Consider the following 288,358-nt stretch of genomic DNA (forward strand, 5'->3'; position numbering starts at 1 on the left):
GCTATCACCCAAGTTAAATGGAAACCAGTTAGCCGATCCTGACTGATGCCCGATTTAGAAACACGTGATTGAGTGTCATTAATACTTTAAATTGCTTGCTTGATGTTACTGATTCATTATCCAGCTTTAGGTTTCCAGTGCTAAAAGTTGCTACATGAAAGTTATGGGTTCTATCAATTATTTTTAAACAAGTTTTTTTTAAAATTGACTTCGAGGCATCAACTGGCTTAAAATTGGTTTGGTAGCCTTGCCATCCCACTAACACCAACTACCTCTGAAAGACCCACTACAAGATGGCCAAAGTGCATCTATTTCCAGGGATGGGCCTACTACAATGGAAATTAGAGTTCCATGACATCAATGAAATTCCAACTGTTACTTCATGTCAGCACCAGTGAGAACTTGTACCATACTCCCTGTGATCAGATCCATATAACTACCTGGTAAAAATATTAAATGAATTAAGATGTGAATTTTGAGTACCCATAAATCTGTGACTGTCAATTTGTATTCTCTGCAATAAGGATCTCAACCTCCACTGTCCTGCTTGATTGTTGACTTCAGTCTGGAAGGTTGCATTAGGATGTTTAGTACCCCATAGCTCTCCTACCGAACCAAACTGGCAGGGGTCTCTTTAATCCCAGAGCAGGTGGCCAACCAGCGTGTTCCATTGGGTAGCTGTCTAAAAGACTAAATCTATCCACAAGTATCTTGAAAGGCACAATAGACAAATCAGGTCAAACTGTGCTTGAAAGCTCATTCAATAATTAAGCTTTAATTAAGCAATAATTAAATCATAGTCATAAAGCATGGAAACAGGCCCTTTGGCCCGACTCATCCATGCTGACTGTGTTGCCCAGCAAGCCAGTCCCATCTGCCCGCATCTAAACTTCTTCTATCCATGTACTTATTTAGATGGCTTTTAAATGTTGCTAATGTGCCTGCCTAGCCCACTATTTCTGGCAGCTCATTCCAAGTACACACCACCCTTTGCATAAAGCTGCCCCTGACGTCCCTTTTACATCTCTCGCCTCTGATCTTAAACCTATGCCCTCTTGTTTTAAACATCCCTTTGGGGGGGGGGGGGATAAAGACTACATGCTTTCACTCTATGTCCCTCATGATCTTGTATACATCTATCAGATTATGCCTCAATCTCCTACATTCCAGGGAATAAAGTCCTAGTCTACACATCCTCTCCTGGTAACTCAGGCTCCCAAGTCCAGGCAACATCCTAGTAAATCTTTTCTGCACTCTGTCTAGTTTAATAACATATTTCCTATAACAGGGTGACCAACACCATACACAATACTCCAAGTGCGGCCTCACCAATGTCTTGTATAACTGCAACATAACTTCCCAACTCCAATACTCAATGCCCTGACTGAAGGCCAGGGTGCCAAAGACCTTCACCACCCTATCTATCTGTGACACTGCTTTCAGCAAATTATGCACTTGCACTCCAGGGTCCCTCTGTTCCATGACACTCCCCAGGGCTCACCATTCACTGTACAAGTCCAACCCTGGTTTGATCTCCCAAAATTTAATACCTCACATTTATTTGGATTGGAAGCCACTTGCCAATCCTCAGCTCGCATACCTAACTGACCAAGATCCCCTGTAATTTTTCATAGCCTTCTACACTATCTACAACACCTATTTATAGTATCATCCGCAAATTTACTAACTGTGCCTTATACAAATGATTTGGATGTCAATGTACAAATTACAAACAACAAAGGTCCCAGCACTGACCCCTGTGGCACACCACTAGACACAGGCCTGCAGTCTGAGAAACAACCCTTGCTTCCTACCACTGAGCCAATTATGAATCCAGTCAACTATCACCCCTTGAATCCCATGTAATCTAACCTTCCAAACTAGCCTGCCATGAGAGACCTTGTCAAAGACCTTGCTAACATTCATATAGACAACACCCACTACCCTACCTCTTGGTTCCCACCTCAAAGGACCTCCAAGAGATTTGTCAGACCCCACTTTCAATGCACAAAGCCATGTATAAATTCCTTCAAGTACATATTTTGCAACTTTCTACTTTGGCTTAATTTTGGAGATCTTGAAATTTTGTTTCATAAAGACTTGGGCTTTGGTGTCAGTTAAATAAAACATTACAATTTCTACATTTTTTTTGTTTCGGTGTAGGAACAAAAATTATGCATCTTGTGGGGTTTTTTTTAGAAGTGCTGGAGAAAACATTTAACACATTAAATGAGTTTTCTAATTCATAAAGGTCTTTGGTAGAATCATGAATTATTTTGGATTAGTTTTTTGAATCTCTGAAAACTTTTGGATCAATACAGTTTGTACATCAGTCAAGTCTTTTAGAGCTGCCAAAGGAAGCAGCAGAGGTGGGTACAATTACAATGTTTGAAAGACATTGAACAAGTACATGGACAGAAAAGGTTTAGAGGAATATGGGCCAAATGCAAGAAAATAGGATGAGCTCAGATAAGCATCTTGTCGACATGGATGAGTTGGGCTGAAGGGGCTGTTTCCGTGCTGTGTAACTTGGACTCGTATATTTATATTTTAAAAAAATATTTAAAAAAATTTGTTTTAGAACATTTAAACATTTGGATGATGTCTTGTATTTCACCATGTTGTTCTTGCCGACCTATATGGTTCAATGTTGAAATGGTAAACAGCATTAATGAAATAACAAACTGCCTGGAGAGCAATACTTGGTAATGAGTCATTGGCTAGGAAGGCACTTGAGATCTTTTGAAGCTCTTATTTCCCAATAGTTGAACCTGAACTGGTTTTGAGACATAGGATGATCCACCACATACACACCCTTCATTTTTCTCTAATAGGTCACACAATGCCATGAAGTTTTGCATTTTTTTTAATACACTTCCCTAATTTTCAATGAACCACTAACTTTATCTGCTTCTATTCCAAATCACTTGGTTCTAGTTAAATGATTGTCTAATGCTGTGCTTAAAACATTAAACACCATTCCCTGTGAGAAAAGATAAATTGTAGTTGTATCAATCATTAACAAAAACTTAACTTGGCCAAGAATGTGGATCACATTCCAAAAAATATTTCATATATTGTATAAAGACTGATCTTTCAAATGACTGAAATGTAGTATTGATAGAACAAATTATTTTTTGTAAGTTACTTTATATTCACCCAGACATTGTGTTGGGATTGGTAATATTAAATGAGGGCTTTCAAGGTTAGTGAAATACTGCCGCCTAGTGATCTAACTCTGGTCAAAAACCAACAAGGCAAATAAAAATCTGTGTGTCAAAACACTTGTCTCCCACCCACTCCTCCTATGCTCCCATGCCCCATCCCCAGGAAAAAAGCCTCACACAAAATTTATTAACTACAAGAAACTCCACCAAGATAATCTGCCTTTTATTATTTTTTCCTCCTAAACTCAGTGGGATGACATTTAGGCAAGTTTTCTCCTGCTGCTTTATTTCTACCCCTAACTGGCAGGCAGCAGCTGCAGGAAGGTGGAACATTGTACTCTGACAAAAATATAATTTTTAACTGTCCTCGTGCTGACTCAATTATGAGCTCCCTCATTCTGATGTAATCTATTTTTAACTCTAGAGAGCCAAAAAAGTGTTGAAGTGCCATGAGTTGATGATTGGTTTGCAGAGCACTTGCATTCGCTCTGCAGGGCTGCCCCTGAGCTTCCAGAGACCTGTCATTTTAATTCTCCATCCCACTTCTGATCTGTGTCTGTGGGATCCTGCACTGTTATAACAAAGCCCAACACAAGCTTGAGGAACAACTCTTCTTTTGTCTGGGCACCTTGCAGCCTTCTCCAACTTCTGATAACTCGTGCTCTCACTGCCTGTATCAGAACTAGCCATTTTTGCTGCAAGTCATTTGCCTGTGATATTGGCTAAGTTTTGTTTTCTCCCTCTCCATTAGTACACACTGACTGGCTATTTTCTTTGTCACCCTTCAATTGTCTTGTTAACCACTCATCTCCACAGCAACCCTGGCCTCGACCAATCACAGATATTCACTTTGTCCTATCCGTCACCCACACCTTTCCTGCAACTTAAAACTAAATTGTTCTGTTTTGTTTTCTTTCCAGTTCTAATGAAGAGTCAGTGACCTGAAACATTAACTTTTTTTCTCTTGGCCTAGATGCTGCTTGACCTGTTGAGTGTTTCCAGCATTTTCTGTCTTTATATTAAGTATAGTGGTTTCATTTTGTGTCTGTGCTGAATTCCAGAACAGCACTGTGACAAGGGAGTGCAAATGTCATGGGCATGACATTACTAACTAGTTCAGGAAAGGAAGTCCTATGGTAAGTACATTAGTGTGAAAGCATGATTTGAAAATAATCAATTGGCCATTAAAAATAATCAGTGCTTTTTAAGTCATTACTCAATTGTGTGAATTTTCTTTGTGCAAATTGGTTGCCATTCCTTCCCAGGTGAGTACATTGAGGGCAATATGACACCCTACACAATGTTCTATATAAATACAAATTTATTCCTTTTTGCAGTTAGAAACTTGAAGACATCTGATGTTGAATTACTTTAGTAACAGCTATCCACCATCTTCAAAAGGAGTCCTGACTTTACAGCTTTGGTATAAAGGTAACAATTGTTTCTTTTACCTGAGAAATCTGCAGGCTGGGTTTAAAAAAAATCAAACAGAATACTAAAGCAAAATACTCCAGAAATATTAAATAAAATGCTTTAATTACCTAGAAGGTCGGGCAGCTCCTATGAGGACAAACAAAAACTTGGTCACCCAAAACGAACTAACTTCACAGCTGCATAGTGATGTGATGAGTATTTTAAGAAATATTTTTGTAAGTAATCCTACCCTAACCCATTTTCTTCTTCTCATCAACTCTTCCCAGATTCTACCTCTTGCCTACACACTAAATGCAAATTTACCAGGCCAATTAATCTACCCACCTGCACACTTCTGGGTTGTGGGAGAAAACCAAAACACCAACACACTCACTCACAGGGAGAACATGCAAACTCCACACACAGTGCTGGCAGTCAGGAATTGAACCTGGGTTGTTGGAGCTGAGGCAGTAGCTAATCGTGTGTTCAACACAGGGCTTCTGAAAGGCTGCAGTTAAAAATTCTACATACTGTTTGTTGGTGCAAAAATTAACTGAACTATTGTGATAATTAACACTGCCTAAGACTGCTCAAGAACTTCCTCTTGGAAAAATGGATGATGTTTATCTGCAGATCTTCTATCTTGCATATCACTCACTAATTTCTCCCCCCTCCCCCTTGCATTCTGATCGCTGTATGCCACCAATTATTCTCTGGTAGCAATCACTATTTATCATTGATACTTCATTATTATGAATGTGGAACTTGTGAAAGTCAAAAATCTAGGCATTCACCACCTATTTTTTTTTGACATGCAGCTCCCAGGTTGTACATAGCTGGGGCAGGTCCTTGTACTGAGTGTGCTGGAGAATCCTCTTTCTAAGGTTGATTGAAGTAGCTGTTTGTGGGCAAAGGGAGCACAAGTGGGAGGCTTTTGAAGGTGAGATAGTGAGAGCTCAAGATCTGCATGTTCCTATTAGAGTGAAGAGCAAGGCTGGTAGGAGTAGGGAACCCTGGATGATGAGAGAGATTGAAACTCTGGCCAGGAAAAAGGAGGCATGGGTCAGGTACAGGCAGCTGGGATCAAGCAAATCCCTGGAGGAGTATAAGGGATGCAGGAGTGTACTCGAACGAAATCAAGAGGGCAAAAAGGGAGCATGAGATAGCATTGGCAGGGAAGATTAAGGAGAATCCAAAGAGATTTTATAAGTATATTAAGGGAAAAAGAGTAACTAGAGAGAGAATAGGGCCCCTCAAAGACTAAAGGGGACATTTTTGTGTGGAACTGCAGGAGATGGGCAAGGTCCTTAATAAATATTTCCCCTGTTTTTAGTGGAGAAAGACATGAAGACTTTGGAACTAGGAAAAGTAAATGGGGAGGTTTTGGGGCATTACAGTAGATGAGATGCTGAAGGTCTTAAGAGGTATGAAGGTAGACAAATCTCCAGGGCATGACCAGGTATATCCAAGAGCACTCTGGGAGGCAAGAGAAGAAATTGCTGGAGCACTGGCTGAGATATTTGAACATTGAACAGTACAGAACAATACAGGCCCTTCGGCCCACAATGTTGTGCTGACCTTTAAACCTCACCTAAGACTATCTAACCCCTCCCCCCCCATACATCCCTCTATTTTAAATTCCTCCATATGCTTATCGAGCAATCTCTTGAATTTGACCAATGTACCTGCCTCCACCACCACACCAGGCAGCGCATTCCATGCCCCAAACACTCTCTGGGTTAAAAAAAAACCATTTGCATCATTATTAGCCATGGGTGAGGTGCCAGTAGACTGGAGGGTAGTAAATTTTGTGCCTATATTTAAGAGCAACAAAGAAAAACCTGGGAACAATAGACCAGTAAGTCTAACACCTGTGGTATGTAAGTTACTACAGAGGATTGAGGGATAAGATGTATGTGCATCTGATTAGGGGTAGTCGGTATGGCTTTGTGCTTGGGAGAGCATGTCTTACAAACTTGATTGTAACCAAGAAAGTCGATGAGGGCAGGGCGATAGAAGTGGTTTATGTGGACTTCAGTAAGGTTCCAAATAGGTGGCTGCTCTGGCAGGTTAGAATGCATGGAATCCAGGGAGAGTAAGACTGAAAGGAAGGACAGCAGGGGACAGGCTAATAACCATGGTGGGACTGATAGGCTGACATGTCTTTATTTCACCACTAGGAGTATTATGGGTAAGGGGGATTAACTTGGGCTCGATCAGTACATGGAATTACCATGTTGCCATTAGAGACCTGGTTGCGTGATGGACAGGACTGGCAGCTCAACGTTCCTGGGTTTCGATGTTTTAGACATGATAGAGAAGGGGTTAAAAGAGGTGGAGGGGTTGCACTACTGATGAGGGAGAATGTCACAGCAGTACTCTGAGAGGACACACTAGGGGGCTCATCCTCGGAGGTAATTCGGGTGGAGCTCAGAAATAAGTTTGGTGCAATTATGCTGATGAGATTACATTTATAGGCCTCCCAATAGCCACCGCGAGGTGGAGGAACAGATGTAGAGAGATTATGGAAAGGTGCAGAAACAACAGGGTTGTCATAGTGCAGGACTTTAACTCCCCAGTATTGATTGAAACTTCCTTAATACAAGAGGCTTAGATGGGGTGGGATTTCTTCAGTGCATCTAAGAGGCGTTCTTGAGAAGTGTGTGGAGAGTCCAACTAGAGGAGAGAACATACTGCAACTAGTTTTGGGAAATGAGCCAGGCCAGGTGACAGACCTGACAGTGGGTGAACATTTTGGGAATGGTGACCACAACTCATTATGTTTTAAGATAGTTATGAGTAAAGATAGAATCAAATCTTTGGGAAGGTGCTAAATTAGGGGGAGGGCAAATTACGACAGGATAAGACTGGAGCTAAGGGGTGTTGATTGGGAGCAGCTACTATAGGATGAGTTCATGTCTGACATGTGGGAATTGTTTAAAATTCCAGCTAATCAGACTTCAGGATCAGCATGTTCCAGTAAGGAGCAAGGACAAGGATGGTAAGGTAGGGGAACCTTGGATGACCCAAGAAGTCCTAAGTTTAGTCGGAAGAAAAAGGAAGCATATGTAAGGTTTAGGAAGCTAAAATCAGACTGAGCCCTTTAGGAATATAAAGACAGTGGGGAAAGTGCTCAAGCAGCTGATTAGGAAGGCCAAGTGGGGCCATGAAATATCCTTGGCAAACAGGATGAAGAATATTCCCAAGGCATTTTCTACTTGCATCAAGAAAGAGGATAACTAAGGAGAGGGTAGGTCCACTCAAGGATAAAGGAGGGAATTTGTGCTTGGAGTCGGAGCAAATGTTGAGGTCCTAAATGAGTATTTTGTGTTGGTATTTACCGAGAAGGATTTGGAGGATTATCAAAGCGCATTGGGGCATGCTAATGTGCTGAGACAGTTTGATATTGAGGAGGAGGTAGTGCTGGGTCTTTTGAAAAGCATTAAGGTTGATAAGTCCCCAGGGCCTGATGGCATATATCCCAGAATATTAAAAGAAGCAAGCAAGGAGTTTGCTGGGGCTTTGATAAAGATCAATGTGTCCTTGCAAGCAACAGGTGAGGTCCCAGAGAACTAGAGAGTAGCAAATGTTGTGCCTTTGTTCAAGAAAGGAAATGGGGATAATCCAGGTAATTATAGGCCAGTGAGCCTCACGTCAGTGGTAGGGAAGCTATTGGACAGGATACTGAGGGATAGGATATGTGTTTTTGGAAAGGCATGGCCTGCTTGGGGACAGTCAACATGGCTTTGTGTGGGTCAGGTCATGCCTTATAAAGTTGATCAAGTATTTTGAAGAGGTGACAAAGGAGCTTGATGAGGGTAAGGCAGTGGACGTTAGCTACATGGACTTTAGTAAGGCATTTGATGAGATCCCTCATGGCAAGTTGATTCAGAAGATAAAGATGCATGGAATCCAGGGTGAATTGCAAGTTTGGATTCAGAACTGGCTTGCCCATAGAAAAGAGTGGGGGTGGAATGCTGTTATTCTGGCTGGAAGTCCATGACCAGTGGTGTTCCGCAAGGATCAGTGCTGGGACCTCTGTTTGTGATATTTATCAATGATTTGCAGATGACACCAAGATTGGTGGAGCTGTGGATAGTGTAAAGGACTATTGAAGAATACAGCGGGATATAGATCAGTTACAGATATGGGCAGAGAAGTGGCAGATGGAGTTTAACCTGGGCAAGTGTAAGGTGTTGTGCTTTGGGAGGTCAAATGAAAGGAGGAAGTATAGAGTTAATGATAGAGCCCCTAATAGCATTGAGATACAGAGGGATCTTGGGGGTCCAGGTCCATAGTTCACTGAAAGTAGCTACACAAATGGATAAGGCAGTAAAGGAGGTGTCTGGCATGCTTGCCTTCATCGGTAAAGGTGTTGAGTATAAGAGTAAGGAAGTCATGTTGCAGCTGTATAAAGCTTTAGTCAGACCGCATTTGGAGTATTGTGTGCAGTTCTGGTCCTCCCAATTATAGGAATGATGTAGAGAGGGTGCAGAAGAGGTTTACCAGGACGCTGCCTGGATTAGAGGGTATGAGCTATAAGGAAAGGTTGGAAAAACTTGGGTTGTTCTCCTAGAGCATTGGAGGTAGAAGAGAGACTTGATGGAGGTTTTCAAAATTATTGAGAGGCATAGATAGGACAGTCAGTCAGAATCTTTTCTCTAGGGAAGACGTCAAACACCAGAGGACATGCTTTTAAGGTTTTTTGGGGGGAGGGAGGGTTAGTTTAAAGGCAATGTGAGGGGCAAGTTTTTATGCAGAGGGTGGTAGGTGCCTGGAATAGGTTACCGGGGTAGTGGTGGAAGCAGGCAGTTTAGTGGAATTTGAGGCTTTTAGAGATGTGAATATGAAGAGAATACGAGGATTTGGATGATACATAGGAAAACACTTAAATTGGCATCAAGATTGGTTGCATGTGGGCCAAATGGCCTGTCCAGTGCTGTACTGTTCTTAGCTGGCTAATTGGGTACACAACTGGCTTGATGGTAGAAAGCAGACTGATGGTGGAAGGTTGTTTCTTGGACTGGAGGCCCGTGACTAGTGATGTGCCTCAGGTCGGTGCTGGGCTCATTGTTGTTTGTCATCCATATCAACGATTTGGATAGGAATGTACAAGGCATGGTTAGCAAGTTTGTGGATGACACTAAGTTGTATAGTGGACAATGAAGAAGGTTATTAAAAATTACAGGGGGATCTTGATCAGCTGAGTAGGTGGGCTGATGAATGGCAAATGGGGTTTAATTTGGATAAGTGCTAGGTGTTGTATTTTGCAAAGTCAACTCTAGGTAGGGCTTTCACAGTAAACGGTAGGTCCCTGGGGAGTGTTGCAGAACAGAGGGACCTTGGAGTACAACTATGTGATTCACTGTAAGTGGAGTTGCAGGTAGACAGGGTGGCGAAGAAGGCTTTTGGCACGCTGGCCTTCATAAGTCAGGGCATTGTATAAAAGTGGGGAGGTCATGGTGTGGTTGTATAGGATGTTGGTGAGGCTACATTTGGAGTACTGTGTTCAGTTCTGGTTGCCCTGCTGTAAGGAAGATGTTACTAAATGGGAAAGAATGCAGAAAAGATTTACAAGGATGTTGCCAGGGATTGAGTGATGGGGGAAGGTTGGACAGGCTAGGATTTTATTCCTTAGTGTAGGAGAGGTGATCTTATAGAGGTGTATAAAATCATGAGGGGCATAGATAGGGTGAAGGTCCTTTTTAAGTAGGGGGCATTTTTTTTTGCATAGAGGGTGGTATGTATGTGGAATGAGCTGCCAGAAGAAGTGGTTGAGGCAGGTACAATAACAACTTTTAAAAGACAGTTGAACAGGTACATGGATCGGAGAGGTTTAGAAATTTATGGATCAAACAGTGGCAAATAAGAATAGTTTGGTCAGCATGGGCCAGTTGGGCTGAAGGGCCTGTTTCTGTGCTGAATAACTCTATAAAATTAAAGCCAGGGACTGGTGAGATTACATTGGCTTGTAATAACTGGGCTCTCTTGCTGTTACTGTACAGAAGGTAGCAAGAGATCCAAACAAGGGGGGTGTAAAAACAAGGCGGCTGGGTGGCACATAGTTAATGCTGCTGCCTTGCGGCTGCAGCAGCCTGGGTTCGATCCTGACCTCGGGTGCTGTCTGTGCGAAGTTTGCACATTCTCCCTCTGACCGTGTGGGTTGTTACGTTCAGCTGCTCTGGTTTCCTCCCACACCCCAAAGATGGGTAGTTGGGTTAATTGGCTACTGCAAGTTGTCCTTGATGTGGGTTGTTGGGCATGGTTACATGGAACTAGGAGGGAACAGACTGATGGGATTGCTCTGTTGGGAGCTGGCATAGATCTGAGGGGTGGAATAACTGCCACCTGTGTCACAATAAACAGGTAGAGGTGCTTTTATCATAAAAATACTAATCCAGACAGCTGAATAAAAGAGGTAGATTGTCAACATACTGGTTTAGGAAAAGCAAAAAAAAAATCACCAGAAGCTGAAGAATCAGCATTGATACTGTGGCTGACAAGAACCTTGTCTGTGGACAAATGGATATTCTGGAGGAAACAGGCAATGGTGGTTGTAATCAATCAGCCATGTCCAATGTAGCTGTTATGGTGGTTAATCGGGCTTGGTTCTTGCAGTTGGTGTGTCTTAACCCCCTTTGAATACATTGGGCAGGGATGGAGGATGAGAAAGTTGATGGATGAGGGTTCCTGTTCGTGGGGGATAAAGGGAAGGAGAGCCTGGATGACACATCTTGTAGCACTGAGAGAGGCACGCAGTGTAGCTGTAGGGTTATCCAAGGAGAAATGTAAATATGGAAATGAGGTGGTCAATTTCTGCTGGCTGACAAGTCTATCATGGGCAGCCACTGCCTTAAAATTGTTGTTAGCAAAGTCTGGGAGGCAGCACTGCAGAGCTTTACAGCAGGACTGTAGGGGTTTCAAGGAGGGAGGAACAGAAGAGGAACCAGATAAATACTTGAAATGGAGGAGGATGTAGAAAATGTGGGGAGTAGGGTCAGAGGATTAACTCTGACTTGGTCTAGCAAAGGCAGAATGAGCAGAAATGGCCTTTTTTTTAATGTAAAGAATTGATCCTTGGAGCCAAAGCCAGAAATTGTGCATCATATAGTGTGCCTAGGGCAATGAAAGCTGTGAAAATTGTGTTTTTGTTTGAAGTTGTACTACTTTGCTCTGTTCAGTTTTCAATTACAAGAGGAAAACAAAACCTCATTGACAAGTTCTTTAAAAATGTGGAAGGAATATATCAGGGATAGAAATAGCCTAAAAATTTTCCACCTGTAGCAAGGAAATGTATTCCAGTTTTTTAAACTGCAAGTATTTCACACAAGTGACACGAAACACTTTGAATTATCTGTGTAGTTTTCAAGAACTGCTCACAATGAGACACATGCAAACAGTAATTGCAATAGTTTTAATTCTTTATATTTTCTCACTGTTAACACAAATTGTTGAAGAAATATAGAAATTGAAAGACTGACTTTAAAAAATGATTTTACCTGCAATTGGAAACTGTCACTGCACAGCTACCAAAAAAGTTTCAAGTGAAAAAGGCTTAACACTAGTAATGTTAACCCAACATGGCTGCACACAACATTTGAACAACAGAACAGCAAGTTTATGACACAATTTAACAAACGTTAATAAAGAGCTTTCTAGTTTAAATGATAACACTTAAAGCCTAAAAGAATGTTTAAACAAAGTCTTTCACACACGCATACTTTTGATCTCCATAATTGAATGATGACCCTTCCTTTAAAGGGGCAGGTTAATATCCAGGTACAGCAAGCATCTTTTTCTTCCCCCCCACCCCACCCCCCTCCCCAAACTCACAGCAGTGGTATGCGCTTTCCATAGATTCACAGAAATCACTAGACAATTTGCCTTTGCTGATTTTAAAAACAATCTTTAAAACTACATACAAGAAATGATTGCTAGAACTCTATAAAAATAGTAATAGAGTGGAATCACAATAAACACATATTTAGCAAAGGAAAAGGTTTGGATCAGGACTTCGGGCTATAATAATGTGCAATACTAAATTCAGCTCAGTTAAGTCTTTCACTCAGCAACTGAATATAACTAAAATAAAACACAAAACACTTGTTATTTGAAAACAACAGTAACCAAAAGTTAAGCTTTACTGAAATCTGTTTATGTAACTTGAGCTGCTGTTTTTAAGTGAAATCAGGCGACTGATTGATAATGTCCAGTGTGTTGAGAATCAAGAAATTCTTTGATAGTGGAAATGCTTGAAAATGAACCCAAGTTTTGCTGGGGTAGTAGTTTGACAGGATCACAAGTCCTATGTAAGAGGAGTGAATGGGAAGGAATTTGTAACCTTTTCAATTTGAATCTGGTACTCAATGCTGACTTTCTCAGCTAAGTGACCTGCTTAATATTGAAGAGAATCCATTCTAACCACATCACCCCATCAAGGTCATCACTGCTGGTTGCTATATCTGGTATTACAGCTCCTCCTTCACCATTCTCACTGGTAAGAAACTGCACTGATGCATGTGGAACTAAACATGATTGATTCAAATGTCCAGACAAATCACATTTGAGGTGAGTTCTTACTTTTTTTAAAAAAGCCACATGACAAAGAGGAACAATATTTTGTTCAAGAAATGGGAGATCCCTTGAGGAATAAATGATTTGAAGTCAAACTTGCCAACAAACGATACAAAAGGTTTTGTTCCTGAGATGAAGGGAAATGCTTCAAGCTACCTATTGAAACTCCACACCTAAGGCTACCATTTTCTGTCAATAGCACATTTCACTCTCTCTTATCACCTATCAAACACTTACTTCAAATTATAAGAAAAATCTACCCAGTAAAACTTGTGATCAACAGATAAAAGATATGAAGGAACATGACACACATTTATCAACAGGGACATTTTATCGGAAACCACACTTTGTAAAATACTTAGTTTCTGTTGAGTCAAGGGAGTTCTCTTGGGTTTAATGCAGCTTTCAGTCCCATCCATTGATAACACTAACTTCTCAAGGCTGGCAGCTGTAGAGAGTACAAATTCTTAGAAGAGTTTCAAGTCTCAAATATCCTTATAAATATTCCATTTTCATAATGATATTTTCGGTGTCTCTTGGTCCCAACCCTAACACTGGATGAGCTCTGCAATATGCTATTGCTCAGTGGTGTGCTCTCTGTCGCCTTCGTGTTTTGTGGGCTGATTGGGAGATGGAGTGTGGGACGGATGTACTACAGCAGGAAGGTTATGGGAGACTGTCACTCCACCGGGAACCATTCCTTCCATGGATGCTGGGATTCCTGCAGACGTTACACCCACGATACCAGGAGGATACCTACAAAAGAAGGCAGAATCCAGTGACAACCAGAAGGTGCAGAGAAGCCAGACTCGTACTTGGTTCTGCTACAGATTAACCCTTGCCAGTGATGTCTCCTCTTTGTTCCACCAGCCAATCAGAGACTAAAACTGTACCTCAAAATGTAAAGTTGAGATTTTAGTTTTGTTTAGCCTGAAAGTCATACCAGGCTCTAAGCACAGTATGTTCAAGACAAACATTAAATCAGTACCTGAACAAGATTTAAAGAGGTAGCAACACTGTCAATAAAATTTGCAGGGCTGGAGCAGAGGGATGGGGATTGGATAAGATGAGTTTCACTATAATGTCCCACAGATGAAAACTCTGTTGGCACTTTATCTTTCATCATCTATGAAAAATAGGCACCTAGTGAATGGGTGTACACCGAATAATCAGCAGTCTATAGGCTGAACCAACAGCATGAACCAGCACCTTCAGGACTGAAGGCATGGCAAGGAAATGGCAGGGGTTGGGAGAGGATAGACAGAAGCTTCACATCACTTAATCTATAAACATACATTTTCCTTACCTTATAGCATTTTATCAGCAGATGATAGCAGCTGCTGGCTGAAATGGTAAACTTCAAATATCAATATAGGAGAGTTTTTGTGAATGAGGAGAGTTCACAACAATTAGTCTTTTCCCTATTGATTAAACAGAAAAGGAGTTTGTTTTCTATTAACAGACATTGTGCATTCTGCTGCCAAGATGGAAATGCACAGAACTCCTTTTTTTGCTGTGTTTAAGCCAGAGGCAGGTAACCTCCTGCCATCAACCAATGACAAAAGGCCAGTGACCAATTCTCATTGACCAAAACTCATTGAACAGTTTTAGGTTACGAATCTATAAGGAAGTTTTAGGAATTTTAATAGCTAAAGCATCTTCATTTAAAACCTCCTGAATATCTGTTCTGCATTTTGTTGGCAGGATGCTGCTAATGCCTACATCAAATAAAAACTCAAACTGAATGATGACAGAAATTGAACACGTGATGCGAACAGCTTGGCTTAAATTGGAGCGTGGCATCATTGCTGGGCAAAGCAGTGAAGCCACCGGAAAACCTGAAGGTCCTCAAACATTATCATATCCATGGCTTGCTGAAGTAATATTTTACCATCATTTGCATACAAATGTTACGTATGAAATTATTTCTGTCCACCATTCTAACTGAACCATTATGCGATTGGTTAAAAATACAGAACAACAAACTAATCAAGAGCACAAGTTGAGATTTCTGGGCAAATGGGTATCTAGCAAAGCTCATAAGCTCGTCTAACATCCAGTGAATGCATCAGAACTGGAATTTAAAGTTAAAGACCTTTCACACAAGACCAGCCAATTAGCAAGGGTTACCAGATAATTTATGTTCAATATGTACATTAAAATGCAGTAGGGTTCAGCTTTTATCAAATCTGCTTTTTTCAGATTTTAATGCTGACTGTTAAACAAAGATACTAATCAAAGTCACGAAACATCTTTTGAGTATTCCAACTGCACTGCAGTTGCATCTGTGAAAATAAGGTCAAAATATAGGGCAAATTGGTAATATCTCCACTTCAGCCAGCAAGAGGTTTGCTAAATTAATAAAGACAATTTCTCCAGTTCATTGTGACTAATGTTAAGTGTGTGATGCTGGGATTAGTTGATGACTGTACCACAGTGGTAAAGAGGACCTGGTATTAAATTTAGATTCTGAAGGATATGGAGCATCACCTAGATATCTAGAGTGAGACCTGAAGTCGCAAACCTCTGACAGCAGGAGAAGTATTAACTGTCTGCGATGACAGAGAGCATTGCATCTCTAATAATGGAAAACTGCCATTCCGATTCACGTCTGGAGCTTAAAACTGAGAATGGATACATCAAAGCTACCAGTAAAGCATTTCTCCTCTATCAATTGTGTTAGCTGGCAGCAGCACACAGAACTTTGTTTTGCTGATGAAGGATAATAAGGAAACCAGGAGGAAAAAAAGGATTAAAATTATAGGGAAATTTATGACACGAAGAGGCCATTCAGCCCATCCTACATCTGTGTTGGCTGCAAGAGCTACCAGCATAACCCCAGCTTCCTGCACTGGAATTGTACCCTTCAGGTCATTGGTCTTCAAGCACACCTCCAGGTACGGTGAAGAGGATTTCTGTCCCTACACTGGATCAACTGGAATGACCTGTGGAGCTAGCTGTCCATCACAAAGGCGCCCCTCAACTATTACCCTCTATCATTAACTGAATCATATTTGCTACACTCCCTTGGACCCCACTGGCCTTTACCTTGCTGTGGATGCCTACCATAAGATCAGAAAGCCTTGCTAAAATCCATGTAACTACATAAATGGTATCACCTGCATCAACCCTCCTTGTTGCCCTCTCAAAAGTTTCAATCTTGTTGGTCACACTCTGTGCTGGATCTCCATAATTATCTGTGCCTTTTGTGAAAGTTTATACTGTCCCTTAGAATGGATTACAATAACTTATCCATGGAAGTTAAACTCATTACCCTGTCATTACTTGCTTTATCCCTTCCTATAGTAAAATTAGGCTTGTATATTTACTGCATCCATTGAAAGAAAGGAAATGAATTTATTTTTCACACACACACAAAGTTACTTGACCAATATCCACAGGCCTGGAGTAATGATCCAATATCAAGAGTGTAAATCCCATCATGACACTTAAGGAATTTGAATCAAGTTCTTGTGATGTAAATGGTATCAGAAACAGTGACTATGAAAATATCAGACTGGTGGAAAATCTCAAGTCTTTTAGAGCAGGAATTTTGCTGTCTTCACCATCCTGATTCACCAATGTGGTTACCTCTTGCAGAAAACGCTGGAAACCCTCAGCAGGTCAGAGGGGTCTGACAAAGGGTCTCCAACCCGAAACGTTAATTGTGCCTTTCCGCAGATGCTGCCTGACCTTCTGAGTGTTTCCAGCACTTTCTGTTTTTATTTCAGATTTCCAGTTTTGCAGTTTTTCTCTTATTTTGGCTAACTAACTCTTAATTGCCCTCTGAAATGGCACTGTAAACCATTCAGTTCAGGGATCAATTAGAGAAGGGCAATTAAATGCTGTTTTATTCCAATAATGTCCATGTTCTGTGAATGAATAAAAGATGATCTGATTTAAAAATGTGCACACAAAACAATCCTCTGACCTGTAGGTGGCTCCATTGAGCTCTGGATGGACAGCCTGCTGGTCCATTGTTGGCCAGGCAGCAGTTGTAACAAAGTAATCCTTATTTACACAGTTTCTTAAACTGTCTGGGATCCGACCTGCAGAAATCAGGGCAGAGATATCAAAATTAATGAATTACAACTATACATCCTTAAAGACAACCAACACCATAATTATTTTCCTCAAACCTGTCACTCTAAGATTAAAGTAACAAAAAAAATCTACCAAAATACAAAAATTGATGAAAATATTTACTTACATTGAAGAATGTTGCACCATATAATTACAGATAAATAAGCACCATTATCATTACATTTTCAGAAATTACAGCTGTCAAGTGGTCTCACCTGTAATAGCTCTACGAATCTCAGTGGCAGCTGCTTCTCTCATCTCTAGGGATGCCTGCTCACTGTACCAAGATGTGTGAGGTGTGCAGATCAAATTGGGAGCATCTTTCAGTGGGCCTTGTGTGAAACTGCATGGGAATAAAAATAAGGAATCTGAATGCAACATGACTGCACTCTTCTTGTGTGCCCATCAATCCAGTAACCCAAAGCAATGAACCATGCAGGCAAAGGTGATGCATGGAAGACAACTGCCACATTGCCACAAGATTCCCAAGGATCAATCAGGCCTAGATCAGTGTTAAAGTCAGCAATCTCTGTCTACCATACGAGTCTCTGGGCACCACCAGCACTGATGTTAATGTATCCGCCTCCCTCAATTCTCCCTCTCTCACAAAGCACCCTGAAGTAGCAAAATATTTTATGTTGTCTCGTAAGAGGAAGCAAGAGCGAGTCACAGGAACCAAGTTATCACAACAAGGCAACAGGGTTATGGCAAAATTACACCATTAATAAATATTGGGAAGAGCAGCAGAGCGGTTATGGTGTTGGGCTAGTAGTTCATTGGTCCAGACTAATGGTGCAGAAATAAGTTCAAGTCCCATGAACGCAGCGAGGGATTTAAATGCAGTTAAATAAACAACAATCAGCACATGTAATGGTGGCTGTAAGTCTGTTGCATTTTAGCTAAAAAAGAAAATCCCCCTCAACTTCACTAATTTTGCCTGGGTGGAGGAAATTTATCTTTCTCGCCCTGCATGACCCCGTACCCTTGTGGTTGACTCAACTGCCTTCTGAGCTGGCCTTGCAAGACATTTAGTTCTAGGGCAAGTTAGAGATGGGTCTAAACTCTGGACTTTCCCATGACACTTACATTCTGTGAATGAGACAATAAAGCATCTTGCTGAAACTACAATGTCTACAGATTCTCTGGCAGTCACAGAGCAGCAGCAGTTCCTGCCGCAGTGCACAGACACACAAGCTCGTAATCTCAGGTGGAAGAGCTGGGTCCGAGAACAGCTACAAAGTCCTGGTTAAACCCGTTTATTTGTAGTGTTACGTAACTGAGAATCCATTCCTTCCCCCAGTGATGAAACACGATAATAACCATTTCTGGCTCAGAAGATTTCACCAGACACTTCCTGGTGCCCAATACCCTTTCAACTCTGATGGAATTTCTCAGTCAGGGTTCGGGAGAAAACGCCATTCCTTGTGAACCACTGCGGGGAACTTGAGCCATGCTGTCTCAGGCCACTTGCTGTAGGGAATTCCTGGAACAGTGCGGTATTGCTAGCACTGTTTAGATTTGAAGATCTGCAGGAAACTACATCCATAGCTCCCACTAACCCAACAGACAACCCACACCTGGATCTGTAAACCCCACTCCCCCTGAACGTACAAGTCTTATCTCCATCCCCCAATAGTGTCAGGTGTCAGTCTTCCCTGATCTGCTCCTGGACACAAATTACACTTTGTTTCTTGCAGCCACACTCCTTCACTGCCCCAAAGCTCTCCACAAGCACTGGTCTCCCATGCCCAATTCCACCCACCCCCCAATCAAATGTTGGGCTTGGCTCTCCCCCACCACAGTGCCTCTGACCACAGCACAGTCTTTGAAAGCAACAGCAATTTTCTGCTTGGAGCCAACAGCCAAAAGGGCAGTCCATCATGTGACCACTTCCTAATGGATGTACTTGAATTTCTTAGCAGTGACTTTAGCTTGACAGGAATCCGATCAGTGTACAAGTTAGAACTCCAGCATGGCAGGTTGTTAAATACTGGGCTTTGGCTCTAGCTATGCAAAGGATTTCCATTCCATTTAAATAAACACATTACCTCCTAATAGTACTGTATGTATAAACATTTCTTAAAGTTACCCCATAACTAGGTCACTTTCTGAATGAAACAAAAATTATTTAATAGGGAAAAATATATTTTGAATGATCATCATTAAGCTTTGAGCTCAAGCTATTCTCATAGTGATGGTCATTCTGCATGTCTATAAAACATATTATTCCCTTGTCTTGTATTGCAGCTTTGTTTAATTTGCCATAAATTCTCAAATTTTCAGCATCTACAGTTTAAAGAAAAATTCTTGTATGATTCACTGTTCTGTACAAGAAAAACAAATTACAGCACATGTACCACCAGAGCTTGGTACTATGGAAACTAACTGGACATCCCATTACAGCATATCATTACCTGAAAGGTGATGTTAGCGATTCGCATGATAAAGCTGAAAATACAGTAGAGAGCTTTGGCTACTGATGTTTAATCTTGTTCACTAGGACATTGACATTCAGAAGGTACATGCAAATCCAGCAGAACAAAATTAAGCTGCATGCCAAAGTCAAAAGTTGAAGTCGAGTATATTGTCATATGCACATGTACACGTATGTACAGGTGCAATGAAAACACTGCAGCAGCATTGACAAGAAAAATATAAAATAAACACAATTTTTACAAGAACACAATTAGAACAAAAAAAGTCCATTTTAGTGTATAGTGATCAAAATGGTCACAGTGTTACTAAGCTGTAATGATTAGGGTTTTGCTGGTTGATTCAAGAACAGAACAGTTGAAGGGAAGTAGCTGTTCGTGAACCTGGTGGTGTGGGACTTCAGGCTTCTGTACCTCCTGCCTGATGGTAGCTGTGAAAAGATGGCATGTCCCGGATGGCAAGGATCTTTGATGATGGATATTGCCTTCCTGAGGCAGCGCCTCCTGTAGATACTGCCGATGGTGGGGAGGGATGTGCCCGTGACATATTGGGTAGAGTCCACTACTCTCTGCAGCTTCTTACATTCCTGCACATTCGAATTGCTGTACATGACCATGATGCAACCAATCAGGATACTTTCAACAGTACATCTGTAGAAGTTTGTTAAAGTGTTCGGTGACAAGCCGAACCTCCTTAACCTCCTAATAAAGCAAAGACGCTGACGTGCTTTCCTTATGATTGCATCTATGTGCTGGGCCCAGGACAGCTCATCCAATATGTTAATGCCCAGGAATTTAAAGCTGTTGACTTTCTCCACCGCTGATCCTGAAATGTAGACTGGCGTAAATTTCCCCTTCCTGAAGTCAACAATCAGCCCTTTAGTTTTGCTGATGGTGAGCGGGAGGTGGTTGTTGCGACACCGCTCAACTGGGTGTTCTATCTCACTCTGGGAAGCCGACTCATCAACACTTGTGATTCATCCAACAATAGTGACGTCATTGGTGAATTTGAAGATGGCATTGGAGCTGTGCTTAATCACAAAGTCATGTGTGTATAGAGAGTAGAGCAGGGGGCCAAGCACATAGCCTTGAGGTGCACCTGAGGCAGTCAAGTATCCAGTTACAGAGGGAGGTGCAGAGGCCCAGGGCTTGAAGCTTGATGATGAGTGTGGATGGGATGATTGTGTTGAACGCTGAGCTGTATTTGATGAACAGCAGCCTGACATACGAGTTCAGATGGTCCAGAGCAGAGTGAAGACCCAGGGAAATTGCATCCTGCTGTTGACCTGTTGTGGCGGTAGGCAAATTGGAGCAAGTCCAGTTCACCTCTGAGGCAGGGGTCGATTCACGTCATAACCAACCTCTCAAAGCACTTCACTGCGGCTGATGTAAGCGCTACAGGTTGGTAGTCATTGAGGCAGGTCACCACGCTCTTCTTGGGCACTGGTACAATAGAGCCTTTTTGAAGTAGGTGGGAATCTCAGACCGCAGAAGCGAGAGGCTGAATATGTCCTTAAATAATCCAGACAGTTGGTCCACACAGATCTTTAGTTCTCGGCCAGTATGCTGTCTGGACCGGACGCCTTTCGTGGATTCAATCTCTTGAAGGATGCCCAGACGTCGGCCTCAGAGACTGAAATTACAGGGTCATCCGGAGATGTGGCAGCTCGTGTGGGTGTGTCATAGTTTTCAAAGTGTGCATAAAAGGCATTGAGCTCATCTGGGAGTGATGGGTTATTGCCACTTATGCTACTCGATCTCACCTTGTAAGAAGTTACATTGTGCAAGCCCTGCCACAGCTGTCGAGCGTCCATCAGTGATCAATTTAGCAGTTTTGCCCTATCATGTGAAACTCTTGCTTAACATTGCCAGGACAAAGTTTTCTGGTCTTGGCTCAGCTGGATAGCATAGCTCTTGAATGCCTCTTTCAGCATGGTGATGAGTCTGACTAGAAAGCTACAGTGAGGTAAATTATAGAGACCAAAAAATAAAAAACTAGTGTTTTTACACTCTGTGGTTGATAATGCCGGAGTATTTGTGTACACAGATGTGAGACCATAATATCCAGTATGTGTGGTATAGGAACAGCTCCATCTTACAAACAGTCTGATGTAATTTCAGAAGGATGCCTCTTCCTTTGTGGCAGTCCTCTTCTTCATCTTCTTAGGCAGTCTTAGGTAGGATTGAGGGTGATGCTTCTACTTCCATGGTTTTGAGAGTTCTGAGGTGGCTAACGAGGTCAGACAGGGAAGGGCAGACTCTCCCACAGAAGGGACAGTAGGTGGCTGATGGGGTGGGCAGGGTGCTGTACACTGTGGCACCCTAGTATACAAAGAAAGTTTACAAAAAATTTACTTCTTTCTTTTGCTCTATTTTCTGGTAACTCTTCATCAATTTTGCGAAGTATTACTCAATAGATTAACTGCTGGCAATGAATCAACAGATTATCAACTATTCACATCATATTATAAGCTTGCATTTGGTGGAGATTTCCTATTACAATTTCACATGCTACTGTCACATTTTGTAGATTCTAATGGACAACCACTTCCCATCACAGCTTTATATGGTCACTTTTACTTACTTACAACAATATAGAAGGCAGTGATTCAGCTTATCAGATCAATGTTTTAACTGAATGCTGGAATTAACAGAGCCTCACAATATATCCTAACCTCAAATTGAAAACCATCATTGTTTAAATCCCTTCCTGTCTTTCTCCCTCCCCACCTCTGTAATCTCTGCCACACACAATGTATATCTACAATGATGGGTTGATACTTACAACGCGAGATGAACTCAAGGTGTGAATTTATATTTGTTTTAACCCTTAAATTGATGGACAACATAGAATGTTCAATCTGCAACAAATCTGGAACCCAGGTGAACAGGATACTGTCCGACTCGGGACTTTAGTAGAGTATCAATAATATCAAGTTTTGGTTAGGTGCTACTGAGAATCAGAAGTGAAATAATAGGTCAAAATACAACAGACAATTTATTTGCTATACTGCAGATGACATCATGTATCACTAATCAATGCCAGGTTATAAAATGTCAGAAACAGTAAAGCTGTATGAAACAAGAGTGTTAAGTAATCTCTAACGCTCATATTCGGGTTAAGTTGGCAAAAAAACGATTGGAAATCCAATGGGCAGTGGGGCACAGTAAAGTAGGCAGCATCACCTTTGCTGCTTACTGTTCAGTTCCTTTGCAGTCAATGGGATTAAATAGTCGATGCCATGTGTAACAGACGTCTGGTCAGATATTGCTTCTTTAGAGATTTTCTACACTGGACACAGTGTATAGCGTCATTGTCCTGTAGTGTCTCCACACCCAGAATGTATAGTGTCACTGTGCCTGTAGTGTGTCCACTCCCACAACGTACAGTGTTACTGTCCTGTAGTGTCTCTATACCCACGATATACAGTATCACTGTCCTGTAGTGTCCACTCCCACAATGTACAGTGTCACTGTGCCTGTAGTGTCTCCACTCCCACAATGTACAGTGTCGCTGTGCCTGTAGTGTCTCCATACCCACAATGTACAGTGTTACTGTCCTGTAGTGTCTCTATACCCACGATATACAGTATCACTGTCCTGTAGTGTCCACTCCCACAATGTACAGTGTCACTGTGCCTGTAGTGTCTCCACTCCCACAATGTACAGTGTCGCTGTGCCTGTAGTGTCTCCATACCCACAATGTACAGTGTTACTGTCCTGTAGTGTCTCTATACCCACGATATACAGTATCACTGTCCTGTAGTGTCCACTCCCACAATGTACAGCATCACTGTCCTGTAGTGTCTCCACTCCCACAATGTACAGTGTCACTGTGCCTGTAGTGTCTCCATACCCACAATGTACAGCGTTACTGTCCTGTAGTGTCTCCACTCCCACAATGTACAGTGTCACTGTGCCTGTAGTGTCTCCACTCCCACAATGTACAGTGTCACTGTGCCTGTAGTGTCTCCACTCCCACAATGTACAGCGTTACTGTCCCTGCCGTGTGTCTGCTCCCACCTTGCACAGTGTCACTGCCCCATGTTGACACTATTCCTCCCCTAATACATTTTATTTTGTCCACATTTTCCATCAGCTCCCCTGTCTTCCCTACAAAATGGGTGCTCGATGGTCAGCATGGACTTGGTGGACCGAAGGGCCTGTTTCTGAGCCGTACCTCTCCATGATTCTACCACTCACCAACCAACCCACATTTCTTTAGGATGTGGGTGTAAACCATAACAACCAAAGGAAACCCACACGAAACTCAATGGGCAAACTCCACCTGTACGTCACTGGAGGTCTGGATCGAACATGAGTCAGTGGAGCTGTTGAATAGTTTTAGATCTGTTATCGATGACGACTGCATCTCACCTGAAGGGTTCACTCTCATGGACATCAAGAGCAGCTCCTCGTATCCTTCCCTCTTTCAGCCCCTGTGCTAAAGCCTTCTCATCGACCAATCCACCTCGCGCTGTGTTAACCAAAAATGCTCCCTGTCTCATCTGAGGACAAAGCACAGGAAGAGTTTACTCCGGGAATGATTAGCAAAGTTTATGATAATGAGGAAACAATCACCAAGGTGTCTAGTTTGTCTACTCCCACAATCCACAGCGTGTCTGGTTTGTGCAAAGATCAGATGTGGTGTGGCTTTAACATGTGTAATGTTGCAGTGAGCTTCAGTAGCATAAGAGCACTTTTTTGAAATAATGCACAGATTCTTAGATGGTGTCAGTACTGCTCTGTTTGAGAATAATTTTGCAAATCCCTGCAAGTTTAAGTTGTCACTTGTCCATTTCTGGTGCAGCATTTATCACCGGTGTTCTGACAGAACTACGTCACCAGGGTCACGTTAGTTACAACCAGGATGTTGTTCCCTGTGTTACTTAAGAAAGAAATCCATTTGTATGACTCTTTATCCCATCCAAAGGATATTGCTTGTCCAACGAATGGTTTGCATTTGCTGATTTTCATGTAATGTACATGAAAAAATGGACTTTGGTTTGTTCTATTTTTGCCTAAAGTTATCCGTTTTCTCCAGAGGATAGTAACTCGTGCTGCATGCAGTTGCACTGCCAAGTGGCATTTTTTAATGTACTAGTGTGGGAATTATTATTTACTTTCTTGCCTCCCGCATTGGTTATCAGACAAGCGTTTGTAAACCTGAATCTGCCCTGACAGAAACACAAAATGCAGTATCTCTCGCAGAGAGTATCTTTATTTAACTACATGTACTGAAGTCTGCAAGTGGCCATTTAGCTACCTATGCACCATAGAACCATACAGCACAAAACAGGCCCTTCGGCCCACCATGTTGTGCCGTCCATCAAACCACCCTCACACTATCTAAACCTTTCCTCCCGCATATCCCTCTGTCTCACATTCCTCCATGTGCCTATCCGACAAACTCTTGAACCTGTCCAATGTATCTGCCTCCACCACCACCCCAGGCAGTGCATTCCATGCACCAACCACTCTCTGGGTGAAAAACCTCCCCCTGACATCTCCCCTGAACCTCCCACCCATAACCTTAAAGCCATGCCCTCTCATCTTGAGCATTGGTGCCCTGGGAAGGAGGCACTGGCTGTCTACTCTATCTATTCCTCTCAATATTTTATATACCTCTATCATGTCTCCCCTCATCCTCCTCCTTTCCAGTGAATAAAGCCCTAGCACCTTAAGCCTCTCCTCATATTCCATATGCTCTAATCCAGGCAGCATCCTGGTAAATCTCCTCTGCACCCTCTCCACCGCCTCCACATCCTTCCTATAATGCGGCAACCAAAACTGAACACAGTACTCTAAGTGTGGTCTAACTAGAGTTTTGTAAAGCTGCATCATCACCTCGCGGCTCTTAAACTCAATCCCATGACTTATGAAAGCTAACATCCCATAGGCCTTCTTAACTGCTCTATCCACCTGTGAGGCAACTTTCAGCGAACTGTGAATATGAACCCCCAGATCCCTCTGCTCCTCTACACTGCCAAGTACCTTGCCATTTACCCTGTACTCTGCCCTGGAGTTTGTCCTTCCAAAGTGTACCACCTCACACTTCTCCAGATTGAACTCCATCTGCCACTTGTCAGCCCAGCTCTGCATCCTATCAATATCCCTCTGTAAGTTCCGACAGCCCTCCACACTATCCACAACACCGCCGATCTTAGTGTCGTCCGCAAACTTACTAACCCAGCCTTCCACCCCCTCATCTAAGTCATCTATAAATATCACAAAAAGTAGAGGTCCCAGAAACAATCCCTGAGGGACACCACTAGTCACTGCCCTCCGATCTGAGGGCACTCCTTCCACCACAACCCTCTGCTTTCTACAGGCAAGCCAACTCCTAATCCACACAGCCAAGCTTCCCTGGATCCCTTGGCCTCTGACCTTCTGAAGAAGCCTACCATGAGGTACCTTATCAAACGCCTTACTAAAATCCATATAGACCACATCCACCGCACTACCCTCATCAATCTTCCTGGTCACCTCCTCAAAGAACTCTATCAGGCTTGTGAGGCAAGATCTTCCCCTCACAAATCCATGCTGGCTGTCCCTAATCAGTCCATTATTCTCCAGGTGTTCATAGATCCTATCCCTTAGAATCCTTTCTAACAGCTTACTCACCACAGACGTAAAGCTCACCGGTCTGTAATTCTCTGGACTATCCCTACTACCTTTTTTGAACAGGGGGACAACATTCGCCACCCTCCAATCCTCCGGCACCATCCCCGTGGACAACGAGGACTCAAAGATCCTTACCAGTGGTTCAGGAATCTCCTCCCTCGCCTCTCGAAGCAGCCTGGGGAAAATCCCGTCAGGCCCCTGAGATTTATCCGTCTTGATATTATTTAACAACTTCAACACATCCTCTCTCTTGATATCTACAACCTCGAGAACATTACCCTTACCAGCACTCCCTTCCGCGTCATCAAGACCCCTCTCCTTGGTGAATGCCGAAGAGAAGTATTCATTGAGAACTTCTCCCACTTCCGCCGCCTCCAGGCACATTCTCCCACCTTTGTCTTTAATCGGACCTACCTTTACCCTAGCCATCCTCCTACCCTTCACGTAGGTGAAAAAGGCCTTGGGATTTTCCTTAACCTTACTAGCCAATGCCTTTTCATGTTCCCTTCTAGCTCTCCTCAGCCCTTTCTTAAGTTCCTTCCTTGCTACTCTATATTCCTCACGGGCCCTGTCTGAAGTTTGCTGCTCATACCTTATGTATGCTACCTTCTTCTCCCTAACTAGTCATTCAACCTCTCTCGTCACCCAGTAACTGTTTTATCATTATCATAAAAAAAACTACCAAATTAAATATGACAGACAGCAAAGATGATAAAGGATACAAAACAATAAATAAATAAATATATTCACACAATGCTGGCCAAATCCCCTCATCCTTTCTTTTCTGGGACCTCTTGAATTGTCTGGCATGGAAGCAGAGTGGGTGGCTCTTCCCCAACACTTTTAGAATGCAATTCTCTAACCTGTAGGCAGGAGCTGCATCCAAGTCATTCAAGTGACCTGCTGATTTTACTTCCAGTCCTGAAGTCTGGCATTGGGCCGACACCTTACTGCATCAACAGGGATCTAGCAGAGGTTATGAATTTGCCATGTTGGCAGTTACCACCTTGCTCCTTTTACGTTGCACGGGAGCTGTGCACCACATGTACCAGGTCAGTGGGCCACCCACTCACTAATTGTATCTCAAGAACTGCACAACAGTGGCCACAAGATTCCTGCATTGCTCTCACTCTCCAACCTCTTCTTGTTCTAAGGCAGGGCAAGGGATACCAGGGGCTTTGGCTCTGTGTTTACATAGGATGTTATCTTTCTCTTATTAATTTTACATTGTACTTTATCATTAAAAGCTACAACTGGGACAATATCTTAAATATTCTAAGAACATTGAAGTACTTGCGAGTTAATCTGCCGTCAGGGTTACCTGTTTGATGGTAAAGTCATTAATAAGATGGTGGTTGTGTTCATTCAGGTTGCAGTGCAATGACACACAGTCACTCTGGTATAGTAGATCCTGCAGAGTATAAACTCGCTGAACGCCCAGAGCTCTTTCAATTCCGTCAGGCAAGTACGGATCATAAAATATTATATTAAACCCAAAGATTTTAGCTCGAACAGCAACAGCCTGGCCAACACGACCTGCAAAATACCAAACCAACAAGGTTTCAGAGTAAGTGTGAATGCGAGCAGTACCATTAACTGAGGTAATCAAAGCCACTACTTCAGTGCACTTATATAATCATTTTAACCAAGTAAATCATCCCAAGATGCTTCACTCCAGGCAAATTTTTTTAACAGCATAAACTTTGGTTGAAGAGATTTCAAATGAGACTTAACAGAAGGGAGACGGAAAGGGTGATCTTTTTCACAGTAACCTATCAGTTGTTCCACTCAATTAAATGTAGAAAGGGCTATATTTTGGCAGGAGAGCCAAGTGTGATTGCTAGTCTTCATGTAAGATCCACAGGATTCCTGCAGAGAGAAAGCTTTGCTACATTCTCAGCTGCCTTGCCTTGGTTAAGACCAGAAATATGGCAAGCTGGCTCTTGGTCAATTAACACAAGAGCAGCATCTGCAGAATCCCTGAAGGTGTCAGTGGGTGGGATTTGCCAGTGTTGTTAACAGAGGATAACAGAAACATGGGACCACAGAGGGAAATGAAAAGTGAAGTCGAAACAAACCATTTGTTATATTGGTAGCTGAAAATAAAAATTCATGCCAGTCATGAAACAATTACTGAACTGCACTCTTCTACCACTCAGCTTTGTCTCTGAATTCTGAAAGGAGCAAATTTAATTTTAAAAAACCTCTACAACCTCAGTATGTAATTACTGCACATCTTTCTGTTTATGGTTATGCAAATTAGATGAAAAGAAAAACTTTCCTAAATATAAAACACTTCAAGAAGTTGTGAAGTGGTTGGATTTCAGGCAATTTTATTTTCCTCCCTAAAGCTATCGATGTTGGGTTCTTCATTTACATCATCATAAACCCCGAGAGGTATTTCCCACTTAATGCCAGGATTTCACGGCCAAGCTTTGGCACGATTATATAGCCGTGACAACTGATAACCTACGGAAGGTAGAGGCAAACAGTGCACTTAAAGGCTTCTGATCCAAATCTGTAAGATATTCCAAACTACAGATCAAAACTGATGTTGCCTTGAAAGGATGTTTTTTTCCAATTTGGTGTAATAAGTTGTTTAATAATGATCTCATTTGCAACTTGTTGTCATGGCAATTTCTGGTTAAATGGATTTTTAATTGGGCATGACTAGGACAACTGTCATGGCCAGGACTGAGGGGCCCTGACACATACTTAATGAAGAGTTTCTGATAAAGAAGAAACAGCTGCAGCATAATCACTAAGTCATTAAACAAACGGCTTAGAAATTGGATCCAATTTCACACCCACTGGGAAACTGGCCTGGGTACTGTTGTCACCTTAATGTTTAATGTGGATGACATTTTCCCAATATCAGTTGCACACCTTATGACATAACAAGTCGCCCACCATTTGTTTCTTCCTTACCAAAGTAAATTGGAACAAGCACAGCCACCAAAAACCAGAAGCACATTGTGCTAATATTTCCAATACAGTATTAGGTAATGGGCTTCCGCATGGCATTGATAGTCTGTGCACAGCATCTGGGAGCTTGCATTTTCAGTGCTCTGGATACGTGAAGCCTCATCACTGGTTGTTCCATTATTGATTGTAGCCTTTTTATTAGATGCACGGTGGGGCCACATACTGTGGTCACCACCTCATTAATCACCCCTTCTCTCAGAGTGGTGTGGGGGCACTCGCAGACGGGACTCATTCCAGGGGGGGGGGGGGGGGCCATGCGTACCCACAGAAATTCCAATGTGGCTCCACCCTGCCCCGCCTCCAATTTCCCTCACTTCCGCAGCAACCTCTCGTGCAGTTGTGCTAATGTTGTCACGGGGAAAGCCCTTTAAAGCCTACCCCCCTCTTTCAGTGAGCAATACGGCAAAGACAGTGCTTTGGGTGGCTTTTCATTCGGGTGCTGACAGGAAAAGTACACGTCCTGCTTCAGTATACGATTCAAGATGTAAACCAACTTCACAAATTTTTGGAGGGATCCAAACGGGCACTAATGAACTTAGAACACTACAGCAGAGGAACAGGCCCTTCAGCCCATAATGAAGTGCCAAACTAATTAAGCTAATGAAACCTAATACCTACTGCCTGCACGTGGTCCGTATCCCTCTGTTTTCTGTATATTCATGTGCCTATCTAAGAGCCTCTGAAATGCCTATATCTGCCACTACCACCACCCCTGGCAGCTTTTTCCTGGCACCCATCACTCCCTGTGTAAAAAAAACTTGTCCCGTACATCTCCTTTGAACTTTCCCCCTCTCACCTTAAATACATGCCCTCTAGTATCAGACATTTCAACACAGGGATAAAGATACTGGCTGTCTACTCTAAATATGCCTCTCATAACTTTATAAACTTCTATCAGGTCTCCCCTCAGCCTCCACCGCTCCAGAGAAAACTACCCAAGTTTGTCCAACCTCTCCTTATAGCAGATGCCCTCTAATCCAGGCAGCATCCTGGTAAACCTCCTCTGCACTTTCTCCATAGCCTCCACATCCTTCTTATAATGGGGCGACCAGAATTGAATGTAAAACCCCAGATGCGGCCTAACCAGAGTTTTATAAAGCTGCAACATAACCTCCTGACTCTTGAACTCAGTGCCTCAACAAATAAAGGCAAGCATGCCATACGCCTTTTATCACCTTAATGACTTGTGTGGCCACTTTCAGGGAGCTATGGACTTGGACCCCAAGTTTCCTCTGTATATCAACACTGTTAAGGGTCCTGCCATTAACTGTGTACCTTCCCTGTACATTTGATCTCCCAAAGTGCAGCACCTCACAAGGATTAAACTCCACCAGCCATTTCTCCACCCATATCTGCAACTGATCTATATTCCACTGTATCCTTTACCAACCTTCCAAACTATCCACAACACCACCAATCTTTTTGTCATCAGCATACTTACTAACCCACTCATGTCTTCATCCAAGTCATCTATGCTATACACAGGATGTGTTCAGTGCACCAAAAAGGGTGATATCCAATGTCTTGGCAAATGTCAATACCATAGAACATAGAACATTACAGCATAGTACAGGCCCTTCAGCCCACAATGTTGTGCCGATACTTTATTCTGTTCTAAGATCTATCTAACCCTTCCCTCCCACATAGCCCTCCATTTCTCTATCATTCATGTGTCTATCTAAGGGTCTCTTATATGTCCCTAATGTATCTGCCCCCACAGCCTCTGCTGGCAGTGCGTTCCACACACCCACCACTCTCTGTGTAAAACAATTACCTCTGACATCCCCCCATACCTTCCTTCAATCACCTTAAAATTATGTCACCTCGTGTTAGCCATTTCCGCTCCAGGAAAAAGTCTCTGACTGCCCACTCGATCTGTGCCTCTTATCATCTTATACACCTCTATCGTGTCTCCGCTCATCCTCCTTTGCTGCTAAGAGAAAAGCCCTAGCTCACTCAACCTATCCTCATAAGACATGCTCTCCAATCCAGGCAGCATCCTGGTAAATCTCCTCTGCACCCACTCTAAAGCTTCCACATCCTTCCTATAATGAGGTGACCAGAACTGAACACAATACTCCAAGTGTGGTCTGACCAGTTTTATAAAGCTGCAACATTACCTCGCGGCTCTTGAACCTGACTAATGAAGGCTAACATACCATACACCTTCTTAACAACCCTATCGACCTGCGTAGCAACCTTGAGGGATCAATGGACGTGGACCCCAAGATTCCCTCTGTTCTCCCACACTAAGAGTCCTGCCATTAACCTTGTATTCTGCCTTCAAATTCAATCTTCCAAAGTGTACCACTTCACACTTTTCCAGGTTGAACTCCATCTGGCACTTCTCAGCCCAGCTCTGCATCCTATCAATGTCCTATCAATGTACAACAACCTTCAACACTATCCACAGCACCACCAATATTTGTGTCATCTGCAAACTTACCAACCCACCCTTCCACATCCTCATCCAAATCATTTATAAAAATCACAAAGAGCAGGGGTCCCAGAACAGATCCCTGCGGAACACCACTGGTCACTGACCACCAGGCAGAATACGCTCCATCTACAACCACCCTCTGTCTCCTATGGGTGAGCCAATTCTGAATCCACACAGCCAAGTTTCCCTGGATCCCATGCCTCCTGACTTTCTAAATGAGCCTTCCATGAGGAACCTTACTAAATGCCTTACTAAAATCCATGTACACCACATCCACTGTTCTACCTTCATCAATATGCTTTGTCACAGCCTCAAAGAATTCAATCAGGCTCGTGAAGCACGACCTGCCCCTCACAAAGCCATGCTGACTGTCCCTAATCAGCCTATGCTTCTCCAAATGCCCATAAATCCTGTCTCTAACAATCTTCTCCAGTAATTTGCCCACCACTAAAGTAAGACTCACTGTCTGTTATTCCCAGGGTTATCCCTACTCCCTTTCTTGAACAAAGGAACAACATTTGCCACCCTCCAATCATCTGGCACTACTCCTGTGGCCAGTGAGGATGCAAAGATCATCACCAAAGGTGCAGCCATCTCTTTCTTCACTTCCCATAATAACTTTCGATATATCCTGTCCAGCTCCAGTGACTTATCTATCCTAACGTTTTCCAAAAGTTCCCTAGCGATTCAGCCTGTTGTACGCCATCCTCACAAATGTCAAGGTCTCTCTCACTGGTGAATACTGAAACAAAATATTCATTAAGGACCTCCCCTACCTCTTCCGACTCCAGGCACATTTCCTCTTTTATCCCTGATCGGTCCTACCCTCACTCTAGTCATCCTATTCTTCACATACGTGTAGAATGCCTTGGCGTTTTCTTTAATCCTACTCGCCAAGGCCTTCTCATGCCCCCTTCTAGCTCTCCTAAGTCCATTCTTAAGCTCCCTCCTGGCAACCTTATAACTCTCCAGAGCCCTGTCTGATCCTTGCTTTCTAGACCTTAGGTAAGCTTCTGTCATCCTCTTGACAAGTTATTCTACGTCTCTTGTCAACCGTGGTTTCACTCTACCATCCTTACCCTGCCTCAATGGGACAAACCTATCCAGAACCCCATGCAAGTACTCCCTAAACAACCTCCACATTTCCGTTGTGCACTTTCCCAAGAACATCTGTTCCCAATTTACACTCCCAAGTTCCTGCCTAATAGCATCATAATTCCCCCTCCCCTAAGTGAATACTTTCTCATATTGTCTGCTCCTATCCCTCTCCAAGGCTATGATAAAGGTCAAGGAGTTATGGTCACTGTCTCCAAAATGCTCTCCCACCAAGAGATCTGAAACTTGATCAGGCTCATTGCCTAGTACTACGTCCAGAATGGCCTCTCCTCTAGTTGGCCTGTCCACATAGTATGTCAGGAATCCTTCCTGGACACACCCAACAAACTCTGCCCCATCTATCCCCTTTACACTAAGGAGGTGCCAATCAATGTTAGGGAAGTTGAAATCACCCATGACAACAACCCTGTTATTTTTGCATCTTTCCAAAATCTGCCTGCCAATCTGCTCCTCAGTGTCTCTGCTGCTATTGGAGGGGTCTGTAGAACAGTCCCAATAGAGTGATTACTCCCTTCCCGTTTCTGACTTCCACCCACACTAACTCAGTAGACCATTCTTCCAGGACCTCCTCCCTTTCTACAGCTGTGACACTGTCCCTGATCAGCAAAGCCACTCCCCCACCTCTTTTACCTCCGCCCCTGTCCCTTTTGAAACATCTAAACTCCAGAATATCCAGCAGTCATTCCTGCCCTTGTGACAGCCAAATCTCTGTAATGGATACAATGTCATAGTTCCACGTACTTACCCATGCTCTAAGTTCATCACTGTTGTTCCTGATACTTCTTGCATTAAAGCAGACACACTTGAGCCCATCCAACGGACTGAAATTTTTCCCTTTCAACTGCCTATCTTTCCTCACAGTCTTTCTACATGTTGCATCTACTTGTACACTAAATGCACCAACCTCTGACCTATGGCTCAGGTTCCCATCCCCCTGTCAAACTAGCTTAAACCCTCCCCAACAGCTCTAGCAAACCTGCCCGCAAGAATATTGGTCCCCCTCCAGTTCAGGTATAACCCGTCCCTTTTGTACAGGTCATACCTTCCCCAGAAGAGATCGCAATGATCAACAAATCTGAAACCCTTCCCCCTGCACCATCTCCTCATCTGCCAAATCAACCTATTCTTACCCTCTCTGGCACATGGCACAGGCAGCAATCCAGAGATTACTACCCTCGAGATCCTGCTTTTCAGCTTCCTACCTATTTCCCTATATTCCCTCTTCAGGACCTCATCTCTTTTCCTACCTATGTCATTGGTACCAGTATGTACTATGACCTCTGGCTGTTTGCCCTCCCCCTTCAGAATGCAAAGAGACTTAAGCTATTGAGTCAGAGACCGACAATAGTTCATTTGTACAACCTTCCACAATGAACATCAGTAAATTTACAGACTTGCTCATAAATGACAAATATGCAATGTAACATCTTTGTCAGCGGGAAATCAACTAATTTACTTTCTAAAAAAAAATTGCGGGAGGCCTCACATAACGCCAGTGATAAATAGTTTATTTTAATACCAGCATTAAAGTAACACTGGTGATAAAATCCTGCTTTAGTAGGCTGGTATTCTAGCCTAGCCATCTTCTGTGTGACTGCACATGATTTCAGTCTTGACGGTGACTCGGCAGTGGGCAGGTTTAATGCAAGTTCATCAGCCTGCCTCATAACTAGTGGCAGGCCGACTCACCCTGATGAACCATCCTATCCTGCATTCACCTGGCCCTCATATACTTGGAACGTCAAACAGGACTAGGAAAGCTGATTGATTTAAAGCAATGCTCAGACCAACAGAGGCATCGCTAACGGTGACTGGTCTGTGTTCAATTTGGATTGGAGACAGCTTCTACAATCTCTGGAGTCTGTGTAAGATTCAGTATTCATTGAATAAACTCAGCAAGCTATTGCTGCCATCAGGTTTAGTGCATTTTTGTCAATCTCTTCCTGTTCTACAATAGAGTGTGACAGGAGTACACTAATGTGCAAATTATTCAAATTAGTTTTATTTACAATTTCTTGTAACACTAACTTTGTTCAGCATTTGAATGCACCTCAGATCATCAGGGTGGTAAATAAGTCAAAGATCTAATCTTGCTTAGTTATCCCATGGAAATTCTGACATTTACAGTTGGAGAATGGAAGAAGGTTCATTTCCAGGCAACAGGGGAATTACAAAATAGATATGCCATACTGTTGTTTTCTTCGATCTTTCCTTCAGTGTTAATGATTGGCCAAGTGCTTTCAACTTGCAGTTAAATAGCACCGTTAACACCGCAGAACACCATAAGTTGCTCCACAGGAATGTAATCAGTCAATTGGTAGAGAAACAAAAAAGTTGAACAGAGATTCCCAGTTAATAGTAGAGCTGTGCAAAAAGAACAATGTGTGATGTGTTGTACGTGTTGTCAGTTCACAGCTCTGAGAAAACTCTGATGGAAAGTATCTGTAGTTTTTGTCCTCTGGCTTGCAGCCTCTCAGTGGCTAAACCACTAATTGGTACAGGGGCCCCAGAGGCTTCACTTATTCTCTCTACCAGCTTCTGTGATCAAAATAGGTCAAGAAATAAAAAGGGCACTAAAACAGTTAAGAGGAAAAACACATTTCAATTAAAAACTAGAAGAATTCTCTTGAATCCACTGTAAAGCAGAACAAGCCAAATATTTTTAGAAGGATTAAAAATGGATTTTCAAATGACAGAGCCTCCATACATTCCTCAAACAGTAGAGATGTTGAAAGCTCATTTACCAGCATGTTAAATTTAGATAGTTTTGGTTACTGAATCAGAGTTCATTTGCCTCATTTCCTGTTTTCACTTGAAGAAATTAACATCTGGCCAATACTTGACTCGAGTGTTGTTTCTTTTGTACTCATGAACATTTGCAGAAATAAAGTTTGTTATTAAAAGCAGTTACAGTAAACCATTTCGTATTCCTTAGGAAGCGATGCAAATGACTTCCCAGAATGTCTTTCAGAGGGAGGCAAACAAAATAATTTCGGCTAGATGGTGACCACCAGGATGACCAAGTCGTGACCAACACACTAGATTTTTTTTGTTTAAACTGAATGCCTAATTACAAGCTCAAACACCAACTCTGTGGCAACCATAATGCCTCAACTGCACTAAACATGCAGAGAACATCAACAAACGTTAGAAAATATAACCAACAAGGTGTTTTGAAACTTTTGGATTACTCGCTTGTTTGGGATTTATGTAGCTAACTTGGACCAATCTCAATATCAAGCTTTACGATGGGAAGCCTGCACTGGTTAGAGTATATTTCATGCAAATCATAGAAATACAGGCATATTGATGGAATAATGGGGTAATATTAGTACTACTTCAATTGGGATATCATGGTTATGGAAACGTTAGTTTCCCTTTTACATTAATGGACCAAAGTTGAGGAACCTCAATGCCTGTGACTATTGCTTCTCACTGATTCACTGTAGAGTTAGACCCTGAGGCAGACTAGCTGAAGCCAAGTTATTTGAATAATTTTTCTTTCCTTTCCTCTCTGCTTCCTCATTTTGGCAACAAGTTCCAACTGTATGTCTATTTAAACTTCAATCCATTAAATAGTTAAAAGATTAAGATAAATCCACATTTATTTTCAATAATTTTGTTACATCAGCACATACACTTCCTTCAAACATTTTCTTCTGCAAAAATAAAACAAATTTTCTGAGAAGCAAACATTAATTTTGATTCAAGAGATTGCAGATGCTGAAAATCTGGAGCAACACATAAAGGAACTCAGCAGGTCAGGCTGCACCTATGGAGGGAGATAGACAATTGACATTTCAGGTCAAGACCATTCATCAGGACGTTTAGTGCACCTCGACCTCTAGTGCTGAATTTCAAAATAGATGTACAGGTAGGTTAATATGGGTTTAAAAAAATGGGCGGCATGGACTCGTTGGGCCGGAAGGGCCTGTTACCACGCTGTAAATAAAATTTTAAAAAATGTCGTTGTGATAAGTTTCCAGTCAGCTGTCGCAATCCAGAATTTGTTGATACTACCCAAAGATTATTTTAACCAACATGACACTGTTATTTAAGTCTGTAGCATCTCCTGCTGCAAAAGAACAGAATGGTGCTAACTGTTAATAGATTAGGGAAACTTTAACACTGCCACTACTTGTTAGAGAGTGGGCAGGGGACAAAAGAATTACCCAGTGGTGTCCCAACCCAATGTCCTGATGACACCATTGGGACCGGACCATAACTTGAACCCATTGCATCTCCTTTGTTAGGCCAAACCTAGTGGGAACAGGTGCCAGCTGGGAAAACATGCATGGAAATAAATTGATCTTGAGACAAGTTCGAGTAGACTTGGACAATTCCTTTGTATTCCAACTGAAAGTTCAAGCCCAGGAGTTAATTAGCTCATCAAGATTAAGGCTCTGGAAGTAATTAAATTGTATTTAAATCTACATAAAAATAACATAAAGCATTTCTCAGCATCATTTACTCAGCATCACAATGTTAATTTGTGTTAGCAGGAGATATCGGAAGCAACTTTAACTTCTCTTTCTGCCCTGTTGCAATAAGCTTACCAAAACCGATGAGTCCAAGGGTTTCGCCCCGGATTCTGGCTGCTCCCGATGCCACCTCTCGGATCTGTTCGACACTCTGTACTCGGGTGCCCTCGCGCAGCGCCTGGTACAGCCACGTGTTCCGTCGGTATAAGTTAAGAATGTGACAGAGGGTGGAGTCGGCCGTCTCTTCCACGGCTGCAGCCGGGATATTACACACAGCAATCCCTGCACGAGAAATGGCAGAATATATCAGGGTAGGGCGAAGACGGGGAAGCTGCGACAAACTCTAATCATACACTGTTTCTTCATCTGCAAAAGAGCAAATATGCAATGTAATCAACAGTGTTTATTGGTGCATTTCAGGGGTCACACTTAGAGAACTAAGTGTTATACGGGCAGTAAGTTTTGCTAAAACCCAAAAACAAAGTGCAATTTGTCTCACAGTTGCCCAAGCACTGACATGCACTTCCAATCTGTGGCTCTGTGGAGGAAGGGAGACCAGCTGGAGACAAGTCCTGGAGGCAGTGGCCAGAGCAGGGTCATGGAGGGGGGAGTAGCTAGCCTGAGGTCATGGAGTGGGGGCAAAGGGATGGGAGGCAGGTTTGGGGTCCTGGAGAGGCGCCTGTAATGAATGCTGCTTGAAGGCATTGCAGGAATACTGGAATTAGAATGGATTGGATATTAAATTGGAGGGTGAGTAGGATTAGACTGGGGCAAGGATTGTAAAGTACGCAGAGAGTTAGGAGACTCAACTATTCTCAAGGTTGAAAGCACAGATTCTGAGATGACGTGCATTTTAAAAACAATCTTCTAAAAGGCTGGCATGAACCCTGGAGTAGTTGTAGTGAGAAAACCCAACATCTGGGATTTCATGAGGAACTGCAGCAGACCAGTTCATTGAATCATTTTCTTTTTTTAGGCTATCTTCACTTTGTTTCCACATTGTATGTGAACTATACTCCACTAAAGATACCTTCAGCACCAGTTTTACCATCCTGTGGTTAAACTGACTTTCTTGAATGAAGCTCATGAGTACCAACCCATTCTATTTTCCACTATTTGCTGCAAGTTCACCACATTTTGCCTGAAGATGTAGATTTATACTGAGCCATGGTTTCATGGGATATTATTCTCCTACCTCATCCAGGTTCACATTCTTCACCCTGAATCAAGACATCTACTGCTGTCAGCCTGATCAGTCAGGGGAAGGAAGGATCGCAGCCTGGACTGGCTGTTTCCTCACTCACTGACAATACTCTTCATTTCTCAGTCATCAGGCTGGAAAACAATTACTTATTCTCTGACCTGCACAAGCTGGTTGAAGATGAGGTCAATTCATTTAAATCAACGTACTAGGTTAAATCGAAGACTTGGTTGTATGAGTTACTGTAGAGCTGGTCTTTATTCATTAAGCCATCAGAGAAACAACTAAACATAGTTTTAAAAATCTGACGTCAACTTGCACTTCTTGTATCGTTTTTCCCAATTAGAAATGACTACAGTAACATTTATAATAGAATCTCCTTAGGAGCTCAGTAGCACTAAATGTGCTTTACTGCAGTAACTGGATGCTGTACTTGGCTTTAAAATTCATTCCATTCAGAGTCACAGGACAACACAACCAATACTACCATTTGGAGTGTTCAGTACTTCCAACTGGAAACAAATTTCTGGGCAACTGACAGTTTTGCCCCAGATGAACCTCGCATCGACTCTTGCAGAAAGGCGTACTTATATCGTGAATGGTTTACCTGGCCAGTGTAATTATAAATGTCAACTCAGGAATATGCGATGTAAATAGAAATGTCAGGATCCCAAATTATATCATTCTTCAAATTGCCCTTAGATGTTAAAACTATGATTCAACTGAAGACTACAGTTGATTTTGACTCAGTTTGTGCAGTTCAACTGTAGACTGAAAATTTTTATTTTTTATTTAATGTGATTTCAGTTCCTCTGCAAGAACTATTTTCAGGTAGATGGGCTGAGCAGGTAATGTGCTCCAAAACACCCACCAATACAACTTATCACGTGGATGTTAGGAAATGGCATTCTGATGATCCTGCTTTCAGCAATTCATATCCCACTCTTTGGAATCCCTCCTCTAAATTTTCCTGCCTCTTACATTTCTTGAAACCCAACTCTTGGAAAAGCTTTTGCTTAATCCCCTAATCTCTCTTTCAGTGGCAAAAAGTCTACACTCTACATGAAGCAAGAATCAAATGTGACTAATGGACACTTGGACAAACCTCCAGAAGACCTCGGTCACCCATGGAACCATGCCTAAGGAAGCAGTCAATGCCTTCACAAGAAAGGTTTTAAAACTCTGTTGAGGGAGTGAGCCTGACGCACTCTTGCAAATCTCAAAAGGTAGTTCTGTGGTGGTTCAAAAAAATTAAAGGAAATTTATCTGAATATTTCCCAAGGAACTAAAAGAGGAGTTTTCACATGTGCACAGAATATCCAAGCCAAAACTGAACCTTTATTTTCAAGCCAATAGCAGAGTAATTCAATTGGACGGGATATTAAAGATGGATGTGAAGCTCTTTGATCCTTGTCACCAGAATACCAGTAGAGGATTTCAGCATTCATTGGTGTATCATCACGTACAAGCCTTTTGCATCTTCCTGCATGTAGCAACACAATGGCACAGCTGGTAGAGCCACTGCCTCTCAGTGCCAGAAACCTGGGTTCAATCCTGACCTCGGGTGCTGTCTGTGTAGAGTTTGCACTTTCTTGCTGGGACTACAGGGTTTCTCCATAGGTGCTCTGGTTTACTTCCACATCCCAAAGATGTGTGGGTTGGTAGGTTACCTGTCCATTGTAAATTGCCCTTAGTGTGTAGGTGAATAGTAGAATTTGGAGGGAGTTGTTGAGAATGTGGGGAGAATAAAAAAATGGGATCAATATAGGTTTTGTTTAAGTGGTTTGTGATTGGTGTGGACTCAGTGGGCCGAAGGGCCTGTTTCCAGGCTGGATCTCTCCATAACTCTACGAGTTTAGTCAGATTCTTCCTTAACCAGTGGAGTTGCTCTAGGGAGAGTCCTAGTGGGTGTGCACACAGAACCTGGGCATAATGGGAGATCTTTCTTTCCTTTTGGGAAAAGATTTGTAAAAATTTGTTTAAGAAAATGAATCTACAAACTCCAACGCTCCTAAAACAAAACACGCTTGTTGCCTGAGAAAATTAGTGGAAAAGTAGCTGAATATTTCCCACCATGGATGGGGCATGAACCAGTTGGGCTGAAGGGCCCTTTTCCTTGCTATATAACTCTAAGACTCTGTACCCTTTCATTATCCCATCCTAGATAAACATTCCAATATTATTCCATATTTCCTGAACTGGGCAGACAGAGGGCCTGCTTCCCCAGAGCAGTTCCTAGTCTCAATTCAGCAGTCTAGAGTGACCAAACTTTCAATGACTCCTGCCTTCCACAAGAAAGCCTCCTGCAGAGAGTATAAACTTGTAAGCCCTTGTCCTGGCACTGTGTGGTGTAGTGAGTCAAAAGAGCCAAAAAAAAACTAGAGAGTTATGCTGCCTGGCAATATATAAATAGTGCCATAAACAAACTGAACAACTGCAGATGTTTATTGTATTAGTTACAACATGTAAAATGCACCACTGAGAATAATGTTTAGTAAGTGGTTAGTTCAGTATCAATATTTAAAAGCCACAATTCTGTTAATTCTATATTTGTTGTTGAGGCAGAATGTAATAGCAACAGAAATGCAATATAATATCACATTGACTCCAGTCTCCCTGCTAGTCTTAGAAAGCATTACTATCCATCACTGTCACTTGAAAGTACAACTGGCAGGCTGATGCTTGCAGCTGTAGCTGCAGTTTGTAACTAACAGTGTTAAGTGGTAAATGCTTCGACCTCTGAAGAAAGAGTGTTCCTTAGGGGATATTTACACTCTTCCAATCTGTCAGATACTGTGTACATCTGTCGTATATATGTAAGCTGGAATTTAGCAGAGTTACAGAGGTTAGCCACATACAGTTAACCAACAGTGAATAAAAAAAATCTCTGGACTACTTACAGACTATATTGAATAGAAGGGGACAGCAATGGGAGCAATACGGATTTAACGGTTTTTCAATGCTCTGCTTCTTGCCTTATTTTGATGCTTACATGTTTGGTTCTTGGCCCCATTTCCCTTTGTTGCTTTCAATAGACAGGCATCCATAGCATTTAATTTTAAGATGTGTTTTGATGGCTCATGAAACAAATTGATGTAAGCTAGCATAATAAAAATGTCCTGGCTGATTAACTACAAAATAATGTAACAAGCAAATATTGTAAATTATAAGTCCCTCTCAAGTAAAAAGTTGATAAAATGCTGAACACCTGCATTAAGTCAGATAATAAAAACAGAAGATGCAGGAAAAATTCAGTCGTTCAGGCAGCATCTGTGGAAAGAGTAACAGTTAACGTTTCAGGTCTGGGACCCTTTATATCTCAAAATTTCTAGCATTAACTCAGTTTTAATCTCACAATCTTACAGTGGATGCTTCTAATGGAATGGAATCAAACTGCCTAGAGAAGTCAGCATTCCCGATCTGTGCTGAATTATCTGCTTTCATTCAGGTCAGAATTGGTTGTTCCCCATCTGTAGCCTTGGGCTGGAAAAAGAAAGCTGCTGCTCACTTGAGAAATGCTCATGTGTGGAGGCAAGATCAGGCTCCCACAACTTGCTGTCACTCACCAAAGTGATTCAAAGATGCAAAATGAACACTTGGTTAAGGTCCAGCAGTGTTGCCAATATCTTCATTGAAGTCACCACCTTATGGAAAAGTGGGAGAAATAGAATTGTTTTGCTTAAAACATGTATTGAAGCCAATTAATGGCCAATAATAATTTTGAAGTTGATGTCTTTAATGTTGTGTGGCTGTGTGTGTGTGGGGCTGTGTGTGTGTGTGTGTGTGTGTGTGGGGCTGTGTGTGTGTGTGTGTGTGTGTGTGTGTGTGTGTGTGTGTGTGTGTGTGTGGCTGTGTACGTACGTACATACATGCTGGATGATGCAAATGAGAGCATTCATGAAGGCAATGGTACTCAGAATCAATGTAAAGGTATATAATGCAGCTTTAAAGCACAGCCTATTAGCAATGGGAAGCTGTATCTGCAATGAACATACAGCAACTATAACCATAGGATGGTAAATGGATTGCTGCAGCTAACAGCAATGTACCTGAAGTTGGGCATTTCCAGTTAGTGAACAGAAATTGAAAATGACAAGTCTTTTCTCCATATGCATCTGTACTAATCAACTGAACTGTGTTACCACAAGAAGTATATTGCATTTACAGATCACTATTAAAGCAGAGATATGTGCCAAAGCATAACAAAAACATGCTGAGCCAATAGAAGAAGCATGATGCTTCCTCGTATAAAGAAGCAGAAATATGAATAAAGGCATTTTTTTCTAGAACATAGGAGATTAGAATAAGATTTGATAGATTTATTTCAAATAATGAAGGGTTAAGAAGAATAGATAGAAATAGACTTTTGAGCGTTTAAAGGACTGAGTGGTTGTGGTCAGTTACAAGATTAAATATAGCATTCTTAGGATGATACAATTATTTTTTATACGAGGGGTTGTGACACTGTGAAATGCTAGTGATTGGAGAAGTGAGTATGTCAGCTTTTGAATATGTTGTACAAATCATTGAAGGAAAAGGAGATGAATGGGTAGGAAACATGGGATCATGTTTACTGTTTGTATAGAAGACAAAGCAATATGGATTCACTGGACCAAGTGGTTTGTCTTTATGTTATAATTTATGTCTAATTAAAAAGGATCTTAGAGGAAGAGAGGGAGGCAGAGGCAAAAGGGTTTGGAGTGAAAATTCTGAAGTGTATGGCGTTGATGGCATAAAATTCCAGCCATCAAAATTGGGGCAAAAGAGAAGGGCTGGAAAGAGGTCAAAGTTGGCAAATGGAAGGGTTTGTGGGTAAGAGATTTCAGGACTGAAAAATGTCCTAACAAATTAGTGGGGCATCAGAAAGGCCAAAGAGCAGTGAAAGGTTTTGAGTAGGCAGTGTGCTCAAAGTACCAAATATGGGAGAAATTAAGCACGGCTTGACTGGGTGACAGGAGTGGCAGAGAGAGGAATGTAGAGACTAAGAATGGATAAAAAAAAAGATGCTATGAAAGCTGAAAAGACAGGCAATGACAATCACTCACTGGGCCATAGAATGTGTTTAGTCAAGTTTCAAGAAATTTGTAGCTTAGCTGAACATATTATATTAATGATAAAAAACAGGAAATACTAGAAACACTCAGCTGGTCAGGAAGCATCTGTGAAAAGAGATGCTCTGTTTTTGTTTCAGATTTCCAGCATCTTTGATTTTCTTATTATATTTGTGGGCAATTTGATCCTCAGCAACTGATTTGAGGCATACAATTGTGCATGGATATATCTGTTTCTATATGCCCATTTTCTTATGGTGATTTCATGATGTTATGGTTTACTTTTACCGTGGCACTGTCTGTTAAGTGGTTGTTGAATTGCTACATATGCTGGGCTGTTTGCATAATAGGATATGTAATAAATACCTCACCAAGAGGCAGCCCAGGACGGCTGGTAACACTCGCATCTCTGAGGACCCACCTCCAGCATTGACCTGACAGCTTACGTTGGCAAAGGCTTGTTTCACAATTTTTACGTCTCTAACAGCCAGATATTTAAAAAGCTAACATTGATTTAATTAAAGAAAATAGAATTCAAAAGTATGTGAAACTATTCACAACATAAAATTGCAGAGAAATCAAGTAAAAAAAATGCAACTAAACTTATCTTTCTACTCAAGGTTCATGATCCAAGATATACCAGTCATGTTGGCATGAAGCTAAAAGACCAGATACAAAGTGTATCAAGGCCCTTAGCTCAGAACAAAGATGAGCTTAGGGATGGAGCGAGAGGTCAGACGTGCCTGCATCTGACCTCCCATGTGTTCCTCACTTACGTCTTGCAGTGCGCAGGCTGGGAAGTCAGTACTGCACTGATGTGTGCACTATAGAAAGGCAACGGTTCTGTATGAACCGCCATTTAGCTGTCAGCGCCATCAGAGCAATACAATGCATGGCCGTATTTCTGATGGAATGTTAATCTTCAAAGAGACATATGTACAAGAGAATTATGAATTATTTCTTTAATCGTTTTCCATTGACTATCTACCACTCATCTTTGAATCTAAATTTCCTGAACTACCTCCACCAATGTGGCCTTCAACCACATTGTCTTGATTTTGTTTAATGTTAAGGTCCTAATTTCGGGCTTAAGTTTAATATGAAATTCTATATTATGAGCACTCTTCCCCAGAGAATCCATTACTGTAAGATTACTAATCAATCCTGCTTCATTACATAAAGTGCCCTGTTCCCTAGTGGATTCCTCGACATCTGTTTGCAGAAAATGGTCTCAGATGTATTGCATGAATTGTCCTACTTTTACTAATTTGGTTTGCACGTTGTTTATGAAGATTAAGGTCCCCAATGATTGTTGCTTATCCTTGTTTCATGCTCCTTTAATCTGATAAAGTATACTTTGTCCAACACTATGATTACTGTCCTACTCTTGGTTGCCTTGCAACCATATTCCTACAGTTCCTACAGGATCAACTCCACATATACTTACTCATACCATTAATTCATCTACTTTGATGTAAATATTTCCCACAGTCATACATACCACAGCTAATTTTAATTTTTTACTATTTTTCACTGATGTGGCATGGTCACTGATGTTATTATACTGCCTTTTCCTGACACAACCTGCTTAATTTTACCCAAATCACTACTTTGCTCTACAGCTTTGGCTTTTCAGAATTATCATTCTTTGCCTACTTCCTCCCTCCATCCATCTTATTAATCTCCAATTATTAATTGTCCTAATAATTCAATCTGTCATGATACTGGTCCCAGTTTGAGTTGAGGCCGTTCTAGTGGATTGTTTTCTTTCCCCATCAATGGCATCAGTAAACCATGTGCCATTTCCTGCACTAAAAATCCTTCTATGGATTTGCGTATATTTGTGTGTACTTACCAGAGAATTTTATTCCCTCAGTAGAACCTCATTTTTATATCATCCCATGTCGTTGGTTATTGTAGAGATCAAAGTTGAATCCCTCCCCAACACCCACCCTCCAAGTTTTTCTCCCCTCAATTTGTATTCTTTTAACCAATTTTATTTTCTGCTATGTAAATCCCATGTTTTGCTTTTTTTAAATTACACCAGTATAAAGTCAGAATCAATGTACTGTATCTTGCTAATCTTTTCTCTGCATACAGTACCATTCTACAAGACTTTGCTTGCTACAGTTACATTTTATGAAGTGTGGTTATGTTGCTAAACAGATACACCAGCTGGCTAATTGTGTAAAGCAAGCATCTATTGAGATGAATAACCAGTTAATCTTGCTTTGGATTGAGAGACCCTCTGCATTTGGAGACACATTCAGTGAACAGACAATAGAAGTTAAATAAGATATCACAAATTGATAAACAAAATATTGCAGATTACCAACAATGCTAACATTTGTACTGTTCATCAGCCACTAAGCTCAGTCAATAAATAGTAATTGAAGCTGGGGAGAGTCATTTCCACATTGCTTCCACAAAATGATGCTTGAATAATATCTTTAACAAAAGAATTTAATTGTAGGGTAAACAGATTCTTTAAGGCCTACATCAAAAGAAATTCATAGCACATATATTATAGGACAAACAAATTCCTCTTTACGAAACAATGTGGTTTACTGAAGACAAGTAGAAAAATCATAGGTACTTCTCCACTAACTTCTGCAGATGTACTGTTGAAAGTATCCTTACTGGTTGCATCATGGTCTGGTATGGCAATTTGAAAGTGCAGGAATGCAAGAGGTTGCAGGGAGTAGCGGACTCAGACCAATATATCACGAGCACATCACTTCCCACCTTTGGTAGGATCTACAGGAGGTGCTGCCTCAAGAAGGCAACATCCATCACCAAAGGTCCCTGCCATCCGGGCCATGCTATCTTCTCGCAGCCACCATCAGGCAGGAGGTACAGAAGCCTGAAGTCCCACACCACCAGGTTCAAGAACAGTTACTTCCCTTCAACCATTTGATTCTTGAACCAACTGGCAAAACCCTAATCACTACCTCAGTATAGCAGCACTATGACCATTTTGATCACTTTGCAGTACAATGGACTATGTTTTTGTTTTGGTTCTAATTGTGTTCTTTCTTGTAAAAATTGTGTATAATTTATGCTTTTCTTGTGAATGCCACTTATCTGATGTTATGTGCCTGTGATGCTGCTGCAAGTAAGCTTTTCATTGCACCTGTGCATACATGCACTTGTGCATATGACAATAAATTTGACTTTGGTAATGATAAAAAGTTTGTGGAAGAGAATCAGAATCAGATTTATTATCATTGACTTATATAACAGGAAATCATATTTGACCTATTTACTGGAGTTCTTTGAAGAATTAACAGGCTATGGATAAAGGAGATGTACATTTACAGAAAGCATTTGATAAGGCACCGAATTAAATGTTATTATGGAAAATGAAAACTCATTGTGTGGGAGGTAACATATTGGAAAAAAAAGACTACCTGGCTAACAGGAAATAGGAAATATGGGCCTTCGGAAGGACGTAACAAGTAGTGTGCTGGGGTCTCAACTTTCTAGAGCTTATAGAAGTGACTTGGATGAAGGCACCAAAGGTATGGTTGCTAAATCTGCCAATGACACACAGAAAGGCAAGCAAATAAGTTGTGAAGATGACATAATGAGACTGCAAAAGGATGCAGATAGATTAAGTGAGTGGTCAAAGATCTGGCAAATGGAGTATAACATAGTAAAAGGTGAAGGCGCCAAATTTGTCAGAATAAAATAAAAGTTTATTATCTAAATGGTAAGTGACTGCAGAACATGAGATGCAGAGGAATTTGAGTTCCTTTGTGCATGATTCACAGAAGGCTAGTATGCCGATAAAGTAAGTGATTAGGAAAGCTAAAAGAATGTTATTGTTTATTACTAGAGCAATTGATTATGCAAGGTAGAGAGGTGTTGCATCAGTTATATAGGGCACTGGTGAGATCACATCTGGAGTTCTGTGTACTGTATTGTTCTCCTTTAAGGAAGGATGCAAATGCATTGGAAGCAGTTCAGAGGAGGTTTACTAGACTAGTATCTGGCATGGGTAGGTTGTCGTATGAGGTAAGGTTGGGATAGCTAGGCTTGTATCTGCTGGAGTTTAGAAATATTAGAGATGATTTGATTAGAACATACATTATCTCGAACAGTCAAGACAAATGGAAGGGATGTTTCCTCTTGTGGGCGAATCCAGAACTAGGGACACTGTATAAAATAAGGGATTGCCCACTTAAGACAGAGGTGATGATTTTTTTTCTCTCATTGGGTCTAGTCCTTTACTCAAGGGCAGTTGGATGCAAAGTGTCTGAATAATGTTAAGGCGGAGATAAATAAGGCTATATTTAATAAATATGTTACTGGGGGTTAGGTGGGAATGTGGAGTTCGGGTTACAATCAGATCAGCCATGATCTTATTGATTGGATGGGCAGAGTGTCCTACTTCTACTCCTTATTCCCACCTTCAAACATGGGCCCTTTATATAAAATTAGTTCAGCATGAAGATGTACTTTTTGACCTCTCTGTTTATTTATTAATCAAAAGGAAGTTCATAGTTTCACTAACATGTCCAACTCTGTGGGTCTAATTCCTTTACTCCAAAGAGATTTGATTGTTCTTATACTTGAAGTACCACACTGCCTTGCCCTTCTGATCGACCGAGAGCCTTAATAGGAATAAACTGTTCAAGATTTCAGTTCCAAGAACAGTGTGTTCTGGATTAGCGTGCTGCACTACACAGCAAACATATTAAGTAAAATATTTAGGTAATAACCAACTAAAGTGCATCTTTACATTCAACATTGTGTCCCATTTAAAAAAAATCAGACATTACAACTGGGTTCTTTGTTCAGTTTTTAATCTGGCATACACTTAATTTAGCATCTTTTAAGCATCAACAATAGTCTGGGCTGTTTCTAATAGAGAGCCCAGTTTATTAAGCGGCATACTGCCAAATCACTCTTGTGACCTTCAACTTGGCACGTCTTCTTTACAAATAGTATTGCAGACTAAATAATGACATAATTCCATGAGTTAGATTCTTAAAAAGTACTTATGGTAAAAACTACCATACATTTGTTTTCTTGATCAAAAAACTGCTGCTCTTCAATCAGAAGAACAGGAAGTCTCATTTCTAAAAGAACTCAGAAATCCTATCATCCTTGTGCTAAACTGACGAGGTTCTGATTTGGGTTTGTCTCAAGTTAGTTGTTCCACTCTTTGTACTTCTTATGAAATGACTTTATCCTGTATTATAATAATTATCTAATGGAGCTAGACAGGTGTAACTGTGCCCTCTGTCAGGTTTCCCTGATATTCAACAACTGAACAGATTAAATCAGGTTTACAAATGCTGGTATTTTAAATAAAAACAAATATACAATTGCACAAGTGAATATAACACTTGTTTTTTTATGTTTGAAATCGTCCAAGGAAATTCTCCAACAGACACTCAGAAGGAAAATTTACCAGCAAGACTTGAATCTCCCACTGGGCACTTCTGGACACAAAGAGTGGGAAGTGTAAACTCCATGAGGATATTGCTCAAAAATCAGGAAATAATAATTCCAGCAGATTTTTTAATTGCTTTGATAAACCACTACCTGCCACAGGTAACTTTAGTTAGGTGGGAATGTGGAGTTCGGGTTACAATCAGATCAGCCATGATCTTATTGATTGGATGGGCAGAGTGTCCTACTTCTACTCCTTATTCCCACCTTCAAACATGGGCCCTTTATATAAAATTAGTTCAGCATGAAGATGTACTTTTTGACCTCTCTGTTTATTTATTAATCAAAAGGAAGTTCATAGTTTCACTAACATGTCCAACTCTGTGGGTCTAATTCCTTTACTCCAAAGAGATTTGATTGTTCTTATACTTGAAGTACCACACTGCCTTGCCCTTCTGATCGACCGAGAGCCTTAATAGGAATAACAGCTGCCTGTTTAAAAAAAATCAGCAATCCATGGCTGGCTTCTACCAAGATACAGGCACACCCAGTGCATGCACAGTCATGTCTCTAGTTTGAGCCTATTCAGTGAATGCGGAAGGATAAGTGATCAGGAGTGGCAATTGCAGTGATCCTTTCCTCTCCTCAGACAGAGAGACTTGAGGCTAAATTGCAGGAGCACCACCATCTTGACTAGAATCTGTTATATCAGCCTGGTGATGCATGGTTTATTTTAATTATAGGCAATGAATTATCAATTGCTCCATCTAAGTTGGCTGACGCACTGGGAAAAACGCAATTGCAGTGTTTCCAGACAAGGAGTGGCAGCACAGCACAAATTAAGTTACTTTTCTAAAAACAATTCTCATTTGGATACCACAGAACCTAGCCTAATTGTTTCTACTCATTAGACTGCCTGTGCTTATAATTCACACAAGACATCATTTGCTTCTTTAATGAATTATAGAGGTACTTTAATGCTGTTGTGCATCTATTCCATTGCAGACTTACAAACGACTTCGCAAATCAGATTTTACAAATATATATGAAAAGATATTGATGAAAGGCATTGCTTGGACTTAACTCACCGAGCTCTCCTGCAGTCTTCACATCAATATTATCATATCCACTACCTATCCGTACAATTATTCGCAGGGCTTTGAACTTCTCCAGATCTTCTCTGGTCAGGGTAATATTGTGGTACATTAGTGCACCCACGGCTTCATTTAAAACCTACAGAGAAAGAAAAAATATTATTTAACTGCAGCTAATATGAAGAGACATGATGGTGTCAATTCAGTGCTAACTTTAGCCCTATGAGCTTTACACAAAACAGCTGCAAAGATGTACACATCTGAGGCTCTAAAATGATAGAAGAAGCTTATTGCCTTCATGTGTATAGACAATGTTTGTTGAACCCCAATGTCAGGTCTAACCACAAAAGCACTTATAAGTAGCAAAGCTCCTTAGTTTCCACCAGTAGCATAAACTCAAAATATACAGCATTTGGCCATCAGACTTGTATAAATTATAGGGTGGTGCAAATTCCTGCAGTTTTTAAATCTGCAAAAATATTCAGAGAGAAGGAACTATGCTGTTTCAAACCAGAGAAGGATATTAGGTTTCCTGTCAGGTTAGTCCCTGTTCCTTTTCTTGGTAGCAGCAAAGTCTACTGATATTAAGAATAGAATAATAATTATTACTAATGAAGTCTATGGTATTTTACTTACAGGGTTACTACAAACAGTATAACATACTCTACAAACTGATGCTGCACAGAAATTGGTCAACACTACACAACACTAATTGTTCAGTTAACAGCTAGGAAAGCCATTTTGTTCATGGAAATGGAGTGATATTTGTGCTACTAACAGCATTCACAGGATTCCTCCATGTGGTTATAGCTGATACGGAACTAACAGAAACCCTGACAGAAATGACTTGCTCTGCAAAGCCTTTAATAGCTTTGTCAAGACACAGTTCACAAATTGTGATAGGCTGCAGTGTTTTTAGGGCTTCACCAGGGTAGCTTGCCCATGCTCAGAGCTAATCATCATAAAACCTGATACTACACAAGCTGCAATGTGACTTGAAGTGCACAACATCTGGGTCCAGAGCCAAACACAAACACTGTATTTAGCTCACCAAAATGAAACTACCATATTTTCCTTCTCCCAGACTTCAATTAACAAAGGAGCAAACATGCTGTGACTCAGGTTACAAACTATGATTCAGATTTATTAAAAATTGCATTGGACAAGAACAGGAAATGAATACCGTGGTTTCCACTTGATTACGGAGCTTAAAACACCTCTAAAATAACAAAAAATAACATGCACTTTGCTATCTTTTTAGTAATCTGCTCACAAAACGGAACTGATGTGTGAGGTTTGTCTACCAGAAAAAAAACCTTAGCCTCCATCGTAACTGGCTCAATTAGAAACTGAATGCAGCCACAGAGAGAGTCATTCAGTGCCTTTAATATTGGAAACTGGAATGTAGGGAATGAAATAATGTTTTCTAAACCATGACCGAAAGAAATCAAGGGTGGAGGATAGAAGCAGCTCCAGAAGGACAAATACAGACTGCACTAAATTTCATTTGCCATTTCACTAGAGAAGCATGAAGTCATGCGTGTCAAAAGGAAAATGCATGAAAGATATATAAATTATAGTCAATTTTTTAAAGGCTGTGCATGATCAGGGAGAATTAGGGGTTCACACAAAAAAAAACCTTTGAACATGGCAGACAGTTTGATGAAACTGCTCGAAATGAGTATTATGGGATCCAAGTTTCATCTAAAGAGGCATAGAATGCAAAAACAAAGAAGTTATACTTAGTGTTTATAAATCTCTGATTAGGCCTGAGCTGGAGTACTGTGTTTAGTTCCTGACATGGGTGTAGAATGCCAAGGAGGAGGACTTCAGTTATGTGGAAAGGGTCAAGGAGCTGGGATCATTTTACCTTCAATCACAGAAGATGGAGAGGAATTTATTGGCGGTAACCAAGATCACGAAGGGTTCTGACAGAGAGAAGACAAGTTGCTTCCACTGGCAGTATGATCAGTAACCAAGAGACACGAATTTAAGAAAAATCAGCAATATAATTAGAGGGGAGATATGGAATAATTTAACACAACAATTTGTTTTCATCGATAAATTATTGAACCTGTTTCAGCAACAGTTTTGCCAGTCATTTTCAAAGGGATTTGGACATATATTTAAAAAGGAACTTTTTGCAAGGCTCCCTGGAAAAAGCAGGAGAGAAGGGCCTATGGGATAATTTCTACAAAAGGCTTGAACATTTGTGCCGAATGGTTTACTTCTGTACCATTCCATTGAAGGTTCTGAAGTTTCTTACATTCAAATTCATTCACCTCAGACTGGGTACTTTTTCGATAGCAGACTCACTTTAGAAGTTAAGCAGGTGGTCTTCACAGGATTTACGAAAGCGGTTTCTTTCTCAGTTAAGGCCAGGGTCAGGGCACAGGCAGAATAACCTTTGCAGTGGAAGCAGTGAGGTTGCAAGAGAGTAAAATCACTCAGCAGCCAATCCCAGCCTCTGAGATTTGCCATCATAAGTGTCAGGTGTGCCACGAGGCTGCAGAACATATCTGACCAAAAATCAATCAGGTGTATTCTTTCAGCACTAACCATGGAAATGTGCCACGAGATGTATACAACCTGGTTGAAACTGAACAAACAGGGATGGTCCCAGGAAAATGGACTAAACTCAGCGTGCAAGGTGTGAAGTAGTGCAGGGGTCGAGATCTCAATCCAGCCTAATGCGTTCCTTATTAAACAAAATAATTTATAGCGCAATGGGTGGACTCTGATCTGTCACTGGCAGAACATCCTCACTCCTGTCCCCAAATGGAACGCGCCTTCCTCCAACTCCATCCGCTTTGACAGTCCGTAAGGAAACCACATGACAGGTCACCTTTCAATATGAATACAATACAGTGCTACTGACTTGACAGCTGTTTCGCTTCTGCACAGTCATTTCTTTCCTTCGTGTACTTCTGAAACTATCTCCCTCGTGTGTTATTTCTCCACTTAAGAATGACTGAGTGCTGCAAGCCCATCATGTGAGTCATTTTAAATTGAAGGATGTTATTTATTTCCTTGTATGGTAATTTTCACGGGTGAATTTTTCTGTGCCCAGGCTGCACTCACTGCAAAATGCTCCAGATGGCAGGAATCATTCCAAGCCCAGTGGGGCCAGTGCCAGAGGCAAATGACAAGCAATTTCATCCTAGGGACTTCTGAAGAGAGCAATGACAAAGTGTTCTGACTAAGGGTCATTGACCTTAAACATGAACTTTATTCTTCTGTCCACAGATACTGCATTGACGGAATTGAGGGTTTTGTGGCCAAGTTTGCAGATGATACAAAGATAGGTGGAGGGGCAGGTAGTGCTGAGGAAGCAGGGAGTCTGCAGTAGGACTTGGACAGGTTGGGAGAATGGGCAAAGAAGTGGCAGATGGAATACAGTGTAGGGAAGTGTATGGTCATGCACTTTGGTAGAAGGAATAAAGGCGTGGATTATTTTCTAAACGGGGAGCAAATTCAGAAATCAGAGGTGCAAAGGGACTTGGGAGTCCTAGTGCAGGATTCCCTAAAGGTTAACTTGCAGGTTGAGTCAGTAATAAGGAAGACAAATGCAATGTTAGCATTCATTTCAAGAGGACTAGAATATAAAAGCAAGGGATGTAATGCTGAGGCTTTATAAGCCATTGGTCAGACCACATTTGGAGTATTGTGAGCAGTTTTGGGCCCCAATCTAAGTGCTGGCATTGGAGAGGGTCTAGAGGAGGTTTACAAGAATGATCCTGGGAATGAAAGGGTTAATGTACGAGGAGTGTTTCATGCCCCTATATCCGCTGGTAGTTGCTTACAAATTTCTTTCCTGCGTCAAAGCTATTATAGGTGGCTAATATTTCCTTTCATTAGCAAAAGGTTATAAACACATTTCAGCTATTTATTTTGAGCCAACTTGATGATGCAAAACATCAGTAACCAGTGTAAGCTCAAACTATAATGGACAAAGGAAATGCTGGAAACACTCAGCAGGTCAGGCAACACCTGTGGAAAGAGAAACAGTTAATATACCAGGTGAAAGGGTCTAGAACCTGATGCATTATTTGTCTCTCTCTCCACAGATGCTGCTGGACCTGCTGAAAGTTTCTGACATTGTTTTTATTTCAGATTTCCAGCATCTAAAGTTTTCTTTTTATTTTCATAAGCTCAAACTATTCTGCACTTAGAGGCCTAGAAATTATTTGAATAAATTTGCATAAAAATCAGTTTGGTTAGACAAAAATTGTGTTCACAGAACATTATTCATTATTCTGCACATTTCTAAGTGATTCCACCCCAGCATAGTGGACTTTTTATTGTGGAAGATTAGTGCACCCTGTTCTACTGATATCCAATTTGCTGAAAATAACAATAGTGATCTACAGCCAATATTCGTTTCCCGTGAAATAATCAATCACATTGTTCTGAATTATGACTGGCAATGTTCTCTCAAGAAAAAAAACTGCTTTGAAAAATGTTATTTAAAGGGACAGGCACATCTGTTATGTGGCAGTAGGCAGACTGCTGCACAACTCTCTGCCAAATAAACTCAAGTAGGCCAACCCAAACCGGAATGTCAGTCACTACATCTCCATGAACTTTCAGTAAGTTCTCTCTCAAAATTAAGAGGCCAGAATTGCCAGGAGAAATCCAGCAAAAAGGGAAATGGCTCCGTGCTCATTATATCCGTAATGAGACTAAAATTCAGGAGGAAGATAGCTGACCAAAGAGGTGGCCCCCTGTCCCTCCCACCACCCACTCCCATCATTCTAGTGGACATTCATTCCCCAGTCCACAATTCCCACTAGCCGGAATAGTGCAGGTTGCATTGTGGTGTGACCCTCTGAAGGGCTACTTCCTAGGTCAGAGTGGTTAGGAAAGATGTAACTAATAGAGGAAATTTGATCACTAACATCTGCTATCCCTGATACGGAGTAGTGCTATAGGAATGAGCCCACAAACACTCTTTTGGAATTAGCACTACTTCTTTAAACAGCTTTTTGAAACAGCATCAAGTTGTTTGCCAATGTTGTTTTTATACCCAAAAAGTAGTGCAGACAAATCTCTCGGCCAATGCTTTTAATTTTTGCCAAAGTACATACCTATATATGGATTTTCTTTTTATTCACATTCAATTTTGTGCAGAAGTGGTGAAAAAAAAGTAGTAAAATTTGCTATTATTTTCTACCAACTGTATGTCAAAGTGACCTCCATCTACAAGAACTAGCTACAATTTATCAAATTCCTATAGTAAACACAGAGCTCAAGAAATGTTTACATCACAGTGCAATATCTACTTTCATGGATCTAATTAAATTCTTAAATCAAATTACCAGTAATGCAGCATTTCAATAAACCAGGCTTGCAAAAGTAAAATACTGCATATGATGGGAATCTGAAATAAAAACAAACTAATCAGCAGGTAAGATAGCATCAGCAAAAAGGGAAACAGAAGGACTGTTTGAGGTCTGTAATGAAAAGTAATTGACCCGAAATGTTACCTCTGTTTCTCTCTTCATAGATACTGTGGAACCAGCTGAATATTTTCAGCATTTTTGGTTTTTGTTTGCTTCTCTAGAGCCAAGTCTAAACCCCTAAGATAAGGAATATTTCCTTGGCCATAGGAAAGACAGGTCAAACTTCAGTGGGAGGTGGTAATACTCTTGGAATCATACTTGTAGCCAACATTCCAGGCTCCTCAACAACCTTCCCTGGGTATGACCTGTCCCACTGGCAGGATAGATTCACCAGAGGATACATGCCTATATTTACGTAATGTGAATTAAAAAATTCCATCATATTTTGTGCAGAAGTTGTGAGAAAAAAACCTAGAATCTGCTGTTATTTTACTGTGATATGAAATTGGGAGGGAAATTGCCAGTGCTGGTTCCAGATCCCACATGGCCCTATGGCGTTGGCAAGACAGCTTCAACCTGGTTACAACCTACTTCTCTCAGGCAATGAATTAGCATTGTTCATGCAGAACAATGCTGAGAAGATGCATTGGGAGTAGTAAAGGCACACAGAAATCTCCAGGTAGTGGATTTTAACGTATAGCTTTATAGCACAACTAGCTGAACCCGATGGATGTGGTTGCCGGACTTGGCCTGCTGTAGTTGGTGAGAGAAACAGCCCCAGTAAAAACCCTTTTCCACCAACTTGCCCATCATTGTTGTATTTATCCATGATGGTATTGGCAGGACTGATCATCATCACCGTTCTTGTGAAGATAAAGTCCCACCTTCACACTGAGGACACCCTCCATATTGTTGTGCGAGACTACCAAAGTACTACACAGGATAGATTCAAAACAGATCCATCCAGCACCTCAAAAGTGACTATTCATGAAGCACTGTGAGCCTTCACAGCAGCTGAATTACTTTCCACCACAATTTGTAGCCATATGGCTCCATAAACAAGAATCACAGAGGATACAACACAGAAGCAGGCCATTCAGTTCATCAAATCTATACTGGCTCAATACAAGAACAATCCATCTTATCTCACTTCCCCCCTCCCCACATCCCTGCAAATTCTTTCCCTTTAGATACTTATCCCGCTCCCTTTTGAATGCTACTATTGAATCTGCTTCCATTACTGCCCCTGGTAGCTCATTCCAGACCCTCACCACTCATTTAAAAAAAACTTTTTTCTTCATGTCACTTTTGAATCTTGCGCCAATCACTTCCATTCTATGCCTTGGTTCTTGACTCCTTCACCAATGAGAAGAGTTTCACTCTATCTACTCTGTCTATACCTTCGTGATTTTAAATGCTTCCACCAGATCTCATCGCAACCTCCTCTGTTCCATGGAGAGTCCCAGCTTCTCCGATCTATCCACATTCCTCATCCCTGGAATCATTTTAGTAAAACTCCTCTGCGCACTCTGTGAAGCCGAACTGAAGCAAAATAAAACCTGCATATTTTGGAAATCTGAAACAAAAAACAGAGAATGCCAGAAACACTCAACAGGTCAGGCAGCATGTGCAGTGAGAAACCTAAACAACATTTCAGGGCAACATTCACCTGATGAAGGACCACTGACCTGACATGTTTACTGTTTCTCTCTCCGTGCACAATTTGTCTGACCTGCTGAGTTTTTCCAGTGCACTCTTTACTATGAAGGTAGGAAAGAATGTAGAAGAGGGGTAGCATCAGGCACACTTAAAATTGAGGTGCCAACCTGGAGAAACTGCAGCATAGGACTATGTAGATACTTAACTGTAGAACCAACATGGTGTAGATTTATCCAAGCAATCTCACAGCTAATGGACCAGCTCAAAGCATTGCAGCTCTGCCATACCCAGTGCGAAATGGTGGTGGACAAGTACAAGAGATAACAAGATGAAGAAACCCCAGACATATTTCCATCCTCAACAATGGCAGAGCCAGTTTAATGTTAAAGGAAAGGCAACAGTGTTCAACCATCTGCAGTCGTCTTTGGCCAGAGGTGTCAAGTGAATGAGCCACCTTGACCTTCCCAGAGTGCCCAGTATCACAGAGGCCAGTCTTCAGCAAATTCAATTCGCTCCCCATTCTATCAAATAACTGCGGAGTGTACCGAGCATAGCAAAAGCTCTGTGAAAGCCAGCTGAGACTTTGTGCTTCAGAGAACTCACAGCAACTCTAGCCAACCTGTTCCAGTACCACTACAAGGTGTTCGACCCATCAATAACATGCACAGTGATGCTCAGTTTTGGTTCTCAGGCACAGTAGGCTCCAGATCTCATTACAACTTTGGACTAAAGAGCTGAATTCCAGAAGTGAGATGACACAGATTACCCTTAATATCAAGGAAGTCTCTGACAGCATGTAGTCTTGCAAAATTGATATCATTGTGAAGAGTAAATTCTACCCTGGAGGTGTCATCCTTCGAGATAGAAAGATAGTTATGGTTGATGAAGCTAATGGTCTCAGCTAAAAGCATCATTTTAGGGAGTTCCTCAAGGATATGCCTTGGACCCAACTACCCTTTTCCAGGTTCATCAATGACCTTCCTTCTATCTTAGGAATGATCTTCCTTCCATCTTAAGAAAGAAAAGGGGATGCTCACTGCTGATTCCACAGTGTTCAGTTCCACTGGTAGTTTCTAAGAACTGCCTGCGCTTACAATTACTGGTCAACATTCAGACTTGGAGTGATAAGTGACAATTAACATTCACACAAATGCTAAGCAACAACCATTTTCAAGAAGAGTCTGACCACTTCCCCTTGATATTCAATGGCATTACCACTGTCAAATCCACCATGATCAATGTCCTGGTGGTTACAGTGAACCGGAAGCTTAACTGGGCCAGCCAGATAAGTAAAGGAGCAGATCAGAGCCAAGTTATCCTGTGACAAGTGACTCAGTTTTTGACTTCACAAAGCACAAGTCAAGAATGTGATGGAATACTCTCGACTTGCCTGGATGAATACTGCTCCAGCAACAATTGAGAAGCTCAGTACAAGGATAAAGTAGTCTAATTAATTGGCACCCCACTTGCCACCTTAACTTTTCATTTCCTTAACCCATAGCTGCATTGTGTACCATCTACAAGATGTAATGCAGCAACACACAAAGGCCTCTTCAACTACAACTGGTAAAACCATTCTCTACTGTGTAAGAGGACGAAAGGAGCAAGTAACTAGATATACTAAATCCCACCTCACTCTCAAGTGGGAATAATATCACCTTTTATCATCATCTTAATTACAAAGTTACAGCATGGATACAGGCCATTTGACTCACCGAATCTGTGTCAGACATCAAGCACTTATTTTCACACTAAACCTATCCCAGTCCATTTTATTCTCCCCAAGTTCTCATCAACTTCCCCCAGATTCTACCAGTCACCCCCACACTAGAGGCAATTTACAGTGGCCAATTAAGCTACCAGCCTGGTCTTTGGAATGTGGGAGGAGATCCACATGGTCACAGGGAGTACGTGCAAACTCCAACCAGACAGGACTAGAGGTCAACATTGAACCAGGGTCGCTGGAGCCATGAGGCAGCAGCTCTATAAGCCAGAGGGTCAGACTAATGGAACTCCATAGTAACAACACAGTGGGGATACATTCACCACATACACACTGGTGCAGTTCAGGCCCGTGGCTCACTATCACCTTTTTAAACAACAATAAGGGGTGAATAATTAAATACTGGCTTTGGCAACAACATCCACATCCCAGGAAATAACAGAAAAAGGGCACAATTATTGTTTAAGCTGTCACAGAACAGCCTATTGCATTAGAGGGAGGTACGTTCAGGACTGGCTGCTCACGTAGGCCAACAAATAAAAGGGATATTGTACCCATATTGTAGTTAACTTGGTCTAAAGAACATATATAAATAAATCAGTAGAGAGTACAGGCAGTCCACAGCATTACATTATCCACAATTGCTGCATATTAATAAAGCCATTTTTTGTTTGTTTGTTTCATACTGTTGAAAGGCTAGGGATTTTTAAATTTGTTCTCAGAATTTGAAAACCACAACAGGAATCCAAGACCATTGCTAAGCAAAGGAGAACCTCAGAGGTTTGTAACCAGGCAGAAGAGACTCAGGCAGGTGGAAGGGAAGATGGAGATGACACTAGATGAACAAAATTGGCACTGCTTTACTTGATGTTAAAACTGAATACTACCTTTTCATGAATCTCCTGAGTAGATTGTGCGTCACAGAAAGCAACAGTTGCCATGTCCTTCAGGATTGGCATCTCCACGGTACAGTCTCTGCCATCTAGCAGTGCCACCAGAGGACGTGGATGCATTGGTCCATTCATAATTTGAGGACGGATACCTGGAAAGAACAAATGAATGTGAGCTATTATTAAAGGCTAGCACAAACTGGGATGTGCATTGATCCTCAGCAAATTGAAATCCAAATAAAGAAACCAAAAATGAAAAGAAATGTAACTAGTAAATCCATAATAAAAAAACGTGTTGCCAGTGAAGCAAAACCCTGAATTACATCCAAGGCTTTCCTTTTGTTATGTTTGTGCTTTCCTTTTTAAATACGTTCATTTCAAATTCTGGAGTTCCATGTTTTGACTGAAAATCTGTCATCTCATTGGTCTTGACTATCAGTTGGGCTCGAATTTTTCATTTTTAACCAATAAAAAGAATTCAACAGCACCCATGAAAGTCAACTTGGAAAATTCCATTTTTCCCCTTCACTAAAAATCTGTGCTGCCAATAAATGTGAACCTTGCAGAATGTATAGTTTCATTCATTTTGTTTTAAGTAAATTGCATTCATCTGTGGCAATATGCTGATCAATGGTGTGATTTGGTGGGAAATGGTTATCTTTAACACTAATATGGCTTTAACTGTGTGTGTGCTATTAATATTACCAATTTCAGTTGAAGTTCCAAAGTGACAGAAAGATGATACATCTCTTGACTGAAGTTCTACTCATGACTGCAAACATCTTATTTTGCTGAACATTAGTAATAGAAAATACACAACTAAAACAACCCACACATTAATTGATGCCCAACTATCGTACTTTCCCTTACAGGAAAACTACTTATGTTCTATATTCACTGCATTTCAACGTGAAAACTCTTATGTAAGCTTTCTTATTGCAGCTGACCTTATAACAATAAATGCACAATATTAAAAAAAATCCATTGCACTACTGTATCTACCTGCTGCTCAGAGCCACCAGCAAAAGAGAAACAGGTGCAGCAATATGGGAAAAGGGCAGGTTAGTGAGACTAACTGTACTGTTCTTCTTGAGAGATGGCAGAGAATCAAAGGGCAGAATGGTCTCCTTCTGTGTTCTATTTATTCTAAGATCCAGTGATAAGTTATTGGAGCATGGCAGCAATGGACTAGATCCTTAATTCACAATTTTATACTAAAGTCCATAAAGCAGTAGTTTCACACAGGGTTTCTTTCTCCAAATTTTCTCTCCTTTTCGACTGGGGCACTGTGCTAAGGCCTTTATTTTATTTTACAAGCATTCTTGAGTGAAGATGTCAGATGCATTTAACCTTGAAGACCATTGGCAGCAATCTAGAGGTTCACACACGCAACAAGTTTATCTGACTCTTCCCTCTACTTCGCTGTGGTCCACTGTTCCACTGATTGGGATCAGCTGAAGGAGCAGAGAAGAATCAAAATCTGAAACATTTCTGCAAATTTACTTATTTGAAGTACAGCAAGGGTGAGGTTTTTGACTTTGACCTCTGCTGCTGCAAGAACTTACTCTGTGCTCCAGCTGTGCAAGCTGAAAATGCAAACTCAGTACTAAATTTTCCTTTGGACTGTGGAAGGGGAAAAAAAATCCCAAATCAAGTTCTGTTTGGTCACAGACAGATGGAAACAGGCAAAAGTTGAATGTTACTTACTTTCACTGTGCTGGCACCCACACGCTCAAACTTAACATTTTGTAATGTTGAATCACTGACTTCTTTTATTCAGGAGAGCAAAGTGCCAGTGTAAATGGTGACCACGTGAAATTTTGACTGTGGTCATGTTTTTCTTAATGTGTGCACTTGAATACATTAAAAATAAATGCTGGCATTAAGCTTGGATTGCACCTGGATTGAACAGTTAAAATGAAAAATGATGGAAACATTTTGAGAGGGGACTTCAGTACAAAACCCAGCCAGGGAAGGTTTGCCAACATCTGCACAAAATCTCAATGCTAGGAGCTGTTGCCACTATGTCAGATATCAAAATAGCTTAAAAGCAGCAGACAACAGGTACATTCATTTGTATCAGTTAAGTTTGATTTTTACTAGAGTCTATTGGTAAAAATATTCCCAGTGAGCCTGGGGACAGCTCTGAGCAATACCATCAAATATTCATGAAGGCAAATCAATCAACTTCCAGCTAGGTTTCACGTCAGTAATTACATTCTGAGGTTGTGGGGGCTGAGGGGGGAGGGAGAGGTGAGGAGGTGCACTTCACATAAACGTGGGCCAGAGACAAAATTACCTCTGGGTAAGTACATGTAAAGAGATTGTAGGTATTTTGATAAAATATAATGGTAGAGGGAGGGGAATGAAGTGGGGGAGGAGAAATCTTAAATAGCCTCCCATACACTCTGGTTCCCTGTGGACCATCTCACCTCAGCTTGAGTGCAATATTGCTCAGTCTCCGATGTGGGGAGAAAAGAACGTACGTAGTCAAAATGTTGTGCTGCCGATTAACGTACCTGCATTGTGAAATGTGCAGCTTTTTGTTCTCAAACAGGCACATTTAGAAAACAAAATGATTTGATATGGAAACAAGCTAATACCTGATCCTAAAATCAGACCGCAAATGCAGCGGAAATCAGACACCAGTGAACCAAATCCAATAGAGTTCTGCACAGTGCAATTCCTCCTCCGGTAGCAGCACTTCATGCTGAGTGTCTGCTATCTCTTTAATTCTGGTTGTACTAAGAGGAGCTTAAAAAAATCCTTAGCAATGCTTTAAGACACCAAAGCAATGTCTTAACAATATAATACCATGGCATTTACTTATACCTACTACATCAGCAAAGCTAAAAGCACCCAAGGCAGGAACTGACGTTCACATTCTTTAGTGGCATTCCATACAGTACTGAGAAGCTGGAAAACCTATGCACTCTGCCTGACCAGAAAATATTACATACAAAACCTGGTCCAACAGCGGAACAGACTTAAAACCTGTAAGTAAGCACAAGAATACAAGAACCTCACCATAACAGAGCGCAGGCTTGAAGGTACAGTTTTAAATGTGCTGACTGGAGCGATGTCAGGGCTATCAGAGACCATTTTCTGCTGCGAATTTAAATCTATCAGCCTTAAAATTAGAAAATATGAACAGGAATGATCACTGCACCATTTGCTTGGTTTCCTTGACTATTTGCTGAATAGTTGGGAAATAACGTGTGCAAATTGCAAATTTGATCATTACAATAAAGAAAACATCACGCGGTCAAGGCAGCGGAACATGCAATATAGTCCAAGCTTAACACATTCTGCCATTTCCTCTATGATTATTCTGCCTGCCCCTGCAAGGACAGCAAAGTTGTGAATGTCCCTTTGATTTGGTGAACAGAGTTACACAGGATTCTTGCCCAATGGCACTCTCCCCTGAAACATGATATTCCATATGGTAAGCTGGCAAAATGCATCCAACAAGGTTGAATAGGCAGTAGGCCTGCAGCTATTGGGCATTCCTGCTAAGAACTGCTTGCAAAGTTCAATGAGTTAATAATTCAACTCACCAACAGGAAGAATGAAAACCAATAAATATCACATTGACCCAAGTCAACAAAATGCAGTTCAGAGGCACTCCCATGACACTGCAGTATTCTTTTCAAACAACTTGAGCTCCCAAAAGATGAGGAACTGGCAAGGGGAGTGCAGAGACAGCAGGTTGGCAGAACATCTGTTCCTACTACGACTCTATCCAAACATTCAGTTACCCTGCATCTATGCTAATTATTTAAAATTCTGCCACTGCACATGTCATTTTTCTTCATCATGCTAAATACCATTTTAACTTATGAATGACTGTGGCAGCTGCAATCAAGATTGGCAATGAAAATGCATCACATGAAGACATGAATAATACAGCGAATATTGCATGCGCGCCAATGTTAATATCACACGTTATTTAGATAAAGTAAAAATCAATTATTTTAATCTCAAGTATTATTTCTCCCCTCCTCCCGAAAATATTCCCAAGGCTATTTACCTTCTAATGGATAATAACTCCTGCAACAGAAGGTGAAAGGTTAACTAACTGTAAAGTTATTTCCAGAAAAGCTGCATACTTGCCCATGCTTCTTAATGACTACATTGACACCACCTCAGAATGTGCTGGGAATCTGCCATTTTGTAAAGGGCAGGCCTTGACCTTTTCCCTGATCCTATTCAAAAACTCTAACAGTACATAATTTCCAGTTAACTCATTCACTTTTCACTTTTTAATTTTGAAAATATTTCCATTAAATGCCTCAGTTGTTGGTACATTTCTTTCATGGGGCCTCAGGCACTGTACCATTTTATTATCACAGCATAAACAGAAATAGTGGTTAATGCTATTCAACTGGATTGAAAGTGGAGGGGGAGGAAGAAAGGGGGCTGCTCGTATTGAATGCATGATGCATGCTTTATCAGGCCAATGAGAAAGGTCAAGCTAGAAATTCCTGAAAACTCACAAACCACTCAATGTAAAAGTTTGTAATGATCTAAACACGTTTCTGACCAATAGCACACAGAAGGACCATTTTAAAGGACCATCTTCATGGATAAGTTTCTCTCGAATTACTACACTGTTATTAAAAATTGTTGCAAAACCAATGATTATCCAAACTAGCTTTTGTTTGGTATTTGCCTTGCAAATCAGAGACATATTTTTACTAAGGCATACACTTAAATTATGAAGAAAGAATATAATTAAAAACTAAACTCTATTTTTTTCATCTCCTTTTCATTTGAAACATTAATCTTCCAGAGAGACTGCTGACCTTTGCAAACCAGAGTCCAGCTAGGGGACTACACATGCCAATCCACAACAGGGTACATTATTTACAACTAAGGAAACAACATTTTTCCCCTATCTTCTTGAAAGAGAATGCACTCAGTAGTTTGGGCAGGATGCTGCAAAACTTATTTGCACTGTAGTAATAGAATGAGGTGACAAACGTCTCTGGCATTCTGTTATTATGCAGCCAAATTCATGTTGCCAATAATTTTAATCTTTTAATGCAAGCTACTGTATTACTGTCTTGATTGAACACATTCATAATTATTCAACAGGTTAAGGGTCAAATATCACTTCAACTAAATGAATTTTAATTATGCAGCATCCTGGTGTATGAGTATTACTCAAGATCATGTCCAGGGAAGAAATTTTAAATTGAGAGTTTGTGAACTCATATATTCAGATACCTGGGAATGACCACAGATCTGCATTCAGCTCTGGAATGAAGTGCAGTGAAAGGAAGGATAGGAGGGAAACCACTTCAGGGTCAATAATAGACACATCAAGAATGTGTACTGAGTTGGCTTGTCCTTATTACACACTCTGATGTGTTTGTCTTGAGGGGCTTGAATCAAGAGGGACAAAACTAATACTTTATCCAACAGTCTGAATTGTTTAAGGTCAGCATTGGATTATGCTTTTTAAAAATTAGTTCCAGACCAGCTGCTCTGAAATTAGAAGTTTAGGGAAGTTTAAGGTTATACGTTGGGATTTCTGGGGTACAAACATAATTTAGCAATCTGACCTGAGGATCACTTTCCGCTTTAATTGTACATCTTTAGTCACAAATTTAGCTCCTAGTTTCAGTTGTTTTACTGGGGAGCTAGGTTGTATTTTATTCTGAGGAGGGCTCTGAGTTTCCACTGTCTACAGTGCAGAAAACTCCACCTCCCCCTCAAATGAAAAGCTGAACAGCTTGTTGCATGGAGCACACTGTATAAAGTGTCTTTGTTTTACTGCTGATGCACAAAGACTGCTTGTCCTTGCTCACGTCTCTTGCTCTTTGCCACCCAGTCATATCCTATTCCAATGCCACCCTGCCAAGTAAATTAGAGATTACTCCTTGCTAAATAGCAGCCTTTGTATTACTGTAATGTCCCTGGTACGATCTCACAGAAAAACAAAAGGGAAGCCATTTCTCTAATTCTCATTAATCTCCATTGCATGCACCACAACAGAGCTTAGATGGTTTAAATGTGTTAAACTGCAGCATATGAAGTGCGCATAAACAGACTAGTGACTCTCGTCAAACACACGCACTCATACACTCAAATGGAAGGATTAATCCACTAGTATAAACCAAACGTTTACAGTTTGAAAAGATGGTGTACAATTATTAAACAAAGAGAAAAGAAACAGGAAGTTTTCCTTGCCTGGAAAATGTTGCTTCCACATTCTTCACATTAATACATTGATAAGAATCACACATGGTACATGGCAGCGGAAGAGAAAAAAAACAAGTAATTTAAAAAAAACACAACAAGCAGACACTCAGTGTTCAGGGTCTAGTTCGTAGCCTCCGTCAGTACAACTACAAGGGATGTCTTCGATCAAGCAGTCCCCCTCCCCACAGCTGCAACATCTCGAGACAAATGTCTCTTTGAACACAAATGGAAAGAAAAGGCTTTTGTCCTGGGCTCTGAGGGAAGGTCCAGGCTCCCCTAACACGGATACAGTCACCTTCATACCACTGTAAACTCCACAGCACTCACGCTGCACTATGCTGAAGCTTTTAACTAATCACAATTTATTCCAACCCCTTGAAAAATCATGTGAGCCAGCCTAAAAAAAACACTTAGAAACCGGACACGCTGAATGTGCTTTTTAAAGTTATTATTTTAATTCACCATTTGATTTTTGTTTTAAATAGCCTGCTGGTTTTTCCTGCAGTTCTGATTTACTCAATTTCACTTCACACAATAGTTAATTCCAAGAAGGAATTTGAAGGTTTTGGTAACTCTTCAGTTTTTCATATTTCTGTTTCTCTCAACCCACTCCCTTCATGCCCCCTCCCCCACTTTTATTTCCAACCTCTTGTCTTTATACGGCCTGTCAGCAGAGAGGGTGGGGAATCCAGGGTCTTGGATGTGTCTTTAACAATGTAGGCAATGCAATGTCATGGGCAGATGGCAGGACACAGTATCTAACTACCACACCCACCAAAACGCCCCTCATCTCTAAAGTGAGATGCTCCAGAGATAGCAGTGCAGCAAAGCAGCAATAAATCTAAGCAGATGGTGGCAAGTTCAATACGAGAATCAAAAACCAGAAGCAAAATTATTTGAAAATCCTGATTCAATACATTTGATTGCACGTCCCAGCTGATGCAGATGCTGCCAGTGCAACATTATTGACAGCCAACTACTCAAAGGTGCTGCACATCGTAAACCAGAAAGGTTACAAAAACACACACGAAAGCCAAAATAAGGAGTCCCAGATGGGACTTTGTCCAACTGGGATCATCTCTAGCAGCATGTTATTAGCTAGGATTCGAGCTGCCCATCTCCGGTTCCCAGGTGTGTAACAGTGTCAGATGAAGAAGAGATTGGAAATTTATCTTAGTGCAAGTAACATTACATTTATGTTTGGATTTTTTTTTAAACCATTTGTAACAGGCTGGTAAGTAAGTTAGCTGTAAATTTCCCTAGTGTGTAGGTGAGAGGTAGAATTTGGATGGGGGAAGATTGGGGTAGTGGATTATTGATGGGAATATGGGGAGAATAAAAAAAGGGACTAGGTATAGTTTAGTGTTAATGGGTGCTTGACAGTTGATGCAGACTCAGAGTTAAACAGCCTGTGTCCATGCTGTACGACTGTCTATGACATTTACAATGAAACAAAAACCAGTATATTTGTTGTAGTAATGGTATAGCACAGATTTAACTCAATGATAAAAGGATTTAAAGAGATCAGTTTTGAGCACAGATTGACAGCCAAGGCTTGTGTTCCCTTTGTTTTAGTTGGTTCAGAGATGCACATAAGGGCAGAAGGAATAGGGGGAGAGTGCCAAACGGCACATCAAGTCTGTCCTGCCATTTAACAAAATCATGGTTGATCTGATCACTCACTGGCTTCAATTCCACTTTTCTGCTCCGTCCTTAAAATCCTTGATTCCATTAAAATTATGGTGTTTAAATCCAGAACAAGCGACATTAACCTTAAAATAAGACCAGTTTGGAATGAAATCAGCAAGCACTTTTTCCATGTAATGAAAATCTGGAACTCGCTTCCCCAAATAGTGAATGCCAGATCAACTGAGATTTCTGACATTGATGTCAATAGATCTATGTTGGGTAAGGGTATCAAGAAATAAACCCAAGAGAAAAAAATCAGCACTGATCTCACTGAACAATACAATACCAAAGGCTGAATGATCTCCTCCTCTACGCGCGCGCACACACACATATATATATATATATAAAAGAAGCTCTAGCTGTAGTATGAACTTATTTGCTAGCAGCAATAAACTGTGAATTCTTTAGATTGTTAGTAAGTTCTGGGCATTGTCATCAGAAAATATGTGTGCATATGCTAAGAGACAGAGACAGAGACAAATCAGAGACAGAGAGAGAAAACAAACCTGCAGAGCAGGTCTTACTATAAACAAGCATCACTCTAATAAATTTAGAACTTCATTGACATTTTTGTTCCCAGGAATTTTTATCTCTTCCCGAGGTTAACAGAGATGTTGCAATGATAATGAAGTGGTATGAGAGCTACTGATGCCTACAGTTCCCTCCAGCTATGCTCATACCCGACAGGACTTTTTTGGTCAAGATTGAAGTTGTTCTGAATGGCACCTTCTCTTTCCTTTTCCACATATATAAACATATAAAAAGAAGTGGTTTGCCAGGGATTTATTCTTACACATGAAGTCTTAATAAAAGAATGCAAATCTACCTTTTACAAACTTCAATGGCAAAGTCATTGCTTTCAACACCAGGAAATCGAGAAAGCACATTTACACTGTTTATTTTGTACACACAAATGGCACAGGAGGCGGCCAATCGGCCCATTGCATCCAATGCTAGTTTCCTGGGAAAGATTCCATTAATCCTATTCCCCTTTTCCTGTAATTTATTCTCTCTCTCATATACCCATCAACTGCACTTCGGTTCCTTTTGCCATTAGGGGTAATTTACAATAGCCGATTAGCCTTCAAGCATGTATTTGGGAAATGGGAGGAAACCAAAGTACCTGGAGGGACCCCACACAGTAATGGACAGAATGTGTAAACTCCGCAGATTCAGCACCTGAGACTAGGATGGAAACTGAGTCCCTGAAGCTGTGTGGCAGCAGCACTGTTGTGCGACCACACCACAGTTTATCCAGAGCTCTCCATTAAGATTAAACTATGAAAGTACCCCAGGTAACTCTAATAAATGAGCACTGGATTGTTGCCACAAGAACCAGCTAAAAGATACACAGAGTCCATATATCAAGAGTAAAATAATAATAAACCAAATTACAAATTAATATTTATAATAAAAATACAGATGCTGGAAAATGGAAATAAAACCAGATGCTGGAAATGCTCATCAAGTCAGGCAGCATCTGTGGAAAAAGGCACAGAATTAATGCTTTAGGTCAAAGAGATCAGAACTGGGAATGTGGCATTGTTAATATTTGTTGGTACCATTTCAAAAGTGTAGTAGATGGTTCATAACTGTCCCACCATTCCTGTTGGAGTAACTTACTTCCCTGAGGACTGGAAGCAAGTATTAAAATCTTCTTGAATAAATTTCTGGATACTATTCACTCGAACTTTCTCTCTTCAGCTTCATGTTCTCTTCAGTACACAACAGTGCAGACTAAAGTTGGAGACTTTTACTTGCCTCAGTCATGGCTACCAAGAGATAGACAGAGTGTATGAATTAGCAGGAATTGGACCTTTCCATCATCAAGGGGAGCTGCTCACTGCTTGTTGAGCACTTGCAGAGAACTTGAACAGTCAGCATGGAAGATTCGAAAACTGGAGGCACGCTGTTATGACTTTAAAATAGGGAGGAGCAGCAGCTTTAATAAGCTTTCAATATTTTCCAACAATTTTTTGTTAACGTCACCTTGCAACATCCAAATGTCCTTGTCTTGGCTCTGATGAACTATTAGAGTTTGGCAAGTTTTTTTTAAGTTGCCTCACTGTTTATCACATGATCTCTGAGCGATGGGTTAGCACCTCAGTGAAAAATAGCCGTTGGCTCACAATGCACTAACCTGCCCTTTCATACGAGAGAAAACCCGATCTCTAAGTTCCAAAGTTGTTAGCACCATATGGTTATTGAGCTCAGAGAGCATTAGAATCTGAGCCCCTCACTTACCTCCTCAGATATACGGTGGGGAATGAACTGCTTTAAGGTCTCCATTTGCCAGAAGACTGACAAACCAGAAAAATTGAAAAGTTGACGACAACTTGCAAAGAAAACCCTGAACGGTGACAGACCATAATAGGCAGTTACACTGAATGTGATTTAGGGCACTGGTTTGCCATAACTAAGCTGTAGGTCTACTCATTATTGTATCAGAAAATGTGGTAAAAAGTATGGATTTACCTTTGTTACTCAGTCTGATAAATTGTTAATCTGGTTGTCACTCTTCTTGTTAACTCCCCAATTGACCTTTATATTTACTTCAATATTCAAACTTGCATTCTACAATTTACAAAAGCAGACACTGAGAATATTGGAAAACTGAAGTAATAGAAGATCTTGGAAATAGCAGCTAAGGCATCATGTGCAGAGAACAAAAGAGAGTTAACATTGAGGTCCATCAGAACACTTCCATTAGCCTTCCATTTTTATTCCAATAATTAACCCCCAGTTCACTCTGCATTTCTTTGGCCAGCTCCACAACTCACTGACACTAGTCTTCCACTTCTCTGAAACTCCTAGTGTACTGGCTCACTACTTCTCCCAACTATGTTAACACTAGTGCTCTACCCACAGACGTACATCATTATTGCTCCAGGTGGTTAATTAAAGGGAAACAGCCTTACCACTGATTATATGGGAGATATATTCTCTTGAAGTATTTTGTTTGCTGTTCACCACTCCCCAACCCACACCAATCTTGCTGGTGCTATCTTTTGCTCCAACCCAGTCCTACCTTGGCCCCATTGTGTCTCTGGTTCACCTCTCACTATTTGATCGCATCCAATCACAGATGCACCTGCCCTTGTTGGCCCTGACCCCACCTCCCAACTCACGATAAAAAGCCTTATTCTCCCCACTATCACACTGAACCCCTGTCTTAGTGTGCCCTAAATCTGGATGTGTGGTTTGCAAACATACAAGTTTTCCAAAAGATCAAGGAGTTCAAGGAACATGGACAAGCATCGGTGTCATTAAATTTGGATAATATAGCTTCTCAATTATGGTTACGTGGACAATTTGGATGATCAGCCATGATCAAACTGAATAGCAAGTGGGCCTGAAGGGCAGAATGGCCTAATCCTGCCCCTATTTTTGATGTATTTCTATGTAGTGTACATGGTATCATGAATTACTGAACCATCATGCTATTTTGTTAAATTATCATAGCATTAGTAAATGCTACACAGTGACATTCCCTCTTCCATATACTTCTTGGTCTTGCCATTCTCCCATATTATTCCCAGTATGAAGGTGCTTTAAACCTCATTATGCTGATTGCACAAGAAAATCCTCAGATCATCCAGCATGCTTTTATATTCTTCATGCAGATATAACATAAGGTTTAGAGAAATCGTTTGAAGCACAAGAACTTCATAACTTACAGCTCAAATACCATTCTCAGATCATAAAGCCAATTTCTGTCTCATAAGAATCTGCATGTAAGAATTTATTCTTTTTAAGTTATGAGCTGAGCCAATTATAAAAATTGTCCAGGTATTTAAATTATTGTGACAGAACAGACCAAATTTTACCAGTCTTTCTGACATTCTATACGTCCATTATTAAGAATGTTGACAGTGCAGCCATATGTTTTCCATTAGTTAGATTATACCTATAAATTGTGACAGATTCGAGAAGCACATTTAGCATCAGTCTTGAAGAAATTATATTGAATGACAATAGCACAGAACATGCATGGAAGTATCAGAATACACAGCATATTTGGAAAAGCAGCCTGGCACCTTATGTTTGCTCAAGAGGGTGATAAAATACATTCATATTAGGAATTAAATAGACAAATTGTTGCCATACTAACTGCTGTCAGATAATGTAAAGACAGAATTGCACTCTGCAGGTGGGGTCCACATGTGCAACTCAGTAGGTGGTGCTTGGAAGGACTTTTGTCTGTTATTAGCCAGCTGGCCTACTCAATTTATGACAAAATACCAAAATAGCTTTGGCCTGTCTCAACAAAGATTGTCACACTTGTAAAGATTTGGCTGGTACTGACTTACTAACAAGGAGTCAAACCAGTTTAATTGCACTGCAACATGTACCATAGTGCTGCAATTACATTTTTGTTCAGTTACTGCTATTTGACGAAAAAAGAAACACATTCAAACAGACGGACGTTTCTCCTTACGATGTACTAACAGTTTCTCTTCCAGCTACAACACGTGCTGCTGTAGTGCTGATCCAATGTTTCAGATCACTGGCAAACCTATTCAAGGAATAAAGGCAAAGCCTTCTCACTTTGAATTAAGGCCAATAAATGACAGGCTGTCATTTCACATCACACTTACTAAATCATGCATGCATTTGATACCTGGATTGGTGAATCTACGCAATTTCTTGAAACAGTCACTCTGACTGAGTACTATCTTTGGTCCATTAATTGGGTGCTTTGGTAAATGACTTATTGAAGTAAATTGATTGTCACACCATCTTAATTTTAGTTGACGAGCATGTAGATTATTTCACTGCCTTGTCAATGGTCAGATTAGGTATAATTGATGTGGCAAGCGGCTGAATAAACTTCACCGGAAAATGTCTGCGCTGGGGAAGACGGGAGAATAAAACTGTTGACTGAATGGAAGATAATGTTTTCATTTGACTGTAGTGCAGAAGCACAGCTTGCTGCTATTCCACTGGTTTTTGATTCAAATAGAAAACTGATTTTCAGGGACAACATAAGTTGAGAAATGGAAGCAAATAAATGAGGAACCAAAACAGTCATCATTCGCCAAGATCTTAGATCAATTCCCACTGAATTTTTCAGCGCAATACAACTGAAAATCATTTTCACCGAGCATATTTGCAACAATTTCAGGATACATGGCACCAATTGGGAAATTGAATCAGGCATTTCCTGTTGTCAGTCTTGTGATCCTGACCTGATTTCCACGCACAATTTTATTCCCCGAGGACACAGGGTAACTTGGACCAACGTTGTTCTGGAGACACTTATTGCTGGGCACTCCTGGGACAAATTGGTCTTACTCCCCTAGCACTAACCTACAAGGTGAGCAAAGTACTCGCCTAAATTGCTGGATTCTTCCTGTTCACCTTGATGCTCTACCGACAACCTCAATATTCCCAGTCTCTAAGGTGGTTCCCGCCTTCCGATCTGCAGTCCCTCCAATCCTGAAATTTCCCATCCTTCCCCTAGCATCTCTGAACCCTATCTTGTTGCAACGCTGATCCCTCTATTACTTGGGGCTTCCAATAATACTTTAAAAGAAAATACTGAAGATCTCTTCCCCTTCCTTAATAGACACATAGGACTTTGACAGAATGTTTTGTTTTATATGCTTTTTAAAAAATTCATTTGTCTATCAATTCTGTTTTATGAAATCCTTGCAGTCAGAGAAGACATTTTTCCCCACAAGCCCCACCCATACCCTGTCCTTTATGCCTGGGATACAATGTTGGTAGCTGTTCCAACACTCCTCCCAACCCACTGCCCCCACCACTGCACAAATCCAACTGGCCAATGCATGCAAGGCCTGGGCTGTTGTACCAAGTACCCTGGGCACAACTGAAGTCTACTGCAATGAAGAGGTGACATTCAAAATGACCCACTGGCACCAATTGCTGTGCCCTTTTGAGGCATAAATCTTTAAACTCCTGTCACTCTGCAGGCTGAATCATAAACATTTTTTAAAAAAATGTCAAAATATCTTTACGTCCAGGAAGTGCTGGGACACAGGTTTTTATTTATAAATCTTTGTGCAGCAAAATTCAACTCTAGCCACATGTCCTGGGAAGATAATGATGAAGAAGAAATGGGTAGGAATGCAAGATTTATTGATAACTCTCTCTTAGTACACAATCCTGACCAGAACAAACCACAACTATCGGGCTAAATGGAAAGAGGAAAAAGTTGTTTAAGAAGCCTATGGCATTGTCCTGGTCTTATAGTGAAGATCTTGAAGTCCACTGCATTAATGAAAATTCTAAGAGCTCAACACAACAACTGCAAACTTGCCAATGTTGCATTTCACAAGCACTGGCTTGTGTTACTGAATAAGCACATTCTTCATAGGAGAAGCTCAAATTGTGCTGATCATTCCGACACTGATTTAGAAACATAATAAAGCTCAAATAAAAATTCAGCACATCTTCAGGTACAATCTGCTTTATCTCGACTCCACCCAAAGATTATCAGCTACGGCAGCACTCCAGAAAAATATTGCCAACAAGCAAACATTCACAACTTGCATCTTCACAACACCTCTGTTGTTAGATCTGACTAGTTGCTGTCCTAACAACACAGGATGCATTGTGTTCCAGGAAATATCTGATCATCACTCTCTGCAGTTACGCAGATTGTGATTGCTCAATACCCTTATCTCAGTAACAGCAGGGCTGCTCACAAACTAGTTTCCCAATTTTCTTCTAAAACGTTGATGACAATGTGCCTGGAAATGCTGGATTTTTTTTGCTCATTCATAAATAATTGGCAGAGAAGCAAGCCCAATCATGACACAATATTGTACAATATGAACCAATTAAATAAAGTTTAAATCAGTATTCTCACATGGTTAGTTAAGTGAATTCAACACTATTACGAACTTCTGTACCATGTGTTGTGATGAAAGTTCAAAGGACTAACCAGTTCGAAATTGATTATGTATTTCAGATGGTCTTGCTCCAACTTTTCTTAATTAGGCAGATTCCATCTCGCCAAAAATCCAGACATCTCCTGCAAATTGTGCAGCTTTATAAGGCAAAATTAATTCAAAAAATGCTCTGGCCAAAAATAAAAACACGTTAAAAAGACATGCAGATTTGCAAGCTGTCAACTAATTATTCTCATCGTCAATTTATTTGGCTGAAATAACTCAACAAATTCTCTAGATCTGTGTATGTACCGGATGCCTTGTTTCCCTGACATGTCAGATTAAGTTGCCTCAATCCTGCATGTCAGATAAATGAGACAGCTCACAGGATGATACAACAGCAAAAAGTGACAAATGATGGCAGCCATGTAAAAAGGATATTGCAAATTGCTGTTATTTACAACCCATTCAGCCTATGAGATAAAATAGGAACTTTAATATTTTCATGCAAATATGGGAACTTACTATAACAGTGTATTCTTTCTAATTATATTTTCCACTCTTCTCACTTTTCCTTGGTTGCTGATACAAGATTTCATGAGTGCTAATTGCCCAGATTCTGAGTGTTGATCAGCTGCTCGACCAGATGCAGCATCACAATTGACCCCAATTCCGCTGTGGCTCTATTTCCACAAAACATTCCCTTCCTGCTCATGCCTTTGTATAGATTTCAGGAGGGAAAGTGTTTTCCTCCTTCTAATCCAACTATGCCGAGGCCATTTAAAGTGATTTGGTTTCAAATGTTCTCACTGGTGCTTTTGCCTTTGCCTGGGGACGTGTTAACATGATGAATACTGGACCATCAGTCCAGAAATTGCAAGCTCCAATGCATACTGATCTACAAATATCCTCCAGGGAAGGAAATCTGCCATTCTTATCCAACCTGGCTCACATATGATTGCAGCTTGCACTATATGTGTGATTGTCAGTCCTCTCAGAATAAATTCCTATTATATCTCAACATAGTTTCCCTTAGAAAAATTTGGCTCTAACTGGAGCTATCTAAATGCTCACATTGTATCTCCTGTACACTGAGCTTGTCCCAAACACTGCTTGCCATATCCTAACTTGCAAATTTTGGTTGACAATAATCAGTGAAATTCTAATGGGTGTTTTACTCAATTTAAGGAGCTATTTAAATGCAATGGCTAATGTAGGAGCTAATCTTGGGCTTAGCTACAAGTGTTTTCTTTTTAAATAGGCTCAACACATGCAGACCATGGTCTCATGAGCAACTGGGCTAGATCTCACTCATAGCATCTTCTGCTGGATATGATAAGCAGGTGCATGTCCAGGGAGATGCACCCAATGAAGGAAGTAGCACAATTCAGCACCCAGTTTTGGATACATAAGGCAGTTGGAGATCCAAGTCACTCACAGATTTACCAGATGTGCATTACAAATACAACACTACTGCAAATAAGTGAACCTCACAATCATAAAGAACCTACATCGATCTACCTGCCCAAGTCTAAAAGACTATGATAGTACCATTGATAAAGCTAGCCAATAACATATTTTTTCCAAAATGAAATAAGCCTCTCTGCAAAACAGATAGCTAGCTTTGAATCAGAGAAACAAGGTTTTTGAGGTTGACAGAATAGTCTGAGGTTCCTTAGGTCATTGTGAACATAAAGGGAGAATATGTTACTTCTGAGGATAAATACGTAGAATATAACCAACATTAGTGATTTGGGGAAGTTTGGTCATTAATAGACACAATGGCAAATCAATGGCAAGTGGCAACAAAGACCCTGTGTACCAACCAATCAGATCATTGGATCTGGTTCCTATGGAGGTGTGATTTGTCATTGAATGGCGTGCTATGAAATTCACATCATCTAATTTGGTTAACTGAAAGTCAGGCTTATACTTGATTTTAATTTTTGTATGTGTATTACAATACTAAAGTCAGAAACTGCCCCCCATGGCAGTCCTCTTTCTTAAGCAGTCCCTTGGGGCGGAGTATGACTTGCTCCCTCTCCAGTTCTGGCAGTTCAGAGGTGGTTGATGAAGCCAAGGTAGGACCTAGAGGTGGTTGATGAAGCCAACGTAGGACTTGCAGGCTCTGTGTAGATGGGCAGAAGGTGCAGGTGGGTAGATAGTTTAGGAGATGGTGTATTCCTTCTGTTATTCTGCTGGGCTTCTGTGTACCCACTCTCTCACATGCTTCAGTGATAACTTAGAGCTTGGCCTTCAAGTGTGTGCATCAACTAGCAACATGTGCACCATGATGGCCAAGGTTGGGGTAATGTTGGTTCCAGAGTGGAGGCAATAAAGGTCAAACTGTTTTACATTAGTCCTGTATCAGGAAGCTTGTTGGAAGAAAGATGCAGTGCTGTAGTGAAAGAAAAGTGGGAAATGTTAGGGCAATGAGGCAGCTTGCTTGACATCAGTCTGCACTGAGGTTTGGTCTATTGTGAACCCAATGGCTTAAGGGCACAGTTTACATGCCATCATGTAGCAGATTTGGGATGGAGATGAATTTCTGAGGGCAGCCAAATCTGATGACTTTCTCCATGGCTGACATCAGGGGGACACCTCTGTGGTTAATGCAATAAGATTGGTTTCCTTTCTTGATCACAATTACTGCATCTCTTAGATCCTCCTCTTTCCAGATGTGGGAGATGGGTTTGTGATAGTTTCACCAAGTTGTAGAACCACAGCAGGGATACTGTCTGCTCCAGAGATCACATTGTAGTAGTTGATATATGGCTTTTTAGACCTTGTTCATCTGGGGTGGTGGGGAGTCTGGATGATAAGTTTGTTGTGAGATGGTGCCATGGTCACCATCAAGTTGAGTTCTTCAGTAAGCTAGCAACCAAATGGGCCTTTGGGTTTTTAGGCTGTAGATAGTCTTGACAGTACTGAAATAGGTTACAGTTATCAGCAAATACGTGGATTTCCTGTGTGCTTTCCATCCACCATCTATTCTTTAGGTTACAGGTTTAATACTGAATCTAGACCTTCAAGAACCTATAGAGCTGTATTGTCACCCTTGAGAAGTGGAGTTATGTATCCAAGAAAGCCTTGTGTTTGTGCACTCTGAAAATAAAAATGTGAGGAAAGACAGATAATAGCCAGAGAAAATTCTGTCTCAGGGTGAAGAAGTATATGTTTCTCCACAGAGACATTGTCCAACCACACACGTGCACATTCTTCCCCATGCCCTCTTTCTTAACCTCTTGTCCCTCAAAATCCTTCCTCCTCCAGTCTCCGCTCCTGTCATCCCACCTTTTTCTCCCTTGTCCTCTCAATTCCACCTTCTTCTCCCACTTTCTCAATCACTTCCACCCTCCCAAAACTTTTCAGCCATCTGCCACTCACTCATGACTGGATGAGGTTGTTTGCCAACTGAACCACTCCCTCATCTACTCCCCATCCTGGTTGCTAAGCCCTGTGGCTTAGTATGGACTAGCCCTTTGCCTCCTCTCTCCACACTCCTCCAAACACCTCACAGGAGTTCCAGCAGCCCATCCAGTGCCACTGGTGCCAGCATACCACAGCCTGGATCATGAACCATGGTTTAGATAAAGAAAGGGAATTTGCAGTATTTTGATTGTCCTTTAAAAATAGTAACATGTTAATTGGTCCAACAGCAAACAAGCGTCTGTAGTCTACTTCTGAAGGGATAGAATTGAAATCTAGAAAGGTTATGTTAAACATATGGTTAAGACACAAATGGAGTACCAAGAGCACTTCAGATCTCTATATTAAAACAAAAGTACATAAAGGCAATGGAGAAGGGGCAATAGGTTGATACCAGAACTGAGAAGATATAATTATTAGAAAATGCTATGTGTGTTGGGCAGGTAGTGCTGCTTACAGCTCCAGGAATGCACGTCCAATCCTGACTTGGGTTGCTGTTTGTGTAGAGTTTGCATGTTCTCCCTGCAACTGTGTGGGTTCCCCCCACGTGCTGCAGTTTCCACCCACATCCCAAAGATGTGCTGGTTGGTAGGTTACTTGGCTACTGTAAATTACCCTTAGTGTAGATGGTTGATAGGAGAATCAGGGTGGAGATAATGGGCATGAGGGAGAATGGGTTACAGGAAGAGAGGGAATGGACTGATGGGATTGCTTTGAGAGCTGGCATAGACTCAATGGGCCAAATGGCCTCTTTCTATGTTGCTGTAAATTATGGAAAAAAATGAAAGGGGTTGATAGGGCAGATACAGAGAAAATGCTTTCACTGTGGAAAATATAGTACTGGACATCAAAAACATAAGATACTCACCAATGAATCCAGTAGGGAACTGAGAGCATTAGCTATGTATTCCTTTAATAAAGCATATTACACATTACATCACATGTAATGTGTGTTGTTGAAGAAAAAAATGGCAGTAGTTAAGGCATTTAAGGGGAAGCTGGATACATAAAGGAACAGAAGAATGTGCTGATAGGTTTAGATGAAGTGTCCTGTATGGGAGGTGTCCTTTTAGGTGGATAAAAGTCAGGAGAGACTATTTGGGAGAATGGTCTATTGCTTTGTTGCAAAAGCCTACAAATTGGACTCATTTGCACCCATCTTTTTATCTGCAAATTTCACATAAAAGTCATTTTACAGAACATAGTAACTACCATTTCCTGTGGAAGTCCTGCCTGTCATAAAACTGGACTGGACACTTCTGTTTGCAATTCACCTCACTGTAGATGACAATCTCTGCCATCATTTGTGTACATAATGACATAATTAATGTGTTACAATATCAATCCCCACTGCACCCACAGAAACTGGAGGAGTTAGGCGCAACCTATGACATTTGTTTTCAACTCTCAGTAAAACAAGGAGCAAACCCTACAGCAGATTGGCAAGGAGACGTGAACAAAAGCGTCCACACAGATACTTTAATGTGTTGCTGACTGCAGCTGTCTGCCTGAGTTTTTAATGCACTACATATTTCACACATCATTGCTGGGTTGCATAGTGTTAATTACAGCTGTGCACACCACAATCTCTATTGAGTGATAAGCCTATGCCTTGCAATGGCCTGATGCCATTCAAAGCAATGGACTCTATCTGTGCTGATAATCATGGGGGAAAGAGGAGTGAGGTTACATATTCTGAAGACATGTGGCCTCTCTCCCTGCATATTTCACTCACCACCGCAGCAGCCTTTTATGCTACTGTATTATAGCTGCCATGGAGAGTGTACTTTAAGGCTGGGACCGGTTTCCTATGAATCTAACAGCAAAGAAACAGCAACTGCGGTCTCCACTAGCAACCACAATGATTGCACTGTAACCAGTGATCTGACCCGCCCTCCCACACCAGCTCAGGAAGATGTGAAAATGTTCCTGGACTGAGTGGGTGAGCCCAGGGGTAGAGCAGGGGGGTTCAGATGCACAGACACCTGATCACCCATACATTCTGTGCTTCCACCGTGCAATGCACAGGCAGGGACTTCAGCAATATACTGACCTGCAAGTAGCACCTCGCCAGGGGTTCTCTTCCAAATCACTAGCAAAGGGTTCAGGCCCTATGATTCAGGCCCTCATCCCCGGCCTCCGTATTTGACTCCATCCGCCTCTTCATTTCCCGAGTCAATCAGTTTTCTACCTTTTACTACTAAACAGCTTCAAGCCAAAAGCCACCTAGATCAAATGTTCAAAAGGATGTCAACTATTCTCGCATGATGATTTTTATTTTGAGATTTCTGTTCAGCCACCGTCTTTGGAACTTGACACTCCATGCTCTTATCTAACATTTCTGACCTGAAAGGCAGTCGCAGAAAATTCAATCACCAGTGTTAGCTCTAATCTTCCCTCCTTGCACACGTGCCAGATGGCGGATTGCTGTTCGCTGAAAGATAATTAAAAAATCCTCATCCTGAGGTACAGGCCTTGAATTCAAAACTATGAATTACTCCCTGCTAATTGCAATATGCAGCCTCTCTTCAAACAACGAGGTCATTTTAGGAACGTACAACACTGTATTCATGACAAATGAAAGTCAGGCAAAGAACAGCTAAATTCATTTTACACTCAAATGTTGCAATAGCTTTTCAATTCCACATGCTGAATGCCATGCTATATAATTTCCTTTCAAAATACATTTTACATTAACATATTAAATGTTGCGTTATTTAAGGGGCCTTCTGCATTAAATTTGAAATAGCATTTTATCAGAACTTGGAAGTTTATTTTAGGTCTTCTGTTATTCGCTGAAAATTGGCAAGAGCCAGATTGGTAAAGGGGAGTGCCAATATATTGAAACTGTTCCTTTGTTGTGCATTCCCAGGATTGCATTATCAATAACATCCTCATTTTTGAATGGTTAAGGGAACTGTATAATTTATTGCCCAATGAAGACAGAATCATTTAGTGTTATCCGAATCATACAAAGCAACACTGAGCATTTCAATCTCATGTTGAAAGCACTGGACCCATCTAACTATTTTTCTGACACTAAAATAAGTTTAGCATAAAGACATTGAGCTTTAATTCCTCACATGCCTGCATGCTAGTCTTCCAGCACCTTTAGGAAGACAACCAGATACTGAACACGACGTTAAGTCCCAGGGACTCAGTTATCACTGCATCTGCAGTTAAGTAGGCACACTTTTAAGATGAAAATCTAACAAAGCAAATGCTATCCCTGTGGAAGTACAATGTTTCCTGTAAGTAACTCAGAGAACAGCAGCCGATAGGTGCCAAAGAAAATGCATGGGTCACAATGTCACTCCCTCCCAGGTTAGGGAGGAATATAAAACTTTAGTAACAATGGAAATCTAAACAATGAGCATGATTAAGAAACAATTAACTGGTGGTCCTGGAATACCAACAGAAATTTTCCCAGTATTAACTATACACATATGAAAAATGTCAGTTATCCGAGATTAATAACAAAAACGTGCATACAAATTGACCACAGAACACAGACGTTATTTGAGTTATACCTTTATAACTTTGAACAACTTTCAGTTACCATAAGCAAAATTCTAGCAAAGTTGTGGCTTATGCTCAATTAGTTTAAAAACAAATTGCATATTAGATTTGAGACAGGGGGCAGAGAAAGCTCAGTAAGCAGCATAGAGGGGAGCCAGAGAAGAATGGAGCAATGAACAAAAAGAAAGATAAATATGAGAGAGTGAGGGAGCAATCAAACAGAAAAAGAAACTTTGGAAGAGACTTACAAACAAAGACCTGGAAACTAAATGGAGAAAGCTTCTGTGTGCAAACACCTGATATGCTCCGAAGAAATTTCCCTGCTTTCCAATAAACGCTAATTAAGTTGGCCCATCACCTCTGAACGAAACCAAAGGAGCCTAGTGCAAAGCGTTAAGCAATCATACTTTGACATTCAAACTGTGTAATTTCAATACCAAAGGGAGTAAAAAAAGCAAAAAAAAAAGCAAAGAAATAAAAGCATTTCATATAAAAGCAGTGCATTTCCTTTGCTGTATATTTTGTCAAAATGACCCTGCTCAGATTTCAAAACTTTCATTCTTCTATTGCATTTTTATTGGGGTACAGCTTGCCACATTTACAACAAAACAGTTCTGCTGAGATATGGGGGAACTACATAATGAAAGTATGGTATGTAACATGAAAGATTGAGGAAGAGATTGGATTTCCTCTGAATGATGGTAAAATGAAGGAGACAAGGGAACTGCAAACAGCAGCAGTGCTGGTGCAACAAATATATCTTCTGTTGTGCAATAGGTGCTGGCAGTTCAAATCCATCCTGATTTCCACCTACCATAACCCCAATGAAGTTGAGGTACAGGCATCTGCTCCAATTCCAGATCTATTTTTGAAAGCTAGTCTTCAATTCGAGGACAGACCAGATCTACTTTTCAGCTCAAAGGGTGCATTTGGTCATGTAAACTTTGTAGATTCTGAACCTTGTGATTTGGTGGACAGTGGTCAATTAGATTCACAATTTCAGAGCAATATTTTTTAATGCGCTCAAAGAATCAGAATTGTTATGGTACGGAAGGAACTTCTTCAGCCTATCCAGTCCATTGTAAAAATACCCAGAACTGGGTTTCCAGTCTGAAACATTGACTCTGTTTCTCTTCCCACAGAGGATGCCTAACCTGCTGGCCATTTCCAGCATTTTCTGTTTTTGTTTTAGATTTCCAGCATCTGCAGTTTTTCTTGATTTTCACTTTGAGTCCATTGCCCCAGTAGCACAATCTATTCAGCCCCATTCCCAATTGTCCTCTATTATCCTGCAAAACTGTTCTCTCTCAAGTGCCTCTCTGAAGTGAATGGTTCCCTAGTACGATAAGATGGACTCTTGACCTCACAATCTACCTCTTATGACTTTGCACTTTATTGTCTACCTGCACTGCACTTTCTCTGTGGCTGTGACACTTCACTCTGCATTCTGTATTGTTTTTACTTTGTACTACCTCAATGCACTGTGTAATGAATTGATCTGTATGAACGGTATGCAAGAAAAGTTTTTCACTGTACCTCAGTATAAATGACAACAATTAAACCAATTCAATTCAATCCAGGTCTCTCTGGTAGACTCGGATTGATCCTGTTTTCACCACCTTTACAGGGGGAGAATTCCAGACCAATTACTATAGTAACAAAAATTCCATGCACCACCTCCCCCACATCTTTTAACTAAGCCTTTAAAGTCAACCTTCCCTCCCCCCAACTCCTTTAGCTATTATTAATGAAAGCATATCTCACTATCTCCTGTCTCTAAATTGGTCATGATCTTGAACACTTCAATCAGATCTCCTCTCAAACTTCTTTACTTTCAGGAAAATCAAACCAGAGTGTCCAGTCTAACCTAATAGCTAGAATCCATCATCCCTGGAGCCATTCTTGTAAACATCTCATGGAACCACTGCTGTTTAACTTGCAGTAGGAAAAACAAACCAGGTTTTCATTGACCTCTTTGTTCCTTTCGTTTGCATGCACAGCCAGAGATATTGGCTTCCTTGTGACCACAACTACCCCCACGTCTCAACCTCAACCCTGATCTGATCTTGAGCTGAATGCCCTTACACTATTCCCTCCACCACACACCCTTATCCTTCCCCATGGCCTCTCTCCACCATAACACTCCTCACAGACCACAACCCACCTGACTGCTCATATTTCTTCTTGAATGAGTCAGGTAAAAGCAGTTCTACGTAGCACTTTGGGCCACTGCAACAGATAACCCTCACACAAACATACGTCAGTCCACCATGCACCAAATAGTCAATGTCACTTTCCTGCTGCTGAAGAATTTCTATATCTTGTACATGCCTATAGGCAGAGCCTGGAAAAATGAGCCAAATTAATTAGGAGAGGCAACTAATGTACATCTGGGGGCAAGTGGAGGGACCAGGAGGAGGAGTTGATTAATAAACATAGAACACAGAACAGCACAGCACAGGAATAGGCCCTTTGGCCCACCATGTCCGTGCCGAGCATAAGGCCAATCCATATTGATCCCATCTGCCTGCACATGGTCCATATCCCTCTATTCCTTGCCTGTTTACGTGCCTGTCTAAATGTCTCCTAAACATTGCTGTCATATCTGCTTTTCTTGGCAGCATGTTCCAAGCACCTTCTGTGTAAAAAAAACTTGTCTCATAAATCTCCTTTAAACTTCCCCCATCTTACCTGAGACCCATGCTTGCTAATATTTGACATTTCCACCCTGGGAAAAAGACTCTATCTACCCTATCCATGCCTCTCATAATTGTATAAACTTCTATCAGGTCACCCCTCAGCCAGAGAAAACAATCCAAGTTTGTCCAACCTCTCCTTAAAGCTTTTACTCTCTAATCCAGGCAACACTCTGGTGAACCTCTTCTGCACCCTCTCCAAAGCCTGCACATTCTTCCTGTGATGTGGTGACCAGAACTGCACACAATACCCCAAAAATGGCCTAACGAAAGCTTTATATTTCTGCATCTTGACTTCCCAACCTTTACACTCAACACCATGACTGATGAAGGCAAGTATGCCATACGCCTTTGACTTGTGTTGCCACTTTCAGGGAGCTATGGACTTGTACCCCAAGATCCCTCTGTACATCAGTGCTTCTGAGGGCCCTCCCATTTACTGTATACATTCCCCTTGCATTTGATCTCCCAAAGTGCAACACCTTACACTTATTCAGATTAAACTCCACCTGCCATTTCTCTGCCTACATTTCCAACTAATTGATATTCTGCCGAATCCTTTGATAACCTTCCTCACTACCTGGAACTCCGCCAAGTTTTGTGTCATCTGCAAACATACTAATCAGCCTACCTACATTTTCGTCCAAATCATTTATATACATCACAAACACAGACCTTCAATCAGATTAGATTAGGTATGGAAGATTATGTGCCCAAGGCATTGTGTGCAATAGAATAGGGGTCAGGAAGATGATCAGTGGGGGCATTGAGGATTTCATGGTTGGGTTAGAGTGTGCTCGGGATTATCAGTAATTATTAAAATGTAATGGAGGCACCAAGCTGAAGGAAAACAGAGGCTTTGGACTCCTTAGTAACAGCCCTAGTAGGGCCTGGTCCTTTATATAACACCGAAGCAGGCCTCAACTTTCAGCACTGAAGACCCGTGCAAATGACATTAACATGAGCACTGTATGCTATGCAGCCTTGGAGCACATGACCAGTGGCTTCTATACTGACACACTTGATATACTTGAGGGACCCAGACAGTAAATCCAGTAGTGTGCCACCGTCACACAGCAACGCTAAAATGTTGCGCCATACTTCAGAATTTCTCAGTTCACATTCCCTTGCAAAAGAATTCCCAATGTAATTTCATTGAACAGTTGTGAGCCTGCTCCTGCCTCTCTATGAAAAAAGGTTTACTGTCCATGTGTCCATTTCCTTTCAGATTATTACCAGACAAATGATTTGCAAATGGAAGAAATTATTTTTCTCCCCAAGACAGAGAGAACAAGCAGGCTTTTGTTAAGAGAAAGATAACATCTGTGAGTGTGCCAACAATACATTTTCACCCATCCCCCCTCTTACTTCAAGACAGAACTGTATATAGAAGGCAGTACACTAATAAACTTTTGTTACTCAAACACACAGCTGACAAATTCCTAAATAAAACTCCAAAATCAATATAGTTACATCAGTATTCTTGATTCCTACATTCCTAAGTTCTCATTTTTGATTTTTTCTATCTTCATGTTAATGAATAAACAATCACTAAAGAAAACAGCATGGAAATTACTCCTTGCATTCACTTACAAAGCCTAGTGCATTTATTTGAATGACATTCCCCTGAATGCTATTAAAATAATCATTAATTTGTTTATTTTAAATGTGTTTGCTCCCCTGTTAAATCGCAGAAGAATAGCATAAGGAAACATTAAGAGTTCATAACATTCATAAGCAAATGTTGCAAACAGTAATTTCTCGATGGATATTAAACAAAATGAATTCTTAGAATCTGGCATTTCAAATTTCACCACACAATGATGTATGGATCCCTTGTTAAAGATGCAGTGTAGGATGTGTCGGAAATAAGTAAATAGGTGCATTTTGGCAGATGATGACAATTACAAAGGTAGAACATAAACTGTGATCTGGAAAAGCCTGCCTGTACCAAACTGCGCACATCAGGCTTAAGTGTAGAGCAACAGGCAATCTTTGAGAAAAATGTAAAATCTATAATAGTGTGACAGTACAACTTAAAGGATTTTCTTTTAAATGTTGTGGCAAGAAGCATTCATATATTTCCAATTTCTGCCATTCTGAGTCATGGCCAAGAACATTATCAAACAAACGTTTCTTATTGAAAAAATGCACTCAAAGTGCTTTGAATAGATTTAGCACAAACTATTTATTCAATAGTGGGGAAGTCTCATTTCAGAAGTAATACTCAGAAGCGACAGTGAGGACACCCAGGATCAGATTATTTCATTTCTTTCCCTGATGAAAAATCTATTTAGTAATAATTAAATAAAATGCCACTATGTTAACATATGGAAGCAAACACTTTGAAGGGAATATTGTTAGTATCTTGGAGACAGTAACTTAAAGCTGCAATCCCTTTCTCTATCCTAGTGGTGTGTACAATTTCCAATTATTATAACTGGACCAGAATAACAATAGAACAGGCATGCCAAAGAAACCCTGCTGCAACATCCAATTAATGCTTCACCCAAAGTATCCATCATAATGGGTGCTAGTGCTGTTCCAGTTGGGAGCTATCAAGATGACAGGAATTAATGTCTTCAATAATTTAGCATTGCTCACCATGATATTTTAACCTCAATATGCCAGTGCAAACACCAGTGCAGGGCCTTATGAATCAGTAAGGGCCAGTGAAACTTAGGTGTCCTTTTATCCTCCACAAAACCAATGTGGTACCCATGGTATGCACCCTAATTAAGCCTTATCTACTCCCAGTGCCCTTCATGCTGAATGCACAGGCTCCCAACATTAATGCATTAGACTTAAAGTACTCATCTTTGTCTTCCATGGCCTGAATGGTACCACTCCACTCTCTTTTGACTATTCCTCCCCACTAACATCAAACCTTTGATCCTTTATGTACATCTCCTTTTCCCTTCCCATAGCTATTGGTGGCACTGTCTTCAATCCCAGACTCTGCAACTACTTTACTAAACCCTTCCAGTTGTCTTGTTTTCCCACCACCTTACAAACGTTACAAAGCCTTCTTTTTCCTTTGACTTTCCACATCATGTCAAATCCTCCTTCGAGCTCATCCTACCGATCTGCAAGTGTTTTGATTCATTGAAAAAAATTATCCCGTTTGTTGTGGAAAGTCTTTTCTTGTCCCAGTGAAGTCAGTTCACTTAAATCTAGAATCTGCGTAGCTGTTTTACATTTCCCCTTTTCAAAAGAAATATTGAACTCACTCATATTAGCAATCATTTTTAAATAAACACTCACGTATCATTAGGCTACTAATGAAATCTGTCTGATTACTTATTCCCAATTCTAATTTGGCCATCCCCTTTTCACCTCTCCAACATGAGGTAGGTTGCTTATGCCAATACAAAAGTTAAAATTTCCCTTTGCTTAATCTCCATATTTGCACGTTTTACCACTTCACAGCTTCTATCTGGGGACCTGTAAACTCAGCACAGTCTTAAATGTTTTTCTATTTCTAAGGTCCACCAGTGCAGTATCCACTGCCCATATAACTGACTTTGGCCCACCCATTACCTGCAGTGGGCTCCTGGGTACAAGTTTCTGTTGGGAAACCAACTTCCAGTATGGCAGTGAGGAACAATTCGGTGGGGCCCTTTCCAAGTTAAACTGACAGTTCCCATACCTTAGAGGCTCTCAGTTAACCAGACCCCCTCTCTCCTTGGGCTTACCAGCTGTCAGAACTGTCAAGTGAATGCCAGAGACATTCTCTAACATACCAAACCACACAAAAACTATTAAAGTTGTTATCAAGAGTTACACTTAAAGTTTTAAACAATTAAATAAAGTGATTCTTCTGAAACACTAGGCAACAATTAAATATGTTTAAATAAACTGAATTAAATAGTAATGTGAAATTATCCTGTATGCACATCTCTGTCCATTGTCTTTTCTTTTGTTTGAAATGAATAGGCCTGCTGGACCCAAAGCAAATTTACCACCATCAGCATGGTGACATCTATGGATGTTTGCAGTCCTCCAATAAACTTCACAAGGAATCCAACAGTGATGCACAGATATTCTGTGATTAGCAGCCAGCTAAGCAAGTCTAGCATTGCTTTTCCAAGTGGAACTTCCCGCTTCCATAGGAAGAGCTGGGCCATTACCTACTTTCATCATTGAAGTGACTTCATTTTTGAATCTAGAAGACCACTCCACCCTACCATTTTCCCTGTCGACCTTATAAACTGGTATATTTCCAGTCCTGATCATCTCTATTTGGAAAACCTTTTGCCTCAAGATGATACTCTTCCAACATTCTTTCCAATTCACACTCCTGCTTGATGATTCTGAACAAGAGAAATCCAGTGAGATGTGATTGCTCACAATAGTCCAGCTCACTACAAACTCCCACATGCTGCATTCCAGAGATTCAATCTGCTTTTCTGCAGCTATTCTGTATTTAATTCATAAATAAATTTATTTATAAATTTCTTTTAGATTTGGCTATTTATCTAATACCAAGATACAATTAATTAAAATTCCAACTAATCTATATGCTGCCGAATCCTTTGACAACATTCCTCACTACCCACAACTCCACCAAGTTTTGTGTCATCTGCAAACATCCTAATCAGCCTACCTACATTTTCCCCCAGATCATTTATATACATCACAAACACAGACCTCCAGTCAGATTAGATTAGGTATGGAAGATTATGCGCCCAAGGCATTGTGTGCAATAGGATAGTCTAATTAAAGAAATAAAAACTAAACACCAACACTAACCAACTATCTACCAACCACTTTCAATATTCACTAAAATGATGATCAATAAATTAATACATAGCTGTAGTGGGTTCATAGACTGAGCTAAACTGGACAACATTTTAGAATATTTTCCCCCCCACGTTAGGCTAACCCCTGCTTTTCTTTCTCTGCTCTCATCAATTCTCTGCTGCTAGTTCTCCCACTGTTAACCACAGCCCACCCATATTGTTTCCCCTCAGGCTTGCTTCTCTCTGCCCTCGTGTCTACTCCTACTCATTTTCTTTTCCCCTGTATCCTGCAACCCATTAAGCACATTGAGACATTTTCAATATTAAAAGCTACAATACAATGCAAGCTCAGTTACTGTTGGGGCAACAGTACCTCAGCTAGTGAGAATACAGAACTTTTCCCTAGTGTGCTACCCAGTGCCTTAATACATTGGTGTGTGAGCACTGGCTCTGCTGTTATCACACTTCACAGCTGAATAGCCCACTGACATTCATTGTCCAGGCTTGTGCATAAAGAATGGCCACTTATCTAAGATAATGAAGGGTTGCTGGCATCAGTGGAAGCAGATCCCAGCAAGTGCATTAGGGAGGATGAAAAGAAATCATAAATGCACAACAGATTCAGAACACTCACAATTAAATCATCAAGCATAAACCTATGCCGTCAATTAATCACGCAGTCCTTTTTGCAAAAAAAATCCTTTTATTACTAGCACTATATATAGTTGCTGCAACTCTCTGCCACTTCTCTTCCATTAGAAATATTGTTACATAGAACTCTTCAGACAGTCTATCCATTTCATAAAGTGCACTGGTGACGTGCTGGCTAAATCACTGTACAAGGCTTGAACCTCAAGGTCAGTATCTGTTTCTTGTGATATAACAAGTAATTGAAACGTGCTGCACAGTAAATAAAATTAATTACTGGCACAAATGTGAAGGGATTATGAGACACCCAATGTGAACTTGCACACTTCCACTTGCTTTCAAATGTAGTCCACAATCCAATATATAACATTAAAATCTCTAATTAGTACCCCTTTATACAATGTGCAAATGGCTACAGACCCCCTTGGAAAATAGTTTAAAAATCTGAAAGAGGACATTACTGGAAAATAAACAAAATATCAAAAGGACAGATGTCAGTGTGGCAAATGTGGGCATTGCCCTAGCCTAGAGAAATCAGCAGGGCTGGGAGGATCCCTGCAGCCTCAAATTACATCTGTCCAATAGAAATTAACGCTTAGAGGAAGCAGTATACAGGTGAGTGGAGAATATCTGGCAATTTGAATATAGAAGGGGAGAATATGTTTGAACACATTGGCAAACTGTTCCACATACTTTCCCACTCACTTGGAAAAAGTAAAAGGTAAATGCAAACATGCAGATATTCCCATCTATTCCTCATCAACTTCACACTTGCATTAAAACTCCATGAATAACAAGAAAATAAATGAAAGTGGCTAAATAAATAGGTCAGGTCCTCTATTAAAACAGTAGTCAAAATATGCCACAGAAATGTGTTAAGCATTCCTACAACAATATATGCATATCATAAGTTCAAGCCCTTAATGTCAATATGACCCAAGTCATTATTTCCTAAGTGGTTCTATTTAGTATTGGTTGCGTAAAGCAGATTCATTCAACACAATGGCAACTCTTGTTTTATTAGTGATAATACTTCAAGTCACAAATATAAATGTGCTCCATGTCTGTCTGATAGAGATTCTGATTGTGTGGTCGGTGTGCTCACCTCGTGACTTTACCTACAGCATTTTAGTATAAATAAATTATTTGAGAAAAGTGATAGTCTATAAGTTAAATATTCTGCTGATCAACTGGATCTGCTGAATGTGAGATGAATAATCTCAAATTGTAGCTTCCAGTGAGGAAACTATAGAGGGGTACTATGTGACATGTATACAGAGGCTGTACATTGCACTTCATTACAATAACCTTTAACTTCTAAACTTCATTACTGTATATTCCTCAACATACCGTTAGGAGTGGCACAGCTAGTAGAGCTGCTATCTCATAATTCCAATAACCCAGATTTAATCCTGACCTCTGCTTCCGTCTGTGTAGAGTTTGCACATTCGCCCTGTGACTTCCAAGAGAATGAACTTTCTCAAACACTTTTACACACTTAACCTCCAGTTAACCCACACGTACACAGACATAAACTCTAAAAATAATAAAGGCTGGAGGTAATGGGTGAAGTAAATGGGCTTTTGGCTGGTCACTAGTAATAATCTGGCAATAATCTTTTAATGGATACGCGAAAACTTTTGTAAGCAACATGAATCATATTTCAGCAAACCCCAGAGCACCAGTCTTTCAATAATCTACTTGGGTGAGCTACCAGTTCTGATCTTAAAAGACATTGACTGTGTGGCTAAGCACAGGACAAACACCATCTATAAATTTGCCGATGACACCACTGTTGTTGGTAGAATCTCAGACGGCGATGAGGAGGCTTACAGGAGTGAGCTAGATCGGCTGGTTGAGTGGTGTCGCAACAACTACCTCACACTCAATGTCACCAAGGTCAAGGAACCAATCGTGGAGTTCAAGAAGGGGAAGTCGGGAGAACACACACCAGTCCTCATTGAGGGATCAGTGTTGGAAAGGGTAGGCAGCTTCAAGCTCCTGGGCATCAACATCTCAGAGGGTCTATCCTGGGCCCAACACGTTGATGTAATCACGAAGAAGGCACACCAGCGCTCTACTTCATTAGGAGTTTGAGGGGATTCTGTATGTCACCAAAGACTCTTACAAACTTCGGTAGATATACAGTGAAGAGCAGTTTGACTGGTTGCATCACAGCCTGGTATGAAGCCTCTAATGCACAGGATCGCAAGAGACTGAAGAGGGTTGTAGACTCAGCCAGCTCTATCACGAGCACAACCCTCCCCAGCATTGAGGACATCTTCAAGAGGTGATGCCTCAAGGCGGCAGCATCCATCATTAAGGACCCCCACCATCTGGGACATGCCTTTTTCTCATTACTACCATCAGGGAGGAGGTACATGTCTTTACACTGTACTGCTGCCACAATACAACAAATTTCATATCATATGTCAGTTATAATAAATCTGATTCTGAAAGTCATAGCAGGGTTCCTAGAAAAGGAAGCTACAACACAAGACTTTTGCATAATTTCTTAATCTTTAATAAACACATGCATTCTCCTAGAACGTTATGATGAGGCCAACCACAACTTTTCTTTGTCTCTTACTTGAAGCACAGGAGTGAGTCTTTGGCTCAGCAGAAGCAGTCCCACCTCAGAGTTAGAAGGTGCAGAATTCAAACTCCAATGTGGATGTTCTCAGTAAGTGGAGCCCAGAGCCGTGGCTCTGAACTGACATCCAGGGAGATCTGTTTGCAATGCCTCTCCACTTCCAGTTAAGGACTGTGGGGTCCCCAAAAGTTCTTCCACCATATAAGACTGGTCAATGTACTGGCTGATATACAGGCAGTCACAGTCATGGAAGAAGGTTCAAGTCTCGCCATATCAACCTGTTGATTAAGCTGCAAATCCTTCCACTACTCCAAACTATTCTCTAAAGGAAGACTGTAAAGAAAAACAAAGTAGACAGATTCTCTAATCTAGACATCCACACAATTAAGGGTCAATTATAAGATACCGAGTTGAATTGAGCTGACTGATCATTGGCAGTTTGCTACCATTCCTGGCTCAGTTTGCCTCAGACTCCTGCACAAGTTCAGCAAAATGCAAAGTCCAGCGGCAGAGCCTGAAGTGCAAAGGAGGGGGACTTGACAAGTTTGGATCCGGCCCATCAGCTTTACATCAGAGAGGGGTGGCTATGAAGGGTAACCTATTCATTTCAATGAGCTCATTGATCCTGTGGGAGAAGGTAAATGACTGAGCTATTTTGTTTTAAAGGCTTGAATGAGATTATGGCTGATCTGTTTGTGACCTCCACATTCCTTTCTATCCCCAATAACCCTTCACCCCCCTGCTTATCAAGAAATGAACTCTGTTTATAAATATTCAAATATTCAGTTTCCACTGCCCTCTGAGGAAGCGAGTTCCAAAGACTCACTACCTTGTTCAAGTACGACCTCTCACTTCTAGGCCTACACACAAGCAGCGGCCACTTATAGTACCAGTGGAAACTGTGCTTTTAAGAATTTTTCTTTACTAGCTGAGGAGTAAAGGAACAAAGTTTGGGAGGGGAAAGTGTGAAGTCACGCTAAAATACTGCAATGATTTCTGAAAATGTGCAAAACTAACAAACAGGAGTTAGGTTAACTGAAAACCCTTGATTGCTACAAAACATTTATTCATTAGTTATTTATAACTGTGCAACACAATACATTTAAGAAAAAAAAACTTTCCATTGATAAATAATGTAGTTACCTATCTTGGATAACTAACCAGTTGACTCAGGAGGAAGGAGTGTTCAAAGGCAAAATCTTCTGGCTTTTCTTTACAAGGTAGAAAACTCATTTTTTCTCCTATTTGGTAGCATGGTATTGATTTAAAAACTGCAGATAGCTTTCTAGTTTCTCATAGATTAACATTTGCCTGCAGAAATCAGTCCTGACAGCTAAGCAATAATCCTCTCCTTGCATATGATCCTGTGTTACAAAATAACACAAGGATTACGGGCTTTGTACAATGTATGCAGACTTGCTGGAGAGGTACCAATTTGAGGCATTCCTTACCTATCTGGTCTCATGCAGTCGCCTTTTATTCCACATCCGTTCAAATAATGTCTCCTGATGGCCTCGTTTAACCACACAATCCTCCCTGTTGCCACCCACACCAATGTCGGGGGTTAGCACATGTGCAGTCTAATCTCCAACTGGAAAACTCATCTGTCACCTTGGCAGTCAGTAACATCAGAACCATACGGGTGTTTGGATTTACTGAGCAGATGTGCAAAACACTACAATTTATAGATCTCTATTTTTAAAAACAAAAATCGTTCAGCGCAGTCCAATATCGAAGATGTCTGTTGTTCAGTTCACTATTCTAATCAGCAGTTATTCCATGATATCAAATCAGAATATTTGATGTTTTCTCCCTTATTAAATATCAAGCTTCTAAAGTTTCGCAGTCCCAGTTGTGTTCCAGCCAAATTATGATTTTAGTTGGGGAGTGTGCTATGCCTGCTGTTCCATTCAACACAGTGACCGCTGTGTTTCATAAAGTAGCATAAGGCACAAAATTGCCACTATTTTCACTTGCCACTCACATTGCATTGTAAGTATAGGAGCCAGGAATCTGTGTGAGTATACTTAATTGCCAATACAGGGACAGCAGACTGGTCTCCAATTTCTAATGAAAACTTTAACGACTAGAAAGAAATACTAAGCTATTTTTCAGTCATTAAAATGTGAATGTGTCACAGCTGACTACTAAAGCTTGGTCTTACTTTATAGAACAGGCTTTTAGGTTTCCTGCTAGATCAAAGGGCAAACGTTCTGCTCAGTATGGTATGGTGGTGGAGGGGCGGACAAAGTACTGATCTAGTAATCCAGAGGCCTGGACTGACAATCCAGAAAACAGAGTTCAAATCCCAGTTGTGGAATTTAAAACTCAGTTAACAAGCTAGAATTAAAAAATAAACAAATCCAGTTCATTAGTAACAATGATCACAAAATTACTGCTTTGTTGTAAAAACCCATCTGGTTCACTAATGTCCTTCAGGGAAGAAAAATTGGCCGTCCTTTCCTGCTCTGGTCTGTATGTGACACCAGACCCAACAATGTGATGGACTCTTGTATGCCCTCTGAAATAGCCCAGCAAACCCACTCAGTTCAAGGGCAATTTAGGATGGGCAATAAACGCTGGTTTTCCAGTGAAGCCCAAATGCTGAAAAACAGATAAATAAATGAAAAGATAGATAACCATGGAAGGTTACTGATCTGTGCAGAATTAGCTGATAGAAGCTAGATTGAAGGTGCATACACAACATCTCTGCAGAAGTCACAGGGGATCTGGTGGCAAGATACAAAAGTAGTTCTTGCTCCTGATCAGTATCCAGCTGCAAAATCTCATTCTGCACATTGAATAAAGGCAGAATCTGGCTTAGCTATGATGCCATCCCACAGTCAAATAACATTTCACTCCGTCAAATCTATGCCGGCTCATGGAGCAATCCTATTCCTCACTAATGTCCCCTGTATCCTATTCTCCCCACATTTCTGTTAATTCCCCCATATTCTACCACTCACCTCTATACAAGGGAGAATTGACAGTGCCCAAGGTACCAAAATTCACTGCCTTGGTACACTTTCAGATGATATCTACTTGAATGAGGTCCTGAAATATTTAATAATGTGTGTAGTGCTGCAAGAATGCAGCAAATGCCAAGTTCATTTCTAATCTTTCCCCTTCTAGAATTTCCTGTCATATTAATAAGATTGCACAGCATCGTTGGTGGTGTTAATTTTACCCCGAAGCAAGCATACAAAATTAGCTGTATTTCTGTATAAATATTTATATTTTTGAATGATCCCTTCCTCTCCTGACATTGCCCTTTAAAACACTTCCAGTGATAATGCACTTTAACTGTTAAATACTTAACAATGAACTTGCCTTTTCCATAAATAACCTTTAACCCCTTCCATCTGGAATACTTAAGTATGTACACCATTTCAATGTGATTTGAGCAGCTGTTTTTGACTCCTTGGACGGGTAAGAATGGAAAGTGAGAGATGTTTTGATACAACTACATTGTACATGCTTAAATGCTGCTCTTTTTAGGTTCTGCTAGATAAAAATAAAAATGAATTTAAACTTGCAGTTTCAGCACTTTTTAATCAGCTGCATCCAGCAGTGCAGCCAATAAAAATGATTAAAAAAAATAAAGCTGTCAAAATGGGTCTATTTCCTGATGCTTGACTTTTAACCACATCTATAGTTTCTGGTCAAGACAATAGCACTTAGATGCATTATTGATACAGAGCTGTAAACAGCAGAAATCTAAGCATTCTACCCCATGTTATAGGCTGCCAATCTGCTTTTCTCCATTCAATGCTTTCTGTCCTTCATCCAATCCTCAATACATGGTAATATTTTAACCTCATTTCCACATGTTCTGATTTTGAGTAATAACCTTGAGTGGCTTCTTAAGATACTTGAAAATCCAAATACACATATCCTGTCCCCTTCTTTAGATACTTTGTTAGCTATGCCCTCAAAATATTCTTAATAGATTTATCAAAAGTGCCATAAGACTGTGTTAACACAGTCCAATCACATTATGACTTTCCAAGAGCCCTTTTAATCCAGCAGGGTTAAAAGGGCTCTTGGAAAGTCATAATGTGATTGGACTGTGTTCTTTCTAATGAGGAAAAGATAAGATTTCCATTTTTATAGTGCCCTTCATGCCTGAAAACACCTTGCCAGCAACTAAACTACTCCTAATGTGCCTTTGCAACTGTAACGTAGGAAACATGCCTGTTAATTTGCAGTCAGCAAACTTCTACTAACAGCAACTTGACAATGAGTAGATAATCTATTTTTAGTGATGCTGATTGAGATATATATATTACCTGCGACATCTAATGTCCTTGCTCTTCCTCAAAAATATTTCCATGGGATCTCTGCCTAACATTCTTTACACCAGTAGAAGCAATCCCAGGTTCTTTAGTCTCCCTACATAACTGAAGACTCTCCAAACAGATCACATTACATGAAATTTTCTTCTTCACTTTCTCCAAAGCCTTCCTTAAGTATGCAGAATGGGAGATAGTACTCCCGAGGAAACTAAGGAGTGACTTGTAAAGGTCTGCAGCCTTTTCAGCTGCTCCCACCTCATCCTGCTCATAACTTTTTGTATGTAGGCACCCAGGTCTCATTCACAATTGTACAATTTAGTTTTTACTAAGTTTCGTCACCTTCAAAACACACATCACTCTGCATTAAATGTTATTTGTCACTGATTACAGCATCAGCAACCATGAATTTTAAAAGCATTGTCATACAGATACAGATTTACACTCTATCAGTTTCACATAAATAAAAGGAAGGCTACATTTGATAAAACATGATTCACCTCAAAGAGCTTCACAGACAATAAAATACTTTTAAAATGTCACTGTTCTAATGTGGGAAATTCAGCAGCCAATTTGCACACATCAAGGCCCCACAAATAGCAATGTAATAATGATCAAATAACTTTTTTTTGCTGAGTTATTTTGGTTGAGGAACAAACATTGGCCATCATGCTACAAACTATTTTGCTCTTCTTCATAATAGAGTGATGTAATCTTTTAGATGGGGTCTCAATTTAACATCTCACTGAATAGAAAGCATTTCCCATAGCACAAGACCCTCTTAGTACTAAAGCACTCCCTCAGTAATGCACTGGAGAGTTGGTCTGGACCTCGTATGCATGATTCTGGAGAGAAATTCAAAGCCACTATCTTCCGACTTGAGAGATGAGACTGAGCCACTGCTATTACACCAAACAATGCTGACAGTATAAATAACCATGTTCGTGAAAGACTGAAAATTAGATATCTAAGCAATTATTGCCTCAAAAGACTCTTTTATGTTAATCTTGGGCTTGACAATGAATTTGCAGTTGATTGCTTTTCTGATCTTAACGGCAAAGAGATGCATTTTTATAATTTAGGTAAATTATTGAGTTACTCAGTGCTTAAAAAGTGAAGTTACTGATAAGCCAGTAAACCAATTTTGTTTGCACTGAGCGTTACCTTTAGAATTGGTCTTTGTTCTCAAAGCTTCTTGAGAGAACCAAAATGAACTGGGATGGCAGTAACCAAGTACAAACAGGTGACAATTTATTTTTATTTGATTTATTAAAGTTGACCTAACATTATTGACTATAGTAACTCAAAAGTAATTAAAGCCAAGGAGAGAGTTTGCAGGACCCTCAATGTGATTAAGCTGCCTTAGTGTAGATTTATTACATGGATACTTTAGACCTGCAGTATTATTTCACTGGAATACACTTGAGTTCAAATTACAATTCCTGGGTCAACAGCAAGCTCCATATGAGATTTATAATGCCAGTTCACCTGTAGATAATATTCTTCAGTCAGTATTAATCAAAATGCACAAAATTCACTTATTGTCATGCATTTTGCTTGGAACATGATTTTTAAACCATTGTCCAACGACAGCCATTCAAAGTATGCTGCTGATCTTGGAAAGGGCATCAAATTCTTCATGAAAACACAGCAGCAGTCACTGTAAAAAATTGAACATTTACTGTACAATAATCACACTGCAAAGAGGATCAAAATGACTTAATGTTTCTCGGAGGAAAGTGCTTTTCACAATGGAGTGCCATTGTATTTATTTTCCTGTGGTGAACAGGAGCTTGGAAACCAAGGGACGACAAGAGAGATTGGGGAAGAGGTATGGGCAGCAATTTATTTTAAACAAAGCTTTTTAAGGCAAAATGTATGACAGAATTATAATAAAACTAAAGATGTCTCATTTGAAATACTTTGTGTTTGTGTGATACTCTATGTTATCATGGGTTTACATACATCTTCTTGATAGCTCAGTCCGCCAGTAGGATTTCAGTGGGATGTTAGAAAGTGAATTCATTTTTTGTGTGAATGGAATGGACATCCATGGGATCTCCAAAACCCACCAAGTACTTTACACAATTCCTAAGCCTGCGATCAATATCAGGGTATTGGTAATTGAAGTCTTAACATATCTGATTGCATCTTGCTAGCCACATGATACCATGGACAAATCAGCTCCCCTCACAGGTCTTGATTTGATCTCCACAAATACACTTCAGGCAGCCCTTTGGTTTGGTGCTCTTGTCAAACAGTGTGCTTTGTGCGATTATCTCCCTGCTGTTAATCTGCAGCCAACAGCTTCACCTTTCAGCTCACCTAACTGCAGCCAGCTGCCCCTCAAGGACTCTCAGGCTTTAACTGTTTTCATTTTTACGAACTTAGTCTCCTAACAATATCCAAGTTTCTGCTGTGGGTCTTTGTTACATAGCTAGGTACCTGCACGACTGAGAAGGAAAAGAGGATTATCCAGAGGGATTCTGAAAATTAAGGTCACGCTATAATAAAACTATCTACAAAAACAACTTGTGCGAATCACGGTTGCGTGTTTGGACTTGCCGGCATGACTTTATGCATGTGTTTAAGTAGGCCTCTAAACCCTCAGAGCTAGTAGTGACATTTTCAAATCAATTAGTTCAACCCACTTTATAATCAAACCATCTCCTGCTCAAAAATGAGTGACAGATAAAAATAGACTCTTTTCAATGCAAATCAGGTGAAAATTTTCCATTTTCAGAAACAGATCACAAAGCAATGAGGTACTAGAGAAATAAAGAGATCTTTCAGAAACTCAAAACAAAATCCTAATCAACAAGAGCCTGCATTTAAAAAGCAAATTCATCATAATAGAAACAATATAAAAATAGCACATGGCAGGAGCCTAATTGGAGAAAGGTTAGTAATGGCACCAAGGAAGGGAGTATTGGGGTAGGTGACAATCATAGAAGATTTCAGGGAAGGTCCTTTTAAAGGGACAAAAGGGAAATGAAGAGGTGTAAAAAGTAAAAATACGATGACAAAATTCAAGATCTTTTGGCCCATACCGTTGAAGATGAGGGCAACAATCATGGTTCAAACAACAAGTAGGCAGAAGGAAGAGAAAGTGAAATGTTATGAGGTTTCACTGAATAGGGAGACTGGTGATCTCTCTCATGGAATAATAGATAGCAGAGTGCAAAATGTGGCTAATCCTAGATATATAATAAAATATTGCCCAGGTCACACTGACAGCCACAGGCATTGCAGTCCCTGCCTTGAATTTTAGTCATGGCTATGGTAGGTAGAACATTTCAGTGAAAACATTCTTATTACAGTTCAGAGCCCATGCATAACCTAATGCCAATAGCCCCTCCTCTCTCCTTCTAATCCTCTCTTTCAGCATCTTGTCCTACTTCGCACAGCCACCATTCATTCTCTCCATCATAACATCATAATAGGTGTCCCTATGCATCCATGTCTGAGAGGAACTGATTCAGATAGAAGCCCTGAAATAAACAAAAAATATCTTTCAGCATCAGCCATGCTATTCCTTGTAGATTTTTGCAACTTGATAAGACTGCAGAGGGGATCAAACACCTGGAAACGTGTGGCTGAACCCAGAAGAAGTCAAATGGCAACTGATGATTACTTTAAAATGAGCTTTGGGTTCCTTCCTGCTGCTCAATGTGTGTTCATCGATGAAAAGTTTAGAGAGACTGGAGTTTCAGTCTCCAACACTCTTAACCAAACTCCACACCGTTTGATGAGTTGATATTTTCTGTGCTTGCTCTCTACATCTGCATGAATGCCCTCACCAATATGGCATCTACTATGAAGCATTCCACAAATGGACACGTGTACCTCAGGCAATGTTTTGGAGCTCCAAGAGTACAAGTAGCACTCGAAAAATTGTTGCTGTCAACCCAAATTTCTTGCTTATTGATTGCTCATGAAGTGATGGTTTTCAGCATAGAGAAGATTAAAGAGAAGCAAAGCAATGAAGCTTGTAGGGGACTGAGCTAATGGGGTCAGCTAGCATGATCATGCGGGGTGCTTGGGGCTGGGCCAGGAAGGCTTTGGAGGAGCTGAAGTTTACAGTGGGCAATATATCAAATGCCAAAAAGTGGAGGGAAAATGAAGTCAAGAGCTGGAAATTGCATAAGTTAGGGTTTTTGTAATAAATGGCTGAGGTAGCAGTGGGCATATGTGATCTAATGGCTGTGAAGATTGGCAGCCTTTCTAATGGAGCAGTTATAAAGTTGCAATCTTGCCATGCAGGATGCCAAAGTCATGGACATTCTGGTTCAATGCAAGATGAAGACCAGGAAGGGCAATGAAATTGGTGATGAGGGAACTGAGTTTGTGGTGGAGACCAAAGCCTGTGAATTCTGTCCTCCCAATACTAATGTGGAGGAATTTGCAGAATTGCATTTAATCGAACAGCAGAGGTCTTGTGGAGAAGTAGAATTGTAGTAACATCACTTAGAGCCCACCAATGGTAGCAAAGCTGTTGTTGCTAGGTCATTGATCCAAGAAGGAACTGCAACAGTAATTTAAATTTAAATAACTAAATAAATTTGAAATAGAAAAGTGTCAGTAATGGTGCCCATATATCTATGGTTTTGTCATAAGGATCCGCTTCACTATTCCCTCAGACTTCCTGTTCTAGACTAGATGTGACTCCAGACACATCGATGTGTTGAACTCTTCAATGTTTTCCAAAATGACCAAGCAATCCAATCAGTATGGACAGCATTCAGAAATGAACAATAAATGTCAGCTTTGCCAGTGACATCAATTTTCTGTGAAACTTAATTAGACCAGTTATATAAATACCATGGTAACATGAGCATGTAAAATGTTAGATGTTCTGCAGTGAATGATTCCCTCCCTCCTCCCAACTCTCAAACCCTTTTCATCAGCTACGAGACATGGATCATAAGCATGTTGGAACATTCTCCACTTGCCTGGATGAGTGCAGCTCCACAACACTCAAGAAGCTCAACACCATCTAGGAGAAAGCAGCCTGTCTAATTGGCAACCCATTCACCACCTAAAACATTCATCCCCTCCATTATAGTGTGTGCTATCTACAACTCAATGCTCTTTCACTAGCACCTCCCAAACCCACAACTCTACCACACAAGACAAGGGCAGCAAGCAAGCAGCAACACCACAACCTCCAAGTTCCCCTTAAAATTGCACGATATTCACCCCAGAAATATATTACCATTCCATCACCATCACTGCTGGACCTAAATCCTGGCACTCTCTACCCTATATCATTATATGTTGTTTTTCAATTCTCATCTAATCTTTGATTCCCTTAGTCTATCGTTATCTGACATCTGCTTAAGAGGCATCATTCAACTTTGTGCTGGTGAGGGGAAGGAAAGCGGTCCTCATTGAATGTCTTATGCTCATAATCTGCCAGGAAAGATCACTGGACAGCAATGTGAAGTGAGGACTCCCTGCTTTAACCAACACAACATGACTAATTTAGCAAAGACCAATGGCCGAATCTGAAAGTCTCTGCTGCCCTGCGTAAATCCAGCATTCACATTGCTCATTATATTTTTATTTTTCTCAAGAATGCAGTCCAATTCTTTTTTAAACATTAAGTTCTCAGAAGTAAGAAATTCCACTGATAACAACCAGCTGTTCTTTATATTCATTCATGTATATTTAGGGATGATTAAGCTGCCTTTATAAAATGATGCGTCATACAATGATGGAAATTTCCTGGAAGGCTTAATAATTAATAAAGGTCAAGTCAATTCTACTTTTTGCTTTTTATAACAAAAAGACAAGAGAGATTAGTGGTTCATTACTTTTGTTTTTGAAAATGAATATGTTTCATGTATCATATTACCAGTATGAATAATAATTTTGATGATTGGTTAATGTTCTGCATGAATAACTGCATACATCAAAAATCCAAAAGCAATTTTCTCCAGGTCCTTCTTCGGTTAAACCTTTCAGCAACTAAAATGAGTCCATAATCTTTCTCTGATTATGGTCAAACCCTCTGTAACCTAGCAACACACAATTAAGGAATATGTTTTCAGATCCATTTTGCAATCAGGCCATCATCAGCTAAAATTACTAGAGCAACAAATGTTAAGCTTATGCAAACGAGTTTGTTGTGCAGTTAAAATCTTTTTTTTGGGTATAAAATATGAACAATCTGACATAACATTAATCAGTTTTTTCACCTCCCTACATATCAAGGATAAAAATGGCTACAATCAAGATAAACAATTAATAATACATTAACCAAAGACAGAAGACAAAATATGATCTGCAATGACAGAGATACTATGGGTGTTTGTATGAAACAGGGGAAGGGAGGGTGAAAGAAGAAGGATGGTGGTTGTGGGTGTGGTTGGTGTTTTGGTGGGGTGGGGGGGAGAGGAAGAAAGGAGAGGGAGAGAGAGGGGGGGGGAGAGAGAGAGAGAGAGAGTGTGTAAGTAAGTATGGGAATGAAGTAGCTCACACAATTACATACAGGGAAATTTGTGCTAAGAATGTATGGATCAGAATGGAACGTGTGAATTAAGGAACAAAATAGATGGACCAGAAAGAACAAGAGTGAAGCCAATGGTGATGAAATGAAACAAAAATGTTGACCAGTAATTCATCACTAGGACTTTTTTAAAAATTCACCATTAATAATATATCCATAAACTTATTACTATTTTTCCAGCAAATTCAGAGCCAATGTATTTAAACTGGACACACATGCAGCAGAATGAATGTCTATTTTTCTCTTAGTCATTTGTTGGGCTTTGCTGCAGAAAAGCTTTTGGTTTTATTGTTGCTGAATGGCTGCAGGCAAACTGAGGTTTCTTCAAATTTTGTCAAAATTCTGACACTTATTACACAGAAATGTGATTTAGTTATAAAGTAAAGCAACTCTCATTCAACAAATCAGCTATATAACCTTGAAATGAACATTTCAAACTAACAAGATGTGACCTTGCTGGAGATATTTTCTTTTTAGTATTCACTTATATTATAAGCTTGGCTAATGTGTACATCAGTAGTGAATGTGGTTTACCTGCTGTGATTATATTAGGATGAAATGCTGCAGCCAAGATGGTATTGCAGTTGTGGTTTCTCTTGGACTACTCTAGTGTGCATTTAGATCGTTAGATGCAGTCACGGGAACATTCAGAATTGGTGAGGTGTTAGCATGTACAACAGTGGTCGTTTCTTTCATGGAATCTGATGTATGGGTTCTGGTTTGGTAGCTTACTAAGTATTTAGGTATTAAGTATTGTAATCAGTTGTGACAGGATAAGTATCTTTCCAGGGGAGCTTCATTAAATAACCTGTAAACGGCAATATAATAGTGAACAGTCAGCCTCATGGGTAGACTGTTCAGGAGTAGACTGCTCATCATCATCACAGCCCGGCAGTGATTATTCTTGTTTGAAAGCACATTGTATGCTTGTGACTTTAATGAATTTTAATGAGTATTTCTATAGTGCAGGAAAAACATCAATGATGTTATTTTGTCAATATAATTTCAAACCATGGGAATATGATAGTACTGTTTGTGTATATTTCATTGCACATTTATTGCGCAGAGAAGCTCTATTTGTGTTGGTCAAATTTCTCAGCCATGATAAAGAATTTTAGCTCCACTTAACCTGCAGGTGGAAATAGATACTGCAACTTTTCTATAATGTTTGCATGGATTGTTTTAATATATACCTCCAAAAATATTCAAAGAAATGACAACAAGCTGAAGCTCTTTCTTCTGGCAAGGGAAAGTCTAAGAGGGGGCTTAAAGAGGCTTTCAAAACAAAGAAGGAGATTAAAAAGGATGGACATGGAAACATTTTTGTGTGAGTCCAGAACAAGGGAGCATAAATGCACAATAACCACAGCACAAATAATAATCTTGGAGGACTTTGCACAAAGAGTGGCAAGAATGTGGAACTCAATAGTAAATTGAATAGAACAGCAAAAAAAAACTGCAGATGCTGAAAACTGAAATAAAAAAAAATCAGAAAATGATGGAAATACTCAGATGATTAGGCAGCATCTGTGGATACAAACGGAATTAATGTTTCAGGTTGATGACGTTCCATCGGAAAAATGGAATGCGGCAGGTAGAGGTGCAAAGAGTTTCCTGTGTAATCTAAGCCCTGGCAAATAACAGTACAGCTGTATGTATTCCATATAATCTATTAAAACTGTTTTAATGTTGTCACTTTATAACATACAGAGTTGTTCAACTTTTATATTTTGTGTCCATGTTTTACCTCTATTCCAAGGAATATACAGAATTTTCATTTGAAATGTGAATGGTTATGTTTTCTCATTGTTTCTCCCCACACCCCTGCACTGCAACGAGAGTGAATGAGAACCATGATATGTATCTACTTATCCAGATCAGTTTCTGATCTGAATCCTATTTCACTTATGTCTCATGTATTCTTTTCAACATATTTCTATTTTTGGGTTATTTTATTTGAGGTATGTTGTCTGCATTTCACATTTTTGTAGCTGTAGGTCTCTCCATCACAACAGTTTTGTCGTGTAGTTCTCCTCCTGACAAATCTCAACATGCTCATATACCGTAGGATGCTTATGGAGGGCTTGAGGGGAAATATGTTCCAAGCTGTCTCTTTCGATAATGGTTCCCGTATTATTTTATCTGCAGCCATTTGTTTTGTTCCTTTACCCTGCTGCTTTAATGACTTTGTTTTGTTGTCATGTGGTTTTATGTATTTCTAATTTTCCTCAAATGCCAATCTCTGTTAAAGAATGTAGATAGATGATCTTTTTCAATTGTAGAAGGAATCTTGTAAGTGCTTTATCTATTAAGAAGCAGGTACTATGCATATCTGTTGTCTCACTGTTGTACATGTTAACATGCTGTCTCTTTGGCTGTTTTTCTGATGATACCTTTTCACTCATTAACTTCAATTGTACAAGAATTGCTGTTTTGTTTTGTTATCCAGTCCCTTCCTTTGTCTTTTGTCCTGTTTTTCTCCTGCCAGTTTTTCTTCCTTCCATTCTTCCCTCTCCTGAAGCCAATGAATTAATCCCATGAGCACCAGCCAATCCCAGTACCTCTCTGCATCACCACCTCTGCACTGTGAATACTGGGAGGTCTTATGTGGACATGGGCTGGGGGGTGAGGGCGCAAGACCAGCAGTTATTGCCCTTACTTAATTTCATTGGGGGAAGATAGTGGCAACTTTCTTTCTTGATCTGCTATAAACTATATCATAGAGATATAAGTTATGGAGTTACAAGATTCTGATCAAGCACCGGTGAAAGACTGTGTTCAGGTCAGGGCTATGCACAACTACAAGGGCAGGTGAGGGGGGAAAGAATTGGAGCTGATGGCATTTCCTTGCTCTTGTCATTTTAGGTGGTGGAAGTTGAGAGGAGATGCTTTAGAAGCTTTGATGAGCCAATGTTATTGAATTTTGCAGATAGTGCACATTGCAGCCATGTTGTTTCAAAGGGAAAGAAAATAATTATTTAAGGTGGTAGATGCAGACTAAGCAAACAAGCTGCTTTGTCCCGGATGATGTTGAGTTCTCGAATACCATAGGAGCTACATCCAATTAAGCAAGTGAAGAGTATTCCATCACACTCCTAACATGTGGATAGAGAAAAGCCTCTGGTGATTCCAGAGCCACTTGGCACCAAATACCCACCTCTGCCCCACTCTTGTAGCCACAGTATTTATGTGACAGGTCTAGTTAGGTTTCCGGTAAAATGTGACCATCAATTTCACCCACTTGCCAACCAATCCCTGAAACTACCCCCCTACACTACCTTCACCCCATCCCACCACCTAAATCCTCTTACCAGCATGTTAATGTTGTTGAATGTCAAGGAAATATGGACAATATTTGTTTGGCACAAATATAACTGTCAATTGGTTAGACAAGTCCTAAGGCACGTGGCCACTAATTACCTCATTACATGAGGGATTGTGATTGGAAACAAACACTTGTGAAGGCACCTACAAAGGACCTCATTTCTGCCGACATGACCAACAGTAGGTCCTTGATGAAGCAGCTAAAGATGTCTGACCTGGGACACTGCTAAGGATCACTAGCAATAATGAGCTGGAACTAAATAAACTTCACTGCTCCCTCCCCTAAAAACTATTTTCCTTTGGGCAAGGAATGACAAAGGTCCAGCATATTCATTGGTCTTTCATGTGCCTTGTAATGCTCTCCTAAGAGGAATTTGTTGTATTTTATTCTGAGTCGTGCTCTATTATTCTGGTTCACTGTGCAAGGAATTGGTCAGGCAATCAAAAATGAAACTTGGAGCAGCAGAGGAAACTTGTGACAGTTATATAGTTGGTCTCTCCAGCTGGCTCCCTGTCAAATATACAGATTGCTATGATACTAAGCTAGAAACCCCACAAATCCGAGTTTTGGATGAGGTAGTGGTAACAATTGATCTTATTTTTCTCAATCTAGGGAGGAAAACTTTACAGGAGTCATTGGAAATTGGCACTCTAAATTGTGGTCCAAAGCATGAATAAAATAGAATTATGGAAAATGTCTGAATTTTATTTTAAAACTATAGTGTTATTTTCCTTTTGGTGTTTAAATACAGCAGTATTATTCAACCTCCTGTGGGTAGTCAATTTATTTAAAAGCTATTAATGGAGGTTCTTCTTTCAATATTTGTGTCAAGTTGAATTTGATCATCTTGGCACTTGACCCATCAAATTATTAATAATCAGTCACCTTTTGAAAACAATGAATGATCTGTCAACTGAAACCTTGGGAACCTCCACTTAAATAGTACCTTCAATGTAGAAAAATACTTCCGAGGTATTATCAGAAAAAATGCCAAGATAAAGAAGAATGTGGGAGGGGTTCCTTCCTCTGTGTTGACCACAAGCTTGACTAAAGAAATGTGTGTTTTGAAAGATCTTAAAAGGAGGAAGAGAGATGGTAAATCAAAGGGGAAGGTGGTGGAAAATTCAGGGTGTAGGGCCCAGATGACTGAAGGTACGGCCACAAAAATTGGGCACAGGGAGTTATGCTTAAAAGGATTAAGTTAACGGAACCATATGTTCGGGAGGAAATGCAGAATTGGAGAAGGTTTCAGAGATTGGAAGAGGCAAAACCAAGAGAGAATATAAACACAAAAACAAGAATTTTAAACTTGAGGCGTTGAGTGAAAGGAAGAAGTTCCTTTCAGCCATTGTCCTGAAGCCAATGTTGGTGATGCATGGGGTGATGGATGAAAGTAATTTGGTACAGGATAGGACATAGGATCAGGCTTTCTCTGTTTAAGTGTTTTCCTGCATTAAATAAATACAAGTTGCTGTTGTTGAGACCATTATTAGAAAGAGCAGAGATGATTACACATTACCTCCAACACCTTTGAAATACACCAACTTAAATATTTGAGAAGCCTTACTTCATTGCAGCAACTGACTGCATAATAGACTGTTATCTAACATTAAAGCTGATGAATCTGAAGACCTGTTTAGAAATTTGGGTACATAGTTAAAGGCAGAAAATAGGCAGTAAGGGCAGAGACTTCTACTGGGAGATGGTTACTGCTGGTGTTCCAAAATGAACAGTGCTGGTGCCTCATTTATCCATTACATTTGTTAATGATTCAAACAAGACATTAATATATCCCCAGCTTTACTGATGACGCAAAGATCAGCCGTGTATTAAGTAACCTTGGCTAGAGAATAAAACTGCCAAAATTCAGCGATGGATTCAGTGAATATGCAAAACTGTAGCAATGCATTTTGATGCTGGTAAAGACTTTCAGCACCCATTTTGAAGCAATAAAAGTCTGAGCTGAATTTTTTATAAAATAGTGAAAAGCTGAGCACAATGGAGTTCCAAAGAGATTTGGGGTTCTTGCATACATGTAATTAAACTATAGAGATCAGATTAAAAAAAAAATCAGGAAGGTTAATGAAATCTTAGCCAGGACTTGAGGGCCAGAATGTAAAGAGGAGTACGTTTTCCCACAAGGATACTAAGGCCTGGTTAGACCAAATTTGGAGCATAGGGCACCACAATATAGAGAAAAAATATAGGCCTTGGCTGGTGTGCTTGGCTAATTTGTTGGAATGTCCTGAGGGTTCCTTAGGTTGATTATGAGGAGAGATTACATAAACTAGGCCTTCCTCTTTGGAATATAGAGGGTGATTGTGAATGCCGGATTGAAGTTTTGAAAGGGTACACAAAGGTACCTGTTCCTGCCAATGGCGAGTCTAGAACAAAACGACCTTGCCTTAAAACCAGAGACAGGTCATTCAGGAGAGATTCTAGGAAACACTTCTTCATGCAAAGGGTGGCAGACATGTGACCAGCTTTCTCAAGAAAACAGTAATAGTTATAAATTTGAGATGAATGTATTTTTGATGGCCAAGCAATAGTGAGGTGGATCGTGTCAGAATGAAACTCAGCCATGATCTCACTCAACAATGCATCATGAACATTCCCATGACCAATAATAAGATTTGGGTGCTGATCAAGAATAGTCCATTAAATAGAATTTCTTCATTCGTCTTCTTTCTCTTCCCTCTACTGGCAAAAACAAAACAATAATGTTCCTTTCCTCCCACATAACTTTATTCTTCTCAGAAATATATTCAAGATAAATGGCAAGACAAAATACAAAGCCAATAAAGTATACAGAGTGATATAATTGAAGTATTTAATGGATTTGAAAAGGTAGCTGGGGAGAAGATGTTGCTGCTGGTGCTCAAGTCCAAAAGACGGGGCATAAGCTTAATGTTTATGCTGCACTGCCCTAGCATCACACCACAGACCTTTGCGGAAAGGATGGTAGAAACTTCCCTCACAAATTTGGTTCAAATTTATACAATGAGGAAGATCATTATATAAAAGTGTTAAGGGATTCAGAGGAAATGGAAGCAAATGGAGTGTAAGTACAAATCAGCCATGATGTAAATAAGTAGCAAAACAAAGTCAAGAAGCTGAATAATCTACTCCTGTTCTTGCTCCTTTGTTCCTTCCTTGGAATCTTTCCCTCAATGTCAGCAAGACAAAAGAGCTGGTCATTGACTTCAGAAGAGGGGTGGTTCACATGCTCCTGTCTACATCAATGGCGCTGAGGTCAAAAGGTTTGAGAGCTTCAAGTTTCTAGGAGTGAACTTCACCAATAGCCTATCCTGGTCCAACCACAGAGACGCCATGGCCAAGAAAGCTCACCAGCGCCTCTACTTTCTCAGGAGGCTAAAGAAATTTGGCATGTCCCCATCAACCCTCACCAATTTTTAATCAATACATCATAGAAAGCATCCTATTCGGAGGCATCACGGCTTGGTATGGCAACTGCTCTGCCCGTGACTGCAAGAAACTGCAGAGAGTTGTTGACACAGCTCAGCACATCACAGAAATCAGCCTCCCCTCCAAGGACTCTGTCTACTCTTCTCACTGCCTCAGTAAAGCAGCCAGCATAATCAAAAACCCCACCCACCCCGGACATTTTCTCTTCTCCCCTCTCGCATCGGGCAGAAGATAGAAAAGCCTGAAAGCATGTACCACTAAGCTCAAGGACAACTTCTATCCCGCTGTTCCCTAGTACGATAAGAAGGACCCTTAACCTCACTATCTACCTCGTTATGATCTTGCAGCTTATTGTCTACCTGCACTGCACTTACTCTGGAGCTGTTACACTTTATTCTGCATTCTGTTACTGTTTTGTCTTGTACTACCTCGATGCACTGTGTAATGAATTGATCTGTATGAACGGTATGCAAGACAAGTTTTTCCACTGTACCTCGGTATATTTGACAATAATAAACCAATTCCTTGGTCCTGGTGTCACTGACCATTGTAGGACTCTTATAGGAGTTCTGATTAAAGTATCAATGATGCTGAAAGTTTTGCTATTGCCTGCATAGATAAAGAACGGGCAACAAGATATGCATATCCACAAACAGTATGTCCAGGGTCAGGAAGTGACCATTGTATTGTCAGATCTAAAATAAACAAGAGTGGAGGCAAAACTCAAACTGAAACGGCTAGGAAGTTAGATTTTAAAAAGATGGCATTAAGCAGAGGATCTATTCTAGAAATCTCTTTTTGTCATTGCTATACAAATAAACAACAAATTCCTTATTTTCCAAGTGGATATTAAACTCCAATTTTTAAGACTTCAAAACCTCTCCCAAAGACAAGAATGAGTGGATTGATATTCAGTTCAACAATTCATCTGGAAGCTGAGAGAAAATGTCCTCAGAAACAAGCCCCACTATTTTGAGAAAACTTATTGGTAGATTATCTGACTTCAGAGTTCATTGCAATATGTTCAGTAGTTCATTTTTACTGTAAATCCACAAAGTCTTTGTCTCTAATTTCTGAACTGATTTCTGTGACCTCTTGAAGTACTGAAAAATTCCAAGTGGTTTATACTACTTATCCTAGGAAACTTTTTAATAGGTTGTGATATTATAAATCTTGTGGAGGTTACAATAGCATTGTGGTTAAATTAATGAACTTGTGGTCTGGACCACTAATCCAGAGAAAGGAGTTCAAATTCCATCACAACAACTAATTCAAGTCATTAAATAAATTTAAAAAAAACTAACATTGGTAACCAGGAAAAGATGTTTGTTGTAAAAACCCATCTGGTTCCAAAATATCCTACAAGGAAGAAAACCTGCTATCTTTATTTGGTATGAACTAAATGTAACACCAGACCCAACCAATGTGGTTTTCTCTTAACAGTCCATTTCAGGGCAAATTAAATGAACAGTAAACAAGATGTCTATATCCCACAATGGAATAAATAGTAAAAAAATTCCACAATGTTCAAAGCCTCCACACCCTTCAGATAAGAGGGTTTGTTGGTGGAGTAAGTAACTACCGGGCATACATGGAAGACTCAAAACTAAAATAATGCATATGCTGGAAATCTTAAAGCAGAAAACGACAGAAACACAGCGGGTCAGGCAGCATCTATGAAGAGAGTAAAAGAGCTGATGTTTCTGATCAATGACCTTTATCAGAACACAGAAGGTTTGTATGTTAACCATCATTCCTGACCAATTTTATTTATGAACTGACAGAAGCCCAGGACAAATAACACGCACTTATAGACTCGGTACTCAGAGGGATTACAGAAATCAGCTCAGGAATTAGAGAGAAGGATGTTGTGGATTTATAATAAATCAAGTACTGAACATACAGTAATGAATTCAGACAACAGGCAATGCACTGTTGTTTTAAACTGCTTGGATGCTTCAAAAGTATGAAGCTAAAGTTGTGCATAATTATAGAAGATATCAATAGAATTATTTAAAAGGCGGTTAAGATGAATATTTTACCAAAATTTTTATATTTATTTCAAGTGATTCCAACTTTCGTCCCAAAATCTTTTATTGACACTATTGATTCTAAAATTCTTTCATATATTTGGCAGAATAAAAACTCAAGGTTAAGTAAGAAATATTTACAAAAACTAAAAAAGGATGGTGGTATGGCCCTGCCTAACTTTAGATTATATTATTGGGCAATTAATATCAGATATTTAATTTTTTGGATACAAGATTTAGATGTAATTCAATGTCCCATATGGGTACACCTTGAGCATCAATCAGCACTCGGATTTTCATTAGTTTCTATTTTAGGAGCTTCACTCCCTTTTGCACTTACCAAATTAAGTAAACATATGACTAACCCAACAGATAAACATACAATACCAATATGGTTTCAATTTCGTAAATTTTTTGGATTGAATAAATCTAACTTGTCAAGTCCCATTCAATCTAATTTTTTCTTTCAACCATCCAGAGTTGACTCAGCTTTTTCTATATGGAAAAGGGAATAGTATGTTTTCGTGATTTATTCATTGATAACTGTTTTTCATCTTTTGAACAACTGTCTAGCAAATACAATTTGTCTAGATCACACTTTTTTCGATATTTGCAGATTAGAAATGTTTTAACAGCTACTATACCCTCTTTTCCGACACCATACAAAACTGAAATTACGGAAAAAATTTTAGGTCTTAATCCTTATCAGAAGGGCTTGATAGCAATAATCTATGATTTAATTATGAAAATACATCCAGAATCACTGGTCAAAATTAAGAATGAATGGGAAAGTGAACTCCAGACATCTTTACCTACAGAGACATGGAAGAAAATTCTTCATTTAGTTAAAGCATCTTCAATGTGTGCCAGATACTCTGATACAATTTAAGGTAGTTCACAGGACCCATATGGCAAAAGATAAGCTAGCCCATTTTTAATCACCATATAAATCCTATATGTGACAGATGTAAATCGAATGTGGCTTCTCTGACACATATGTTTTGGTCCTGTCCTCTTTTGGAAAAGTATTGGAAAGACATTGTTAACATTATCCCAACTGTATTGAATGCTGATTTACAACCTCACCCTATCAATTCAATTTTTGGATTACCAAGGATAGTCTGGCCATTTATCTGCTTCTGCTTACCGTATGATTGCCTTTGTTACATTAATGGCCAAACAATCCATTTTGCTTAAATGGAAGGATCCAGTACCCCCTATACTTTTCAATGGTTCTTTCAAACTATATCATGTTTAAACTTGGAAAAAATTAGGAGTGGTACTGTTGATCCTTCGCTTGAAGATATTTGGAGTCCATTTATTCAATATTTTCACATGATATAGATCCCTTTTCAATAACTTTTCAATTTAGAGGAACGAAGTTGACGACATAATATTGCTCTATTTCTATTGAGTCCAGTCTTTTTTTTCTCTTTTGTCTTTTAAAAAAAATGTTTTTTTCCAGTTTGGTTTGATATATTGTTTATAATTTTTCTTATTGATTTGGGGATTTTTTTCCTTTCTTTTATATATACAATAAATTTTTTTCTTTCTTTTATATTCATTTACTAAGAGATCGTGGGATCTACAGATTTTTTTTACATTTTACTATTCTTGATGGTTATCTATCCCATGATTGTTCTCCTGATCTCCTTGTATTACATGTACAAGCATCGATGTTATATATTAATCTGTATTAATTTGGAAACTAATAAAAAGATTGAAAAAGAAAGAATGATTTAAAGGATGATTCACACTTCAAATGAATCTCTAGGCAGAGGAACGTTTTTTTGGACAAGATTGGGAGATCAACTTTAACCTTGACCACCCAATAGAAACTGAGGGTAAATTAGTAGTTTAAAAACTGACAAAGGTGGGTTAGCTGATTATTAGTTTTCCCAGCAGCCTAGAGTTGACAGGTGAATCGAGAGAACTAGTGTTCCATCTCTGGTATGGAGCTGCATGTTAATAAGACTCAGCTATGAAAGCAAATGCATTTCTCATCAAGACTCTTATGCAGATAGCAATTGGTCTGATCAATCAGCAGACCAGACATCTTCAATTGAGAAAGTCTTGCTCACCTGGCTAGTATTTGACCCATTAAACTATTCAGTTTTCATGCCAAGAAACCCCATTAATTCTCCAGAATTTAATGGCCTTCACCTATTGAATGTTTTGCATCCAAAACACAGATTGTCCTTTTTGACGTAAGCTGAAATGATTGCTCCGAGTATATTTATAAAAATCAACCAAGTAAGTAATCCACAAACTGACTTTTCCCACCAGAACATTCCACTAGGAGAAAGGTCAGAAAGTTTTCTTATAAGCTTGGAACAACATACTGAAACAATATTTTTAAAACCTGCAGGAACTGCCGAAGTTGTACTTAAAATTTAAAAAAAAATCTTGCTATGTTACTTTTCACCTTTCAGGGAGGTGGCTAATTTTGTTCAACAAAATAAAGAAACCACTGAACATTCAGTTGTGAAGTGTGAAGTGTGAAGTCATACCACTCAAATGATTTGGCTTTTGCATTTTACTTGTTCCTCTCTTTGAAGCTGATGACAGCAAGGTCCTGAACCAAACAACAATTCTCAACTTCTAGCAGCTCAATCTGCATGTCCATCAAAGCAATGGCCCAGAACAATGATGATGTTCACCATTCATTACTCTGTGCAACTAACAGCAACTTCTGTACATGTATAACTGAATGCAGGAATCCAAAAGCTCCTGGCAGTGATCCACCGTGCCTTCAAGGGCTGCACTGTTTACAATCCTCTCCACTAGACTCAAGATGAAATCACTCGAACTGCCGTGAGTTTGAGTTATTTATGAAAAAGTCCCACTGTAAAATATCCTGAAAATCTCACAGTTGATTACATGTAGTCTGAATGAATTATAATGGCAGTCTAACCCAAAATTACTGCTTAGCAAACTACTTGGCTCCAGGGAAACAAATCTATTGTGATATTCTGAAATGAATTCCTAAAGACAAAGGATTTTAAAATTAAAACAAAATGATATTTCATGTTCCTGTTTAATCATATGGTTTCCAATCTTTATTTAGCAATCTAAATAATGTTAAAATATTTAAACAAAAATTGGTTTTCTGGTTGAGAGATGGTTGAAATGAAAACGAGATTGGCTAATCAACCTGAGTACACCGCAGATATCAGGAATCCCCTTCAACTTGTAGCTGACAGCAGTAGGCATCAGACAAGGGCACATCTCACCAGAGACACACTGCAGGGTCTCTGCAGGAAATGTTTAAGGTTAGTGGAGACACTAATAGTTCACCTTTTACTACATATTCAGGGCTATGTAACAGGTTCGTCCATCCCAATCAGGGTTTAATCACACCATTGAAGGACTTCTAATAAGATGATAATTTTGAATCGGAATACCTGACTGCATATTTGGATATAAACAGTCCAAGCAAAATAAACTGCTGCCAGGCCAAGCTCCAACTGATGCTCATATACATGTATGTTCACCAAAGTGAATGTTCTAATACCAAAGCAATAATTCTCTGAATATCAAATAATATGGAAAAGTCTTACTAGTTATTATAGGAAATAGCGAGATAAACCTCTTTGTATTCAATTTAAAATTACTACTTTGATTCCATAATGAAGAGATGTAGATTTACAACTCCAATGCCAAATAATTTGTCGAGGACTGTACAGTTCTTTGTCATTAACAAAATGCATCAAGAATAATTTAAGACTAGGAGCCAAAATTATGGGAGAAATCCAATTGTCTTATCACCATTTTTAGTCGTGAAATTGATTTCCGTGGATTCATTAGGTGATTCTCTGCCAACTTTGGCCTACTTTTAAATAGATGCAATAATATTTGGCTCTTCATACTGACACTTTGTGATTAAGGAAGAGCCATCATGTTTCAGCACTGTGAAGTGGAAACTGTAAAGATCCAAATTCTATGCTCTATTAAATCAAAGAATGTGCAAAATGTTAAGATTACTTTGTTGGCCAATCAACCCTTGGCATCAGATGCCAAAGTCATGATTTTGCTAGATCCATGCAATTTCTGTCTCTGGTCTAGACTTCACGGGCAAGAGAGTTCTCAATGCACTTCTATTGGTTCCAGTGCAGGTCATCATCCATTTCAATCCTCAATCTCATTGAAGGACACTGCAGACTTGGGGTTCCAGCATTTATCTGGTATATTTTCCATCATCCTGCTCAGCCTACAATCTTGAAATGCCCCTGACTCTGTGAATTTATTTGAATGTCCTCCAGCTATTTCTCATATGGTTAAGAATTGCCACTGATTTACTTAGCAATGAATAATGCTTATAAGAGAAAAAACAGAATAATAGAATAAACATCCTTGGATTACATCCTTTCATCAGTTTTTGTTTCTGAATAATAGACTACCATCAAAAAATACCTTCTACCATACCATAAATGATAAAAATCAATGGATTCATAACAACTCTCAGTATCACAATCAACTTTCAATTACTTACGGCTTAATATTCATGTGGGAGAATTATTGAGATGCCATGACTTCATAATGTCCAAGATGTAATCTGCTCTTGTTGAACAGGAAATCTGTATAATACTGTAACTTAAAAACTGCACATAGCTTACTTAGATGGGTGTGGCTGGAAGTACATCCAACTATTGTTGAAATTATTTTGGGAAGAACTTTCATAGACTCGATTGAAATAATTGGGGGAAGCTGAAGTTCAAAAATTTAACAATATTATCTTGGCAGAAAATAGGTGTGTTCTGTTTGTGACTCATGCAGTATTATGTAGTAGTGTCTGATAGCATTTTCCTATTTGAATGCCAATTCTCTGATTTCCAGATGGAGAACATTATGGAGAGAAGGCTTTAATGTTGGACAGAGCAGTAACTAAACACCTTTTCATTTAGTTATTGTCTACTAGCTAATTCTCTGCTTCTTTTAAGACATGCAGTTCCAGGTCTATCGAAGATCATTGATTATTTTCCTGTCCAACCACACCTTTCAGAGAAAAATTAAAATACAATATGTGCTTTGAGCCAGAGAGTCAAAGAAATCAGGCCTTATGCTTCAATTAACCATCCAGATTCAGTTTCCTGTTGTGGTATAGATAATCATTCATTATGGCTTATTTAACATTTCATTTTATAATAAAATAAATCTGGTGTCCTGTTTAAGATTACTGAAGATGGCTTCCAAACGAATCCAGACAAAAACCTTAATCAATGTGCTTACGCGCATTAATATTCTTTGTGGTATTTTTGGTGCACTGGTTAACACTCAAGTTAAATTCCTATCCCCGCTATTTTAACACAGTTATTATCTTTGGATTAAGAAAGGGCAGGCAGGAATTTAACATGAGTGCATTAACCCGTGCACTGAAATAGTTCAGAGGTGGTATTAAACACAGTACTCTTTGTCATTACTAGATGGCTTTAACCATTATTTTTATAATACGTATGATGCATTTTCTTCGAAAATATTACTTGAAACAACATTAATTCCTGTCCAATAAAAGATTTCAACAAATGGATATATATAGATGGTAAAGCTGACTACTAATTATTTCTTTAATTCTTTTTAGATCATTTCATTGTTCTGCAGCATATGGATCTATAGATGCAACACTGAAAGCTCACATAACAATTAAAGAGTAATAAGGTTATAATCAGTCTTATGTCTCCTTTGTGGCAAATAATGGCAAATGCAATTGCAATTGCAAGAGGATCAGTTTATAGACACACTTGTGTTGTCCTAAAGAATACTTGACCTACATTAAATAGAAAAATCCTGTATCATAATGATGGCTGCTGATTTCTCTACAGAGCCAATTGCACACTACAATGATATGGTGAATAGATCCACCTTCACACAAATTATTGCATTAATAGAAAGACAACTGACCTTATTAAGTGAGCAGTTGCAGATCAGCACACAAAGAGATTTTCAATACTTTTTTTTAAAAAAGATGTGTGTCAAAACAGAGAAACAAAATACATGCCCATAAAATGCAAAAGAAAATCTATCAGCCTCTGTTTTCAATCAACTTCTGTTCATGGGGATAAAAGAAAACAAAAACAAATAACTTTAAGTAGGAGTCATAGCACATATTACACACACAGCTAAAATGTAAAAAATGCATTACTTGGTTCAGGTGATGCCATTGTGGAGACAATGACTGGAGGTCCAGTACGCCTGGTCACTTTTGGGTTTGCAGGATTCGCCAGCTGGTAAGCTGAGCTTGTAGGTACCAGTGTAGACTCCACCTGTGTTCCCGGCTTTCGGAGAATCCGAGGACTGTTGTGAGGGCTGTGCATAAGAGACTGAGTTGAGCTGCGCTCCCTCGTCATTAGTTCTATGGGTACAGTGTAAGTAGTAGAGTAAGCAGTTTTGGGACCTGTATTTGGAGAGGCCTGCAGTGTAGTCATTGCTATTCCGGACTGAGCAGGGTAGAGAGGCCCTGAACGCAGGTTCTGCAGCCCAACTGGGGAAGTGCCGCTGTAGCCTGTGAAGCTTGGAAAATGGTTCCCCAGTCTTCCAGGCCCAGAGGAACCATAGTTAGCAGTTTCGAGGAGATGCTGGGATGGGGCACTGGATGGCCGACGGTTCACTTCAGCAAGCCTGGGTGACATTGGTTGCAATGCCATTGGTAGCTGCTGAGCAGTGGGATTATCCATTGTAGGGACCACCCCTGGCTGAACTCCATAGTCATTACGCATCAGCTCACTTCTGTGACTGAAGCTGTTTGAACGTGTTCTCATCCGGGCACTGCTGTTCTGCAACTCTTGTCGTAACTGCATGTCCGCTTTGCAACTGTGGACAAGCCGTAACAGCAATCGCGCCTGACCCAGATTCGGAGCCACAGACTTAACATCATTTTCTTCCAACATGGCCAGGAAGTTTGTTGAATCAAATCCTTGTTGCAATAAGTTTGCAATTGTGTTTTCAGATAACCCTTCTGAGCGCAGCAGCGCCAGGAATTCAGCTTTGCTGTCCTGCCCGTGGATTCCAGCAGCAAGATGGCTGCGGGTCAGCATGGTGTTGTCATAACCATCATAAATAGGCTTTGAAATTAAACCATCTCTGTGCGTTCCGTAATCATGCATTATTCGAGTCGTCACTCCTTGCCTACGGCTGTGGTTCAGTGTGCCAGGGGACAGCATTCTATCCAAACTGTTCTCACACCGAGATCCAGTGACAGGATCCACAACTAAACATGTTGGAGTAATCTGTCGTGTGCTGTTAGAGTCCACTGGCCGACCAGTGGCATCACTGTACATCTGCTTACCAGAGAGAGGTGGTGGTTCAGCCCCATAACGAGGGAGAGGCGTTTCAGCACCATACCTGGCAGGAGAAGGATCTCGACTGCGCATCTTCTGTCCGTCGTGGACCAGCTTACCAGAAGGATCATGGTACATACGGTTTACCTCAGGAGGGGGAGGGGGCCTCCCTTGCGAGTGGTCCCACGACATTCTCCCACCTGACATCCCATAATTCTGCGCTGATCTGTTAAGCATATGATCCCTATAAAATCGTGCCTCTTCAGATGGCCTAACTGCCAGACCAGGCTCGCCATAGTAATCCTGAGGTGGCACTGAGTTGCGTCCAGACATCACGGCCTGCTTTTCATGGGAACAAGAGAGATCAGGTACAGAGGATTTTCTCAGAAGTCTGTGATCATAGCGATTGGGATAATCTTCATCAAACCCAGAATCTGGATACCTGTAATGTTCGTAATTATGTTCATACCCTTCTGCAACGTTGTGATCATGCACTCTGACGCTAACACTGCCGTCGCAGACACCGTCACTGGAGTAGGTTAGTGAATCTCTTCTCCTACGAGGCCTTTGGTATTCGCATGCGCTGTCGTTGTCCCAGTTGTCTTTGTACCATCCGCTAGAGTCCCAGCTCTGAGAGCAGCCAACAGTTGTATGCTTGCTAGGGACAGGCATTGGAATAAAATGACTTCAGCTTAGTTAAAGAGGCGGGACCTCTGGTTACAAAACATGAAACAAAGCAGGCTGGTTTCACCTGAGCCCCAGTGGGACTCCAGAACCAAGCAACTGAAGGTTTTCTATTACAAAGTACTGCTTGAATTATTAATCCAAAGAAACATCAGTAGAAACAAAACATAACGCACCTTGTTACCAAGTCTCATTCCACAATGGCCAAATGAAAGATCCTCTTTGTCTGTCAGCTTGCAGATAGAAAGGGTAGATTCTTTTAATCCACACATTTATCCTTTCCTGCTTGGGACACTGCTTGTGCAGACAACTGGTATGGCAGAGCTCATGGATTAAGTGCTAAATTAAACCAGCAAAGCCTTTGCTCTTTGTGACATCAATCGAGCTCATTCCAAACCTTACATTGGTCATATGCTGCAGATTCGCAGTTTTTAAAATCAAGCCACTAAGCAATTTCCAATCAAGTTACTTATGTGTTCTGCATTTTTTGAAATGTCATTGTAAGTGGAGGGCCTTATACTTTCTGGTAAAAAGAGGAAGGGAAAATTAAAGAGGCAAAAAGCCTGACAATCCCTCACTGTCAGCACAATTCAAATCCATCTTGATGAGACACTAATCCAATGAATATAGCTGGAAGTAAATTGCAAGCAAAAGGGAATGTTGACAAAATGGAATTTTAAACAGCACAAGCAAAGAATTAGAATTATGCTTTCAGTTTAATTGTGGAAATTTTCCTGTGCCATGGGTTTTATGATGTAATTATGATATTTATTTTCTAAGTGAAGTCACATTTACTAACCTATATCAACCCAGCTGAAGATTCAGTACACATCAATACCACAAGGAGTAAAATTCTCTTGCCAACTTTCAATGAAAAATTATCAAGACAATCTCTAATTTGCAGCCTTGTGTGCAAAGCAGAGGTCAGCACACCTCAGGAAAAAACAGAAGGGTTAGAATTCAGCTCCACCAGTTCCCAAATAGACATAGTGAACAACATGCTTGCTGGTTAGGCTGATGTAAACATTAACAAATCAAATAGAATTCAGTTTTTAAACCTCAAACGTCATCATAAATGTTTACCTATTTGCATGTTTGATGAAATTTAATATTCCTATGATAATTTTTATATTTCATTTGAGAGGTCTACATGAAATACTTTGGTGCTTTGGTTTATCCCATTAACAGCCATCTTCTTGTTCTAATTTCCCAGTGAGAAGCATGAAAACTTGTGTCAAACTTGACCCCAAAGGAACTCTGTTTTGCACCCATTTGCTTAGCACAATAATTGGTCAATAGACAATAGGCAGTGTGTGTTTAAGCCCTTGCCATGAGGAGCAGATAATAGCTCCCACCAAGCAGCATGGACAGCAACATGATCCATCAGAAAATACCCAAGTTCTTCGCCACCATCATCTTAACAAGTTAAACATCAGTTTTGAAATACTTGGAAAAATGTATTTAGTGACAACCTCCATCAGTTCCAACCCATTCTACAGGACAATTATAAAAAAATATAATGTTGAAATATTACAAAAGCTTAACAGTTTCTTCATCCCTACCGTGGAATATTAGGAGGAACTGTAATCGTTGAGTAGAACGATCAACTGCAATGTCAACGTTGACGAAGGAGTTTCCAGCCTGCCACTAGTAATTAAAGTAAAACCCCTAAACCTACTGTATCATTTCACTGGATGAGAAAGATTGCTTTCTGATTCACTGTTGAAGCCTATTGAGTCTCATTAATTATGCAGCATTCATTAGAAAAATGTTTAACCTTTCACTGATCTCAGAAGATTTTTCAACATGATGCAGTATTCCAAATACTATACCCAAATATGGTCTGAAAGAACATGGAACCAACATACTATATGTGAATAGCAAGTTAAACATTACTGTTCTAAGGAGGTGAAGCAATAAAATAAATTTTAAAACTATCAAAATGTCAAAGGATGTTTAAATCAGTGAAGCATTTATTTTCAAAAAGTTTTTAAACTCTGACTGCAAGCCCTGCTTGACCAGTGGACAAATAATCACAACTGATGTTATACGAACAACTGTACCATTAGATCTATCACTTTACTGAGAAGCAAAACAGTAAAGTGCCTTGAAAATTACAGAACACGAGAAGAACTCGATCCTTTACCAATGAAGGTTGTCATATACAGTCAAGAAAATGTCAAAGGTGGACAATTAACTATGGCTTAAATTACCTTAATTAATTTGAATAATATACTTACAACGTTGTTGAATTAAAATGTCTCTTTCCATTTCGACCAGACTGCTAGCTCAATAGCCAGAAACTAATGGAACAGTCAGCATTGCTGGCACTCTGTCTGGTTCTCTTTCCTGGAATCCTGCCACTGATGGAAATTTCTATGATTCTCTGCTGTTGAAATTAAACCCTGCTTAAGTACAGTGTCATAGAATTTGACAGCTGCATGGCCAAATAGTACTAAGTCTAAGTGAATCAATGGCTGGAATTGAGAAAAATGTAGATGTTTCCTGTAGGATGTAATGATAAGGAAAACAGAGCTGCAACTGGCATAGACCAAGATAAACATACTGACAAAAGTATTATTTTAAAAGGAAGCACTAATGGAAATTCAAACAATGGCAAGCAGTTAAGATGTCTGATTGTAACTAAGGTCCCTAAGGTAGTGAGCACGTAAACTGCTAACCATCTAAATGACAGATATCTTATATTCTCAGCCACAGTTGGACATTTCACCTCAGAGGAAAAAACCCAACACTGTGTCTGCATTCTCCTACAGTGACTGTATCTCTGATTCATGGAACAACTTTAAAGTTGCCAGTTGTGGGAGAGACTAGTATGTTTGCACTCTTTGCAGTTGAACTGCATTAATTAATGGAGGAAAGAAAAGTGGAGAGAACATACAGATGAGTGCCCTGTTCTCCAAAAAATAACACAGCAACAAACTTGGCAGAGATACTGAATATCTTGAGCCACCTCCACGTGGAATCTGGCAGTCAATAACAGACCAAAGTAGTATACAAGTGTGTTTTATTTTCAATCTGTTGGCACTTGTTAATGTTAAATTAAAAATGGCAAATAGAGACCTCCATTATCAAGTGGCGCCTCGCACCCTGCAAGGTAGATTTTAAATATGTGCAAGGAATTTTTGTAGTTCTAATTAATTTGCCTGCATGTAATAGTGTGCCAAATGTACATGCCACTGGCTCCAAGGACTATGATATTGTTTTTTTTATCAAAACTACCAAAAATATGTGCGATCCAGAAGCCAAATGATATTATAGAAGTACTGAAACAAGTGCACTGACCAATTATTGCATGTGGTAATGAACTGCTGTGAATTGTCTTATAGGTGTTCCAGCTGTAAAGATGGACCAGACATGTTTTATGTTGTGTGGCACATATTTACCATTATAGTGCACAGATGTGCTGCAACGCAGTCCAGTTTACATTAAACAGCACAACATATAGAACACAAGACATTAACTGGAGCTGAGGGAATAGCATATACAAGGTTTAAATATCTGAAAAGGCTCATTGTCTGGAGCACTGATAAACACCACAATTCTACAAACCCAAACTTAAAAAGAAATCTAAATACAAGGTAAACATTGGACCAGATAAAACAATTCTGCTTTAGTTAACAGTTCTGCTGTTAAGAATGGTGAATCTCTACAAACAATTCATTGGAGGAGACAGCATGGCACTAAAAATCCATTCACTAGGAAGCAAATGAACAACTACATGCCATTAATGATGATTTACTTTGCCACGTAAGAACTTCAAGAACTTCACCATTTACTGAGCTCATGTCACATTATCTAAGCATGCAAAGCTTTAAAGCTGCAATGACAACTCAGGCTTTTTTTAAAAAAGGACTAGTTCATGTTAACCTTTCCACTACTGGCGTGCCTAGAATGCAATGAAATTCACATTTCTTTAAAACACTGAAGTGCTTGCAAGAGAGCGTGGGAATGTGACTTATTAATGGCTTTGATTAATGTTGAAGTAATAATTTTTTTACCACTGAATTTTCACTTTATTCATGGAATATGGGCATACATATTTACTGCCGATCCCAAGTTGCCTTGTGAAAATAGTGATTAGTCTTCTTGGAGTGGAATACGAATGACAAAAAAGCAAGACTTAGATAAGAAATGATTTCACAAATTTTGATACCAAAATTCCCTGTTATTCTGCGGGAGTCATTAATACCAAACATTAGCAGGAACTGACACCAATTTCAACCTGTCTTGCATCAGTGCAGAGAAACAAGAGTAATTATAGCACACTCAATGCAAACCAAGCTGACCTCAACTCATTTCAGACTTCATGCCTCATCTCGGTTGATGTGACTTTGTGATTCAGTTAAACATCAGCTGAGCTTTTTTTTGGGATGGACCTTTCTTCAAGTTCATGTTCACTTCAGTAATTTACAAGTTGAAATTTCAAAAAAATGATACTTATATCTAATTTTGCCATGACAACCTGATTCTGTAGTATCTGTTGCAATCAGGTAAAACTCTAAATTTCAAGGCCACCAAGTGACATTGGCTCAACTTGTTTGTTTTATTTTCCTTCTGGGAGTGGAGGCCATGCCCAGCCTGACCTCCTGGGCATGTCCTCCAACTCTGCGTTTCGAAACACCAGTATTCTTTTGGCCACGTTCGTTGGTCTATGTTCTCGCTCTCTAACTGCTCCCATTCACTCAATGGCCAGATAACCTTGTTGACAGCTTACACCCATTGTCACCCTAGTTTTACCCAGAGACATCCCACACTCTCCCTCCAGCTTAAGCTTTTTTTTCCTCTCCTTCCAGGTTCTGACGCAGGGTCTTCAAACCCAAACTATTGACTCCAATTCTCTTCCTATAGATGCGGCCTGACATCAGGGTATTTCCAGCATTTTCTCTTTTTAGTTCTGGTTCAAAGGAATTGTATTGGTGTCAAAGTTACAGTACAGTGCTTCTCCTAGTTTTTAAATGATACTCTACATACTCTCTCATTGTCTAATTAACCTCTCAATCAGAAAAGTCAGCAATGCTCCTGGAGTGTGAAGTTGGTAAATGACATTCAGTGTACATGTACACTGTTCTGCTATCATATCCTCCTCTACTCAATAGCCATTGTTACAAGAAGTAAAAAACTCAGTCATTCTGAGGCAGCAAATGCATTACAGTGAGAGCATTAGGACTGGGGGTGTTCAAGAGGCTTTTGAAGTAGGTCAGGTTACAGCAGACATCCTTCACCTGCTCTACTGTGACCAGACTGACGGAACCAAGCAGAGATGGAAAAGCCAACACTTACAAAGAGCATGCTAGAATACTATGAAACTGTTGGTAAGACTTGCATGTGTTTAGGTGAAGAATCCAAGGGTTGGTGGCTGTTGTAGAACTTAAACTTCCAAGAGAAGCAGAGGTGAAGAATGTCCAACTACAGTGCAACACGTTATCTCACAAATCAAATGCTACAACTTACAACATTTCCTAAAAACAGGATGAAAGAGCTATCAGTGCGTAAATAGCTGCTTGTCAGAATAGAGACTCATTTATAAAATGTCAGAGTCATACAGCATGGAAACAAGCCCTTCAGCCCACTGAATCCATGCCGACCATTGAGCATCCATATACACTCGGTGGCAGCCAGTCAACCACCTGAACCAGCTCCACCATTCAATCAAATCATGACTGAGCTGTCCCTCAACTCCACTTGCTTATCTGTGATCTAAAGATTATGAATCTCCATGATCATTAACAAAAACCTCTAACAGAATAAAACTTGCTCTTGGATTTATTTCAAGAATGTATTCAATAGCAATTTCCTAAGACCTAGATGTTTGGAAGTATTGTTTGGGAGACCAGAGGTGGAGAAAGGGGGAGAGGAGTGGTGCTTAATTCCAAAATTAAGTCTCAAAAACATCTAAAGCTACAGCCATAATTCAGGCTTATCACAAGTGGTGCCAGAGTGTTTTGGGTGGTTCCAGTTTGTGGAAATTACACATTATTCCACTGGGCTTTGAATTTCATTTGCATGTTGCAGCACAAAAACATCTTTCCCATCATATAATTACTTACAAAACTGTTACTAATCACAGGCAGCCTCTGCTTTTTACAGCTGTATTTTAAATAGTCTTAATAATGATTAAGTATCTTTTAATGAAACTTAGAATAAGCAGCCACCTGTCTTACACAGACAATCTCAGATAGACCAGAAAACAACCAACCAACATTTCACATTATGGAGTGTCCTATGCCCTGTAAAATACAGCAAACCCCAATGTACAATATGCTTATAGGCATAGTTTTCCAAGATATATATTCTACACTGTCTTGATATTCTCTACAATATCCAATGCATGTACAAATTTATCAATAGGGAAAAGTGCTCTGCAAGATATATCATCTTACAGTGCACTTAAAGAAATTTTTCACTGAAATACATTTGGAGAAATATGGTAAAAATGTGCACTAGCATTACACATAAAAGTACACAGAGTGCCCAAACGAGGCCACTGCAGCATAATTTTACAGGCAGAACATTTTGCTTTGATTTTCACTTGTCCCTACAACACTGGCAATATGTATTCTTGACAAGGTAGTAGTTAGGCTTCTTTGTTGACCACTGAAATCCTCAAGACGGTTCTCTTTGTAAGAGGAATGCACTGACTACCTTAAACATGTCTTCAAAACAAGTGTCAAACTGAGGGCTGGGCTAGAAAAGGGTTAACCCTAATCAACTAACTGAAGCTTAAATAAACAAAATATTTTCTACCAAGGTGATACACCATCAAGACTGCAGCTGCAAAACTGAAAGAAGTAAACACATGAGCTGGAACATCTAGATGTCTGTCCTATTGAAAAGCCTAACTGTTCAGACACATCTGCCATTCAAATAGATCAACAAAAATGAGGTAGAATCACTGGAAATTAAAAGGTGTTTTGAACAGTTTACATGCCTTTGTTGAATTCACTTAGTACCTTCTTCAATAATAATTGGGGTGGAAATTAGATGAGTATTCTGGGTACAAGCATGTGGTGAGGTATATCTACAAACTTGGAAAGGCCACCACTGATACAGAGAAACATTTCCGAAAATAGGAATGTAATGCAACGCTGGCCAGATGGAAGTATATCTCAGATATTCATGAGATAAAGTAGCTACCAGCGTAGAAGGTGAATTTAGACAGGAACACAAAATCCAGGAGGACTGGGAAATACAGGCCCATGGGTTAATCAAAAGCTAGTGTCATCCTAGAGGAAGACAAGGCAACCAATCATCCAGCCAACTTGAGAACAAAGGTAACTACAAAAATATAGATTTTAATTTATTTAATTGAGTGAGCATAGCATATACAGATTTTTATGGAGATGAATCCTATATTGTCACCAGTTCATATCAATCTTAGAAGCTGATCTCAAATGCAATTTTGTAGTCAATTAGTTAATGCCGAGTTATCTACTTATTTGCCCTTGTAACCTTTTCTGTTTCATCAATTAACACTTTGAACAAAAACATGCATACAAGCAACCGTTTTCCCAGAAAACTGGCTGTATCGTGATTTTCTGTAATGCGAAACCATGTCATCTGCGTATGCGCCAAGAAATGCAAATTGAAAAAAAATGTGCTGATTTACCTTTTTTTTGCCCATAAATTATGTGAGGGTGAATTTTATTCCACATCTCAAATCTTTGGGTAGAGATTTTTGAATTCTGTAAGGCTGAATTTCTGTTATCTAACTGGCTATAATGAGGGGGTTGCCTGCAGTCTACACCTCTGTGCCTTTTAAGGCTAACGAATGATTGCCAGTTCATGATTTTGTTATCTGGCTTCTTTTAATGCCAGCACAAAAGGGTTAATCTGTTCATTTAGTACGTTGTGCAGTCCTGATGGGAATTTCATGGTGTAAATGCTAATATAATTCAAGCCGCTTGATGTTAAACAGTTCAGGGACTCGACATAGGCATCATTAACTCCCAGGCATAGACTGGTTGATAAACCCCAGATGGTTCCATGACGAGCTATTAAGATGAAGGAATTAAGGATTTATCTGGTACCTCTGATAAATTATTCTGGCCAAGATTTATTTATTTTCTTCATTACTATTTATCTATCTATTTATTTATTTTTACACACTCCCAAGATGATCTTGGGTAGGGAATTCTTGGATTTTGAAACAATACTGAAGAAATTAATATTCAAGACAACTTGGTGCATGGCTTTCTGGCAAAGGTATTCCTGCAGCATTTCACTGATGTTAATCACTAAAACTTGAAAATTACTACACTAACTGCCTAACTGCTGCCAGTACAGATTTATGCATACTTTGAACATATTGCCAAATATCTTATGCTTTCTCTTGCTATTATGGACTCCTACTCCCTGAGGTCACCAACTAATTCATCCATCTGACCTATTTGATTATTCATAACAGATCCAGCAAAACAAATCTTTGCAAAGCATACTGCTCTGGAGATTCCCATTACCTTATCTTCATTTACCTCCTTACCTCAATTGATAAATTAATAAGTAACATCTTCTCAAATGATAATTTTGTTCTCCCCATTCGATCAGTCTATAGATTTCCTCCCTACAACTTGGGTCTTGTAACCCACACTACACAAGGAATGAACACTTTGAGGTCCAATTGAGTTAGCTCTAAATACTTCCTTTGTTTACATCAATAATGCTTCCCTGAATTAATATTACTGCTTCAAATCCTCTCTTATTTTTCTATCCCTCATAGATGTTATAACCTAATACAATTGTTTTCCATTCTCAGTTCTATTTTCTGATTCAGGTTGGAATTCATCTAACCATTAGGGTATCCCAAAGACTGCGACACCTTGCTGTGGTCAACATTTCAAAGTGGAGGATTTTCAGGAGCTTCATCCAAGAGCATCAGATCCGAGAATGGACGTAATAAATATAGAAAAATTTGGTAAGGTAGAGTGCATATTTGTAGAACCACCGTTGCACGTATCAGCAAGCACTCTATCACACCACACCTTACTATACATGCTATTCCTAGGTGATTTATCGTACATTTAAAATAACTTTAATTTTCAACACAGACTTCATGCTGGATAGAAGTTCACTGCATGATATGTCTAAGTAGTGAAAATTTGTCTGCTTCTGGTGTGCTACATTGCTGTTCTTGGGACCAAATTCTCAAATTTGCTACAACTTTGCAGCTTCTATAAAAATGAAGCCATTTAGCAAAGATAATGCAATTCTAATCTAAATGCAAGCTCTCTCAATGACTTCCTAGACTGCTTGAACAATAAAGATTCTACCATACAATTATTTTTGCATGGGAATGGAATAAGAGTACTCTGGATTTATAGTTTCCATTCCATCTTACATGTTCAAATCTTTTTGTTCAGCATTACGCTGTCTTATCAGTGCCTTCAGAATGAATTGGATGTGATCTATAAATAATGTCTGTTGAACTTGAATCAGTACAAGCTTCTTTGCTTTCATGCCTGAATACCCACAATTGTCCAAATCCAACTTTAAACAGAACAGATAAATAAACTTCTATGTATAAAAATATTCAAAGCCTGGGCTCATTTGAGTTATTGAGCATATTGCGGCAGAAAAGGCTTTCAAGTACTTCCAGAACTATTTTTTAAATTCACTTTGCAGGATGTGGAAACACTAACACTATTGCCTCCCTTAATTGCCCTTGAGAAGGCAGTAGTGAGCCAATGTATTAAGCTGGTGCAGTCCTTTGGGTGAAGAGACTCTCAACATGGTGTTGGATGGGGAGTTCTATGATTTAGCAATACATTTCAAAATCCGGATTTGGAGGGGAACCTGCAGATGTTGGTGTACCCATGCACTTGCTGCCCTTGTCCTTCACGATAGTTTGAGAGGTCCCGTCACAATAACCTAGCTGAATAACGAGAATATATTTTGTATACATTATAGCCGTGGTGGAAGGAATGGATGTCCAGGGCAGTAGATGGGGAGCCAATTAAATGGCCTGCTTCATTCTGGAATGTGATAATTTTCTTCATTGTTCTTAAAGCTGCAGTCATCCAGGTGAGTGAAGAATATTCTCTCAAGCTCCTGACTTGGACCATGGCAATAGTGAAAAAGTTCTGGGATGTCAGGAGGTGAGTCAGTTGCTGCAGGATACCAAGCCTCTAACCTGCTCTTGCAATCGCAGTATTTATCAGGCCGATTCCAGAGGACTGGAAAAATCGCAAATGTCACTCCACTCTTTAAGGGAGGGAGGCAAAAGACAGGAAATTATAGGCCAGTTAGCCTGACTTCAGTGATTGGTAAGATGTTAAGAGTCCATAATGAAGGATAAGGTTTCAGGGTACTTGGAAATACTCATGACTCTCTCATGAGTCCTTGCTTGAATATTATCTAGGTCCTGCTACATGCTGACTTAAACTATCTCCCCTTCTAAGAGGTTGCAAATGGAACCGAATGTTGCACAATCATCAGTTCACATCCCTGCATGCTCCAACGATGGAAGGAATGTTATTTATGAGATATTGAGCCCAGGACACTGCCAATGAGGAACCCCTGAAACATTGTCCTTATTATAGCACTGAAATGATTGATACCTAACAATCACAAGCATCTTTCTTTGTGCAAGTTTTGGCTCAAACCATCAGTTCTACCAGGGCTCCTTGATGTCAAACATCAAGAATACATTCACACCTCACCTCCAAAAATCAGCTCCTTGATGTATATTTGTGATGAGGTCTAGAGCCAGGTGACCTGGCAAAACTGTGCACAGATGAGCAGATTATTGATGAGTAAGCGACACTTGATTACACTGTATACCACATCATCCATCATTTTGTTGATCATTGAGAGTAAAGTGATGGAACAGTAATTAGCTGGATTGAATTTGTCTTTCTTTTGGTCACCTACCTACAGGAAAGATATCAATAAGCTTGAAAGAGTGCGGAGAAAATTTATAAGGATGTTGCCAGGACTTAAGGACCTGAGTTATAGGAAAAGGTTGAATAGGTTAGGACTTTATTCCCTAGAGTGCAGGAGAATGAGGGGAGATCTAGAGATATACAAAATTATGAGTATAGATAGGGTGAATGCATGCAGGCTTTTTCCCCTAAGGTTGGCTGAGACTAGAACTAGGGGACATAAGTTTAGGGTGAAAGGTAAAATATTTAATGGGAATCCAAGGGGAAACTTCTTCAATCAGAGGGTGGAACGAGCTGGTAGCAGAAGTGGTAAATGTGGGTTCAATTGTAACATTTAAGAGAAGTTTGGATAAATACATGGATGGGAGGGGTTTGGAAGGAGATGGTCTGGGTGCAGGTAGGTGGGACTAGGCAAAAGATCAGGCGACATGGACTAGATGGGCCAAAGGGCCTGTTTCTGTGCTGTAGTACTCTATGACTCTGTGAAGCCTGAAGTTTTGAACTTTAACCATCTGAAAAAAAAGTCAGGAAACAAAATCTAAAATTCACTCTGAATTTTGAATTAAAGCTCAGTTTCAATAGCCTGATTTACTGCAAATCAGAAGTTTTATTACTGGTTCCCCTTGGTTATGCAATTGCAATTCAATGAAGTGTTAGTCATTTTTCATTTTTTAAATTCTAAAATGCTGATGTTGCCGACATATTCAACATCAACAATGAACATATTTAAAAATAAGGTGGAAAAGTGTGCAGGGAATGTAGCTGATATTCACTGCATCTATCTCAAACATCGGTTTCTGGAAATAGCAGAAGCTGGAAAAGCTAAATTCGGTAATGTTGGAAACATAAAGAAAATCATTTAATGGCCTGGAAAATATCCTGCACAACACCAAACAAACAGGGCTTGAGAAGATGGATATCATATTAGCTCAGTGCCCGTTTATAGTCGTTTTACTGTCAGCCACTAACCACGTGGGTATTTTGGTGTGAGATTTTCCTCTTCGCAAGCACTGCTTTCCCAATGTCCCACTTGCCCAAACAATCTCAACAGCACTGCAATGCCCAAAATTCATCATCAGCAAAATTTTCAACCACATTGGTCAGATCGAAGAAACCAGCCTTTACCAATGATAAAAAGGGCAAACTAACGTTCTTTAAAGATCCAGTCATCTAAACCGGTATCATAGACTACACCACTCCACACACTTAGAGCTGGTCCTGCACACTGCTCACATTGAAAACTGACCTTTCCCTGCATCATTAAATATTCAGTTGGAACCAAAACCGACCTACAAAGCCCATTTGCCTAGACTAACACTCCTCTTCACTGATGACTGGGGCATCTCCCAGGCATCACAGTCACCCGTGAGGACTAAGTCACCCCGAGTCTCAACTCCCTGGTTACATGAACATTCAAGCCTGCCAATATAAGATATTAGATATTAAGATATTTATTTACTAGTCACATGTACATTGAAACACACAGTGAAATGCGTCTTTTTGCGTTACTGAGAATGTGCTGGGGGCAGCTGGTAAGTGTCGCCACTCTTCCAGCACCAACATAGCATGCCCACAGCTCCTAACCTGGGGCCAGAGGAAACCCACGTAGATATGGGGAGAACATACAAACTCCTTATAGGCAGTGGCGGAATTGAACCCAGGTCACTGGCGCTACGCTAACCACTACACAGTAGCGTTATTACAGGGTTAGTACAACTATTACAGCGTTACTTCTCACTTCTGCACTGGGAAAGTCACTACTTTTCTACTCCACCAGATCACACCAGTTGCTTCTCCATCAGACAATGGAATCAGGCGAGAGGTAGGGGAGAAAGGCATTCGTCTGCATTGCAGGTATGCCAGTCTGGATGGTCCTTAGAGAGACCTCCCCAGCTGTAGCCCTGGGGGTTCTGTGTCACGGAAGGCCACAGTTTTATGTTAGAAGGAACACCCTTTCCTCAGTGGAGAATTTTCTGCCCCTGTACCAAATCCTCATCCGGCCCTTTGACAATCCTAATCTCCATGGCCCATCCCTCTGTAGAAGATGTGATCCTCCAGGATCTGAAGTTCTCCATCCATAACCCAGGAGAACGCTCCCTACCGTCAGGAATTACTGGTGCATCCATAAAGGAAACCACATTCTACAGGTGCTGGAGGATTGTTGGTGTCATTGTGTTCTTGTGTCTTTAAGGACTGGCTGAGGAGCTCTCAGCTGTATCTAAATGCAGGCAGCAGAAAGAAATTTGGCTAGTAAAGCCTCCCATTTCTGCAACAGAGTGGCATTGCTCAAGGGAGCCCAATTATACTATTTTTCAAATAGCATTGAGTTTCATTACCTTTTAAAAGCATTTTAAAGCAATTAAACAAGGTAACAATACTTTAATACCCCCAAAATGATGTAGCTGAATTTCTAGGCCAAATCTATAAACAAAATGGTTAAGTTAATAGGTCAGATGCTGACTGACTCCAGCATTTTGTGCTCATAGATGTTTCTTACTATATTTGGTTGTTCTTCTCTTAGTACATTTATATAAACATATATGTCATTGCAAAGAGTCATTGGGGAATTAGAAATATACTACAAAACATTCAGGATATCTAAAGTGTTAATATTACATATCATACTGTGATAATAGCAAAATACAAATATTATTTACTACTTGAAGTTTCAATAATAAATTTCCTCTACATCAGGGCTAATCTGCAGTTTCTTCTCTGCACATCATCACTAATAACTCAATAAATGTGATGATCACAGATGTTTTTTTCCATTTACTAAAATAAAAGTAAGTACTGGCTGTATTCTTCAACACACAGAGTTTGGTACAGTCCACAAAGGAGGAATGATCAGCCAGGACCAAGTTCTGAGATGTTAAGATTTAGCTGTGTTACAATTCTCATTACAGGTGAGTTCCTACAATGATGTCTTCATACTCCAAACATGAGTTTGGGCATAAAATGGGGGTTAAATATTTTTAAAGTACATTTGAAAACTAAAGTACAGGGAGAATAGCATGATCCATTTTACAATTACACTCGCAGCTTCATTAATGCAGACGTCAAATATAAACAAATACAAAAATGACAATAAATTATATATTTTAAAAGAGAAAAATAATACATCTTGACAAACATCTACATGAATATTTAACAACTTATTCATACTAAACTCATTTGCAATACAAATATATTACACACTTTCTCTCCCACAAATATCGGCCTCTCACTATATACTGTCCAAGGGCGCATGAACAACAAATCAAATTATCAAATAATCAGATCTCTTTTGGTCATAAGTGCTACATGCCTTGCTATTTGCTTTTCCTGTAAAACAATCTGAAAACAACACATGATCTGCAGGCTACAAGTTATTCTACTGCTGTAATAGCTGCCACAAAACATCATTTCAACTAGAAATTCATTGCCTCAATAGCTGAATCAGCTTCATTAGTTAACATCTCTCCCATGCTCTGAAGCATCTTCATTTGAACAATAAAAAAAATTATAAATATTGTCAGCTTCAAAATAACCATTAACATTTGTTCTAAAAGGGAAAGCAGTCTAAGGTTTAAAGGCTATGGTTTCTTATGCCACTTTGCAGACATTCTCAAACTAAGGTCCAGATTTATTTCATTTACTATGGATTGCGGAAAACCGGTTTTGTGCAAATTTCAGATAAATTTATAACGTACAAGTTTTCTATTAATTTCATACTTTGTTTTGAATCTCAACATGGCGCCAGTTATGCACGGCACACAATAATCCAATGGGCTGCTAGCATTTCACAGAAGTTTCTAACCTTCCTGTATCTGAAATGTGCGTACGTACCTCTCCTTGTTGCTGCTTTGCCTGCCAGATTGCTGTGTTCCTCTGTAAGCCGTTGCTGGTTTCCCCACCAAGCCCCCGCTTTAAAAAATAACAAGAACATAAGGGTCCTACAATTTGACAATATACGTCTTTCATTGTAATTAGGAGTAAGGGGAGGGGGGTAGTAGATTTTTTAAACTGTTGATTTGCACTTGTTATACGCACCCACCCCACCTCCCCCCCCACCCCACCCCCCCCACACACACACACACACACACACACACAGCATGCATTTTGTTTGCTTTATTCTCATATGCTTCAGCATGCAACTTTTATGAAGCACCAACGTTTAGCTGATTCAGACAGTAACTCAGACACTCAGTTTGGGTTGGGAAGCTATCACATATCAGGAATGTCAAAGCACTTAAATGGGAATTGTAAATTATATAAAGAAGGCATTTATATTCAAACAACAGATTTAAAACAAATGAATCATGTTTCAACACTTTATCTTTCCTGCACAGCAATTTAGAGTCATCATTAACAACAGGTTAACAAAACCATAACGAGTATAACCAAAAGAATTCATTTCTAGTGGAACGGCATTCAGAAACAGTAAAGTTATGTTGCACTTGTATATAAATGCTGGTTAGATCACAATTTTTTTATGGTTCTGGCGCTCTTCTTACCAAATGTAGAGACACTAAAACTGCAAAAGCATTTATAGGGATGACAGCAGGAGGCTACAAATATCAGTAAAGAATAAACGTATCAGGGCTCCTTTGCCTGGAGCAAGAGAAGGCTGCTGGATGGCCTGAATGGAAAAAGGGGGACAGTGGTGGTGACCTGATAGAGGAAAGATACAGAAAAGGTTTTTTACATTGTGAGGGGAATACATAGCTAAATTAATACATAGACACAAACTAGTCACAATAAATCCAATAAAGAAATCAAGAAAAACACCTTTATACACAGAGTAGTGAGACTATGGAATCTGCACATTGGTTGAGATGAATAGCTCTGATTTTATGATGGTGAGGACTCTCTCTTATGCCCAGACTTCACCAAGGCTGCTGCATCACTGCTATGAAAGAAGCTGAAAGCAGTTATCCAAACCAGGTCCATGCACACACAAGCAAATACCAAAGGATAAGTTTCATTTTGAAATAACTATACAAAAAAATGTTTGAACTACTTTAGCGTTCATTACAGAATCAATAGTATCAGGGACTGAAAACTGCATCCACGTGACTGCCTTTCCAGGTGGACAAAATGGGTTCTGAAATTATGGGATGAATTTACTGGGAGATTTACAAATTGTTAATAGTGGGAGGGATATAAAAAAGTTAAAAAGATGCAATTGCTTTAAATATCTTAATAATGGCAACACCTCAATTCACAAGACTTCACATCCATCACAGCGAGAGCTTTCCTAACTCTGGCTAATTAACTTTGCCCAGTAATGACACCAATGACAAACATGCAAACAAAAAAAAACTTTTTGAAGAACAAAAATCACAGAAAAAGAACAAAATAATGACTACTGATTTTCAAACAGCCAGCAACTCAAAAGACTCAGTAATTAGTGGGAACCTTACAGAGATCAATGATTGGACCTCTGTTGAGAAACACTTCTCTCTGTCAATGCATCCAAGGTCAGTTCACTTACTGCCTAGGCAGATGCAATCTAATTGGAGCCAACGACTGTTTTCACTCCTGATCCAGACCCTGCTGACTGATGTGGTTTCCTCAAACAATTTGCACCCCGACTTTCAACAAAGAATGAAAGCACAGCAGGGAAACACAGCTTTAAGTAGTCCTCAAATATAATCATAAGGTGAAACAAAATAGTTTTATCAAAAAGTAATATGCAATCAGCATTCATACACATCTTATTTTATCTCAGGAATCTCACTGATTAGTTTGGATCAGTGGCCAAGCACAGCAAGATTCCAGGCACAGCAGCCAGCTATAAATAATTGGCCAGGATTTTGAACATGCACCTAAAGGGCAAAGCAAAATAAATGACTAGTACAGCATTTCACCTAAAAGGATAACACCTCAGGAAATGTCATGCTCCCTTAATAATTTCCAAGAATATAAAGTTCCAGGGCTGGACTTGAACCTATAACCTCTGACCGAAAAGTGGGATGAAGCAAACTGTACTAAACTCCTATTTTAATAGCAAATTTTACCACTGTACAACTAGTGGGAATCAGGTTAATGTCATTGGGTGGCTATTTCAATCTGGACAGAAAGACAGCGATCTGACTGACACCTACAGGCTTCAGCTGGTATTTCTTATTTATCACAGCACAGAAAGAGGCCATTCCACCCATCAGATCCATTCCAAGTCCCAGCAGAGCAATTCCATCAGTCCCATTTGCCTTTTCCCCTGTAATGTATTTTCCCTCATGTGCCCATCAACTCCCCCTTGGCGTAGCTACTTAATAAAACAACCAAGGGGTAATTTACAGTAGCTAATTAACCTACTAGCACATCTTTGGGATGTAGGAGGATATCAGAACACCAGCAAAGCCCACGTGGTCACAGGGAGAACATGCCAATTCCACACAAACAGCACCCAAGATCAGAATCGAACTACTTTGACCAGAGCAGCTGTCGAGATTTTCCTCTACACCTCATATGCAGACAGGAGCAACAGGAGTGCTCCTTCAGCTCCATGGTAGTTAGACCCTGCCCCGCCCCCCCCTTGATGAAAGGTCATGAACCTGAAAGTTTACCTGTTCTTAAAAAAACTTACGCTGCAGAAGTGGCCTCACCTGTTGAGTATTTCCAGCATCTTATTTTTATCCTCATCCCACCAGCTCCACGTAAAATTCAGGGCTTCATTGTAAATTAAAATGAATTTCTACATCTTTAGTTTGAAGTACAATATCATTGCTGCAATTTCTACTTGGGTCTTATCACTGAATGTTGCTGCATCAATATAAAGCGATAGCAGGTGGCTTTATTCCTAGATGCTATCTGATGGAAGGGTAAGAAGTTCAAGACTACAATGGGGGTGTTTCCCTTTGATCAACCTTTTGTCAGAGGAGGCATGTTAAGACTAAAAAACTGGAAACAATACAGAACTGCAGTGAACAAGAGGGAGTATTTGGTGATGTGAATGTAATGAATGCTTCAACACACTTTCATTGCACGTGACTAAGTTGCAGAGCAAGAAACTAATGTTCAATCTGATTCAATTTTGTTGCCAGCTGTGTAAACAGACAGACGAAGGTGCTCAACATTCTCAAGTGTGGTTCACTGAACTGGTCCCCTTTAAGAGGAAACGTCAAATTATAGCACACAGCTGGAAATAATCTTCAATCATAATCAAATCTGCAACCGTGGAATTTTTACAACCATTTGTTCCCTTGTTCCAGTTATTTTCAAATCAGTAGCTATCAGATCTGATGAAAAACATCAGACAGAAAGGCAAATTTCTAGAAGCCCAGTTCTGCTTATTTGTCCTCTTTTAACTTGTCTTCAAAGCCACTTTTGTAAAACAACAAAGCATGATTACCCTCAAATGATGAAACTTACTTTCATAAATCATGGGCAAAGGGGACACTTAAGCTGCTTTAAAATACATTTCATATAAAGCAAAGAACAAAAAAGACAAGGCGTGGGAACATTGCCTTTCTTTCAGATTTTGCCGCACACCAGCGCTGTTTTCATCACAGCAATCACTGCAAAGGACCTTTGCCAAACAACAAATGAGATGTGGGCGTTAATATGTTAATACGATCAAAAGAACATGATCAGCAAATTGATTTGGAATTGCAATTGCTCCCCCACCCACACATCCTTCGCCCTTGCCCTGCCCTTCCCCCCTCCCCCCCCCCCCACCCCCCACACTCCCATTCCACTTTTCTCCTTAAAGCATTGATTCATGCTGGGGTACCGGTTGATGAGTTGCAGTTCCCTGCAAGTCCTGAAGCCTTCGTTGGCTCTACGTCATTGAACCTCAGAGTGCCAACTGGTTATTTGGCCAGAGTAAGGAGGACAGCCAAGTCTGACTCTTTCCCAATTTAATGTCCATACAGTATATTTGCCAGCAGGGGCCACTGCATAACAATGTGAGCAGGCAGCAGGGCTGACTTGACCTGCACTTCCCCTGGGGCGGTTGCAACCAACTGTTCTATTCTCACTGCCATGCAGGCCAGAACAGACAAACTTACCCTTAGAACAGGGACTGAAGCTGGGACCATCTGGGAGTGGACAACCCTACTGAGCACAGCTTTTGATTCCAGTCAAGAAGTTAACAGAAGTGGATTTAAAATGACTACCTTTTTCAACTCACAAAGACAAGTCACTGCATAGTTCAGTGAAAGGACAAGATATTTTTACTGTTAAGAATCCTGACTTACAATGCAATCAATACCACTAAATGAACTCTGGGAGACCAGTCCACCACCATTAACTGAAAAAAATAAAGCTAACCATGATATAGCAAAGATAAAAATATGATCACTAAATGAAATGCATTAGGAAACCAGATAATAACACTTTCCTAATGATGGGGGCATTTAATTGTGTCCAACCATTGCATGAGTGATCACGACTTGTCACTGATGGTTGTCCAGAAGTAGAATTCATATATATCTGTAATGTGTGTGTCTTTGGGCCAGCGTTTGCTCCAACTAACTTCTACTCATCTCACATGAAGTCACAATAAAGTCTGATGCAGACATTCAGAACATGTACATATCAGGCTGGGGTTGTTTTACACTCTTCTGTCTCAATTATTAAAAGAATGTATAAACTATAAAATAATCTCGGATTGGAAAATTAACTCAGAAGAGGCGACCTAAGGGAAGACAGCCAGGACAAAAATCAGTCCAGATTACAGCACACAGTCTTTTTCATTCATCCTTATAGCTCTAATTGGCAAATGTGGGTGTAACAGATGACCCACTGTAGGTGGCATCTATATAACACATCTCAACAAAATAACCAGATAAGTATTCAGACAGTTCTGGGCACTGTTTTATGCTGCTGACAAATATTCTTCAATTAATTTGATGTATTTTTGTTCTATAAAATATGAATGGAGATGTTAAAATTGACACGGGCTAGTTCTTGTTGAGTGCAAGTTCAGATTCCAAGCCTCAAAGTTGTTCCCTATAAAACCAGATGTCACTAATAAAAGGATAGTGGGGGAGAGGAGAGGACAGCTAATTCTCACACTTACACTGAACAATGCAGATTAAAGTTATTGAATTAATAGGAGGAAATAATTCCCTTAGCTTCAACATGGACAAGAAATAAGTAAGATCAGCCACCCACTATCCACTCCAACCCATTTATCATTCCATTGAGAATATCACCTGCTTATTCCTCTGCAGAAACATTCCCACCATCACTCCTTCCCAATAAATAGTATAAACATTAGAATGTAAAAACCACATTTCATTTTTAAAATGACGATTTAATTGCAGTTAAGTATTAATCGAGCACGTCCAGTCAAAGTCAGCTATTACCCAAATCCAGTAGTTGTGGATTTTATTTGAGGGCATGCAAGTCAGCAATCATCTTCCTGCACAGGCTGAGGTGACTGTGTTATGTTGACCAAACACTTATATCTTTTCATTTATTTTGCATCACTGAAAGAACTTGGATTTATATAGTATGTCCTATAGCCTTGGAGAATGTCAAAGCCCATCAGTGTATTATACACTGCTGTGTAGATAAGCACACCAGACAATTTTCGCAATGCAGGCTAATAAATAATTGTTTTTCAGTCTTGGTTGTGCTACTCAAGGGAGAAATGTTAACTTAGGCAGAAGTTGTCCCTGCTTTTCTCCAACTTAGTCCTTTCTGCCTGATCAAAATATGGCCAATTAAGACCTCATGCAAGAGTAAATATCCCTACCAATGCAGAATACTCCAGTCAACCTGGTTAATGTACTCAAACCTGTGGAGTGAGGCGTGAACCCTCAATTTTACATGAGAATAAGGTAAGAAACAGAAGCAGCAATAGGATTCAGTCCCTTGTGCCTTCTCTATCATTCAACTTCATGATGTATGTCACCTCAATGCCACCTTCCAGCACTAACCCCATATCCCTCAATTCCCTTAAAATCCAAAAATGCGTCAATCTTGAATTGTACTCGGTGACTGAGCCTCTACAGCCCTCTTGGGTAGAAAATTTCAAAGATTCACTATGCTCTGGGAGAAGAATTTCTTCTCATCTCACCCCTGAATGGCCAATATCTTATTTTGAGACTGTGACCACCTGTTTTAAGGTTTTTAGCCCGTGGAAACATCAACCCTCCAACACCTGGTAAAGCCCAGTACAACTATTTTTTAAATGCTTCCTCAAGATCACCTCTTTCTTCTAAACTCTAGAGAGCTCAATCTGCTTAATCTCTCCTCATATGATAAACCCTTCCATCCCAGGAATCAATTTGGCAAATTTTCCTTGAACACTTTCTATAATGTACATACTTCCTTAGGTTGGGAGACCACATCTCAACACAAAATGCAAGGTACAGTCTTACCAAGGCTCTAAATAATTGCAGTAAGATGGCTGTAGTTTTTTACTCAGATCCTTTTGCAATAGAGAATCATTTAGTTTCTAATTGTTTGCAGCATCTGTATGCAACTTTCAGTGATTCATATACAAGGACACCTTTTTCCTTTGAATATCAACACTTTTCAATTTCTCATTGTTTTAAAAGATATCTTACCTTTCTAATGTTGTCTGTCAAAGTCAGTGTCCTCATATTTCCACATTATATTCCATCCACCACATCTTTGTCCATTCTATTAGCCTGCAAACCCCACTAAAGCTCCTCTGTATCTCCTTACAACCCAAAGGTGGCATTCAGCTTCATATCATCAGCAAACTTGCATATTTTAAAGTTGTTCCCCTCCCCTAAATCACCAATGTAGATTGTGAAAAGCTGGGACCCAGACCCCAATTGTTGCAGCACCCCACAAGTCACCATTTCCCAACCCAAAAATGACCTATTTATTCCTGCTGTCTGATCTCTGGACATTAACCAGTCAACATTCCATGCCAGTATATTAACCCAATCCCATATGCTCTAATTTTCTTTCCTAATCTTTTCTGAAGGACCTTATCAAAGGCCTCCTAAAAGTTCAAACTCCTGCATCCACTGGCTCTCCCTTATCTATTCTGCTCTTTACAACTTCAAAAAAAAACTAACAGATATGGCAGACTTGATTTCCTTGTTGACTTCACTCTGTCACCCCTTCGTTAGTAACAGATTCTCGTATTTTTCTTACTACCGCCGTTAGGCTAACTAGTCTGTGATTTCTGTTTTCTCTCTACCTCTTTCCTTAAATGGTGGGGTTACATTTAATCCTTTTCATACTATAGAACCATGCATCCACCATCACCACATTTTTAAACCATGGGATGCAGATCATTGAGTCTCCAGTCTCATTAATTTGTCCTATACTTTTTTTTCCCTAATACAAATTTCTTTCAGCAACTATTCACTCCAGACCTGTACTAATTTTTTTGGAGGCTTTTTAGGTCTTCTTCCATGAAGACAGACAAAAAATATTTGTTTAACTTCTCTACCATTTCCTGTCTCAGTCTGTAAGGGATCAACACTAACTTTTGCTAATCTTTTCTCTTACATTTCTGCAGAAGTTTTTACAGTCTGTTGTTACACTTCTCATTAGGTTACTCTTGTATTCTACTTTCCCTTTCTCATTAATTTATTGATCCTCCTTTGCTGAATTCTGAAATTCTCCAAATCCTCAGGCTTACTGCACTTGATGGCAATATTATAAGCCTTTTCTTTTAACCCAATAGGATCTTTAACTTCTCTTATTAGCCATGACTGGACCACTTTTCTGTTGGGTCTTAAAGGGATATCTATTTGCTGCAATCTATGTACTAATTCTTTAAATGTTAGCTATTGCTTGCTGATTGCCATACCTTCTAAGACAGATTCCCAATCTACCGTAGTCAATTCACACCCCATGCCTTCATAATTTGCTTTAGCTAAATTTAAGACCTTAATATCAGGTTGAAGTAAATTACGTTCGATCTCTACATAAAATTCTATCTTATTATGATCAATCTTCTCTAAAGCCCTCTCAACTACCAGTTTATGAATTAACCCTTTCTCATTGTAATACAAGCTTATGATTCTGCAGCAAGTACACCATCTACTGAGCCAACCTGACACTGCAAAGTCTAGGTTATAATTTGCTCTTCAAGCTGCATCTTACCAAAACTGACAGCCTAACCAGTCAGATCTAATGACCCAGGTGCTCTTCAGTTACTACTTCTACTGTTGCCAAAGACCATATAAGTGTACAGCCTGCTTACCTTCACAAATTCGATCCAATCGTTGCCGCTTCACTTTGTGCTTGTCCATCAGAGATGTCAGCGGTGCCACTTAAAGAATTCCTTTCACTAAAACAAGCAAACAGCGTTCGAGTTGTTCACTATTCAGATGAATCCACAGGAGTGCAAGTGCATAACTCTACCCCAAATCCTGAAATTTGAAGAGACAAGAGTAGTCAATGAAACTGGAGCCACATGGATATTCAAAATAAGCCCCATACTAAGTAAAATAAAACAGTAAAACCTCTTTACTAATGCACTGCATCAAGGCTTTATTGGGATATCTCAACGCCCCACAAAAATAGTCAATTATATTCACAAATATGGAGCAAAGGGAAGTTTGAATCATATTTATTTTAATTACTCATTTTTTGGGATTCTGACATCGCAGGCAAGACCAGCATTTATTGCCCATCCTTAATTGCCCTTGGGAAAGTGATGGTGAGCCTTCTTGACCTTCTGCATCCCTTCTGGTGAATCTGCTCCCACAGTGCTGTTGGGGACAGAGTTCCACAGTTTAGTCCTAGTGACAATGAAGGAACAGAGGTACATTTCCAGGTCAGGATGTTGCGTGTCTTGGAGGGAAATCTGCAGGTGATGTCTATATGCCTTTGTTTTCTATCGCTAACACTGTACCAAATATGAAACCTCTTGTTTTCTGACTGGCATGGGGAAGATTTTTCCTTTGCTTAAACACTGAAGCATGCAGTGGGAAAATTACAATGTGTGGCATTTTCACTCTTTAAAGATTAACTAACCTTTTAAGCCTGCAAAAAAAGCCCTGTGTCTCACATAACCAAAGTAAAAAAAAATACAAGCTTTTACACAGAAAAATTATGAAGTCTTCATATTTTCTGACCTTTGCTGTTACCTTGATAGTTAGAAGCCTATTAAACTCTCGAGGCCTAATTCATGATCAATTGAATGGCTCAAGTGATTCCCTGAACCTTGTCTGCCATTTGTACTCTATCCCAGTCCAAAGTCAGGGTTTAAAATCTACACTAACCTTGAAGCCAGGTTAGGGGTACAAATGTAACTAAAGACAAGATATCTATTTGGCACATGTACTTCAAAACACACAGTGAAATGCATCTTTTGCATAGTGTTCTGGGGGCAGCCCGCAAGTGTCGCCACACTTCCGGCGCCAACATAGCATGCCCACAACTTCCTAACCCGTACGTTTTTGGAATGTGGGAGGAAACCCACGCAGACACGGGGAGAATGTGCAAACTCCTCACAGACAGCGGCCAGATTTGAACCCGGGGTTGTTGGTGCTGTAATAGCGTTACGCTAACCACTACACTACCATGCAACTCATACACGTTTCCCTTTGGTGTATTTAATAACCCTTCAAGTAATAAGCTAACACATTATGGGAGCAGAATTAAGTTGTGTGACACACAATAATGTATCATGCATCCTGCTATTGTTATTGCAATTGTAGGAGATAATGTCAGAACAATCACAGTAGAGCAAGAGTCATCTCTTGGTCGGATATTCAAGCAATAATAACCAAAGAGACTTGAAGCTTGTGCATTGATTAAACACAATTCAGCCAAGGAGACACAGGCTACTGCTGTTTTGATCATGTGAGGAATAAGGTTACATTAAAACCTAGATTAGTGCTGGAATTTGAATGTCATTCTAGAATACGTTTTACATCCTCTACAGCCTCAGACATGTTTACAATTGTGTCAATGCTAGATTCTCCAAATGTCAGGCACTGTGTTGCAACAATCCCTCCTAATTCACAACTTTCAGAGTCCACATTATTGCTGTCGCTTGAAAACACCGTCAGTTAAAGAAATAGTTTAAAACGAGAAGCAAGTATTTTGAGTCTATAACAAAAACTCTAGTCAGCAATAATTACCATTCCCCCAGCCCAATGGAGCTATTGAACAGATAAGCTGACACACAACTGCCTTCAATTTTCATTGATTTAGCAGGACAAAAAGAAACAATTTCTAATGAAATGCTATTGTCATCATGAGCGAACAAGTTTCTGCACAGTCTGGAGACAACACACATTCTGACTGTATTTGGTGCTTTGAGTTGTATTTTTAACATGGTTTTCCACAGATTATTTTACACTTTACCAACATTAAGACCACCACAACTTCACCATTGTGAGTACCTACAGCAATACTACTTCACTATTAGATCAATGACTTACATTTGCAAGTTCCTGCATTTACAATCTCGATAAAATCTAGCGCAAATTGCAAACACTTACAACTTTAGTAGATTCTATACTTAGGAAAATTAGGTTTTTAATAAGTTAATGGGTGAGAAAAACATTTTAATAAATTTGACTAATATGTTTAAAAAAGATCAACAAAGCATTAGCCACTATAGACTAATTGAAGGTACAAAGCATTAAACAGAATAGGATATCATTTATCCAATGGCATTCCTGCTGCCTCTCAGAAGTGTTTCCCACTTTGTACGATTTCACTACCCTTTTTGACTTCAATGTTTCAAATACTGAGCTACTTTTGTTTTAGAAGCAACAATGGAGTCTCTTACACCATTGTTTCTGATTAGACTTTTCTTTGTCCCAACACTGCATGAAAGAAATTGCTTTTAATATCTTGGTGATCATTTCGATTTTCACCCAGTGGAGGTACTTTCTCCATATCCATCTCAACAAACCCGTGTCCAACTTTGAACATCTTTATTGGATCTCTTCATAATTGTATATTTAATTAAAACAAAGAGGATCATCTGCAGAGTCAGTGTATGCAGAGACTTCATAGGTATTGGAAAAATCCAGCATCTCAGTTCATGGTCAAGCTTTATGATATAGATTCAGAGTCATACAACACAGAAGCAGGTCCTTCAACTGACTGAGTCCACGCTGACCATCAAACACCCATTTACACTAATCCCATTTTCTTCTCCCTATATTTATTCCTATCTATCCTGGCAGACTTTTTTTGCTTAAGCCAGTTTGGTGTTAGAAGTGAATGGATTATTATATGATATAGGCATTCCTCAAAATACAAATATTTGAGTTATGAATTTGCATTATAATGCACTGGGGTACATGTCTTTGAACAAAAAGTTCTTAATGCATTTTGCCTGGCCTTTTCAATTTACAAAATTGAGGAAAGGCTGTTATCTGTATTGTAATGCTCTATGTAGCTGAACTATTTTATTGGTATCACAGCCAAAGGAAACACCTCTTATGCCCAAAAAACTTGGAGGACAGTTAGTGCACAACTGTACAACACTGAGCTGTATCATTATTCAAGAAAATGTAAAAGATAAATGTAACCTTGCACTAGGACTTGGACTTAAACAAAAATAACAGTATTCATTAATAGGTTCCATAAACCAGCCTGCCTGGTAATTCAGAATGCAGATGTATGTCAGGAAAATAGGGAGTAATTCTTAATATCTTAAAATATACTTTATCTATTGGAACAATTATTGAGTCATGGTGCACGTTTATTTAAAAGGCAGAGAATCTGTTGCAGTGAAGAACTCTTCCAGGGCAATATAAAGGATTTCACTGCTTGAATGAAGAATTTTAATTATAGATTTTAATGAAGTTTGCAATGAAATAAAAGCAACCATTTGCAATGATACAAAAGCAAACCAGGAAGAGCACATATCTCAGCTCAATCTGGACTTTCAGTTGTTATTGTTTTGACCCATTTTAATATTATCAGCTTCAAGTTTGATATAGATTAGATAAATCCTAACTCAGAATTTGGAGAACTATCACAGCTTGAGGTATACAAGACAAGACAAGTCAAGACATGATATGATATGATATCTTTATTAGTCACATGTACATCGAAACACACAGTGAAATGCATCTTTTGAGTAGAATGTTCTGGGGGCAGTCCACAAGTGTCGCCACGCTTCCGGCGCCAACAAAGCATGCCCACAACTTCCTAACTCGTACGTCTTTGGAATGTGGGAGGAAACCAGAGCACCCGGAGTAAACCCATGCAGACACGGGGAGAACATACAAAGTCCTTACAGACAGTGGCTGGAATTGAACCCAGATCACTGGCGCTGAAATAGCTTTACGCTAACCGCTACCCTACCGTGCCTGCGTATATGCAAAATAAAAGGGATTTAAACAGTAGCATTATCTACAAGGATCCAAAATGTCTGACAAAATTTGCGATACTTCTGCCTAAGCATTCACTTATTTGAAAGGAAGGCTGTGGGTACGGATTTCTGGGATATATTGAGGACCTGCTTGTTATTTTGCAGAATGTGTCCCTCTAAATTGTTGACCACAAAGCTTCCATTTATGTGCTAGGTGGTGGTCCCTTATTTCAGAGTTCTGAAGGCACGTATGTGGTGCAATACTTCCGCAGATATTTACCTACAAGCCTGTTCTCCCAAGAAGCTGTTCACGACTTTTGGGTGGCAAGTGGTGCTGCTAGTAGAGCTGCCACTCCTCAATTCCAGCAGTTCAAGTTCAATCCTGACCTCCAGTGCTGTCAATGTGGAGATTGCACATTCTCCCTGTGACCAAGTGGGTTCCCTCCAGGTGCTCCAATTTCCTCTCACATCGCACAGACTGGGAAGGTTAACTGGCTACTATAAGTTGCCACTAGTGTGTACATGAGTGGTAAGATCTGGACGCAGTTGATGGGACCGTGGGGGGAGAAAAACAAAAATTTATATGGGATTGGTATAGTTTTAGCATAAATGGATGCTTGTTGGTCAGTATGGAGTCAGTGAGCCAAAGGGTGTGTTTCCAAACTGTACGACTTTGACTTCAGAGGTTGTTATCCTTTCCTGCATTTTTGTGCACATGCCAGGATAAGAGGTCAACTTCCAATAGAGGAGAGCCAGCATGGATTTGTTAAAGGCAAATTGTGTTTGATCAACCTCAATGAATTTTTCTGATAAAGAAACATAGAAGATTGATGAAGGGATTGTAGCACGTATATCCTGAATGACTTTCTGGAACACATTAGACAAAACCCACATAAAGGCTGTTTAGCAAAAACACTGGCCCATGGCATATCAGAATCCAGTAGCAGCAGATCTAAACCTGACTTAAAGTTTGAAAACAAACAGTCGTCACGAACAGGCAATTTCAGACTGCAGAACAGTGTTCCTCAGGGATGAACACTTGGAATGCTATATCTGTTAATGCCTTGGATGTGGATATGCACAGTAGAATTTCTTAAGTTACAGATGACCTAAAACTCAAAGATATGGTAAAGAGTGAAGAGAAAATTAATAGACATCAGGTTGACATAGATAACCTTGTGGGATGAGCAGACTACTAGCGAATCACATTTAATATCGACCAGGGTAAAGCGATATGGTACAAAAAAAATGAGGAGATGCAACAGAAGAGCAGAGATCTGATTGTTATGCAGCTACAAAGGGATCTTTATATATTTATGTATAAACCTTTGCAAGTAGCAGGACATGTTGAGAAAATGATTGGTAAAGTATATGGGAGCCTGGGCTTCATAAATAGAGGCCATTAAGAATAAAAGTACAAAGGTTATGTTGAACATTAAGCAATAGCTAGGCCACAGTTTGCCCAATTCTGGTCACTACTCTTGAGGAACATTAAGGCCCCAGAGAGGGTACAGAAGAGATTTACTTGAATGGTTTCAGGGACGAAGGATTTCAACTACCAGTTTAGATTAGAGAATCTGGGGATGTCCTTCTCGGAGCAAAGAAAATTAAGAGGAGATTTAATAAAGGTGTGCAAAATCACTGTTGGCCATGATAGTGTGGAGAGAAGCCTTTCCCATTAGCGGATGGTTCAAGTACCTGGCCCAGATGATGTCCTGGGCCACGTGCTCAGATCTTGTGCTGATCAGCTGGCAGAAGTATTTGAGGACATATTCAACCTCTCCCTGCTTCAATCTCAGGTTCCCTCCTGTTTTAAGAAGACCACTATCATCTCGGTACCAAAGAAAAGCAAGGTAACATGCCTCAATGACTACCGACCAGTGGCTCTGACATCCACCATCATGAAGTGCTTTGAGAGGTTGGTCATGGCATGCATCAACTCCAGCCTACCAGACAACCTGGACCCATTGCAATTCACCTATCAGCGAAACAGGTCTACAGTGGGTGCCAACTCCCTGGCCCTACACTCAGCTCTGGAGCATCTGGACAGTAACGACACATACGTTAGACTACTGCTTATTGACTACAGCTCTGCCTTCAATACAATAATTCCAAGCAAGCTTGTCACCAAACTCCGAGACCTAGGACCCAATACCTCCCTCTGTAACTGGATCCTTGACTTTCTAACAAACAGACCGCAATTAGCAAGGATAGGCAGCAATACCTCCGGCACGATTATTCTCAACACTGGTGCCCCACAAGGCTGCGTCCTCAGCCCTCTACTCTACTCCCTATACACTCATGACTGTGTGACCAGATTCTGCTCTAACTCCATTTACAAGTTTGCAGATGATACCACCGTTGTAGGCCGTATCTCAAACAGCAATGAGTCGGAGTACAGGAAGGAAATAGGGAGCTTAGTGGAATGGTGTCATGACAACAACCTTTCCCTCAATGTCAACAAAACAAAAGAGCTGGTCATTGACTTCAGGAAAGGGGGCGGTGTACATGCACCTGTCTACATCAATGGTGCTGAGGTCGAGAGGGTTGAGAGCTTTAAGTTCCTGGGTGTGAACATCACCAACAGCCTGTCCTGGTCAAATGACATAGATGCCACAGCCAAGAAAGCTCACCAGCGCCTCTACTTCCTCAGGAGGCTAAAGAAATTTGGTTTGTCCCCTTTGACTCTCACCAACTTTTACTGATGCACCATAGAAAGCACCCTATCTGGATGTATCATGGCTTGATACGGCAACCGCTATGCCCAGGACCACAAGAAGCTGCAGAGAGTTGCGGACACAGCCCAGCGCATCACGGACACCAGCCTCCCCTCCTTGGACTCTGTCTTTACCTCTCGTTGTCTTGGTGTAGCAGCCAGCATAATCAAAGACCCCACCCACCCGGGACATTCTGTCTTCTCTCCTCTTCCATCGAGTAGAAGATACAGGTGCCTGAGGGCACGTACCACCAGACTCAAGGACAGCTTCTATCCCACTGTGATAAGACTATTGAACGGTTCCCTTATACAATAAGATGAACTATGACCTCACGATCTACCTTGTTGTGACCTTGCACCTTATTGCACTGCACTTTCTCTGTAGCTGTGACACTTTACTCTGTACTGTTACTGTTTTTACCTGTACTACATCAATGCACTTTGTACTAACTCAATGTAACTGCACTGTGTAATGAATTGACCTGTACGATCGCTTTGTATGACAAGCTTTTCACTGTACCTCGGTACAAGTGACAATAATAAACCAATACAATACAATAATAAAGAACCAGAGGACATAGCCTCAAAGTACTGGGCAAAAGATACAGGAAGATCTTCAGGAAAAAAATCTGGTTCTGATCCAGAACTCACTTCTTGCTAGGGTAATGGATACAGAATTGACCAGTTTTCTAGAGGAAGTTGGACAGTTACTTGTACTTGAAACATAATTTGCAGAACAATGAGTTAGCTAATCACAGAGCCAGCAAGGACTCAATGGGCCAAATGGTATCTTCCTTTCAAATAATAATGCAGTGAAAGGCAAGTTGTTTCTGAATCAATGGTTTAAAACCCCACCATCTCATGCAATAACATAACCACCATTCTACTATTGTTTCTTGTGACACTTGTGACAAAGCAAACACTTGTTGAGCAGATCACACTCAGAGTATTTATCCTCTGTTTCATAGATTGAAATTAATAAGCAGCTCAGCAGAGACCCTGCCAGACTAGACAATCAGCCATTCTTCAGAAAACAGTTTTTAGCTTTGAACTTTTGAGTTCTGAATACTGTGAATTATGGCCCATGACCAAATTATTCCCAATGATCAACTTTGGCAAGGGGTCACCCAGTGAAATCAGACATTGAAGGTAATCCCAAGGTTGCTCTGCAAGAGTAGTAAAATTATATTATTGCTGACTGGGTAATCTAAAAAGGTATGAGCCAACTGGAATTCTGCCTGTTGTAGAACATAGAAGAGCAGTTGCAACCTTTAGCCAATTGGGAAAGGGGAAAAAAAATAAATAGACATTGATGTTATTTTGCAGGATGCCATTATAAAGATTTTACTTGGCAGAGCATCAAATTAATATTCTAACTTCTGAGAGTTCTTACAGAACATGAAGTAGTTGGATTTGTTTAAGATCTCATTCCAGGTTCACAAGTGATAAGGCAATTGGACCTCCAATATGGCGTGTGCTCATTCACTGTACAGGGCATACTTCCTCCTTATTCTTGTGACTAATTGAAAGATTTCCTTCATTCAGTGCTCAACACAATGATAAGACATAAAACTGAGAAAGACAAAAGCATTCAGAACTGCAGAACTAGAACATTTGCATGTACTTTCAGATAAAGAATTAATTAGTACTTGAGGAGATAAGAGTCGTTTGAGTTAAAATGTTTTATTTTAGGCACACAATAATCATCTTAAGACTTGGTAATTGCATAATTCTCATTTCCCCTCTGCACAGTGGGTGTTTTCTCAGCAAATCGTGTTTGAGGCTCTCAATGACATTTTGCATACTTTTATGAATAAACATCTCATAAACCCTCTGTGCTGAGCAAACTCTATCTGAAGGAGAAACGAGACATGACTCCAGGGCAGTCAGACTCTGTGAAAACTGCTTACTGTGCACCTCTGTTCTTGTCTATCTGCTGCCCTTTCTCCCACTGTTTAAATTCCTCTTTGGTGCAGTGTACAACTAACTACTAATTAACTGCTGGTGTAAAATGCCAGTGCTCAACTCTCCTGCCTTTCCCCCACCCCCACCCTCCCACTCTCTCCCCACCTTTAAACCCCATATGCTTGCCTGTTGTTTTTCTCAATGAGAACTGATCTTGTAAATTTAGCTTTCAAGCACTTGGGCTTCTCTGGATATCATGTTCCTAAACAGACTGCACAGCACGACACAGTTCCCAGTTACTTAATTTTTAAAAAAAATACTGTACCTCTGACCAGTTTCAGCTGCTGAGCCTGTGACTGCCTTACAATTTACCTGTTGCACTTCAGACTGCTCCATGGCAGGAGTGTCACTCACCTGGGTCTGAGTCTTAGGCTGACCTCCAACTTCCCGTTTTACTAAATTCGGTTCTGCAGAGCCCCTTGAACTTCAAGTCCAAAGAAATCCTCAGTATGTGACCCTACAAATAGCTTCATTTGCCCACCAAACCCATTTCCAAACATGGCAGACAGCTCATCAATATTCCACACCGACTCCACCTACCTACATCAACTGTACACCACCCACCAAGATAGATCACTGACCTTAACTCTGGGCTCCCACCTCTCTATTCCCAGTTCACTATCAGAACACTAGTGACTTGTTTTTGTTTTTAAACAGAAACCAGTCCTGTATAATCTGTGTTTTCCATGTCCATTTATGTACAGTTTGGCTGCCAGTCCAGACCTGAGCTCGTCATTTCCAAGATCATTATTTTTCTCAAAAAAAATCAGCTATACTCTTGGCTGCTGTTATGTGCTTTCATTTCTTCCTTCTTGAGGCCGCTGCTCTCCCATTTTCCTACTCTTCTTTGCTCTTCAAAGCTTTCCAGGCTGCTGCTACTTCCTCAGGCTTGACTCTCACTTGCACTTTCTCCCTACACCTTTCTTGACATTGTCAAAAGACCCATCGAAGCCTCCCTGTAAGCAGCTATCCCACCTGCATCACCCTATTCTCTGGCCAGCTCCTCAGCCAGCAGGCACCAGCATGACCATCTTCATCCCACACAGAGCAAACTCTGCCAGTGCTGCAGTCACCACCTCTCTCCACTTCCACAACGTCTGTTCACTTCCACAACATCTGTTCACTTCTGAATAAGACCCTTGCTACAAACAATGTGGCCTTGACCAGATGCTGGCCAGGGGTAATGAAAATTTCCTGTGCTGATTAAGCGTCTTCAAGCGGTTACACATTCAATCATTTGCCCTGCCCAGTCCATCTTGATTCATCCCCAAGGTCATCCTTTGAGCAGCTCCTCTTGTTCCACCCATCTCATCTCTCATTTTAAATGTTCTTCTTCTGGCCTCTATAATATAATAAACATTTCATCACAATTACATTGATTTCTTTCCTCCTGCACTCACAGCACCAAGACATTTTTCATCCTCAGTGATTTCAACCTCAATATAAATTTCTGCTCTTCTCCAAGTTCACTGTTCTCCCAGCCTCCCTTAATCTCTCCATATAAACATTCCCACCCCACAATCTCAGCCAATTGTTGACCTTGCCTTCTCAGATACCATCCATTCTCCCACTCAGTCACGATTGCGGCCTGCAAAGATTGCTTCCTTGTATAGCTTGCTGCCCACATTTCCCTTTCCTGTCTCAACCCTCTTTCCGGTATCCACCCCAGAAAAAAAAACTTACCCAATTCACTTACTGTGGTATTGTCAAAATCCCAACTGTGTAGCCTATGGTCCTCCACTCACCTCAAGGTTGCTGCCGCTACTGTTCTCCTCAACCACACCTTCACTTCCATTGCTGCTGCCCCTGACATCATTAATACTATTATTTCCTCTCATGATAGCTAGTCCCTACAATGTGGCTTCATTTCCATCCCCTTAAGTCCATGACAATGAAAAATGAAAATAAATCTTATGTCTAGTGTCCCCCACTGCAATCATCCCTCGGATCTATTGGTTTCCTTCAATTCACCCCACCCCAACAATGTTATTTGATAACATACCACCACTGTGCACAAGTATGTTCATTAGCACCAATCTCATCCCCTCCACTTTCTGTAAATTGTGATAACTTGGCCAATATTCAATCCAAGATAACAGAAATTTCCTCCCTGACACAAAATGTCCCCTCACTATCCAGCTCTACCCCTTTCAGGGGCATCTATTTGGAGTGAACCCAGGTTATTACAACCGTGATACCATATCCGACATCGAGGCACGCTATATCATTACCATCATCTACATCCGCCTCCTAACACTGCCTGACTCAGCTCATGCATCAGTTCATCTGCTGTGGAAACCTCATCCATGTCCAGGTGCTGCTAGACGTGACTATTCCAATGCTTTCCTGGCCATCTTCCCTCATTTCACTCTTCGTAAAACCAAGATTGTTCACCCATTACCCCTGTACTTCATGACCCAGTTAAAGAACCCTTGATTTTAAAATTCCCATTTTTTTTAAACCACATTCATATCTTTATCATCTCCTCTAGTCACACAGAGGTTGAAGATATCTGCACTCCTCCCACAACAACAACAACAAAACAAACATCACACTACTGGAAGCTCTGGCTTCAAAATGGAACAACCCCAAGCTTTGGAATTCCCTCACTAAAATTCTGCACCTCTCTACCTCTGCTTTCCTCCTTTAAGATACTTCTTTAAACCTCAATGCATTTTTTGTTGATAATGCTCCTGTGGTAACAGTCTATCATCTTGTTTTTTTGGACAAGTCTTGGATCACCTTTCAGAAGAAAAATCTGCTTATTATAAATGACTATGTAATGACCACCTTATCACACAGCAGTGTATGAAACAGACTGGATGACTTGTGTGGACAATGGCCTGGTACTCTCTCAAACCAGATTCTAACTAAAGCTGAATGACATTCTGCCTCGATCCATTTCTCTCCCCCTCTCTAGCACTTGTTGGGAGTCTTTATTGGCTGTTTAATTCCAGTAGCATCCAGTAGAATGAGATTTTAGTACAAAGTCTTGAGCTCGAAAAGACAGCAAAATAGAATCTGAACTAGACTAGAATGAAACACAATCTGGCTACAAGAGAAAGACAGGGGCTATGAATCCTGCAGTGAGCAACTCACCTTGTCCACTATCTACAAGGCTCAAGTCAGCAATGTGATTAAATACTTAATGGATGAGTGAAGCTTCAACAACACTCAAGAAGCTCAACAGCATACAGGACATAGCAGCCCACTTGATAGCCACCCCATCCATTCACTTACTCCACCACCGATGCACAGAAGCAGCAGTTTGTGCCATCCACAGCATGTACTACAACAACTCACCAAGACTCCTCAGATAGCACCTTCCAAACCCACCACCTCTACCAACTAGAAGGTGAAGGGCAGAAAAAGCAGGGGGACAGCACCACCTGGAAGTTGCCCTCCGAGCCACACACGATCCCGACTTGGAAATATATCGCCGTTCCTTTACCGTCACTGGGTCAAAATCTTGCAACTCTCTCCCTAGTAGCATTGTGGGCAAGGTAAGGACCGCAGCCGTTCAAGAAGGCAGCTCACCACCACCTTCAAGGGCAATTAAATGCTGGCTCAGCTGTGAAGCCCACATCCCTTGAATGAATGTGAAAAAAAGGAAGTGTCTTGCTGGTGCTACAGACAGTGCTCAGTGACGTTATGTATGAATTTATAGACTGATGTGTTTCACACAATTTGTGTTTCATCTGACCCAAGAGCTTTCATTCTTTCATTGCCTGTGAAGGGGGAAATTCCACACTTGCCCTTGTTTGTTTATATTGCCACTATTTATTTTCATTGGAAGATATTTAGATCTGATACTATAGACAAACTTGAAAGCTTGCTTACAGAGGGCCCTTGCCAACATAATTATTTAATTGGTGTGTACTACCAAATATAAAATGAATAAAACTTTAAGGGGAACACCATTTATTTTTATCCAAAGTCACCAAGTCTGATTGCTTTCCAGAATGCCGACCTTGCAATGCAGAAATGAGGCAGAACAATACAAGAAGTTTTACAAACTTATGACACAACTAAGTTTTATGGAAGGAGGATGAAAGAAAAAGAGGAAAAACAAAAGAACAGAAGTAGCTGATAAGGGTGATTTTACACAATACATTGGTTTCTCTTTTACTGCCAAAGTTAAATGCTTCAGAATCTCAAAGAAGCCAGATTGTTAGAGTAATTGGAAATGTAAAGTGACCCAACATCAGCCACTTCATATGTCTGACCTAATTCGTGCAGCTTTGTGATGCACTCCTTACAGAGAAACATTAGGACAATGCCGGAAGGATCCTGGACTTTTGACTTTTAGGTCAGTGCTCTCTTCCACAAGCTGTTATAGCAAATTGCAACATTCTCTACATAAAAGTGACACATTTCAGTGTATCAAAAATACACAGCAAAAAAGGGATGGGTCAGCTATGACCATCAAAATGATGCATTTTAAAATAGCATGGAGTGATTGTCTTTCCTCCCAAAATGAATCTTGTTCTTTGTTGTCCATAACAAAGGTAGCCACTTTAGTGTAATTGCTGGAAGCTTCTGCAACTACTAGGGCTAAACTAAACCCACACTTCAGCAACAAGTCACATAAACAATCCACTGTCAATAACAAAAGCAGCTAAATAATCACACCAGACTACACCACAATGGCCAATTTCATACTTCTAAATGGCTTCCACAAAAAGCACGTCTGGCTACTGATTTCTGTCTGAACACTCATGATTATAATACCTCTTTTCCTACATCAAACATTGGTTTCTACACATGCCTGTATGAATAGGCTGCAGCATGAGGTATTACTCACTGGAGACTATTTCCTCAAACTGATGAAGTCTTTTTAAACTGACATCACAACAGCAACTTATACTCTCTACTTAGAACTACCCTCTGATAATGGTGTGGCATCCTGAACAACTGTGGTCTTGAATCATTCTCCAGCATCTCCAATCTGCCCAGCATTATTCCAAACTGTGACAAGCTGTTCAGCTGCATCTGAAACTCCACAATAGCCACGCATTAAGTAGTTAAGTTGCTTTTATATTTTGCAGTAAGCCTACTCATTTAAGTTTTGAGGTCTAAAACTATTTTGCTGAAAGCTTTGCGAGAGAGGAATGTTCAAATTCACCAAAAACGTTATAAAACTTTATTTAGCTGGACTTGCAGTTTGCCACCTCCTGTGTTCAACCTCATTCCTTTAGTTTTCTAGGGCAATCCAATACTCATTAAAAAATTCGTCAAGCATGTCATATCCCAATATGTGTGAATTTGTTTTAAATTCTATCCACTTGAATTGAGAAAAATATTGAGTGATACAAATAATTAGTGACTTCTATGCCAACTTTGTTCTGGGACACCAGCATCTATGAGCTAGCCTTAAGCATTTATTCTGCCACAACTAATTCCTTTACTCTGGTGGCAGTGAAATCAAACAGATTCAACATATTAACAGCTGGCTCATGAATGCTGCTCTCCAATAACTTGAATTAAAGGGAGGCTAACAAAAAGATCTAAAGTACTGGTGACAGAAGATCCATTACCAGTGTGGATAGTCATAGGAATAATTTGAAGTGCTGGATTAAGGGCACCACAGAAAAAGGGTATTAACCCTTATTGGTCTTTCCTATAGTTTATTGACAACTAGCAAATGGCCCCAGTGACAATTCTGAAACATTAATCTTTTCCCCCCCGCTGATACTGACTGATTTGCTCTGCTTCTCACATTTTGTGTTTTTACTGAAGATTTTCAAGTATATTTGCTATCTTTCACCTATCAGTACACAACTTCGAAAAGAGTCAAAATGTCACTATTGTCCAGATCCTTCCACCCCAGAGGAGGTTGTAATTTTCTACAGCTTCAAAGGGGGTGGTGAAAATTGCCAGACCACCCTCTGTCAATTTCCACACCTACTTGTACAATTCAAACCTCTTTTGAAAATCAATTGCTGTAAATTAGTTCTGCACCAGTTTTGAAGATGATCAGAACTTTATTTTTTCTGTTCCACACAAAATATACAAGAGTATGCCTTCAATCTGCCAAATCCAATAAATTACTGTAAGCATTAATCTTTTAGTGCAAAGAAAAAATGGAATTCATTTTTAACATGACATCATGTAATGTTTGTTTAAACTCAGAACTTTTGCCACTTCATTTCAAATGGAGCAGAAGCAATAAAGCATCTCCTGAAGTTTGCACAAACATTATGGGAGGATTTAAGTGTACCATTAGACAGTCATTCAAGACAGTGTATGAAAATACAGGAACGTTGGTAGAGGTTGGGACTGGAATTCAGATCAACAAGCATGCACTTTCCAACATGGAAAACTATCAGGTGCAGATCCCTGGTTTTATTTCCCCAAAGCTCCCATGCTGAGGGACACTGAAGCTAATTAAGGAGCCCTTGTGGTTGAAGCTGGCTAATTTAGTGCAGACGAGGAATCAACATGGGTCTATATTGGTTAATGCCACATTGTTAGGGTTTACAACCCAAGTCTAGATTTGGTCAAATTGTTAAGGAAGTAAACGGAAAAACCCACATTTCTTCAATAAATTATTTGTGCACAACACATTGGAGGATAAATATCCTCAGTCTGACTATTTAAGGAATCTTTTCATAGATATTCTTCACTGGAGAATCAAGTGACCCAAATCTAGTACAAGTTTACAAGCTTCGTTTTTGAATAATCGGAAACAGCACTACCTTCCAGTTGTGCTGGTATCTGATACTGATACTCCAAGGAATCTAGAACAACATAATAATCAGCCTGGTTTCTATGTAGTTCCCAGCAAAGTAAACTTGAGAAATATGAAGAGAATGCAAATACAAAAGGATTAAAAAGCAATTAACACCACAGAGTATATACACATTCTATTTACATTGGCACAAGTTCACTTACAGTAAAGATAACTTGCTCCAATATAAGCAGATTCTTTGGACTATGCTGTAAAAATGGTTGGACACTAATAATCAAATTGACTTATACTTGAAAATCATCTCAGGTTTAAGACAAGACATCCCAAGTGAAAGAGACTTTTGACACAGCCATTTTAACATCTCCAAACTTTCTCAATGTTGCAGTTCAAAGGCAGGAATACTTGCACTAACTTTGCCATAACGTGACGTAAACTGTGCGTCACTGAGGCGTGATGCAGTTTCACTTGACCTCTGCACAATGTTCCAAAACAAGAACATTACACAGAAAATTGGGCACTGCAGAGGCAGCTGGAGGTTCATTATCATGGGAAGTAGCACACCAACGCCAAGAAATTCATTAATGTCATTTTACTGATATTAAAACAGAGTTAACAGCTCCCCTAATGCAGTTTCAAAAAGCTACTACAGAAAGTTATAAAATTCATTAATACCAGTTTCAAAACTGTACCAACAGGTTCTCTCAGATGTGACACTACTCTGCTTCAGCAACAGTGGGCATGATTGTTGAATTTCCTCCATTAGTAGCACCCTTCCTCACATACCTAACCTCAGGAAGTAGCTTTTAAAGGGTCGCTGCACAACACAGCCAGATTTAGAACAATACAAAAGATCGTTGGCTATTAACGAGGGCAGGCAACAATGATGGGAGACACTGCAAAGTCCTTCCAGGGGTGCAAGAGTTCTGAAGAGCACTGAGCATAGGAGGCAGCCTCCATGTGTAAAGGGCATTCATGGAAGGAAGCTGCCCGGGAGGTGCCTCTGGGGTCATAAGCCCCCTCTACCAATGCGTGCACTTTTGCCAGCCCTGCACTGCAGTCAGATGCCACTTCCAGACATGACTGCAAAAGCCACATTCCTCATAAATGGAAGATTTCTCAAGCTACCCATCAAGGTTTTCTTGACTTCTACGACACAGCAGAGAAAAGCAAAATGTTATTTGCAGCATTCATCAGTCACAGAGACACCGACTTACAGAGAACATGCAAATGCCGCATGTGACATTTTGCTTCTCTGCTGCTTTACGGAAGTCAAGAGAAGATGTACCAGCAAAGTTAGGTTTGATGAATATGACTTTTCCATCCACACATGGAAGGGGAATTTGGCTGCAGTACAAGGCTGCCGAAGGTGCAGGCATTCAAGCCGTTACCAAAAAATCTGAGGCAACAAATGCCTTTTTCCACTTTTATCATTTCTCTTCTGACGAATACAAGCAGTTTCTTTTTGCTGGATTTCTTCTGGCATTTCTGGACATTTACTTCTGAGAGAGAACCCTTTGAAAGAAGCTGGTGGCTTAGCGACCAGGATCCTAGTCTGCTGGTAGAGCTGCTGCCTCACAGCACCAGAGATGCAGGTTCATCCCTGACCTCAGTGTTCTCTCCGTGGAGTTTACACATTCTCCTTGTGACTGCATGGGTTTCCTCTAGGTGCTCAGGTTTCCTCCCACCTCCAAAAGATATGTGGGTTGGTAAATTAATTGAACACTGTAAATTGCCCCAGTATGTAGGTGAGTTGTAGAATCTGTGGGGAGTTGATGAGAATGTGGGAAGAATAAAGTGGGTGCTTGATGGTTGGCAGAGAAGCGATTGGCTGAAGGATCCATTTTCATGTGGTTTGACTCTAAGAGATGTGGAGTTGCACGTCAACAACTGCTGGAAAGATCTGCCTGATCATTTAAGTGAGAGTCAGTTTAAGCATTCAGCATTATTAAAAGCTGTAAGAGAATAATGCCAGCTATGATTTGGGCCAATGTGTATGAAAATCTCACCAGAAACTAACTTTTTTTGTATTGCCCAACTGTTGATAACATTCAGGCAAGGTGGTCACCATAAACTGTCATAGTGTGTACAGAATTCTTGCAACAAGATGTCCATACCCAATTAAGGGCTGATGTTAACTCAGAAACATGCACACAGTTGGGTCATGGCCATTAATGCAAATTATGCACTGATGAATTTCTACATCCAGATTTCTTTCATATTTTGATACCGTCACATGGAATATATCTCTTGCATTATTCCTCACCTCATGCAGCACAAGCGTTTTCATTCAGGCAGGCATTTTGATGCAAGAGCCCCATAGCTAAAAGGGAGATTAGCACCTCATATTTAGCTATCTACATGCACAGTAAATACATGAACAAGATTACATTCTTGCTCTCCATATACTACCATACTGCCAGTTTAACTGGAATCTTTTTTTTAAACAAACTTTATAAATTTGATTCAGCTTAACCTCGATGACAATTGTAAACCGAAGATCTTAAATATACCCTGCAGGAACAATTTTGCACATGATGCACAGCATATCTCAAACACACAACAAAGATTTGGCTTTTAAGTGTGAAATGTCAGCATGCAAAATATCTAAGCTTTTTGTTCAAGGGTTTGAGATTCAGCTAGGACTGGAAACGATTCTCTGGTTACAGTACAAAGGAAGGAATGAGAAAATTCTCCTTGTGACCTTCAGTATAATTAAAAATGTGAAGCAAAAGCACTGGTATGACTCAGATCACATTCAACCATAATATACTGAGAATATACGCTGCAAAACATAGATATGTGTACTCTTGAAACAAAAATACACCTGAAACATGGTTGCTGCTTTCCCAAGCTACATCTTGGATGCTGCTGTAGATATTTTCATGCTACAGTGACTGCATTATGAATTATCAAAGTGAGGAACTCTGCAGTGGCTCTGAAAACCACATTTTCACTGACTGCCTTGGAGTCCACTTACCTGCAATTGCATAAGCCTTGATTAGGGCCATTATTAGAAACAAGGAATTTAGCAGAAGTCATTGCACAGTTTCCTGAGTACTGCTCTACCTGGTACTCCACTTCAAAACACAAACGGCTGATACAAAAAGATGAGGCAGTTTCCCTCATTGTGTGAGGATTAAATTTCAAGCCCAACACCATCAAACAGATGTACTTAATAGCAATAAAATAAATTGCCTGAGTTGATACTTTCACCGAAGCAGACAATTATAAAACGCAGAGCAACAAATGGCAGACACTGGAAATTTGAAAACTCCCTAGAAAGTGTTGGTAACACTCCGTAAGCCGCATCTGTAAAGAGAAACACTTTCCAGGAGCCATTGTCAGAATTGGTAAAAGTGAGAAAACAAGCCCATTTTGAACAGCAAAAGAGGGCAAGGGTGGAGAGAAGAGGGATTGTCTGTGATCAGGCCCAAGCTATCAACCTGATAATTAAAAAATAGCAGTTGGAGATAGAAGAGAAAGAAACCCATTGGAACTGAAAAACATAAGCTCGTGTAGGGAGAAAAAAAAGGTAGTTACTTGAAACCGTTAAATTCAATATTGTCCCAAAGGCTGCAAGACAGAAGATACTGTTCTTTGATGTTACTTTGGGCATTTTTGGGACAATGTAAGAGGCTGAAGACAAAAGGTTAGACTGGGAATTGAATGGAGAATTAAAGTGACCGGTGACAAGTAGCTCAGAGTTGACCTGACAGAACACCGTCGTTCAGTCCACAAAGTGGTCACCCATTCTGTCTTTGGTTTGTCCAATGTGGAGGAGACTACATTATGAGTACTGAATGCAACATTCTAAATTGGAAGAAGTGCAAGTGAATCACTGCTGCACGTGTAAGGACTGTTGAGCCCATGGATGGTGGGAAGTGAAGAGATAAAAGGGCAGGCTTTACGACATCAAGGCAGAATGAAAACAGGGTGGCAGATATGTAGCTGAGATAGCTTTGGGAATCCATAGCCTTACAATGTATATTGGTTGCTGACTTATCTCCTGGGATTATGAAGCTATTTTGTCATTTCTTCGTGTCAGAGTGAAAATTGACAGTTAGGAAAATTGCTCCAAATCCAAGTCTACCTGTCTGTCTGGCTATCATTTTGATGTTCCTAAATTAGTTTTTCTTTAAACAAATAATTCCTAGATGGTGGGCATGGTTGACATTTATTGTCCATCCTTCATTTTGCTTGAATTGAGTAGTTTGCCAGTCATTTCAGAGGGCAGTAAGGAGCAAACTATATTGCTATGGATTTCACTTTGAAGCCAGGTGGCCTAAGGACAATGTACTTCCTTCATTAAAGGAGGTTCATGAACTAGATGGGTTTCATGGAAAGTTGGTCAATTAATGGTTAACATTACTGATGCTAGCTTTATATTTTCAATTTATTTAACAAGATTTTAACTTCATGTCTCCAGGTTATTAGTCCAGAGCTCTGAATTACTAATCCAGGAGCATAGCTTTCAGTTTATTGTATGTTGAAATACAACCAACCACAACATCACATCATCATAATTGCTACTAAGTGGGTTCTGCCCCACAAAAGGATTACCAATATTAAGTCTGTGGAAAAGATGTGGGTTTTAAACTGAAATTCGAGCTTAATGTTTTCAAAAATAAATTTACTTTTACTCATCCAAAAATGACAATGACTTTTTGTTTTACAGAAGGAATTACCTACCTTTCAATTCAACATAACAGACCTTTAATACTTTTAGACCAACCAGATCCATTTTTCTGTCATGGAAACAGGTCACTCCGAAAAGAACTGGCAAGAATTCAAAGGCACCTGTGATGATTCTTTCTGTCTATATTTTGTGCAAAACAAAACTCAATCTATTTTTTGGATTAGTTTCTTTTAAAAGACAGAGAATCCCAGTACAAGTGCATGGTACACTACTGCCAACAACTCAGCCCTGTCACTAGGCAAGCAGGTGACTGGGTAAAGGTTCCTTAAGTGTTTATCATGTTCTGTGACTGTCAAGTGAAGAGGTGTCTAAAGGCTGAGTAATGGGACAGATTTATCTTTTGCAACAAGCACTCCCTGGCTGTTTAATCCCAAGAACACAGAGCAAGATGTTTTTGGTCTGTAGTGGAAAATGGCAGGCCTGCTTTTGGATCACCAAAATCAACAGGAAAGAAAATCAGTGGGCCGTATGATGGTCTACCGATTCTTATTTCTTATTTTGCGCTACACTCAAAGACTGATTTCTCTACCGACATCACATCCAAATAAAAAAAGTTCAATTTCAGCAGTGTTCTATATTGAGTGTAAAAGATTGGCACTCTGAACTCAGCACTTTTTTTGGAATAAGTCCAGTCCTTCAAATACAGGTCAGTACAAACATCAAATGAGCCTGTAGACAGGTCCAGAGCAAGCATGGGCCAATAGCTGCCTGAAGTTTTAAGGTGGAAGCTGCAGAATTCATACTCTTCCCAGCTGCCGATTAAGGCGAGATAAGAAAATGAACCCACTGGTTTCATGCACCAACTACTCCAGTCTCTGTATGAGCAGCCATTGTAAAGTCCGGCTTTAATACTTCTTCCGAAAACAGGTGCAAGACAATATTGGACCGTGTTCATTTTATGCCCACCTAGTAACTGCTCCAAACCATTCAGCTAATGCTTAGTTATACACACAAATTCAGCACAGGCTGCTGCACTGCTTCAAAGTGATGTTGTCCTTGTTCTACATCTGTAAGACAAATCCATCAATATTGAACTTAAGCCCAATATTTTTACCTCAATAAAAAAAATCATTAGCTTATCACTCCAGCATCATATTCCACCCATGCAATGGAGTATGGCCAGAGTCAGAACATTGTAGTTTACAGACAGGAGAATATAGCTGTAAGCTACAGCGCAAAGAGCTGACAAAGTGAACTCTTCCCCCTCCAGCCTGGATCAAATTCAAACCTTGTGTCCAGAGGATTTACAAAAATATTAATAACCGCTGCATAAAAGCAACAAAGTGCTTCCAAACAAAACAGCTACTATTGATACACTCAACACACCGCAATCTGTTGTCAGCTACATTTAGTGTTTTAGCAGCCAGTTGAGAGAATGATGGCAGATGTGCTCTCTTTGTTATTTGGTTGGGCAATCAGGGAGCTTGTCAACAAATGCTGCAAACTCATTCAGAATGAGTAACAGAAAATGGCTGCCTATGTCACTAAGCTGCTTGTCTAATTTTATCTATGCCAGTCATTCATTGTCAGGACATTCTTGTCCTTGCCAGATGCTGAAAAACAGCATAAGCAATTTCCGTTTATACATTCACTACTTCAGACTGATGTAAAATCTGTTCTAAAATCATTGATATCAATGAATAAAGGCAGCCGAACATGTACTGTGTGCAGTGTATTCAAACTGTTCCAAAAGGAAATCATAATCAAATTGATTTGAATCGGATCAAATTGATGCTGAACTAATAAAGACAGGATTGTTTCCTTCAGTGGCGTCTTATTGTAACTCACTTACTCCACAAGATGCACACAATCTGTGTTTCAATGCAACAGCCTGAACAAGCCACAGAAGTATTATTCCATCACTGTTCGAATATAGTTACTAAAGCTAGATGGTGCAAGTTTAGCAAGTGCTGGCTGTATACCAGCAGCTCATCTAAGTCGTCATTTTTCACGCTTAGAGAGAGAAAGTTGGCAGAATATGCTGGGCCGAGGTTCCCACTAGCCTGCAGGCTCCAAAACCACTCACAGTATTCCCCATACCATCTCAGCAGGCATTGGCTTATTTGAGAGACTACAGTGAACAGGCAGCAAGAACAACAGGTGAGACCAGCTTACTCAGTACAGGCCTGGGAAAGAACTCAAACCCTTCCTGCTGATTGTGGGGCTCAGAACCAACCCCAGTGAGATCAGATGGCAGTGAAGGAGAGAGGGGTGCCGAGGACAGTGAATAATAAGACTCATTTCAAACAGAGATTTGGATAAAGAACTCTTTACCTAAACAGTAATAAATCCTGTGCATGGGAGCAAAAGTAAACAAATAAAATTGGTGGATTGTTACAAGACATACAAAATAATTCCCAACAGCAAGATCTGAAGATCAAGAGAAATGTGAAATAATGTTTAGTGTCACTCTGGACAATATCAGAATTCAATAAAAGGCATCACTTAACAGTATAGTGCTTACAAAGAAGATAAAGTTAAAAAAAACAATTAAATATAGCAAATTTGTCATAGCTGAGCAGTATGACCCTGGTAACACAGTACATTGAGATATTTACTCACTGTATTGGCCATCATTTTGATTTTACACGATGCAATTAGCACAACTTTAACCTTGTCTCCAGCTGGAACTGTAGGAAGGACAATGTTCTAGGGAAGGAAAGGGCCTCACAAGATGCTTACAAATTTAGAACTCATTTCCTCCTAGGAGAAAAGAAATTATTTGGGGGAGAAAAGCCACTGGGGAACCAAACCATTTTTTTGATACCTGACTAAGCAAAAATCTGTAGGATATTTATGCTGTAACAATGCATTAAGGATCTGTATGCATAAGCATTGCTTATAATCTCTCTGTTGCATTATATGGTAACTAAAGCACACTGCAACAAATAGCAGAGGGTGCAAAGAGGGTTTAGTGTCTATATTGTTTCCTTATAGGCTAGAAGTGCAGTCATTGGCAATGCAATGGTGTTCATTGCTAATCTCGAAGGACAATCTCCTCATATACTCATGAGGTAAGAACTTCCCCTTGTCTGATCTGTTGGGTTCCGGTACCAGTTCAATAGGAATCCCTGCTGTCCAGCATTTGAGGTCATCATGAGCAGTCAATTGCATTAAAGATCACTCACACACAGCAAACTGATGTAAAAACAGTTCACAGAATCATTGGTATAAATGTACTGTATATAAATGGATAAAGATAAAAAATGTACTGTGTGCTGTGCATTCGAACTATTCAAAATAAAATCATAAATGAATTGAATAGGATCAAAAGGAACATTTTCTGAACATTATATAGGGTGCTAAATAAAGAATGGAATCTGCACATACAATTGCATAAGCTAAAATTTAATTTTTATCTGTTATTTCAACTCTGAGTCCACTATCATTTGAAATATTTGTGTGAGGAAATCAGAATACACACAAAATTGGACTCACAGGGATACATACATCCAAAGCAGTAGCTTAAATGAGATATATCCTGTCACATAGATCTCAGGCCACAAAGCTTAACATTTTCTGAGCATTTCATAATGAGACTAGTTTGCAAAAAGAAATTCACATTAATTCCCTCAATCCCAGTGGAGAAGCCAGCAAACAGCATCTATAAAAGGCACAATAAATCACTGACAGCAATGTTGGAATTTCCACATTAAACAGTGAATACATGGAATTCACAAAGTTCCCACAAGTCTTATTTAAATTAACACCAACAGTTTTAGAGTCACTACCACCACAAAATCTTAGCCAACATATTTACTTCAGAACTCATGAAGACCCCTCTTATTTTTGTAATAAATACTAAAAAGATACTATCAAAACTGACTTTTCCTATTCTTTTCTATCACTTCATTGTACTGGCCCCAATCTCTTTGTGAACAAATTCCAGTCCCAAGCATTCAAATCTCCTCCCCCACCCCCAATCACACAAGCGAGCGCACAGACACAGACACAGACACACACACAGAGTAGATTTTCCCTCTTGATATCCTTTGCTCTATAAATACCCACCATGAAAAATGATGAACAATCACTACCTACAAAATCCATAATCTCTCAAATTTAAAGTCTCATTCTTCATCTTTAATTTTCTGTTATTTCACACAAGTTCAGTGCCCTCTAACAGTTGCATATCCCATTCTTACCCTTCCAAATTATTCCTCTGACTAAGTCTCTGCACATAATTCCTTCCCTTTGTTCCTTTAAATGCCAGAGAATAAACCACTAGAATTTCCATACCAAATCCCTCCACCTCTTTCTCCTTTAAGAGCCTCTCAAAAGCCATTTCTTTGACTAACCCTTCCAAAACTCACCTATATTTTTACCCAGTGCCCACTTTCTCTTTGCACATCTCTCACGGTCCTTGGGTCTTTATTAAATTGAAAAGGTGCTCCACATATTCAAAATGACATCAGTTGTACATTATGGAAGTCTGTAGTTTATGAACCATTTTGAAATGATTAAAAACAATTCAAACAGCGATATTAAGAGTGTTCCTGACTCTTTATCAACACGAGCAACTGAGCCTCAATGCTCTTCAAAGCCGTGCTCTTGTCAGGAAGTAATAATGGTAACTAGAAATGGCATTTCAATACATTGAAGAATGTCTTGACATTTTGATCAAAGTGATGTTCATGTGCCAGTCCAACAATACAATAGAGGCTGTTTGCTGCAACTCCTTTTTATTTGTACCATATGTCTGGATCCCTTAGCAGTGATGCATTTTGTTTTTCTGCCTTGCATTAACTTTTCTCACCATGAGAAGCTCCAATCAGACTGCGCGACCACCACTTCCAACAGGAAATAACTCAATCTAAATTCAGCTGTTCGGAAGACAAGTCTGTCAAACCAACCACAAGGGAAAAAAAATCAATTCAGCCCAGATATCATTCCTCTATCTCTCAGTTGATCTTAAGATGTAGCAGGCAGCAAATTTCCACAAGACTAAATCCAACCAGTGCTGCCTCACACCACACACTGACATACTGAACCTCACCACAGTTGATTTTCCTGCCTCTGAAATATCAGCTACAACTCAAAATGAACACAAAAGTGTGAAAATGTCTGGAATACATAGATTGATAGACACACACATATTTTGATACCCTTCTTCCATCATTCTTCTGTTACAGTCTTAGGCAGAATTTTTCAGAACATTCTTAGTTGACAGAATCTAACACAACTTGAATGAGCCAGCCGCATACAAATACCGATCAGCAACAAATTAAATTCTTTTCATGGTTTGAATGTTTTATATTTAACCTTTGGCAGTATATATATATATATATATATATATATATAAGATCATGGCTCATGCAAATCTGCCCAATCTCCAATTTCCTTAAGGGTCCAAAAATATGCTTGTCTCATCCTTGAATACCCTCTGCCTAAGCATCCAAGGTGGAATGTTCCAAAGATTTACAATCCTCAGTTAAAGAAATTTCTCATCTCAGTTTTAAACGGCCAACACCTTATCTTGACATTGTGCCTCCCAGATCTTTCATTCTTCTGCACTGGAGTATGGATCCAAGTTCTACAGAACAAGCTCCTCATCCCAGGAATCAAGCTCATGAATTAATGGTCCACTGACTGCAAAGCAAGTAAATCCTCTTAGGACAACCCAAAACTGCACAGTCCTCCAAATGAGCTCCCACCACAGCCCCATACAATTTCAGAAAGTCTTCCTTACTTTGTACTCCAAATACTTACATTGGCATAAAGGCCAAGGTGTTTTCTTATTTGTTTACTGTACTGCAAATTTATATTCCCTATCAATCACCACAGCAAAATCTCTGCCATTCTCTAGCTTCTCACCGTTTAAAAATGCTCTTTTAATCCTTCCTACCAAAATGAGGCCTCCATTGAACAAGGTCTCACTGAGCAGGTCAGAACCAGCTTTTTTGTGGAAGTTTGTCCCAGGGACCCTCTGAAAGTCAGGGGTATTTTAGTGGGTCAGCAACCTGCTCTGTGGAAATTTACCTTTCTACTTTTAGTAATCCCTCACCTCCTTACTTCTACCAGATCCTTTCAATTATTTCCCAAAACCTAGACCTTTCCTCATCAAATGCTTAAGCACTCTACAACCAAATCCGCCCTCTCCCTCTTCTCCAGAACATCTCTGAATCCAGCTCTCATGTGACCTCCAGCATCCACCTTGCTCCATCTCCCACATTCTACAAAAACATTTAACTGACAATGAGTCACATTAACTTTATTTCATCCCTCTAAGCAGATGCACAAAAAAGTGCTTAAGGAAAAACCAGAATTGAGTTTTTATGAGCCAAAAGCTATATTAAAATACAGGTTAAGTAAAGGTTGGTTCACCCACAATCCTTACTAAATCAAACTTTCAACTCTTAAACAAATGCTAAAAATTAGTTGTTTCTAAATCCTGCATTATGTTCATAATGCTATAATTCTATCTTTTTATTAAATTTCAAATTAATTTCAAATTAACATACGTAACATTAGTGCTTATACATATGGCGCAAAGAGATCAGGATAACAATAATTACAGTTAATATACACACTCACAGGGAGTAAAATATATAATCTGAACCTCCCAATCACTTACTAAGTGAGCATGATACAAAAGGATTTGAAAAGAAATTTAATTATATGAAAAGAGAACCCCCAAATTAAAAAAATAAACAAAAAGCAAACCAAAAACTTCAAAAAAAAAGCTGGACAGATATTTCTTCGGTTAAAAAAAATTATGTCGTTAGCTCCACTCCTCCATATCCAAAGGTTAAATAATGCTATAATTCTTTATTAAGGTGAGCTATTATTATTGTACTCTCAAGTAACAGAGATATGGTTAGATTACAAAAATAGTGGCCATATACACATTATTTAATTTTCTTTCTAACAGCATTGATCTTCTCCATTCATTGGGCAGTAACTCAAACTGAACTATTGTTGATGAGGTAAAGAGCTCCTTGCACGTGATGTTGATGAGAATGACAAATTCTTTGTAAACATAGGAAGGAAAAATTTGAACAGTAATGTCATCAATGCAGTGCCACCACTTTCAGAACCTCAAGGGATTTCACCATTGCATTACAGTAACAAAGCATCCTAAACTGCTAACTGGGCTTCCTTGGGTACCACTTCACCTTAGCAGAAGCAAATGCCCAAAACATAATTATACAAAGAAATAGTGAGAAACTTTGGGACTTAATTACACTACAAATAAATAGCATGCTACACAACCCAGGAGTGTTAATATTATCACATAAACACATGGACCTGTTGAACACAGCACACTAACACTATGCTGTGTGAGGTCACACGTTATTTCAGAATGCAATATTCATAGCAACCTCTGTATTGATAGTCAGCACAAGTGATTAGCAGGATATTAGTTTACCAAACCACTCTCCCCTCCCCTTCCCTTCCCCCCTCCTGATGTTGTCTACACTCAGACTTGGGGAGAAATACTCAATGTGCAAACAAGCAAAAACTATCCACAACCGTGGTTCAAAATGAGGAGGATGTAAGAATGCAGATGAAGTCACTGGACACACTGCTGTGACTTTGCGCTGGATTGCAAAGTGATTTCAAGGTCATTTGAAAGATTTGCCCACCTCATTGAAAGACTTAAAGTAACAGAGATCAGTGACCCTGTTGACAACCAAAAATATAACAACTTACCCATGAAATTTTCAATCAAGATCCCTGTTGAGAATTGAAGGTTAAGGAATATTTTCATATTGTTATTAATCAACAGCAAGTCTGCCAGATGCCTATATGCAGTTTCCACACGCAACTGTGCGGAGATGAGAGGGTGAGGCTGAACTTTAACCTACAACTTCTTGCTGCACTAACCCAGCCTCCACAATGACAGCCGTCTGGTGTGCATCACACTGTGCTGTGTGAAAGAACGGATCTGCACTGTGTCAGGGACTAATCTTTTTAATTAAGAATACAACATTCAATGATAATTATTAATGCATACGTGCAAAGAAAACACTATTGTAACTGGTGACAAACTACAAGCCATTATGTTTTCCCCAATTAAACCTTCAACGAGCCTGCAGCAGGATGATGTCAGAACATTTTGACACATTCCCATATTCAGTATGCTCTGCTCCACCAGTCAAACTCCACTCTGAATGCATGACAGTCGCAACATATCCTTTTGTTATTTAGACCATTTAGAGCCTGTTGGCAGAGCATTAAACAAAACTCCTTCATACAGGGACAACTTGCGACAATGACTGAAACAAGGACACGTCACGCACGAGCTGATGCTCATCCGTTCTCAACAGTGGTGGCCAGTCATTAGACAATTGTAGGGGAACAACGTCACTGAGTCCAATTCATACCAATAATGTCAATGGACCAGCAAACAACAACACTGCAGCCCTTCCTTTAAAGATGTAGGTAATGGTCTGTCATTCTGTCTTGATATTGTCTACAGCAAGTAAAACTTCCAGGGGACAGAGGGAGGCAGGAAGCATTCTCGACTCAGGAGACAGCGAGAAGTCAGCAACTGGAGAAGTGTCAGACAGAGTGGGGGCAGCAGAGATGGGTTGGGGGAGGTGGGGGGGGGGGGGGGAGGCTGCTTCTTGACAACGTGGGACAAAGCCATTCAGCTCATCAACTCTATACCAGCTCTCAGAGCCACGCTTTTCTCCCAATTATCTCCTTGTTACCTATTCCATCAGAAGTCAATTAACTCCTGATTCTCCTTCCATCCATTACACTAGAGGTAGTTTTCAGTAACCATTTAACCAACCAACCAGGACATCTTTGGGATGTGGGAGGAAAGCGGAGCACTGTTGGTCACAGGAAGAATGTGCAAACCCCACACAGTTTGGAAGGGTTGGAAGGAGAGATGGAGGGTTGGGGTGTGGGTGGAGAGGGAATGGTTGAAGGAAAGTTGGAGCTCAGGGAAGGGGTGAATGACAGTGGCCTGAAGAGGAAAAACAACTGAGGGGTACGGCTATTACAACAAAATACCTTAATATAATCAACTTTATGACCCTATAGAATTCAAAACTTTTCCTCATTTCTTCCAGTTGTGCACAAAAATAAATTCAGAAACTTTACAAAGTAACAAGATATTTATTTTCTTTAGGTGCTTGCATAGTGTGGAGCATTGAATAAACATGCTTCATTTGTGGTAACTGAGACAATTTCTCATTCCATATAATCCTATTACCTCAGCTAATTGTCCTGGAAACAATACATCTTTACAGTTTATCTCATCACTGGTCTAAAATTTCTATTTCTGCAACACACCATCACCATAAATGTAACAATATCTGGCAGTACAAGCAGAAGCAGTGTTTCTGTTACCCAACACTCACAGCAAGTACCAGATTACTTAAATATCTGCAAAGCATATCGAGTTTCAAAAATTAAAGCAAGTATTAAATAAAATAGGAATAAACCCTTCCCAAATTTCTAATTTCCTCTCCAGCAGGACCAGTGTAGATAGGACTCAACAACAAACGGCAGGAACAGCAATAAATGCTTTCAATCACAAACAGCTCCCAAAACACTTCAGCAATCGCTGCTTCTAACCACAGATGTAAGGTGATAGCTGCAGTTCCACCCTTACTCAAGAGGTTTTTGGAGTTATTTTACTAAATACAAATATGGTGCAAGATTTACAGTAATGCAGGAGGCACAGGGATACTGTCACCTATGTGGAGGATGGGAGGTGGACATTGGCCTGGTCAGCTTGGACCAGGAGAAGGCCTTTGATAGGATATTGCATACGTATATGATGGATGTGCTCTCCAAAATAGGCTCTGGGGAGGGAATCAGGAATTAGATCCAACTACTCTACACTGACATCAGTAGTGCAGTCCAACTCAATGGGTGGGAAACTGACAGCTACCCCCATCAAATTTGGAGTGAGGCAGGATTGACCACTATTTCCTGAAATGTTTGTGTGCCGCACAGAACATGCTGCGGGATGCACTGAAGCTTGGTGCAGCCAATCCAAAGGTTTTGTTGGAAAGGATTACAGTCTAAGGTCCTTCTGCCATTAGACATTGAGGGGCTAAGCCCTGTATGGAAGCCTCTCAAACACTTGAGGTTTGTATCGTCCCAGAAAACCACAAGAGGCAATGGTGCTCTGTACACAGAAAGTGCTTACACACGAAATGTACAGAACCAATCATACTATGAATGTACAGACTGAACGACACCATGTATGTAAAGAAATCCATGCACTAATTTTTGTATTTCTTGTATATATTTTATGAATAAAGTTTATTTTTGAAATAAAAAAAGATAATGCAGCAGGTGCAGAAAATCACACTGCTGGAACCTAAAACCTGCAGTATAAAAGTGGAATATTACTCATGTGGAAGTGTGTCTTATTGTTGCAAAATAACAGCTAAAATATCACAGTTTGTTAATTACATTAGCTAAAGGCTGTGAACTTTCACAAATTAGCCTTAATAAATCAATTTGCTTAAAATTCATCCCTGGTCACAAACACACTATATAGTAACATTAGTGCATTAAACTCTGCCTCTGAAGATTAATTTCTTGGTAATTTTACTTTAAATAATGGTTAGGGTTCAGAATGTGCAACAATTGTCAAAATGTACTTTCACTGGGCTGAGAAACTAAACAAAAACCTCAGTATCTTGAATCACACAGAGAAAGCTTACTATGACATCACCGCCACAAGGCTCACACAATTTTAGCCCCTGATTTTCATTTCAATATGACTGTCAAGTTGCCTCCTTGATTTAGTCAGGAAATGGAAAACTCTCAGAACTCCCAAGGGCTATCTGAAGTGAGGATACAAATTTTAAAATAAAACAGTCAGAATACACTGCAGTGAGGGGAAATTAAGATGTGTCGCTGTGCTGCCACAGGCCTGCTTGAAAGTCTCCACAGAGATGAGGGCTAGGAGTAAAATGTGGTTCCCCAGCAGCTGAAGGAGTGTTCCCCATCAGACAGAGGCAGCTAACAGGGTCTATTACAATGTAGGGCAAATTGCAACCATCCCACAAGACTAGCAAGGGCAAGTACAACTCATCTCTCCAGTTATCGACAATGTTTGATAACTGTCTTTTTCCACTCCCTCCCACCACTCTCAATAATTCAATTCTTTTTGAGTGTCGAGAAGTGTGATAGTCACCTCACTCTTTCCAAACACTCATTTTGTTCTTTCGTCTCTTCACACCATACACCAACAACATTCTGTTCCTACGTTCTAGGACTTGCAGCACCAACAATTCATCATCAAGATATTAATGTAAGGGTCGCTTTTTGTACTCAAGAATGATATTGGCTGATGCATTAATGCCAGCCCGTATACGATTAAAGATGTCCTGAGGGAGAAAACTACTGCAGCAATTCTCCAAGGTCTCTACCATGGACTGGTAAGAGTAACAATGCACCTCTTCGTGGCCACTGTAGAAATCTTGGAGCCCCAACATGCAGATTTTACATGGGAAAATAGCACACAGCAACAAGAAGAGAAAGAAACCTCAAGAAAAAATTACAGTTGCTTTTTTAAGAATAAATTGCGAAGATGCAAAACTAAATTATCAACTTAAATCATTCAACTGTGCTTATGAATAGTGGTAAATATTTCAGCTTTTCTTAAAATCTTTGTTGTCATTAAAGAAGTTGCCTAAACTTCAATTGCCTGCAGCAGAAAAATAATATTAATTGTCCAACACGCCAACAATAGTCAGTTGCCATAGCATTGAGAAAATATTTGTACAAATATTCACAAATCGGCACATGTGTCATTTTTTGGCAGTTACTACTAAAAGGAAACAAATTACTAAAGTAATTAAATTAATGTAGAGGAGGCAGCTTTAACATGCTCAGCTCTGGCGGGAGTGGGCAAAGGAAAACAAAAACAAGATCAATATATCTAATAGTAAAATCATGAAAAAAATAAAAAAACTCCAAACAGGAAACCTGCTTTCCAGAATTCTTCTAATAAGTTTAAGCAACAGACATTCTTAAAGCAAAATCCCACTCTCATTTCAAACCTATCTGGATTCAATTAATTTTAAAATTAGATCCCCATTGAAATGGTGAGAGCTATTTATATTTAAAGTAATTAAATCAGGACAGATACAGGAGTATTAATCTGTTGGCACTTGGTTTTGACTGATAACACTGCTGTAACACATACCCAAACCAGGAGGCCCAAGAGTGGTAAAATGCCTCCATCCCTCTGTCACCAAGAGACGGTGCAGGTCAGAGCTCCAAAAAGGTGGCGGCAGCAGGGGTGATTGGCACACTTCTCATCCCTGCTCCACAGTAATGATTTTTTCCCCCCCAAGAAAAAACGATGTTTTGTTTGTTGGCGATTGCTTTAGTAACCATAAGGGTTAGCTCAGGACCTTGCTCGATAACAAATTCAGCAGCTGGAGCCAGAACAAACCAGAGTCCCTTTTCTTATGTAAATTAGAGCCCTTGTGCCTATTTAGGACAGCTATCAGGAACACCTGAAAACTTGCCAAACTGTACCTTCGTCAGTAACTCTTTCAGCCATCCTTTGGATATTGGCCTCATCACAACTATACAATAGGTAGACCTGGGTCAAACTTAGACCCCATTTTAATCAGCTCTTGTTGACTTAAAATAAATGACTTAAAGCATTAAAAGAATTTTACTTAATCCTTCCCAAATTGCTTCAGATAGCTAGTGAATAAAGTCAGCTTAAAAAGCATCAAGTATCATTTTTTTAAAAAACAGTTCTAAGTAAAATCAGTCTCAAAGTAAAGATAACAAGGGTTTTAGATCTGATGCAAATTATTAATACTTCCACATTCTCGGCAAAGCTGAAATAAAACCAGAATGGTGCTCCTGCCAGATAAATGGTTTTAGACAAAACAAACAGAAGGTCCTGTTTCTCAGAGTTCTCTGGCAAGTATAGTCAAGCATATAATGACCCCTGACCTTTGAACCCAACTCACCTCTGAGGTCTCCAAGACTGGCAAGTAACCCACTGGGAATCCTGAAGAAAATGTGTCGGCTCCACTGTGTCATGTTTCTACTCAGACACGAGCAGCACCAACAGCCATAAAAAGGTACAAACCCATGGCCCGACTTTCATTTCCTGTCGGCAGCGCTGGGACTTTCAGAGGAAACCATAACACAAAATAAGCAAATGTATGAACAAGTATTTCTTCATGGAAAACAAGATGGTGACAGTGGTGGTCAAAATGTTTAGTAAAGACAACTACCTTCACAACTAAACAAAAACCAGAACTTTAAAGCCTAAACTTCCAAAAAAAATTAAAGAGAACAAAGGTCACTATCCTATTTATTGGGATTTACTGGTCTTAAGTGATATATTCCTTCCTGGTTGTTGATTGCTTTCACGCATCAAATGCAAAAGTCGGATAAAATAGCAAATGGTTAAGAAGATGAGTACTCTGTGGGGGTTCTACTTTTCGTAGGCAAGAACTACTTGGACTTTGATTAAATGCTCAAATGCAGCATGACTGCAGCATTTGAAATCTTTAAGCACTGGAGAAAACCAACAGTAAAGTGTCTCGTTAACATTTTCCAAAACCTGGCAATAAAGTGAATAGATTGGCACTGCTCCCCTTAAAATATTGATCCAACACAGGATGTTTGCAGTTTTTAAAAAACAACTTGAAATTCAAGAACTGTGTTTAACTTGGTATACTTAAAAATGGAAGCAAGTAAGTAACTGCTAGCACTGCCTAGTTATTGTAAATACAAGTTCCCTAGTGCAGGGATTTATTTTGACTTCTCAGTTAATTCTGTATTAACATATAGGTATGAGCATGATCATGGCAGTAGGAGCTTATTAATAAGGAACTTACAGGGAAGCCCCCAAGACATTAGGCAGAAGGTACCCATGGGGCTGTTAAGCAGAGCGCACTTAATCAGTTCCGCTGGGATGTATAATTAACCTTGCAATGGTAGGACCTAATGACCCAAGAGTCATTGCATTACTCAGAATGCGACCAAATTGGGTTCAACTTTACCTAATTGTTTGATCAGAAGCTCTGTGGGAATGCCTCTCAGTGCACACTATATTAATGGTGTGTATAACTAAACTAGATTACAAACAATGGTGCATCACCCAGGACACTCATGTTTCTAACGTCAAACTCAATACAATTCATTGTACAAACGCACAAACCTGTTGCATAACAGTGACTACAATGCAAAAGTTCAACAAAACAATTTCCAACAAAAAGAAACCACAGCAGGTTAAGTGTAACAATGGAACTCGAACAGGATGAAGTGCCCAGGAAGATATTCAGGGTTTAACCTTGGGATCATTAACCTGCTGTCAAGCCAGGAATGTAACAATCACAACAGCTCTGTAGGGACTCAGCAGAATGAGAATATTCCACGATGGGAGGAGTTGGGTATGAGTCAAGGTTAAGTTGCCCGGCAGAAAAAGTTAATTACATATAGAGTCAATGAAAGTTGCTCATCTTTTCCTTTAGCTTAAAGCCATCTATAATACCACCAAAAACAGTTCAGGCACCTTTACATGAGAACAGGATTTCCTGACTCAAGATTCATAAGAGGATGGAGAGCTAAGTAGCGAGAAAATTTATGACAGAACATACATTGCGCTCAACCATTAGAGTTATCCACTTCCTTACGGAAGTTTCTTTATCACAGCACAATAAATATATAAAGTAAATGAATATGTAGAAAATTTAGTTGCATTACTGAAATCCTATTCTAGCTTGTGAAAACAAAAAAAAAAATAATGAAATGAATGTAAAATGGATCAAAGCAGGAAAACAGACCACTTCCTTTTATTTTGCAAGCAGCAGCAGGCTTGGTCTTGGTTTCCCATAACTACTTCTTGCTTGTGATTCTTATGGCAGAGGAAGACTCTCCTGAGTAAACCAATATCTGTCATATTTTCAGCCACTCTTAATACTTAGTAACACGCAACTGCTTCTCTAAATGCACAAAATGTGTCAAGGACTACTAAGAATCACATTAGCAGTAACTGCAAATTATAGCCCACCCCAATGTACAAGACCATGTCTTGTGGTAATCCTTGACTGAGTGAAGAATTTAACTAGGCATTTCAGGAAAGGTGGAAAGCAAATCAAGGACCTTTCTCCCCAGATTTAAGTTCCATTGAGCTAAGAAAGGGCTGTCCCTCAATCCTGATGGACATAACTATCCATACTTTTAAAAACATATGTTACCACATCACCACACTATGCCAAGCAAGAACATTGGATTTCAAGAGCTTTGAGAGTTATACTCAATTAAGTCATTAGGTCGCAAGTTCTGCAGCACCACCAGGTTACAAGGCTATAAAAGGTTAATGGGTGTTCTCTGGGATTAAAGGCAGTCTCCAGGAGAAGAAAGGCGCAGTATCCCCTACTGGATATTAATATAGGATCAGCTCACTGTTCTTGCCAAAAGACTGCAGACACGTGACTACAATGCCAACAGTAAGCAGCTTGTTTATCTGACTTCCAGGCAGAAGTACTCAAAACTATAAATAGGTTGGATCAGTCCCAACACTCAAGAGTTTGACAGAACTGTAAAGGTAACAAAGCCTGAAATGTTTTACAGAAGAGTCCTTGAGCCCTCGTTACGAACACAACTTGCAAACTTTTTAAAAAGCTCATTATCACCAGAAAATTTACATGCATTCAGACAAAATAAAATGTCTGATAAAGTTACTTTGAAGATATCTTCCAGAATATTTTAGATCTGTGTGGAATACTAAAACAACTCTGAAAGACTCAGGGGACCCCTCTTTTGTATGTGAAACATGCAAGGGTTGCACAGTGTCTCAATGGTCTCAACAGGTCCCTGAGGCAACTTCTTTTGTTGACATTAAATAGTGTGTTGGGTAATGCAAGATACGAACTTGGGTCAAACCCAGCTTCAACGTGCAAAGGAGGAATCCTGTTACATTTAAAACGTAACTTAGGAGACCCTACAGACATTGTTGTCTGTGAAGAACAAATAATGTCTAACACAATATTTACTAGACATCCCTATAAAATTTGGAATGCTTGTGCAGGGCAACTGCAACTTTATAAAAATATACATGGGCATTAGATTAGCTTTCGTCCTTCGCACCATCTTTTTGTTTTATTTTTCTGCACACCAGACGTCATCCTGAGTCAAATTCGGTGACAGATGTGAGGCTTTAGATCGCAGTGAGTCTTTACTGCAGAGGAGAATCTAAGTATAGCTGAGTGCGAAGCAGGGTGGAAAGAAGAGGAAGACAATGTCATGCAGGTGGAGAATGCTTCTAAAATCCATCCACCAATGAGCCTGGTACAGAATTTCTTCTACTTTTCTCCTTTTCAAAAAGTGAGATATTTTTAGTTTGATTGACCATTGCTGAACACTTACTGCATTCCTCCAGGGAAAACAACTCCATTAGTTACCATCACGGCCCTCACTATAGTAAAGGAAAGTTTATAACATGGCAATGTGGAGCAAATGAGGAGCATTAGTTTTTGTTTGCGATCAGCTAGCCCCGGATAAGGACTGAAACCCATCCTTTCTTGATCCATATGACTCAAGACCCTTATTAGACAAATTCAACACTCACAAATACCCTGTACATCTTCTATTTTCTGAACAATGAACTTTATCTTCAGATAAGAGGGTCATGCATCCCAATCCCCCTGTGTGAGTTAATGTGTAAGAATAAGATTAAAAAAGACCACAGTCAGCTTCATAATAAACCAGCTATATCAGCTAAGGAGCAGTAAGTTAATGTGCGAGGTTGATCAGAATCAGAATCAGAATCAGGTTTAATATCACTGACATGTCGTGAAATTTGTTTAAATAAATAGTGCAAAAGAGGAATAAAAAGGTAGTGTTCATGGATACAATTAGGCTCACCACCCCATGCTGGGAACAAGGACAGGAATTCTGGCTTCCTGAACCTGATGACCAATCAGTAACTCCTTCTGTTAGCACTGGGTGAGCTTCACTATTACAGTGCCTCTGTTCACACAGCTTGTTTGTGACTGCACAAGATAGTGGGGGCAATTCAGACAGGCAAGCTGTTGACACACCTTTAGACACGAACATGATGCAGAGCAAGGGCAGACAACTTCCTCAACTTCTTGATTAGAAAAGTTGGCTGGTGTGGACAAAGTGTAAATTAACTTGGACGGGGCAGGGGAGGGGCTGGGGAAAAGAACTGTAAAATATCTCAATCTTATAATGGCAAAAAAAGATCAGATACATCCAAAATTAAAGCAATGAGACATTGCAATTTGCGACTCACCACAACGATTGGCCTCACATTAACAAACCATGCCACAGTATCGTTTTTGAAAGTCTGCCTACACAAATAAACCTTGCGCCTTTTCACACCAATGAAATATTCAGTATAAATAGCCCCTTATATGAACAATAGGTTTCCATTTTCTTCTAACTAGCTTTGGTTTCAAATCCTTATGTAAAACAAGTCCCTTTCCTTGCTTTGTTCCATTTCCTTTCAGGTTGGGAAATGCACCAACATGTGGCAGCATCGGGTTGCAGATGTGATGTAGACAGCATTAAGGGCTCTTTCTGTCACTGGACAACAAGGACTCCTGCCTTCAGTTCTCCTACCCTGATGCTGATTACGAAATGCTGATGTTCAGCCCCCAGGGCACTCTACGCAAAAGATGTATTTCACTGTGTGTTTCGACGTGCATGTGACTAATAAAGATATCTTATAATCAACATTCAATGATTAGAAAGAAGTGGTTCTCAAATGTAACTCCTCATATCGCAAGTCTAAAATACTGACAGTTTATTCTTCCAGAGATGCTGCCTGACCTGCTTTCAGCAGTTTCTGTTCTTCTAACTCCTCATGCTGTTGTCTTTTCCAAATCAGAGCATACCCTCAGTTTGTATGTATATGCAAATACTTTATTTGTTGTTTTCCAGTTATCTATTCTTAAAAATTTAATCCAATTTTGAAACCAACAGAAGATTGAGTTTGTGGTGTATAAAGTTGATATGAAACCTACCGCTAAGGTGAGTCCCAGGTTGTAATATCTTAGTTCTCTGATGCTGGATATACCCGATCTGTTTTGCCATTATAAGATTAGGCAAAATAAAGACCCTTATGAGAGTTATACAATTTGTTCCCTCTTTTCTTCCTCAACTCTCTCCTGCTCCATTCAATTTAATTTGCATTTGCTCCACTCCAAGGCAGACAATGAATACACCAAGTCTGTGCCAGAAAGAAAATAAGATGCCCTAATGGTCCCATTCCACCATGGCCTTAAACTTGCCTCTGCTTCAAATATTTCTCCTATTTTCCTTTCAAAATTAGAATGGCCTTTAACTCAACATTGCCCAATCCCAAATCCTTCTGCAATCTAACCATTCACCATTAAAAGAAATTTGAGGGCAGAGAATGGGGAGTCAAGAGCTTAGTTATTTTGTTTAATTAAAAACATACCACTGAACCAGGCCTTGAATTGGATAGAGATAATAACTGGTAATGGTTCAGAGGTTACAGTGAATTAAAAGGTTTCCTCCTACATGCCATGAGTATTTAAATTCTGGATGAAGTTCATTATAACACTTGAATTTAAAGATCTAGGGATGATTGTACTGGAAAAAATATCACAAAAATGGTCATAATAGATTTGTTTACCTTTAATAGTCAAGATTAACAGTAAACAAATTCTTATGTAGTTATTATGTTTGCAGTTCTTCTGAAAATTAAGCGACATTTGAATGCCTATTCACATCTTGCATCCCAGTAAATACATAAACTAAAAAAAAGGCTCCACAATTGACTCACCATCTGTGCAACAATATATTGTCGGTTCATTGTAAGAACTTTTCTTCACTCTACAAGCATTGAACAGTTAAAGTTAATTTTGTTAAGGACAGCTATGCATGGTGCACAGTAATAGACACCTCCAGTTGCATAAAATTACCCGAATTTACTCCAGGGTGTCTGTGCACTGGGAAGTGAAGCAGCAAACAATGCACCGTAGTGCACATTACCAGCTGCCAGATTGAACCTACAAGCCCACCCATACAGGCTGGAGCAATGTGTTTATTACAATCTTGGATTGGATGAACCTCACATCCCCTGCCAACCTTCAGGCAAAAGCTTCAATTATAATGTTGTTCCCAGTTCCAATGTTATGTAAATTGGATGAGTTTAGAAAGCTAGCATTCCAAACAGATTGCAGCCAGTGATACCCAACAACTGAAACAGATGATCAAATTATTTACTGCATTGTGGGATACTACTGTGTACAAACTGTCTGCCACATGTTCTACACAACAAAAAGGTGGCCAAGCTCCATTGGTTGTAAAGGGCTGTGAGATAAATACAAGTCTTTTGTTTAAAGATAGTTTTGCACTTCAGCTGGGAGTGGGTGAAGTTGTAACCAAGGTCACTTTTGGCTGGCCTGTTGTCATCTACACTCTTGCTCTCCAGTATCAGGTGCACCATGGTTGGAACTGGTTAAATAGCTGACAGGAAAAAAAGACTTTGCCATTTACATTTCCAGTTTTTGCACGTCCAATTCACTGTGGGGTTTTGTTACATTTTGTGTCATTAGTGTCTTAATCTCCATGACATTTCAAATTTCTACTCAATTTAAATATGAATACAGCTGAATTTTGAAAAGCACAGAGTCTAAGTAATTTGCCAAGAAATGTTCATCCCTCAAACAGGCTTCTGCTGAGCTCAGGTATAAATCTAAACAGGACTTCACTGCAACGCCGGGATTTAAAACTAATCTTCAGAAAACATTTTACCATATCAGCGCTGCCCACTCTTTCTAACAAAAAGGGAGAAAATTACAGAAAGCCACCTGCTAATAGCAGATTAAATTAATTACAGGTTAAATGCTTATCACTGATCACTTAGTGATGGCCAGTAATTTATTTCTCAATGAAGCTTTAATGCCCAATTTTGTAAGCGGTTATCAGTAAGGTTACTCCAACTAACATGACGACATGACACTTAAAATGAAACTGGGCTGGGCAGGAGGTGGGAGAGGTTACAGAGTAGTACAGGAAGTGGGATTTAAAAATTGATTTCACTGACCAATTGAAGCCTATTTCCTGGGTACTCACATAGCACTGCCATGGGAAAATACCATTGGTTGCCATAAGGTAGTGGTAAAGGAAATTAAAAGCTTATCCAATCATTTCTTCCATACTAATCATTGCTTGAAGAGCTCCAATACAATTGTCATTCTTTGGAAACAACCAACCAGATGTCTCTTCAGCATTTTCATTTGCATTCACTGCCCTCATGTTGACGCTATCACACACTAAGGCACTACTAAGTCAGTGTTGATTCTGGTGGTCCAGTTGACTAACTCTCCCAAGACCATCCATCACTAACAACATTTCGAACCTGCTGCAGAGATATGCTAATAGCTTTGTGGATGCAAGCTGACTTCCTCTGCTTCTCTTTCTTCTCATTGTACCCAACACAATTCACTTACACACCAAATCAGAGTCTAGGGCGCAGGAACAGTCCCTTTGCCCCACTACGTCCATGCTGACAATCAATACCTATCTATACTAATCCCATTCACCAGCACTTGGTCCGTAGCCTACCATCCCTTGGCAATTGGTATTGGTTTATTATTGTCACTAGTACTGAGGAACAGTGAAAAGCTTGTCTTACAAACTGATCATACAGGTCAATTCATTACACAGTGCAGTTACATTGAGTTAGTGCAAAGTGCATTGATGTAGGTAAAAACAAAATCAGTACAGAGTAAAGTGTCACAGCTACAGAGAAAGTGCAGTGCAATAAGGTGCAAGGTCACAACAAGGTAGATCGTGAGGTCATAGTCCATCTCATTGTATAAGGGAACCATTCAATAGTCTTATCACAGTGGGGTAGAAGCTGTCCTTAAGTCTGGTGGTACGTGCCCTCAGGCACCTGTATCTTCTACCCGATGGAAGAGGAGAGAAGACAGAATGTCCCGGGTGGGTGGGGTCTTTGATTATGCTGGCTGCTACACCAAGACAACGAGAGGTAAAGACAGAGTCCAAGGAGGGGAGGCTGGTGTCCGTGATGCGCTGGGCATGTCCACAACTCTCTGCAGCTTCTTGTGGTCCTGGGCGGAGCAGTTGCCGTACCAAGCTGTGATACATCCAGATAGAATGCTTTCTATGGTGCATCGGTAAAAGTTGGTGAGAGTCAAAGGGGACAAACCAAATTTCTTTAGCCTCCTGAGGAAGTAGAGGCGCTGGTGAGCTTTCTTGGCTGTGGCATCTATGTCATTTGACCAGGACAGGCTGTTGGTGATGTTCACACCCAGGAACTTAAAGCTCTCAACCCTCTCGACCTCAGCACCATTGATGTAGACAGGTGCATGTACACCGCCCCCTTTCCTGAAGTCAATGACCAGCTCTTTTGTTTTGTTGACATTGAGGGAAAGGTTGTTGTCATGACACCATTCCACTAAGCTCCCTATTTCCTTCCTATACTCCGACTCATTGCTGTTTGAGATACGGCCTACAACGGTGGTATCATCTGCAAACTTGTAAATGGAGTTAGAGCAGAATATGGCCACACAGTCATGAGTGTATAGGGAGTAGAGGGCTGAGGACGCAGCCTTGTGGGGGCACCAGTGTTGAAAATAATCGTGCCGGAGGTATTGCTGCCTATCCTTACTGATTGCGGTCTGTTTGTTAGAAAGTCAAGGATCCAGTTACAGAGGGAGGTGTTGAGTTTAAGTGTTCCTCCACTTTATTATTTACCTGCATTACTTGTCCAAAGTAGGATGCCATAAGTGCCAGCTCTCCACTGCTCTCTCACCCAAATGGATATGTTCCATGCACACTGCTGCACAGAAATTATCCAAAAATTATTCCTCTGTTTAAGCCTGTGGGTTGGTGGGTAGGGGTGCAGTGTGTTCCTTTTGTTGTATGCACATGGCATCCAGTTGCTACCACTGTGGACATCAGGGAGCTCAGTATCTTCCGAGATGCTGCACTTATATTTTGAGCAGTTCCGCACAGAAATCCCCAAGTGTTTTCTGGGGCCTTTATGGAAATCTCTTACCATGGAACTCAAGAGTTTGCTTCAGGAGTCTGAGGTCAAGCAAGATGGTGACCTTCGTAGGTTAATCAGCTTCTGTAAATTACTCCAAGAGTAGGTGGATAAAAGGAGAATCAGGGTACTGAGGGGCACGTGAGGGAATTGGTTAGAGGAAAATACGTAAGGAATGGGATTGCTCCAAGAGCCAGCATAGGGCTGATGGGCTGAATAGCTGCCTCCTGTTTCAGAAGGAAGAAAAATACAAGAAGAAAATGAGAAAATTGAAGACAATATGTTGCGGCATGGAGTCCAGGTGAAACGCTTAAAAGACGGTCTTGGTTGAGGAGATCTTTGAAGTGCTCCTTCCAACCAGCACTGTCTGCCACTCTGTCCTTGACAAGCTGTCACCATTTTCAGCTCCATGATATCCATTGAACCATCACCGATGATTATTAAACACAGCACCCTTGTTTTTAAACATGGTTTTCCGGGATGATTCGTGCTAATGATATTGTTCCAGGAACTGAACGGGAGGTGGGACCTGGTCCAAAGGGAATCAACAAGTCAGCAGTCAGTTTCACAATCGACACAAACGTGAGGGAAAAAAATGACTGTGGTGTGAATTGAGCTGTTGATTCACTATTAACTCACTCTGAAACACTGGTATTGACCAGCTTTATGCCCACCGTTTCTGCCTTAACAATGAAGCAACTGAACTAACACTCATTTCCAACCAAATAACATGACTGCAGAAGCTTTTTGGGTCTGTATTCCCTCCTCTTCATAAGTCATCTCAATACCTCTTCACATTTTTACAAAGTAATTAAAAACCACAGCTAAAAACAAGAATACCAAAAGGAGTGAACTCCAACAAAAATAATTTCAAGCATTTTGTAAATGATTAATTTCTGAAGTACTAATCATTCTCTGAAGGCTTGCAGGGGAAATCTGAGAAAATGATGGTGCTGACTCAGAGATGCACCCAGCAGGAACACAGAAACAAGTACTAAGTCACAATGTGGTTGACTGACTTCTTCCCTAAATTTCTAACAGCCATTCAGTGTTATATCCAGCACAAATAAGAAAGATCAAGTTGTAGGTTGTGGGTAAAACTGAAGAAGTTTTGGTACAAAGCTGTGATGGGTATCTTTTTATCAAGTATCTGATCCACTTCACCTAAACCATACAACAAACAGGACACATCTGATAAAGCAGCCTTCAACTCCGCTTAAAGAATCTGGCATGGCTATCCCAATCCTTTCCATTAAAATAAATCCAGCATGCACTCCATCTGCCCTGGTTCCTTTAAGATGAAGTAAAGATGATTCTTTCTACCTCAGTGCTAACTATAGAGCACAAAACTAACAACCCTTACATAAGATCAAACAACACAGCTATTAGATTTGTAATGGTACAGAGGAAATTGTACAGAGAAGATATACTGGATAGAAATCCACATGGAGTTTGACAAATTTAATACTTATATGGTTGCTGCACCTACTGGAAACCCGAAGACTATTTAATACTCCATCACCAGCACAGTTTGGCCTGCCTTTAAATAAAAGCCTCTAAGGTCTGGCAATCTCCCTAGTTTACAGTTTGCACTAGCTAGAGTTGGCAGATAAACACGAGTCAGAAGGGACCAGATTTCCAACATCTGCTTAATATGTTATTATGCAGGAAAAGTAAAGAAAATGGGTCACTTTGGCCATTTAATCTGCAAATACTAGTGGGGACAAGTGAACGAGGCACGTGTCCAGGTTTGTGTTCAGTAAGCAATGTGGGGTTGAGAAAAAGTTGCTCTGTAATGATTTTCCACAGTTCATATTGGCATTTATGCCAAGTAGCAGTAAAAGTAGTTACCTTATAACTCTCCAGTCATCACATATTTAAAGACTCTGTAATAATTTGTTTTGTATACAGCGCTTACACCTACAACTATAAATTCCTCTCAATGATACCCAATCAGCACTACAAATATGATCCTCTCCAGAAAACAAATCCATGCAATACTGAAGGTACTTCCTTTGTTGAAATTGCATTGCTATCTATGACCTGTAATAAATGGGAATAGCCAATACTACAGAGAAAATTATATTCAGTCTCATTCTTATCTGTAAGTCATTAATTTGTGATAAATGAATTATTGCAACTATTGCTGAAATTAATGCTATTCATAAAGTAACTCTAAATAGTTTAGAGTGAAGCTGTAATGATTAAGGAGTTCAATGTTTCTATCAAATATTCTCTAAAAACTCATTAAGTGTAAACTACTTCACCCTCTATAAGTGTATAAAACTGTCTTCTCCTTCAGTAATTTATTACACCATAAGACAGCTCATGGCCTAAACTATTACATGCTTCCAATTAGCTGCTTGCAGCTTTTCTCTGAAAATTTAATGAGATAACACCATATAAAGCTGCTGACTTAAGATACTGAGCATAGCTCTAGTATCAATGCAGCCGTTCAGCAAAACACACTTCAGCTTCCACTAAGCTGCATTTTGCAACTTCTATTTAAAAATAAATTACATTTGAAGCAGTCGTGTTTGTGGTTTAAATGGAAGTCTTCCTTTCTAAAGAGATTAGAATGTTTCAAAGAAGGTCAAAGTCAGGAGAAAGCAAAAAGAAAAACAATTAAAACCATGGTTTTAAAAAGAAACACTTGTTAATAAAGACTCACTGATAGCACAGCAAGCAGGTTAATCAAGCCACAATCGAAAGCCTTTAGTCACTTCAGAATTTATTTCATTACAAATTTCATCAAATTTTAATAAGGGTATTAGAATCAAACTCACCAGACCACTATTGTGATTTATTTCAGTGCATCCCACAGAGACAATGCTCCCGAATGAATGGTTTAAAATCGTTACTGTACCAGAGGCCTAAATGTTGAAAGCTCAGGTCTACTCCTGATTATCTCTGAAAAATTAATTAAACCACTTTAAGCTTAGATGACTCTATTTTAATTTATTTTCTTGGCACCCACTGACACAATTGAGGCTTCACTATATTGAATGGTTTTCTTTAAAGAAATTGATCAGTGGCAGTTGTTGATTCTGACTCTTCTGAAGACTGTGGTGCATTTGAAGGTGCACAGCCAGGAAGAACACAAGAACATCGGAGCAGGAGTAGACAACCTGGCCCCTGGTAGTAGGCTACAAGCAACACATGATACCACCACAATGGATTTTACAACATGAGGGTCAAAAGCCTATTCTAGCTCATGAAACACTGAGGCCCTGATACACACAGTTCTTTCATGCTTTTGCAAGAATTGCAAAACCACCCAGGCCTTCACGTTATACTGACAAACTCATACGAATATTTTCAGTGGCAAGGTCAGCATTTACTAAAAATCACTATCAAAATATTCTTTCAATGTACTGTACATTTGAATCAAAAGTTCACCATTTTAAATCTGCCTTATGATAGGTAGAGGATAAAATTCACCCTGGTTATTTCTTTCCATTTCCCATTCTTAATTTTTGCTTTTCCAGCTATCATTGCCTGTTGGACCAAGGCCAATGTCACACGTGCACACACGTTCACAATGAAGTGCTTTTTTTTTTTCCTTTTTACCACTCTCCAATAAGAGGAAGCAAGAAGAAAGATGATAACAGCATTAACACCCGCAGCCAGCAAGTCAGTTCAGGCAGATAAAAATAACCATGTTGACTAATAATAGCATCTTCAACATTCAAGGCTTAACGAAGCACTTCAGAAATTGATGCAAGAGTTAAAGAAAGTGAAGTGGGTGGGGAGACCAAAGATGTGGTGAAAGAGGTAGGTTTCTAGAAAGTTTTCAGAAGAGGAAAGTTGGAAGGAATTTTACAAAAGGGGAACCTGGATGGCTGAAAACTCTGCAGGAATTAGTTGGGTAAAGGGAATGAGTCAGAGCAATGCTGTCAGGACTTTTCACCTGCTGCAATCTGAAGGGCAATGCAACAGACAAAAAGGCTTCATTTGAACTGTAAAATGCTTACCTTTTCTGGAATAGCTTCAGATCAGCACACTTAGATTTCACCTATCATTTACTGCTCCCCAGAGTTATACAAGGCTTCCATTTTAGGTTGATTTCTGATAGGTATTTGGCTGACAGCACTTCATAGATGACACTATAACCTTAAAACTGGAAGGTGTAGTGCAAGATGCACAGAAAATCCAGTCTGCGCAATATTAATGGATTTGCATCCTTTTCCCGTCCTTGGTGAAGTTGGACCAGGCACTATTCACTTTGGGGCAGCTGCTACTTTTCTGGTGTCATGTGCAGACACAATGATGTAATGCGCGTGGCTGACCTGGTATCAGAAATGGAGCAATGATGCCCACCCTCTGATCTTCGTTTATAATTCATAGTTTAAAAAAAAGAACAACTCTCATAGTAAGTTGGCAAAGAGATGCGAACTAAAGGGGCATCGATGTTGCCTCATATCCCCACTTGAGTTTTCAATGCTTCACTTTATGAATCATAGCTACATCTTACATTATTGTAGTTATTCACAATGTTGGTGCATACTGCCATCTCTGCAGACTCATGAGCTTCTGAAGAGAGAGGCCACTCGCAGACGACGACTGGTTCAAGAAGACTAATTGAGAGGGGTGGAGGGAGGGGGACAGGAATTAGTCACCTGAGTCATCGCCCTTCCGCATTTGCCCATTTTCTCACATCTCTATGGCAGCCAGAATGGCCGTAGAAAAGGCTGCCACTGAGACTGCTTCTTATGGCTCTGCCATACTTCCTGGTGGCAACTCCATTCTCTGCAACAGAATGCCATCACGAGTCATTTATAGCAACAAAGGAGAGAGGGGAGAAATACCCTAATGATTTGCTAATGGCAAATTTCTGCAATTTTACCATTTTTTGGCATCCCTGGTTAGGCATTAGCACTACAAGCAGCACCATTTAAAACCAGTTTCACACTTGATGTGCTATTTTCTATTTTTATTTGAGGCATGGGGGAAGCAAGCAGGAATATGGTATTGGGATAGAGAATCAGCCACAAATGTATTGAATGAGGGAGCAGGCTTGAAGGGCCAAATGGTTTATTCCTGGATTCATAGAATCATATTCTTAGAGTCACACAGCACAGAAACATGCCCTCCAGCCCCCCCCCCCCCCCCGTGTCCATGCCATGTGATGTACCTATCTACACCAATCCCATTTACCTGCAATAAGTACATAGGTCTCTATGCTTTAGTGATTCAAGTACAAGCGACCCCTGTGTTATGGTGAGGAGGGGGTGGTATGTTCCTAGAAAACAGCCTGCATTGTGATTTTCCGTAAGCAAATCCTGTTCATCTGCATATGCGTCAAGAAATGAGAATTGAAAAAAAGTTTCTTTATTTACTTTTTCTCCCCACAAGTACATTTCATATAAGTGAATTTTTATTCCATATCCCAGATTTTTGGTAGTGATTTGTGAATTCCGTAAGGGCAAATTTCTTTGACCTGAACTTCCATAATGCAGGAGTCACCTGTACTTGTCCAGATATTTCTTAAATGTCATGAGAGTATCTGTCTCCAGCACTTCTTCAAGCAGCACATTCCAACCACACTTTGTGTGAAAAAAAATCCCTCTCAGTTCCTAAACCTCCTACCTCTCACCTTAAACCTATGCCTTCTTGTCTCTGACAGCCCCAACACAGGAAAAAGATTTTTACTATCTACTCTACATATCTCCCTCATAATTTTATATACCTCTATCAGTTCACCCCTCAGCCTCCTTCACTCCAGAGAAAACAAACCCTGCCTATCCAGTCTCTCCTTATAACTGTAATCCTCCAATCCAGGCAACATCCTGGTGAACGTCTTCTGCACCCCCTTCCGACAGTGTGGCAACCAGAATTGCACACAATACTCTAGGTGTGGTCTAATTAGTGTTTTATAAAGCTGTAAGATGATGCCCCAACTCTTATGTTTTATGCCATGGCCAATGAATGCAAGCATTCCATACGTCTTCTTCATCATCACCTTATCCACCTGCTGCCACTTTCAGGGACCCAAGCACTTGTACCCCAGGTTCCCTCTGTTCATTAACATTCTAGGGCCCTACAATTTACTGTGCAAGTCCTACCCTTGTCTGCCTTCTCAAAATGCATCACCTCAGAATTAAGTTCCATTTGCGATTGCTCTCTTTAACTTTCCGGCTGATCTATATCATGCTGTGGCCGTAAACAACCTTCCTCGCTATTCACAACATCACCAATATTTCTGATCCCAGTTTCAATGGAAATCCAATTTCTGGACATTTAATCATAACTTTAGTGCCCGTAGCCACACTCAGCCACATTAAAACGAGTAACAGAGGTCATTAATAAGATTACATCATTTCCACAAGGAGGTATTTGGGTATTACAGAGACTGCCATCCTTTGGGTGAGAGATACTGAACTGAAAACCCATCTGCTCTCTCAGATGGATGTAAAAAGTCTCGTGTTTTTATTTTGGAGATTTTTTAAATGAACTTCTCCTTTATATCTTGGCAATATGCATCACTTCCTGAACATCAGTAAAACATATCATCTGGTCATCATCAGATTGTCCCTTGTGAGTTCCCTACATCATAACAATGATCACACTTCGAAAGTACTTCATTCATAATCAGGTGGTTTTTGGACAATTAAAAAGGGATGTGAAAGACACTACCTGTCAATGGCTAATACGCACATTCAGGCTGCTGCAGTGCATCACAAAACATCCCTGAATGGTCCAGGGTGACATTCCCCCAATCCGCCACTCTGACAATTCCCTCCCTCCACCAATGTCACACAGGGGTTGCAGTGTGCCTCACAAAGTGCACTGCATCAACTCACCAAGGTTTCTTTAGCAGCATCTCCTAAACCAGATCCTTCTCTGTGATAGAGAGCTAAAAGCAGCAAGCACAGCGAAATACCATGAACTACAAATCATACACTACCTTCACTTGAATATTTGTTCCTTCATCATCACTCGGTCAAAATTCTTGGACCCTTTTATCCAACAGTATTGGGGGGGTGGGGTACCTTCACCACAAAGATTCAGTGGTTTAAGAAAGTAGCATACTGTTTGAGAAGTAATTAGGGCTGCCCACATCACATGAATAAAAAGAAAGTTCCTTCCTTCCCCGTGGAGAAGCAAATGGCCTCAGTTAGACACAGCATTAATGAGATAAGCACTTTGTCATATGCTGGCATTGACTTGTACTGTTTCAATTATTAACAGAATGATGCCACATGCTGAAAGCCTGGTTCATCAGGAGTTTACTGTTGCAAATACAGCTATGCCATAGCAAATCAACACTCCTGGACCAAGAATCATTGGTTGCAAAACTTTCAAAAACTCTACAAATCTGGACATTATTTAGAATAGCGATTAAGCCTCCCTCTGGGTCTGAAACTTTTCAGCAACAAATCACAAATACAGACACATGAAAGTCATTTGATAAATCCACTCTGGTCAGTTACTCTTCAGTTCACAATATACACCTCCAAAATCATTTAGGAAGCCTGTAATTAGCTGAGCTACCATTAATTTGTATTTTAATTAATGGGTCATCCTTTTTGTATTAAAAAAACTATGTAATTTTTAGACTGAATATTTATCAATATTTATACTACTACAATAAACAGTCAATAAAGATATGTGATAACACAAAAAGGAAACATCCTCTCACACCACCTCATTAAAAGCTGTAATGAATAATCCAGTAGGATTCTGCTTGGAATACAGGACAGAAAACTAATTATCTCAAGGTCAGGCATCTCATAATAAATATCACCTACATTCATGAAATGCTCTGGCATACTGCTTTCCATGTATGTTTAAAACCTGCTCCACCAGATGCAAGAATTATGACACTTCCTCCTCTTTCTGACACACACACAGTTTTAAAGCAAGATGTGTTACCAAATTAAATTTGACAGAGGAAATATTTGCGCAGAATCTTGATCAAATGGTTTGAGTACAAGCACCTGAGGGAAGAAGGAAAGAATAGAGGTAAAGAGCTCTATGGATGGAATCCTAGATCTCAGGGCCTTGGCAGTTGAAGGAATGGATACCACTGAATGAACAATTAAAATCTGGGATGTGCAAAAGAAATGGAAGAACAGATATCTTTAAGGATTGTAGGGTTCAAAGAGATAACCGAAATAGGGAGGTTTGAAGCAATGAAGGGATATGGAAACAAGGAGAAGTTTAAAAATCAAGATATTGCCTTACCAGGGGCCAATCTACATCAGTGAGCCTATGGCTAATGAATAAACAGAACTTGGTACAAGTTAAGACAGGAGAAAAGAGCTTTAAAGAATCTCAAAATTTACAGAGGGTAAATTATGGGAGGCAAGCCACAAGTGAGATGAAGTAAGCCAAGCTTGACCTCGCAACATAAGCCAAGAGGGAATCCTGGGTTTGCAATACCAAGTGTAGCAGGAACCATCACAAGAAAATACAGATAAATACAACATTAAGTAAAAACAAAATGGCCAGTACTACAAGGAAACTACATAGCCTCTCTTGTGGGCAAATGCTCTATACAAATTGTAAAAACTTGTTACCAGGTTGTTACAAGCAGAAAAAAAACAGATAGGCTTGTCTATGATAGGTACATCCAAATTTAAGCAATGTTCACTGTTAATATTATAGAAGGAATTCAGAATAATACATTGCTGTTATCAGCCAAAATAAACATCAAATTCAACATAAAATTACTTGCAACTTAAGACTGCAAGATTTCTTTCAAAATGTGCCTTTTTTTAAAAATTGGTACAACTTGTGAAGATAGCCCTCAGTAACCACACAATAAAAAGGAGAAAACAGAGAACAAAATGAAGTACTACATCACGTTGTGCATCTGCACAGCACAGCAAATTAGCAATAAATTCAAGTACAGTACAAGTGCTTGACCTGTTAAAACCAGTCACAAATGGTGTCACATGAAATGAGACAAGGGTTCTCATTGGGGCAAAGCCATGGAGACCGTCTTGGCTTTGGTTGAACTGACTAGGAACACGACACTAGAATGTACACCAGTTTTGAACAAGATTACACAAGCCTTGCTTAGTCTTAAGGAAATTAAGCTAAAGATAAAACAAAAAGTTGACACTGAAAATGAAAGCTAATCTATAAAATAGTGGTGTAAATCAAACCATTTAAAATCTTGACAATTTTTTGAGGAAGTTTTTCTAAATCATTGTTTAAACTATTGCCTTCTTTCCCTTTCCTCTTCCAATAATTCAGAAACATGGTTCCTACTTTTCAGTAACCTTTTGCTATATTTCACTCTGAGAAATAACAAATATATTTTTCCAAGATATCAAAATTATATTTTCAAATCTCAAAAGGAAAATAGTGCTTAAAAGAGTTAAGGCATAAAACAAGTTGATTTTTTTTGTGAAAAAGGATAACCCAATTTACACACAATCAACTAAAAGTTTAAATGGATGTTGGCTATCGTGGGCACCAGAGCAACAACAGCTCGTTCAGTTTGTAACCATTCTAGTTTCAACACTCCAAAAACATCAGAAAAAATAAACAAGACACCTCCTTTCAAAATAGATGATGCTTCATCAACAGCTCACTTCACAACTCAAAATGTTACTACTCACTATTAGATAAAGCTTCCTGGTTTATTTACATGTATAGAAGATCTCTATCAAACCCTAACAAAAAATATTAATTTGTTTGAAGGAAAGTTTTTGAAATCTTTCAAATACACACACAAATCTGTGCTCCTGTAAAAGAACAGAAAGTTGATCATCCCCAACCCTGTAGGTGTCGGGTAGCTGAGTTAAAGGCAAAAGAGATTAATTTTTGCATCATTCAAAGCAAAGCAAGCCTTGAAGCAGTGAGACCAACTTTAACACTATATAACTGTATTTAAATACCTCTGGACAAAGCTCTGCTTGTGTGCAACCACATTAAACAGACATCTGTTTCCTTATTCAGAGAACAACAGTAATAATGTCCCCAGAAGTCAGCATCGCATCAATACCTGCAGATTAATAGTTACCAAATTCAAAACAAAAGAATTCTTGCACTTCCCAACCTCATATATGAAATCCAAGTAACAAAACAAATGATTTTGTAATCCATGCTGGCACATGACAAAGCCATCTAAACCAACAAGACTTAAGTTCCAATTGTTGCTATGGTGATTATCATTTGCAATGGCTTACCAACACCAAATAAAATGTGTTCTAGAATTACACAAACAAAAACTGTTCGTTTTTTGTTAATTTTTAATGTCAAGGACAATGAAAGTTCAAATTCTTTGTCAACTGTGTCACATGATTAGTTGCAAAACTTTATGATGACAGTTTCACAGCAATATTAACCAGTTTGGAAATTTAAACTTCACTCTGGTCCAAACAGCACATCTAAGATTAAATCCAGAAATGTTTTGGAAGAATTCATGTCTCACTTTAAAGCTGCCCTGCACCAATTTGTTTGCCAATAAGCATTCAGTTTCTGCAAAAATCATTAAGTTATTTACCTGTTCATTTTTTTTTTAACCTTAATGACGGAACAATTAAAACTTTCGTATTACCAATGCTGCTTTCAGAACCAAAATCCTGTCTCATTAAAATACAGCAGGATGCCATTACATTAGTTATATATTGTTTAAACTCAAGATATTAATTAGTGCTACCACCTTTAAAATGTAATTTCCAAATATGGAAAAGCCCAATTTTTCGTAAGAGGAGATTAATGGAAATTTGATAAAGGCAGTGCAAATGATGAAGGTTTGGAACATAGCAGAACATTTCTTGTGAGCAAAGACCAGAATGAAGAATGTCAATTGAAGGTATAATGCTGAAGATTTAGGGCTGGGAATGGGAGAAGTTATTTAGATGTGGGGTTGTGAAGCTCTATGCTGCATTGGCAGAATTAATGACTGAGGAAGGGATCGCAACTATTAAGGATAGGTTTGATAGGAAGCTGAATGAAAGAGGGATAGAATTAAATATGGCAGAAAGGTGGGGACAAACGATTAGGACATTAACATTAGCATGGATCGATTGTGGCATACAGGCTTCTCTACAGTGTTTTGCTTGTAAATTAAGCTAATATTGTCAAATTTGTCCAAACAAAAGGCAGAAACATTTACATAATGCATGCAGGTGACCATGTTACACAGCACAAAATAGCACAGTAGGAGATTGACAAATAGTAATGTTTTTATTATTGAGAAGACATTTATAGGTAAATTTAGACATTGAAGGATCAAGAAAACATGGCTCATTGTATTATTTTTTTTAAACATTGTGCACAATGTGCTTTTAAATCCTGAATTTTGAAGAGATAATAAAAATTATCAGCAGCAGCTCAGCCAAATGAGTCTAACACATTTTCACATGCAATGGCCTCATAAATGTAGCATCTGGCTCTCACTCAGTGCATTTTGAAAAGAATGAAGACACCCCTCACTCAGGATCTGCTATTACACTGTTCAACCTATTTTTAGTTTAGTTTGGCCACATTTAATTCAGAACAGATTACTTGGACCTAGTAGCTCTCAGATAGCGTACAGGGGATTTGGATATTTTCCTTACCAACCAGGTTTTGTTTAAAACCAAGACATTATACGTTGCAACAGCAATACAGCTAAGGCACTTTCTAAAGATGTCTTCGTGGTACGTTACAAAAAAAGTCAAAATTGAAAAGGTTGTAGAACAAGTTTTTTTAACTGGTGGCACTCTGAGCAAAGTAATTTTACACACTAGCAATTTCATATATTACAAATCACAAAAATATAGCAACGTTTCAACAACTGGTTCCATGTTTTTTTTGGCATCTTTGATAAACAATTCTCCATTCTTTCATGGATGCATTAAGATAGCTAGGCTGTGGACAAAAGAGAATTGGATGCATGCTGGCAACAGAATAAGGAAAACTCAGAAGGGCTGTGGTGAAAGTGTAGGAATAATCAGGAATCTTTTTCAAAAAGCCACCAGAAATACAATGGGCCAAATGGCCCACTTTCCTTGTGTGTTATTCCACCATTTTCTGACTCTACAATATGCAAGTCACATTCAGACAGCCATTCAGGTCCTCCATTACCCTATTCCTTTATTTCAGACTAGCTCTCTGCTTATACTATGGTTACATGCCAGAGTACATGAAGTCTATTCTTGAGATTACTACTTTGATGCATACTGGTGTGCAGAACAAAAACTTTCAAATCAGGTAACATGTTTTCTAACTAGTTTGTTCTTAAATATTTAATAATAAAAACACTCCCTCAAACAAGGATTTTTAATATATTTTTTCCATTAAACAGCAAAAAATTAATAAAACAAATCAGTATGGAGAAATGGCACCCCAACAGAGATATATGATGTTAGGATGATAAATGACTGGAGACCACACCTGGAATACTGCATATAGTTTTGGTTATTTTATTTAAGGAATATTAAGCTTGCATTGGAGGCAGTTCAGGGAAGATTCACTAAGTTGATTCTTGGGATGTAGGTATCAACATGAAGAAAGGTTGATCAAGCTAGGCCTATTCTCACTGGAGTTCAGAGAAATGAGAGGTAATCCTTTTGAAACATGTACATAAGATTCTAATGTCGCCGTACAGGGTAAGTCCCAAGACAACATTTTCCTTTCTGAGGAACCTAGAATTGGTGGACATAGTCTCAGAAATACAATGAGAAAGCATTTCTTCTCTCAAAGGGGTGTGAATCTTTCTAATTCTCTGCCCCCAGAGAGTTATGGGAGGTTGAGTCATATTCAAGTCTGAGATGGAGAGATTTTTGGAAATTCAGGGAATCAAGGGTTATGGGAAGCCGGCAAGAAAGTGGAACTGATGTCAAGATCAGATCAGCCACAAGCCTATTGAATGGCAGAGCAGGCTAGTGGTCACAAGGCCTAATCCTGCTCCTATTTCTGATGCGCTTATATACAAAGTCCCCACAAAATCTTATGGAGAACTTCCAGGGATTTAGGCTGGAAATGTGCCATTCTTCTCTCCAACTCCAGTGCCTAAGTTGATGCTCAGGTGTCTATCCAGTTCACTTTGATGCACTGAATAATAGATCAAAAAACTCACGGGTTTGTTTTCTCTGATCTGCACTAAATTAGCCAATTTCATCCAGTTACTAGCTGGGATGTTAAATGAAACCTCCATGCCTCTGGGCGAGGGAGAGTCAGAAGAATTCACCAACTGTTTCCTAACAATTAGTCAGGGACTCGACAACACCTGTCGAAAAGTGCACGTGGCTTCTGGTGAGGGCAAGCCTTGGCTCAGCTTTGATGGCTCGCAGTCAGACAGCTTACTCTCACTGTCTGAGCTTGCTTAACCACCCATCTCCCTTGCATGAAATATTTGGAATGCCCTGTTTTAAAAAAAAATCACATTATATTTAATGATTTCATAGAGCCACACAGCATGGAAACAGGCCCTTCAGCCCAATGAGACATTACCAACCAAACACCCATGTACACTGATCTCATTTTATTCTCCCCACATTCCCATCATCTCTTCCCAGAGTCTACTACTCACCCACACGAGGGCCAATTAACCTACCGATCAACCCAGCACGTCTTTGGGACATGGGGGGGGATACATGGTCACAGGGAGAGCTTGCAACTTCCAGAGACAGTGGATGAGGTTTTTGCCCCTCTACAATCAATATGAACAGTAATATTAAGGTCAGAAATGCATTCCCCCAGCAGGACTTGGAAGTGATATCACTCCGGCAAAACCAGAACAGGGAACAGGGTAAAACAAATATTGGCTGTCATGAAGTGAGACAAAACAAGGTCTGTGGAGGTGCCAGTCCACATTAGCAGCTTCTATTGACTGCCATGACAATAAAATGCCACAACGATTGGCAGGGCACCAGCAGCAATGACACCATTACATTTTTGGGACATAGGTTTATAATCTCACACCCTAAAATTTGCATTCCCAATAGTTATTACCAGAACAACTGGGCACATTTACTTCACACGTGAGCAAAACTACGCTACCCAAGAACTTCACAACAATCATGTCCTTGACAGTCACCGCAAATGTGTTTAAACTTCAAACAAGTGACCTTTTGGGCTTGACTTGCAAGCAACTAATGAATGATTTTTTGATTTCACAGATGTGTACTTCAAACAGATGTTGATGTGGAGGAATTGAAGACATTATCACTCAAAGACAATAAATGCAGAACAAAAGGATACAGATAATTAAGACAAAATAAAAGTGACGACTGCGAGAGAAGGATACGACAGGCACAGCTGAAAAATCTGTCATTTTTATGAAGTTTTTGAAAATGCTTATATCTGAAAAGAATTATCACTGCAAAACAGAAATTCTGTAGTGATAAAATCAGTCAGTTGAATTCTTTAATAACATTGCCAGACCAAATTGTGCAAAATTCTATGGATATATCAACTCTGGCGATTAAAAATGATGCAAGTATGTGTGACAACAGGAATGATGGGATTAATTTTTCGTTTCTTAAATAAAAATCTTTTGGACTATCAAACATTACCAACATTTATTTTAACTCATCTTGAAGAAGCTTATATATAAACCAACATATAAATCACACAAAATCCTTATAAATCAGCCTTAAAGGATTTCAAGTTCTGTACCACCTGTTGCAATGGCACTAACTGAATAAGTAAAAGACTATAAAAATTCATTCTGGTGATATGTCATTTTATATTTACTTCTTGTATATTTTATCAGAAAAACCAAGCTCCAGCACACTTAAAAAAAAAAGAGGTGCATCTTAGAATTAAGTCTCTATCCCACTGAGCAAGAGTGGTGTGAGTGGCATTTAAAATGCTGATGGATGGATAGATGCTGCAGTATTCCTGCCTCCTGCCTGCCCTCAATTTTAACTGGAATGTCATTGATACCACAATGCAAGTTTAACTAGGAGTTAAAAACACAGGTGGACATCACTTCCTTCCATCCAGTCCATATTCATGGTGCATTGCTTCAGGAAGGCTAATAGTATCGTCAAGGATGCCTGCCACTCTGTCCATTCCCTTTTCTCCCTGGGGGAAGATACAGGAACTTGGAAGCCCAAATGACCAGACCGAAGAACAGCTTCTTCCCCATTGCTCTCCGACTTCTGAACCAATCACCTCTTCTACATCCCATTTCTGGTGGTGCTGCCAGACTCTTAATTCTACCTCTCTGTTATTCCATTATAAGAAATAGGAGCAGGAGTAGGCCATCTGGCCCATCGAGCCTGCTCCACCATTCAATTAGATCATGGCTGATCTGGCCGTGGACTCAGCTCCACCTACCGGCCTTTTCTCTATAACCCTTAATTCCCCAGCTATGCAAAAATCCCCTCATCTCTGGAATCAACCTGGTGAACCTCCTCTGCATCACCTCCAAAGCCAGTATATCTTTCCTCAAGTAAGGAGACCAGAACTGCACATAGTACTCCAGGTGTGGCCTCACTGGTACCCTGTACAGTTGCAGCATAACCTCCCTCCTCTTAAATTCAATCCCTCTAGAAATGAAGGCCAACATTCCATTTGCCTTCTTGATAACCTGTTGCACCTGCAAACCAATCTTTTGTGATTCATGCACAAGCACTTCCGAGTCCCTCTGCACAACAGCATGCTACGATCTTTCACCATTTAAATAATCTGATCTTCTATTTATTTCCCTCCAAAGTGGATGACTTCACATTTACCAACATTGTACTCCACCTGCCAGACCCTTACCCACTCACTTAACCCATCTATATCTCTCTGCAGACTCTCCGTATCCTCTGCACAATTTGCTTTTCCACTCAATTTAGTGTCAGCAGCAAACTTAGATACGCTATACTCGGTCCCCTCTTCCAAATTGTTAATGTGTATCGTGAACAGTTGTGGGCCCAGCACCAACCCCTGCGACACAACGGTCACCACTGATTGCCAACCAGAGAAACACTCATTTATCCCAACTCTGCATACTATTGTTTAACCAATCCTCTATCCATGCTAATACATTACTCCCAACTCCATGCATCCTTATTTTGTGGATAAGTCTTTTATGTGGCACCTTATCGAACGCCTTCTGGAAATCCAAGTATACAACATCCACCTGTTCCCCTCTATCCACTGCGTTTATTATATCCTCAAAGAACTCCAGTAAGTTTGTCAAACAGGACTTGCCCTTCCCGAATCCATGCTGTGTCTGCCTGATGGAACCACTTCTATCTAGATACCTCACTATTTCTTCTTAATGATAGCGTCAAGCATTTTCCTGAGTACAGACGTTAAGTAACTGGCCTATAGTTACCTGCCTTTTGCCTAAATCCTTTTTTTAAAACAGTGGCGTGACACTCACTGTCTTCCAATCCGCCGGGACCTGACCAGAGTCCAGAGAATTTTGGTAAGTTATCACTTCTGCCATTTCTTTCAGTACCCTGGGATGCATCCCATCAGGACCAGGGGACTTGTTTACCTTTAGGCCCACTAGTTTGCTCATCACTACCTCTTTAGTGACACTGATTGTATCGAGGTCCTCACCTCCCACTGCATCCATAACATCTCTCTTTGGCACATCACACGTCCTCCACCATGAACACCGACACAAAATAGTCATTCAAGGCCTTGGCCATTTCCACATTACCCAATGTTAATTCCCTTTCTCATCTTCCAGGGGACCCACGTTCACTTTAGCCACCTTTTTCTGCTTTATATATTTATAAAACTTTTACTATCTGTTTTTATATTTTGTGCTGGTTTACTTTCATAATCTATCTTCCCTTTCCTTATTGCTTGCTCAGTGGTTCTTTGTTGCTTTTTAAAGTTTTCCGAATCTTCTAGTTTCCCACTACTCTTGGTGACTTTGTATGCACAAGCTTTTAGCTTGATGCCTTCTTTTATTTCCTTAGTTATCCAAGGCTGGTTCTCCCCAGCTTTACTGTCCATGCTTTTAACTGGAATATACTTCTGTTGAGCACAGTGAAAAATCTCTTTGAAAGTCTTCCACTGTTCCTCAACTGTCCCACCCTATAGTCTGTGTTTCCAGTCTACGCTGGCCAACTCCTCCCTCATCCCGTTGTCGTCTCCCTTGTTTAGGCATAATACATTGGTTTTAGAGCAAACTATTGCACCCTCCATTTGTATGAGAAATTCAATCATACTATGATCACTCTTTCCAAGAGGATCCCTAACTACATTAATTTTACCTGTCTCATTGCACAGGACCAGACCTAAGAGATAAAGCTATCACGGATGCTTGTCAAAGCTGTTCAATAAAGCTATCACGGATGCATTCTATGAAGTCCTCCTCAAGGATGCCTCGACCAACTTGATTCGCCCAATCTATGTGGAAGTTAAAGTCCCCCATGACAACTGCCGTTCCACTCTTACATGCATCAAATATTTCTTGATTTATTGCCTGTGCCACTGTAATGTTATTACTCGGAGGCCTATAGACAACTCCCACCAGTGTTTTTTTTCCCTTTACTATTCCTAATCTCTACCCAGATAGAATCAACATTCTGCTTCCTAGATCTTATATCACCTCTCACTATTGCCTTGATCTCATTCTTAATTAAGAGCACTACCCCACCTTACCCTTGGATATTTAATTCCCACTCATTGCTACCCTGCAACCATGTTTCTGTAAATGGCCACTAAATCATACCCCTTTGTACTGATTTGTGCCACAAGTTCACTGGCTTGTCACTTAAGCATTTCTTTTGCACGACTTCAGATTGCACTACTATCTTTGCACCATTCTGTTGTTTTACACTCATCACTGTATTTTTTTTACCACCATGTATACTGTTTCTTCTGTCAACTTCTTGTGAGCAAGGAATTTCATTGCACCCTAATGTACATGAGAATAAACTAATCTGATCTTCAAAAACTGCAGTGAAGCCTGGTAGCAGTCAGGAAACAACCAGAACAGGTCAACTCGACATTAAGCAACCAGCACCAAGTTTTCCCAATGTAACATTCAATGTTGCTTTGCTAATTAATGTTAAAAAACAGATAACATTGAATCACCTACAGAAACACCAGTGTTTGGTGCACATACTTCTACGGCTGTGTGGAAATTCAGAACTCGAGCGCAAATACAAAATTCTGCCAAGTCGATTGCTGGGGTTTTCTTTGTTCTGCCCATCGCTGGAATCTTCCTGATACCAGGGCAGAGTACAAAATTCCATACCTTTCACAGCACTTACACTGAAATCTGTCCACTGCCCTACCACCAGGTGCACAGTTGCTAGAATAACTAGTCCATTCATCTTTAAAGAGGAATGGCTGGGAAAGGGAAGGGCAGCGGTCATTTATTTTACTTAATTAAACAAATATTATTGCATTTAATTGGTTTAAGTGTTTTCTAGTGTTTATAGTCTGACTTTTTAGATTCAGGAATTTTTTTTAAGTTTTGAATATTTGGGAAACAAACATTCAATTGCTTTGACAGCTGTTAAACTGAGGGTATGGGTTAGCTGCCTGTCAACACGTATTTATAGGCAGATCTCACGATTTACTTTGGGTCTTGATCAGTTCAGAGCAGGCTTATCCAAAGTCATTCACACCAGTGTGCTGTTCCAACCAAGAGCAGGGTTTAGTGGGCACTGACCACCAGCTCTAACAGGGGCAACTTGAACAAGGTCTAAACATTAATGATGCAATGACAAAACACAAATTAGATACCCACTTAACACCTGCTGCACTGCAAAGGAACATAATAGGCAGGATATAACAGCAAGTTCTTCTTTCAGGTTAAAAAAAATTACAAGTCTGACCTTTCAAACATAAAAACTACGAAACACCTCAGCAGGCTACATATGGCGGAAATTGGGACTTTTTTTCCAGAAATAACAATTGACCTAGCATTAATTGTTAATCTTCAATCCAAAACTGATGTATTGTTATCTAGAAGTATTGAGGGATATAAGGAAAAAGGTGGGTAGGTCACAAGTCAGCAATGCTCTTACAAAATGACGGTTTATTATATTACAGAGACTTCTGCAAAAATATGGATTGAGGAAGAAAACGTCTCTGCTACCTCCAATACATCTCCTCAATGACTGATTGGAAGCAGAGAGGCATCTGTGCACTTAGCACTACATTGCCAGTGAGTGGAGAAATGTGCTGAAGGGTTATTTTCACGGCTGCTAAAAAATCTCCACCCCACAGGCCAATTCAAACAAAGCTATCTCCTTCAACGTCTCAAAAACTGATCTGCTGTTTCCTGGTATCATAATGACAAAACTCATGATTATGCATAAAATGCTAATTTTTTTGCTCGCGCTCAAATACAAATACAGAAGCAGCGAAAGTTTGGATAAGGTAGAGTACCTGAACATTATTCCAACCAAACACAAGATAAATCTTACAGGCATGTTTACAGTTGAAAAGACAGATTAAAAAAGATGGAAGTAATGAAGTTAAAAGGCACTCTCTCTAGTCAGTATTATCTTTCAAGTACATGTTACTGAGCTAAAGTTAATCAACTTAATGCTGGATAAAAGGTGCTAGGATCAGCACTACTGAGCTGCAGCAAGCAAATGAAGAATTGGACAGGACACCAACCCTGATCGTTGTCCAATGAACCCCCTTACCAGAAGATATGCACATGTAGACTTTTGTAAGAGTGAATGAGAGACAGTAATACAGCTCTGAACTCAAATTGCTGGCACACAAGCAGCAGTTGGATCTCACCAAAGTGTACACGGTGAATTACATTTATTGGTTTTGGAGGGGCAAGGACATGCATCCAATAGCCCCACTATTTTCGGATATTGAGATGTGGAAGAGGGGTCTCCTGCCAGTTTATCCCTCTCCACCCACCTCATGCATTACTCCAACCTGGGCAAATAATGGCTGCAATCAAAACCAAATCTTAAGAATCAGTGTCCTCTGACTAAAAAAGTCAGATTAATACCCAACCCACTGCTATGTTGGTCCATTCTTTTAAGTGCACCTAGAAGAGGCGTTGAAGACATACACATACAAATAAGGGACCCTGTTTTTGTCTACCATGTTCAAAACAGCCTGCCTTGAGTTGGCAGAAGGAAGGCAAGTTTCTTTCTAAGAAAGCATTCTCATAAAACTGGGTTGAGTAAGGATACTCCTGCCAGCACACCTAGCCCACCACCCACATCCCATTCTGCTCTGGGCAGATTCCCATGGCTGCTGTGGAGACGCTGGACCCTAAATGAGATACACTGGAAGGCGCCTCAAACTCCCGACTTGCAGAAGCATTGTCAGTGGTCCTGTTTCTAAGACACTTCACGCCAAAACCAATTACGGACAAGTTTAGACTCTCTATCTAGGTTCAATCATCAAATGCCAGCACTTATGGAAAGTAAAAACAAGTAGCCAGTGCCCAAATAACTATCACACAGCACAAACCAGTCTCAGTAAAATTCCCATTAGGCATAGTCCCCCAACACAAACCAGCCATCTGTTTAGAAAAGTTATGGACTAGCCATTACTGTATTATGGCTTCCAACCTGTGGTCTGTGGAAAAGCACATTATCAGGCGAATAGGAGGTAGTATTGTGCCAGATCAGTGTTCTAACTGCAAATTCCAGATGCTGTCACTGGGGTTTGGAACTGGAAACATTCAATCTCCCAAGTACCAAGATCCCTCACTATATAAAATATGCGAAGCAGCTTCATTAGAAATTATCTATTGCTATCCTGTGTTAAACATTACTAATGAACTATTTAATCCACAAGGTCTGCACCTTCAGCTTCTGTTGACACATGTCAACTTTGTCTTTTTTCCAAATTCTGTTAGACTTCTGAAGTGAGGAAGAGCTAAAAATCACTACCTATCTGAAAGACAAACAAAGCCAACTCAATGTGTGCACACAAACGGCTCAGCAGCATTATCAATTCAAATTAGACATCATCCTTCACAATGATCCACTATGTGGTCTTCCCTGATAAAAATTCTGCTTTTGTGACTCAGAGTCAATTAGAACATTGCTTCTAGCTGTGTAAAAAAAAGCAGGAACCTCATTATGTTTCATTAGAGTCCAATTCTTTCACTGCTCAGTGAAAACTCACAATGCTAAAGGATACATTAAGGTGAATGGGAGATATTGGAGGGGAAAATAAAATGGCCAAGGCAATTTTAACGCCATAATTTCATCTCAGTTAAGTCATGGAAAAGGTAACAATTAGCTTCACCCTCCCCCCCACCAAAAACAACCAGGACCCAGTATACAGGAGATTCGAAGACTTTAACTTATTTTTCCTTTTGCACAGTACATCAGGATTTAGCAGCATGCTTCATTCTAAGGCAAATCATCTGCAAGCTAACAGCACACTGTCTTTGCAAACTTTTCCACTCTTACCTTGCTACGTCCAGAATCTTAGGTTTGGCAGCCTCCAAAATCCCACTATCTGACTCCTTTTGCTCTTAAGTTTACACCGTGAGAAAATATTCAGTGGCGACTGACATTGCTGTGTCAGTCAATAAGCTGGAGGTGGAGCAAGGTTAATCGTATGAAATATAATAAACAGCTCATCTAAACCTTGCACCAAACCAAGCGTCTCCTTGAAGTGATGACTGAAACTATGTCAACATCTCCCAATAAAAGCAGGATGAGTTCTTCAGCAAAATGCAATTGGTAGAGGACGATCACGTCCATGTTTAATGGATTTATCCAATTATCTCCATTCTGGTCAAGAATAGAGACAAATGTAACTGTGAATATTAGGATTTCACTATAAAAAACTGACCAAAAAAATGCTCATCTACATCTGCTGAATAGGCATAGGCAACAAGGCAGAACCAATCTCAAAGAAAGTTGGTGAAGAAACCGAGAATAACAGTGTCCAAGATAAAAACTGGCCATGTCTAGAGCCACCTTTGCAAGAGAAAGGGTGGCAGAGCAAGTTGATGAAACATGCATTTACCTTCTGAAATATGGGTTTAAACCCAGCCAGTGCAGACAGAAATAAAAATCCTGCTTCTGTTGTCTACAAGAAATCTGTGACACCAGCTTTGGGACAATTTCCACCCACTGGATGAACAGCATATGCCCGATACATGAATAAATGCAAAACGGCCCACAATTCAGTACAACTTGGCAATCACACTTAAAAAAAATAAAATCACTGAAGGGGGATACTGTTGGAAACAGTAAAGCTTTCAGTGGTGCAGGAGGATTTCTATTTGATAGCCAGAATTAAAACACCTAGGTTGTCTCACTTTATTCTGAATCAGAACTCACAATTTAAGGTAACAGTGAGTGACTGTTGCATTTATCAAACATGCTGCCTTTTATATGAAACATTAAGTCACACCTGCATGTTCCTGTGGATGTTAAAAATTAAAATCCCAGGGAACCTTTCAAAGGACAGGGAGTTCAAAGCACAGTCAAGCAAAGGTTATCATAAAACTATTTGCAGTTTGAGAGTTCTTACTGTGCATAATCTGACTGCCATGTTTACCTATGTAACAACTGCAATCAGCAAAGACAAAAATAATTCATAGGCATAACGTGCTTTGGAGCAGTATGAAAGTGGTAATTAAATGTAACTTCTTTCCATCACAGCACGCTGTGTTTGACAAGAAGCTACCTGACACTGAGCCACAACACGGAAAGTTTCTCAGGTCAGAATACCCTCACTTTGATGAGGTAAAAAGGCTATAGTTTCTAGTGGTTATTACTTTTACACAAGATCACCTTTGGGCAAAATTCTCTGAGAAAATACAACATTTTTAAACTATGTTTCGTTTAAGTGCACAGAGCAAATATTTCCCATTGGATTCTATTAAGCTTGAGTTTTAAAAATGACAGATATTAAGAATGAAAATTGTTTTAGAAGCAGGCTGTGGTTCACAAGAGAGCAAAGAAAAATCATAGAATGAAATTTGCTAGACTGCAGCTAAAATTAAAATATACACACAGGATGTGGGTGTTATCAGCAATACAGCATTTATTACCCATCCCTAATTGTTTTGTGACAGTGAATCACTTTTTTGAACCTTTGTGGTCTTTGCAGCAAGGGGGTTATCACTGTGTTGTTAAGTTTATTTCCAGTTTTAGATCCAAAGAAACTGATACATTTTGAAGTTGACATGTATAGGAAAGGAACTTGCAAGTGAACGCAAATCCATAAACTGGATCATCTTGTCCTTCTAGCTGATTCTTTTAATAAGTTTAAGCTTCCAAGGACAAGTTTGAGTTATGGCCAGAAGGAAGCCAAGTGTTGCATTAAAGTAGACCATTGGAAGTGAAATTATGCTTCTTATTTTTTTTTCCCCTCTAACCCAAACCTTCAAAATATAAGCAAAGCCTCTATAAAGCTTGAGTAGCTGAGGTTGCATGCTGAGATGGGAGGGTGAAAATTTTTTACTCTTGATCACCTGCTGGCAACTTTACTGATTATACAGAGGGGTGGGATTACTATGATGTCACCCACCATTAACAATCAAACTGCATACTTCAATGTTAGCACAAGACGAATAAAGGATCAGACAGCAGAGACTCAACCCACCAAGAAGAGGGAATTGTAATGGGAGAGATAGCACTGGGAGCAAAAAACATACTGGAAACAAATTGTTCTAATGGCAATGATGGTACAATCAACATAGGGGGTAAGGGTAGGAAGATGGGGATTCTTTGTGATTGAATTTTGTCATGGGTTTACTTTTCCTTTCCACTAACTTTCCTGTTTCAAATTCCAGAAACCTCTCATGTGCCCTTAACAATAATCTGGCATTTTTGCTTTTTTCCCCCCATTGTCACATACATGTAACACCTCATAGATATTGCTCTTTACGCACAATGAAAAGCAAAAAAAGTAAAAAGACTAAAAATGAGAGTAAAGGATGAAGGAAAGGGGTGGCACAGTGGTGCAGCAAGTAGTGTTAGATAGCCACATGAATGATAGAGAAATGGAGGGCTGTGTGGGAGGGGAGAGTTAGATAGATGTTAAAGCAGGATAAAATGTCAGCACAACATCGTGGGCTGAAAGGCCTGTACGGTGCTGTAATGTTCTATGTTCTAGTGTTGCTGTTGCACAGCTCCAGAGACCTGGGTTGTATCCTAACACTGGTTCATTCTGCACACATTCTCCCTGCGACTGCATGGCTTTCCCTCACAAGCTCCGGTTTCCTCCCACATGTTAACAGATGAGTTGTTCTGGCTGCTATAAATTCTCCCAAATGAAGGTGGAGAATAGGGGAAAGTCAATGGGGTCAAGAGAGAGAATAGGTTGCAGCAAAATTTGGGGGAATGAGACGAATGGGAATGCTTTGAGAACCAGCATAGACTAAATGAGCTGAATGGCCTCCTCCACTGAAGCAAGAAATTGTGGTGATCTGTAAAGAATAAAGGCTATCCGGCAGTTATAGCACTGAAGTATCAGTGGGCTTCCTTCAGGGACCTGAGTTAAAAGTCTAATCTTGCTCATCTTCAGTTGAGATTACTTTAACCTCCTTCCTGAAGAAAATAGAAGGGAATAGCCTACCGTAGGAGGCAAATATTGGGAATTAGGCACTGAAAATAAATGTAAGTTAATTTGTGTGTGCAGTGTCTGTGAATGTCAGCTTTGTTAAACTCTTACAACAATGATCTTAGGTTCAAACAAGATTTTAGTTTATTAGCTTCTGTTTGCTCCTTAAGATTAACAGGTTTGCAAGAAAATAACATTTTTTGATGAGTGGTGCATCAATATGCACAGGTCAGTTTCTTCAGTGTCAAATAATCTGCATTAAGTGCAGCAGCAGATATGGAATTGCCGACCTATGTACACAATTCAACAAAAAAAAAAGGGCATCTGTGTTTAGATTGCAGAGAACTGTTTTCACTGGATTTAAAACCTGGATTAAGTGACAACAATATAACATGCTAGGTAGTATTTTTAATGTTTTCAATATCCATCCTCTCCAGTTTAGGAAGATGAATGTGACAAAGACTTGAACTTTAAGCTCTTGCTGTTGTGAAATCTGAACTTCAAAGTTAAAAACAACGTTTAATGCATGGAACTGCAAGAGACTGAACTATACCGATTATTGTCATTTAACGCCAGTCATCATAATAGTTCATTTGTAAATTTGAAGTTAATAGTGCAATTTACATGCTTTCACAAGGCCTTAAAATACACCAACTTACCGCAGTTTATGCAGTGCAGATTTAAAGTTTTCATTAATTATTATTTCAACCTCTAAGATATCTTTATTAGTCACATGTACATCGAAACACAGTGAAATGCATCTTTGCGTAAAGTGTTCTGGGGGCAGCCCGCAAGTGTTGCCATGCTTCTGGCGTCAACATAGCATGCCCAACAACTTCCTAACCCGTACGTCTTTTGGAATGTGGGAGGAATCCGGAGCACTCGGAGGAAACCCACGCAGGCACGGGGAGAACATACAAACTCCTTACAGACAGTGGACGGAATTGAACCCGGGTCGCTAATGCTGTAATAGCAATACTCTAACCATTGCATTACCATGCCTGCCCTAAATTGTCTCTTGCCTGCAGTTTCTGTCTTTGAGTTGCTATATTTACATCTCTTGTCTATTCAAGAAATCAAGTGGAAGAAATCCAATGCAAATTGAAGAGAAACATACCCCACTTTCTAAACAATATGTAATGTATCATTTGGTCCAAAAGCAACCAATTATACACTTGCAAGTATTAAGTACTAAATTGAACAAAAAGACAAATCAGTAGCAATGGTGCAAAGCTTTATTTACCATTACTACATCCTGATTGCAAAACTACCTAAACTGTTAATACAGGAGCATATTTACAGATACCCATACAGGAAGAGGAGATATGGAAAGAATTAGCTATGTACACTATTTCCTCTTGTCCTCAAGCAGTTGGTTCTTCCTTTCCCAAAAGACAAAATATTTTTAAAGATAGATATACTTAAACATCTGGAAGAACAATTAAACCATTAGATTGTATTCTGTAATTTTACATTTACTCAAACCCTTCACTAATTTACAAAAACATTCAATGTGTATCTGCACTCATGAATAAATACCACCAATAAGACAGATACAACATGCTGGGCAGTGAGAAAGGCAGGACACCAAGAGGCATCGCTGAGATGCCTTGCACACCATCTGGTGGCCCAAGTATTTCTCTTGCTACCTCAGCTGTAGGAAATGAGCAGCCCAGCCCAGCAGTGATCCAAAGATTGAGGCACCGAAATTGAACTATTTATTGGAGTCCAGCATTGCTCATCAGCACAACCCTAACAGGATTACAACACATGAGAGAAAAAGAATAATTTCTAAGCTTTGTCATTCTTGTTTGAATACAAGCAGTAGAACTCAGCAAGACACACACCAAGTTAACAGAACTATATTACTAGGTCAACTATCCATTCCAATGCTTAAAATTCTACCCCAGGAAGACCAGAGAATCAGCACAGTTTGGCTGTAGGCATTATGAAGTTTTATTCATGGCCCTTCTCAGCTCTAGAGCAAGGTGTGCAAGGGAAACCATGTAGATGGGAGAGCGAGAGAGAGCACGAGAGAGAAAAATGCAAGAGTGAGAGAGTGTGTAAATCAGTTCAAACATTTTACATCAAATCAAAGAAAATTGGCATTTTGTATCACACAGGAGTATGTGGGTAGCTGGGAGGGGGGTACGTGATGAAGAAAAGCCAGAGAACCACTGCTCTAGAGAACCCTCATAGGAGAAATGGCAAGAAACATGTATTATCTAAATGAAGTTCCAAAACACCAATTAATTTTTTCCAATTTTTCTGGGGGGAGAGGCTGGTCATGATAGAGTTTGCATCAGTAATCAACTGTTGGTTTCACTGTGCTACATCCACATGGGAAAATATTGCGGAAAACAGCAGGATCACAAGTGAATGACAAGGATTCTGAGGTGGCAAACGCAATGCTTTCCCTTTGTTTCCAAGCCGTTGGTTCTAACCACATTTTTTGTTGTTATGACTCATTTCCATAGACTTGTTTTTGAAATTTCCATCAGAGCTTAAAAATAGTCAGTGACAGCAGTGGCCTGTTTCAGAGGCAGAAGTGCACTGCTTTGTCAAGGCACCACATTGCCTTTCTTGTTTCTCAGACCACCTCGCCTTAAATGAAACACGAGTCGAGAACTTGCTGCAGCTGTTGACTGGCTTTAGTTTTAAATTGTTTTAGAATTTCTAATTGTACATCATCATCCTGACCTGGTTCCTGCAGAGATGGCATCTTGTGTGACATGGTTGGCATCACTGTGGATAAGGATTCAAAGCTGACAGCTTAAAAGGGATAGGAGCTAAAACACACTGCAGCTCCCACAGTTTTTGTTTTCAGTTCACGTCACGTTCTTTGCAAACCACAGGCTTGTTGCTGCTTATGTAACCCTTCCATCATTTCAAACATTCTGCTTGTGTGGTTTTAACGCCCTCATTCAGAATACTCTTACTAAACAGCTCCATCAGTGAAACTTTGCGGTGTTCAACACTGATGACATCTGAACTCCTCCAAATGCCTTTATCCTTATAACTTCATTAAAAGGATTCACATAAAGCTGTATGTCACACAATTGCAGTTCCACAGTAATCCCCAAGAACCAAATCTGCTAACGTTACAATGCACAATAATGTCTATTCCTTGCTGATTTTGTAGGAGTTAAATGCTTTGTTAAAGTAGGATTTTCTGTTCCACGTTGTCACTGTAGACAAAGCTCCTGCTGTGGTCAACAGAATGATCCATCAAATAACCAAGGTATGCTCTGAACTGCTAGTTCAGGGATCAAGCTTATAGCAAAGTTTGTTTCCATGACTGTACAGCACACATAATTACCTTTATTCTTAAGATTAATTAGTTGTCACTTAGCATTACAAGCATAAATTCTTAGAATTTCTGCCAATTAGACAGAGATGGTGATTTGCAGCTTTTGTACTAAAGACTGTGATCATCTTTGATCATGGGATCACACAATGCCACAGATGTTGTCCGATTGCTATTTTTGGTGCACCAGTAACAACTTGGGTAAACCTGCTTATTATTTGACAAGGATGGGTTGTAACTTTTGTGCTTAACCTTGTAGGTTTCAAAGCTAGCCCAGCCACTACTTCTCCTTAGGCATTTCCTCAGGTTTAAGGAAGATTTCCTGCCATTCCGATTCCACTCATCAGTCACCCTAGTACCCAATATGGGAACTAGTGACTTTCACAGGTGGGGCAGGAGGTGCCTGATGGGGCAGGTGGGCAGTGCACTTCTTCTGCCCCTTACACAGGACTTTCCTATACCCCCAGTGCATGGATGTGATACACAGAAATATCCCAAATATTCCTTCCCCACTTTGAATGGTCATGGGTCAGCAACTCTCAAGGTTCAGTGGGGATGTTGTCATTTTTCCAAGGAAGCTTTGAGCATATTCTTGGATTCTCCAGACAGACAGGGAAAGCCCAGCCTCTTAACCGACCAATGACTGTCAAGCCCCACTTCCTGCCTTCAGCAGCAGAACAAGTCTGAACAATTCAGTATTAGCTTTCACTGTTCAGTCTTTCTTCTGCTCTCATGCCTCAAGTGGAGTTCTACAGAGGTTTCTAAGAAGTACTGAAGAGGCAATACTTTGTTCAATTACTCTCAAGGAAAAATAAGTCACTGTCTTTTGAATGAAATTGTATGATCTTCAATAATAGCTTCTGTCATATTCTCAGCAACACTAATGGAATCTCACTTTTGTCTGATGGCGAACTTGCTTTGCCTTAAGGTAAATGGACCCTTTAGTGCAAAATAGCCATTAAAAACTGATAACAATTTGTTTTTTTTTAAATACAAGTATAGGTCACTTGACAATATTCAGAACAAATTCAGAACAGTTTTATAAATCATAGCTAACAGTTATTTGATTCATGTAAGGAAATGATGAGCTTTGGAGAGTGAGTGGGCCAGGAGCTGAAATGGACAGATTTTAAAGTTTTAAAAAGGTAGAGCGTTTAAGGGGACATGATATTGAAATTGCCAATCATATGGCAAAGGAAAATGCCATGCATTGAGAAAATTGGTAGGGATTAGGATTAACACATTTTTCAGTGTGAAAACAGACACAAAATCACAATGCAGTGTTAAAAAATGTCAGACTTGCATTCAACTTTGCACAAAACAGCACGTCGCTGTTTATATTCCATGCATTCATCTAACCCTATAACAGCATATCCTCCTGTTCCATTCTGCCTTTCATGCACTTATCACCATTCCCTTCAAATGCTTCAGTACTTTTCATCTTACTGCTTCTTGTGGTGGTGAAATCACACTGTGCACCCAGCTAAATTTGCCAATACAAAACTCAAGAGGTCTGTTGAGTTTTAATGGCCAATTTCTTTTTCATTCTGACATTTTCCCCAAGAAACTTAAATTTCAAAACTTCGTACTCCTGCATCTTACCTATGGGGAAATAAATGAGGGCAAAGTGTGACTTCCGGTTACATTGTCCCTGCAGCATGAAACCTTGCGCCACAATTGGTCATATGAAACAAAACTGACTTTAATTTCAATTAATATTTTAGGATTTGTCTATCCAAAAGAGAAAAAGATTTCCACAAACTTCCAACGTAGTTAGCTGGTTGTGCAGTTAAAAGAGGAATGGAAAAAGGATAGATTGTTTTCTGGAATTTTAATGTAAGAATTTGTGTCACAGATGTTTACAGTTATAGTGAAGAGTAGTTGAATCTGGTGCTAGTTAAGATTTTCCAATATGCTCCAATATTAATGAGGAATTCTTAATACTAGATAATTATACCCACTGACATGTCAGCTTGTGAACAACAGAGGTCACCTCCACAATACTCTACCTTGAAGGAAGATACAAGGAGGCACTCTATCTTGAAGTTGATGATGTCAGCAAGAGTCTAAAGGTTACTCATAAAGCAGAACTAACAGAGCATACAACACACAGCCAAAACGGAAGGACACGTTTCTACTCCTGTGGCCACAGGGGACATGGAGTTCAAACTCAGTGATGCATTTTTAAAAATCTGTGCAAAACTGCTAAATATAAATCACTTGTCTACAGTTTAACAGCGACTACACTTTCAAAGTAATTCACTGGCTCTGAAGCACCCTGTGAACATGAAATGTGCCAACTAAATGCAATTATTTACTTACAAATAAAAGCAGGCAGATCACAATAAAATTCAATTAAAAATTTGACAAAGATACATTTGATGTACTAGGACTGATTAGAGAGAAAATTACAACCATCTTTCCTGAATGCTTTTGTGCATATTTATATAATTATACTCCTAGGTTGTGAGAAACTGTACAGACAACATAGTGAACCATACACCCAGTTTTGGTCACCAGCATATTTTAAAAAAAGCATTCAAACTATAGGGCAATACTGAAAAGAGCAATGCAACTTGCTTTCTTTCAAAAATACATCATTTTCTGGGTATGGGCATTGGTAATAAAGCCATTATTTAATGCCTTGCCTAAAGCTCTGAGAGGCCTTCTCTTTAAACCCATCCACACAGTCACATAGTGCCAATACCCCAATCGTCCTGCAGGTTTGAAGTTCAAGGACTTCGATCTACCAGCATTCTAGTAAAAGCAATATATTTCCAGTTTAAATGGTGCACAACTTGGAAATGAAAACTTTTCCGAGTGCTAATTTTATTATTGAAGTAGTGGATTTGGGAGGTGCTATCAAAAATTTAATTCATGCCACATGTCAGGTGTTTAAGTTTAAAACGAAAGGCTACAGGCATTTTACTCTTATCAGCTTAGAAGGAAGGAGGCCATTTTTTAACTGCACTATGCTAGTGTATTCCAAAATGAATCCTAATGGCCCTTTCTCTGCAGCACTAAACATTTCTCTCCTTTAGCAATTTTCCTTTAAAATATGCTGTGGCCTCTGTTCCAAATACACTGTGGCAAGACATTCCACAGAGCAAAACTCCACAAAGAACTTCTTGCTAATTATCACTTTTTAAATTGATGGCCCCTTGTTACTGACGTGCCAACAAGTTGAAATTATTCTCCCTAACAAATTTCTCCATCATATTTAAAACCTTTGTAAGTACCACCTACTGAACTTCCCACTGCTCTGAAAGCAATCCCGACATCAGACCTCTCCGTGTAACTTTGGCACCCAATCCCCGACAACAACGTGCAGTGCAACAACACACACCAGCATCAGTAATCCAACCACGGCACAGATCTACTATCCTTAAGTCTCCTAATCTCCTATTAAAACAAGTATCCTCCACCACCAGCTTAATAAACAGCAAGCTATTAACTTTTTACAAACACTCGCCTCTGTGCACCTGAACAGTCTATAACAGGCTTACGAAGTGGACAGCAGTGCAGAGGGGATGTTTTGGGTGTTGTCTTTCCCACTGATGACAAGGTTCAAAGATCACCTAGTGCTGAACAGTTTATGCTGTGAATTATGCACCTCCTGCACTGAGAAAACAAACTGTATTTTGGGGATGAAGTCTCCTCCTCTCAGTGCTGTGGTTATAGTTGATTGAAGGACACATCTGAAACTGCAACAAACCTCACATTCAATTCTGCATGATTTGCCCTTGACTTTCTACAATACAAAATTGCCCTTTTTTTTTGTTTGGCAACATTTATTAAATCATTTTAGAAAAGAACAATTATATTTACCCTTTCTAAGTTCTTCGGTCTTCTCAGCTCCAGAACAAAATAACCTCATCTTTTCGAGGATCTCTTTATAACCTAATCCTGGTAACATCCTGACAAGTTCTTTCTCCACCTCTTGTGTTGCTTTTTTTTAATCCTTTCTATAGATGAATGCCCAAAGCTATGGGCATTAGTGAAGTCAATGACACGCTTTTATTTCTGTAACTTTTGCTCTCAGAAACAAAATGGATTCAGGAGATACAGCCTTACTTTATTGCTGCTTTCTATTGGTCCTTGACCTACACTAAATAAAATTGCCAGAACAGTCAGTTAAAAATGTAGACCCTGGAGAGTCACACTCTTATGGGTATTTTAACTATGTGCAAACAAATACAGGTACAATACAACCTCCTAATTTCAGACTGATAAAACTTCACAAGAACTGGCTATTTCAAAGAAATTTTAAAAACAGCCATAACTAGATTGAGCTCTTACCTCCTGAGAGAGAAAGAAAATAAAATGACCTACAGGAAATAGCATCAAAACATTAACAACACACAAATTTTCCCTTCATTGTTCTTATAATAATCAGTTCAAAGTCTGTATTTTTGCCTTCCTCTTTTAGACAAAGGAAGCAGATGAAATGCTCAGATCTAACAAGTGCAAAGTTTTATTTTGAATATGAAGAAACTAGAGTCTTGAGAATTAAGTTAATTGCAATTAATTGCACAGCATAAAATTAATCCTGAATTGATTTGTTGACTGCTGAGCAAAAATAGAATACCAATAATTTACTTTCCTTGATTCAAGTTCAATGGAATCTTTTAATTGTTAAGGGTTTATTAACTTTTAAATAGTTTCATTAATTTTTAAAAGTTTAAATGTTTTTGAATAGTTTTGAATATTAAAGAGGCACAAAATATTCACTGTGTTTTTATCAAAATTTTATTTCAGCAATTTTATGAGCAGGACACATTTGAATAATTCTCTGCCTTCTCTGAATGGAATCTGATACCCTTTGTAGGATTGACCCTCTTGACAATTCAGTACTAGGACGGGATGTCAAGCAACATTACACCAATCCATGACACAGGCACTTCAGCTTTTGCTGAACCACAGTGAGTATCAAGAGTCAATGGATCAGGATTTAAAAATGAAACACAAAGAGATTCCATGGGTAGTAAAGCAAAATGCTGGTGTGAGACTTCATATAGATTTTCAGAGTTGCAGTTAAAGTTGCAATAATTTTTAAATTTTCATGACTCAGGAAGGGTGTGAGCATCCCCACAGACTCTGCCATTTGGTATAATTCTTTCCACTATCAAAATTAATGTCCTGAGGTAAACAATTTTAATATGATGCAAGCCAAGTATGTGCTCATAATTACACAACTGATCAGTTTAGTCTGAGTGTTAAGAAACATTTTGTACAAAATGAAATGCTCATATTTAATCTTCACTATCTTGAAATGCTAGGGCATTTAATTGCATCATAATATGTTCTGCAGATAATCGAACTCTAACTGTAGCATCTTATCATGGTGCATTCTAAAAGGAACATTAGATTTATCCACTTAGAATGCCATTATCTTGTTCCTGCAGCTGATAAAACCTCTGAATGGCCAGCACAAATCAACTAATCATCTCAGATTCTAAACATCATCCTAATTCAAATCCACTGATGAACTAATTAACCTCTAACCTCATTAATAATGTAATTAAGTCAACAAGACATATAAAGATAGCTTGTCCATTTTCAAATTATTGCATTGAGAAAACACATACAGCAGATAAAAATTATTGAATGGAGGTAGGCTGAAACTGCAATGGGATCTATTGAGTTCATCTCCAGTTAACATACAAGCTTTCAGTCTGATTAAACTGGTTACATCCTGAGCAATGTGACTGCTGATTCAGTTATTGTGACTTATTTACTATTAAAATTAACTCATTCTTCATATCTTGATAATTGCTCTTCACCAAATGTAAACTTGATCTTCATCAATGCAAAAGTGCCACTGGAAATTCTTTATAATTTACTTTAAAAGCAAATGTATTATGTACTGCATGCAGTGGTAATTGCCAAAAGAACATAAATAGGTAGTTTATTGCTCAGGAGATCCCTACAAAACATCTCCTTATAGTCTACAGATAATCAGCTGATTTTGTGTGTTTTCAACATCTGTAGGTATCAATTTTCATACATCATTCAATGCAAGTCTATGTGATCACTGTGAGAAGATCAAAACCAATTTTCAAAAGGAATAGTAAGAAAAAAGCTTGTAAAATTCTATACATGTTAAACTGGTAATGAGGAATGAATGAGAGGCAACTTTGGAATTCCCTACTGATTATTAAACTGTGACACACAATTTGTGGAATTACACTATGTACACAATGGCGGCACAACATGGTGGGCCGAAGGGCCTGTATTGTTCTATGGTACAAACAGATCCAAAACTTATAACACTACCAGTATCCAATTTTCACCCTTGCCATACCATTCAATGCCTTAGTGCATTTTATTTGTACAATGGGCTAGTAAAGATGTATTTGTAATGACAACCAAACATTATAGTTTGCTCAACAAAATGCCAGATTCCTTCATCTCAATCCTTGGATATATGCTGTCCTATCAGCAGGACAATATCATCATAGGGCACAGTGCAATCATATATAAACAAGATGCAGTTTCCCTGGGAGTCCACAGCATTGATTCCGTTGCTCATGAAGTCTCAAAGTAATAGGTCAAACATGAGTAAGGAACCCACCTACTGAGTACCTCCTCACTCAGCTGATGAATTAGTTGAACAATACTTGGAAGCAGCACTAGGAGCAGCACAGGGACAGAATGTACTTTGGTTGTAGGATTTCAATCAGTGAGTGGCCAGGCTACACCAACATTAATGGAGCTACAGTGTCCTAAAAGCCGATTGTTGTTCCAATTGAGTCTACAACAGGAAGTGAGTGAGCTAACAAGAGGTAAACCTACATGACCTTGTCCTCACTAACTATAGCACTGGTAGAAGTGACCATCACATAGTGGTGTGGAAACACAGTCCCACCCATGTCCTGATTCAATGAGTGCAAACAGGCTTTCCTGGACGAGCAGCGGGCTCCTAGAATATTATCAAGCTCAAAGTTGGTAGGGCCCAGCACAAGTGCTGAAGACAAGGCTAAAGCATTTGCAACCACTTTCAGCCAGAAGTCCTGCATGAATAATCCCATTTTCTCCTGAGATCCCCATCATCACAGAAGCCAGTCTTCAGCCAATTCAATCCACTTACACAGTACTAAAAACCTGCTGAGAATACTGGTCGCAGCGAAGGTAATGGGATGAGACAAGGTCCTGGCTGCAACACTGAAGATCCATACTCCAAAACTAAAGGCACTTCTAGCCAAGTTGTTCCAATAGAGTTATGACACTGGCATCTACCGCTACCACAGAAAGCTGCCCATATATTCACTAAAAGGAAAAACCAACAATCTAGCTAAATACTGCCCAGTTTTCCCCTAAATCATAAGTGTTATCAGCAGTACATAACAATAACCCTCTTAGCCATGCCCAGTTTGAGGTTCACCAGGACTATTTGACTCCAGACCTTAGAGCTTTGTTCCAAAAATGGATCAAAGTACTAATTCAAGGGACAAGATGAATGAATTGTTATCAAGGCAGCATTTGAACCTCTGTGCCAAAAAGGAGCTCAGGCAAAACTGGTCAATGGACATTGACGCGTAAACATTCCAATGGTTGGAGTTACACCTTACACAAAAGAAGATGGTTGTGGTTGCAAGAGTTCCTCAGGGCAGTGTCCAAGCTCTGACCACTTGCAGCTGCTTCATCACTGACATTCCTTCCATGGTAAAGTCAGAATTGGGCAGTGTTTGCTATTGATTGCACAATGTTAAATTCTATTTGCAACTCCTCAGCAAATAAAGCAATCTATGCCTGCAAGACCCAGACAACATTCAGGCATGGATTGATAAGAAGCAAATAACACTTACCCCACAAAAACATGAAACAGATTGAAACAGTCTATTTTGACATTCAAGGGTATTACCATCACTGAGTCTCCACCATCAACGTCCTGGGGTTATCACTGACCAGAAGCTCAACTGGACCTACTGTACCATACTGTAACTATAGAGCATGTCAGAGACTGGGTATCCTGAAGTGAATGACTCACTCCTGGAGTCTTCTCCCCCCCGCCCCACCCACCCAGTGACAAGGTACAAGAGCATGATGGAATACTTTCCACTTGTCTGGATTAGTGCAGTTCCAACCACACTCAAGAAGTTCAGTAACCAGGACAAAGCAGTCCATTTGACTGGCACTCTATCCATCACCCTAAACCACCAACATGCACAGGCTGCAGAGTGTGCCATCTAAGAAGTGCACTGCAGTTACTTCCTTAGGCTAGTCCGACAGCACCACCCAAATGCATGGGCTCTTCCACAAAGGACAAAGCAATATGTGTACATGAACACCATCACTATCAGGTTTCCCTCCAAGTCATATACCTTCCTGACCTAGAAATACAATGATTCATTGTCTCTGGGGCTACATCTGGAACTCCCATCCCAAGAGCACTGTGGGAGTACGTTCCCAAGAAGGATTGAAGCAGTTCATGAAAGCGACTCACTCTCTCAAAAGCAATTAGGAATGGGCAATAAATGCTAGCCTTGCCAGTAACACCAAGGTTGTGGAAAATAAAAACATTTTCTACCTCCATAGTGCATTAAATTTAAAATTTTCATTCATCAATTCAAATTCCTAGCCTCACTCCGCTCCATCTTTCTCGTCTCTTCCAGACTTCTTGCATACTTCCCACCATTGACAACTGCGCTTTCAGTCACCCAGACAAGCTCTGGAATTTATCCCCATAAACCTCTCTTCTCCTTTAAGAAATTCCTTAAAATCCATCTCTTTTTGAGAGAACCTCCTAATATCTCTTTCTTTGTTTCAGAGTCAATTTTTTGCCCAGTTACATTCCTGCAAAGACCTTTGGATGTAATCCTACATGAAAAGCACAAGCTGCTTTTGTTGAACATTTTCCAGTCACCTCCAACAATACTGAATAGTTTGCTAAAACAAAACTGCTGAGACTCTAGTGAGTTGGCACAAGGTTTACAAAGTTATGTGCAAGGACATGACAAGGCAGCAAATGTGCAGTCATGCTGAACAGCAGCTAAGCTGCAGTACAATGCAAAATCTGAAATTCTTGCATGTTAAGATTTAAAGTAGAGAGAGTGAGCGTAAAATTGATTGCAATAATAAATAACAGCTGCCTGCTGTCTATACAAATTCAATGCGGTCATGTATATGTCCTTGCTGCCAGCAATATTGGGTCCAATGTTACTTCTCAAATGAGTGAAGAAATTAAAAGCCAATGCATTTCCAGAAAATAATTATCCCTTAGCAGCAATGTTGGTGTCACGCTTTCCAGACAGGGTTAGTTTTTAGCCATTCATGGTTAATTATTTGGTAAACTAGTTAATACACACTGTGAATTGCTACAGTTTTCCAGGAAAGGGTAAGTGCCCTTGTTTGAAGAGATTTATATGTAACATGATCACCCATCACCTTTTCTTAAGGCCCAAATGACTCCCACTCATTCTGTTAAACCTCTTGTACTCCTGGAGATTTTGAACAGATTTGAACCAGACTTAAGGTGAAAAGTGAATGAAATTTAATAATATTCCATTGCAGAATATCTCAAACACTCAATTATAATGAAAGAATTTCTGAAGTGCCCACAATTTCATTAATTTTTAAGCTTGCTGATATAACACGATTAAAAGCTCGTGTTAGGGCTTGCATCAATAGGTTTTGATAAAAATACTCTAACATATAAAACCCCATAAAATATTTTTAAACAATATTTAAAATAAGCAAAACCACAATATTCTAAATAGAACCTGCCTCCCCAACACCACCACAGATCACTGGCAATTGTTAACTTGGACAAAATTTCATGTTCATTTATTAAAACACACAAACACCATTTAAGAAGCAAATCAGATTCTTTAAACCAATGACAAAGATAAATTTTCTTGATGAAAACTATGGCAAAAAAGAGAAAATGCACTAAATTTATAATTCTCAGTCTTAAATTATTTTTGTGATGAGGAATTTAAATGATTTCCCCTTGTTTCTCATACTTGGAAGGATGGAACCCAATTCCTCCCAGTGCTCCTGGTCCTCAGCTGCTCTCATTCAGTTTATTGCAACTGTCTGCCTATTCAATCATTAGGCCCAAATGAATCACATTCCAGACTTCATATATTGGCATGTCTAGCTATGCAGAATGTGCAATTTGGACTCTAAATATGTTCAAATGTGTAATCTGCACTCAAAGGAAAACTCAGTCATGCTGCAATAAGAACAAGCAGCATGTATTATCTATTTAACAGCAATATCTAGATAGCTGTATGGAGACCATAAGTTCGGATTTTTAACATATTCAATTCACAAAGACAGTCAAACAAGCAGAATTGCTATACCTGTGCTATTAGCACATTGTTGATACATTTTCAAACAGATTACTGAAGGACATTAATAACTAAATTCACTGCTCGCAGAAATGGCTTAGCTTTCTGAGAAAATGTAAATGGTGCTATGCATTTAATTGTCATCATAACAGATAGAGATGGTATAAAACAGCACAGAACAATCATTCATATAGTATGGTCAATTTCCTGAAGCACGATTGACTAAAAAGAGTGAAGATGAGTTTTATTTCTTCACTGAATAAGACTGACTGATTCAAGGTATTGACCAATAGCAATAATAAAAAGATACGAGGTGTGGCATAGCTCATAGGAACATCTCACACTCTCAGATATCGTCTCTTGAAGAAATTTAATCAGTAGGATCTCTCCAAGGCAAAGAGACAAAATATTCCAAATAACAGTCCACAAAGCACACAGAGTGTACTTTTTTTAAAATTGGTGTTTTTGTTAATTAGCTATTTAAGACAATCAGTTTTTTTTAGACAAGGTAAAACAAACAAAACACAGTCACTAATCGCCAGTTAAACTGCATCTTTTCTGCAACTGCTGGTATTACAAACCACTAATCACAATAAGCAGCCTAGGAAACATTAATGAACTTAAAGCCACACAACTCTAATGTTTCAGTTACTTGTATCTTATGCGCAAAATGATCACAATTAAATATGATGAAGGAAAACAAATGGCAATCAATCCTAAAGTAAGTGTCGGGTCAACAAAATATGATAATTTTTCAAGATGAATAAAAGAGTTACTTAATGAAGAAATATGTTATGAAAATAAACTACAAATTAGCATCACTGCCCCAAACAACCTCTTTTTTTTAAAATCAGCACTCCACTCCCTCTACTCCCACTGGGGCACAGCTTCACAATCAGAAGCAGTCCTCCATTGTTTCATGTAAGCAACATTCTTTGTGTGAGTAAGCCTGAACAACATCAATGAGCAATTCACGTTCCAACTCAAGATATCATGGATCAATCACCCATGCTGATTCCTAACACAGAGCTCCAGAGTACTGTACCTCAATGTTCCAGTTCTCTCAGAACTTGAGCGTGGCACTAAGGTTGGAGAGGGCACACGGTGACATTATGCTCATCCATCAGTTCCCACAACTAAACAAATCCTTATCTTGTCAACCAAATACCACTAGTTTCAGCATTGTATCACAGTGTTAATAGCTTCTTTACAGGTGTCCAATTTAGTGCAGGACCTTGTTGAAATTCATTGTTCTGCTGCACAACACTTACTGCCTGTAGCTCTCTGCTCAACAGTAAGTGGAGTCTTCATTTCCACACAATAGTCACTGATGTATTTGAACAGCATTTTTCTATTATTGCTCCTGTTGAGTCAATAAGTTTAAGGCTCACACTGCCTCCATGACTCACAGGAAAATCAAATTATTTCTGGTGTTGTCACATTCCCATAAACAGCATTAGTCAATTTCCTATTGAGGGATTATTTAAGATGATCACTATCAACTTCTCAATAGACCAGACCTGTCACAACAATCAAGAGTAGCTGTAGTTCTCCTTCACCTAGCTAGGTTATCTCCACTGATAAAAATGTTAGAGGCAATCTCTATATGTAAACAAGCCAATATCAGGAACAGCAAAGCTCTGCTTGGAAAGGATTTCACTGGGTGCTGACAAAAATGTGCCACAGACAGCTGCTAAACCATCAGCAAAAGCTAGCAGCAGTTGCCTCCCCCCCTCCCCCTCCATTACAACTGCCCTCATTTGACCTCCGCCGAGGTGTGGGAAGATCCTCATCAACAGCATGCAATTACAGTTACAGTTCTGCACATTAGCCGCAAGTTCCAGGATAGTGGTTCCGTTGTTGCTGAAGCTACCTCTCACAACTGCGTAATCAAGGCAGGCTCAGGAGGAAGAGAAAGCAGCACACTCATGCAACTACTGGCACCGAGATAAAAATGGGCCACAATGCTTGCATCCACTCAGTTCACATTAATTTACGAATCATTAAAATGTATTTACTATTCAGATAATAGAGTATGATCTGCACATCACCTCTTAAACTGATCAGCTTTAACCAGTAATTTAAATATGATTTCAAAAATGGGTATTATGTACTCTTTGTATCAATAATAATAGACAGTGGGACAGTCACTTTAAGCTTTGTTCCACTCCAACCAGTACCAAAAACCATCAGCTCATTTATTTTATTGCCAAATAAAAGTGGTCAAACACTTGTATAGCGCTGGCAGTAAATTGAGGAATTGAGTCTTCTCAGGAAAGAAAAATGCACTCTACATAAAACCTTCTGGCTCTGTTTCTTGTTACAAGTTACAGACTGCAAAAGATTCGTATCACTGCACCTTCAGATGACCTGCGCAGAAGTTAATGCCCCTCAGATACGTCAAACACAATCCAAAAATTAAGAAAGAAATTAGTTAACAGGTCAAATACAAATATTTAACTAAAGATTTTGAAAGCGCACATCAAATGGTCGTTTAATAGTATTAATATTTTAAGTAGAACATAAACAACATGGCAGGTTGTTAAATTTCACCTCTTGCCAAACACAGGAAGAAACCACAATAACATTGGTCAACAATAGCAAGTGAACTCACACATTTGTATGACAACAATCAAACATTGTTTAAGCAATCACAAAAAACACTTTAGATAATGCATATAAATTAATATCCCTTCTAAAAATAACTGCCACAAAAAAATTAATAAAAGGTGTTTATTCACTAATATCAGTAATAATTTCTGTACAATAATGAGCCAATAATAAAAATGTATCGTTTATCTTACAATTAACAAACTGATAATTTTGCTGCTAGTTACATAGCCTTCTTTCACTAGCACTGATAATTTTTTGCTTTAAATTAAAACTATGTTTTGTTCTTAAATTTCAATGTAATGACAGTCATCAGAATTGCAGAGGGTATTTGAGCTCTCTCATTACATGCATTCTCCTTCTTCTCTGTATTCATATTACAGTACATCACCAGCTTGAAGGTCTGCTAGTCAGAGATAAAGAATAATATGCAAGGAGCTGTTTTGGTCCCAAATGTTGTCTTTCACCAGTGAGTCACAGCATCAGATTCACCACCAGAGTGTTAATTCATGTCACCACAAAACACAGACCAAGACAATTAAACAGTGCATAAAATAAAAACACGGACTTGGCTCCTCAACTAGTAGAATAGGGAAAAGGTGGTTGGGGGAGGGGAGGGATGGGTAACAGTGGTTGGTGGGAAAATGGGAAAAAGAGTAGGAGAGAGAGGGAGTGGGAAAAGGAACAGTGGTAGGCAGTCAACTGGGGTTATGTGGTGGACATGCAGTGAAGAGCAGATATTCTGAAAGTTGTTCAAAAAATAACTCTTGGGGGCTAAATTTGCGTTTCATATCCTGCAATTAAATAAATGAGCTTCAATCAACGACAGCAAAAATTGTAGTTGGGAAAAATAGATTTGACACAGTAAGTGCCTTTCTCTCATAGTGCCTTGTAAAGATTTTAAAACAGGATTTAAGTGCTGTGTAGTCCCTAAGATTATTGCAAAATTAACATGCAATTGAGAGAAATAAATAGTTCCAGCTATGATGTGTTACCTCAAGAGCTATATAAATCTCATACAGTGGAGTGAAATGACATCTTTTAGACACAGAAAAAATACTTGAACACCTGTTTGGTTTAATATTACATCACAAAATATTGGACATAGAACACACAGCTGCAAGCAACTCTCAAACAATGCAGCCTTTGTTTGCCCAAAGAAAATAAATAACTAAAACCAGTAGAAAAGCTAGTTGACTGCAATTTCATTAATCTGTGTATCTGCATGGGGTTACTCTAACTTCATTCATCATTATTTTTCTACAGTTCCCATTGTAATCCATCCAAATAGAACTAACCAATAAAACATGAAAATTCCTTGCATAATGCATTATTCAATTAGTAATTTTTCTGAACCACAGAATTTATACATCAAAATACATCAATTATAAATCCCTCAGGTTTTATTTCACATTTATCATTATTTCCCGACCATCTGTATTCAAAAATGTAAATGAATCAAGAAAGTAAGCACACTCAGTTTGTGCAAACGGGAAAAAAAGAGAAAAAAAGCTTTTATTTAAGTGGTCACATGATGCCACAGAGGTGAAGCAGCTGTTACAAAGGACAGAGCACATGTATAATGTTATTAATATCAAAGTCTGAAAAGTTAAGTTTTATAGTATCAAAATCAAACATTTTATGCATACTGTGAAGATGACAACACCTATTGACCAGGAATCACAAGTGGCTGTAACACTTAACTTTCTGTATGCTGATCAGCACTAAGCAGGTCATGGAAAGATTTCCAAGTGTGTATGCCTTTCTTGGTGACAAACACTCAGAGCAATAGTCTCTAAGACAGAAGGTTGTAGGTTCAAGACCCACTCTGGGACCAGAGACTCCGGGACCAGAGACTCCAACGCAGCGGTGAGGGAAACCAGTGCCGCACTGCCCAAAGTCAGACATTAAACCAACTAACCTCTGCATTAAGTGCAAAAAGACCCCATGGAACTATGTGTAGAAGAACAGAGATGTTCTCCCAGCATGTTGGCCAATAGCTGTTTCTCAGAAGTCATAACTAAAACATCTGCTCATTTATTTCATTGCTATTTGTGGAAGCTTATTGTGCATAAATTGGGTCCTATGTTACCAGCATTGCAATGACCAAAAACTTCAAGGCATCCTAGGGTCATGGAAGGCAAAATTTTAAGGTACCTCTTGTTTTCTCCTGCAAGGATATCTAAAGAATACTCTCCTGAAGGACACCAATTGCAAATTGACTACGTACCAAGAAAAATAATCCAGATTGCCTTTGCAAAGCACACAAGATAACCAAAGGATCCAGTGTGTACAACACCTGGATGTACTAGGATTCAACTGTAACAATCAATTTGGCTAGTCCTTCAACTGTCCCAATATAACTCTCTTCCAAATAAAATGACAAAAGATCATGGACCTAAAAAGACTGTTTCCCTTCTCAAAAATTCCACATAACCTAAGTATTTCAAGCATTGTACTTTTATTTCAGAGTCCCAGCATCTGTAGTATTTTACTTTTGTTATTCTCAATTATTCTTACTCTTATTTTTCATGGTGAGGTGAAGAATGACAGTGAAGTACATGTAACATAATTGCCAACATTCACTATTCTCCTGCATGTACACAAATCCTTGTTGACATTCCTTTGTGATGTATTTTAAAACTAAGTCCTATTTAACTTGATCAATAGGAGTTTTCTTTAATTAACTTACCAGTTTCTTTGCTTTATTGCTGTCTGTGCTAGGATGACGAAACAAACTCGACTCCGATTTACGTAGCACCTTTAACAAAGAGAGGTGCATCCATTACACGAGTGTTAGTGTCTTGTAACAATGAATATGGAATCAAATAGCAATGGAGACAGTAAAGTGAAAAGGGGAATGCATATTGATTCAATGCAGATTAGAGGGCGGGGCCGATGCAGAATAGCTGAACCGACAGAATGATGAAATGCCAACTCAGGAAAACAAGCCTCAACTATTGCCAGCATTTAGATTTAACAAACTTCATGCCCCTGCCGAAACCTTAGCTCAGCTCTGAGGAACTGGCAGGATTCTTTGGTTTTGACAGAAGAAAAACTTGCTCCAGTCTATCATGCTAAAAGTAGGAACAGTATTCATGATAAATCATTGCAATGTGTACAACCATCACTTCTCCTGTGAAGGAAGAAATTCAGAGTTGGGAAACAAAATAAGAGATCAAAAGTGATGAAAACAAACAAAAATGAAAAAAAAAATGACTGCAGTTCAACTTCCAATATCTTCCAACTATTGATACCTTCCTGTTTCAGTGGTTGAAAACTCCCACATTCAAAATCCCAAGAGTAGCACAAGCGGCAAATCCACCTTTTTCACAGTCACCTTCTTACATCCAATAGACTGTGCACAGAGTTCGTGCCCCAAAGACTTTCTTTAGAAGCATTTCAATAACAAGTTACTATCATGAGGTCCCACATGGATGCCAGAAGAGTCACCACTCCACTGCTTCAGATGCAGGCAAATTGATGGACGACAACACAGTATTCATTAATAAATGGAGTAAAACCAAGGTCTCTAAAAAATATACAGTCACACTCCGACACCTTTTTTAATTTGGTAGTGCCAGACCAGCAGATTTCTCAGGCTATTAGATACAACTCCTATTCATATTCAAACACACTTCAATTTCATTTATTTTTACATGTTAAACAGTAGTTTAATAAACTTTTCAATGAAGAAGGCAAGCTTAAAGGGTATGGGTAATAAACAAGCACTCTGGACCCCAGCTGTGGCCGCAAACCTAACCAAGTACCTGACCCAACCCCTGGTCCACCCACACATTTAGTCCACTGTTCAGACACCAGAGCCAGCCGCACTCTGAAGCCCTGGTTCTGGTAGCACACTGTACTTGCACTCTGGTCTCCCAGATCACGTTCCAGACTAATGATGCTAGATAATCAGGAGCAACAAACAATCTGCTGGAGGAACTCTGGAGCATCTGTGGGAGGAAAGAAATTGTCTATGTTTCGGGTCAAAACCCTGCATCAGGACTGAGTTCCTCCAGCAGATTGTTTGTTGCTCCAGATTCCAGCATCTGCAGTCTCTTGTGTCTGCCAGATAATCAGGATTTCCAAACAATCAGATCTGGATTACCAGAGTTTTACTGTCAGCATTCAATTAAGATTTAAGTCCTACCAAATACTAATTTACTCTTTTCATGCATTTTGTTTGGAAGAAACATTAACCATCACCAGTGCAAGTTTCCTTTAATTCCCCAAGATCTTTTCCCAACCCAAGTAAGTTTTCCTTTTCACTTAGTTTGACGACAACCCAGCATCCACTACCACAACTATCTGTTGGAAGAAATTTCTTATTTGTTTCTAGATTTGAACAGATCATTTGCTTCCTACAGTCCCTGAAATCATTGGAATACCTGTTGGAAATACACGTACTCAACAAAAAAAATCAGCACATATACGCATACTGTTTGATCCAGTTCTGGTGCAATGGTGTAAATCAGCATGCTGCTAAATCTGGATTTCTTAAAATTGAATATCCAATGCATAGGAATCACGTTTGTTACTTTCGCAAACACTTTCTTTTAATTCCTTTTCATGATCTAGGCAACACTGGCAAGGCCAGCATTTGCTGCCCGTTCCTAAACACCCTGAAGATGCCTTCTTGAGAAAGTAAGCTGCCTTTCTAAACTGCTGCAGTTGAATGTTCCCTTGCAGTGTCATTGTGCAGGGAGTTCCAAAATTCAGATGCAGAGGCAATGAAGGAACAGTGATATATTTCCAAGAAAGGATGGTGAGACGCTTGGAAGGGAACCTTCAGGTGGTAGTGTTCTCATGCACCTGCTGCTCTTGTCCTTTTTGGTCGTGGAGGTCACTGACTTGGGCGAGTAACCACCGGAGTGTGGCGACTCGTTGCAAGCTGCTCTCTACAGATCAAATACCAATAGCTGCAGTACATTTTGTAGATGGTATGCACTGCAACACTGTGCTCTAGTGTTGGAGGAAATGAGTACTTAGGATGGTGGCTGGAGTTCCGATCAGGACGGCTGCTGTGTCTTGGATGGTGTCAAGCTTCTTCAGAGTTGTTGGTGCTGCATGCATCCAGGCAAGTGGAGAGTATTCCATCACACTCTTGAACAGTGGCTTATAGATACAGGAAGAGCATTCAGATATTAGGGATTCTGTCACTCACTGCAGGACACCCAGCCTCTCACCAGCTCTTATAGCCATGGTATTCATGTGGCTGGTCCAGTTGAGTTTCCACTCAATGGTGAGGTCAGGATGTTGATAATGGAGGATTCAGCAACAGTAATGACATTGTAGGTGGTTAGACTTTCTCTTATTGGAGATGATCATTGCCTGGCAGTTTTGTGGTGCAAATATTGCTGCTACATATCAGCCCATGCCTGAATGTTGTCCTGATCTTGCTGCATACAGACTTAGATCACTTCATTTCCTACGAAGCTGTGAATGGAATTGAATGTAGCACAATCACTGAACTACCCTGCTTAAGAACTTATGACAGAAGGAAGGTCTTTGATGAAGTAGGTGAAGATGGCTGGGCCTAGGACAATATGCTGAGGAATTCCTGCAGGGATATCCTAGGGCTGGGATGATTAACCACCAAGAACCACAACCATCTCCATTTGTGTAAAACTCCAAGCAGTGGAGTATTTTCCCCATAATGACCACTGACTTCAGCTTTACCTTGATGCCACTCAATCGAATGCCACAGGCAGTCACTCTCACCTCACTTCTAGAATTCAGCTCTTTGGTTCACATCCGGACCAAGGCTGTGATGAGATCTGGAGCCAAGTGGTCATGGTTGAAATCAAAATTTGACATTGGGAAATAAGCAATCGATGAGCAACTGCCCTTGATAGGATTGTCAATGGCAGCTTCCATCACCTTGCTGACAACTGAGGATAGACTGACTGGGTAGTGTTTGCTGTGTTGGATTTGTCATGCTTTTTGTGAATAGGACACAGCCGGGCAACTTTCTACCTTGTTGTAGATGTCACTGTTACAACAGTGCTGGAAGAACTTGGCTGGAGGTGCAGCTAGTTCTGGAATGTAGGTCAATAGCTGGGGTGATGACTGGTCCCATTGCCTCCTCTGATGTATCCAGTGCTTTCCGATAACATATGGTGTGAACTGAATTGGCTGAAAATTGGCTTCTGTGATGGTGGGGTTCGGGAAAAATAATCAAAACTTAACTGAATTAAACAAAAAAAAAGTCAAATTAACAGGGAGTACAATCTCATACTGACTACACAGACTTTTAAAAAATGTACTTATAGCAGGAGTTCTTATGATGGGCTGTGGATTAAGGAAGTTTAATTTTAAGTCATTAAGTTCGATTCCAATTTCGTCAGTTTAGATGATCAAAAAGGCAGCAGTTGATACAAAAGGTTATCCCTTCCTCATGCATAAATGAATCTTGAGTGAGATTGGACAGAGCACTGGGTTTCTGCCACACTGAAGATGACCATCAAGTGATGCACAAGAAAATCCCACTCAACTATACCAGACCAACAGCAATATGTAAACAAAAGCAGACCATCTCTAAATCCCAAGGCTGTTTCACAATTCTGTACATTGTGGATATCTGTACCTTAACTTCATTTTACCTACTCTCCATCACTCAATATCTATCAACTACAATCTTGAAAACTTCAATTACCTCACCATCATCCAGTTTTTGGGAGAGCTTCCACACACACACACACAGCTGTGGAAGTGCTTCTTGAGTTCACTTACAACAGACTTAACTCTTTTTAGCTGAACTCCCCCATTACATTAAGTTGTTTTATGTAGTATCTATTATCCCTCCTCAACCTCCGAAACTCAAAGTAATCAAAAGCAGCCTTCTTACTGGATTATTCTGATGAATCTACACAACACCTCTTTCAAATTCTACGCACCTTTCCTGAGGTGCAGTACCAAATGTAGCACTCAAAAAAAGCTTTAAAAAGACCCTCTGCGTTACAGGATCTGAACATTTTCCTCTTTGCAATTAGCCCCTTGAGATAGACACCAACATTCTACAAGACTATTTGACTGTTTTTTTTATATTTGTGCACAACGCAAGTGCACCCAAACCCCCTTTCACTTCCATAGTTCATAGTCACTTCCCATTAAGAAAAGTATTCCAATCTCTCTCTCAAATCCAAAAGCAGACGACTTGATACTTCCATGCACAGAACTCCAGCTTTCGATTTTACTCAGTCTTGTTCTGCCCAATTAAAACTTATTCTTGCCATCAATATAACTTACTGTGCCTTCTAATTTAGACTTGCAAACAGGATAATAGAAATACCAATCTCCTCTTCCAAACCAGTGATCTAATTGATTAAAACCTAAGGCTCAAGTACAGAATGTTGGGGAACACTACTTGTCAAGTCCTACCTATCAGAGAACATTCCTATCATCACTACTCTTCCTTCTACCTCAACTAATTACCAGCTACTTTATTCACTCCCACATATTGAGTTGAAACCATCTTCTCTACTAACAACAATGTTTTCCTCAAAGTACTGGCACTTTTTGTTGGGAAATTAGAATAAGGAAAGAATAGGTCCATGCACGCGTTTCAATATTTGTAGGGATGCCCCACATAGTAAACTCTGAATCTAGTATGAGAAAACAGCTAATTTCTGCAAACCCTTGCTAACCAGTCCTGGTACACCAAGTCCCTATACACAGGAACCATTGTTTAAAGTCCATTTCCATTGAACCAACATGGCTTAAATGTTTTTGTTTTGAGAATCAATTGCATTAAATTTAAAATACATTTGAAATTCCTTTTTATTTCCCTAATAAATCACCAAATCAATTTTTAAAAAGTCAAGCAGTTTTGAAATTTCTTAAATCAATCTCTATAGAAAAGTCAAACTCTGCAGCCATTTTAATTATCCAGCAGCAAACTCAATCTGCTGTAAATCTATTTGTGAAATTAACCAATGTTTCTATTACTAATTCATACTGTTTTACTTTTCCTTGCTCAACTGGAACAAACTGGTACAAACATGTTCTGGCATTTCATATCACTATTTAATCATTTACTAATGATATAAATCTGACAAATTGTCCATTGTCTGGATAACGCCAACTGTTACATATTATGCATCCTGCAAGATACCTGCACCAAATAATTGGCAAACGCAGAGTGCCAAGTTCAGGCCCATATCCTGTAAGTGTCAAACATCACTTATTGAAACTTCCATACTTTATTTGTCTTGTTTTATAATAAATGTATAAATCAGACATAATTCATTCAAAAGAAAAAGGGCATTCAAAAATACATAATTCAACAGGCAGTACTCATTCTGACCATAAATGACCCTGGATTAACATAAGTGCATCACCTTCAGCATGTCAGCTGTAAAGGGGTATTTAAAAAAACCTCTGGATTGTTTGTATTCAAATTTCACTGCATTTTTAATATGGTAAAAGACTGGCAATTTTTTTTAAAAGGAAGCCTGTGGGGGTGGGGGGGGGATTTGTTTAAAAACACACACAGAACCTCAGAGACAAGAGATTCTGCAGATGCTGGAATCCGGAGCAACACACACAAAATGCTGGAGGAACTCAGCCGGTCAGGCAGCATCTGTGGAGGGAAATAAACAGTCGCTGTTTCGGGTCGAAACCCTTCATCAGGACTGGAAAGGAAGAGGGCAGAAGCCAGAATAAAAGGGATGGGGGAGGTGGAGGAGCACACACAGGCAGGTGATAGGTGAGTGCAGGTGAGGGGGCAAAACCTCAGCTGATTTTAACAAAGCCTGGTTCCAACAAGGGACTGCTTCCTAAACCATCAAACTTTATGCAAACATAGAGACAAACTTTACAAAATTAATGCACCTGCGTTAAGTCACCCACAACTGCTATAGTGTGTGGAAGAATACCTTCAAGAGACTAGGATTGTTTTGGTAACATGTCATATCTAAAAATTTTGAAAGTCAGAAATGGTTGACATCTAAAACTGTAAATGCTTGTTGTATGTTTCTTTAAAAAGCTTCTATCCAGTATCGCCAAGAATACCCCAAATGACCATTTCTCAGCATCTTTGTAAATGACAGGATCATTATGTGTAACCTCCCAAAGAGATGCAATGAAAGTAAAATTCAGGGCACGGAGCACCCCAGCTTATAACACACTTCTCTCGGGACATGTGGATGAGCGGGTTTCTCATGACTAAAAATAGCAGGAAGCCACTGCACAGCAACTTACACATCCCCACATTACAACTATCCTCTCAGCACTATTGTCGGAAAGGGCAGGAGGCGGGTTGGTTGGTGGGAGGAAAGAAAGAGTAGCTGGAGATTAGGACCTAATGGATGGGTGGGAAAAAAAGAGGCAGGGGAGTGAGTAGGAATGAAGGAAGGTACCGGGGGAAATTAGGTTCATGGGAGGGAGAAAATGATGGAGGGGGAGGGAGCAGAGGAAGGGGGGAGTGGGGGAGGGGGAGTGGGGGAGGGGGAGTGGGGGAGGGGGAGTGGGGGAGAGGGAGGGGGAGGGGGAGGAGGGATAGGGTTTGGGAAGGATGGGGAGGGTTGGGGAGTGGGGAGGGAGACAGGTGGAGGGGAGGGAGGAGGTGAGGGAGGTGGAGGGACAGGGTGTGGGAGGGAGTGAGGAGGGTCAGGGAGAGGGGGGCAGGAATGGGAGTGGGGCTGGATGCGATGGAGGAAGGGAGAGCGGTGGAGGGAGGGGGAGGGGGAGGGGGGAGGGAGAGTGTATGGAGGGACGGAGGGAGGGGGAGGAAGGGAGAGCAGGGAGGAGGGAGTGGGGCGGGAGGCGGTGGAGAGAGAAAGGGGAGTGTATGGAGGGAGGGAGAGAGAGAGGGTGAGTGGAGGGAGGTAGGGAGTGGGAGTTGGAGTGGAAGGAGGGAAGGAGGGAGGTGGAGTGGAAGGGGGAGTGGAAGGATGGAGGTGGAGGAAGGGAGGGAGGGAAGGGGAAATGGAAGGAGAGAGGAAGGGGGAGTGGAGAGAGTTGGGATGGGGAGTGGAGGAAGCGGGGAGGAGGGAGTGGAGGGACAAAGGAAGCAGGCAAGGAGAGTGGGAGAGGGGAAGTGGAGGCAGGGGAGGTAGTGAGTGGGAGGGGAGGGGAGGTAGTGAGTGGGAGGGGAGGGGAGGTAGTGAGTGGGAGGAGACGGAGAGGAGGGGAGGGGAGAGGAGGGGAGTGGGACGGGCAGGGGAGCGGAGGGGTGGGAAGGGGAGGGGAGGTTAGTGGAGGGGGAGGAGGTGGGGGGAGAGAGGGTAGTGGAGGGGGTAGAGGGAGATGGGGAGGGTAACGGGAGGGAGGGGGTGGGGATGGGGTGGGAGACTGGAGGAGGGGGAGTGTGTGTGGGGGAGGGTGGGGGGAGTGGAGGGGACAGGGAAGGGGTGAGGGGAGGGGGGAGGGGACGGACGGGGTGGGGGAGGGGGAGGAGGGGAGTGAAGGAGGGTGGGAGCAACAGGAGGGTAGGATGGAGGGGAGTGGAGGGAGGGATGGGGAGGGTGAGGGAGGGAAAGGGAGGGGGAGGGGAGTGTAGGGAGGCGGAGTGGGGGGGTGGGAGGGAGGTGTAGTGGACAGAGGGAGGGGTGGGTGGAGAGAGGGAGGGAGGGAGGGGGAGAGAGGGAGGGAGGGAGGGGAACAGAGGGAGGGAGTGGGAGTGGAGGGAGAGTGGGAGGTATTGGAGGGATGGAGTGAAGGAGGGTGGGGGAGGGGAGAGAGGGGAGGGGAAGGGGGTGGGCAAGGGGAGAGCGAAGGGGAGGTGGTGAGGGGAGCAAGGTGGGATGGAGAGGGGAGGGAGGGGAGGAGTGGAGGGACGGGAGGGAGGGTAATGGAGGGGAGTGAAGGGAGAGTGGGAGGATAGTGGAGAGATGGAGGGAGGGAGAGGGAGGGGAGGGAGAGGGAGGGAGGGAGAGGGAGGGAGGGGGAGGGAGAGGGAGGGAGGGGGGGGGGAGGGAGAGGGAGGGAGGGGGAGGGAGGGGAGGGGGAGGGGGAGGGAGGGAGGGGGGAGGGGGAGGGAGGGAGAGGGAGGGGGAGGGGGAGGGGAGGGAGGGGGTGGGGGAGGGAGGGAGGGGGAGGGAGGGGGAGGGAGGGGGAGGGAGGGGGGGGAGGGGAGGGGGAGGGGGGGGAGGGAGGGGGGGAGGGGGGGAGGGGGGGGAGGGAGGGGGAGGGAGGGAGGAGGGAGGGGGGGGAGGGAGGGAGAGGGAGGGGGGGAGGGAGGGAGAGGGAGGGGGGAGGAGGGAGGGGGGGGGAGGGAGGGAGGGAGGGGGGGGAGGGAGGGGGGGAGGGAGGGGGGGGAGGGGGGAGGGGGGAGGGAGGGAGGGAGGGAGAGGGAGGGGGGGAGGGAGGGGAGGAGGGAGGGGGGGGGAGGGAGGGGGAGGGAGAGGGAGGGGGGGAGGGAGGGAGAGGGAGGGGGGGAGGGAGGAGAGGGAGGGGGGGGAGGGAGGGAGAGGGAGGGAGGGAGGGAGGGAGGGAGGGAGGGAGGGGGGGAGGGGGAGGGAGGGGGGAGGGAGGGGAGGAGGGAGGGAGAGGGAGGGAGGGAGGGAGGGGGAGGAGGGAGGGAGGGAGGGAGGGGGGAGAGGGAGGGAGGGAGGGAGGGGAGAGGGAGGGGGGGAGGGAGGGGGGAGGGAGGGGGAGGGAGGGGGAGGGGGAGGGAGGGGGAGGGAGGGGGAGGGAGGGGGAGGGAGAGGGAGGGAGGGGGAGGGAGGGGGAGGGAGGGGGGAGGGAGGGGGAGGGAGGGGGAGGGAGGGGGAGGGAGAGGGAGGGAGGGGGAGGGAGAGGGAGGGAGGGGGAGGGGGAGGGAGAGGGAGGGAGGGGGAGGGAGAGGGAGGGAGGGGGAGGGGGAGGGAGAGGGAGGGAGGGAGGGGGAGGGAGAGGGAGGGAGGGAGGGGGAGGGAGAGGGAGGGAGGGGAGGGAGAGGGAGGGAGGGAGGGGGAGGGGAGGGAGGGAGGGGGAGGGAGGGGGAGGGGGAGGGAGAGGGAGGGAGGGAGAGGGAGGGAGAGGGAGGGAGGGAGGGGGAGGGAGAGGGAGGGAGGGGAGGGAGAGGGAGGGAGAGGGAGGGAGGGGAGGGAGGGGGAGGGAGGGAGAGGGAGAGAGGGGGAGGGAGAGAGGGGGAGGGGAGGGAGACGGAGAGGGAGGGAGGGGGAGAGGGAGGGAGGGAGGGGGAGGGGGAGGGAGGGAGGGGGAGGGAGAGGGAGGGGGAGGGGGGGAGGGAGAGGGGGGGGAGGGAGAGGGAGGGGGAGGGAGGGAGGGAGAGGGAGGGGAGGGAGGGGGAGGGAGGGAGAGGGAGGGGAGGGAGGGGGAGGGAGGGGGAGGGAGGGGGAGGGAGGGGGAGGGAGGGAGGGGGAGGGAGGGGGAGGGAGGGGGAGGGAGGGAGAGGGAGGGAGAGGGAGGGAGGGGGGAGGGAGGGAGAGGGAGGGAGGGGAGAGGGAGGGAGGGGGAGGGAGGGGGAGAGGGAGGGAGGGGGAGAGGGAGGGAGGGGGGAGGGGAGGGAGGGGGGGGAGGGAGGGAGGGGGGGGAGGGAGGGGGGCGAGGGAGGGAGGGCGAGGGAGAGGAACTGGAGGGTGTGGAGGTAGGGAAGGAGGGAGAGGGAGTGGAGGTAGGGAGGGAGAGGAGTGGAGGGAGGGAGAGGGAGTGGAGGGAGGGAGGGAGGGAGAGGGGAGTGGAGGGGGAGTGTACTGCGGAGAGGCGATCGTAGACGGGGCGAATGCCGGGGGTTGGTGCAGGGGGCGGGGTGGGAGACCGATGACAGGGGGCGGGGTGGGGGCGTGTGCAAGGTGGATGGAGGGAGGCGGACAGCTTGTCTGGGGAGGGTGCCGCCACCGCCGCCGCCGCCGCCCGCCCAGCCCAGCGCAGCCCCGGGTACCTGTGCGATCGCCCGCCCTGCTACAGCCCGTCCCTGGGCACTGGCATCTCCATCCCTCGGCGGACCCCGCTCACGCTCGCCGGCCGCTCCCTCCGGTCAGCTGGTCCCACATCAAAAGAAGAAAACAATTAAACTTAATCCTCGGACTGCAGCCTGTAAGATCCGAGCGGCGGGGCCGGTTCACCCCCCACCACCACCCCCCCAACCCCAGCCGGGTGGGGGGCGACGGCCGCTGTGAGAGGCAGAAGCAGAGAGGGGAGGGGGAGCGGCGGCTCCGCTGCCCTGGTCCTCGGTGACTCCTCTTCCTCCTCTCGCCCCCCCTCCCCCGCCCCCCTTACCCCCCCTCCCCTCCAACCCCACTCCCCCAGCAGAAGAAGCAGCGAGTTGCAGAGAGCAAGAGAGAGAGGAGGCGAGCGGGCCGGGCCGGAGGGGGTCTGGCTGGGCTGGGCTGGCTTCGGCGGGCGGGCTCTGCCACAAACCAATGACACAGCCCCACATGGACAACCGCGCCTCCAACACTCGCACAGCCGCTCACTTTTACACTTCTCCCGACAGCATCGACACGCAGACAGCAGCCGCCGACTCCTTTCACCGTGCACAAAAAAACTACACAGCACCGCCTACAAACCTCAACTTTCCGACTGCAGGGTTCCTCGTGTAAAAAAATACGCCGAACTAAAATCTGACTCGCGAACTGAAGATATTTTCAACAGCCTCACTTTTTCTTTGCAAATACAGAAAGGCATTGTATCCACCATAACCAAAGTGAGGTGACCCAAGTTTTCCGCCTGTCTTCTCACCAAGATTTCTGTAGATCGCCTCTGCTCGATTGGAATAAAACTTAGTTAATCAAATGCACTGCAAGCAAAACTGCAGCTTCAGTTAAATTTTATTTTGTGTCTACTGAATATTGGCAAAAGCAATTCCTCCAATCTAGATTACAGGCTTGCAATATCATTTTTTTTTAATTTCTAAAATTTAAAGGCAAATAAAAATGCTCTGCTCTTTCCCCTGGCAAAGTGAGTTGTAAAGTTGCAGCGTGCACATATCAGCATTGTTTCAGTCTTGATGCAGGGTTCCGATCCGATACGTTGTCAATTCCTTTTCCCCCGCACAGATGCTGCCCGACCCATTGAGTTCCTCCAGCAGATGGTTTGTTGTTCTTGTTTCCATCTTTGGCTGTATATTTTATATGCCAGCGAGTCTGCCGGGTTGAATTTGGATGGTCTCGGGGACAGAACCGTTCAGTTCCCCACAGTATAGCTGTCTTATTAACTGTTCCCGGTTTAATCCTACCGCATAACCCATAGCATTTGGCAACATTTTGCATAAATGTGGGCAGCACACAAGGGTTGGTGAGGTTATGGAATGCATTTTCTGACAATGCGATTAGAAACATGCTCGCTTTCGAAATGAAAATTTAAATACCAGAAGCAACAAAAATGTGCTGGAATTCAAGGAAACAGCGAGGTAGTGGGACCAGTTGGATCTGCCTTCGAAAGAGCGGACGCAGAACAGCCTACATCGACTTTATGTTATTCTCGGTTTCCATGATACCATAAACTCGTAAGAGATGAGACCATCACCTTTTCACTCTTGCATCTAGCATGTAGCATCGCTTTACACTTCAAAAGTATGAAAGGGAAGTGAAAGAAAAGCCAGTGATTTTCTCCTGGCTTTTCTGACATTGAGGGGGCAGAAGGTGAGGATTCACTCGCAGCTACCAGCAAAAGGCACTACACGATTTACCAGTAAGTAAGAGGAGGGAGAGCAAGCTTGCCTGACGCCAGAAGGCTTCTGCTCCTACATCATTGATTAAAACAGTTCTACTGTTTCCATTATATTCAGTTGTGAGTTCTTTTTCCAACCCATTTTGGAGAGCACACTGGCACAGCACAATATGCAACAGGTCTGATGCTGTGGCTCACCTGTTCCAGAGCAAAGTTGACCTGAATGACGATTTTGTAATGAACTTTTTTTCTGTGAAATAGGCTTCCAATTTCTTTTGCCTTGTCTCTCCTGCTTCAAGTAGTAGATATAAGTGATGATGTCCTTCCAGTTGATGGCTGGAATCAAAGCATTGAATACACCTCAACCAGCAAATTACTATTCCTGGACTTTGCTCCTTGCAAGACATGTCCAAAGTTAGCAGATGATGTAGGCACTCCCACTTGCTTCCAGGATAAAGGATAGGAAGCAGTGGCAGGTTGAGCTTTCAGCTTCACATATTGAACAGACCACAAAAGGACCTGGTGATCCTTACTGTGTTACACTGTGCAGATATTAACAAGCAATCTTCCTTCAAGCTACTCACCTCAGCACTATCTTGTAGCTCTTGGGAAGAAAAAAATAAGCACACCTCATCCTTTTCCTCAGAGCAGAGACTGTACCAGAAGATTATCTTAAAGTATTCTCAGGCAAAGTTGTTCACTTCTTGAAGTTTGCTCCCATCAACAGCAGCAAAACCTGACTTCACATGATTTTCTGGAGCTGGGACATTTACTTCCTTTGTTCCTTTGCTCTTTGAGTATGAGGATCCTCCTGATTGCTTGCCTGGACACTTCCCCCCAGTGCATTGGGTATCCATGGAGGTGGGGATTCTGCTCACATTCCCATCATCTCTCCCCATCATCTGCACACTGGGAGCAATTTACAGTGGACAATTAGCCAATTAACCTGCATGTCTTTGGGATGTGGGAGGAAACTGGAGCAGACAGAAGAAATCCATGGTGTTTATAGAAAAAAAGTGCAAACTGCACCTGGACGGCACCAGAGGTCAGAATTGAACCTGGGTTACTGAAGTTATGAGGCAGCAGCTCTACTAGCCATGCCACTTGCTGTCATATGATTTGACAGGGTCAGGAGCAGACAGAAGAAATCCATGGGGTCTATAGAAAAAATGTGCATACTCCACCTGGAAACTCCACTTAAAACTGCAAGGTGCCCATGGGTAAGGTGAAACAGAAAAGAACATATATGTGGTGCACCACTTGGGCAGAAGCCCGATCATTGGGTGTTAGGTGCTCTTAGTGTTGTTGTATGTGGTACAGGTTCTCACCCAGTCATATTGTGTTGTGTCAAGCACCTGAACCATCTTCCACTTTATCTGAAGATTGAGAATCAATTATGTCAGTACAGTTGGAATATACAAGTTTCCAGAGAAATGGGAGAAAATCATATCACACTCTCTGAAGTGCGATACTTTAATTGTACTGAAAACAATTGAAAATATTAGATCTATATTTGAATTAAGTTACCAAATTCCAATTGCCAAATTACATACACTTCAACAATTTAGGTCTCTTTTCTGGAAGGACCTCTGATGAATAAAGTAAAAATCTGGGTCTCCAACTTAATAACTGCATATCACAACCATGTTTCAACTCCTACTTTTCACAAAGAATGGCACAAAAAATTAGCAGCTAGTTATACATGTAATGACACAAGTTTACTGGACCAAACTTAATTTGAAGCTTTTTAGCTCTTTATAGAGCTCCAAGTATCCCTTTAAATTTCAAATGGTGATTTTGAGTACATTTGTTCACAGATAGCATCGGATTCCCAGTAATTAATACCATACTGGGTGGCATACGCTAATATTAACATAAAATTAATATATATAATATGACAGAAAATAATTAATTCATACATTTATTTTGTTTGAATAAATATTTGTAATATTGATTCATCATTTATTTTAAGTTCATTTTTTAATCCTAGGAATAATTTATGGCATGTAGAAGAGAACTGTTTTGACAAAATTTAACACAGTAACAATGTATAAGATTGTATGTGGCAGACTTCGCTGCTTTTTTTGGCACAAGTGGCAAGTTTTGGAATTCCTCCAAATGTCACAAAGCAGCAGGAGAATACAAGAAAGATCTTCTAAGATGCCTTCAATTATTGTGATTTCTTTTCTGCCTTACCACCTCTCCGCATCAGGTAATGCTCCACAACAGTTGGGAGAAAGCTGGTTTGAGGAATACAATTATTTCTCTCCCTCTCACGGTGATTCTGCAAAGTGGTCCTCTAATGGTTCAAAAATAATGAAATTCTCTCCACCAAAGTTATGTGAGTACAGGTAACAAATAGGTCCAACACTCACTCCTCTTTATCAAAGGTGGTTGGAAACATTAAGCTGTCAAAAATTTGTTTTTAATTACCAAAATCTAAAGTAGCAGACAGTTTATGAATGCTTAATCATAAATCATTGGCTGTTTTATTTTGGTAGAACGTATATGTGAAAATGCTATGAACAATAGACAAAGAGTGGAATTTCCCAAGTGTAATTCTACAAGTAGTTTGCAACAAATGGATGCCTACCAATAAATTTGATAAAATCTGCAAACATGATACTCAGGTTTCAATGCGACAAAAGCTTTGTTGCCTTTCTGCTGCATAAATCTCTAATTCAACCACATTGTACAGAGCAGATGTGCTTTCATTGGTAGACTGATATTTCTCAATGCAAGTTTCACATCACCCAATTCTGTGGAGGGCTCTCTATAAGTTTACCGCTAATTTTCCATTAAGTCAGATTCTACAAGCTGGCAAAGAAATCTTCAACTGTATGTGTAATTATGTTGAAGATTTCTGGCTGTCTTCGGTGATATAACAATTTGCTTTTATATAGTCTTTAAAGCAGATAACATTTTCCAAGGGTACTTCACAGGAGTGTTATCCAGCAAAATTTACAAAATGTAAATTTGAAGATAATGATTCAAGTGACTCCATGAAGGAGATTAATGAACAAAAATCTTTTTAAATGGAATCCAATTTTTTTTCTACTGCTGATGAACATTCTATTATCTATATTTTCATTTCTTCAATAATAATTGTGAAAGTAGGATCAGAAAGTAGATCAGTTGGCCCCAGCACCAATTCCACCATACAATGAGATCATTACTAATCTGTGATCCACCTCCACGATCAAGCTCAATGTGCTTAGTTAACAATAAGTAATAATCTTCATATTTATTACATAATTGCCATATCCACACTTGTCATGAAGAAATGTTCTCACAACAATTCCTGAAAGAGTCAACTCTAAGTTTTAGGTCTTTACTCCTGATCATATATTATGAAACGCAGAAATGGCTCTCTCTGTCCTATCAGTTTCCCTTAATATCTTGAAAATTTTGATTAAATTGACTCTTATTTTACAATATTCCAGGGAATACAACCCAAGTTTGTATAACCTCTCCTCATAACTCAACCTTTTGAGTCCAGGTACCATTTCTGGTAAACCAATGTCACGTCCCCTCTAAAACCAATCTATCTTCTCGGTACTCTATGTGGGCTAACCATGGCTTTGTAGAACTGTAGTATAACTCTTAATTCTTGAATATAAATGACAATTTTTTCAATATTTTCTAGACCGCTCCTTGACATTTTAAAGACATGTACATGAACGTCTAACTGTTTTTCAACCACTGCAACTTTTGAAATTGTGGATCACTTCCTATATCTTGGAAGCCGTATCTCAGTGAAGACAGGTATTGGTGACAGAATTCAAAAGCACCTCCGGGTGCCAACACAGCCGTTGAAGCTCAAAATTTCAAACCTGGCATGTACCTCACAGTCTACTGATGCTTTGGTATGCATTTGAAATGTGGAGTACCTTCAGCAAACACCTCAAAGCACTGCAGAAGTACCACAATTCTGTCTTCACAAAGTCTTCCAAATCCACTGACAGAATAGGCGAGCCAATGTCAGTGTCCTCTCCCAGCTAGCATCCCTGACAATAAAGTTCTGATCAAGCTTAATAAGATCCAGTGGACAATCCACATCATCAAGGGATATCTAAGATTATGAGAGGCATAGATAGGGCAAATAGTCAAAATCTTTTTAATTGATAGGGCTATCAAAAACAAGAAAGCATAAGTTGAGGTAAGAGGAAGAATTTTTAAAAGGGATCTGAGGGTAAACTTTTTACACAGAGAGTGGTTGACATCTGAAACGTGCTGCCATAGGAGGCGATGGAATCAGATACAATCACTATGTTTAAGAGGCATTTCAACAGACATTTAAATAGGCAAGGCATAGGAGACAGTTGTAATGTGGGCAAATGGGATTATTGTAGATGGGTAGACAGGTTGGCATGGACATGGTGGGCCGAAGGGCCTGTTTCTATGTTGCACAACTCTATGACTCTATGATATGCCTAACACCAGACTTCTGAGATGAACACCCTATTCTTGATCTACACCACAGGGAGCAATTTCCAGGATAGGAAATATGCATCAAGAATATTCTCAGGGCCTCTTTTAAACTATGTAACATCCTATCGACTTTTGGGAATTCCTGGCCATTACAGGCGATCCCCACATCACTGCTGTTCTGGTTATGGAAGTTCACCCACACAGAATTTACAAATCACTACCCAAATTTTAAAATACAGATTAAAATTTAGATATTTATTTATTTATTAGTCACATGTACATTGAAACACACAGTGAAAGGTGTCTTTTTTGCGTTACTGAGAATATGCTGGGGGCAGCCCGCAAGTGTTGCCACTCTTACGGCACCAACATAGCATGCCCACAACTTCCTAACTGGGATGTTTTTGGAATGTGGGAGGAAATCCGGAGAACCAGAGGAAACCCATGCAGACACGGGGAGAACGTACAAACTTCTTACAGACGGTGGCTGGAATTGAAACCTGGGTCGCTGGTGTTGTAATAGTGTTACGCTAACTGCTACACAGAATTTGTGTGAAAAAACGTAAATAATCAGCGCAATATTTATTCTCAATTTGCACTTCTTGACGCATGAGCAGAGGACGTGGTTTCACATTACGGAAAATTGCGATACAGCCTGTTTTCTAGGAACTCAACCCCTCAACCCTCCCCCACCTCTGTAACACGGAAGTGCCTGTACTGCTCATAAAGGAGAAGGAGCATTTGGGAAGGCCTCTGAGCACCTTGACTCTCCACAACAGAAGCACACAAAGGCCACGTGCAAAGAGCAGAGTGATTACCTAATATCCCTAACACCAACTCACAAGGTCTGTCAAGTCTCACCTGCCTCCACATGGCAGAGAATGCAGATCCCACAAAGGACTTTTCAGCCACCTAAGAACACACAAAACTGGAGCGGAGGCAAGTCATCCTTGATCCAAAGGGACAGTGCAAGGAGGAGTATCTTTATGCCGTTGCTATATCTGGACATGTGGCTTTCTATCCCATTATCTAAGTTGCCTATTAAGTATGGTGAACTTCCAGGAAACCAACCATTATGTCCATAGTCTGCCTCAGCAAATTTTCCAACTTGTTCAATCAGTAACATTTGTCAATATTCTCCTCTCCACCACCCTGGTCACATTGTCAAAAATTAGGTTCATTGTTTACGTTTTAAAAATCTGTGCCAGGTCTCTTTGATCATCCAATGCCAAGCGGCAAAACCCTAATCCCTACAGTTTAGCAACACTTTGGTCACTTTACACTAAGACTTTTTTTTCTAATTGTGCTCTTTCTTGTTAAAATTATGTATAATTTATGTTTAATTTATGTTTTTCTTGTGAATGCTGCTTATATGATGCTATGTGCCTGTGATGCTGCTGCAAGTAAGTTTTTCATTGCACCTGTGCACACATGTACTTGTGCATAGACAATAAACTCAACTTTGATGTTGACTCTGATATTCAAGGTGTTCAGTCACTTTACCCTATTATAGATTGTTAGTAATTTTCCAAACAACAGATGCTAGGCAAACTTGTATTCAGTTCCTCAATTTCCCCTCTCACCTTTCCTAAATAATGCAGTAATACATTACATTGTCAATTGTAAAGGGGACGGTTCCTCATGGACATATTTTGAAAGATGTAGTTAGGCAATCTGCAATGTTCTCACTTACTTACTTTAAATTTCTGGGAGGGAAATCACCTGGTCTTGAGAATCTGTCATTCTTTGGTGCTTTTATTTTCTTCAATACCTTTGTTTTGTTAATAACAATTTCAGTGAGTTCCCATTCCTGGTTCATTATTACTAAGCAGAATATTTCTTCATGTCAGCCATCTCTCGTTTCTATTTACAGTATGGTTCTTATTGATTTCAATGGCCTTTCTTTTGTGTTCCTTTGTTCATGTATCATGATCCCGAGCTTTACGATACCATTACCACTTTAGCAATTCATGGAAGTTTTTTCTTATTGTCAAGTAAACCTCTGCTCATATGGATATATATTAGTTGTGTACCATGTTACATTATTTTTGTTATAACCCCCACCAATCTTCAGTTGTTTTACTCATTAACAGATCTGTGCAGTCGGTTGTTACAACATGTGGAAATCAGCCATTGAAACACTATATTGAATTTGATTGAATTATGAATGCTATTACATGAATGCTTCATGTGCTGTTACAATATTAATAAAATTTGGCACATCATCCCTTGACGGTGCAAGCACATATCAGCTTAGAAATCAGGAGATTAGAGAAAATTTAACTGCACTTGTTTTTATGAGTAAATTGCTCATTATATACAATTTTAGGCATGTTTCTCAGTGTTTGTACATGTTTCTTTGTGAAGTGCAGCCCATTGGGAGATTTGGCTGGGCACTTTCTGATGTAGTTCATGCCAATGTCGATATCACTTTCCCATTATACCTTGCATTTGGAAAACATCATCAACATGTGGATCAAAAGGCTGCAATTTTCGATATGTGTTTCTAACACAGTTCAGCAAGGAGTACATCTTATTGAAAGTAATGAAACTGTCTGGTTCAAGTAGTCAATCTTGAGATACTTTTTCTTACCTTTGCAAAGTACCACCCAATAATTTTTATTGCTGTAAAACTCCATTGCCAACAGTTCTCGCAAAAGCAAAGCTTCTGAGAACTCATAAACCCTTGATCTATGAACCAATGCTGCTATTGATCACAGGGGCTTGGGGTCACCTGTGGCCATGGATCATGAGGATCCACTCCATGGTCAGGGAAGGACTCTCATCCACTCCCCCCTGCATTCCCTCTTTCCTCCCTTACTTCTTGTGAATCATCCTATTTAACCTCACAGGCAACCACGTACTGTATGTGAAAAGGGCAGGTTAGGTTTTAAATATCTCTTAAAGCATTACACTTTCTAAAGCAAGGAAGTTCTAATTTTGTGATTTCTTTGGTCACCCTTCTACTTGATGTTAGCAGTAAACTTAACGCACAATTAGTGCACCAAAAATGGGTGCAATCCTATTTCTAGACAGTTGTTGCAGATCATTTTCATGAACACACTGACATAAACTCCATACCTTTGATTTTAACTAGACTGCTTTATCCCAAACTTTAACAAGTTAATGTCCTCTGTTAAACACATACTGCATTCTTGTTTAATTTTTGAATTCATTCATCCTGCTATTTCATTGCTGCTTACCAGAGAGACTCTAAGCACAAGTTCAGGTGTAAATATACTTTCCCCTTTTTTAATTCTACTTATGTAGACTCCACTGCCTGTCTCCCTCTCATTACATCCTTTACTGAAGTGATTTCATCCTTAATCAACAAGACTGCTCCACCCCTTTTACTATTTCTCTTATTCTTTCTCTATACTTATAAACCTTTTATATTTGGCTTATCTCCAGGCCGTTCTGCAGCCATGTGTCCATAATGACTTCCATGTCACAGCCTCCAAATTGAATATCTGCCTAAACTCTGGGAGTTTTTATAACAAATACTTATTTGGTACACATACCTTATTCAGTCCTTCTGTGCAGAAGGAGCTTGAGTAACAATTCATTATGTCATGTAGTAATAGAACATTTCTCTGTATTGGAGGGATCCCAAACATTTATTAATTGTAATCCGAATGAATTATCAATAATAATGGGTAAAATGAATGTCAATTTTTACTTGTTAATACATTTTTTAGGCTATCAATCTAATGTCAGTAAAATCAAATGAGAAATATTTAAATCTAGAACTGATGTCAGATACCTTAATGTGACTCATGACTTAAAAATGACTGGTGAGCCGAACAAGGAATCCACTGACTGAGTCCTAGCCTAGCCAATGTCAGATATATTACAACGCTACAGAGGCTGCAGCAGGAAGAAGGTAGGACTGCTCAGGAATGGAGATGGTACAGCAAGTGCAAAACTCACAAATTAAGTAGCAGGCTTATTGCAACAATCAGCTACCTGCATGACAAAGGAGCCTGAGTTTAGGAGTGAGGTTGTGATTACATCCAGCCATCTGGGCGATGAACACCACAGGAACAGTTAACCATCTGCTATGTGTTACCAATAGAAGTGAAAATCAACACTGTTCTCAACTTTCAGGTCTCATTTACATTCCAAGCTACCATAGGAACATCCGAAGAAGCAGCCATTTGGTTTAAGTGGCATCTGGCATCTTGGCTTGAAAATCCTTGGGACATGATCTCAGGAGATACAGTATGCCAGAATGTCCTCCACCGTGCCCTCCAAACTCTGACCATTTCATTGTTTGCAACGAGGCAACTTTATTTCCATGTTGTGGGTGGGTGCATTGCTGCCACCCCTCACTTCATGCAAATGGAAAATGTGCCTCCTGCATGGTGAAGAGGGGTGATTCCACATATCCTTTATATAAAGGGTAAACAGTTTGCTTTTTAATTTTCTTCCAGTTACTTGAGCTGGACCATATATCCTCTACCTCCAGCTAGCACAGGTGAGACCCTTCTTCGCCTTCTGGGCCCCAGAATAACTCATGTCACTGAGTATGCAGAGCCCCAGGGTTACATTGTGTCCTGGATGGCCCACGATTTGCTCTGCACCAGATGACATATATCTTGTAAGGAGCAAGTATGTCAGAAGAGGTTGGAGAGACCAGAGACTTCTGGTTACAGTGAAGTTACCACTCGAGACCAGCAAAACACCATATCATTTGTGGGCTCTGAAAAATTTTCCCTTGTATTAAAAAGGCAGTAAAATGAACTATTTCTTTTTCATTTACTGTCTCTTATTGTTTGGATACAGAACCAACTAGCAAGTTGCAAGGATTAAAAAGACCTTCTACCTGTGACTGTGATGAACCAGCATCAATGCCAACAATTTATTTTACTTAATCTACAATCCACATTTTCATTTGGCTGCTATTACTAATTTTGCTGGGCTACAAAATGATATTAAAATGACACTTAAATGAATGCCAGCCAGCTGTTTTTTCTACTTAGCTACACATGTCCCTTGACCTGTCCAAACATGGAACAATAAATGTTTTTAAATTCTCAGGGTGATTTCCATATTCTTGCTGTCATTCTTAGAGCCATAGTTACAGGAATCAATACGGGAGTCCCAACTAATTACAGTCTATATTAATGACCTTAAATGAAGAAACCAAGTATATTTTTAACTAAGTTTGCTAATTTCAGATCTCAGACCTGAAATTTTAACTCTGTTTCTCTTTCCACAAATATCTTCTCAGAATCTGTCCTGTTAGCTCTTTCACAATCTTATGGTTTCAATAAGGTCACCTCTCATTTTTCTAAACTTCAATGTGTATTGGCCCAATCTCTCAGCCTTTCCTCATAAGTTGACTCTTACATCCCAGAAATCAACCTAGTGAACTTTTCTCTGAACTGCCTTCCATTAAGGTAGATCATTCCTTAATTAAAGAGACAAAACTTTGTGCAGTATTCCAAAAACGTGTGGTCTTACTGATGCTTTGTACAGTTCAGTAAGACTTCTGGACATTCAGATTCCATTCTCTTTATGCTAACTTTCTGTACTTCATGTATAAGGGCACCTCGATTCTTTCGAAGAGCAGCCTTCTGAGGTATCTCACTACTTAAACAGTATTCTTTCTATTCTTCCCATCAAAGTGGATAGCCTCACATTTGCCCAATTGTACTCCCTGTTAATTTTTTGCCCACTTGCATAACCTATCTCTACCTTTTGCAGACTCTGTATCTTCCTCACAACCTGCTTTCCTTGCAAACTTTGTATCATTGGAAAATGTGGTTACAATACTCTCTGTTTCTTCATCTAGGTCATTAATAATAAGATTGTAAGTAGTTTGAAACTCTAGTACTGACTTTCTGTGTCACCCCACTAGTTACAGATTGACAAGCTGAAAATAATGCATTTATTCCAATTCTCTGTTTCCTGTTAGTTAGACAGACCTCTATACTTTGTTAATTATTAGTCTTAATCTTATGAGCACTCTTAATGTGGCATATTAGCAATTGCCTTCTCAGAATCAGAATCAGGTTTATTATCACTGATATACTGTATGTCCATGCAATTTGTTGTTTTGCAGCAGCAATACAGTGCAAAGACATAAAAATTACTATAAGTTACAAAAATAAATAAATAGTGCAAAAGAGGAATAATGAGGTAGTGTTCGTGGGTTCATGGGCCATTCAGAATCTGATGGTGGAGGGGAAGAAGCTGTCCCTGAAACATTGAGTGGGGGTCTTCAGGCTCCTGTACCTCCTCCACAATGGTAGTGATGTGAAGAGGGCATGTCCCAGATGGTGAGGGTCCTTAATGATGGATGCCGCCCTTTTGAGGCACCACCTCTTGAAGATGTCCTCGATGGAGGGGAGGGTTGTGCCCTTGATGGAACCTGGAATCAAATACTGTGCATCTACTAGTTTGCCTTTATTCAACCTGTTTGTTACATCCTCAAACCTGAGTTCCTTTTCGTGAAACTCTATTGACTCTGCCTAATTTTAAAATGATTTTTTAAATGTCTTGTTACGACTTCCTTAATAATGGATTCTGTATTTTCCAATTGGCAGATGTAAAGCTAACTGACCAATAGACTTCTGCTTTCTGTTTCACTCCTTTCTTGAATGGGAGGGCTCTGTTGTCAGTTTCCGGTTCACTGAGATCTTCCCAGAATCTATTGAATTTTAGAAGATCACAACCCATGAATCTCTCATTTCTTTGAGGACCTGAGAATGCATCAGATCCTATTAATTCCATTAGCTTGCCTAGAATCTTTCCCTAACAGCAGTGATGGTTTTAAGTTCCTCTCTTCTTTTGTTCCTAGATTTTCTACTATAATTGGGATGCTTTTTAGTATTTTCTACCATGAAGACATATTACAAAATATTTGTTCAAAATCTCTGCCATTTCCCTTATTTCTCATTATTAATTCCCCAGTCTCATCCTTTAAGGTACAAATGTTTGTCTTAAGTACTCTCTCCTTTTTATAGACTTGAAGAAGCTTAGTGTCTGTTTTTATATTTCTTGCTAGCTTCATGTCAATTTTTATTTCTCCTCTTTATTTTTTAGTTGTCCTTTGTTGATTTCTAAAATGTTTCCAATCTTTTGGTCTATCACTAATCTTCACAGAATTATATGTGTTTTTCCCTCAGTTTGATGCTTAATGCTTGAGAGAGTGATATGTTTCATTGCCTTTTGTTAATCACTGTATTGTACTTGCTCTGTGAGAGCAGAACTTTATTTACTTTCTGGGGGCAGCATTGCCATGTTACATGCTTGGAAAAATTGATGCAAAATAGGTAAGTCTTGGGAAGCAGGATTAACTTCATAGTGCTCTCTGCTGGTTTCTGTAGTTCTCCCAAGCCTTCCCAATCTCCTTTTGAAATAATTCAGTTTTGCTTGCTTGCCATGCCCTTTTAACATGTGCTAGTTTTATTTTATTTTAATTGTTAATCTTTGAGGATTGAGACAAGATCATTTCCCATCTTCTACTATTTTGCTTTGCTATTGACCATATTTCTCAGTCAGTACAGCAGCTTTTGCATATATCTTTAATGCTACTATTCTTTTTCATGTATAATAACATTTACACAATACAAGCTCCTGCTATTGAGTTTTCCCCACTGGGAGCATGCGTCAGGAAATTGCAGGTGTACTGCATATGATTTCCATTCATTAAATTTAAAAAGCATGGAAGATCATGGAGACCATTCCATTATTTCCTGATATGTGCTTCTGGTGGATGGGTGAAGCTCTCTGAAAGATCATGCATTAGAAAAATTTGCTCTTATGTATGCTGTTCATTTATATATGGAAATAAACTTCGGTGATCTTCTTTGCCTCATGCAATTCTTAATCTGGTCTTCCTGCCTGCATCCTAGGGTCTTGATAGAAGCAGATGCAGAGACAGTGGATTCATGGTTGTGATCCTCCAAAATATCCTAGATTCTGGAAAAGTTGCAGTGGATTGGAATCTGCAAATGCACCTTTCTGTGTGATAACTTCCATTGCCTATTCCTTCCTCAGAAGATTTGGAAACAGACAGTATCCACCACAATTCAGATTGTGATATTTCATTACCAAGGATTATGGTCAGTGAGCTGGATTTTGCAATTCTGAGTCATTATCTCGAAATCTTTGCACATTCCCCGGATAAATAAAGAAACGTTGATGGATTTATTTTGGGGAAGAGGTTTGTTTGGGGAAGAGGTTTATTTTGAGAAAGATTTGTTTTAGTGAGAGCATTATAAACAGCAGTGAATCCTTGGTTCCATATCTGGATTTGCTCTCTTCTTTTAATGCTTCTCCTCTTTTTCTTAAAGTCTCCCTCTGTTCCTCTCTTAAATTTGTAAATGAGCCTGGATTGTTCTTCTGTGTGCACCATATTGATGTGTCACCCACAAATTTGTCTTGTGACTGGTAAAGTTGGTTGCAAACCTAAACATTTGGGTGAATAAAAGAATTACAGCATTGATAAATACATACCTATAATGGTTGCTGTGGTCGACTTGGGAACCAGTGACTTAGGTGGAAACAAAGAAACAATTCTGAAAGGGAATATGAGAAGCTAGGATCTAAATTAATAAGCAAAACCACAAAGGTAATAATCGTGGGATTACGAGCTAAACCACATGCAAATTGGCAATAGATCAAATAGATCTGAGAATTGAATGTGTGGCACAAAGAATGGCCTGGGGAAAAAGGTTTCAATGTTAACAGTGCTGGGGAGAAATGGAGCTGTTCTTTTGGAATGGCTTCAAATAAATTGGGCTGGGACCTGGGCTAAAGGTAAGGTATTAAAATAAACATCAGCAGGAGGATCGGGTGAGGGGAAGTTTAAAAATTTTAAGAGAAAAGCAAAGTAATATCACCTTGTCTAATGATAAGCGGAATGTGAAAAACAGCGATAGAATAATAGATAATAATAGTGCTGCAGAAACAGGGTTAAAGTAAGTAAAATGGAAATAAGTCAAAATTAAAGGCACTTTATTGTACAAGACATTAGTGCACAAATAGAGATGAATGGGTTTTATAAAATAGCCTTTACAGAGATGACACAGGATGTCCAAGACTGAGAACTGAACATTAAAATTTACATTTTGAAGAGATGGGCAGAATGGTCAAGGAGTGGGGATTAGTTCTGCTTTTAAGAGGCTCTTAGGTAGGCACATGAATATGCAGAGAATGGAGGATATGGACCATGTGCAGACAGAAGGAATTAGGTGTCATTAGTTTAATTAGTTTGACACAACATCATGGGCCAAAGGGCCTGTTCCTCTGCTGTATTGTTCTCTGTTCTATGTTCTAATAAGGATTGAATTAGGATACTAATCATCAAATATCCTGGTGTATAACATCAGGAAGTAGAATGGGTTTGGGAAGAGGTCAAGAATAACAAGGGGAAGAAACCAGTGATGAGGGTAGTTTGTAGGCCCTCTAATGGTATCTATACTTTGGATGGACTGTCAATCTACAAGTAATAAGGGCTTTATTATAAAACCAATAATTATGAAAGACTTAATCTTCGTAGAGACTGGGTCAATTGAATTGGCAAAAGAGGTTTTTAATGGCGATTTCATGGAATTTACTCAGGATAGTTCCCTAAAACAATATTTTATCTGAAAATGGATTCTGGTTTCCATTTTGGTTTGATTTGACCCTCATTGGTTGAGCCTATATGCATCCTTCTGGAGTGCAATACACCCCTTCTGATTGGTCATACCAACTGTAACTCTGGAACAAGAGTGGGAATTCTCTGTTCAGAGAGTCTCAACCTCCCACCCATTGCTTTGCAAGTGATTGGAAAAAAGTTCTACCATTTATGAATCACTAAAGAAATTAATGTCTTAGTGTCCATTGGAATTGACAATGACTTTCTTCCACACTGGTTGTATGAGTCCTGAGGAGATTCAAGAGCCCGATGGGGAACTGCAGACTCTTCCACTGACGGAATAGGATGCATTTGATGGGGCAAGGAGTTGGACAGTTTGTGAGGTGGTGCACTCCTTCCAGGACTTCTGTGTTTCTCCAATGCATGGACGCAGGTTCTCAATACCATCCCGAATGCTTCTACTCCACCTTTGAGCAGTCATGGGCCAGGGATTCCTAGGAGTCAGTGAGAGTGACATATTTTTTCAAGGAGATTTTGAGCACATCTTTGAATCTTTTCCTGTCTGCCCGTGACAGAGCTTGGGGCTTCAGGAGTTTGGTACTGGGCACGTAGATGAAGTGGCCACAGAACAGAGTGAAATGAATTGTTGGCTTGGGAGAGGATGCATTTCAACAGTAGCTTACTGCATGCAGATTATTCTGGCCCTTTGCCTCATTGCTAAAGATGGGGTTGATTTTGGAACAATCGGAGGTGGATATGGAGTAGACAATGAGGTCATTATTAAAAGAAATCTTGCACTAAAGAAAGTACTCAAGGTACACCAATTATGCAGTCCCTTTAGGACTCAAGAACAGTTAAGGAAGAAAGACGGTGATCTTTGAATTTTCTGTGGGAAAGGAAAATTTTGCCAAAGTACTGATCAATGGTAAATGTGATTCACTTCCTTGAAACAGGTTTAAAATTTAGACCCATCCATTTTAACTTCAATTGCTGATAAACTATGGAATATATAACTCTGGATTCCTTTGGAAATTACATAAAGGAAAGTAAAAGGAAATGCAGTATTGTGGTTTATTGTTTTCAAAAAGCTTTTTGATTTTACATCAGGTAATGGAACTATAACTTTGGTAATATTGCATGATAACAACAATGTGACCACATGGAAAGATAAATGTTAGGAAGACAGAAGGAAAGCTTGTATGAGTTGGAGACCTGCACCAGAAATGAGTTCCACAGGGATCTACATTTGGGTTTCTGTTGTTTATTACATTGACCTGGAATAATAATTGTGTGAGAACAATGATAAAATTGCTGATGACACATCAGTTTGAGAATCATGGTAAATTGTGAAGAAATTGTGAAATAAAGGAAGAGAATATAGATACAGACAGCAGAGGAAGTTCAATGTAGAAAATGTGAATTAGTGTATCTTGGGACAAGAATAGAGGAAGGAGACAAACCTTTAATGGTTAGGTTTAAATGGAGCAGAGGAAGAGAAGGACATTAATGTGCAGTTTCTGCAGGTCACGAAAAGGTTTTAGGCTTCAGGTATAAAAGCATAAAAATATACACAACCCTATTTTTCAAAATGCAGATTAGTAGAGTAAGTACATGGCTAGAAATGTGGTGCAGTGGGAAGAGGTTCAGATTCATGGCGTACTTGAACCAAGTCTATGATGAGAGTGCCTGTGATTCCTCCCATGATCCCATGGCCAGTCATAGTACACAATGTATAATTGGCAGATTACCAGAGGCTACCCTGCTCATAGTAAAAGTCAAAGTCAAGTTCATTGTCATATGCACAAGTACATGTATGCACAGGTGCAATGAAAAACTTACTTGCAGCCGCATCACAGACACATAACATCGTACAAGAAAAACATAAATTATATGTAAATTATAACCACTTTTTACAAGAAAGAACACAATTAGAACAAAAAAAAACCTAAGTCCATTTTAGTATAAAGTGATCAAAGTGGTCATAGTGTGGCTAAGCTGTAGTGATTAGGGTTGTGTCAGTTGGTTCAAGAACTGAATGGTTGAAGGGAAGTAGCTGTTCTTGAACCTGGTGGTGTGGGACTTCAGACTTCTGTACACAGTTAGTGTAATGCTATTACAGCACCAGCAACCCGCGTTCAATTCCAGCTGCTGTCTGTAAGGAGTTTGTACATTCTCCCTGTGTCTACTTGGGTTTCCTCTGGGGGCTCCGGTTTCCTCCCACATTCCAAAAGGCATACAGGTTAGGAAGCTGTGGGCATGCTATGTTGGTGCCTGAAGTGTGGCGACACTTGCGGGCTGCTCCCAGAACACTCTATGCAAAAAATGTATTTCACTGTGTGTTTCAATGTACACATGACTAATAAAGATATCTTATCTCTTATCTTATCCTGTCCGATGGTAGCTGCGAGAAGACGGATGGTGGGGATCTTTGATGACAGATGTTGCCTTCTTGAGGCAGCTCGTCCAGTAGATACTACCGATGGTGGGGAGGGATTTCAACTTGAGGAAAAGCTCAACTTGTCCAAAAGTTGGTGGAATGCTTGTTCAACACGTCCACCCATGCTGGCTTGGGCTCAATACATATTTTATCACCAGGATTCCTTCAAATGGAAGCAATGAGCTGTGGATACCAGATAGGCCAGCCATCAACTTGCCAGATAGTTTGATGAGAACTGAGAACTCTAATGTAGAGCTAGCCCACAGGTACACTCAAAATGAAGAGAACAGTGGCTCACATTACTTCTGTGGACCTTTGCCCCATCTGTCTCCACTAAAATATAACCTGAAAATCACGGTCTGGTCATTTTCTTGGCAGATTTTGGAGGTCTATTTGACGATCAGCAGTTAGAAAACTCAAGCTCTGGTGCAATAAGGTTGAACACTTTTCAAGCTCTGCTCATTCATTCAACAGTTTTCACCAGGGGTTTTACAAGCAGTGTAGAGCCCAGTCTGGAGAGTAAAGCAATCTCTGTTTCAAGCTGACAGATTGCTTCACCTATGGGAGTATGGTATCAGGTGGTTCTTGGATGACTTAAGGTCAGCTGAAGTCCCCCACATCACCCTCAATTATTTTCAACTCTTGACCAATGTTTCTTCACACAGGAGCTGGCTATAAAGTTCTCTCATATGTTCTTAGAAAAGGAAAGTCAGAGGTAAGTTTTTTACACAGAGAGTGGTGGGTTCGTGGAACGCACTGCCAACAGAGGTGGTGGAGGCAGATACATTAGGGACATTTAAGAGTCACTTAGATAGGCACATGAATGATAGAGAAATGGAGGGCTATGTGTAAGGGAAGGGTTAGATAGATCTTGGAGCAGGATAAAATGCTGGCACAACATTGTGGGCCAAAGGGCCTGTACAGTGCTGTAATGTTCTATGTTCTACGAAAGGAGAAAATAGCCAAGGAAGATAATTAAAACTGAAACAAAAGTGACATTTTTGACATTGCCTGAGTACAAGAGATGAGGTATGTCTAGGAATTTCAATTTTCTGGCTTTTGTAAGGACTTGCATGTGTGAACAGTGCCATAAAGTCATACTGCATGCAAACAGGTCCTTTGGCCCATCGAATCTATGTCGACCATCAAGCAACTATTTAAACTAATCCGACACTAATCCTATTTTATTCCCCCCATACTTCCATCAACTCATCACTCACCTACATATCAGGGGCAAATTACAGTGGCCAACTAACCTACCGACCTTGCACGTCTTTGGGATGTGGGAGGAAGCCCACGTGGTCACAGAAAGAACGTGAAAACTCCAACACAAAGTAGGTGTACAATCATTCACAACCTTACATTGTTCATTTTTTTTGATGATTGCTGGCAGGATGGTGTGGTGGAAGGGTGGTGGGGGGGGGCGGGCAAGGTGAGACACCTCCATTATGTACTTTTCTGACTAGAGACAGCAAAAGATAACACACATCACGTGGTAAAGCCTTCAGGCTGCTGACAGCTTGGAGGTGGAACTGGTAACAGGATTCAGAGCTGTGGATCATAAAATCATTGATGGGTCCTGGATGTCACACACTGAACAAAATGAAGTTATGGAAATGGATGTCTTTTCACGCTATTTCAATCTTTAGTTTACAAAGCAGAGAAAAAAAAACCCAGAAGTTAGGAAGAGAACCCAGGATAAAAAAAAACTAGAAGTTAAGATTGTAATTTCTTCAAAAAGAAATTTCAAGCAAAATAAATAGCAACCTCTCCATCTTTACAAATGTCAATTAATGGAAAAGCGGACATTACTACAGATAACACAGTTTCAGTTAAAGTATTAAAAGGAGAACTGAACATAGTATAATAGGGAACAGAAGGTTCTGTGCTTGAAGCCATTACCGAAAACATATGTCGAGGATCTTAATGGACAGAGGAAATGGGATGTGTGTTCTTTTTCATTTCTCTGTGGCATTGGGATGTTTAGTCAGAGCAAGCTCTCTCTGGCATTCATTGAACCTGATATAGTAAGTGTTCATTTCCTCCCAATTCACTGAATTGAATGACACTTCTATTAAAAGCAGTGATGTCTTTGCTACTTCTTAAAATTTGTTTTAAGCACAGTCAATTAATTTAGCCCTTGCTGAAATAAACAAAAAAGTAACTAAGGACCACAGGTTATGGAAAGGAACTTATTTCATGAAGTCAATTTGTTTATAATCTTCTCTCAATTCCTTAAAATTTTGATGTGCCTTGTGGCCCTCAGTATTCCTAATTTCAAAATCATATTAAGCCTGATCATTTTGTGGGGTTCCACCAAAAAGGTGATGACTTCCATTTCCTGGGTATTAACTGGGTCATTTACCATAGTCAAGATGCACAATGCACTTGGTTTCTTCCCTGATGCCAAGAAATAGACATGAGTTGCACTTACCAACTGAAATTTCTAACTACTTGGGTATTTCCATTTCACGTTTGATTCTCCCCCAAGTGGACAGATAATAACACAAAAATAAAATGGCTTCTTACAGAGAGAAACGCATGGTGAAAACTACTGAAACCTGAGTGCTGTTTTCACTTGATGTTTGCATACACTAAACGGTACTGTTAGTTTTCATAAACGTTTAACACTTTTTGGAGCAAGCTTTGGTCTAGCCACCTGTGTTATATTCCTAACTTTGGCCTTCTAACATTAAAGATAGTCAATCAAAACAATTCACTATGCACAAGTATCTAAATGGCTGTTTTCTTGTTTTATCATTCTTGAATATTATCTACATCAGTTCATTGTATTCATTATCATCCTTTGGATTTCGCTTTGCTTCTGACCTTTCTACTCTGTATATCAGAGGAAAATGCACTACAGAACAAAGCAGAATATCCTATAGCTTGATAGGCCTCAGTTAGAATGCTGTAGTTTGTTTTGCTTGGTGGCTGAGTCTGAGGCTTTGGAAAGGGAGCAAAGGACAGCCACAAGGTTAACTTACAGTCCACCTTCAAGAAGGGAGAGTCTAACTGCCAACCCTTGGCATTCAAGAACATTACCATTGCTGAGTCCTCCACCTTCAAAATCCTGGGGTCACCACTGACCGGAAACTCAACTAGACTTGCCGCATAAATATCACAGCTACAAGAGCAGGTCAGAAGCCGGGTATCATGTGGCGAGTAACTCATCCCTTGAGACCCCAAGGCTTTCCATTGTCTACAAGAATGATAGAATACTCTTCACTTGCCTAGACGAGTGCAGCACCAACAACTGTCAAGAAGCTCAATACTAATGGGGACAAAGCAACCTGCTTGATTGGTATCCCATCAACCATCCTACAGTTATTCACTGAGGCTGCTTTAACAACCCCTAGGTAATGGCCACTAGGATCTCAAAAGACATGGGCAGCATCTTCATGGTAACGCACCAACTGCAGGCTTCCATTAAGTCATCCTGACTTTGAAAGAAAGCACCATTTCTTCATTGTCACTGGATCTAAATCCTGGAATTTTCTACTCAATAGCACCATGGGAGAACATCCACAGCAAAAATGCAATAGTTCACAGAGGTGTTCCCACCTTCTTATTAAAGACAAGGAGGGATGTGCAATAAATGCTGGCCTTACCCGAAAATGAATTTAAAAAATTTAAGAACTTCAGTTATTGAGACATTCTTAAAAATTTTGATCTTAACATTGTAGTGAAGTGTAAACCCAGATAATTTGATTGAGACTTATAAAATGGAAAGTTTAGATTGTATTCACATAGACTAATTACATGAACAAAATAAACCGGGAGGAGTTGGGGTGCAGTGGGAAAGTAAAGTTACACATCAAAGTTGTGTAATAGTTTGGATGTTAAGTGGTTTTTAGAGAATAGCAGGCAGGTTAGCAAATTGTGCATTGAATGTGATTTGCTAATTTTCTTCAAGAGAGACCCTTATTTCTGGCTAAATTAGATATCACCTTGTACTGGAGCTATGTAGCCTATTATATAAGTCAGTGTCAATGTGATCTCCTAGATAAATTTTGATATTCTGTATTGCCGGGGCGGTGGGGGGGAGGTGGGAGGGGTGTGGTTGAGGGGTGGAAGAAGGATTCCTTTGGGGTGTCAATCCTTAACTAGTCTGGATTCTTACCCGACGTTTTGCTTCCCTTTTTAGATTTCTAGCTAAAAATTAATATCTACTTTGCTGACCTAAGTCAGGTTAAGGTTTTAGTTGGTGCCCTTAGTGACAGTTTATGAATCATAGTTGTATGGGACAGCTTCACGTACTCTTTTCCTATCCATTATATTCATATATTTGCACAGATCATATTGTTGGTCCCTATTGATGCAATACCATCTAGTCCAGGTATCTTATTCTCAATACTTCAAGTATTAATATACACGAAATTTATTGTGGATCGACCCTAATGATTTGACTGTTACAGATATGTGGTTCCTGTATATATCTCAAACTTGACCTGTTGGCATGTCACTTATGAGATAATTACCACTCTTAAATCAGTTTTACCTAGGATTAATTTCCCTTCGCATTTTCTCCACCAAAATTACTTTGTTTAAATAATTATTATCATGAAGTACCGTATAGTTATTATTTTCTGGTTGCTGTGACTGCAGTGTTATATCAGAATGAGTGCATGAAACATTGGAAAATTGATCAGGTTTAACCTTGACCAATTTTCTGCCTGCATATTTTGCGTTTAATCTTCCAGACTGACCTGGCACATGATATGAGGACATATTCATTTAATATTTTCTCACCAGAAAAGTACTGTGCGCAGTGCATACTTGCATAAGATAGCTGATGAGGGTGAGTCTTGTTCTGGAATGACAGGAAATACACATTAAAGAGGAGTTGCTTATTTTTTTTAGTTCATTTTTAATACCACACCCAGCATGAAGGGAGTGGGTGCTGGGTTAAGAGGTTGGGAGGCATTACATTGTATTCCTTTCCACAATAGTTAAAAATGTCAGAGTTCGAGTATGGATAGGCTACCACTCTGTGATGCAGGGAAACTAATTTAAATGGCGATGCCTCAATGATGTCATCAGGACATGCCTGCAGTTTTAGCCATGGTCCCGGGTCATGCACATTCTCTAGACAGGAACCAAAAAGTGCTGGCAGCAGAGTTTTTGGCTATGGGTAGAGCAGGTAAAGTTAACTTTTAAAGTTAGTTTTTCTGATGACTCATTCTGATATAACTTCGGGGGGAATAGGAGTACTCCCCCACTTCCAAGCTTCTGCTCCTATATTCAACAAGGATATCTTGATAGCTGCCTCTCTCAAATCCTTTCTATTACATTGAATCCTGAGCAGCAACCTGATGGCTACACCACATACCCTCTTTCACCTCCCCAATGAAATTTGACGCCTGCCCCTGGATAGTGACTTAATTGCCTTTGTATTCATGCAGGCACCAGAACTGGGGTGTGTACTTGAGGTCTTGGGTTAAAACTTCCCGGGTCATTTGCGCTGGGTACAGTGTTGTAGCTCCGTCTTATAGATGTTTCCCAAATGACATAGCAAAAATTCCTAAAGACTACATTTGCCTTTGTCCTAGCTAGCTGTCACCAACACTTATGGTATCAAAACAACAAGTTTCAAATTCATTTCAGTGCTTTAGTGAAAGAACTGCAAAAGACACCTGAGCTGGATACATACTCTCCCAAGCTGTGAATTGGCTGCTCTGTACAATTGCTTATAGTGACTTGAGAGAAGGTGTAAATATATGTTATGTCAAATCTTTTCATTCTCATCAGCCGAGAACTTTGATATATATGTATACATAAGTGTGCAAACTTATTTCGAAATTGAAAATTTTTATTTAAATATTTACTATTGTGGTTTCCTTGAAGTATTGATTTACTTCATGTAATACAATATGTGCAATAAAACAGAAATATTAAGTTTAAGGAAAAGAAATTTTCATGGCAATTAGGATACCACTTCTATGTAGTATTCTGGAACAAGGCTAAGTATTACTCCAACATTTACATCTGACTCTCCTCGTACCACAGTCTACTTTCTTCCAATTATAAAAGAACATAAGAAATAAATGTAGGAGAAGGCCAATTAACCCCAATGCCTTCTCCACCATTCAGTGTGATCATGGCTGATGACTTAGCTCAGTGGCACTTTCCTCCCACAAATTCAGATGGTTGCTGAGTATCTAAAATTCTACTAATCTTTGTTTTGAATATAGTCAACAACTGAACTTCCACTGCCCTCTTGGGTCAAGAGATCCAAAGATTCACATAGTCTGAGAGAAGTCAAACTTCTCATCTCTGTCCTGAATGACTGACATTTTATTTTGTGACTGGTTCCTGGTTTAAGATACACCAGCCAGGGGAAACATTCCCACATCTACATTGTCAAGTTCCATAAAAATTTGTACGTTACAATCACCTTTCATTCTTCTCATCTCAAAACAGTACAAGTCCAGTCTGCTTAATCTCTCCTCATTGGACAGTCCCTGCAATCCAGGATTCAACCTGATGCACCTTAGCTGCACTCCCTCTATTGCAATATTATTCTTCATCAGGTGGGGAGATCAGGGCTGTGTGTAATATTCCACATGTGGTCTCACCAGGGTTATATAAAATTGGAGCAAGACCCCTCTACATTTATACTTGAATTATCTCATACTAAATGCCAATATACTGCTGGTCTTCCTAATTGCATGCTGAACCTACATTTTAACTTGCAGCAATTTGTTTTCAAGAACACCTGGGCCTCTTCTGAACATCAAACACATTTCAATCTCTCATGTTTGTTCCGGCAAAGTGGATAACCTCACATTTTTCTGCATTATATTGCATCTGCCTTTGCTTTGCCTATTCACTTAACGTGTCCATATCCCCATGAAGCCTTACTACATCGGCCTCATAGCCCACACAGGCATCCAGCTTTGTGAACATGGATATATTACACTTGATATCCTCATCCAAATCATTTACATAGAATGTGAACAGTTGGGGCCCAATCCATGCCAGTATATTATCCCCAATATCATGTGCTCTATTCTTGTTTCATGATCTCTTGTGTAGCAGTTTATGAAAGGCCTTCCATAAGTCTAAGTACACACATAAGAAGTCTGCCTTTTCTTGTATTGGATAATATCACCATTGCTTTTCAGTGTAACCAGATACCTTCCCTTCTTTTTTTGGCTTCTTGTATAGGTCACAGTTAGGTGACTTAGAATTTTCTTGAGATAAAGTGCAAAGCCACTTGGTGTTTGAGAACCTTGATCCTCTGAAAGACTCGGCTCATACAAATGCACATGGCTCTCCTACTTCGAGGCCTTAGTTCCCATGTGGTTTTCTGTTTCTGCATGCATCTGCTTAATCTACATGTACACTTTATCATTTCCAATTACCTTCCCACCGATGTTTCCTCTTGATCTTTTACTTATTCATATTTACCCCTGTTTATCTCTTCCCTTTTGGGACTTTTATCTATTTCTCTTGAGGCACTTCATAAATATATGATATACACTGAAATTGTTGACCAAATTTTAAGAGTTAATATTAGTAAAATTTACTGCAGCTGGGTCTCAAAAGGCTGTTGGTAAAAGTACTGAAGAAAGGCTTTGAGTTCAGGGATAATTTATGTGAAGCTGTGGGAAATTTCTCTACTAATAAAGAATTCTTTATAAAATCAATACCAGTTATAATTTGTTAAATACTGGAGTCTTTGCCAATTTTCTGATTAACTACAATGATTAGAGTTATGTTATTCTTTCATATCTTCCTTATGTAATTGAATGATACTTCTATAAATAATTAAAAGGTTCAAGGAAATGATAAGTGCACAGTTCCTATTCACCACTCGCATTACTGTTGTAATGAAATAGAAAATGATAACTATGCAGTAAATTTTCCAGCTTCCAAAAAGAAAACAGGGAGTAATTCTTCAAGAAAAATCTTTTTTTTATGAGTTTTGATGAATGGCTTCTGCTTGAAATATTAACCAATTTTTTTCAAATGCTATTTGTATTTCCAGCTTTTTGTTTTTTTTTCTACATTCTGTTTCAAATGTTTACATACCATCGTAACATAACATAGTTCCTATGATTCTTTTTTCATAGCATTATTGATAAGATATCTTTATTAGTCACATGTACATCGAGACAAACAGTGAAATACATCTTTTGCGTAGAATGTTCTGGGGACAGCCCACATGTGTCGCCACGCTTCCGGCACCAACATACCATGCCCACAGCTCCTAACCCATATGTCTTTGGAATGTGGGAGGAAACCGGAGAACCCGGAGGAAACCCACGCGGACACACAAGGAGAATGTACAAACTCCTTACAGACAGTGGCCGGAATTGAACCCGGGTCACTGGCACTGTAATAGCGTTAGGCTAACTGCTATGCTACTGTGCCACTGTCAAAGGTGCAGGAGACCCTGCTCAATTCTGTGTATAAATGATGTTACCCTGCCATAGAATCTTAGACTTTAACCTTGGAAATTCATATCATCTCCTCCCATTTTTTTGTAATGACCTTCTTTTTCTAACCACTTCCCCACTCTGGAACCCTTTGGATCTACGTCTATTACTTTGACTTCCTTTCGTTTAACCTAGGCCTTTCCTCCACTGCCTCATCCAGCTTTTCCACCTTTTATTTCTCTCATTGATCTTCTTCCGACAAATGCTTTGAGTATGGTCTTGTCATAACCAGCACCCTATTTTGTCAGAGAGACAAGCATAAGACTTCATGACAACTTCCCCTGTTCTAAGCACTGGCTCATGTTAGATTATATTGTAGTCTGTTAAGGACTCCAAAAATGTTCAACAGAAATGTTACCAGTGAATAGGAACTGTGCATTTATTAATCTTTTAATTATTTATAGAATTATCAATGACTACTGGACTGATCACTGTCTAATCCAATTATAATCTCCATCAAACTGTCCCAAAGCATTAGCATCAACAGAAACATTTCCAGAAGAAAACCAATGTCGAAGCTCTAAAGGACCCCACAAAGGTAAATCTTCTCAGACTGTACCTCACAGGCATCCTGTCGATTCCCAGCCAACAGGAGCCAGAGAGTGAAGTTCCCTGAAGTTCACCACAAGTGGCATCTGTGAAAAGACCCTTGGCTTCTTCACCAAGAAGAACCAGGACAGGTTGGATGAAAATGACGAGAAGGTTGAGGAGCTTATTATCTAGAAATGTAAGCTGTGCAAGGGAGAGGAAACAACTCTACCAGTGCCTGAAGACAAGGATCCAGCAGAAAACCTGACCAGAAGAACAGACGGTGGGGGCGGCAGGGCTCAGAAACTTGGTGACCTCCATGACATGTGTGGGTTCTTCAGTGTTGTAAAGGTCATAAGGTCATTCACGGCCTAAATGCACAAGGACTCAACCCAGAGACAGGGAATGGGAGGGAGCTTATCAAATGCAGAGAGGCAATCAGTGCACTTCATAGACCTCCTCAACCACCTATCAATCCTTGATGTAAGCGACCTTGACTGTATCCATAGCAGCCTATTGGGTCCATCTAGCCACAACTCCTGACAAACAAGAAGTCAAAATGGCTATGATTAATTAATGACCTCATGGTAAAGTGTCTCACAGGAAAGAGTGATCATAGCAGGTTAGAATAAGCTATAAGGAGAGGTTGGACAAGCTTGGGTTATTTTCTCTTGAGCATTGGAGGCTGAGGGCTGATCTAAGAGAAGTAAATAAAATGATGAGAGGCATGGATAGGGTAGATGGTCAGAGTCTTGTTCCTAGGGTGGGAATGTCAAATACTGGAGGCCATAGGTTTAAAGTGAGGGGGGGAAGTTTAAAGGAGATTTACGAGGCAATTTTTTTATACAAGGAGTGATAGGTGCCTGGAACGCACTGCCAGGGGAGGTGGTGGAAGCAGATATAATAGCAATGTTTAAGAGGCATTTAGACAGACACATAGACAGGCAGGGAATAGAGGGGTATGGATCATGTCCAGGCAGATGGGATTGGTTTAGATTGGCATCATGTTCGGCATAGGCATGGTGGGCCAAAGGGCCTGTTCCTGTGCTGTACTGTTCTATGTTCTATGTTGTAAGATATTATTTTAAATGAAGTGTGTTCTATAAGTTCACACTTCTGATGATGTGAAAGGTACAGAAATGTAGATGTGAATGTGTATAATTTATGTAGCATTACATATACATATAACATTGCACGTAAATAGTTGATTGTTGTTCTCCAAGCCAGCAGGATCTTGGTGCTTTTGGGACTTATCTTACGTTTTGTTCTTGTCAGATGTTTGCAGACATGTGCTTTCAGCAGGCTTGAAGAAAATAAATAAACTTCCTGAAGGACAAAATCCAACCTCCACCTTGTTTAAATGTGAAGATGTAATAAAAGGTAAAACTAAATGCAGTTGGATTTTAAAATTAGATTTAACATGGTTGTTCACTAGAGTACTTAGCCAGGCTGTGTAGTTGCATGTTTTGTGCTTGCTTTGCATGGTCCAGCCAATGATGTTACCTGTTGCTACCTTGTAGCCTTTCTCTCTCTGCCTGCTACTTCCACAAAAGGTTTTGTTTTAATCCCATTGATTTCATAACCTAAGCATTTTTGAAGATCCTTCCAATTTGTATTGGGGAAGTGGCATAGGATCTTGGTTTTGCTTTGCTGTCACATTTTCCACATAGATCCATGAACAAATGAGAAATAAGCAACTCTGGCAAATGGATCAATTAAAGAAGAGCAGGATAAAATGCAAAGGTTAAATTCAAAGTGCCTGCATTTTATTTTAATGTTTTTTGTTATTATGGTATCCTGCCAGCCATGATGCCATTACACATCAGCAAAGAGACTGGAGTTAGGATATTTATCTTAAATGACTGTGGATTTCAGATACTAGATTTTCTCTAGAATTTTTGTGTAAGAGACTAGGAGGTCATAAGGAACTTCAATATCAGACAAAATAAAATGAAATGCATTTGGCAACTGTGTTCTTTTAGTTGATTTAATTATTTGATTCTACATTTTGATGATTAAAAAGAACGCTACTGTAATAGGCATCATAAGATCACACAGTTGTTATAAACTTTAGGTACCTTGATTTGAATTGCAAAGCTAAACTAATCACAAACCTTAGCTCAGACATTGCTTTACACATATAGCAAACATACATCAGTCAGGGGAAGTCTGACATGGCATTCTTTATCTCTTATTTACAGGATGCAGGGGTGGGAGCATAAGCAGTACCACAATTATTAAATTAATAATTGATTAGGAGAATTTATGTTAGTACATTTCTTTGTAGAAACCTTGGGATTAAGTAATTTATATAATGAAATCTGTAGAACTATGTCATATCTGTCATTAACGAAACCAAGTAAATCTGAGATTAATGCAGGGCATAATCTAACATCCCTCAAATTTGTCTCACAATTGATTCATTAATTAAAACTGATTCATTAAGAATTCCTATGAATTACATGCCATCTTGGAACTTAGAAACATCTCAATTCCATCACTATCATTGGGTCAAAATGCTGGAAATCCCCACCTAACCTTCACCACTTACGAGCTCAATAAATGGTGGACTTAACATTACCGTTCCGCAATCCAAGTGAATAATAAAACAAATTATCTGGTTCAAAAAAGTGCAAGAAATATTTGTTTTGGCTAGGAATTAGTAAAATAATTAAATATATTTTTTTCTGTTTTCACAAAATGAGAATATTAAAGTATTGTAGGTGCCTGGTATTTTGAATTTCATATCTTTTAGTAAAGACACTCCTTTCTGAGCATTTTGCAGTTAATACTTCTCAAGGTAAGTTGATTTATTCTTACTTTTACTGAATTTCTACTACTTATTATCATCCCACTAGGCTCATTTTCATGTTAATAAATGCTTTGGTTAAGTAGATCCATTTTACATGGTTAAAAATGTATAGAATAATTATTGGTTGCATGTGACTTTAATTGACAGTCAAAATTTATAAAGAAGCAATGGCCTAGCTAAAGGGTAATGTCAATCATTAAGGGTATAACTGCAATAGAGCAAGTTCCCCTGTTGATTCAATGCTTTTTGTTGACTATCAATAAAACCATCGGTTCAATATTTCATAATTATTGCATTTTAAACTGTAAAACAAAATTGCTATCCTGCTCAATTAAATTTAGCTAAGCTCTGATAGATAAAAGGGGCATTTTAACAGAACTGTCAACATTTATTCAGAAATAAAATATTGTAGATGCTGCAAATCTGAAACATGATCAAAAATACTGGAAATTTGTAGCAGGCTAGACCTCAGCTGTGGAGAGAGAAACACTGGGATCTCTCTCCACATATGCTACCTGGCCTAATGAATATTTCCACCATTTTCTGATTTTATTTCTAACATTTATTTTTCTCCTTGAATGAAACTATGGTTGCTTTATAAACCCCAATTCTGACGGGTTACTTAAATTACCTTGAACCACGTTACAAGTTTTTATTGAAGATCATAATGAAGTATTAGATCAAATGATGGTGGAAGCACATAGCAATGGTGATGAAGGGTTGGAAGTGATAGTGATTGAAGTGCCAGATGATATAAGACCATGCCAAGTAGACACTGTAACTCTTCTAAGTTTATTTTTAGCAGGATCACATTGAGAAAATGCACACAGCAGTAGGTGATTCAGATAGAGTCAGGAATCTAACACCAGATACATGCTGCCATTGTCCAAATAAATGGTTATGGAGGCAAGGTAACCCAACAATGCAGTTTATGATTGCACTTGGATCTCTAACAGATATTCCCAATGCAGCTCTAAAACAGCAATTACGATAATAGTTTGCATTTTTATACACAGTCTTCATGCCGCAAACATAACATTCATAGTCATGATCGATGTCAGCTTTATTGGAGAATGGTCGCAGTCTGCCATAAAATGGTGAATTTAGAAAACATTTGAGTTTCCGCTGCTTGATGCTCGGACTGGTCTGTTGGCAGAATAGGGTCATAAGACCCACCTCAGTTCATCCATCACGATGACCCTTGTATGGTTTCCATTGAATCTAGGGCTTTGGTTTGTAGGTGTAATTTAAAACTTTAATAGAATAACAAGAATTAATACACAGAAACACAATTTTGGTTGAAAGTTGAAAAGGGAAACCGTGCACAATTCACAAATAGTGATTGAGAACAACATTAGTCAGTCCATGCAGCAGTCATAATGAAAAGCCAAGTCGGACTTTACCTGTGATACTGTGGTTCATGACTGGATTCTTCATTGGGGTTGTGCAGACCATTCTTTTGGTTTCATCATTGTTTGCTCCTGGATTGAAAATTGATTTGCTCCAGTGCAAACAGTAGACCAACACAGTGAACAGGCTAGATAAAGGTAACTCCCACCAGTACTGCAATAGTTTGTGCTGATGACTGCAGGTTTGTACTGTTGGTTGGTGGCAGACCCTGTCTGGATTCAAGTAATTGTGCATTACCTGATCTCAGTTTCTCATTAATATGGAAATGAAGAATATGGTTGTTACGTTTGAAGAAAGCTGTCATGTTTAGTGTGACAGATTTAATAGATGTGTTTGGACTGTGCATTCAAACTGTCTAGATGAGGCTGCCTTATCTTTGTTTAGGCAGTAAATCAAAAATGTAAACATCACTTAATTAACATCTGTCAGCAGCTTGATGCTTCAGCATGTATCCACCAATAAAGCCCCTAAGGTATACAGCGGTAGCTCCAAAGTTACTGTGTTGTGTTTATTCTTTTTGTATTTCTAATATTTTGATCTACTAATTGTACATTCATTTACTCTGTGAAAGTGAACATTTTATTCCTGGCCTACCACTGATATTTTCACTTAATATTACAAAAGTGCTGTTTGTAATATGTGCTCTGGTTTTGATAATGTGTTCTGAGTTTATTATTGTACCTTCTCAGTGATACCATATCACAAAAAGCAGTAAAAATATAATAACAGGAAAAATAACAATAAAACTAAAATGAAAGATGACGTTTAAAGCTAAATTCAGCACATGAGTGCTCCCAGAGGGCAAAGCTGATTCTGTGATTGGGCACTCCCTGAATAGAATGGCACATTGTGGGAGCACAGGTAAATTACATTGCACATAACCCATGATTTTAACTATTAAAATGAATGAAAGCAATATCTTGAACTTTAGATCCATTCATCTTACCAGCACTATTTTTGTCCAGGAACACTTACTGCAAATTCAGCTCTAAAAGGAGCTTTTGTTTGACAACACTATTACTGAATCTCCCACCTGACTTCTGCTGTGTGCACAAGTCATTGAGTTTATCCTGTAGTGAAATAGAAATCGAAGCAAACAGAATTATTTAATTTATATAACTCACCGGTGGAAAACACGGACCGGTCCCCAAACAATGTGAAGCACCTCTCAGCAAAGGTTAACGATATGGGGACACTGTAAAAGACAAGTTATTTTGTACTTGGATCTCAATTTAATAGATTAATCAACTTAATAGGATCTTAATGTGGATCTTTGTTGTCGGATGGTGGTTTTGTACCTGAGGGCCAGGTTGGTGGAGGACCTTTGCCATGCAGGTGTTAAGTGCCAGTTCAATACATTTGTACGCTTCAATAAATGAGCTGATGAACATTGGCCTCCAAACATGCACATGTGAATGTGGCATATACATACCGCACTATGATGACTGAAGTTGGTATGACTTTGGCCCTTATTGGTGGGGATGTGGATTGGACAGTTTCCTGTCTGCACTGTAGACAAACTTCACTCCAGTGGGAAACTGGTGTAGGTGAGGTACAGCTTTGTGGCAAGAAATATTGAGATATGTATTGGGGTAATGATGCAGCCTTGTTTGACACCAGTCTACACCGAGATTGGGTCAAGTCTGGACTCATTGATTAATATCGTGGCTTGCATGCCATTGTGAAGCAAACAGAAGATAGAGACAAATTGCTTCAGGCAGGCAAATTTGAGGAGGATGCTTGAAAGTCACTCTTGATTGACAGGATCAAAGCTTTTTGAAAGCAAAACTGGCCACATGTAATAGTTAATGTTGTTCCACTTGTCTTTCTTGGAGTTGATGTATGGTGAAGATCATGTCTATTGTGCCTCTAGACAGAGTGAGTCCACACAGTGATTAGGGAGTAGGCCCTTAGCCACTGGGAAGTGGTCATTGAGGAGCACTCTGGTTATGACTTTCATTGTGGCAGACAGTAGAGAGACTCCTATGTAGTTTTGCTTTGGATTTGTCTCCCTCTTAAAAGTAGGAATTACAGTTTGCTTGGTACACTGTGAGTTTTGTGCCAGGTCTGAGGTCTTGATCTTTAAATACCCCTTTCCTCAATTAACCAAAGGCTGTGCTGGCACATTGAAGGTGATGGTGAATTCCATCATTGATGACTGCCTTCACTGAGAAGTGGCTCTTGGAATATGAGGTGTTCCATGTTTTCCAGGGTTTGGCTGTGAATCTTCATTGTTGAAAAGTAGTCTGGGGCAGTGGGGGCAGGATTGTCTTCAGGCAGAACATAGAAAATAGAACAGTACAGCACAGTACTGGCCCTTCAGCCCACAATGTTGTGCCGACCCATATAAACCTACTCCATGATCAATCTAACCCTTCCCTCCTACACAGCCCATAACCCTCCATTTTTCTTGCATCTATGTGCCTATCTAAAAGTCTTTTAAATGTCCTATTGCATCAGCCTCTACCACCAACCCCTGGCAGTGTGTTCTAGGCACCCATCACTCTCTGTGTAAAAAGTCCACATCTAATATCTCCCCTAAACTTTCCTCTACTCACCTTAAATGGATGTTCTCTGGTATTGGCCATTGCTGCTCTGGGAAAAAGGTGCTGGCTGTCCACTCTATCTATATCTCTCATAATCTTAAATCCTTCTATCAAGTTGCCTCTCATGCTCCGTTGCTCCAAAGAGAAAAGCCCTAGCTCACTTAACCTTTCCTCATAAGACATGCTCTCTAATCCAGGCAGCATCCTTGTAAATCTCCTCTGCACTCTCTCTAAAGCTTCCACATCTTTCCTATAATGAGGCGTCCAGAACTGAATACGATACTCTAAGTGTGGTCTAACCAGAGTTTTATAGAGTTGCAACATTACCTCTTGGCTCTTGAACTCAAGAAGCGAGTTGGATCTTTATCTTATGAATGTGGTGTGTAAGGCCCATCCTGATATGATTCAATGAATGAGCTGAAAATGGCTTGAAACTTGGTCTCTGAGCATATGCAAACCTAACAATTGTCTGCAATTGACTACCAAGGTTTGGCTGGTCTGGTGCATAGTCACAGTAGGTTGAACAGCTTGCCATTGGTTGTGAAGATTAGCTCCACTCTGGTGATATGTTTGTTCAAGATGAGATGTGTCTTTGCAGCAGAAAAGATTGAGAAAGAGCCTCACGATTACAGCATCTCTAAAATACCCTGGAATATCCTGCTGTTTACAGATGTGGCTGTGAGGCTGTGGACAAGTAACAGAAATGGGGATAATGTTTGCTCCTGATGCCTTGTATTTCTGAATTGTGATATGGCTTTTACAAGTTCTTATTGATCATGATTGGCAGCAAGGACAATCATATCAATGGCAGAGTCACAGTTGAGGAGGTCTTTGAAGTATCCTTCCAGCGGCACCACCTCTCTGTCTCTGATGAGTTCAGTCCTCTTGTGGCTGTCATTGGGGTGGGACTTCGCGTTAGGACTGTAGATGATTTTCACAGCATGGTGAGTTGCTGAGCCTCCATCCACCATCTGTTCTTGAGGTCACTGGTTTTCTTAATGGATCTTTGTCTTCAGGCATCTGTGAAACTGCTTCTTCTCGCTTGAGAAAAGATGGAGCTTCCATTTCAAGAACACCTTATCTTTGTGGTTAGTTAGCTCTCTGATCTCTTGACCATTCTCATTGAACAGTTTGGCACAATGGTGCAGCTGGCAGAGCTGCTGCCTCGTATTGCCAGAGACCCGGGTTTAATCCTGACCTTGGGTGCTGCCTGCATGGGATTTGCACATTCTACCTGTTTCCTCGAAGTGTTCCAGTTTCTTCTCGTGTTCCAAGGATGTGCAGGTTGGTAGATTAATTGACCACTGTGAATTGGCCCTAGTCTGTAGGTGAGTGGTAGAAGCTGGGGGGACTTGATGAGAATGGGGAAAAGATAAAATTGAGATTAGTGTAGGAGTAGTTCAAATGGATGATTGACGGTTAGCTGGATGGTGGGCCAAAGGGCCTGTTTCCATGTGGTATCTCTTTCTAGGACCTGCTCCTTCTTGGTAGAGATTCCAAGAATCGCTTTACAGATGCCATTTATGGTAGACTTCAGGGCAGCCCATAAGATTTGAAACTTTTGCAGGTCCAAAATGGATGTACATTTCATTTTTTAAGTAATGTTGACTAAGGGACAAGTACTGGTCAGGGTGTGAGGAATGTAAGGATGTTAGCTCTCCTGTGCATTGGCATATTATCACGGGATATCTTACATCCACTTCAAGAAGGGACAATGGCTTATCATTAGGCACTAGAAGTGGAAAGTGTTCTCATCCCAGCATTTAATATTCTACACATTAATGAACACAAGAGAAATGCAGAGCACATCTCCTCAACTCCAATGTTTATCCCATAACTTAATTGTATAACTAAGAACATTTTCAAGTAGGATCAGTCCAACTGACTGTGAATAGACCTGCTCTCTACATGAACTGCTCCAAAGAAAATACTATTTCTTGCATTTAGTATACATTCATTGTACATAAATCTCCACAGTATTTTCAACCTCCATGATTTAAAACAAAATATTTTCCTCCATTGCTCACCATGGCAGGTTGGTAGGAGTCTGACTGTGTCAGCTGTTGCTTGGTTGAAAGCACTTTTGCCTCTGCGTTAGAAAATGACTCAGAGACAGGAGTGCAAAATCTGAGCTAGTGTTTTAACACAGTACTGAATGAACACTGCACTGTACAAGTTGCCATCTTCTACATGAGACATTAGACTGAGACCCCATCTGCTCTCTCAGCTGGATGTAAAAGACACTCAGTTTGTAACTCACATTAAAAATCCTTTGGCACTATTTTGTTGCAGTGAAGGTGAGTTATTCCAGATGACTTGGATCACAATTTTTCCTTTTTTTCATATTTTCCTACCACAGAAAATGAGGCCAGTCAGCCCATTGAGGTACTGCTTGCTCTCTGAGCAATGTCATCAATGCCATTCCCTCACTTATTTCCCTGTAACCTGTACCATCTCACATGTTAGTCAACTCCCCATAATTCTCCTACCATTCACTTACACTGGGGTGATTTACAGCAGCCCATTAACTTGCCATTATGATATTGGAGGAAGCTGGAGCTCCAGGGGGAGTGGGGTTGAATCCATGTGGTCACAGGAAGAGCATACAAACTTCATTCAGTCAAACCCTCACTGAGCATCATCAAAATTCAAATTGTTATTTGTGGGAGCCTCCTGTGTGTAAATTGGTTCTTCCAGTTTCGTGTACTGCACTTGGTACTCACTAATTAGGTGACTGCTTTGCAGAACATCCCATCAGTCCACAAGGGTGACCCTGAATTTCATTTTGCCTGTCACTTTAATTCTCTCTCTCCCAATCCCACTTGCATTATGATCCACCTTTTGTCCACAACACTGGTTTAATGATATTCAACATAAGCTTGAGAAACAGTGTTTCAACTTACGATTAGCCACATTACAGCCTTTAGGACCCAGTATTAAATTCAACAAATTCAGATGTTTAGCCATTCTAGTTTTTTTAACTCATATTTCCAGAATTTTTTTTCTGTCTCCTGGTATTTCAGATTTTGTTTGCCCCCTCCTATTTACTGTATGCCTTCTTCTATTTACCCCTCCTCCAGATATATCCTCACTACCCTTTTTCCGCAGCCACCATGAGAGTTGTATTACTCAATCTCTCCTGGTCCCTACTCTATCTCTTTTCCCTTCTCTTTTGTACTCTGCCCTTCCTCTACTTCTCTGCAATTTAAACCTTGTTTCATTTCTAAATTTTCCCAGTATGGGCAAAAAGTGAGTTACTTGAAACGTTAACTCTGTTTCTTTCTCCACAGATGCTGCCTGACCAGCTGAGTATTTCCAGCATTTTCTGATTTTGATAGATTAATCATGCATGTTTGCCCAATTATTCCCCTCCAACTCTCCTGAATTAGGAACTTTTGACATGTTCTGATTGGTGAATAAAACCTTTTAGTTAGTTTTTTTATTTGTAGAATTTGTCGGGATCTATAACATTAATAAGTATATCAATAATAATCTATGGATAAATCTGACATTAAAAAATAATATGCTTACTGGGGCTCCTTTAGTAGCACTCTTGTTGCTGATTCAGAATGTCATGTGTTCTTGTCCCACATCAGAAATTTATGGTTAAAAATCTGGACTGACAATCCAGTGCAGTCTGAAGGAGTGCAGCACTGTTGGTTTAGTATGAGGAGAGACTAAGGGAGCTAGGGCTTTACTCATTGGCGAGAAGGAGGATGAGGGGAGACATGATAGAGGTGTACAAAATATGAAGAGGAATAGATAGAGTAGACAGCCAGTGCCTCTTTCCCAGGGCACCAATGCTCAATACAAGAGGGCATGGCTTTAAGGTAATGGGTGGGAAGTTCAAGGGTGACGTCAGAGGGAGGTTTTTCACCCAGAGGTGGTTGGTGCATGGAATGCGCTGCCTGGGGTGGTGGTGGAGGCTGATACGTTGGGCAAGTTCAAGAGATTGTTAGATGAGCATATGGAGGAATTTAAGATAGAGGGATATTTGGGAGGAAGGGGTTAGATAGTCTTAGGAGTGGTTTGAAGGTCGGCACAACATGGTGGGCCGAAGGGCCTGTATTGTGCTGTATTGTTCTATGGTTCTATGGATGTGTCAACATTCAATCAGACATTCAACTGAAAAATTTAATGATATACTCTTGTTGTTTGTACTATTAGCATTTTAACATTTCATATAATTGTTTAAAAAGGGGGAATATTATACAAATACATTTACAATTTACACATTAGCATCGTGTCAAGGGTTTATGCATCTGTTTCATGTAAATTCTACAAAGCCCACAGCAGAGATGAAAATAATTTAATTTTAATTTTAATTAATTACACTTTAATTTATTTTGGTTGGCAGGAAAATAATGGCCTTAGATTGCTGCCAGTTTTGCACTCTTCTTGATTTTAACTTTTATTGACTTCACCCTCACCAGTGTAAAACAGATGGTCAATCCCATCCCATCCGTTTTCTATCAAGAGCAGGATTAAAATTACAGTTGATGTTCTTTCAAGTTTCAGCCCTTCTCTTCTGAAGGTCTTTGGTTTTTGCTGGGGTGCATTCTACTCATGCTGGTCCCCATCCAGTGCCCTACCTAAAAGGCCATTCATCAGAAAGTTATATGGAGAATATTGACTATTCATGAATGGAACAATGCAGCTGAATATTGTCCTCATAACTGAAACATTCCATCCTGGGCAACATCCTGGTGAATCACCTCTGCACCCTCTCCAGTGTAATCACTTCTGGTGCATAAAGCACACAACACAAAGTACTTTAAGCATGTGTAATTACCACATGGAAATCAGCAGTCATGACAACAATGAAGTCTATTGCATGGAATCATTTCAGCAATAAGGACCAAATTATGACTAGCGTAAAACCGTCATGTGAAAGGAACATTTATCCTTGTGTGTGATATATGTTGAAAGCTGCTGAATTGTCCCTGAGAGCCAGCAGAATTGTTTCATTGACTACTCTTGAAAAGCTTATTTTTCAGGTTTGTTCTTAATTTTATTGTGACTATTACATAAATGGTACTATTGTTTTGGTCCTTCTCCCCTCATAGCCCCCCCCCCAAATATTTAGGAAGAACATTAAATGCCACTGGCAAGTCTTTTATATTAAATTATCACCCCGATGGAGGAAATTTATTTTCAGTGCAGTAAGTAACACATTGCTCGACAATGAAAATAAAAAAGCTCGTCATCAAAAAAGATGGAGGATAACTGATGGCAGTTATTTGATATTGATTTTTACTTCAGAGGCGAGTTATATAGGTCTTTCGCAAAACTGAAAGAAAAATCAATATCACACCGGGTAGTCTATCGAATAACTATGTGACTTTAGAAAATAAACTGGGCAATTCTTGAGCTATATATATCATGATTAGTAATTGGTATGCAAAGCATCAACTGCCTTTGCAATGCTTGCCTCTGTGATGTAAACACCTATTGTTCACAGTTGAAAGGTGATTCCTTAATCAGTGCATAAATATCAATCATTTCAGCCAGGCTCTTGCCTGTGAGGTCTCAAGCAATGCACCAATATCTATGGCAGTGTTTTCACTTCAGTGCAGTGTTGAGGCATTGATGTTTTTCAGATGATATGTTAAACAATTATTGTCAATGCTATTGATTTCCACATGATAATTACGTAAGTTTCAAGTGCTTTAGCTTGAGCCTTTGCATGGACAGAAAAAAAATTCTTTGTCATAATCTGAATTTAGCAAGGGTGTTCTATCCAAAGTCTCCCTCAAAACCAGCATCTAAGACAGAGATATCAACAATTTCTACTTACTTAAGGTAGAAGACATCACTGGGGTTGCTTCTCTGGAGAGCTACCAAACAGAATTTGAAACTGAAAAACACAAAAAAAGATTAAGGCAGCTAACCAAAGCTTGATGAAAGAGATGGGTTTTAATGAGCTTCTTGAAGGTGCAAAGAGCAGCAAAGTGTTGGAAAAGTTTAGGGAGGAAATTTCAAAGTTTAAGATCTTTGGAGTTGATAACAGTGATGCAACAATCCAGCCCTGATTTGATGGATTGAAAACTGGCTGTCTATTAGAAAACAAGGAGATGGAATAAATAGGTTCTTTCCAGGCTAGTGGGATGTAACCGGTGGAGCACCCCTGGGATTAGTTTTTGGCCCTCAGTTGATAATGATTTACATTAATGATCTGGAGGAGGGAGTGAAATGTAAAGTTTTCAAGATAGCCGATGATATGAAAATACATGGAAGGGCATGTTGTGATGAGGACATTGCGATTCTGCAATGGGATAAGTGATAGACTGAGTGATTGGGCAAACACCTGGCAAATGGAGTTTAATATGGGAAAGCATGAGGTAACTTATTTCAGTAAGAGGAATTAAAAGGCGGATTGTTGACTAATTGAAGAAAGACTGAAGACGAGTAAAGTCGAGAGTGATCGAAGTGAATCAGAAAAAGTTAGCAGACAGGTTCAATGAGTAGTTAAGCAGTCAAACAGCACATTGGCCTTTATTGCGAAGGGGTTGTAGATTAAGAATAGGGAGGCATTGTTACAAATGTACTGGGTGAACATACACCAGTCTACATTGGTGGATCGGCGGTGGAGAGGGTCAGCAGCTGCAATTCTCTGGAATTCTCTGCTGCTCAGGGTGGTGGAGGCCAGACCATTAGATATACTTAAGGTGGAGATAGATACATTTTGAAAGATCGAGGAACTGAAGGTTATGGGGAGCTATCACAGAAGAGGAGTTGAGGTCAGCAGATATCAGCATTGATCATATTGAATAGTGGGGCAGGCTTGAGGGGCCTGGTGGCGCACTCCTGCTCCTATTTTCTAATGTTCTTCCAGTTATCTTGGAAGGCCATTGGACTGGAGGACATTACAAAAATGTGCTGAGACTTTAGAGAGGTTTCAAACCATGAGTGAAAATTTTGGAATTTATCAACCAAGTTCCAAGATAGGTTACCAAATAAATGAATGATGGATGAATAGAGCTTGGTGTGAGTTAGGATTCAGCAATAGAATTCAGGATGACATCAAGCTTATTAGATGGATGTGTTTAAATTGGAGGTAAGCTGAGGGAGGATGAAAGCTGTGTGGTGCTACCAAAGTGGATTTTAGTCGTACATACGGCATAGATCTGTGATCCAAAGCTCGTCTTGTGGTTGAGATTGGGGAGAGACTGATACAATTTTAGACATAAACCTGGAGGAGGGTGAGATTCAATGAGAATGGAGCTGGTAATGCTGATGAAGATAAATGAGTTGGGTATTCCTAATAGATAGCTGGAGAAAGTTTCTGTTCATCCTGTACTGAATGCCAGGCAAACCACAGTTTTGGGGTCAAGGAGGTTGTTGGTGAGGTTTCATCAGATCAATGTAGCCAATGACACTGTGGTTTGGGGTGATATTGCCACCAGGCAGCATGTAGATCAGAAATAGAAAGGGGCAAGGAGGATCCTGATGGGATAGAGTCATAGAGTTATACAGCACGTAAGTGGGCCCTTTGGCCCAACTGATCCATGCTGACCAAGATTCCCATCTAAACTAGTCCCATTTGCCTGTGACTATCCCACATCCCTCCAAATCTTTCCTATCCGTGTACCTGTCCAAGTATCTTTAAATGCTGTTAGTGGCTCAGATGGATAGAAAAGAATGGAAGCAAGTGATTGACAATCCATCCATTATCCTCCTCCAACACATTGACAGTCATGTCAAAGTCTGCAAAAAGGTCACAAAGGACGAAGAGGAATAGATAACTATTGTCACAATTACATATAATGTCATTAATGCCTCTGACAAGAGCCAGTGGAATGGTAATAGCCTGATTGCAAATTAGAGATATCATGGTGTCTGCAAGGGCAGAAGGGTTAAGGGTAGGGTTTTTTAAGAGCATCGATGGTACCAAATTTGAAGTAAATGAAGAGGGAGAAACATTATCAATTTCAGCTACCATGGGGGTCAGAAAGTGCTGTTGGGTGGTCAGCAGTTTCGAAGGAATGGGATAGATGATCTGGTCATTTTATTTCAACACTGGTTTGTGGGAATATGTTCTGCTCAAATTGGCTGACATATTTTCTGCATTACAGAGGTGATTATACTTCGAAAGTATCTTGAGGCACTATGAAAATTCCTGAGACCTTGAATGGTACTCTAAATAAAATAGTCTTTCTTCCTTCCTTTGTTTCCTGCCCATGTACCCACAGAACCAAACATAGATGGTAATGTGAAAACAACAAAAAAAAGCTGATTATATTTTATTATTTTAAAACAAATTCAACAGTGTCAATTCACAACCAAATAATTTCATAATATGATGATTACTTTAATTTTTTTCTACCAAAATAAAGTTATGAAGTGATATCTTGTGAGCAGCATCAAAGATTTACCTTGGCTCTAAGGTTAGGAAAAAGATGTACAACAGAGATTAAGTTCACTGATTTTGTTGGAAGCAGTCCATGTCAAGACTTCTATAGCTCAACTCATTGACATTAATCAGGCATGTAGCCTCTGTATAACAGACACTTGGGGTGGGAGTTTGGAATACTGCAGACTTTAAAAGGCTAAAGGTAGGTCTTAAACTGGACAGAATTTAGGAATATACAATGCAGCACAGGATTGTCAAATACCGCCTCCAGCTTCCTACAGGGAATTAAAAGTGACACCTAAGTTAAAACAGAGAATAGAGAGAAAAATCTTGCTGATCTTGGCACAGCAAAGGTGCAATGATAAAAACCATCTAATGACATATACTTAGGATTTTGGAGGAATACAGAAAAATACTAATATCAGCTTTCATGGGGTCAGAAAGGGAAGTTGGATAAGCAGCAGTTCAGAAGGAATAGGATAGATGATCTGGTCATTTGATTTACTAATCTTTCAAAAAATTCTAGGGCTATATTAGACCTAACCTTGAGGGAGAAATTTAATTACCTTCAAAGTTAGGGTATCTTTTATCGATGTGCACTTATAGTTGGAGAGTGATATGATTTCTTCTGGACCAATCTTTTATGCACAAGTTCTGTAGTGGAAGGATTAAAGTAGCACTTTAATCAAGTTGCATTTGATCAACTTGCACCTTATGGCTGTTTAATCCTCCCAGTGAACTCTGCTATTTAATGACATTATGGCTGATCTGTCATCTAAAATGATATATCTGATTTTGCCACATATTCTTCAACACTCTTAGTTAACAAAAATCTATTAATCTCAGACTTAAAATGAATGTGCATCACTGCCTAATGTGGAAGGGCTTTCCAAAATTCTTTGCTTGTTTCCTGCTTTAATTCTGGAAAGGCTGGCTCACATTTTAAGATGACTGTACCAAGCCCCAAACTCCTGAGTAAGTGTAAATTGATTCTCACTATTTACTCTGTCTGTTTCTCTTATTGTCTTGAAAACTTCGATCAAATCACATTATACAGCCAACAAACCTAGTTTGTTTAATTGCTTCTTGTAATTTAATATTGTGAGTCCATGTGTCATGCTGGTAAATTAACACTGAACTTCCTCTGAGGCCAATGAATCCTTTTGGATTTGTGCTAGACTTTCCCATGGATAAGTATCATTGGTCACTCCTCCAGGTAGATCTTGCATTTACTACAAACTGGACTGAGCCATTATTGCTCATGATATTGTATTAAATAATAGTGTTACCGGTTAATTTTAACATTGTACCCATGTTGAGTATTCTAATGTAATTCTAATGTAATTCTTGGATGCATTGATACATCGTGCTTGCAGTCTGTGGGAAGTAAACAAAAAGCACTCAAGAGAAAATGACACAACTGTGCACCAATAAACTTGTTTATGTTCTGTAGAACAATGAATGAACAAAATACAGCTCACACAATGAAATCCATCATTCTTCTGTTTCATGGGAAGCAATGCAGAAATAGATTTGAAGCTATTCCAGGAAAGCCAAAAGCTGATTTTTAAACTAGCTGTTCCTAAGCTAATCTGTTATCCTGGGTGTTCCTCAGTGTTGTCAGTGACAGGCCTCTAAACAGTAATAATGTACTGGAGAACCAGTTTTATAACTGGCTCAGTCTGATTCCCCACAATGGAGCATGAAGTTTGCAGAAGAAATTGTTAGAACAACAGTTAAAGCATAGTTAAAGAAGCACAGTGTGTGATCAAGGAATACCTACAACTTCACAGGAGTCCATGACATAATCACATATGACTCTATGAGCTGGCAGTGTTGGGATATCAACAATGTTCGTGCAAGGTCCAAATCAAGGCCACAGCAAACAAAGGATGCATTGAACTTGTCCCGGGCCAAATGTTCTCACTCACACACAGAATATCACCAAGCGTTCATTCCTGCAACTTGCTAAGAGGCCCCTTCCTCTGACTGAATAAATGTATGCTGGAGCTTGACACTGTAGGAGTGCTCAATGTAACCCCCAATGTATTAGGATAGTTACTTGGGTCTTCACTGATGGCTCAGGGGCTTGTAGTCTTCAGCACCTGGGAGAAAACAATTTCTGTATAATAGGCCTTTTCAAATTATATGCAGAGTTCTTTTGAAATACTAAAATGTGTTCTACTGTGTAAGCCACAAATGGAAAAAAATAGGAGATATGCAACAAAAACCTGAGGATACTACCCATGAAGTTGAGGAACATCTCCACATTTACATGGCCTGAATCTATCCGTTGTCTTTATCCCTGAATCTCAATGCATCTGTCTCATCATGGACCATTATCGTTGGAGGGTGGTGTTGTGCAATGGGAGCAGGCACATTCTCTTGAATGCTTCATTGAATATGTCAACAATGACTTGGAGCTTGACCTCCAAACATGTGCATATGCAAGTGTCATCTGGAGTAGTGACATGGTTTGAACAAGTTCCATGCCTATAGATTAGTTCCATTCAACCAGGTTGGATCATCGGAAGCTGGGGTATATTATTGTGGTGAGAAAGATTGAGAGTAAGGATGATGCATCATTGTCTCTGGTCTGCACAGAGATTATGTTTGCTGTGGACTCATTAGTTAAGACTATGGCTTGCATGTCTTCATGTTGCAAATATAGGATGAAGATGGATTTCTGAGGGCAGTCAAATTTGAGAAAGGTACTCCGCAGTCCCTCTCAACCGTAAAACAGCTTTTGTAAGGCCTAACAAGACCATGTACAGCATTTAGTGCTGCCCTATATTTTTTTCTTGCAGTTGTTGAAATGAAAATCATGTTCCTTGTGCTTATGGATGGATAGACTCCACTCTGTGATTTGGGGCAGGGAGGAAGTAGTTGAGGAGGGCCTTTATAATAACTTTAACAAAGAAATTCATTGCTTCAATGTATTCCAATGCTGGAGTGATTGGCTTAGCAGTGGCTGAGAAGTTCTCATTTTCAATATTTTTAACCTTATTCAGCTAAATTGACATCTACATATCGTAGCAGGAAAACATCTCTGACAAATACCATCAGGCAGACAGTGCAGTAATGTAAGCAGGCTTCTCCTCTGTTACGGAAATGATCCTTACCCTAGTATCAAGGACAAGGCTACAGCTCAGGCTGGAAGTCTCACACTGTTTATTTTGCAGTCACAGAGCAGAATTCCAGAAACTTTGGGCTCACTATTTCTCTTCTCTTTCATGAACATCAATCAGTTAGTTTCTCTCAGATTGTCTCTTGTTGGCTTTGAGGTTTTCAAGTTATCTTTTCTCATGAGAGTTCCCAACTATCGAACATGCTCTCCTTTCAGAAAACTTTCTACTCCCTTGAATCAATGAATTCCTTCTTATTTCTCAGAATGTAGTGACTAGGTCACCTTAGTTGTTGAATATCTGACCTCTCATCTTCAAAAAGGAACTGTCAATTAAATATGAATTGAACCAGTCTTCATGTCCTATGTATGTTTCTTGCAACACCTTTATTTGCTTATTCTTGACCCTGCTATATCACTCCTTCTCTATAGCTGAGAATTTTAAGAGAGCCACAAACTTTAAACAGCTGCCGGTCCTGATAGTCTACATCCCGAACCCGTTGCATTTATGTATTGACTTGAATCATAAAATCGTAGAATTGTACAGCACAGAAACAGACTCTCTCAGCGCACCTCATCTGGGCCGACTGTGATGCTAATCCCATTTGTCTGCATTAGGCCTGTATCCCTTTACTCCTTTCCTATCTAAGTAACTGCCTAAATACCTTTTAAATGTTGTAAATGCATCTGCCTCTAGCTCTCCTCTGGCAGCTCATTCCAGATAACCACCACTTCTCTGTGAAAATCTTGTCCTTTAAATTTCTCCCCTTTCACCTTAAACCTGTGCCTTTTGGTTCTAGACTCCTCTGCCCAGGGAAAAAAGAGTCAGACTATCTGTCCTATCTGTGTCCCTCATAATTTTATAAACTCCACAATGTCACCTTTCAACCTTCCATGTTCTAGTGAGAATAAAACCAGCCTATCCAGTCTCTCCTTATAATTACAGCCCTCCATTCTGGGCAACTTCCTGGTGAATCTCTTCTGCACTCTCTCTATTGCTACCATATCCTTCCTGTAGTCTGGGAAACAGACCTGTACATAATACTCCAAATATGGTATAAGCAATATTCTGTACAGCTGCAACATGACAACACAAATCTTATACTCAATGCCCTGGCCTATGAAGGCAATCATACCAAATGCCTTCCTCATTACCCTAGCCATCCGTGTTTCCACTTTCAGCGAGCTAAGGACTTGCACCCCAAGGTCCCTCTGTACATCAATACTCCTAAGGTCCCTGCCTCAATGTCAGCTCAGTACAGTACCTCGGACATAGTGTCATTCTCTGCAGTCTACAATATTGGCCCAATAGACAATGGCCATGCTACTTCGCGTCCTTACATTGCTACACATAATGAATCACTCAGACTATATTCCTTAATGTATTATGGAAATCTATTGGGTTCTGTATGCTGGTTTTACAAGCTCTATTTTTCTTCTTAACAACACAGCATCAATTGTTGTACTTGAAACATTTGATCAACAGATGAGAACTGGACATTGGGCTGATAATTAAAAGGGTGGTTTATGTAAGAGCTTAAGAGCAGAAATATGGACCTGGATGTTGTTTGAATTATGCCACCCACTCCACAGTATAAATAGAGCAGGAGAAGACAGAAATTTATTTAAGACCCTGCTTTATGAGTTCCCTAACTCGTCCCTTGTAGTTTTTATCAGAAGAGATTTTAGATGTTCAATGTGCATGTTCAGATATGAACTTTTGAGGCTCTCATCTTCCTGTGGCCAGTGGAGGGAAGATTTAAAATGTTGAATTTCAAAATGGAATGAATGGTTGTGATTTAACACTTATAGTTAACTCCTCATTGCTTAGCCCCAGAAGTCACATGCCAAGCTATTCAATTTTCAATACTTTTAGAATTTCCACAGACATTTTCTGACTATTCTGCTAGATTGAAAAATACCAACATCAGAGGTGAGTCTTTGCTATGACCTTGTAGTGGGCAATATTTCCTCCTAAATACAACAACTGAAAATGTACTGGAATTCCAGTAAAACAGTAATTCAGTTACTGTGTCTAAATCAAATATTATAAGGAAAGTTCAGGTCTGATGTCCAATCTGTGGTTAGTTGGCCTCATCCAGAACAGCTGCTAGATTCTTAAACAACTTGAACATCTTGATTAGAAGTGAACAAATTGACCATGTTTCCTGTTCTGGATCACTGTGCAGTGATCTCTGATGGAAATGAATATATGTCAATGTAGGTTAGTGAGAGAATTAGATTAGGCTGTGACATCCTTCAAATCAAGTCAGTTTGCTGACTTTCACAGACAAGGTTCACACATAAATGTTATCACTGGGACATGGTATTGAAGCTAACTGTAGCCAGGAAGGGAGCATGCCCTTCAAAAGCGAGAAAAGAAAAAGACATGCATGTAAAAATATTGAATCAACAAAAAATTTATTTTAAACAGAAGCTTATAAATATCATTGCTTTCAACTTCTTTGTGTACACTGGATAACAATAAGAAGAGTTTCTTATCAATATATGAGCCAAATAAACACAATGTTATCTCTCACCAGTTTACATTGAGATTGGAGACCATGTGTTTGACTCATAACCACCCTCCGAAATGACCTCAGCTGAAAATGCAGTTAGGGATAGGCAATAAATGGTGACCTTGTCAAATCTGCAGACCTTTCAAGAACAAGTATAAAAAATTATTTTATTTATGTTCATAATATTATTACATTAATGGTCAGCTCACAGAAACTGCCTTATTTAGTCATCAGTAAAATTTGCATGAAGCATTTCAGTGGGGAGTAATGCTGCAAGTTCATCAGACCTCAAGCAGCACCAGCAGTGACACTACAAAAGCATTGCACATTATCCTAAGCCATCAGTTACCTCAATGCTGCAGTGCTTCTTAGAACTTACTGTGGATTTCAGAGACCCAAGCTTGGCATGCAGATGATATAGAAAACTGAATGAAATGGAAAAACTGGAGATCACCACATTAAAGGTTAGCGCAGTAAAAGAAAGGAAAGCATTCACCTTGAAATTTATTTTCAATTGGTAGCAATAAATGTGATGTATATTTGTATGGTACTTTGTACTTTCCCTCTGAAACAGTCCCTTGAATTTCCAGGCAATGATAACAATAATATCGTGCATTTATATAATATCTTTATAGAATGAAAGCATCCCAGGACTTTCACAGAGCAATGTAAAGCTAAAATTGACATCTTTTCAGAGAATCTATAGAATAGCTCTGCTGATTGACAACAGAGCTACCCATGTACTCTACTGACTCCTGTGCATAACACTTCACTAAATGTTAGAAAATGTGGAGGACACAGAAACATTGGTCCCATGACTCACACAATATAAATAGTGTTAAAACTATTCATGTAAAAGAGTCATATCAACTGGATTAGAAATCAAACACATTGTTTTCTGGAAAGAGAAACTCTAAGGGCTATTTGATTAAGGAATGGTTTCTGAGTAGGAAATCAAATGAAAAATGATTCAAAAATTTTGCGAAAGGTTTGTCAGAGTAAAGTGTGATTAATAGATGCTGTGTGAAGAGTTGGAATAATGAGATGAAGCCTATTAGAAGATGTAGAGGAAACAACATAGCATCAGTAGGAATCAGTCATGAGTTAACAAATGTAGACAAACATCAGGAAACAAGTTAGTTAAGGAGTCTTTGTCAGTGTGTGCGTCCAATCATTCTGAGGCAGCTGGATCATTTGGCAAATGGGTATATTGGACACAAGATCAGCAAACTATGGAATATGAATGCAACAGTGTCAATTTCAAGCAAAGAGAGAAGGCATTATGATAGAGAATAAATCAAGTAAGGATTGAAAATAATTGATCATCTTGATGGAAGACGAATTTCTAAAATGAAAAAGTGAAAATGATAACAATGGATTAGTTAGACAGAATTGTTAATGTGGCTGTTGTAATATCAATAAATGGGCAGTGTAACAAAAAAGCCAAAGTGAGGATGTCAATGATGTGGGAAGCATTCAAAGACATAAATGAGTATTTGTGCAAGTGTCAGTCATGCTACCGATGGAAATTAGAATACTTCAGTGTAATATGCTTCTATTTCTAGTCTAGTTTACATATAATAACACACCATGAATCATAAAGCAAAGCTGGAAATAACATGCATAGTTCAGTGGAACTATCCTGAAAATGAGATGGTCAAGTTGAACAACTAATGAGATGGTTCTTGAAATGGAAGAAAGAGAAGCAATGTTGCCATTGTTATGAGCAAAATGACATTTTGTGTGCAGAGCACACAGACAACCCAGGAAAGTTGTTGGGATGTTAATATTTAGAAACATTAATGCCATTAAATTAAGAGGCAGGAACATAGTAAAGGAGTAGGCTATTGAGTAGGCCATCACTCTTGTTCCGCCGTTCAATTAGATTATGGCTCATCTGTTGCCAAATCCATTCACTTGTCTTTCCAGTGACAGCCTTACTTACCAAAAGTATTGTCAGCTTTGGGTGTTGTTTTTCTTCACACTAATGCAGGGAAACAAAACAGATATTTACAATGTCCATTTGCCTTTTTTGACTGGGATTAAATAACTGCACAGAGCATGGAACATTTCTGGTTTGTATGGTTTGTAAGGGTCAATACAACACATAAAGCATACAATAAAAATATTATCAGGGAAATTATGTAACTTATTCTTCAAATATTAGGAATAGATGTACCAATTTGCACCCCTGGCAAGTGCTTTGTTTATTGAATCTGCTTGTTGGGAATTTGGCCCATGCCACACATTCTTCTGACAAGGGGGAATGTCTGGCTTAAATCCAATAC

The 288,358-nt window shown here is 40.1% G+C and overlaps 1 protein-coding gene across 8 annotated transcripts; it reads right to left on the minus strand.

Annotated features, from left to right (window-relative positions):
* Nucleotides 1-11,980: 11,980 nt before the first annotated feature.
* Nucleotides 11,981-238,482, minus strand: LOC127576671 (C-terminal-binding protein 2). 8 transcript variants are annotated; one of them, XM_052027278.1, is made up of 12 exons: nucleotides 238,145-238,482; nucleotides 228,008-228,076; nucleotides 142,623-142,791; nucleotides 134,324-134,401; nucleotides 59,673-59,827; nucleotides 50,056-50,200; nucleotides 37,391-37,597; nucleotides 27,615-27,829; nucleotides 24,047-24,177; nucleotides 17,453-17,580; nucleotides 17,086-17,203; nucleotides 11,981-13,910 (listed from the first exon to the last, which is right to left on the minus strand). In XM_052027278.1, the coding sequence occupies exons 3-12, from the start codon at nucleotides 142,669-142,671 to the stop codon at nucleotides 13,730-13,732; spliced, it is 1,407 nt and encodes a 468-aa protein (XP_051883238.1). In that variant the 5' UTR covers nucleotides 142,672-142,791; nucleotides 228,008-228,076; nucleotides 238,145-238,482; the 3' UTR covers nucleotides 11,981-13,729. The 8 variants fall into 8 exon arrangements, with proteins under 8 accessions (XP_051883238.1, XP_051883239.1, XP_051883241.1 ...); XM_052027279.1 differs by lacking the exon at nucleotides 228,008-228,076; XM_052027281.1 differs by lacking the exon at nucleotides 134,324-134,401.
* Nucleotides 238,483-288,358: the final 49,876 nt, after the last annotated feature.

The sequence above is a fragment of the Pristis pectinata genome, chromosome 12 (assembly GCF_009764475.1).
Source record: "Pristis pectinata isolate sPriPec2 chromosome 12, sPriPec2.1.pri, whole genome shotgun sequence".
Taxonomy (NCBI): domain Eukaryota; kingdom Metazoa; phylum Chordata; class Chondrichthyes; order Rhinopristiformes; family Pristidae; genus Pristis; species Pristis pectinata.

What these genes read in the sequence shown, in the direction of transcription:
- LOC127576671 (XM_052027274.1), bottom strand. Translation starts at nt 119,585, where the DNA reads ATGCCTGTCCCTAGCAAGCATACAACTGTTGGCTGCTCTCAGAGCTGG. An exon ending in GAAGACTGCAGGAGAGCTCG is followed by an intron (nt 37,598 to 50,055) that starts GTGAGTTAAGTC and finishes TTTCTCGTGCAG; the next exon opens with GGATTGCTGTGTGTAATATC. An exon ending in CATGAGAGTGAACCCTTCAG is followed by an intron (nt 17,581 to 24,046) that starts GTGAGATGCAGT and finishes ATTCCCATGCAG; the next exon opens with TTTCACACAAGGCCCACTGA.